The sequence below is a fragment of the Drosophila montana genome, unplaced genomic scaffold, assembly GCF_035044405.1.
Source record: "Drosophila montana isolate Dmon_TW-CO22-7 unplaced genomic scaffold, ASM3504440v1 contig_3733_1, whole genome shotgun sequence".
Lineage (NCBI taxonomy): Eukaryota > Metazoa > Arthropoda > Insecta > Diptera > Drosophilidae > Drosophila > Drosophila montana.
In genome coordinates, this window is record NW_026998620.1 from 12569415 (window position 1) to 12830681 (window position 261267).

The 261267-nt window shown below is 40.4% G+C and overlaps 27 protein-coding genes, 1 long non-coding RNA gene and 1 pseudogene across 59 annotated transcripts; 15 read left to right on the forward strand and 14 right to left on the reverse strand.

Annotated features, from left to right (window-relative positions):
* The first annotated feature begins 21092 nt into the window (after window positions 1–21092).
* Tl (Toll) lies at window positions 21093–74398 on the forward strand. 3 transcript variants are annotated; one of them, XM_064693241.1, is made up of 4 exons: window positions 21093–21477; window positions 55317–55421; window positions 69602–70845; window positions 71440–74398. In XM_064693241.1, exons 3-4 carry the CDS (start codon window positions 69629–69631, stop codon window positions 73535–73537), a joined length of 3315 nt encoding a protein of 1104 aa, XP_064549311.1. In that variant the 5' UTR covers window positions 21093–21477; window positions 55317–55421; window positions 69602–69628; the 3' UTR covers window positions 73538–74398. The 3 variants fall into 3 exon arrangements, with proteins under 3 accessions (XP_064549311.1, XP_064549313.1, XP_064549312.1); XM_064693243.1 differs by having other exon boundaries at window positions 21093–21408; XM_064693242.1 differs by lacking the exons at window positions 21093–21477; window positions 55317–55421 and having other exon boundaries at window positions 69600–70845.
* A 1183-nt stretch (window positions 74399–75581) lies between these two features.
* Lerp (lysosomal enzyme receptor protein) lies at window positions 75582–98545 on the reverse strand. Of its 2 annotated transcripts, none has more exons than XM_064693069.1 (16): window positions 98048–98545; window positions 97507–97717; window positions 97283–97446; window positions 96939–97219; window positions 96718–96865; window positions 96541–96662; window positions 96363–96475; window positions 90526–90968; window positions 90338–90451; window positions 84506–84652; window positions 84253–84432; window positions 84070–84196; window positions 82014–82081; window positions 76656–76911; window positions 76470–76600; window positions 75582–76411 (listed from the first exon to the last, which is right to left on the reverse strand). In XM_064693069.1, exons 1-16 carry the CDS (start codon window positions 98156–98158, stop codon window positions 76331–76333), a joined length of 2697 nt encoding a protein of 898 aa, XP_064549139.1. In that variant the 5' UTR covers window positions 98159–98545; the 3' UTR covers window positions 75582–76330. The 2 variants fall into 2 exon arrangements, with proteins under 2 accessions (XP_064549139.1, XP_064549140.1); XM_064693070.1 differs by having other exon boundaries at window positions 76737–76911; window positions 98048–98544.
* Window positions 98546–98682: 137 nt separating this feature from the next.
* Window positions 98683–99870, forward strand: IntS12 (Integrator 12). Its single transcript, XM_064693072.1, has one exon. It carries the CDS (start codon window positions 98751–98753, stop codon window positions 99744–99746), a length of 996 nt encoding a protein of 331 aa, XP_064549142.1. The 5' UTR covers window positions 98683–98750; the 3' UTR covers window positions 99747–99870.
* Window positions 99823–101985, reverse strand: ball (ballchen). The gene is made up of 3 exons (XM_064693071.1): window positions 101842–101985; window positions 101558–101778; window positions 99823–101491 (listed from the first exon to the last, which is right to left on the reverse strand). The coding sequence occupies exons 1-3, from the start codon at window positions 101921–101923 to the stop codon at window positions 99932–99934; spliced, it is 1863 nt and encodes a 620-aa protein (XP_064549141.1). The 5' UTR covers window positions 101924–101985; the 3' UTR covers window positions 99823–99931.
* A 451-nt stretch (window positions 101986–102436) lies between these two features.
* On the forward strand, window positions 102437–108288 carry KaiR1D (Kainate-type ionotropic glutamate receptor subunit 1D). The gene is made up of 12 exons (XM_064693425.1): window positions 102437–102595; window positions 102866–103021; window positions 104582–104676; window positions 104764–104853; window positions 104926–105083; window positions 105149–105824; window positions 105891–106060; window positions 106117–106377; window positions 106439–106570; window positions 106631–106829; window positions 106888–107119; window positions 107185–108288. The coding sequence occupies exons 1-12, from the start codon at window positions 102484–102486 to the stop codon at window positions 107478–107480; spliced, it is 2577 nt and encodes an 858-aa protein (XP_064549495.1). The 5' UTR covers window positions 102437–102483; the 3' UTR covers window positions 107481–108288.
* Window positions 108289–108602: 314 nt separating this feature from the next.
* Window positions 108603–112087, forward strand: Ir93a (Ionotropic receptor 93a). Its single transcript, XM_064693426.1, has 10 exons — window positions 108603–108714; window positions 108771–108923; window positions 108975–109111; window positions 109173–109281; window positions 109346–109893; window positions 109958–110079; window positions 110121–110262; window positions 110326–110502; window positions 110559–110934; window positions 110990–112087. The coding sequence occupies exons 1-10, from the start codon at window positions 108603–108605 to the stop codon at window positions 111721–111723; spliced, it is 2610 nt and encodes an 869-aa protein (XP_064549496.1). The 3' UTR covers window positions 111724–112087.
* Window positions 111743–112648, reverse strand: RpS30 (ribosomal protein S30). Its single transcript, XM_064693427.1, has 3 exons — window positions 112577–112648; window positions 112261–112349; window positions 111743–112188 (listed from the first exon to the last, which is right to left on the reverse strand). Exons 2-3 carry the CDS (start codon window positions 112336–112338, stop codon window positions 111868–111870), a joined length of 399 nt encoding a protein of 132 aa, XP_064549497.1. The 5' UTR covers window positions 112339–112349; window positions 112577–112648; the 3' UTR covers window positions 111743–111867.
* Window positions 112649–114957: 2309 nt separating this feature from the next.
* On the reverse strand, window positions 114958–115701 carry LOC135436553 (homeobox protein MSX-1). The gene has a single exon (XM_064694184.1). The coding sequence runs from the start codon at window positions 115568–115570 to the stop codon at window positions 115031–115033; it is 540 nt and encodes a 179-aa protein (XP_064550254.1). The 5' UTR covers window positions 115571–115701; the 3' UTR covers window positions 114958–115030.
* Window positions 115702–116551: 850 nt separating this feature from the next.
* On the reverse strand, window positions 116552–119355 carry LOC135436298 (uncharacterized). The gene is made up of 4 exons (XM_064693871.1): window positions 119091–119355; window positions 118776–119025; window positions 118389–118704; window positions 116552–118333 (listed from the first exon to the last, which is right to left on the reverse strand). The coding sequence occupies exons 1-4, from the start codon at window positions 119341–119343 to the stop codon at window positions 117119–117121; spliced, it is 2034 nt and encodes a 677-aa protein (XP_064549941.1). The 5' UTR covers window positions 119344–119355; the 3' UTR covers window positions 116552–117118.
* A 4418-nt stretch (window positions 119356–123773) lies between these two features.
* LOC135436427 (uncharacterized) lies at window positions 123774–126240 on the reverse strand. Of its 2 annotated transcripts, XM_064694024.1 has the most exons (4): window positions 125959–126240; window positions 125627–125885; window positions 125256–125571; window positions 123774–125188 (listed from the first exon to the last, which is right to left on the reverse strand). In XM_064694024.1, exons 2-4 carry the CDS (start codon window positions 125836–125838, stop codon window positions 123968–123970), a joined length of 1749 nt encoding a protein of 582 aa, XP_064550094.1. In that variant the 5' UTR covers window positions 125839–125885; window positions 125959–126240; the 3' UTR covers window positions 123774–123967. The 2 variants fall into 2 exon arrangements, with proteins under 2 accessions (XP_064550094.1, XP_064550095.1); XM_064694025.1 differs by lacking the exon at window positions 125959–126240 and having other exon boundaries at window positions 125256–125543; window positions 125627–125732.
* Window positions 126241–127192: 952 nt separating this feature from the next.
* Synd (protein kinase C and casein kinase substrate in neurons protein Synd) lies at window positions 127193–134986 on the reverse strand. 2 transcript variants are annotated; one of them, XM_064694722.1, is made up of 10 exons: window positions 134937–134986; window positions 131547–131653; window positions 131304–131413; window positions 128935–129272; window positions 128635–128861; window positions 128446–128566; window positions 128279–128389; window positions 127994–128217; window positions 127708–127865; window positions 127193–127639 (listed from the first exon to the last, which is right to left on the reverse strand). In XM_064694722.1, the coding sequence occupies exons 2-10, from the start codon at window positions 131648–131650 to the stop codon at window positions 127527–127529; spliced, it is 1506 nt and encodes a 501-aa protein (XP_064550792.1). In that variant the 5' UTR covers window positions 131651–131653; window positions 134937–134986; the 3' UTR covers window positions 127193–127526. The 2 variants fall into 2 exon arrangements, with proteins under 2 accessions (XP_064550792.1, XP_064550793.1); XM_064694723.1 differs by lacking the exon at window positions 134937–134986 and adding an exon at window positions 134395–134632.
* Window positions 134987–135062: 76 nt separating this feature from the next.
* Window positions 135063–136446, reverse strand: LOC135436947 (zinc finger HIT domain-containing protein 2). The gene is made up of 2 exons (XM_064694726.1): window positions 136301–136446; window positions 135063–136243 (listed from the first exon to the last, which is right to left on the reverse strand). Exons 1-2 carry the CDS (start codon window positions 136330–136332, stop codon window positions 135100–135102), a joined length of 1176 nt encoding a protein of 391 aa, XP_064550796.1. The 5' UTR covers window positions 136333–136446; the 3' UTR covers window positions 135063–135099.
* A 321-nt stretch (window positions 136447–136767) lies between these two features.
* On the forward strand, window positions 136768–143092 carry AdSS (adenylosuccinate synthetase). The gene is made up of 5 exons (XM_064694724.1): window positions 136768–137031; window positions 139036–139138; window positions 141388–141667; window positions 141728–142088; window positions 142144–143092. The coding sequence occupies exons 1-5, from the start codon at window positions 136858–136860 to the stop codon at window positions 142570–142572; spliced, it is 1347 nt and encodes a 448-aa protein (XP_064550794.1). The 5' UTR covers window positions 136768–136857; the 3' UTR covers window positions 142573–143092.
* Window positions 143093–143180: 88 nt separating this feature from the next.
* On the forward strand, window positions 143181–144412 carry RpS20 (ribosomal protein S20). Its single transcript, XM_064694733.1, has 4 exons — window positions 143181–143332; window positions 143490–143645; window positions 143892–143981; window positions 144224–144412. Exons 1-4 carry the CDS (start codon window positions 143330–143332, stop codon window positions 144335–144337), a joined length of 363 nt encoding a protein of 120 aa, XP_064550803.1. The 5' UTR covers window positions 143181–143329; the 3' UTR covers window positions 144338–144412.
* LOC135436951 (calmodulin-like protein 4) lies at window positions 144399–145455 on the reverse strand. 2 transcript variants are annotated; one of them, XM_064694732.1, is made up of 4 exons: window positions 145431–145455; window positions 145078–145108; window positions 144931–144995; window positions 144399–144870 (listed from the first exon to the last, which is right to left on the reverse strand). In XM_064694732.1, the coding sequence occupies exon 4, from the start codon at window positions 144862–144864 to the stop codon at window positions 144520–144522; it is 345 nt and encodes a 114-aa protein (XP_064550802.1). In that variant the 5' UTR covers window positions 144865–144870; window positions 144931–144995; window positions 145078–145108; window positions 145431–145455; the 3' UTR covers window positions 144399–144519. The 2 variants fall into 2 exon arrangements, with proteins under 2 accessions (XP_064550802.1, XP_064550801.1); XM_064694731.1 differs by lacking the exon at window positions 145431–145455 and adding an exon at window positions 145296–145414.
* A 31-nt stretch (window positions 145456–145486) lies between these two features.
* On the forward strand, window positions 145487–147933 carry LOC135436948 (putative cyclin-dependent serine/threonine-protein kinase DDB_G0272797/DDB_G0274007). Of its 2 annotated transcripts, none has more exons than XM_064694728.1 (5): window positions 145487–145682; window positions 145779–145883; window positions 145946–146166; window positions 146345–146493; window positions 147633–147933. In XM_064694728.1, exons 1-5 carry the CDS (start codon window positions 145587–145589, stop codon window positions 147815–147817), a joined length of 756 nt encoding a protein of 251 aa, XP_064550798.1. In that variant the 5' UTR covers window positions 145487–145586; the 3' UTR covers window positions 147818–147933. The 2 variants fall into 2 exon arrangements, with proteins under 2 accessions (XP_064550798.1, XP_064550797.1); XM_064694727.1 differs by lacking the exon at window positions 147633–147933 and adding an exon at window positions 146713–147466 and having other exon boundaries at window positions 145490–145682.
* Window positions 147934–148224: 291 nt separating this feature from the next.
* On the forward strand, window positions 148225–150159 carry LOC135436949 (uncharacterized). 2 transcript variants are annotated; one of them, XM_064694729.1, is made up of 5 exons: window positions 148225–148377; window positions 148794–148957; window positions 149012–149102; window positions 149164–149282; window positions 149344–150159. In XM_064694729.1, coding segments are annotated over exons 1-5 (513 nt in total). In that variant the 5' UTR covers window positions 148225–148375; the 3' UTR covers window positions 149481–150159. The 2 variants fall into 2 exon arrangements, with proteins under 2 accessions (XP_064550799.1, XP_064550800.1); XM_064694730.1 differs by lacking the exon at window positions 148225–148377 and adding an exon at window positions 148597–148720.
* Window positions 150160–150412: 253 nt separating this feature from the next.
* Window positions 150413–156202, forward strand: LOC135435987 (Fanconi anemia group D2 protein homolog). The gene is made up of 14 exons (XM_064693307.1): window positions 150413–150586; window positions 150649–151397; window positions 151467–151611; window positions 151677–151745; window positions 152252–152454; window positions 152520–152592; window positions 152654–152823; window positions 152883–153367; window positions 153426–153627; window positions 153685–153807; window positions 153870–154912; window positions 154971–155195; window positions 155250–155469; window positions 155527–156202. The coding sequence occupies exons 1-14, from the start codon at window positions 150506–150508 to the stop codon at window positions 156200–156202; spliced, it is 4464 nt and encodes a 1487-aa protein (XP_064549377.1). The 5' UTR covers window positions 150413–150505.
* Window positions 156203–158196: 1994 nt separating this feature from the next.
* Syp (Syncrip) lies at window positions 158197–209117 on the reverse strand. 15 transcript variants are annotated; one of them, XM_064693313.1, is made up of 14 exons: window positions 208762–209116; window positions 194805–194891; window positions 175283–175401; window positions 174890–175211; window positions 174575–174816; window positions 173184–173319; window positions 169956–170089; window positions 169756–169884; window positions 169553–169693; window positions 169380–169486; window positions 168666–168790; window positions 166991–167256; window positions 164593–164851; window positions 158197–161551 (listed from the first exon to the last, which is right to left on the reverse strand). In XM_064693313.1, exons 1-14 carry the CDS (start codon window positions 208772–208774, stop codon window positions 161376–161378), a joined length of 2256 nt encoding a protein of 751 aa, XP_064549383.1. In that variant the 5' UTR covers window positions 208775–209116; the 3' UTR covers window positions 158197–161375. The 15 variants fall into 15 exon arrangements, with proteins under 15 accessions (XP_064549383.1, XP_064549385.1, XP_064549381.1 ...); XM_064693315.1 differs by lacking the exon at window positions 194805–194891 and having other exon boundaries at window positions 208762–209117; XM_064693311.1 differs by lacking the exons at window positions 173184–173319; window positions 194805–194891; window positions 208762–209116 and adding exons at window positions 171827–171962; window positions 176729–177029.
* Window positions 203486–208765, forward strand: LOC135435988 (uncharacterized). Its single transcript, XM_064693309.1, has 7 exons — window positions 203486–204560; window positions 204619–204914; window positions 204971–205151; window positions 205212–205329; window positions 205900–206429; window positions 206726–206843; window positions 206900–208765. Exons 1-7 carry the CDS (start codon window positions 203638–203640, stop codon window positions 207164–207166), a joined length of 2433 nt encoding a protein of 810 aa, XP_064549379.1. The 5' UTR covers window positions 203486–203637; the 3' UTR covers window positions 207167–208765.
* On the reverse strand, window positions 209033–232865 carry LOC135435990 (solute carrier family 35 member F3). Of its 10 annotated transcripts, none has more exons than XM_064693327.1 (11): window positions 232745–232865; window positions 218526–219021; window positions 218055–218463; window positions 217812–217990; window positions 217636–217764; window positions 217377–217566; window positions 217207–217296; window positions 216083–216212; window positions 215621–215690; window positions 213969–213998; window positions 209033–211060 (listed from the first exon to the last, which is right to left on the reverse strand). In XM_064693327.1, exons 2-11 carry the CDS (start codon window positions 218976–218978, stop codon window positions 210572–210574), a joined length of 2169 nt encoding a protein of 722 aa, XP_064549397.1. In that variant the 5' UTR covers window positions 218979–219021; window positions 232745–232865; the 3' UTR covers window positions 209033–210571. The 10 variants fall into 10 exon arrangements, with proteins under 10 accessions (XP_064549397.1, XP_064549396.1, XP_064549398.1 ...); XM_064693326.1 differs by lacking the exon at window positions 232745–232865 and adding an exon at window positions 230489–230623; XM_064693332.1 differs by lacking the exons at window positions 209033–211060; window positions 232745–232865 and adding exons at window positions 211873–212166; window positions 230489–230623.
* Window positions 220607–221759, forward strand: LOC135436775 (phenoloxidase-activating factor 3-like). The gene is made up of 3 exons (XM_064694494.1): window positions 220607–220745; window positions 220807–220923; window positions 220990–221759. The coding sequence occupies exons 1-3, from the start codon at window positions 220667–220669 to the stop codon at window positions 221664–221666; spliced, it is 873 nt and encodes a 290-aa protein (XP_064550564.1). The 5' UTR covers window positions 220607–220666; the 3' UTR covers window positions 221667–221759.
* Window positions 222335–223337, forward strand: LOC135436716 (CLIP domain-containing serine protease HP8). The gene is made up of 2 exons (XM_064694409.1): window positions 222335–222531; window positions 222590–223337. Exons 1-2 carry the CDS (start codon window positions 222360–222362, stop codon window positions 223279–223281), a joined length of 864 nt encoding a protein of 287 aa, XP_064550479.1. The 5' UTR covers window positions 222335–222359; the 3' UTR covers window positions 223282–223337.
* On the forward strand, window positions 225522–226659 carry LOC135436132 (phenoloxidase-activating factor 3-like). The gene is made up of 3 exons (XM_064693614.1): window positions 225522–225666; window positions 225728–225844; window positions 225911–226659. Exons 1-3 carry the CDS (start codon window positions 225588–225590, stop codon window positions 226585–226587), a joined length of 873 nt encoding a protein of 290 aa, XP_064549684.1. The 5' UTR covers window positions 225522–225587; the 3' UTR covers window positions 226588–226659.
* LOC135436140 (serine protease 7-like) lies at window positions 227243–228263 on the forward strand. Its single transcript, XM_064693626.1, has 2 exons — window positions 227243–227448; window positions 227507–228263. Exons 1-2 carry the CDS (start codon window positions 227277–227279, stop codon window positions 228196–228198), a joined length of 864 nt encoding a protein of 287 aa, XP_064549696.1. The 5' UTR covers window positions 227243–227276; the 3' UTR covers window positions 228199–228263.
* Window positions 231376–232981, forward strand: LOC135437165 (uncharacterized). The gene is made up of 2 exons (XM_064695029.1): window positions 231376–231452; window positions 231997–232981. The coding sequence occupies exons 1-2, from the start codon at window positions 231376–231378 to the stop codon at window positions 232979–232981; spliced, it is 1062 nt and encodes a 353-aa protein (XP_064551099.1).
* A 5-nt stretch (window positions 232982–232986) lies between these two features.
* Cdk2 (Cyclin-dependent kinase 2) lies at window positions 232987–234872 on the reverse strand. Its single transcript, XM_064693337.1, has 7 exons — window positions 234659–234872; window positions 234069–234264; window positions 233888–233998; window positions 233675–233836; window positions 233421–233618; window positions 233160–233360; window positions 232987–233069 (listed from the first exon to the last, which is right to left on the reverse strand). The coding sequence occupies exons 1-6, from the start codon at window positions 234784–234786 to the stop codon at window positions 233211–233213; spliced, it is 945 nt and encodes a 314-aa protein (XP_064549407.1). The 5' UTR covers window positions 234787–234872; the 3' UTR covers window positions 232987–233069; window positions 233160–233210.
* A 5185-nt stretch (window positions 234873–240057) lies between these two features.
* LOC135437166 (luciferin 4-monooxygenase-like) lies at window positions 240058–241671 on the reverse strand (annotated as a pseudogene).
* Window positions 241672–244030: 2359 nt separating this feature from the next.
* Window positions 244031–257379, reverse strand: LOC135436718 (uncharacterized). Its single transcript, XR_010437581.1, has 3 exons — window positions 257051–257379; window positions 256887–256955; window positions 244031–245017 (listed from the first exon to the last, which is right to left on the reverse strand). It is a non-coding gene; the product is annotated as an uncharacterized LOC135436718 (long non-coding RNA).
* Window positions 257380–261267: the final 3888 nt, after the last annotated feature.

Sequence of the window (261267 nt, forward strand, 5' to 3'; positions counted from 1 at the left end):
ACCGTTAATATACTCAAAGGTTAATTATTTCCCCTAAAAGAGCACCCGAATAGAGGACTTCAGTCAAGCTAACAAGGCAAAAGGAACGACTGAATTTGCCAAGTTGTCATTGAACGTATACGCAATTTGTATTATCATTAAATATTAAAGACGTTCAGGAGCACATACAGGTGTATTTATTGCCTATTATCTACTGCTAAAGCCAGGAGCCGCAATACTCTTCCAAAGCGGCCTCATCGCTGTCCACCTACTTTTTGAATGCATAATGCTATTTAAATTTCATAAAGAGCGAATGAGTGCAAGTGCGTTTGTTTTTCCATTCATGATTATCATAATTAATTCATTTAATTCGTATTCACTTAATATGTTTAAAAGTTTTTAAAGCCCGCTGCCACTGCCACAAATGATTGGCTTATGTGGCAGGCGCTTTTTACCACTGATTTTGCAGTGTGCTTGTGTTGCGCGCTTTTGGCCTTAATTGTGAGGCACATAAAAACGCATTTGTTTACAAATGCTGCGCCCGGATTTGGCATGGGCTGTTTCTCGATCTGCGTTTGTTTGAGCTGACGAGTGGATGGGCTGAGTGCTCAGCATTTTGGCCAAGTGGCACTTTGCATGCGGCCACAAGTCAATTGGCGTGCACACACAGACTAACAAAGACACACACCAAAAACACACACAGACACACACAAACAAGCATGGGGAACAGCTCTATGCGCAGCAAAAGTCGAGCTCTTTGCTGTCTGTCTGCTTGACGCAACATGCGGCGTATGAGTAATTTCAGAGATGCAAATGACGCTGCGGCAAGCGCTTTGGCTGTCTGCCCCTGCCTGCAGCCAAGCAGCGTAAGTAAAGCATTTCGACCACATTCTGCGGCTTGTTAATTTGATTTCTTGTCAAAGGCAATGTCTGGCGCAGACATCAAACGGCAAAGACTTGTCACCTGCTGCCCGCTTTGTCACACTTTGACTCTGGCTGTCGCTGACGTGACAATTTCACACGAAACGCGCGCACATACACACACACACACGCACACACACAGACAGAGAGCCACGCGTTTGACTTACATAAATAAACAATGGCTAACAGACAGGTGGAGGCAGCAGCTGTGACAGCAGCTCAGCGGCGCTCAGTCTGGCACGTCTTTATCCTTATCGAATCAAGGACATGCCATTTGCAGCCAGCCGCATCGGGGCGTTAAACAAGTAGCACGCCGAGTCATATTTAAAATTTAAAAGTTTAACTAACTAAACAGTTTTAAGACGCCTTTGGGCTAATTGTATAAAACTGCTGCATTTAATACGTTTAAATAACTTGCTCAGAAGCAACTTGCTGCATCGCTTGGCCCGGTCGAAAGCTGCTTACAAAACCGCGCGCTGCGCTTCATGAATTTCAAACAAAATGCCACTAAACGCTGGCGAGCGCATTATCAAAATGTCCAAAGCGCATAAAAAGAGAGGCAAAATGTTTAAGCCAGTACAAAAAATTAAAAGAAGAAAAAAACAACCCGCACGAGGCAGCAGGCGCTTTGGCTTAAACGCTGCTTGAATATAGAAAATGGCAAAAAAAAAAGAAGGTTGATAAGGCCTTGGTTTACGGCATTGTGTGGGGCCTGGCTATGGCTGTAGGCCACATATTTAACGCTACAAAATGGCGTCACATTTCAATTGGCAGCACAGAATAACGAAAAGAAAAAAACCAGTCTGAGTGCTTCTGGTCGGGCTACAGGATACCCTGTACTCAGCTCCGTGCTGCTTTAACGTATTCAAGCTGACTTCCTTGTACGAATACACAGAAACACACTTTAGACAGCAACTGCGCTTCTTCTTGCCTTGGTTCCACACTGTTGGAAATTAATTCATGAATAACTTCGATGCTTATTGTCCTTTCGTTTACAATGGGATTCAAAATTGTAGATACCTAAAATATGTTTTTTTCTTAACTGTTGTTGATTTTCAGATCTTCACATATTTGAACATATGTATATATCAACAAAGAATTTTTGTTATATATATTTTAAGTTATCTTTATTTTAAGCTGGCCGGCTAGAAGACAAGTATAAGCAGGAGGAATGAGCAGTTTGTCTGTATAGATATTTTAATAATCTGCTGGTTCGATCATCGGCAGACTTTGTGCTCTTGTCTTTAGTCCTCAGAAGCTATACCACTTGAGAATTACAAGTAACGAAAATGCGGCACAGTTGGCAAACCCAAAGATTATTCTTGTGTGCTTACTTCTGCGGCACACACTGTGTTCGCGAAAGAACATCGCTATTTATCAACAAAATCGTGGCCAATGGGCTTTTTCGTATGCAGATATTTTATATATTTTAACTCCCATTAAGCTTCTACAATTTTCCAATTTTGGAGGCGTGTTGAATGTTATCCCGAAATTGAAATAATTGTGAAGTTTTTAAGACAAACGAGAACCAAAATACAAAATATGGTGTCCATAGCTTTTATATTATCTGGAATATGCCTAATGCATTTTGAAAACGAGGAATTTATCAAATAACCACACTTTCACTTTAATTAAAATTAAGTTAATTAAGCTGTTGTAATCTCAAAAATAGTCATTACACAGCTCTTTGCCTGCAACGAGAGCATATATACACTTTAAAGAATCAAATATGCCTCATAGTGTCTGTTACCTATATTCGCAACAAAGCTCTCACACTCCTCAAAAACATTTATGCAGGGTATACTAGTCGGCCTTAAACTGAGAAATAGATTTTGACTAAAAAGCAGCCACTTTTGTATCATATTGCGTACGTATATACATATTTGGAAATTAAATATGAAGAAATTAGGATAATCTGCTGAGTGAAGCTAATGTCTGATGCGAACATGTATTTTCCGCATGGAAATCAAATTTTCTATATGAATTTTGACTTTACCAACTAAGATGCATATCTTGAGAAATTGAGCTATTTACAGGGCAGGGTCTGAGTGCCTTCTAAGCCTATTGCACTTGCAATTTGTCATTCACATGTTAACGTTGCCATTCGGTAAAAGTTGCTTTGGGGAAACCTCCTGCGGATGTCGCATTCGGTTCGTTTCTTGAATCGCTTTCGCAATATTTTCATGTTGTCAGCTCTTTCTCTGCGTTGCAAGCTGAATGATTTATTCGGCGTGCCTAAACCAATTGCATGTGCACGAATAGTGACAACAACAACAACTGCACTTTGGCACGCTTTTCCCACTCTAAAACACACACACACACACATATATATGCACACACTTGGCAGATTTGAAATTGACAATATTTCACTGTGGAAAAGGCAAATTTATTTGCAGTTGCCCTTTGAACTTTGTTGTTGATTGTGGCGGGCGAAAAATAAAAACGAGCGAAAATATGTCAGAGTCCTCTGGTCGGGAGTATCCAACTATTCCCTTAACGTCTAAATATGTTAAGTGTTTATTCCTCCCTTCTCCCCCAATTCGGGTATATAGCTCTCATAAGGTACAAGAAGATCAAATTTTCTGTATTTATTGTATTTTGTTGATAATTTATCGATGATCGGTAGGTAGAAAAATATGCTCTAGAGGTAGACAAATATGGCTGGATAATCAGTATCAAGATAATATATACACTCAGCGGCGTCGCACATACTCATACATACTAACATTTGCACAAAAAACACGATGCCCTTTTTATCAATTTTCAATCAGAAAAACGTTGCCTGCTTCTGCGCGTCAAAAGACTTGAACTCCTTAAAACTTGAAGCACACTTTAACTGAGCCTTTTAAAATACTCACACACACTCACGTAGACACAGAAAAGGTCCACTCGCTGTTGGCCATTGTGCGGCTTGGGGGTAGTGCGGGGTAGTATTGGGGAGCGCACCAAATTCAAAGGCAGCCAAGCGGGTAAAATGTTATCGCAACATCAAATTTCATACATCATAAAACATATTGGCTTAGAAAGTAACAATTTTGATTGCGGTAAAGCGGCACAAATGCGGCAACGTCTCGGCATAACAATTTTTATTTTCTGTGCCACGCCCCAACTTGAGGCGCAAGCAGGCGTGGCAGGCAACGAAGCGCGCAGCTAAGCGGCTTTTAGCCACCCCCATCCCCCGAAGGCTCAATGACACGCCGCCAGCTAGCAAATGACACGGACTTTCACTCTATTGCTCGCTCCCTCTACCTCTCGCACACTCTTTTGCGCTCTGTCTCTCTTATCGCAGCCAATGAATCTGGCAGGCGTCGCGGCGCCTTAAAGTAGGCCAAGCCAAGGCGTCACTGGCAACTGTCTTGTGAGTTAATTCTGAGGCGTCCAAAATGACTTTATAAGTAGCTGCGAGCCATAAGCCCACATCTCACATGGCAAATGGCGTTTGGCGTTTGGCTATTGTCAGATAAAGTCAAATCGGCTCAATTGGGCTCCTAACCCTTTTCAATTTCATTGCTGCTAATCAAAATGCAAGCGACAACTTGGCGCTAGAGCAAGCGGCAAGTGACAAGTGGCAAGTTGCTCGTTGCAAGCTGAAAGTTTGCCAGCACAAACCGGAACTGAAGTCCTGCTGCAGCCCGTCGGACTTTTTATTTTCCCCTTTCCGGTTTTTTTTTTGTTTTTTTGTTAATCAACACTTAATGATAACATGGCGTATGCGCAACGCAGCTGCCTTTTGGCAAAAGTTTGAAATTTTATTGTCAAAAAGGTTGCCAGTGGCAACAGTTGCACTTACTTAGTGCCTGCCGCAAGGCATCACAAACATGTGCGCTAGTAATTAAGTTTTTGCTGTTGTTGCCGTTGTGCATCATGTGATGCATGCTACTGTCCTGAAACTGAACGGAAATAGTTGAAAAGTTCAGTGCAGTGGCAACAATCAGGCCAAAGAAATGGCAAGTTGCAAGTTGCAAGATGAGCAAATGTTCGCCTTTGTTGTCAACTGTTTTGTTGCAACTGCAAGTGGCACACGCAGCAATCAACTGCTGCCCACAGTCACTCATTGCAACCAGTCTGGGTGTGCGTGTGTGTGTGTGTGAGTGCGTGTGCGTGTGGCAAAGACTTGCTTACAGCTTTGCTTTGGCTGTTCATTTGAATATTTTAGCTGCTTGTGCGGCTGCATTTACTTTTCGGTTGTAGGGCTGGGAACTCTAAGCAAGCTTCTTGTCAGTGTTTATGTCACCGGAAGTTTTGTTTTCACATGTGGTTAACGTCGAGCAGCTAGCCAGACAGACAGACAGACATCCAGACAGTCAGGCAGACAGACAGACAGAGTCAGACAGTTCCGCAACGTCTTCTCTCTGACCTATTTGTCATGTGGCAGGCAGCCGGCTGTCGGCCTGACTATCCTGACTTGGCCAGGCTTTCAGAACGTTTGCCTTTGCATTTATGCATATGAGCCAAGCACAGAGCGAGAGGGAAAAAGTGAGAGAAGCAGCGGGAGTGAGAGTTAGAGGGGGAGAGCCACATTTACCTAGCATATATTTTGTATGAATATGCAAAGTACTTAGTGCAACAATGCCAGATTATAGTGAAATTTATTAGCTCGTCTGTGCGGCTTGTGGCATTTTAATGTCTTATGAGTGCAGCTGGTAAATGTAAACCGCATACACACACACACGCACACACATAAATACATGGAGTATCTGCTTCCAAAGTGCATGCTTTTGCTATAGATACGCTGCTGCTGCTGGTGGTTTTCTTTGCTTTGCTCCAGTCTGGGCTAATCAAAGCCAAAACAGCCTCTATGAGATTGGCTTATAAACAGCTGAGAAACCTCCATTCAGGGGTTCTGATAGGTTTCCTCCGAATTCCGATTCAAGGGAAAGGGACATAAATTTCAGCCTTTCCCATGCCTTGTATTGAAATTTATTCGGAACTGTTTCAAATAATATTCAGCCACAAAATTAAATTCATAAGATAAATATTTAATTAATAAAATACAGGAGACCATAATTTTGGTACAAAAAATAAATTGATAAAGTACTAAGTCCAAAGTAAATGTGATTATCTTCATATTAAATTTAATAATATTAATCAACCCAGCCAAAGGATTTAAGTACTTATTTCGAACCCAAACCGACATAGATTCATGTTTTTACCATATATTTATAATATTATTCGTAAAAAATCGTATCAATATTGGAGTATTATATCATGAAGCACCTTTACAAAATATATAGGTAATATAGCTGTCAACAATAACTCTTCCTTCTTTTCATCTGCTCAATGTTTGTTGATATTAAGTATTTAATAATACTTATATAAGTTATAAGTACTAATTATAAATAAGAGAAATCTTATAGATGAAAATCTCATTAAAAACATATTAGTTCTTCGAATTCGAAAGACTTAAGCACTCTACAAAGATTCAACGCCACTTTGTTATTTATTCCGCAAGCAGATGAGGAAAACTTCAAAGAAAAATCTAGATCTGGTGGTTCTGTGCTTGGGCAGCTTTAGGAGTAATTAATGATAAATACACTTCCGACTAATTGATGAGGAAACAGCATGTTAAAGTGGCAGCAACATTTGTTGTGCCGCTGACCGAAAACATGATTCTGTGTGTGTGTGTGTGCGCGCCGTGTGGCATGTGGCAGGAAGTGGGCCCCCAGCAGCAGCTACGTTAATACCAAATTAATATCGTACAAGAACTGGCAGCCCGAGCTAATTGATAAAATGCAATTACATACATCTAGTTGGAAAATGCGCTTCACGGAAGTCAAAGTTGGGCGAATCAAGTGGCGCTTATATGAATCTTATGTAATCATTAAGCACGCAGAGATTGCCTCGGAGTGCACTTCAAAGATGCGGATGCATTTGTTTGGCTCCCCCAACCCCCCTCAACTTTTCAGTTTCCATGTGTTGTATTTGGCTAAGTTCAAGTTGGGAGCTCGTCTTGTGGCGCATGCATTATACATTACAATGGGTCGCAGGCTTTCAGCTGCTTTTTGCCTGCTACTTTACCTGGGCGCAAAGTTTTGAGCTCAAGTTTTTTGAGTTTCAATTTAACTGCCCGAGTTTGGGAAGCATTTAAAATGAACTAAAAGGTAATCACAGTCTATGCACTTTAAAACTGTAGATGGACGTGTCTATCTACGAGAGTAAATAAATCTAAGTGGATATCTTCCGGGCGTTATTATAAATACAGTACGAACTCGCTCAACGCAACCTATTGTAATTTGGCCAATTGCGAAAACTGAGGTGGTTGCAAAAACAGAGGGAGAATTTTCTGTTGGCCACGAGACCTATTTCCAAAAAGAGATGCCTCAAAGTAAGGATTTCATTTTACTTTCTTTATTTTTTGAAAAATTGAGAAATTGTGGTCTGTACTTTTTTACAATTTATACTTTTCTGAACAGCTGTTTCTACAATGTTAAGAAATCGGGTGTCTCGTGTAACGAGAGTTGCGTTGAGCGAGGTCGTACTGTATTTATGTGAGCGTAGGTTATTGAGACATGTGTGACGTTTACTACTAAATCCTGCTGATTCTCACATATGTACAATAAAAAAACCAAAATATAATACAAATAATTATTATTAAAAGTAAAACAAAATCTATTTTGTCCAAATGTTTAAAAAACATAAATTTGGCCTAACGATTTTTTAATCATATATAAAACTGTAGCCTGACTAGTGATCAACGAACCGTAAGAGCTAGGAAGCTGAAGTTTCCACTGTAGTTACCTCATGTGATGGTGGTCCATTTTAAGAAGAAGTTTTGGAAAATTCCACCCTCAATCGTGGAAAAATCGCGAATAACGTTCTGGCGCAACTTTTTTGTTAACTACCTCAGACTAATTTTCAAACATCTTTGTTCAAATTCATTTGACGGGTGTTTCACACTTTTTGGAAAATCCATCCCTCCTTGGTGGGAATACCATATGCCATATGGTAAGAATCTATATGAAAATCTTTTGGAGATGTGTTTCACACTTTTCGCAGCATCCATGCATCCATAGTGAAACTCAAAGATATTTCGTGCAAAGTTTTAAGTTTTGTCCTACATAAGAACTTAATATACACGGGCTTCAACGATTTTGAAAATTCCACCCACAACTGTGGAAGTTCGTCGACCAGTTTGTGTTTTCCATCCGATCGGCTTGAAACTCTCATCACAGGACTAAGACAGGCGAAGGCCATTGATTTCAACTCTTGCTCTTTACTCGATGGAGCTTGAACCTATTTTTGAAGAGACGATAGCGTTCAAGGTAGCGAGGGCAGATATTAAATCTTTCAAAGGTGAGAACTGGCTGATAACGTACAAAACTGGTCACAGGCAAGGCCGAGAAATACCCGTTATTATATAATTATTGCTATACTAAAGAAAATGTTGTACATGCTACAGAATTCCTATTATAATCACAAAGTTTCTGTATCGAAGAGATTTTTTGTATTTTGAACCTTGACACAGCGTAACTCATGGTCGTGCATTAGTTTCTTGCCACTCATCTATTTTTTGGTATATAATCTGGAGCAGACTTTCTCGTTTCTGTGTCATTGAACACAGCAATCCAAGACCCCACGACTCCGTCAGAGCCTGTCTGTAATTGTCGAGAAATTTTCTGTTCTTATTTTTGCTGTTGCTGTATTCATTCGTGATATTTTGTGGAGGCTTTGATTTCCTTGCGATTTATTGTGTGACAATCGCCAGTTTTATCTCTGACATTCATTGTTATAATGCTTCAGTCCTCAGTCGACTGGCAGAGCAGTTGCTATATTTATATATAAATATTTATTTTTTTTATTTTTAATAAATCATTTCCGCTGCTTGAGCTGAAAATATCGTCTGAGTTTCCGCCTGCTCCTGCTGACCAGCTAGCATTTGCGTGTTGTGGCTGGAAACTGAACTGAAAACTTTTCATAACATATTTGCTGGGGTTCCGTTTCCGACATTTGCCTGGGACAGTTTTGATAAAACTGCTGATGGTTCTGGCGCTTGGAGCATCGACCATGAAATTGCACAAGCAACTGTGAGAACGAAGCTTGGGCATGCGAATGAGAATGACAAATGTCCTTGGCGAGGCTGCATAATGGACATAATTGGAAAGTAGATGCCGCAAAGCGATTGGAAATGCGAGCTGCCAGCCATTAGCAGATTACAAACTGGAATAAAGGAAGCTCTTGGAATTGAAGGAACTGGTTGACATCCTGACAACCTGACTGCCCCAATCTGGCCCAGTCTGTCCCGCTCGGGCCGGCGTGCATTGACCTCACCACCCACTTGACTTGTCTGCGGCAACCGAAACATCACTTCGTGGGTCACACAGCATGTCGCCACACGCTGTGACAATTTTGGCAATGGCCGAGCCGAACAGCGGGGCCACCGACTAGCCGCTAATGCCACCCCGAGGCAACCACAATACGGAGTCGATTTGGTGTACTACCAGGCTCTTAATCCGGCCAGCAGATGCTACTTTAAGAGCTCGTGTTCTTTAAATTGTTTGCGATGTGATTTCGTTTCGTTTGCCAGTTGCAGTACGAGTGCATTTCAAATTTACCTGGCGGAAGTGCAATGCAATCGACAGACACGGCAAAAACTTATTTTTAGCCAATTTCGTGGCACAATGTAAGAGTTAAATGCATTAAACTTGCAAAAGACAGCTCGGGCCCGGGCCAGGGCCAGAGTCGGAGTCGGAGTCAGCGCCTGGAGGAAGCACGCCCAGGATGCGCCAGCTGTGCTCAATGATAAAGGAAACGGAAACTGCTAAATAACGTTGCCACTCACAAGCAAAAACAGACAGAGATAGCAGCACAGTCGAAGATAGCGAGACATAGAGAGAGAGAGAGAGAGAGAGAGAGTGGGAGAGTAAAGCTTTGCAGTTGGCAGGTGCAAAAGTGCAAACAATGATTAAACCGGCTTCATTGCCATTTCGTATAGCTACCGCCACGCCCACTTATATATAGCCACTACCAACCCTAACCACACCCATTTGCCAGCACTTGCAGCTTGATTGTTTAAATATTTAATGCGATCTGATGGCAGAGCTGCCACTCGCTTCAACTCCTTGCCACCTCTATAATTCATATCGATATACCATATTGAAAAGCATGTGTGGCACGCTCTGTGTGTGTGTGTGTGTGTGTGTGTGGGCGTGTCTCAGTCAGTGTGTGCTGCATCTCAAGTGCTAAGCGGCAAAACATTTTTTCAAAATTGTAATAAAGTTAAGACGACAGAGAACTGCCCTGCGTGCACTTCTGATATAAATATTTATTATATTTCACATTTATTAGGATTTACGGGGTATCATAAACGAAGACTTATTGCAGTAGGATGTTTCGATATAGTGTGTGAATAATTAGTTGTGCAGAGTGTTTGGTCAAATCAAACGAGGCTTTATTTATGAAAATGATCAGAATACCTAGACATGGCAGTTATTATCAAAGAATATTTAGATTTAGGTGCATTTGAATAATACTTCAAATATATCAATATTTGGACAGCTTCACTTTGTTATTATTATGTTGATTAGGCGACCTTGAGAAATTAGCATGCATATAATGTTTAACTCATAACTAGCTTAAGTTTAATTTCCCCTTATCTTTAGGTCAGTCTGCTTAAAGTTTTTATAAATAAAATAAAATGCTTCAACAACAACATGCTTGCTTTTCCTCTAAAATCACTGAGTCCTGAAGAGTATTTGTCTCGCTGTAGAAGCCAAGTAGAAGGCCGACCACCCGTTGCGTTGGCAGCATTATTGCAGGGTATTGGAAACACTTAAGCGCCATCTAAAAACGCAGCTCTGGCACATAAATACCTTCATATAAAATGAATTTAAAAATAACGTAGCCATCATAAAAAGAGCAACAGCCATAACAACAACAACAACAACAACAACAACCACAAATGCTGACTGCCAACAGGCTGGCAGTCGGGCATGACCATCATCAGTTGGGTCGTAAAACAAAGTTAGTTGAACCAGCAAAGGATTTTTTTGTTGTGGGTGGCCAGGACACACACACAGGGAGGGAGCCCCTCCCCTTGTGGGTAAAAACAAATGAAATATTAATTTATTTTTATTTGCAATGCTCGTAAAATGAATTTCAGTTTTTGGTAGCAACAAACGCATATTGAGGCCATAAATTTTAATTTCAACTTGGCTACAACAGCTACAAAATGACATTTTCGGTTTTTATGCGTTGCCTTTGACACATAAGAAATGTGCGGAGGTGTGTGGGTGTGTGTGTGAGTGTGCGAGTATGTGTGTGCCAGGCAAACAGAAAGTTAAGAGCCAGAATAATTAAGATTGATGCCAATATTAAAGTCAAAAAGTTTTTAATTTATTCGATTGCGTATGGAAAATATTGAAATAAACAACAACCTGGTTTTGAATATTAAATTGGATTAAAAGAATTGAAAATAAATATAAATAAAAATATTTCTAATCATTCGGTTGTTGGATTTCCTCTTTTCCGTTTAGTGAGAATGCAAATATTTCTGTAATTCTAAATTGTGCTTAAATTAATAAATATTTACTTTTGCAAATAAATGTACTATATATGCATTTAAATGAAATTTTATGGAATATTTTTCAATAACTTTCCAAAGCTTAACGTTGCTACTTCGAGATTATTTTCTATCAAACTTATCAAGACTTTAATAGTTTTAGTTGTAAGCAAAGTATATTTGTAGTCTCTGCTTAGATAAAATTAAGATAAAAACAGTTTAGCTATTGCGAAACATTTGTAAGTACCTTTCTTCAAGTATGCTCAAGTCAAGACATTTTTGTGGCCAACAGACAGAGATGCTTGAAACGTTTGGATTCAAGCCACAAGACTTGCAGGCACTAATTAAACGATTAACTCAAGTGGAGCTTCAATGGTCGCAACTTAATTTACCGCAAACAACCGAACACGACGACGACAACAACAACAACAACAACAACAATTGCAACAGTATCTGTATCTGTACCCGCAACCGTATCCATTGCAGCTGTCCGAAAGAAGTTGCAAAAGTTTTCCAAGTGAAATATCAGCGGAAGAGCGCGTGTGAGTGAGTGAATAAGGGAGTGGGCGGGCGAGTGGGCGGGTGGGTGGAGCGGACGGGCGAGTGCATCGCGCCGCATGCACTTTGCACCCTGGCAACGGGGCCAGCACCGAACTTGGCCAGCACTTTCGCTGGCTGGTAAAAGCCAACTAAGAAACCCGGTCACGTTATGCACATTTCGTTGCACTTGCGCCAGGACAGCGAGGAGCATGAAAAACAATAAGCGAACTGGGAGCCAGCTCGCCCGCAAAAAGGACAACGCGCACGTACAAAGGCCAAAAAACGCATTTCATGCACTGGGGAAAAAAAGAAGACCCGCAAATAGTTCAACAACAAACACGGCAACTGGTAAAGAGAACGACAACTAAAATTACCTGGAAAATACGTGACTTTAACGCGAAACGTGAGAGGCGAGCAACGAGGTCGGCCACGGCGCACTCGACGTGAATGAGAGGCCGGCGAAAGGACATGCCAATGCTGCACAGGACACCAAACAAACAACTGCAGGCGACAGCGGCATCGTTTGTGTTACTCCAGAGGCTATCCGAATGCCTCAAAATACACGCACGCACACACACACGCACACGCACACCACACCTGAATACACCTGAACACCCAATGCCTTAACAAGCAGCGGTTGTTTGAGTACACGGCGCAAAACATGCTGAAAATATATTTTTATGTATTTACAATATTTGATAAACTTTTTTAATGTGCCCGGCTCGTAGATACCCTGCAAAGGTCATTATTCATCTATATGTTAACTTATTAGATTTATTTAACAAATTATATTCAGTATTTAGTTAGAATCGTAAATACTTCAAAAACCTAGAGAAATTTTTACAAATTTCTAAAAAATTTAATAATGTACATTATAATTATATAAGTATAAAATCAACAAAATTATGAGTTTCAGTTTTAATTCTGATACAAATTTGCCAACCTTTCATATAATATATATATTTAATAATTACATATAATATAATAATATATAATATAATGTTTATATTTTTCTATATGAAAGGATTTTGCAAATTAAAATCAATAAAAAATGTTTAAACCATTTTTAATATATTCAAAAATTGATTCATTATAACTGAAAAATCGATTTCATGAGGGGTTTTAATTTCTTATTAAGGTTTGAATATCCAGGAAACACCAGGAAAATATTCCCTGTTCAAATTGCTGTTGTGATTAATTGTGAGAGATTTGCTAGTGAACAACAAATAAATCTTTTATTGTGATCTCTCTTGAAAGAATTTGCTAGAAGATTTCTATCTTACTGGCTCTTAAGTAAATTATATTTTCTTTATTTATTATTATTATATATATTTTATAATTTTATTATTTATTTATATATATGTTTATAGTGTATGTAGGTTTCATAAGCTTCGATCATTTCATAATACCTCTCACACCGACTTAATAGAGCAGCTAGTGCGTGCTATTTTCTCTGAGTGCACTGCGAACAGATTGTGCGTGATTTTTATGCGGCCAATGCACTTAATTCAATTTGTTGCCTATTGTATAGACACGTGCCCCATTCTGCATTATCATCATTTGCTACGTGGAGAGTTGTTGTTGTTGTTGTTGCTGCTGCTGCTGGTGCTGCTCCTGATTTCCAGCAGGCAACATAAGTACGCAAAGCAATTAAAACACTTTAAGCCTACATCATAAATGTCAAAATTAATCCACTTCCAGCTGGCAGTTGCTGCTCCCTCGCCCTAGTTGCACAGCTTTCCTAATCTTCAGTCTGGCGTCTTGGTCTGCCGTCTACTTTCGTCTACTTCATCTGGGCTCCACGCATACCTCGCACTTCAGTTGGCATCCTCAGTCAGCTGGAGCAGCTGTAACGACTCTTGAACTTGACATTTTCCTTTTGGAGGCAGCAGCTCCGCTTCATGCCACGCCTGGGAGGTTGTAGCTGGCTGTCACTTATATTTTTAATCTCAGGCAGCGGAAGACGACACACTGAAAATTTCTGGAAAAAAAAGAAAAGCCAAAGATGATTAAAAATAGCAGCGAGACAGGGAAAAACATTTTGCGTGCAACAAAAGAAAAGAAGAGGGAAAAAAAGAACCAAAACGAAGATGTTGCATGATGTTGTTTTTGTTGTTGTTGTTGCTGCTGCTGTCGTCCCTTTTTTTTTAGAGCGATTAACGCGAATGCGCAATTGAAATTAATTGTCAGTCAAAGTGGCAGCCACAACGCCAACGCCAGCCAAAGAGATAAGCAAGGGGCAGGGGCGACGATGAGGGGAGCGACTTGGTTGCAGCAACAGCGTATCATGCCACCGGGCAATGCCGCAACACGCCGCGCGCTCGCACGTGTTTAAAGCGCATTTTTATTTTTAATTTCCTTAGTTGCAGCTTCCACAGAATCCGCATGAAGCTCTCAGCTGCCGCTGCACCCGCTGTTGTTGCACACACATGCGGCACAAATGATGTCAACGCGGATTTGTGCCTGACTGTGCCACACTTTGTGCCTGCCCTTCAGTTTTCCATTCTGTTTATTTTCTTGCCACGCCACTGCGACTGGCAACGCCTCTGCAAATGGGGCGTGCCGCACAATTTGATTTCATAAATTTTCATATAAATTACAACTTTTTCTCCATACCCCTGCCCCCTTCCTCCTGTTGCCTGTCGCCTGTCGCCTGCGCCTCTTTTGTGTTTATAATTAGGCGCCTTGATCTCGGCCCCGAGTGCGGCGGATACATCAATTAGGCATTCCAAAAATTTATGAAATGCTAATTGAACTGCGTAAATCGCCTTTAATTCTGTTTATACGTGTCTGCAGATTCTAATTACTATAAATTATTGGTCTGCCACGCGACAGGATGTTTATGACGCGCATTTAAATTATGCTCTTAAATGCAGCTAAAGTGGAAATAAACCTGGATTGTGCTCGACATTTGTACGCTTACCGTGATAATAAAACAATTCCTTAATTATATTTCGGATTTTACAAATTGTTTCAATTATGTCTGGCAACTAATTTATTTTGATTTACAATTCAAACATGTCGAATATTGGCTGCAGCTCAGAAATTCATTTGGAATAATTATAAGTATTACAGTTTTCACAAATTGCTTGAATTTATGTCTAAATATATACTCCTGCGACTTATGTGATTGAACTCAATAGTTATGTGGCTTGCATTTTATTAATCACAAGTCTGAAAACCGGACTTTAGCCTGAAATAACCAATTTCTTAACTGGGAACTCAAGCTTCAACTCAGCTTCAACTCAACTTCCTAAAAGAAAACGGAACAAAATGAACCATAATTTTGTTAAGAAAATAAATCAAACCACCTTCATTTGTATAGAGTATTATAATAGAGAGTAGATAGTATAATATTGTCATAAATTGTGTAACGCATAGAAGGAGACAACTCAGACCCCATAAAGAATCAACATCAAATGTCAAATTGACATAGTCTGTCCTGTCCCTCCGTCCGTCCGTTTCTATGCGAACTAGTCCCTGTCTTTCTGTTGCAAGCAGTACATACGTCGGAACCGGCCGGATCGGGCCCTATATTATATAGCTGCCACAGGAACGATTTGTCGAAATCTAGGTTCTGGTATGAAACCTGACCAAACTCGGTATTTATTTGCACTATGATCCTCATATAAATACAAAATATTTTTGACATCGGACCACGCAAAATGGGTTCTGGTAGGTTCAAAATATTCTGTTTTCCAAGATATTTTGATCAAATGCAGCATTTATGATCTTCACTCATCTTACATTTCTGCAAAAGGGAAATATGTACAAGGGTATTGAATCTTCGGCGTGCTAAAGATACCCTTGCTTTATCGATTTTTATCTTATATGTATTATCTGCAGTTTTCTGGCTTTTAAAAAACATTATTTACAAAGTCTTGCTTAGAGAAACTGAACATCTATTTAAGAACAACCTCTACAATTAAAATAGAGTCTCGCTAGCTTGAAGAGCATCGGAACGAAAATGATTTTACGTCAACATGTCAAAGCTTAAAGTTAATTTCAAATTTAACATCTTTTTAAACTGGGTGTCAAAACTAATATAATTTTCCTATGCTTATTTAGTTGTATGAATTTGACAGGAAGCTAATTTCATTTGTAATTATTTGACAAGCAGTTAAAATTCCACCGTTTCCAGACTGCCTGAAATTGAATTTCTCACCAAGTAAATATGAAAAAAAATAAGAATGCGAATTTAATTTGACTTTCAATCTTTGACCAGCTCAAATGCTAAGAAATGGAAAGCTGAAAATTCTCGGAAACTTCGATGAGTAAAGTTTTCTGCTGCTCGACGAGAGCCCAGCTTGAAGAGGCTTAAACCAGTTTGGATGGCACTGCAAGTTGCACTTTAACAAGCATCCAGCGCTTCTTCTAGCATCTGCTGCACGTATGTGTCTCATTTCACACACACACACACAGGCAGAGGCAGGCGGGCAGACACATGACCTGGCAACAATTTAAAAATCTCAAATGCTGTGGCCAATTTGCATGTGCCGCTGAATTAACTGCAGCGTGCAACACGATGTTGCATATGCTCCCACTGCATATTTCTCACTCATTGTGCGGCAGAGGCAGAGATTATTTATAAAATTATTGCGAGCCAGTAACTCAAGACCTTTCGGGCATGCTGCGGCTGCTCGCTGCCACATGAGGCAAGCTACGTGCGCTTGCAACTGATGCGGCACAAAGAGATGCCACACACTTCCGGCCAGGCATTTGCCAACTGCCGACTGGCAACTGGTAGTTACACATGCTTTGCATATGCCGGCGGCCACTTGAGAGGCGAGACAATGGGGCGTGGCACATTTCGACGCCTCTCAATGAAAACAACGCGCGTAATTTTAGCAACTGGCAGCGAAATCGTATCAAATGTCGAAGACAAAACAAAAACCGACAGCAGCTCAAATACTTAGGAGTAAAAACAAAACAAAACAAAAACAGAAAGCAGAAAACATAAAACTGAAGGAAGACCAGAAATAATAACTACAATAATGCTGAAATGGAAAGGGAATTGTCTAAACAAAGGCCTCGACTGCAAGTTGAATTTGTGTACACTTGAGATACAAATCGACGCCTTTGTTTGTTCCTGTCTTACACAGTCTCTCTCTCTCTCTCTCTCTCTCTCTCTCTCTCTCGCACTCTCTCGCTCTCTCTCCCTTCGTTTTGGGTTCAAGCTGAAACTTGACTAGGCATTTGCATTTCCCACGTTGGCCCAAAATATGGCCAAACTTCCGAGTCGAACCACCGAAAAAAGTCAACGTCAAAGTTAAACGTGCAGCTACAGATACAGATACAGCTACAGCACAGATACAAATACATTTGACTGTCTGACACGGCTGACAACTGTTAATTAGAATTTCAATTCCAACTGACCCCCATATCAGCTTTATTTATATAAGTTTTTCTATTTAACTGCAGCAACAGCAACAAAAATCAAAAAGAAAAGAAACCGAAACCGAAACCGAAAGAAAGATAAATAGACGAAATTAACACGTACTCAGGTGAAAATGAGCAGGTAGTTGAACGTATGCGTGTTAAAGGACACACACACACACATACTCACACACGAGCATAACTAGCCAAATAACCCTAATAAATAAGTCAAGTCTCGGGGAGCTACAAGTTAATACACAGACAACAGCAACAGCTACATAAATGCCTGCCGGACCAAAGATGTGTTCATGGAGCAAGTGAAAAGGCTATAAGAGAGGCTGCTCGACTTGCAGATACCCTGCATTCAGCAGGCGATGAAGATAAAACCTACCGCTTTTCTATCACTATCTTATCTTCCAATGGAGGAAGTGCGACTTGCCTTTGCAGTATTTCTCTACATAATTCGGCAGATAGAACTGCGATTCCTATGCTTATTAAGGCCTATCGCTTTTCTATCGCTTTTTTACCTTCCCACGAAAAACAAGCGAGCTAATAACCAGCACACAAAAGCACACTTTTTTTATTTTATTACTTGGGCAACTAAAAATACCCTACATAAATATATGCCATGCAATTACTTTCTACTGCTGCAGATTGAAGAACGAATTTTATACATGTTCAAATCTACCGTATTTCTATCGGTAGATTCGATTTGAACCTTCAATACCTTTACGGACCATAAAAAATAATAAGTTGAACTTACCAATTTAGGGCTAAGTCTTTGCTATCGATAGTCTATCGCCTTTAAATCTGCCATCGAGCATATGTGGATGGCCTTTACTTTACATCTAGGGGATAAAATCGAGCTCTAAATGGAGCATAGCTCGGCCTTTTGCCTGGACGATAAACTTACGAAAGTTACAAGAATTGAAAAATACATATAAAAAAGCCCTGTTTTAAGCACAGATTCTCGTTTGAGTTGCGGGAAATCAAAGCAGATTTTGTTATAATTAACAAAACCTGGCATAGACTGCATATAGTATACTATTTGTATTATGTTGGGTCTTACTAGCTATCATAGCTGATGTGGATCCGGAACATATTTAAATGGCTGACTTTCACCCTATCCACTACACGGTACTCCCTCTAAGGATCCGTGTAGTATCATCAAAGAATCACAACTCCCTTCACATACCCTGTCCATAGTCACGCATGCCCGGTGCCCGCTATATGGCCTACAGGGTATGCAAGAAGAAAAAAAGTTAATTAAGGTGTTTGCCCACAACAACAAAGACAGACCTTATAAATGAGATATTTATCTAGCAGTGGACACACAGACATTGACTTTAACGAGGAGGGGTGGGTCGAGGGTTTCGGGGGGAGGGTAGCCTAACCGAGTGATATTTCTGGTTTTGGTTCTGGTTCGCGTTCTGTTTATATTTCTGGCTCAGCTGGTTGCTGCTGGAGGCTCGTTGCATGCGATGCGGAGTGTTTGCTTTTGAAATGTTTGTCATTATCGTCGTTAACTTTTTGATGAGTCGAACGTGTGTGATAAAAGTGTCACAAGGATTGAAAATGAAGCAGGAAAAAAAGAAGGAAAACTAATATCGAACACACACACACACACGCACACACGCACACACGCACACAGAAATAATTTGGAACGTGAAAGGCAGACAGGCAGCCGAACTCGGACTTGGCTCGCATGTATCTATCAGATACAAATTGCCATTAGTTTATTGAGCGGCTGGAATTTATGGTTCTCCGTGCCGCTTGCCACTTGCTGCCTGCCGCTTGCCACATGCTGCATGCCGCATGCCGCATGCTGCGTGCTGCGTGTGTCGTGGCCAACCACGCAACAAAGCGTCGCACACAAATGCTCACAAATCTCTGCCTCTGCCTTTGCCACACACATGTGGGTCCTGCCCTCCGAAATTTCCATCTGTCCCCCTACCCCCTCTCTGTCTCTCTCTCACACTCTTTTCCAACATTTTTGGCATTGGTGGCACGTACAAAATTCATTTGTTGCACTATTTGATGAAAATGAAATCAAATTAAATTTTCGGCACAAATTCAAAGTGAAATTTTTTCGTACACTAATAAATATCTTAGAATCGTGTGTATGTATGTATGTGTGTGTGTGTGTGTGTGTCTGGGGCATTTCCGAGCGTCTTGTTAATAGAAACAATGTGCGGCATGTCGAGGATTTTTCTGTGTGGCAAAGTCATATTTATGGCCAATATTACATTTCAAGTTTTGGCATCTGGATAATTACGAGTGTTTCATATTTGCGAGGACATCGAAACATTTTTCAAACAATTAGCTGCGTCGACAGCAGCGTCTTTGAAATTGTATCTGTATCTGTGTCTTGCTTTGTATCTCTGTATCTACGCACGTGTATTTGTACCCTGTGAATGGCCTCGCCGGACAAGCTGTCTTGGTTTTATGTGGGCTTTGCACGCGCCTCTGCCAATTTATGTTCAACAATATTTATGAATTAATCTTTAAGGCACTAGAATGTTTGCTTTTATAAGTATGTATCAAATTATTGTAATAATTATCGAATCCCGTAATTTAGAAATTACTTTGAATAATTCTTGACTGAGAGTTCGTTTTTTTATATTTATTCAAAAAGCTTAGGATCTGGCATTTTCAAAAAAAATTAGATCAAATTAAACTTGTTTTATTTGTGCATACCAAAGAGATATTTTGGCAAATTCCACCCGCAACTGTGGATTATCGGTGAAAAACGGTTAAATGCAACTTTTTTGCTGACCCTCTGAAGCAAGCTCATTTCTAAAAATCTAAGTGAAAACCCACTCGATCAGTTTCTTTTCCCATGGGCAAGAAATATTGGCCCGGGCAAAACCGGGCAACACAACCACTTATATTATATATATATAGCTCCTTTAAAATCCCTTCAGAGCGAAATACATATATGCACATAACTAACACAAATTACAACAACAACAACAACAGCAGCAAAGCAACTACAAATAGCATTCAAATTGCATTCATCTAGTTTAGGCCAAATCGCACGCGAGTGTAAATTGCATTGGAGCTGAAACTCTCTCAGTGGGACGCTCGTTCACAATTATGCCATAATAACTGTAATCAGCCGCTGCCTCTGGGCTGCCAACTAGTTAGAGTTTTGGCCATAAACATAACAAGAACTAACTAAACAGCAATAACAACAACAGCAGCAACAACGACCGGCATTTGCCCAAAACAAAACAAGTTGTCTATAAATACACATACAATCCCACTGAGACGCATACAAAGTCTGCTACAGCAGCTCTTATACTGACTGTTAAAATACCAAAACCCGTATTTCTTGCTCTGCGCCCTAACCAAAGAGAGGCTAGGTTTAAGAGAATATCTAATGCTTGATATTTTGTTTTGATTCAATTTTAAAATTATCTATAAACAAATAATATTTAGTTGCATTTAACCTATTGAAGCTTACTTTGTAAGAACTTTTCTCAAACATTTTATAACCAAAACTTGTTGTATATTTTGCACTAAAAATTTGTCAATATCATATCAATATATTATAGACAAACCACCTTTATTTTTACAGCCTCATTTGCATAGGTCAAGTAAGTCCAATCAAGTATTTGGCACAACAATAACAAAATGTTAAACGTAACATATGCCGAGTTTTCTGTTCAACGCAAGCACCCACAACGCACTGTTAACGACTCTCTTCGAAATGTTAACGCTCTCAGCGCTGCTAAGTGCGTCTACAGTCAGTCAAACGGTTATGCTGCTTTAGTTTATTCAGAGTGTCCGTCGTGTGTGCACACAGAGCGCTTGCACAAAAAGAGAAACAATTCAAATCTGTGAATTTCTTTAAGCCCCGACGCTCGTGTGATTCGTGTGTGTTTTCAAGCAATTGGTAATTGGTATTTCTGTGGCCAACAAAGATTTTGGCAAGTGATGCGTTGAACAACAAATGAAAGCAAGTAACGCCATTTAATGCAAATGTGTGAAAGTGTGGAATGAATATTGCCAAAAGCAAATTACAAACAAAACACAACAAAAACAAAAACAACTGAAGTGTCTGTTTCGCTGTTTGTTTAACAATATTGAAGGTGCGTAAAAAAACAGTTGAAGACAAAACAACAAATTGTGGCTTCACATTCCACGGATCTTTTTAAACGGTATGCATTTACAAGCATTAAATAATTACATACACATGCAAGCGCTTTTTAATTTTATTACATTACACTCTTTGAACCCGTTATTAACTCGATCTTTTTATATTTAATGTTTCGTTTTGTGCTTTGCTCTATGCGTCTAAGCTTCGCTTGGCGGGCAATCTACTGTCCGTCTGTATCGCTCTCGCTTTCGCTCACGCTAGCTATCCCGCTTTGACCTGTATGTAGATCAGCTAAATGTGTGAGTGTGTGCTTAGCCGTTGTTGTTTTTAGCGCTATAAAGCGGTGAATTTGCGCTCTCCCATTGCACACTCCTAGCTGCAAATAACTGTTGTTACAGTTACACAACCAGCCAAAGCACTTGTTATATGCATCTCTTGCATTTATGCATTATTTCCGCGACTCTCTTTTTAATTGTTTTCGCAAATCTAACTGCATTTGGCCTTGACGCGTGCTTCGCGTCTTTCGCCTTCTTTATCTGTTTCTTGTCCTCTTCTTTGTAAGCCAAAGTTTGATCTGCCGCATGCTTTTGCAAGCTTAGCTAAAAGCTTCGCATATCAGCGCTCAATGTGCGTGTCTGTGTGTTTGTTTTTGAAGAACCAGTTTAAGAGTAAACAGCAACAACAATAAAAACAACAACAGCGGGGCAACAATAAAAGTTTATTTGCGCTCAACAGGTTTTTTTTTACTTGCACTCTTTTTTGTTGCTGTTGTTTTTTGTGGCCAGAAAAGGTGGGAATTTCTTTGTATGAGTATCGTGAGCGACTGGGACTTGGCTTAAAGCAATTTAAATGCATATGATATGAAATTCTAATTGGGGATTCACGGGGAACATGTTGCGCAGCCAACTTAACGTGCTACGCGTGCTGAGAACAGCGGGAAACGGGAAACGCTCAATAAATAATCGGCTGACATTAGCTTTTGACCCCAGGTGATAAGCGCATGTTATTCATATTAATTTTTGTAGAGCTTGATTTTAATGCGAAATAGAATATGTTTGCATGCAAAATACGATTTTGTTTAGATAATTCTTTAGATAGTTCTTCTAGTATTCCTTTTGACGAGCTCTATTTAAACTCTATTGCAAATCCGGAGTTATATATATTTTTTAAGACTTGTTTATTTTTTGATAATAATTTGTTACACCACAAGAAAAAACTATTTCAAATGTCTAATGCAGATCGTCCTAAGAAAATCTATAGAAAGCAGAATATGTAATCCTTTTAATCTAAAAACTAGGAGTATTATTGAAAATATAAATTTAACGAATTTAATAGAATTTTTCATTGTTTTTTATTAATGTAATACTTTGCATGTAATCACTGTAATATATACATTAAATACTTTATGACTTAAATAATCAATCAGAGAGCATTGCCAACAATTGTTGTGTTTATTAAAACTGGTCGTAAGAACAATGAAAATCCATTAAACAACTCAAAATCCACTCACAAATGCATTTCAATCGATATTCTGTTAGCTGTTGATAAATCTGTAATAAATGTAATTTTATGTATTAATTATAAATTAAATAGTTTTCTATTTTCAAGTTATATACTACTTTTTTTTAGCTTTAACGAGATGAATGTATGTTTGTATAGAGAATAATGTTTATTTTAAGCTTAGCTAAATTTAGATTATTCTGTTTTGATTAAAATTTTTCCTCTTATCAATAACTATCTTGAACGGAATATTATCCCTAAGTATTCTAGTACAATTGTTCATGTTTATTCTTCGTACCTTGGTAAACTCTTGTAATATTTTAAAAGCTGCTTTTTATTAAGTAACCCAACATTTTCTTTAAAGATTTAAGCCGCCTTCTAAACTGCCGTTAGTCGTTTGTCGTAGAATTTGGGTCAGTTTGTTTTTCATGCTCATCTCAGATTAAAAACGGCTACAGCAGCAACAATGGCCCAAAAGAAGATGAATCTAGTTTCAGTTTTGTGCGGAAGTCATTTAACCGTCTGCTAAGCACAACAACAACAAGAACAACAACAATGGAAGCGGGAAAAATGGCAACGCGAAATGCTCAAGATGCTTCGACTTGGCCTTTTTTCGATCTAGTTAGGGCCACATTAGTAGAAAGTAGCCATAATTGTAATGGCAGTTGCGGTTATAGCCAACGGACTTGGCCAACTGCGCGGCGGGTAAAAGTTTGTCAGCGAAAATTTAAAAACCATTTGTAAATCGACATGACACTTGTCCATGTGTGTGTGTGTGTGCGAGTGTTTTTTTAATATTATTTATTTACTTAGTTTCTACTTATTTGTTTGTTTTTGCAACAATGACAGTCTGACTATTTTTTTGTTGCCTTTGTCTTGCTTATGACAGTGTTTGTTTTGTTGTTACATACACACACACACACACACATGCATACACATGCATATGTATGTTGAGCTATGTTGTACATTTAGGCAAAACTTTCAAAATCAATAAACACGCTGCCTGACAGCATTTGTCCAATTGTTTCTTTCTCTTACGTGTTTTTTTCACTCTTTCTTAGCTAATGAATAGCAGCTGTGTTTGAAATTTAGCAATTGTGTTTACACTGCGAGAATTTAGCTAATATAACAAAACGGTTAAATGCTTGTAAACTTTCCTCTTATTTTCCTCATATATAATTATTTCATTTTGATTTGGGCAATTAATTTTTATTAAGTACTTTTGTTGCCAGTCATTGAACTCTTCCCTTTCTCGCAGTGCAAAAGTTGGCGCTTTTGCCAATGACTCAGCAGCTGGGCAAACGCCTGTTGCTCTAACGCACGAAAACAACTCACTTGGCCGCCATATTTGTTGACAAGCTCAGCTGATTGCAAGTCGCTCTCTCTCTCTGTCTCTCTCTCTCTCTTCTTCGCTTCAACTCACTGTCTTAAGTGGCTTTATCAATGTACAGTGCTTCGCAGCCGCTTCCGCAGTAGAAGAGCACAAAGCTCAGCTCAGTGTGACGTCAGAAGAGTGCACGACTTCTGGGCCTCTCTTAATTAAGATCTCCAGACCTGCCAAACGTGTAGAAATTGAATTAACTTATTCAATTTTCATGTGTTAATCATGCATTTAGGTAAAAACCCAACAACCGCTGCGACATTCTTATGGTTATCGTTCTATTTTAGACTTGTGTACAATGCACAATTTTCCACTTGCCTAATGCCTTCATCAGCTGCACACAAATGAAAAACTCATTAGGTTTTCCGACGCTATCGCTTGACTTCGGCTGCATTGTTCGCGCTCCCTACCTGGGCACAGTTGGCCTCTATTTTCTTTTGAGTTTCATCCCGTCGCTGGTCGTGCGCTATATTTACAAAGAATCGTTCACCTGATCAACGCGAAACCTGTCTAGCCGACTCCTTTGTGTAGCGTAGCGTATCGAGTGACTTGATTAGCGCTCGGCTAATAATCGATTCCGTAATTAAGCCCAGCCCCGGCAGCTGTTGTCACATGCGCTTTGTGTAAATAAGACATAAATTATGGCTATATACCCCCCTATATCCCCCTCAGGGATAGAAAAGAATGTATAAATAATAAACCTCTGGCGGGCCAATTAACTGCCACGCCTACGTGCCGCATTTTCACATTTCCACCATATTTTCTCATTTCAATGGAAGTAAGAGAACCACAAAAAAAATTTAGACGCGCCTAAATGCCGAAATTAGCGACCAAAAAAAGAGAAATTTAATTAAAGCAACATAAACGTAACCAAAAAAAAAAAAGAATGCATAAATTTAAGTCCCCTTAACTGCTCCTACCCCTCCGCCGGGCGAGTGAACACCCACCTGGCATGTAATATTGTAACCTCAAAGCAAAAAACGTGTAATTTTCACGGTCCCAAGCTGCCACTTTTCCCCCACTCCCAGCTCCGCTCCTGCTGACGCTTTTCACTAGCTGGCCAGCTAGCCGGGCCAGGCCCAGCATAATGATTAGGGTCAGCATGAGGCGGCCGAAAATAAAAACTAGCCACACGGTTCACTAAGCCGAAGCATAAATACTCTAACAAAGCAATAAACTTACATTTATGTTATTAGGAAGCACATATCACATATGTAAGCTCGTACCGATCATGAGTATATATTCATTATGTGGTTCATACCGCAAGTATGATAAATATTCAATTTGTAAGTGCTGAGGGCTTATAATTCGCAAATTGTTTAAACAGACTCTTTGATTAACTCAGCAGATAGCTTATGACGCCTAATGCTGTCTTTTTCTGTGCACCATTCTAGACTTTTACAAGTCAGCCGAATGCTTACTTTCACAGAAAACTCGTGCCGCGCCTGGCAAACTTCATTAAGTATTTATAATGCCCTGCGCAAAGAGTATAATTACACGAGCAGCAGCAGCAGCAGCTACAGCAGCAGGTTGCCAACAATATTGCGTTTAATTTTTCTTTTATTATTTTTATCTTTTTGCCGTTTTGTGTTTGCAAAGATAAAAGCATTTGTCATTAGCATGAAATGCTAAAGGTTTTCCAATTTGAAGATTTGAGTCTTTCGACGGCCTAATTCCCTAAATATTTGAACTTCATTAGCAGGCCCGGCGACAGGCGTCAGTGTCCCGGCGACTACTTGACCTATGCCCCAGACCCAAATGAGCACTTATTCATAATTTAAATTAAAGCCAATTTTAATGCTCGCAGAAGCTAGGCCCAAATGCGCTCTCAATATTAAAAATGAATGTGAACACAACAGGAAGAAGGGCGACAACAATGGGAAACATAAGAAATGGAAAATTCTAAGACGCTTGATTGCGTTTTAAGCCTGCTGCAAAGGGGAAATTAAGTTTCACTGATCGACCAACAAATGCCCTGTAAGTAATCCATTCTCAATGGGTATAAATTTATATATTGAAGGTCTTCTCTGTAACATACATTTGCACAACTTCAATATGCCTTTTTCTATCTAATAGTTGCACGACTAGGAGTTACCCTGTACCCAACTAGGAAATAACTTACTACATATATAGTTAAAATATACTTTTTGGACATTATAAATATGCCTTTAGTACAGTGAAAACCAAATTTCTTATTTTACCGCTTTCTAATCTTCCATGGGAAAAAACAGTTCTCGAACCTAATTTGGCACAAATCAGAATGCCCTTTTAGCTATTTTTAGCTGGTGAAGGGCATAAAACTAGAGGGTAAAATAACAAGAAATAAAAGTAAGCCAAGCCGGAAAGTGCAGGAGGCAGTAAGGTAAAACGAAAACGGAACTCAATCATAGTCAAATATCTTTTACCACGACGCCTTCAGGAATTATGATGATGGCTGCTACACGAACCACTCAAGCGCTCATATGTGGATGCAACAGCAACAACGACAACAACAACATAAAAAGACGAGCGTCATGCCTGGCTGAGCGATGTCCCTTAAACACTTGAGGAACCACTCGGGTAACTTGAGGTAGATAGGTAGATGCTCACCGCTGATTAGCGGCGTTGAGATAGGTGAAAACTGTGCGAAGACGATGCCCAAGTGCTGATAAGCGAGGTCCCCGGAGCAACCTTTCAACTTGCCCACGCAATGGTCGGCTGGCTAATGCGTGGGTTACTCTGGGACCGAACTGTCCCTTCATAAAATGGCAGACGCTGGGAAAATGTTGCTGTCCATTCATTCGGATAGGCTTGCAATGCGACTATAGCAAATCGGTTGGAATATTCTATATGTTGAGGTGAAAACAAATTGGCACATTTGCATTTCGAATGATTGAGGCCCCATTGTTGGGGACAGTTCAAATTATATTGCAATCAGTTTTGTAGCCAGCGGAACGGCCACTGCCTGCAATTTTAATGCCTCGTGTGACTCATGGACGAATGGCATTTGCCTAAACATTAGTCCACAAATGATATATGCACACACACACACACGCATACACACATAGCTACACATCCACACCCACATGCATACATATGTAAATAGAGACACGGGTCGAATGGCTGAGCTGCTTAGAATGCCATTAAAATCGGCGTTGCGTTGCTTTACGACCCATGACCCTGTTACGGAGCGAACAGCGAAGAGCGGTGCGCGGTCAGCGATAATCGAACACACACGCACATACACTCGCACACACACATTAATCTCTATCTATATAGCTAAGTTTATGGATGGGCATTTAAAAACTGACCCGCTGTGCGGCGCGACTCCACAAGAACTCACCAAAGCACAAAAGAAATAGAAGACGATAAAAAAAAAGTGTCATAAACATAAAATTGATTTTAAGTTTTGTTGTTCTTTGATTTTAATACACTGTTCGTAAATGGGGGAGATAGAGTATATTGGGCTTGTGCTGCTAGGGGCTATTCCTACTTATATACTTGTTATATAATAGAGAGCTATATAATTATAGCTAATTCTATATTCTATAATCCCGTCACGTAATGTGTTAGGACTTTTTTGTTACTCGCAAATTAATTTGAGCTATGTATACCGTTATAAGAGCTTAAATTAGCAACGAGGATTTCTTTAAGATACAGATCCACAGTTTTGAATTCAAAGAAGTAAAATAAGAGTTTTAGAGTCACAATTGTGAAGTCATCTTCTTAGAGGCACAAATTTAGAGTCGCACTTTTCAATTGACAGTTTTAGACTCACAGTTTCAAGGGCTATGTCTTGTAAGCTCACAGTCAAAGTTGTGGAGTCACAGGCAGTAGGTCATAGTTATAGAGTTGCAATTTTTCAATCATAGTTTTAAAAGGTACGATTTGGAATTCAATGTTTTGGAGTAACAGTTTTGAAAGTCCAAAGTTGTGAAGCCACAGGTTACAAGTTACAATTGTCGAGCTGAAGTGTAGAATTCACAGTTTGAGAGTCAAACTTTATGCAGTCACAGGCTTGTACTTACAGTTTGGCAGTCACCAAATTCGGTTTTTGGATAACTTTCATTTTCTCATCATTATCATTATTAATATCCATATTAATAATAAATATTTCTGCCAAGCCAAATTTTGCCTGTGCAGTTAGAAGCAAAAAGGTATCTGTCCTAAGTTTTGTTCACGCCGAGAACAGAGTATTGTGTAGCTGGTATGCTTAGAATTGAACAGTTCTTCTTTGTTTTATTTAAAGCTTTGCTTCGTCCATGGGTTTTACCGACTCTCACCCAAACATATACCTCTTTTTCGAAGACGTATACTTAGCTTAATGACTATTTTTTCGATTCAGTATGGTCTTTGAATCGAGACGCGTGGGCAGCCCTGTGAGACGGGTCTTGCGTATTGATTTTGAATGTTGTTCTCGTCGCAGTAGATATTCAATTTGTTATCGCATTAATTACTGTTATTATTATTGATACAATGCGCATAAATTATTAAAGAAACCGCATGATGATATTATCACACGAAAGCGCTTTTCATGTTTTTTAATGACAACCAACCGAGAGTAAATAGAGAACAATATCGTACCGCTCCGACAATTTATGCTCGCGCAACGAATTTATGGCCCCGTCAGGCAGGTTGAATGAACCTGCAGCTTAAGGTTCTTAGAAGAGAACCCAACTTATTAAGTCTGACAAATTCTATCTGAGTGCTGCCTACTCTGAGTTGTGGAAGCCGAAAACTGTTACCGCACGTTGCACTCGGAAATAACTTTGTGGCTTACTCATGCCTAACGGGGTCGCATGTTTCGTGATCGTGGCAACCAAGAGCTAGCTTTGTGGCAAGAGAATGTGGCATGAGTGGCTTGCGCCTGCGTCAAGAGGAAAATTTCATTCTAATAATTCAATTAGGCACTCTAGAGAGAACTTTGAAAAGAACGAATTTTATGCTTTGCTTTGATTTAATACGATTCTGTGGCTTACCAAAATTATATTTCCCATTTGGATTTCTTTTCTATTAATATTTCGATTATGTTAATCATTCAATCAGCGTGGGAAAGCCAGCAATCGGCCTATTCTCGTAGTTCCCCTAAGCGGCTTAAGGGAAACAAGTGGGAAAAAACAGACACTGGCTTAAAGCTGGGAATAAACATTTCGTTGTTTCTGTCTGTATTTCTCTCTTTTCTTTTTTTAATCCAGATGTCTGGTTTTACAATTACTTTTCAACATTTGGCGTCGTCCCATTTTGTTGCGCTCTGTAATTATTTAGCCTGGCGAAATTAGCATAATGAAAAGGAAAATTCTGTTTGGCATGGAAAACTGTCAGGCGAAACTAAAAGCAATCACAAGATAAACACAAAACAGACTCCTCCATGCCGGTTAGAACAACAGAAATAAAAAACTTTCATCATTTGCCATGACTGCGAAAGTTAATTAAAAGATAATGACGATTTTACTTACTGTTTGTGTTGTTTGTTCGCATTGCACACAGCAAACGGATAAAAATGAAAAATAATATAGAAATATATTTTTTTTCTATAAGGATGCAGTTATGGCATAAGCCTCAAATTTACTTTAATCAACTTTCAGAAAGAAAAAAGCACAAGCTGTGGCAGATTAATTTCGCATTGCGATTAAAGCATTCCGCAGACTAATAGCTATTCAGCTAACTCTTTCCACAACTTAGCTAAATAGCTCTAAGCGTCATTTATTGTATTGATTAAATATATAACAACTTCCTAAGCAACAAGTTTCAGGGCTCGCACATTAGTGTAACGAATGCTTAACCAAAATAATATTAATTTTAATAAAGATAATAATAACAACTATGATCTGGTCAAAAGCTCATTTTTCTGTTGAAAGCTACTTAAAGCTTTCGCATAGATTAATTATATTTATAAAATGTGAAAAGCTCGCATACAATTAGAGAGCTTCCAATGTAGAGCTTCCAATGTATACCTTTATTTTCTTTTTAACAGACTAATCCATTGAGTAATAAATATAAATTTATTACTCCATGAGACTAATCCATTGAGTAATAAATATAAATTTATTACTCCATGAGATTAGTCGTATGCAGCAAAGAACTTAAGTTGCTCATTGGCAGCTTTTTTGCCCGTATTCAATGCTTTAATTTGGCCTTCAGCTAATTTCTTTTAATATTTGCTGAGATAATTATTCCCTAAGCTTTCTTCACCTAAATTTCTGGCAGTTTAACCTTAACACATCGCCATTATTTTTGCTTTAAGACAGCTCCGAGAACGCTTAAATTTCGTGGCCAAACCTTAACGCAGTTGGTTTGCCCGCTTTTGCCAGCTTGATGGCTTGTTTGCATGTCTTCCATTTTGCCTGTCGACACTCAACGTCTGTTGGCATGCTAAATATTGATCAATTATGACTGCAGGGACAGGACCTTTGTACTCCGTATCCTGTCAGTCCCGCAATACTGCAGAGGCTAAGCAATTAGCGTTTGCCCCACAACACTCGCAATACATATCAATCAGTCCGTAGTCTGTTTGCTAACCCACTTTTTAATTCTTACTTTCAGGTAAGCGTTTGATGAGGTGTACAACAATAGAGTGAGTAATGCCCGGACTTAGTGCCTGAGCTTTTGTGATACACTTGAAAAGAGCTTCCTGCTTGAAATTTAATGCCATTTCAAATGACAGACAGCTCTCATTATACAAATGATTTTTTTTCTTTCTGTCTTTTGCCAAGTCTATTTATCAAAGGAGTCCAAATACCTGGAGAAGCACTTGAAATATGGTACAGCTTCTCCCTCTTTATGGGAATTAACAGTTTCCCATTTTTCCCACAGGCAAACACAATGCTAAAGCTTCTTTTAAAACTGGTAAATATTTGAAATTATCATGCAGTTTAACATGCGGATAAGGCTAATATCAATATTACCGCCTACTGATTGAAAATGGACTCATCCGAGAAATATCGATTCGATAAAATTCAAGTATGAAATCAATTATCATTAGTCCGGCCAATAAGAAATGTTTTTCCCAGCTGGCCAACAATTGATGACAGTTGGAAAACTCCGCACAGACAGCATGAGAAACGTGAATTGCATAAAATGTAAGGCTAAAAAGGCCCAAAAAATTGCTGACTTTTCTCGGGCTTGGCCTCATTAGAAATCCTCAAACATTTAATGCCAATTGAAGCGGCTCTAAAACGAAATAAAACAAAATTAATGAGCTACATTTCGTGCCAGGCAACAAGACAACAACAAAAGAGAGGGAGAAAAAATAAATTAAATTAAGCGCTTGTTTCTCAAGATTTGGTCTGTGCCCAAAGCTGAAGATGTACTGCGGCATTTTAAAAAAGTTTTTAGCCCAATACGTCTAAGGCACAATTGATTGTAAATAAGGCGCACACACACACTATACACACACACACACACACACAGATGTAGGCACACACTTGTATCTTAAAAGCAAAGCAAATCGAAAATCGTGACAGGAATGCCTGAGAGCGAGGCTTTGGCTCAATTTCACTTGCAGGCACATCGAAATTGTCGAAGGCAGCCTTTGGCTTATTTAGCCATATAGATGGCCTTAATTGCAGCCGCACACACACACAATGCTACACATTTGGCTCAATCACACGCAAAACCATTGATTTTTTTTTTTGTATTCTCCATTATTATTTTCTCTTCATCCATTTTAGTGACTTCTTATAATTGAAATTGATTTGCGTTTGATAAATGTATTTAGAGCGATAAAAAAAGGAGAAAAACATTTTCAATTAATTTGCCAACGGCGTGAGTACCGCAAAGCAACCGCAAGAAAATTGTATTTATTTATCTCAAGCCTGGCGGGGCCTGTGGAGTCAAAGTGTCAAAAGATCCAAAAAAGCTGGGCGGGCAACATAAGTTGTGGGGTTTGCGGGTGCACAAATTTCTGGGTCTGGGTGCCTTCAAAGCAAACAAATCAAGCGACAACATTTGAGGGAGCACCGAAGGGATGGCCTAGGGGTGGGGAAGGGGGGTGAGGCCAAGGGACATTTTATGTAGATTTTATTTGAAGCAGTCGCGAGTCAAGAAATTCACACAAACAAATTGAATTTTGTATACATTTTTTATACCCGTATGCCAAACAAAAACATAAAGGGACTTGTTTGCCTAACGCCCCACAAAGGCAGCCACAGTATATTTCTTTTACCCCCTACATCCCCGCCGGGCATTCAACAAAACGAGTAAGGGATGAGTCGCTGCTTTAAGATGTCGATTAAATCATAGACATGTGCTGGAATAGTCTAAATGTTTTTGTTTATTTATTTATACATGTGCTCAATGGTCACTTTGCGATTGAATCAACTTTCCGTAAACTTCGTATTATTTCAATTGTGCTCTCTTTTGTTAACCTGACTCTTATGCTGGCCTCAAAACTCAAATATCTTCTATTGGCGTTTACTTGGAATTAAATTTTATTTTCATAGTTTTCTTGTGTTTGAATAATAAATAACTACAATTCATCCATGATTACTTCTCTCTTTCATCAACACTGAAATTCTATTCATTTAATCTCGCATAAAAGCTCACCTGTCCGCCATTGTCACTTTACTGTATTGCTCCCTTTGTGCCTTTTCAACTAAGTCAAGTAATATCTATACCATGTAAACCATGCTAACACCCAAATAACAACAAAAGAAAACATTTTTTATAGATTTATATTACAAATAGAGTATTCGTAGTGCGTGAAATTGAGGTTGGGTTTTGCAGACAGACTTTTTCTATCCATCGATTTGCTGGCACTTGCCCTTTGTATGTGAACTGACAAAAATAAAACATATTGAATTTCGCTTGTCACTTGTCGTCTTTTGTTGCCTGCATGCTATTATTATTTATGATATTTTTTTATATATATTTTTTATTTATTTTTCGTTGAAATAAAAAATGAAAAATATTTGTGAGCATTTTTATGCAAATCAATGGACGAGAGAGGAACCCAAACGAACGCGGCGAAAGTCACCACAAAGACACAGCAGCTGGTCGACCCAGGAGGGGCTATTGGGGCACTGAAGGGGTGTGGCAGGCAACCCAGAAATTCATAATATAATTTTGACATGGCGAGAGGACGGCCTGACAGCCGTAAACAGTGAAACATCAAAAAGTTATCGCAAACGCCGCCGCGTATCCTTTGCCGTTCGTGTAGCCCAAGGCGCTGCAAGAAAAACAAAAGCGCGAACAATAAAAAAAAAAACAAAATAAACAAATAAGACAGGGAAGAAAGGCAGCGCACCAGCAGGCAGGACACATGTTCACCAACACCGTCTGACAAGAGATTTTTTTTAAGTTGAAAATCAAGGAAAAGTTGCCTTTACTTTTTTCCCTTTTCGTTTGCTTTTTGCAATTCTTTTTTTTTCGCCTTTTCATCGGCAGTGAAATGCATAAAGTTTTACACAAAAGTTGCTTGTTGGATTTGTTTGTCGCCAAAAGGGGCGTAACGAAAGGGAGGAGGTGTGCATATATTTATACATACTTATAGATATAAACATATATACAAGTATATATAAGTAGTAGAGCGTTGGGCAGAGTTCAGAAGGTCGAAGTTGCAAACTGACTGTGAAAGTTGCTTTTCTCTTTGTTCGCTGGGATTTTCTTGGGGTATTAGCATTGTTAGCCGCATTTTTTTTGGCCCTGTTATGCTTCATTTTGCCAAAAGAGAGACAGAGAGAGAGAGAGAGAGATAGTGAGAAGGAGAAAAAAGTACGCAAAGGAAGTCAAAAGGCTCTCATGCACTTTTGCGGTTAGAGGCGAGACCAATTTGTAGATGGGAAAAGTTTTAACACACCCCACGCCCCCTGTCTTCGCCGAACCCCCTCCCCCCAGCCACCCCATCCAACTGACTGTTAACAAGCAGACGATTTGAATATTTCGCGACTGTGAAGACAGAAAACTTTAGAATTTTGAGTTGCGAGTAGATTGGCAAATTAGCTGATAATAAGTGAAAATTGCGAAACTTGACACACCTGTTGACAAGCTCGAAAATTGGATATGTCATCCAATCCTCACACACACACACAAATTTAATCAACTCAAATACATGAAGAAACAACAAACCCAACAAACGCTGCGCACATATTTTGCGGCATTTTGCTCTTTCAATAAATATCATAATTCATGCTTAGCAATGGCAGGATGCAAATACCAACATATGAAGGCAATTCAACAGAATTGTAAAGGCAACACACACACACACGCACACATAGATAATGTCCTGCATACAAAAGCCTCAAATACTGTATGCACGGCAGCAAAGTCCTTGAATGCGAGATTTAAGATTTTACCAAAACGATAAATTGCGGCAAAAGGTGTCTCTCATTCGCTCAGATATATATCTAAGTGGGGTGTGCGCGTCTGTGTGTGTGTGTTTGCGCGTGTGTGTGCGATTTGTTGGCGTAGATTTGTTTGTCTGATAGCCTGAAAAAAACGTCGAGAAACCTGATTTTTAACTGGCAAACTGAATGGCGCAGACATGACTACAAAAGGCTCTGCTCGTATGGCTGCATATGCTGGAAATGAAATGAGATTTCCCTATAGATAGCACGCGCACACATACGCACTCACACACGCAAACCTTGACTCATATCTCACACGGATACATACACACAAGCAACACTCGGTGGAAATTCTCAATTTGAATGCAAACATGTTGGATTATTATGATTTCCTTCTACCGTTGGCTGGTTTCTTATACCCCCGTAGAGGGTATTATAATTTTGCCATGAAATATGTATGCTTTGAAGTAGATAGCTCCAAAAATAAGAAGGATATATGTTCTTGATCAGGATCAACAAACAATTCGATAAAGCTACGACCGACTGTCTGTTTCTCTGCAAACTAGTCTCTAAGCCTTAAAACTGTTTATCATGAAAGATGGAAACGATCTAATCTAACTTATCTAATCATACAGCTGTAAAAGCTTACTTTGATTACCTTGACATTCACTATGCACCTTATATAAGAGTTTAATCTTTTCAGGTTCGGACTAGTGTATCTTATTGCTCCATAGAATGAATCGGCTTAAAAATGAGCTTTTGTATGTTTTTCAAGATATCTTCACAAAACTCAGCAATTACTAGCCTCACATTTTTTCTCACATATCTGCCACAGTGCGGGTCATATTATTTAAAAGGGTATTTAATCTTCAGCTTGCCAAAAATATAAATTCTTTTTTGTATATCTTCTCCTTTTTTAGTTTGTTGACTGGCATGCGCGTGTGCGTGTATGTGTTTGGTGGTATATGTGCTGCAATTTTTTGTTGCTGTGACAAGTATTAAGTGCAATCAAAAGAAGATTTACAAGCGTCATGAATGAAATATTTGCATCATATGCTGCACACACGAGGCAACAGTTTTGCCACGTGTAGCTGCCAGCTGAGTCCTTAGAAATAGCCAGCACACAGACATATATCCTTTATCGTTTGCTTGCTTGGCGCGCATAAAACTCATTTGACATGATATTTACGGCACTTTTCGAGCATGGCTAATAGAAAATGTTATTGCATGCACAGCCCGCTTTCCCGCCTCCCTCCACGTAACCCATGGGTGCTTGCGTCTATCTTGATGCAACCAGGTGAGTTTTAATTATTGATTATGGCGCCGTGTGTCGTGTGCGATGGCAAACAGCTGATAAGCTCCCTCAGTCAGCACAAAGTGAAAGGATCTGAACTCATTTTCAAAGCGCGCGACACTGTCAAATAAGTTTGTCGTTGTTGTTGCTGTTGCTGTTGCTGTCGTGGGCTGTGAAAGCATCACAACAACAACAACAACTGGAGGTTTTTGCTACATTTTGCCAAGTTTCTCATGACTTTTGCTGTAACCTTTCCCACAATTGTTATTGTTGTTGCTGGGCACCAAATTGCTTAGACAATTGGCTAAAAACAAACGTTGCAACGCGACGTGGCAACTGCAAACAGCAAGCCGAACGGTGCTAGCCAATGTTGCCACAATTTGATTTGGGGCTCTTGCAATGTTTTCGCATTCGCATATTCATGATAACATAGGCGCATATGCGCATGCATAACTAACCAAAACTGCCCGCCCCACCATATGCACCTTACCCCTCGCACCCGCGTGCCTGTGAAATCGAGCTGCATATAATGCACGCCATGAGGCATGATTAAGATGCCTCCTCTCGCCTAGCCACGCCAGTTCCAGCCAGTTGTCAAATGCACTGCGGCTGATTACATGAAATTGACTTTGACTTGTTGTACTATGTGCGAGAAATTGATGGGTTTGATCGATTGACAACAGCCTGGGCATGGGCGGGCTACTTGCCGCTGTGGCAACTGATAGAGCTAGCCACGTTCCAGCCTGTTCTCGATGTAACACAATGCACGCCTCTCTTTTGAAACTTGACTAAAATTAATGATGCGCACATGGGATGAAAATACCATCTGACTGAGAATTCTGGCAGTATTTTGGCTGTTTTTCTGTTGCCAGCTATTGCATTACCGTCGCTAGCTGATTGCGGCATAATGACACTTGCTTTAAGTGGTTTTTCTAAAGCCACTTTTGCAGTTCCGTACGAATTTTCTATGTTCGAGTTAAGAGAGTAAAGAGATTTCAGTGAGATTTCAGCAGAGTGAGCTTTATTAAATATCGGATTAAGTTTTCCATATTGTAATAGTTAGCTAATCTCTTTTCCATCTAGCTACATCTAAGCTTAGCTCCGCTTCAGAATTTTAAATTGTAAAATATGAAAGCGCGTTCATTTTAAACAAATTGAACTAAGGAGGAGTTTTAAGCTTGTTAAAATTGTTACTAACTACACTGGCTTTGAACAAACCAAATCTATTGCCCTTTTAAAGCTTCACAAGCATGTAAAAATCTTTTATTAAACACAATTAAAATTTAGCATGGTTGAAATCGAAGTTTTTGAACCGATTAAAAGGATCGAGTTTTAAGCGCTACAGAAGCTTCCGCTTTATAAGCTTTCATGTGCTTTTGGGGCTCAATTTTCAAGAAGCAGAGCTTGACAATAGAGTCCAGCTACACATATATTTTAGCATATGATCATATTTGCAGGAAACAAGCTTTTAAAGTTGGCTGAGCTTTAAAATCAAGCGTTCTTTAAGCTTATTTTCAACTTGAAGGTAAAGAAAAATAAAATCATGCAAGATTCATTCAACATGCAAGCACAATTTAAAAAAAAAGTATTTTTTTTCCTCTGACAGCAGTCAAAGATTGATAGATGACATTCGCAACAAGGGTTCGCCCGAGCTGACATCTGATTTAAAGCCAAGATTCACAGAATCTTTGAAGCTCATTCAGTAAGTCAACGTCAGGGTGCAAACATATACACTTCAATAAACTTTTCGAGCCGCTTTCGTTGTGTATTTAGTGTCTTGCAGTGCATTTAGTGTCAACGGAGATGTCCAATCGATGATAGCAAGAATTGCCAGCTGACAGAACTGTGCACTTATCAGAGGTTAATGGCGCAATTGATAAATTTAAAACAGCTCGCAAGTCAAATGATGTGTAAATGGGCTGCATGTGTGTGTGTGTTTTTAAAAGTGGTGTGCGGGTGTGTGTCTGTGTGTGTTAAGTTTATGGTTGTGCGGCTATCAGCGAGGCATTTTATGGCCGCAGCATGTGAGCGGCTCGTTAAAACGGTAAACGTAAAATTGGCAAAAGGCCGGCTATAAAATCGATGAAGGGCAGCCGCTTACAAAATACACACAATACAAATGGTAGAGGTGTGTGTGTGTGTGTGTGTGCGACTGTGTGTATATATTTATGACCAATTTGGTAAAGTGCTTAAAACTGTAAACAGCGCGATGGTTGCGAGCGCCCAAAAGTATGCAAAGTTAAAGCAAACGCAATTGCAAAGGAAGCACAACAAAAACGCACACACACTCGCAAACTCGCACACCACGCACAACACACAAATATTGCGCATACGCCGCGTTCAAATTTGCATTGTTATCAGAAGCTGGCAACGGGGCTGCGGTCGCTGACGCGTCTTGGGGCATGGCCCCTGCCCATTCCACTCGCCTCCCAAACAATGAGGCAGGCAGCGAGGCAAACAGCAGCGCTCGACTTGGCAACTGTTTTGGTCCCACTTGGCGTATGCGTAACTTCATATGCCAGCACGTCAGTCAGCACGTGTGTGTGCGAGACTGTGCGTCTGTTGCTTTTATGCCGTATGTGTATGCGTTATTAAATTTATTTGACTTGACGTGCGCACACACAGAAGGCAATGGAAAGCCAGACATACAGAGAGGGAGAGAGTGAGAACAGGGAACTGTGGTTGCTAGAGAAACAGAATAACAAGAGAAAGTGACTGGGGAGTGGATGAGATTGTGAGTTGGGATTTTGCAGCGAGCCGCCATGGATTTTGGCCATGAGTAACTCGACACACAAATGTATAACTGTACGCATGCATCTGGCAACAGCTCTGCTGCTGCGTATCTGTGTGTAAGTGTGTGTGTGTGTGTGTGTGTGTGTATGTATGCGCCTTGCCCATACTCATTTAATATTTAAATTGCTTGCGGTTAAAATATCTCAAATGTATGTATGCCTGTGGCAATTTATATTTTGAATTATTAAAACAGACTTATTACATCACACACAATATATGTAAAGTTGCCTTCTTCTGACTGTGTGTGTGTGTGTGTGTGTGTGTGTGTGAAACAAATACAGCATTAAGATGGGCGTTTTATACATCTTAAGGCCCTAATTGAATTCCACATTTCACTTTTGCATTGCAAATAAAATTTAAATTGTCACAAACAAAATTAACTTTTGGCTTTGCAATTGACAAACTTCCTGAAATAATACTTAAAATAAATATTAGTTATATAAATTACAAACTTCTAAATTCCAAAATTTGTTGTTTATTTAGTTTTATTTTCTGATTTGCGTTTTCCATTTTTTAATTGCATCAAAAGTATTGCTCATTTCATATAATATGACAAAATTAGATTTTTCATGCTGCGCTTTTGAGTTTTATTAACACAAAATATGCAAATATATGAATAATAAATATTTGCCAGAAAAACCCCTTTGAATCCATGCCAAAAAAACCTCATTTCCAGTGCGTATTTTATGAATTCTATATTAATTTCGCATGTGCTGCACTTCTATTTTGACCATATTCTATATTCTATACTCATGAATTTGTTTTTATAATACTTTAAGTACTCCAAGCTTTTATTATGGCGGGATTAAAACTTGATGCGAAATAATTAATAATTTGGAATTGCATTTGCATAATATATGTATAAATTTTGCTCTATATGCGCACTATAAAAGTTTCTTTTAATTTGAAAGTTTTATTTCAACAGTAATTCATATAAGCGGCTTTCTGCACTGATTGTGAAATACTACTCGAGGGGGTGGGTAAAGCGAATTGTGTTCCATAAGCAGCTTAAAGCTAACTCTGGCCTCAGTCTTTTGGGCTTTCAGTCCTTGAGTCTGGTTGCTATGCGCATAAGGAGAAATCTCTAATTTAATAATAAACCTCATCAAATGCTTATCTGCTATCAGCGCACAACAAATTGCCAACAGCTACAGGCGTAAGCATAAAAAATCTCAAAGGGAGTGGGAGGAAAAAAAAAGTAAAGATAATCCCATGTGTGTGAGTGTGTGTATGTGTGTGTGTTTGGCACATACGCACACTGTTGTGACAAATGATGTGAATGCCTGCCACAGCACTCAACGTGGCGCTTCAGACGGGGATCTACTTTTCATTAGGCGTGAAAATATTAAAGAGACGACAGCCTGAAATTATTATATTGGTCGCAGGCTCAAGCTCCAGAGAAGAACGTCATCAGCAGGCGATAACAAATTATATCACACATACGCCGCATAGGCTGCACGTGTCATTGAGCAGCTCATCACGAACATTACCGCCGCCATCGCTGCTCTTAGCATGCTTATACGAGCCAGCCTTATAGCCTATCACATTTTCTCCACTCTCTCTCTCTCTCTCTCTCTCTCTCTCTCTCTCTCTGTCTCTCTCTCTTCCTCTCTGTCTCGCTCGCGCTCTGTTTTGATTGTCAGGCAAAGCTGAGGAGCCGCCTAGAGCAACTGCTGCTGCTTCTGCTCTGAGCGTGTGGGCAAGTCAACATTTGATATAGCATTGTTTACAGCTCCTGCTGTGCGCCCTCAAGCGGTTTATTATATATGTATCAGTTATGTGTATTATGACATTTTATTTCCAAGTATATACATAAGTACATATACTTGTGTATATTTTTTCTCTCATTGAACACACACGCGCACCCATACACATGCACATACATATATTAGTATTAAAATAGAAATCAGTGCGGCTATAAAAACCAAACTTATGTGCCAACTTCAATATGAAAGATTTGTGTATGTGGCCTTCAGCCTCTTCAGTCCTCTGCCCGGGACACGGAAGTGGGCGTAATTGCGTTTTTATGCTTGGCATTTGTATGCCTTCATGTGTTCATTTCCGCACGCAAATAAACACAACACACAACCAGCAAAGCAATTCACAATGTCCAAAATAAGCAAAGTATCGTGGTATACACAAATATGGAAACACATGCACATACTTATGAAAATGTAACAAGAGCTTGAGTAAATCATTGGGTAAAATAAGAAAAAAGATCTTAAAAGCAGATCACAGCTTTCCTTTCGATATTTACTTTATTAATTATTGAATTAATTGAAGCTCCATTAAAGCCAAAGCTTTGTAGGTTCATTATGCCGTTGGGCATGTATATTAAAGCTCACTTATTGCTTGAAGTCTTAACTTGGCTTGAAGCTGAAACTTCTCAACTAATTGATACCCCTATTAAAGTTCTTGGCAAGCAAGTTATCCTAGGAGCGAACACATTAAAGCTCACATGAAGCTGCAAGCTCTCGTTTATGACAAAAGCTCGGATTACTGTTAGTAACTTCAACTAGAAAAAGTGCTTTGAGGCACATTATGTTACTGAATGGAAACAGTAAAACTCACTTAAAGCTTAAGACACCACAACAAACCCTACTATACTTCATTCGCTTATACTACTTGTAAAATAAAAAGCTGCTTGTAAATTATTTGAATTTGTTTTAATTGCATTAAGAGTAAACAATTAAACTCACCCGATGCTTTAAATTTTTGCCAACAAGCTTTAATCAGTTGTTTTTTTTTTAATTTCGCCTAGCATTTTTTTTTATTATTCTATCTGTGTTATATGCCAGACATAAATTTTATATTACATCTACATTTTATAATAACCTAGTGCTATATAATTCCCTGAAAAAGGACTGCTGGCAAATCCTTGGAACCGCCCAGACCTAACCTACGGCAGTTCATAAAACCCTAGCCTGAGCCTTTTCTGTAGCCGAATGGGCTTATGACAAACACAATCATTAAGCCATTATTATTGTTATTATTATTACGCTTATACGCCTTCCAATACAAATGGCCCGAGTGCGCAGAAGGACAACCGCCAACACACCCACACACACACACAGTCAGACGTACTCAGACCCACCAACACAATCGCATGCATAAATTGTTAAATTTATGGGACGTGCGTCCTTTCCAACCGTTTGGCAGGGGGTCGAGCTCTGGCCAAAGGCTTCTCTGCATTTTTATCGATAAACAACTTGAAATGCAATGCAAAAATATAAATGAATTGCGAAAAGGAAGCGATGGCAACAGGACGCAATCGGTGAGAGTGAAGTGCGCACACTTGACAGACGTTTATCCTGCACGCCCGGCAGCGTCAAGTGTCCTGGAATCGCTGCATTGCTCCGTTATCTGTTTGTCGATTTTGAAATCTGATTTTATGGATTTTCATTTCGTTTGACTTTGCGCTGATTTTCAATTGCTCCGCCCAGCTCCTCCTCTTTTTTCATTTTGCTTCTTTTTTAATAATAAATGCAGAGACAACCGAGACTTGGCAGCAGTGCCCTCCCTCTGCCCCTACCCCACGCTGTGTGCTGGCTGTGGCTAGCCAGTTATGAGTATGCCGGAAAGGACCTGCACACTGTTTGTCTTTCATTCCCTCTCTTTCTCTGTGTGTGTGTGTGTGTGTATGTGTGTGTGTGTGTGTGCTATTGGCTCTTTTTTATGAAATATTTATGCTAGGCTTTGGTCAACAGTGAAATTGATTTTTGCCGCTGCCATTGCTATCAGCCAACCCGATCCCACTCTGATGTAGTGTGTGTCTAACAGCAACGCCTCATGTCGGTCAATTGCCACCCATTCCCACCGGTCCAACACGTTGACATAGCCAAACAATTAAGGTTATGACCAGGACACGCCCCACGCCCCGTGCTGCATGCATGAAATACATGAATATATCAATGCCACATAAAGCTCGAGCTCGAATATTCATTATATTTAATGCACGGCCACTCACCTTATTTTTTTTTTTTTATAATAATTTCTGGGCAATTAATTGCTGATAAATGTTCATCATGTCGCATGTGGCAACTCCGCTGTGTGCATTTAAGCAAAGTTTCATGAAACAACAATTAAATACTTTATGCCACAGACTATAGCGGCAGCTATAGCCACGCCAGGCTATTATCATTAACATTATCAGCATTAACAACATTTTATCAACATGCCAGGCGGCAGCAGGAGGCAGACAACATTATTATATCATTAAAGTTCCGCACAAAAGAGATGAAAGTACTTGTATTTTTATTTTATTAATTTTTAATATGAATGCTTCTGCTCTCGTTCTGGGGTTTTTAAGTGAATTCTTTCAATTAATTGCGAAAAGAAAAAAAAACACATTTAAACAATTTATTTTCATATAAATTGTTGCGTAACTTGCCATTTTTTATAATTTTAATTAACTTCATAATGTGTATTATCTTTAATGCAACAACAGATACTTACCACTGAAAAACGCCATCGAAATTAAATGTAGCTTAATATGCCATTTGACTAGAATATTTGTTTTACGCGACTTAATTGTATAAATTTTTAACACATAAATACTAAAAATCGTTTCAATTGTATTTATGTTTAAATTAAAACGCATTTAGCTTTAAGTATTAGCAAAGTGTCCATGCATGTTGTTGTTTACAAATTTCTGTACGATATGCGCAAGAAATATCACATTGTATTGACATATAACGCAGATCGTCGTGACATTCCGTTGACAAAAAGTTAATGCAATTCAACTTATTGTCAAATACAACAGCATATTAACCAACACGAACTTTGACAAGCGCTTAAGAAAATAAGCAAAGTTTTTTATTTAAGACTTTTTCAGATTTGGCTCTGATTTCACTGTCAAAGAAGTTAGCATTTAATTATCAGTGTATTTAGTTTATTTAAGTCTGAAACCTCTAAGCCACGCTTTAATTCAAATTAAATGAATTGGACACAAAAAGAAGTTCCAATTTGACAGTTGTGCGAAGTTGGTTAAAGCACATTCACACACAAACACAAACTTCCTCTGTTAGCGTTGTTTATTAAAAAAATCATTTTTCATTGCCATAAACACACGCTCAGGAGGCTCGAAGGGGGCGGGAGATGAACGGCAGAACGAATGCATGACAGTGCCAGGACACGCACATGACAGTCATCAGTCAGTTGGTTAACTCGGCGCTGCTCCTGCTGCTCGCTTAAGTGTTTGCTCGAGCTTTACCCGCGCAGTGTGACCATAATCTGCCACAGACACTTGCACAGCGACACTTTTAACAGTATTAACAACAACAACAACAACAGTAACAGCAATGTGAGTGAGTGAGAGACAGTCATATAAATAAACATGCGACTGGGGCTGAGCGCAACTGTGTATGTCCTTGCATAGCCTGATAAATGATGTTGCGACAATAATTAATTATATGCCAGAAGTGGGAGAGAGGCAGTGGTAAACGCGAAGGCGTAGACTGCGGAGCGGGCGCCAGCCACAGATAGGTCAGCTGAAGGCGGGTATAGTTTACGCCGCAAGTATTTCATTTAATTTGCGCGGCATTTAACAGTGTTCCAAGGAGGGGGGTGCAGGTAGAAAGTTGAGCATAAAGGCGGCCGCAGAAGCCACAAAATGATGCCTCAAAGATTTCAAATACTTTTTGTATGTGGCTGTGTGTGTGCGAGTTGTGTGTTTGTGGCTGGCACTTAGCTATGTGCATTTTATGTCAAAGCACATTAGACTCAAATCACTTTCCGCTCTCCTAAACTCGCTCTCTTTCTCTCTTTCTCTTTTTGCCTTGGCATAGTTCGAACGCCTGCAGGCGAGCAATTAAATAGCCATTTGAGTTATGCCAGCCACTGTAGCTGTGTGAATGCATGAGTGTGCGAGTGTGTGCGTTAGTATGTGCATGATTTAGACATTTCAATTTGCATGTGTTAACATGCAATGCAAAAAGGATTCGATTCTTATCGCTCGCCCACTCGCTAACTCACCCGCAATGCCAAAGGCCAACTACCAACTACCAACTGGCAACTGGCAACTGGCAACTGCTCCTTACTTCTAGCCTGATCCTGGCCAAATAACTGCCAACTGGCAGGCAGCCCCGATACAAAGTGTTTTTCCAAGCGCTTTGCTCACTATTTTCTTTCTTGCATTCTTTTCTTTTGCCATTTCTGCTTGCATTTCGCATTTGAGTTGAGGTTTATTATGGCGCAACTTTCCACACTTGCATGCCATGTGCCTGGCACACCCGAACTCATCCCACCCACTCCCCTCAACCCAGTCCCCCTATCGAATATATATATGAGTACATATGCCACAGCAGGAGTTGCCACAACCACTCACCAAGCACCTTCTTTATGTGGAAATTTGAATATCCTGCGGTAATTTCCACTATTTTTAGTACTTTGTTGCCCTTTTGAACTGTCAGTAGTACTATGGAGCTTACATTATAAACACATATATGCGCATGTGTGTGTGAAGCAGAGCTTAGGTGACGCCTCGCTGGGAGTTAAGTGCCCAACACTTGCAGCACCAAACTGCGCTGCGCATCTTTTGTGGCATTTGCGGGGCACCGTTCAACTTTGAGCTTTGCTCCCCTCAAAGGGGGTCATGTGTGTGTGTGTTCGTGTGTGCGCCAAATGAGGTAAGGTTTCGCTTGTATCCAACCCTTTATTTGCATGCCAACCGAGTTACTTTTTATAGTTCTTTTTTCATATGCGACAAATTGCAGCGCAAACTCAACTAAAAATATTGTAAATATTTCCTAAATACCTATCATTGTTTATACAAGGTAAACATTCCAACATATGTAGAGAAAATAAAAAAATAGTCCAAAACTCGCACAAATAGGTTAAGATTGTAAATGTAGTTCAATCTTGAAAGAAAGCTTGAAGACAATGTTTTCAGGCATTTTTCTTATATTTTAGTAATTTTTTATTAAAAATCCAATTTTGACACAAAAGAATAAAGTTATTGCTGCTAAAACGAAGTTTCAAGGAGGAGGAGGAATTTGTGCTACTTAATTATTAAATCCATACATTTTAAATATTAAATCAAAGTAGGCGTCAAGGCAGGGCGAAAATGTCATCAATCACGAAAATCAGTTTAGTTCTGACAAAGTTATTACAGCTTGAATTTTTGGTCAAATATTTTATATGAATTTGATAACTTTATACAACAAAACTTTTTGAATTTTCGTCATGAAACTTTAATATTCCAATTTGGAAAAATTTATATATTTATATTTATTTAAAATAACTAACTGAAGCGGAAATAAATATCAATTCTTATTATGATTGTGTAACGTTCAGATGCTCAAATCTTGAGCAAAATGACGCAAGGCATGGAAATCGGTTTAGTTTTGACGAAGCTGTTGAAGTGGAAAGTTTTAAAGTTTCGTTTAAATGGAACTTGACGTGCAAACTTGGCAAAGTTACATAACTTTGCTGTGCATAGTTCGTAGTGCTCGATTGGGCAACTTGCGAACTGCTTAACAACTAGCTCTTTCGCTCACACACACACACACACTCGCACGTGCATAGGCCCAATTAGAAATTTTTTGGTGGTCGCAACGTTTCGTATGTTGATTGAGAAATTAGCCAAGTCGAGGACTCTGGTCTTTTGTGCCATTAAAACGCTCAAAGGCCAAGCTGTGCTATAACTATGGATGCGTATTTGGCTGTATGTGTGTGAGCGTGGGTGTGGGGGTGTCTGTGTGTGTGTGTGTGTGTGTGTGTGTGTGTGTGTGGATGGGAATGTGAATATTGCGTGTGCGTCGATTTGCTCATTTGCAGCGCATTGCCAGCTGGATGGGTTTTTGGTGGCCAAATGAAGCCCCTGTAAGCCAGCAGCTGTATGTGAGACTCTTGAGTGTGTGCGTGACAATTGTTAGTACAGAGTTTTGGCAAAAGTTTTGTTGTTTGCCACGAACTATGCACTCCATAATTCTGGCCTGGTCTTCACGTACAGCCAGCCATTTCAGTCTAGGCCTAATCGACACTTTGGCTAACAAATTTGTGTGTATGTGGGTGTATGTTGGCCACATTGATGAAGTTGATCGTTTAGTTTATGCGCCAAGTGCGTGCCCTGAATGTTAAGCAGAAAGCAAACACATAACTTTATAGAGTCATGGAGCAGCATAGAGCATATGAAAACGCGAGATATTTCAGCTTCCAGCCGCACATTAACCTCAAATCGAATTGGCCAAAGCGCGCAGCTCGCAGCTAACTGACATGTTAAATGCGGCCATCAGCTGCATGTGTAAACAACACACAAACTCGTGTCCAATTATGGTCAGCTCCGCTGGGTCAACAGCTAGCGGGTCATTTAGGCCAACTACACATAGTTGCGGTTAGCGGGGCAAGTGGCGGGCTTCCAGCACGAGGCGCGGCAGTATACTAAAAATAAATGAAGACATTAGCGACGCTCAAATGACATGTTATCGACTTTGAGCCAAACGGAGCGAGCGGCTGCTAAACAGGCCAGCCGTTAGGTGGCCAAAACCAAGCCCAGTCTCATTGTCGCTCCCATTCCCGCTCCCATTCAACCGACCCTGCTGCTCCGCAACGACCCATTCTAGATCATAAACAAACAACAATAATGCGCAACCTTTCGATATGGCCGGGGTCTGTTTTTTTTTTGTTGTGCCTTTTTAAAGCGCTCGTTTTAGCGCGCTTTAGATTCTTGGCTATGATACAGAAACATGCAAACTTCCGGAGCAGGGCGGAAGTGCAGAAGCGACAGCGCAACCACACACACACACACAAACACACAGAGACATCACAAATGCGATACACCCGCTCTTACACAGGCACACATGAAAAAGCCATTAACTGGCACACACACGTATTTTCAGCAAAGATTGAAGCTACGGATATGGATTTTTTAGTATGTGTTTCGCGATAAATTTTCATTTTGCCGGGCTGCGCTTTTTCGCCTCATCCACCTCAGTCAGCGTGCAGCAGAAGCTACCGACATGCACGTAAATATTTAAACAGCCAGCCGAGCGGAGAGAGGGTTGTGGAGTAGAATGGGGGCGTGTCAATATGCAGCAAAATGCAAATCAAGTTCTTACCCCACGACTTGGCCAGCACTCAATCAATGCAGGAGCCCCCATCAATTAAAGGTCATTTACATGTCAATGCAGTCAAGTACAAACCACAAACAATGGAACCACATTATATATACTCGTAATGCCACCAACTTGACTCCTCGGTAATTGAAGCCCGTCGCTGCGTCACGTCATTCTTGGGACTTGGACTTGGCTTTCCAACTAACGGACGGCGCTTGCATGTGCTCCGAACAGACCTAAGCGCAACTCTCTTTCTCTTTTCAGTCTTTGCCAAATTGCATTTGCTGTTGGCCAAAATAGTTTTCAGTTTGTAATTTTTACAGCGTTGTAATTTGTTAAGTGCTATGTTCCACACATTTTTAGTTTTATGGCTCCTTGGGCTCTTAGTTTTACATATTAGTTTTCATTTTTGGGTGCCCGCATTTCAAATGAAGTCATTAAAGGCACGAACAAATTTTGCTCAGCTTTAAAGAGCAATATAAAAAGCACAGTTTCGGAAAAGTTTAAGCCAACATAAACATTTCCGTCTAGACGTTTTCTATATATCACATTTCTACCGGAATACGTCATATATTATTATAATCATTTATTTTTTTGGGAAACAGCTATAGAAGGCGATATCTCCGCTCAGTCAATATGGTCTTATTAGACAGACTGTCTCCGTCTGTTTCTATACAAGCTTGACTCAAAGCCTTAATTAGACCTTGCATATGTTTTTATTACGTGCCATATGGACATGTGTCGTACCTTAGCCGATTCTAAACACTTTAGAATGAAGGTTTCAAAAGAACTATCGATAGAGACTTGAGTTGTTGTTGTAATAAATTATTTTTTGTTTCTTCAACAAGCTCAAAGTTCAGGAGCCGTAATTTACATTCTATGCAATATCTTTCAAGCATCGGATATTTTATATAGCTTCTTTAGGGAAATCAATTGATATTGAATAAGCATTTTATCACATTGGAACACAAGGTAATAGTTCGATCTTGCTATTAAATTGATATCCATATAACTGCTTCTGAATAGATCTGTCTAAAAATAAATGTTTCACAATTGCATCAATCCTTTCTTCTGGAAAATATGTTACTTAAGAGTATTATTTTTGCTAAGTAAAATATATTATATAGTCGATAGCTCTGAACGTATTCTCGACACCAATTGCTAAATGGAAATTCATATTCGAAATTCCATTCGCAACAGTTCAAAAGTATGCTTTAGTTTGCATAATGCAAAGCTGAAAGTTGCGCATTCCTCTCTCACAGATACACCCACACACACGCAAGCACGCACACTTTAACGGGACAATAAGAAATAAATGAGGAAAGGAGCAGCTCGCGAGTTTTCATTGCAAATTTCAGTTGTGCATTCAACTGATTTGCATATTTGTCATTGTTTGTTGTCATTGTTTTGGCCTACACCCACATCCTGCCCCACCCACTGCCACCCACCACCCGCCACCTGCCACCCACTCAATTTATGTGTTGCATTGTTTATGACAGCTTTATCGCAAGTTAATGACATGCGACTGTGATTTATGTGGCCGCTGCAAATATGCCAGACAGAATGTCGCCCTGCTGTCGGACAAGTGACAACAACGTCAGCCGCCGCCGCCGCCAGAGGGCGCTAATGAGCTTGGCTCTAGCCGAAACTACTTGAAAACTTTTCCATTTAAAGTTTATATTAATTTGAGTTTTTTTTTACAGTTTTCCCAGCTGCAACTGACAATAAATTGTTTGGGTTTTTTTCGGGGGGTGGGTAGGAGCAAAGAAAACAAATTTCGCAAGCATGACAGTTGACATTTATGCAGAATTGTTTGTCATGCCGTTGTCTGCAAACTTGCCCGGCCCCACCTCAAGGAGAACGACTGGATCCACCCAACGCATCCGTATTGAAGTCCTTGTTTGTTGTCCTGCCAGCATGCCAGCCTGACGGCCTGCTTGCCTGGCTACGCTGGCCGATGCTGGCGACGTAATTTTTATAATGAGAAATTGTCGGCACATAAAATGAAGTCCACACGATGACAGCTGACAATGCGCGAGAGTTGTCCTGGCCCCCTAGCCCCACACCCACTTTCCCCCATCCCCCAAACAGAACTGCGACGCAACAGCTACCCCACTCAGCCCCGCTTCCAACAATTGCTGTTAATTTAAAGCCCTTGCAAATTTCCGCGCCAGTTGCCCTGCGCCTTGTTATTGCTTTTTTTGTACATAATGAGTACGCGGCGTTCGCAAGTTTTACCATACCGGCACCCAAAACTTTTAAGTGGGTGTATAGAGTGGATATAGATCATATACGATGTTAATGAATTAAATTTAAAAAGCAACAGCGTTCTAAAGAAACAAAATGGATTAAAAAAACCAATATTTAATCACAAAAAAAATATTTAAATTTTCCTTTTCCCCTTAAATATCTATCCTATCGAAGTTAGATTTCGAAGAAGAGTATAGCTTAGGGTATATATGGAGGTTATTGATATTTATAGATTGATAATGATAATGATAATGAAACTAAGTTTAAAATATGAGATAGTAGACTATCAGAAAGAAGAATTTGTAACAACGTAAATATTAACTTTTTATCTTTTGGTCGGCTAACCATAGATCATCAGATTTTATGCTTATTTAACAGCAAATATCGTGAATACATTACTTAACCCTAAAGATAAAATTTTACGGAAAGAGTATTTTACTGTTGGCTAACTTTTGCTGCCACATTTACCCTCTTTTTGCATCCCATTGAATCGGTCAGGCCTGTATTTATGCGCAAACTTTCTTGATTACAAAGAGCAGCGCAAAATGCGGAGAAGGAGCGGAAAAGAGAGTAAACAAAAAAGTATATATATTTTTTGTGCCATTCTCGTATTTTGTGTCCAGCGTTTACTTCTTTCGGAAATAGGTTAAAAAAGAAGTACAATCTTTCAAGGTTCGATGCGCAGAATTTTACCTGAATTGTTTAAGTACATAAACAAAGGTCAAGTGAACAGTTTATGTACCTGTAGAAATGCCAGCTACTTGATATATAGGTGCATGCATTGTAAAAACGCGATTCTTGCTTTTGCGTGCTTATATCCAGGGCATTTTTGGCTTTTTTACATATTTTTTCTTGCTTTTTGAGGCCAGTCATATATTTCAATTAAAGTTGAACATGCAAAGCATAAGGGGAACAAACATAAACAACTGGCCGAAAAAGAATTTCGGCCTTAACTTAAGCAGAGCTGTCCCAAAAATTCAGCGCGAAATTCTTTATGTGCGAGCTGAGCTCAGCTCATGCGTGAGCTAATGAAAAATGATTTATATGCGAGCTGCAGAAATGCCTGTGCGATGGCAAAAACTTTGCCACTTCGAGAGGGCTCCATATGCGTGCGACTAACTTGCTGACTTTGCGGTGGCGGCCCAATGCCGCACAAAAGGTAATTAACACGCTCCACAACTGTGGCTAACAACAACAACAAGGGCAAAAGAATGCATAAAGCTGCTTTCCCGGTTCAATGCGCCCGCTGCGGTTGCCAAGTTGATTAGAAAAGAAATGCAAAACCGTTGCTGAGCAAAGAAGAAGAGGGAAACTAGTTTTCATAATGGGAAATCGAAGCCCCAATAGTAACAAGCGCAACAAGAACAACAACAACAACGACTACAGTAGAACACCCACTGCAATAGAAAGAAACGCTTAAAGTTGGTAGCCAAAGTGTGGCCCAAAGCCTTAACAAAGCCAATTGTGTTATGTACTTATTCTTTCATTAGCATTGTTAGCAATGCATAAGCCAAGAGGCAACCAAGCGCAAATAATGCACATGCAGCTAACACGCACACCATAAGATACATTTGCCCCCAAAACAGATGCACAGATACAGATACAGATACAGATACACATGTAGATACAGATACAGATGCAGCTATGGAAAAATACAGCACGTATGTAATTACAAGAATTTTTTTTGCAGTTTATAAATATTCAAGCAGAAGTAAATAGAAGTAGCGCATAAAAAGCTAGAGAAAGAAGCTAATATGGGTTGTGTGTGTGTTGTGTGAGTGTGTGTTTGTGCGGAGGGGCTGGTTGCATGCATCCGGCAGATGCGCTTAAACATGGTACCCCCCTCCTAGCATATACCCCCCCCTACTCGACGAAATATGGGGAAGCCGGCAATGCTAAAATGCCACACAAAAGGCGCACAAAAGCAGTCCACAAGCTGCATGAATGCCGACAGAAACCCAAATGCATAGAAGCAAATAAATTAGCAACTAAACTAAAAACAAAGCAAAGTGCCTGAAAGCGACGGTTGGGGCAGGAGCGAGGGGTGGCGGGGGCGGTGATGGTGCGCGCTTGTTTTGTGCATAAATAGGGAGACAAAAAAATACCTACGGCTGCAATGAAATTATGTACAAATACCGGGCGCGTGCGGGTATACAATACATTCATTCACACGCACACACTCATGCACAAAAATGGTTAAGAATTTGATGTGTGTGAGTGTGTGTAGTGTGTGTGTGTGTGTGTGTGTGTGTGGTGTGTAGGGTTGTCTGGGGAGCGTAGTGTAGGCAGTCTATACATCTGTTGACTGCGCCCAGCAACACATTTGCACATTTTATTATTAAACAAAAAATACATTCAAATAAAATATGCATAGATAGCACCGAAATAGATATACTCTTTAAATAAAGCTTATGTTTCCTTACACTCTTAGCGACTCGTGTTTGGTGTAAGGGCATCAGTTGTGCTTTAGAAATAATGTGTGCCGACTTTTATTAACATCCATTGAGGCATGCAGCTAAACGGCGCTCATTATGCGGCACCACTGTGCGTCGTATATTAAAATTAACATGAAGCTGCTTTTGTTTTTCTCCTCTGGATTCTCTTTTTTTTTTTTATTATTATTATTTTTTTGTTTCGCGCTAAAGAACCAAAATTGCCACACAAAGCACGCGGCTGTTGTTGTCGGTCTGCCACTTGAGTGATTTTCAATATGAAAATGCATGCGAAGGGAGCTGACAGAACAGACAGAGCGAAAGACATGCAGACAGCCAGACGATTGGGGGGGCGAAATGGGCGGTATTGCTGCATGCTTCGGTGAATTTGAGCTGCAACTGCAACATGCTGTGGCAACAAAGGCAGCTGTAGCAATGGACTGCGGCTTACAGGCCAAACGAGTGTACACACATACGCACACATATACGTATCTATACATATATATGTACGTGATATATAATAACGTGTCTTATTGTCAGTCTGTCCGAACGTGAACTGTTATATATGTGCCAGGCTTAATTAATTGCTATAAATAAGCCTTTGAATACTGGCATTTGTACTATGGCCAGCAGGCTTATGCAAAATGCATTTTTTTCATTATAACTATCTAATTTTGAACAAACATGCAACACGATGTGGCAAATACTTAAATGCTAACATGAATGCAACAACATTGTTTGCAAATGCGTCTGGGTTAAAGTAACTTATCAACCCTAGGCAAGAATTTTCGAAGAGCTGAAGCCAACGACATCTCAAAGAGATGGTCTATGGATAAAGGAGCTAGTACGTTATATTTATGTGCTACAAGATGGGATAAGATATAAGGTTAATATAAATGATATGTGCGTAGTAATAAATCTTAATATACTACGTATTTAATATCTACTTCGTGCTAGTTATTAGTATCTGGCTCCCTTGAATATATATTCTGTATATAATGTATATATATTGTGTATAAAATATATATTCAATAATTTAAATCAAAACACATTTTTATTTCTAATTCTTTGCGTTTAAATCTTCCATAATTCTTACATTTATTTAAATAATAGAAAATAAAAAGAAAACGTATTTTGTAACTTAATTTTTTTTATTTGATTTTTATAAATGTTTATTGTATTGGATCAAATATAGCATTCATTTTTATTACAACACAGTTGGCTTAGGTGATGTTTCGCCAAGCCTGGTTGGGTCCTCAGGCTTTATCGAGGCTAACGGGCTCAAAAGCGGCTTTTTGGAATAAGGCTGCATCGTCACGTAGGTAGTGGAGAGACTCTGGGGCGTCTCCTCTGTCGTGGTTCTCGTGGTCCTTGAAAGATCTTCTCTTGAGCCTCCTGACAACACACCTCCTACCGAGGTCTCTTGCTACCCGGTTGGTATGTCGTTGGGGCTTAGAAGCCAGTTGGCCTTGGCCATCTTAAAGCGGCACTGCTTGAGAAAGCCGTCGATGTGCGCCCGAAAGCTTCATTTTAAAATCGAAAATAATTTCTAATACCTAATTTGTATGAGAGAAATAAAGTACAAATAAGTCCTAATTGCAATTATGCGTATATAAGGCAAAATACACTGTCCATGTAACTAAACAATCAATTATTTATTCATTTCTATTTTTCCCCTTTCCCTTCTATATGCGCACAGTTGAAAAGAAAATAAAACTAATTACAATTCGTAAACAATTCGGAGTTGCAAAATTTGCATCTCACCTCCAATTAGACGTTTTTCTTGCACAAAAACAGTTGCATTACTTAATAAAGAAAATAACATCAGCAGGAGACGAAAGCATGCAATATAAGCTGACCATTCCAATTTATATGTACATAACAAAATAAACAAAAACTTTGCTGATTTCATATTTATGACTAGCCCTAAAAATATATATTCAAATTGATGCAGCAGCCGAAATTGGATTTGCAAACAAGACTCAACCGAAAAATGTACTAAGCTTGACCCCTTTTTACATCTGAAGCTAGATGATAAATTTATTATTTATTCGAGAGATTTCTTGCATTGATTTAGATGTTTGGTATTTATTATTTCACAAATTTTTTCTTGGGAATAGAATTTAGGAATATAAATTCAGATTGAGCTGGCAAAACTTGAAAACCAACACAAATTCAATTGAAAAACTTATTAAAAATAAAGTGAATAGAATAGAATATAAGTGCAGCTGCAGAAGTTATAAACCAAGGTAGCGGTGAAATATTGTTCTTTGCAAAGCTTAAATTTTGCACTCAATATATCATATATGTGTATGTGTTCCACATGTAGATTTCCTTTTTATTGCTGTTTTTGCCATGCTTCATGCCAAGAGGCAACCTCAACTCATTACTACTCAGCTTTTTTATCCCTACTTGGGTCATGTTGCAGCCTTCTGTTGCACACGCACTTGACTTGCAAATGCTTTTTGCAGATGCACCACCCTGCAAAGCTAAGTAGCAGTGAGCTTAATTAAATTAAACGCACTCACACACACACAGACTCCTATGAATAGACATTAGGTATTCGTTAAATTTTAAGTGGCTTACACGAGCGTGTCATGTACACACACTTGAGCAGGGGGCAAGGACGACGCCTTATTTGCCACTTTTGCATATGTATGACATAATTAGTGCTATAATAAAACCAACACACACACCCACTCTCACACACACACACACACACAGCCACTCCTAGCTCAGAAGTGGCAACGCTAAAAAATCGCTGTGAACAACATTTTTCGCTCATTTGAAATGGTAATAAGAAGTCGTTCATCTACATATTCTCTAGAGATTCTCATTTATTTTACATAGATACTCTTTGGGCAACATTTTACTGCGACTCCAAGTTATTTATGCATATTTTTCATGCTGTTTTTTTTTTGCTTTCTCTTTGCAGTAAATTACTTAAATATACATTAAAAATGTACAACAAACTTCTGTAGACGCCAAACAAAACGAAAAAAAGGGTAATTTTCCACTGCAAAAGCAAAAGCAAAAAAAGGTAAGTCAAAATAAATATAAATATTATAATTAATTAATGCCAAGGTAGAAACACAAATGATTATGTTTTATTTACATACCATGCTCGTGTTTCTTTACTTTATTATTTATTAAACCTAAATAAATAAACACGCGAAATTGCAATAGAAAATAAACTGTGGTTATACAACAAATGTATGCATGCGCTGTTCCTGTACAAATAAAAATTTTAAATTCTGCTAAATAAAAATTATATGATAAACAGAAAGTGTACAAAACTAAGCCATAGGGCCAGAAATTAAAAAATAATCCCTGATAAACGAATGGGGGTTTTTATGAGAGAAAAGCTAAAGTGAATTTGATCATCCTTAACTGTTCCAAAGCAACTGCATGCCAGACTTTAATTCAGCAAGGATTGGATATGCGAAGTGTGAATATCAGCTGTAAATTATGCAATGAATACCCCAGAGAGCTCATAACTTTTATCACTCACTGTCACGCGCGCACACACACTAAAAAACACACGTATATCTGTTTATACAGACACATGTATATATTTTTGTCATATGCGTGGCATACAAAACAAAAACTACTCTGACCAACCATTTTGTAAGTGTTTGTATGTGTGAGTGTTGCAAACAAAAATTATTCTTTCCCTTTGCTGCAACAGTGAGATAAACTTGCCCAACAATTTATATTCTTTGGCATGGTCCACACACACAGTTCCGCACAAAATCAAATACACGCATACCGCCTGCGGCATGCAACACTTTTTTGCGCCTCAGTGTGCGTTTGTGCCACAACAGCAACTCGCAACTGGCATTTCTGCAAAAAAAAAAAAAAAAACAACAACAAAAAGACAACAAAAAAGTACACTCAAGTGCTAGACAAATTATGCGTCAAGTGCGATCCTGCGGCTCAAAGAGCTGAAGAATTTAATTAAATTTGAACAAGGCCAGCAGCAAAAAGAGTGCATCAGCTTGCAGCGAACGAATAATAGATACCCTGTTCTGTATTTAAAAATAATATGCATAAGTTGTCAACTAGTATATAATTAATGTAAATTTCAGTTCCCTTTACGTTTGTGAATGTAATGACTGCTTTTTATAATTTATTTATATAATTCCATAACAAAAATTGACAAGTAAAGCTCCTTTAATCACGATTATATGAAATCGTGTAATACAAAATAATTAATGCCAGTCGCTTTGATTTTAGAAATCGCCAAGTTTCTTAATACATATGTATATACGTTTATATATTTGGGAAGTCAACATGTTATTTCTGTAATACACTACACTCTTACCCGCTTTTTGTTGGTGCAGGGTATCAAAAGTCAACAAACTGCAACGAACTGAATGTTACATTTTAGAGCTTTTCGGACAACTGGCCACTATTTGTTTGTGTAAGTGTGTGTGTATGTGGCTTTTGTTCTGTGAAAGATGCCCACTTAATTGAATTCCATCAGCTAGATGGCACTGGCAAAAAAAAAAAGAGAAAACCGGGTTGGGGTTTTGCTGTCCGGACAATTGCATTTGCCATTCACTTTGGCATAGAATTAATCAACGTGAACTCAACTCAACTCCACTTGCCATAGTTTATTTGATTTAATACACATTTATGGCATAAATAATTACAATTATTTATTTATGCACAATAAAATGTGAATTTAAATGCCGTTCGGTACATTAAAATCAACTGACACATATATGAATTTTGCCATGCCACATTAACCAGATAATCTGAATGTACAATAAATACCATAATTTAATTGCTGATTGTGGGTGGTGCCACGCCCATGCATCCGAAATTATGCAAAAATTACAAACAAGCGACTGCAATTAAAATTAAAAATTAACAAAATATTTGCCATTAAATATGCGAAGACACACAGCGACACACACACACACACACACACACAGAATTAACGCACATGCACTGGGACAGCAGATTCAACAACTCATTAAATTTACATTTGCATATGAAATAGTTTCAACACGCAACAGCGAGCCACACAACCACCCACACACACTCAAAAACACACCTCCCGCCCCTCCTCTATCTGTAACCCGCCCAACAGCGGGTTGAGCAACTAATTAATGCAACTGTTGGTGGCAACAGGAGCAAAAGCCTGATCCTGCAACTGAAATGTTTAGCACATGTAAATGATGTGAGTGTGCGTGTGTGTTTAAGGCATTTTATTATACTATTTTCAAAACTATATGCGTATTTACCAGAATGTCTATGACATATAAAATATAAATTTTTTGTTGGCTGTCAAATGTGTCGCTAGCAGCAGGCAGCAGGCAGCGGAGCGTGCAACTGCCGCTTGGCTTCCAACATTTTGTGGCAACCAATTAGGCCAAATTTTGTGCTGGCTTATACTGTATGCGCATGCATGTAAGTACGTAAGTATGTTTGTGTGCCATTATGGCGTTATTGCAATTTTTTGGTACAATTATTAAAATGTAATTAAAAGGCCATCGCCTGCTCGATGTGAATGTGCGTGCGGCTGAGGAAGTGGCGGGTAACTGTATTATATAATTAAGCAGCAGCATTTCAGCATGCTGGTATTTAATTTCGGCATGCAGTTTATGCAACAAACTGTTAAATGTGCTCTTAAATATGCAAAATGTATAAATGTATTGTATACTTTGTTATTGGTTTTTGCTTTAACACTCGTGCACGCGATAATTATTGTTTCGATTTGTAGTTTACACATTTTCTCAATAGTTTTTCCTTTTACCCAGCGATCGTTAATACATTTTCATTCATTGCATGGAAAATTGCTGTAGTCGTACGTGTGTCAAGCGTTGCGCGTAAAGTGCATTTTACGAAATTTTCGCGATTTTATGGCAACATTACAGCATTTCATTTGAACCCAAAGGCCATATAACACTTCCCCAGCCCGAACAACAGCGAATGCCTGCCCGGCATTCTGCGCCAAGGTTATAACTTCTTTTATTTTTTTTTTTATTTACTTTCTTTTATTTGTACTTTGATTTAATGGCTATAAAAAATAAGACGGAAAAGCGTGGCAAAAGCGTGCTTCAAAAATAAAATACGAAATCTCAAACGCACGCTGTGAATTTCAATACGCACCACAGTGCGTATACACAATGTCACTGCCAGCGCAATTTTAAATTTTATTATTTTTTTTCTTGTGGTCTGTTGTTATTTTCTCTTTCAACTTAAACTGGCTGCGAAGTTGACCGCTTAAATTATTTGCAATTGAAACGTGGCTCCAAAAAGTATGCAACCATTTTTGATTTATGCCCAACGCCCTGCAGTATGCATGTGTGAGTGTCAGTGCGTGTGTGTCACCAATTTACGCGGTCCAATACAGTATAAATACATAAATTGAAATGAAGTGCCAGCCACTTTTGTGCACATTTCAGAGATTTTAATCTTTATTTATCGCCTCTGCGTCCATGCGGCGATATGTTAAGCAGCAGCCCCATTAATGATAAATGTTTATGTCTATATAAATGCGTAACGAGCATTCACACTCACACACACACACACACACACACACACATACTCACATTCATAGCATAATGCACTTACCAACATACGTATAGCCTGGCCATATTTATGCATTTTTAATGCACAAGATATAAACATTTATAAATTGATCCAAAAAAACGCTTTTCACAGATTCAAATGCATTTTTGAGCTTTCATTAAAGTGAAAGACTTTGAAAAAAATTAAAATAAAAATGCTTTTACTTGTAGTTTTTTTTTATATTTTGGTTTGCTTTTAATCTCCATTGATTTTGGCATTTTCCGCGCCTGACACGACGCCAATCGACAAGCGTTTCGCTGTGTTTGTTGTTGTTAGTACAATATAAATAACCGGAAGCTTCTGCTATTTACGTGTACTTGTGTGTATGTATATGTGTGTGTGTACGAGTGTGTGATATATGTGTGTGTGTGTGTCAGACCGACGCTTACACATCCGCCGCAGGGCACAATCAGCGCAAATATGCACATATAATCCAAGGCAGCACATAAATATTCCATAATATGGGCATTTAAAATATTACAGAACAAGAAATGAGAAATGCGTGACTACGAGCTACCCTAGAATAAGTCGTAAGAGTTCTTCAGCAGACATATCAAAAAATCTAATAAATTAAATAAGCGAACAGTTTTTGAGTTCAATAAAAAAGAATATTATAAAAATATAAAACAACTTACTTAAATAATATAATACAGATTAAATCGAACTTACGATCACACTCAAATAAATAACAAATCTTAAAGTTCCCAACGAATTTTTTAATTTTATTAAAATCAAGTTCGATTTGAACTTCCCTTAAAAATCAAGTCTTCCTTCCACTATTAAAGGGTATTGCAATGCACGCGAAGTGCATTTTTCCACTAATTATTTATTAACATTTCAGTAAAAACAGGCTTAATAGAATCCAAGCCGAAACAAGGCAATAATATTGCAATTGACTATTGGCCTTTGCCCAAAAACCCTAGTGGCTCTTAAAAGCTGAGAAAAACTGTTGCCAGACTTAGTTACTCGGCAACTTATTTTGCCCGATAGCTGCACTTAGCCAACTTGTTATTGGCCAGCAAATCGTGTGCATTTGTAAATAACAAGCGCAACAAAATGCGCGCAATTAGCGCTATAAATGGGGCCCCGAGACTTTCAAGGAAGATGCGCTGCAGTTAAGCCAAACCCATTTAAGGTCCCAATGCTGGGCACAGAACGCCAAACTTTAAACGTGACTCACATTTCAAAATATATAAGAACTACGGGTACTTATGCTTATGTACATCCATACATACATACATACATACATCTATCTGCTTACTTATGTTTGTATGTGTAGCATGGAACAATAAGCCTGGAGCTGTGGACCCGCGAATTAAACAGCATGCAACTCGTGCAATAAAACAAAGCGCAAATTATGAGGGCCGGACAATGGACAATAGCAGACAAAGGAGACAAACGGAACGAGTGGGAATGTTGCACACAGTGTGTATGCGACTAGCAGATGCCCTGTATTTACTTAAACATCTTTGAAGTTTTATTATGGGTATATCTAGTTATCAAAAATAATATGAAAATAAATAAGTTAAATAAATAAGTATTCAGAAAATTCCTAACCTATTAAAAGGGTAGATCTGCCAAAACTTCAAAAATAGTACCAAACTTTTCTGCAGAGCCGAAGATGTTTTTTCCAGCCTGTTACAAAAGCGCTCATAGTAAATCCTGTCCTTTTCAAACAGATTCCATAGTCACAGGGTATACAAAAAAAAAAAGCGAAATAAACAGAACTCAAGAAAGCATAAAAGCGCGCAAAGAACGCGCTGTGGCAGCTGAGTGCGCATTGCGCAGTGCCCAGTGCCCAGTGCTGTGGCCACGACAAAATTAAGTAGTTGTAGAACCAGTCCCTGAAGATTGAAGACAGCGCTACACCCAAAGGCGGCGTTCGCCAAGTCTCCGTCATCCGCAACGTTGTCATCGTCTTGGCTGCTGCTGCTGGCATTCGTAATTGAAGAGTACGCGCAGTGCGTTGCGCTGTGGTGCGGTGTCCCCCGGCAATCAGGCCAAGTTGGTCCCGGCCACACTTCTTGGCAGGTTGGCATTATGCTGTATTATTTACAATAAGCGCTGAAGAGCCACTGCCTTCGGCGTGGCTACACTTGCATAATAAACTGTTCTAGGCAATGGGCGACATTTTCATTTGGACATTGAATACTGGACAGACCCATCCACTCTGCAGGTCTATTATTTTATTTCTATTTCTATTTTTCTGCCAGCTTCAAGTTGTTTGTTTATGTGAATTACTCTTCGTGCGTGTGCATGTGTGTGCGTGTGTGTGGCAGTTTCACATAAATTTACGAGCGCTAAGCGGCTTAAGAGCAGCGAGAGGATTGATAAGAGGAAACGTTCCTTAACTGGGAGTGGCTGGAGTAAATGGCAAGTGACTGACGACCAGCTGACGCTTAAGGAAATGCCTAGCTGGACAAGATGAGTTGCAGACCAGCTTAAATTGGAGTTGAGCCGAAGCTATGAAGATTAAGGAGCAGCAGCCATAAAATGGATTAGTATTGAACTATTGAAAGATTCATCGACAATTATTACAAACTTAAATTAGGATCCCGCTTACAGACGGATATTATGAAATTCAGCAGCTCGCCAGTAAATCATTGAGCTTTATGTTGGCTTAATTGTATAATAGTTGAACTTGAGCTTTAAGTGAGCTTTATTTTATTTATGTAACTCTTAACTTACAACGGTAGCTTCTTAATAGACTTTGAGCTTTTGTTAAATTTTGAGCTTTAATGTATTTTTACTGTACTCGGGTTCCAACTTTATCGTTTATTTTCTGTCGCACTTTGAGCTTTCTGGCTCAGTCTAGATTTAAACGGCACGTTTTCATTTTAAAGGTATTGAGCTTTAAATGGGCTTTCTTGTACTCACGCAATCAATAAGCTTAAGCGCACGTCGATTAAAGCTCCTGAAAAGTTTTGAACTGTATCTTAAAATTACTCTAATCAAAAGATGCTGAAAGCGTATGCTACCAAACTTGGACAAAACAAAAACTTTTGTGTCTAAAAGTTGCGCTCCTCTTGAGTGCCGAGTGGTTTGTCGGTACCTTGAAAGTGGAAATCAATTTTCGTTAAATGTTTGCGCTGCCGCTAAAACTAAACAAGGCAAAAGACAGCCGGCGGGCAACCTAAGTAGTGCGTGGACAGGAAGTGCTCAGGATGAGGCGTGAGGGACGGCGGAAGAGCAGGAAGCGTGGTTGGGACGCTGCTAGACAAGTCGACCGCAAAGTATCCATTTGAGTGACTTTGCTTAGAGCTGAACTGAGTAAATAACAAGCCAGTCGCATGGCCCGCGCCCTGGTCAGACCTAACCGCGTTGGGTAAAGCAACAACAACAGCTGGTATAATAATAATAAAAACGTCAACAGGCTGAACAACAATGGAGGCCCATTAAAGTCAAATGCGTCACGCACACGGGACAAAAGTGAGTGGAGCCTGCGCCAAGGGCTTCTTGCATGGGGGCAGCTGTTGCCTCATGGGTTACGTTCAAAGTTAAGGCTCAACAAGTTCCTTCATTTATCTTGAGCACGAGCGCATTATGCAAAAACTTGGCAGAAACTTATAGACGACAACATGATTAACAGACAAATGACATTACAAAGCCTTTCACTTGGCGACTGCTCCCGCTCGCTGTCTCCCGCTCTCTCCCTCTCCCTCCCTCTCTCTCTCACTCTGTGTTGAATGCCTTTTTTCTTTTCTTTTCTTTTTAGTCAGAGACAATGCGCTGCCTTTCAGGCGGCAGCCCTTCGTTGTCGAGCATACGCAAATCGGGTCTTAACCCCATTTTTTTTGCATCTGCTTAGCCTTAGCAGCATGCAACTTGAACTCTTGCTGCTATCTTTCGCTTTCAGCGCAAGTTTTCGTTCAATCTCTATCTCTCTCGCTCAGCTGGTTCAAGTAATGAGCGTCTGAATATCTCATGGCTTTGTCGCTGGCTCTTTGAAGTTGGGCTCTGGTTTTGCACAGCTCATTAGATGCCTGGTAAACACGGTGGTGCAGCAGATCTCATTAACAGCTAGCGCAGCTATATAATATTATAATGAAAACTACTTAAAGTACGAGCACAGCAAAACTGACCAACTGCCTGATACCCTAATGGGATATAAATATACAAATAATAATAACTATATATACATAGATATATATCCATTTATATCTATGTTTATACTCTCGAAAACTCTACAGTTCTTGGCCTGATTTAAAGATAATTAAGTAAATATACCTGTACAAATGTAGGAAGAAAGAGTATACAATGAATGCAGAACTTTTGTATTCTTGGCTCGTACTTCATTGTATCCCATGATGCAGGCTATATCATGCACAACACAAGGCTGTGCTCGTAAGAAAAATGATTGCAAAATTTTAATATGAGCATTCCATGAGGGGCAGAGAACTCCCACTGCATGCAGCGCTCCGCTCTGCGACGCTGTTCCGCACGAACACATTGCCCAACCGCAGCAGACTTGAGTACAAATTGCATTTCGGCTCGGAGACGTTATAGCGTAAGCAGCCTGTAGTTATTTTTAGTCTTGTTTTGTCTGGTGGACTCCGATTACAGCCACAAGAGCAGCACCAGCAGCAGCAGCAGCAAAAGAAGCTACCAACAAGCAACTATAATTGGGTTCGATTTTCGAATTTATTCGAGTGTAAATCCAACAAAAATCAGCTTTAAGAAAATATGTTTAGAAGTAAAAGTGTAAATAGCTAAGACAGTAACATTTACGTGAATCTATATGTCTTGCATTCATATATGTAAAGCCGATTAAATATCTTGTTTCGCGCAGACTTCATGTAATTAGCAGCCGCACGGCTTGTTGCTAAGTTTAGTGGGGATATTGTTGTTGTGGTTGGCTCAGTTAGCCAAAGGCACAATTGTTCTAATTAATTGTTAATTTGCTTTGATGCCTTGTGCTAAATGGCGCATTAAAGGGATTAGCATGGCGTTCATTAAAGTTGTGGTTACACTTGGATAACAAACAAACAGCAGCATGTAAAGGCATAATGCTCACATATATCACTTACTACGATATTCAAAATGTTTGCACAATTCATAAAATCAAAAAATTCCCTGTGGCACATATTTTCAGAATTTTTGAAAATGTCCTTTACTTTCCTTCCAATTGCCATGTCAATATTTGGGCTTAAGCCTTTATTTCCTATAAGTTGTTAATATGATATATTTCTTATAAAAGTGTTTTCCCAATAAGACTTAAAACTGTATCCCAATTCCACAGTGCAGCTTTTCGTTTTCTTTCGTAAGCTTTGGGCATAAGCTGCAACATTTAAAAACTGAAAACATGTTTGTCAGTTGTTTGTTTATAAAATGTTTATAGATCATGCTTGCAACGCCCTTTTCAATATAAGCTGTAACATGTGTGTCTTGCCCTCGCTCGAGTATTTGCCAATATCGAGAGAGTTGCATCGACGCGTTCAACCCAAACCCAATAAGCAACACAGCTATTTGCTCAGCGCTTCAGTCATAGCAATACGAATATTCTCTCGTACAAGTTCTTATGTTTTTGAACCACCCCGACAATCCCAGCCCCAACCCATTCTGGGCAGCTACGCTCTATGTAAACACGTCCCAGCATCCAGTTTGGCACTTCTGTGTACACAGAATTGTTGGCCATGTGTTTGCCGGAGTAACGTTGTAAACCACGTTGGGCGCCATAAACATTGGCTCACAACTTGCTAAAGTTTCCAAGTATTGAAATCTTTTGGCTAGGCACACACACACACAGCGACATACACAGAAACACATCCACATGAATGAAACGTTGACTGTGCCAACTATAAGATACAAATCCACAACCGGGCAAAGAGCAGTTGGCCAGCAACTGGAAACTTACTGCTGATGTGGGCCATGGATTGTATATGCGGGTGTACGTGTGTGTGCACATATGCACATGCGGCTGTCTGTGTGTGTGTGTAAGAAGTTGTAAAAGTATTTTATTGTTTTTTGCTGTTCGAAATTTTTTAATAAGAAATTATTAAACAACTTGTAGTTTATTTGCTGCTGTTATTGTTTCTCTCTGCCCCGCAGCAGTGTGAGTGTGTATGGGAGTGTGTGCGTGTGGGGGCGTGGCATCGTTGCTTCAACAAGCCGAACAGTTGCTGCGCTGCGCTCGCCAACAATTGTGGTAATTAGTCAACTTGATTGATGAATGCGTTTGCTACAGGCGCCTCACAATTGCTGTAGCATACTTTTGTGGGGCGGGCAGAGTGTTGGGGGGCGGGATCGGGCGCACAACATGACAAGAAATTGGGAAATTGGAAAATTCTGTGAAGCGCGCGGGCGCACAGAAATGGAAATGTCAACGTCATTAAAAGACGAAGGCATTAAAACACTTTGCCTTAATCCAACTGTCAGGCATTCAGAAATTTAAGCATTAAATCGCATGCCTGAAATTGTTTTTCCCATACCCTGTAGTCATTAAAAATGCGTGAAAAGTAAAGGGTATAATAAGATAATGAGATATGGTATAAATCCAGCTGAAAGGATGTTATAGACGAAACAGAAAGACATTTGATATAAGAGTTCAGCTATTGAAATCCAACAAAAAGTCTTGATTACAATTATAAATATTTTTCAAATATTTGCATATTACGTGTCTTAGTAGGGTATCTACTAGTCGAGCACAGTCCACACAAACACTCGCACTTATTGTTCTTGTTGCTGTTTTTGCTCGCAGTAATAAAGCGCACCGCAGGCATGCGAAAGCCAATTTTCCAAAGCGCGCTGCGGGCGGTGCGACTATTTAATAGCAGCCACACACACATACACGCACGCACACACTCACACACACGCATATAAGCATATATATATGTATGTTTGCATACATTGAAGCACTTTGTAGAGCGTCGGCAATAAAAATCCAAGTCTGTAGGCAACCTGGCGTCACCTGGCACGACACCATGCCCCGCCCCGCTCCGCCTCGATGTGCCCCAACTCAACCCAACTCAACTCAGACTTCCTTCGGCTCCTCCGGCGCCCCCTGCCCAGTCTCATCATGCGCTGCGGTTGTAATTTAGTGTGCCTAATGAATTTAGTACCGTTACATACCGGAAAAGAGCACGTGAGTGCAAAAATGCGCACTCTAGCTGGAATCTCCACACGTGTGCGAGTGTGTGTGCGTAGGCGTATGTATGTATACGTGTTTGTGTATAAATGTGTAAGAAATCTGCGCGTTGGCAAAACTTCGTTAACCTTTATTAACGACTCGAACTGTGAATAGGGTAACGGGCGAGCGAGCGGGTTGGCAGGGTTAGCGTCTAATTAAAACAGACAAATGCGAGCAAAAAGAGGAAGAAAACCACCTACCAGGCCATATGACTTTATAATATAGTGTGTGTGCCTGCGTGTGTGTGTGTGTGTGTGTCGTGTGTGACGTTTAAAATTAACAATTATTTTTAATTGCCAGCCAGGATCAAATGAGGTGCCGATGGGGCAGGCTACCGTTGCAGGCTGAAAATGAGGCCAACTTAATTGGCAGCCTGAAAGTGGGCCTTCAATTCCTATACACACACACACACACACAAATTGCTTAGCTCAGGCCTCATTAAATATTATCCACGTTGTTATTGTTACTTTGCCCGTTCTTGAGCTAGTTCAACTTACTGCCAATTGGCTGAACATTTTCGAAAAACTTGTCAACAAGAATTCGCTTAGATTAGATTGCAGGAAAACACGCGCTGAGCCATATCAATTGAAAGCAGCAGCAGCAGCAGCAGCAGCATCATCAGCAGGAGCAGGAGCAGAAGCAATCGCAGCCAGGAGCAGCTCCTGTTGGCCATTGTTGGTTATTTACACGGGCAGCGTAGCATAAAAGTTAAAAGTAATTTCCTTAAGTGAATATAAATGTTTAAAATCTAGGCAAGAATAACAACAGCAGCAATTGCCCGCTCGGCCTGGCCAGCGTTGCCTGTTTAGATAAGCCGGGCCAAATTTAAAAGCCAAAACAGTGCCTTGTGGCCATAAGGCTTGGGTTGCCAACGACGAACGGACGGTGCACTAGCTGTTATTTCGACTCGGTTAACTTGGCCGCCAGCGGGCGAAAAGTGCTTAAAGTTTTATGCGAAATTGAAGTTGGCTTCACAAATATTCAGCAGAAGCAGCAGCAGCAGCAGCCGCTTACCCAGCACCTTGCACAAATACAAACACATATCTATACACATCCATCTATATATTCGCTTAGCCGGGGCTATGCTAAAATCAGGTGTTGAGATTTAAACGGATTGCGGCACACGACGCTTGGGCATTGCAATCGGCTGTGCAACGTATCGTATACTCAATGCAACCAGTGCGTGTTAACGCTGCCGCCTAATGGCTTAGCTTCATTGGGGAGGGAACTTCAAATCAGTAAATAGTTTCTGGGAACTACCTCATCCGATTAGCACTTAAGCCAGCTCGGTCAGCAATGGGATTTAAGCCAGTAAAGTGTTGGTTAAAAGCTAAGTGCAATCAATTTTGTGAACAAAAATTAATAAATAAGTCGGCTGGCAATATTAGTAAAAAGCTTTATAATCCACAGACAGCTTTAGCTGGAATTCAATGTGTTGAGTATTCATAATAAAGCGAACCCAAGATATAATAAAGCACGTATAAGCTGAAAGCTTCAAAATGACGAGCTCAGTATAAATGAATAGCTTTTAAATAAAATTAGTTGGGTATTAACAATAAAACTCATTTATAATCTGTTAATCGTATAAATTAAAATACATTTCAACTAATAGCTATGAGAATATGAACTAATACGAATATGCTTTTCAAGCACCTGAAGCTTACGCTGGTTTTTAATTTCTTGAGTAAAGCTCTTATATACTAAAGAAATTTAAAACCTTCGTTTAAGCTTTCATTTTATAAGCATTAAAATCAAATGAACATTTCAAAAAGCTGATTAAACTTACCCCATTCATTGGTGGAATAATCTCCTGTACCTTAAACATCACAAGTATTTAAAATATTTCACGAAAAATCAAAAGGTGGCCAAGCGTAGAAAATGCACTTGCAAAAGGAAATTCAATATCTGTAATTATAATTATTTACTTTGCCCGAGGCGCCAGTGAAAATTTCATCATTGTTGTAGGCTAATTAAAAGCAAATGGCAAGTAAATTGTTCGCCTGCGGGCGGCGAACTCACAGCAAAAAGTCACCAAATTGGAAATCAAATTACAGCGCGTATAATTTAATTGGCTTATCAAAATTTCATTCAAAAGCAGCTGTCGTAGGCAACAAAATTATGGCGTCAGACCCGAAAGCTTCGGCTGAAAGGCCCGAAATGCAGCTAACTGGAAGCCAACTGGGCAAAAACAAATGGCCAAGTGAAGACAGCGAGAGGACAACAAGAAGGCCAGATGAAAAGTTTTAATTGAATTCCTTTTCAAAAATCTTCCTAATGGGCACAATTTAATTGTGCCGCAGCAGGACGAAAGTCCTTTGGCCGCCTCAAAGTCGTTTAAAGCTTTAAGCAACACTCGAGTGCATGACAAATTCATTAAATGCACAAAGCCCGTAAAGTGCACGTCGCCCACACGGTAGCCAAAAAAAAATGAAAAACCTGAACATTTTACAACATTTTATACACTCCCTGACCGTAATTACACCACAGAGTTGCCAAAGAGAGCTCGTGGCGCCCGGTCTGGGGATGCGGATGGCTGCGGATGAAACCCGCTTTCCAAAAGGTTTTCAGGTGTGACTGCTGCAGGTGCGTGGAGGGGGAGGCTGTGCCAGACACATAATGCAACATTACAGGGGCAAACCAGGAAGGGAAGGATGCATAGCGCCGACTCCTTACAGGCCCTCTCACATGACCAGCTCATTTGTACTCTCCTTTGTGGAGTGAATGAGTTGTTTTCGTCCTTTTCTCCAGCCAGCTGCTGCAGCTGCTGCTGCTGCTGCTGCTGCTGGACTTGTCGTTCACAACTGCCGCGACAGTCATTCCATCCATCAAATGCCACAATTAAATTGAAATTCTGCTTTCGTCACACGCGGCCTATGTGTGGAACTTCTTTGCTTAATGCCTTGATAAAGGGCGTTACTTGAATTAAAAACTGTGAGAACTTTTAATAAAGTTTATTTTTACATTAGTTTTTCGAAAAGAAACATCATTTAAAGTGGTCAATAATTAAGTTTATCTGAAATAATGCTTTATAATTGGCGTGTCAAGGAAAACCTTCTACTTTTTAAGGAAGAAAACTTTTTGTGGCAAAGGAAGAGCCGCCATATGTGAATGTATTTATGGCTTGAGAAGGACAATACATATAAGAACTGCCGTTCTGGATCAATAAGGTTTATTACCAGAAAATTAAAACCCTGAAATATTAAGGCATACATGTCGAAGAATTAGCTGAGCATATTTCGTAATTTATCTTTATTGCTAACTGAGCACTTTAGCAACAAACTACTTTGACGGAATATCTAAGCTGTGGATGTGTTGGAGCCAGCTTTTCTTTACGTTCCTCAAGTTGCTTGCTATAAGAAAGCAGACATAAATAAAAGCTGTTGCAATATTTATAAAAAGAATAAAACTGTTCTAATTGAGGTACCATATTATCATATAATTTTCCATAGTTAGTCTTCATATTAATATGATGTTTTTTAATAAGAAAAATACTTTTTTTGTTCTGCTTACAGTCTGTGAAGGACAACAAGTGCGACAGGATGCGAGCCGTAAGCGCAGCAGCGCCCACGTTGCTGCTGGTTGTGTTTCTCCAGGCGCTCAACTGGCAGCTGGGCGTGGCCGTCTTTGGCCGCGACGATTGCCGGGATCTGACCATCTCGTCGTGCGAGTGCGCACCATCTCTGTCCGAGTATGAGCTCAACTGTCCCGGCAGCAGCTACAATCCCAAGTTCAAGATAACCATACGACCCGGCTCGACGGTCCAGATCGAATGCAATCTGACGGATGCCTCGGAATATAAGCAGATGCCGCAGCTGAACATTGGCAGCATCGATATGGTGCAGATCAGGCGTTGCCCGCTGCCGTATCACACGCCGATAGCGGGCATTATGGATCATCTGGGCATCAAAGACACCAAGGTGCTCATCTTTGAAGGCAACGATCTGGGCATGAATGTCACCCGCAAGCACCTGGAGCGGCTGCAGAATCTGCAGCGGCTGCGCTTTGCCGCCCGCCGCTTGCCCTACATCCCGGATGATTTGCTGCGCGACATGCATCACCTGAACTGGCTGGATATGCGTGCCGCCAATCTGGGTGAGCTGCCTGCCCGGCTGTTGGCCAACATGGAGAACTTGCAGTTCCTCGAGCTAGGCAGCAACAATCTGCGCCAGCTGCCACGCGGCCTCTTCCACAATCTGCACAAGCTGCTGCACCTGAACCTGTGGAGCAATCAGCTGCACAATCTCAGCAAGCACGACTTCGAGGGCGCCACCTCCGTAAGGGATGTCGATCTGCATAATAATGGCATTGTTCAGCTGCGGCCCGATGTCTTTGCCTTGCTGACCAATGTCACCGAGATCAATCTGAATGGCAACAGCTTCCGCTCGCTGCCCGAGGGTCTCTTCGAGCACAACCAGAAGCTGCAGCAGGTGAAGCTGCAAAACAATCGCGTGCCGCTGCCCACGCTGCCCGCCCGCCTCTTTGCCAATCTGCCCGAACTGCGCACCCTGTACCTGCGCTGTGAACTGGAATCCATCTCTGCGGATCTCATTGAGAACTCGACGGCACTCACCGACATCTCGCTAATGGATAATCTGCTAAGCACTCTGCCTGTCAAGCTGCTGGAGCATCAGGTGAATCTGGTGAATTTGGATTTGCACAAGAATCGTTTGAGCCATTTGCCCGACGGCATCTTTAATTATTTGTCCAAATTGGAGAACTTAAATCTAGCTGAAAATCAGCTCTCCGAAATTTCCAGGTAAGCTAAAAGCACACTAAACAATTTCCAGCATACTACTTGCTTAAAATTGTACTTAGAAGTTGAACTAATCAGAGAGAGCTTTTGAGATTCACAATGCTTGCAGCTTTACTAACTCTAAAGCTTTCCTTATTTGAACAGAAAATCATTAAGTACATTTTATTGTAAAAGCTTTTTATTACTAAGCATAACACTAGAATATGTAAGAATTGCTTTAAGCTAAAAAAACGTAAAGCTCTAAATATTCTGAAAATTGTACGCACTTTTATTTGAAGTAAATAATACGAAACTACTTGTAATAAAAGTTGAGGGCTATTTGGCTCGTTAATTGTAGTAAAAAAGAAAGAGCTTTAAGCACAAACATCTTAAAGCTTTTTATCACAAAGAAAAATAACTGCATTGTATCGTATTTGCCATAAGAAAATTGAGATCAATTAAAGCTTAAAGCTTACACTTGCACACAGGCCTTCTCTCGCTGTAGTGTTAGTTCACGTAACGCTTTTAAAAGCTGATTAATAGCACTTTAAGCAAGTGTCATTGAGTTAAAGTATCTGGTAATAAGCCCTCTCTCCTTCCTCTCCATCTCTCTTGCAGCAAACTGTTCAGCAAACTGGTGAATCTGAAAACCCTCCGCATGAACGATAATCAGCTTGTGAACATTCGACCCCAGGCCTTTGCCAGCAATGTTTTATTGCGTCAACTGAATATGGCCAACAATCGCATCAATCTGCACGAGTATCTGACGGTGCATGGAGTGGATGTGGATCTTGGTTCGCCTTTCGCCCATCTGCGAAATCTGACGACGCTCAACTTGCGCAACAACTCCCTCATGGTCATCTTCAGCGACTGGAAGTATGCGATGCGCGAGCTGCAGGAGATCGACTTGAGCTACAACAATTTCACCTGGCTGGACTACTCCGACCTGGACTTTGTTTCCGCCTTCGATCTGACCATCAATATGACCCACAATCAAATACGCACCGTGCACTTCTACAAGCAGACCGAGTTCCAGCCCATTGACAAGGGTCTGCGACTGGTGCATGGCGTGAAATCGGTCAATGTGGATCTCAATGATAATCCCCTGGTCTGCGATTGCACCCTGCTGCGCTTCCTGCAGGTGGTGCGCGGCGAAATTCAGCCGGACTATGCCAAGAATTTGGTCACATATACGGATCGATTGAACTGCCAGGCGCCGAGTGCCTTGGAGAATCGTCCCATGCGCTCCGTGCATCCTCGGGAGCTGGTCTGCAACTTTGACCAGGCAGAGGACCCGAATGAGAGACGCTGCCCACGCGGCTGTGATTGCCTGGTGCGCACCTTCGACGCAACGCTAATTGTCAACTGCTCCAATGGCGACTTGACCAAGGTGCCAAAGCTGCCACGCCTCCCGCCGAATCTGTTGGAAGTGGAACTGTATGTAGAGAACAATACGCTGCTCAAGCTGCCGTCCAGCAATGCGCCCGGCTACGAGAATGTGACTAGCTTACATCTGGCGGGCAACAATCTCACCCAGCTGGAGGTAAACCAGCTGCCCAGCAACCTGAAGTACTTAGATGTGCGTCGCAATCAACTGCAGGTGCTCAACTCAACGCTGCTCGGCTACCTGAACAGCACCATGAACAGCATTAACCTGACGCTGCGTCTCTCCCAGAATCCTTGGGTGTGCAACTGCGAGGCCATGGAACTGTTGCTCTTCACTCAAAATAAATACAAGAGTATACCGGATCACACGGAGATGTTCTGCATGGATGCGGAGATGCCCACACGACTCATGGAACTGAATATCAATGATATATGCCCGCGACCCCTGTTCGTTGCGCTGATTGTGGTCATCTCGCTGACCGGCTTCCTGTTGGGCATCAGCGCTGCCCTCTACTACAAATACCAGCAGGAGATCAAGATCTGGCTGTATGCGCACAATCTGTGCATGTGGTTCGTCACCGAGGCGGAGCTGGACAAGGACAAAAAGTTCGATGCATTCATTTCGTATTCGCACAAGGATCAGAGCTTCGTGGAAAAGCACCTGGTGCCGCAACTGGAGCATGGCCCCAAAAAGTTTACGCTCTGCGTGCACGTGCGCGACTGGCTGGTGGGCGGCTTCATACCCGAGAATATTGTACGCTCCGTCGCGGACTCGCGGCGCACCATCATTGTCCTGAGCCCGAACTTCATCAAGTCCGACTGGGCGCGCATGGAGTTCCGTGCGGCGCACAGGGCGGCACTGAATGAGGGACGCTCGCGCGTGATTGTGATTATCTACTCGGACATTGGGGACATTGAGCAGCTGGACGATGAGATGAAGTCATACCTCAGAATGAACACCTATCTGAAGTGGGGTGATCCGTGGTTCTGGGACAAGCTGCGATATGCACTGCCGCATCGTGCACCCATTGGCAATTCCGGCAACGGAGCGCTGATCAAGTCGGCGCTGAAGGGCTCCACAGATGACAAACTGGAACTGATCAAGCCGTCGCCGGTGACGCCGCCGCTGACCACGCCGCCTGGCGATACCACCAAGAATCCCCTGGTGGCACAGCTCAATGGCGGCACCCCGCACACAGCCATCATGATTGCCAATGGCAAGAATGGCCTCACCAATCTGTATGCGCCGAATGGCAAGGCACACCATGGCAATGGCCACATCAATGGCGCCTTCATCATCAACACAAACGCCAAGCAGAGCGACGTATAGAACTGGCACAAAGTGGAGCCCGACGATGAGGAGCTCCTCTTTCACTAAGGCATTCAATCCTTACGCTATGACCAATTCCGAATCCAGCTGAATGTATAAATGAAAAACTAAACCAAGTCTTAACAAAGTCTAGACAACATTTTTGTGGCCAATTCAAATTGCACTCAAATTTATTTCTTTAGATCTATGTGTGTGTGTATGTGTGTATGCGTGTGACTGTCTGCGTGTGTGTGCATCTCTGTATCTGTGTTTTGGTCTAGTTCAATTCTGTAGAATAATTTTACAAGAAACGCATCTGCTGCTTGTAGTTCCAATGCACGAAATTGGTGAAAATTTTCAATTTTCAATATTTCATGTGGCCTTTGTTGACATAAAAAAGAGAAAGAAAATGGAAAATCTCAAAAAAGCAAAAAAAAAAAAGATATTAAATTTACAAATTGAAAAAATGAACAACTTGAGCTAGTTGAGAGTTAAGAGAGCTTATCATTCTGTTTAGTGTTATGTATATGTAAGTTAAGCATAGTAGAGCCTAATTATTTTGTACATTATATAATTATGATATTGTATATTCTATGTTTAAGTTCAACGCACGCAAAAGCTAGAGAAAGCTCACAATCGAAATAATTTGATTTTATTTTGAGGATTATCACATTTCATTTGTTTGCACGAATCTCAAGTTTTACTTAACTTTTGAACAAACTGAGCTTTATTTTTTGTACAATCTATATTATTTGTTATAAGCTATTGATTAATGCACATGCAATATACATACATATGACGTATCCAAAAAGTAGCATATAAACTATGCCGTGTACTGAATGTAATTAAAACAAAATGAAATAAATAAACCATAAGAATCTATATGCATAGTTATATCATCCCACTTTGTATGTCTCGATGCGTACTTAGCTAAGTGAGTTTATTTAAAGCACCCAACAAGAAATTACCACTGTACATAAAAGAAATGGAAAAGTTTTTATATTTCCACAAAACTCTCACTCAAACTATATATGTATGTGCAAAGGCATCTCTATCATGACGCTATTAGCTGAGTACTCGTAAATGTCCTTCATACACGGCATAACACATATTTACTACATACATCACTTTATCAACCTTACCCAATCATATGCATTTTTCTTCATTTTCACATTTCAGTAATATAGTAAGAATACATAATACGCATAAATGGTATGTTATATAAATTGTAATTAGCATTAAAGAAAATAACGTATAAGTAGATATGTCATGTCTCTGAAATGTATTGCCTAAGGTACCTACAAATTTATTGCAGACACACTCATTTACTTATACAAAATGAATACATACATATTATGTACATCATTGAATGTATTTGTGTACACGAGTATGTCAAGTATACAAATACAGTAAATAAAATATATTTTAAAAATCAAACAACTGCTTTATCTATACAAAACGGATTCTTATCACGAACTGGCTGATTAACTGTTCTTCTATCAACGTAACCTAGCTAAAAAACTCAGAAGTCTGCATAACTAACTGCCCTAAAAAATTCCACCCGCAAGCGTTGAAGAGCTGTATGGAACTATATTATTTCTAATCAAACTAACAATTAAAATTCGCAAAATTAACCGTAATATTCAATGGTGAGTTAAGATAAGTTGGATTTGAGAAAGATATGCCATGCTGTGTCTAAATCTTATCTAAAAAACAGATTGGGATGAAAATTTACTGATAACTGAACAACCCCATTTACTGAATAACTGTGAAGCCATTTTTGTAAAATTTGTAAAATTTGATCAAAATTTAGACTTAATTTATCAAACAAAAAAAAAGCAACAAATCATATTTTGATTGTAAAATTTTATTTTTACTTTTTTTTTTCATCAAAGTTTTCAAAACCTAGTTTTAGTAATTACTTACGTCCTAAATCCAACATTACGCTCACATTGTTACTTACCGTTCAGGACGTCAAATTTACCCAAGACGCCTAAGCTTAGCGAAGAGCTTCATTCAGATAACTCAGATCCCCAAGTAAAATATCATAAAACAATGTCAAAAATATGTTTATATATTTATTTTCGCTTAGGTTTTTCAAATTCTTTTTATACAGAGTATATATAGAACTACATACAGTTATGTTGTTATTTAAAATTGAATTATTTTACAGCCGGCTTAATAAACTAAAAAACAAAAGTAAAAACGTTATACCACGAAACAAATTAAGTACACATCGCCCAGTCTCATACAATAAAACAAACAAAAAAAAAACGGTGTCAAACATTTAACCGCAGTATTGATTTTAAGATGTCGAATATAAACCTGCAGTTAACTTAAACATAAGTAAAAGTAATGTTGCTTGGTAAAATACTTTAAGAGTTATAAAGCAATTGTCGCAGGCAATTCTCTATTAGCAATTAGCTACAAATATGTATATAGTTAAGTTTGTGGCTACGGGGCCTTATTGGGGTTTTGCCTTTACATATTTGAAGTGCAGGTATATAAAATATATAATATTGTTTAGGCATATACATAAATAGTTCCATTAAATTGGGTTTGTATGTTTGTCGTTGTCATCCAGACGTATTGTACATAAGTAAGTACACAATAACTTTCATCAATACAATTCATTACTTGTCTACTATCAGTTTTTAATTCACAATCAGTTGCGTTTTCTGTCTTTGGTGTTGAATGTTCCTCACTTTGGGATTTCTCATGTCTTTTTTATAAATTTTCATTTTGTCTATGTCACTTGGTTAACTTTCTATAGCAATCAGTACGCGTTACAGCCTGGTTCCTCGGTGTACACTTCTAAAGTAGCATATCATCATCGCTTTCTGTAAACTCTCCATTCGGTTCTAGAAGCAGATTAGCCTCCTCGTTCGAATGTACCTGCAATAAAATCATTGGTTGGACAATGGCTAAACGATTGCTGACCATTAAGTCGTACCCTGGAATATCGCACCGCTGAGCTGCTGCGTCGGAAGAGTCGACGCACGCGGTGCCTTCGCGCCGGCGAGAAGGCAAACATTCCCAAGCATCCCACAAAGAAAGTCACCGACAGGATTATGCCCAGGATGCCTGTAAATTTAAGGTTGTCAACTGCTGCTAAAGGATCTTGGCTAGCTGCACTTACTGCCCACGGAGGCCGTTGGGCTGGAAACAGCTGCCACTATTGGAAATGTTGCAGCAGTTGTTGCTGCTTCGGCTGGCTTACCCGTTGCCGTGGCCGGCGTGCTGGTGGTGGTGGTGCTAGTTGTTGTACTAGGGGTAGTGGTGGTGGTGGTGGTGGCGGCGGTGCGATCTCCGGCATCCTGTGGCGGCACGCTGAGACCCAGAAACGAACAGATGCTCGGCGTGCGCTGCACATGGAGCAAACTGCACTGTGTGTCCTGCAAACGAGATTCTTGTAATTAGAAACTTTCTTCATTAAGTGCAAAGAAAAATAATAAATAACTAAATTGATATGGGGAAAAATACATAAATTGCAACCGAAAGGCAATTGCTCGTTCCGTCCCATACCGCGCTGCGCCGCGACACGCTCCCGCGCTCGACCCATTGCCGTTTACAGAAGCTCTGAAAATTGTAGCGCAACAACTGTTTGCAACTTGTTTGCGCGCCCACAGCCCCAAGCCGGGACTCCTATCCAAGCCCGTCGCCCCATCTCCATCTTCACCTACAGGGTCGTTGTCGCACGCCATCCGTCCGGCTGCACGCTGCGTGTAACACTTTCGGCCAAAGACCATTTCCGGCGCGGCCAACAGAAGCAACAAGAACCAGAACATGGCAGCGAGAGAAACAGCAACGAGGCGCTGCAAATGTGCGCATAATTTAAAAACTTTTGCGGCGGCTGCAACTGGCAACTGGCAACTGCAAGTGGCAAAAACTCGCGTTGCACAACTTTGCCGGCGTCCCGGGTCGCGCACCCGGCCGTGGCGCCGCCCCAGACACGAGCTACAAACATGTCGAGGGCGACCGTAGACGCATTAAAAAGTTTTCAGCCATTTAAAATCCCATTTCATTGAATCGCTAATTTTCCGACAGCGTCGCTCCCTCTTCTGCAGAAAATTCCGCTTTGGCCTTTTGTTCCACTTGCCAGCTGGCCAAAAATAAGGACAACAACAGCAACAACAACAAAACTGTCGCCGTGTTTGTGTTCGTGTGTGTATGCCGACGTCTGTTTAGCGTGTGTTCTACGCAATTTGAACAACAATAGAAAGTTAGACAAACAACCGCAGTTTGGAGCTGACTGATAAAAATTGCTCAATGACCAACTGGGTACAATTTCTGACAAAAGTTTTTTTGGGAATTTCGGAATTGCATAAATTTCTGTTTATATTCGAAATAATTTTACAAGCTGCTTAACTTTGCATATTTTTTTTAACTTAGTTTCTCATAGAGCAGAAGACCAAAAATAGTAAAGGGGTTTCTTTAGTGCAGACTTGCAAAATTATAAATCACTTGCCGGTCTGGCAAGTCTAGGTCAAGACGTTGCCACTTGCTTGGAGTTGCCACACTTGCGCACAATTATAGCACTTCATTAAAAAGCGGCTTAGGAAACAAAATTACCCAACTAACATGAGCTTTGCCAGTTGCATGAAACGAAAACGGGCATTCAACTAAATTTAGTAGAATGTACTTAACTATACCAAATGTGTGGTTTAATTAAGTTTATTATTCAATAAGGTAAACATAGTTTTTAAATGCAATTCGTTCAGAAAATCAATTTGATCTGCATGAACACAAAGTGCTTATTTTTGTTTAATTGTCAAATGGGAATTAACGAGCAGTTGCAACATGTTTGCACACACGTAATTGAGCATGAAATGTATGTCAAACATGGGACGGACGGATAGACCCAGCGGAGCGGGCCCAAATGTCATTACGTGCACTTGGCAAAGAAATAAAATTAATAACACCTCGACGAAGTGTGTAATGCAATTAACCGCAGTCAGACAAACACTCCCAACAGCTGCTGGCATGTGTGTGTGTGTGTGTGTGTGCGTGTGTGTGAGGGGGCTGTGCAGTTCCCTAATACCAATCCATATCCCATGGCCTGGACCCAGTTTTAGATCCATAGCTCAGCCCGGTGCGACTGCGTTCTGGTTGCCAGCCGCTTGCAGCTATTTGTGCGCTGCTTTAAATTTGGGTCAATTGGTTTGTGCCACATGCGAGTGTTGCAACAAGCAACAACAAAGCGTCCCTTCCATGTTTACACAGCAAATACAAAGAGAAAGGAAGAGAGGGGGGATAGAGAGCAAACAGAAATAAAAAAGAAATAAAAATAACAACAGAGAAAGAGGGGGCCTATCACAAAATTTGCAGGCAAATATTTTCAATTGCTGACGGCGTCTCCTCTAGCAATTTGTGCGTAATGGACTACAACACTTATATGTGCGCGCGCCTGTGCGTGCGTGTGTGTGTGTGTGTACGTGCGTGTAAGAGAGAGAGAGATAGAAGGGGGGAGAGAGCGTGTGTGTGCGTGTGTTTATTAAACCTCAAGCACTAATTGCTGCATTTTCGGCATTTTCCTGAAACAGGCCAATAAAGTTGCCAGCGCCGGACAGACCACTAATTACGAGCTGCTGCAAATTGACAATTTTTCAGCAACATGCGGTCGCCCCCTTCATATAGTTATATATATACCTATGTATATAGGAACAGCAAAATCAATTAATAGATTGAAAACACACAAAACAAAACTGTAGCATACACAACAGCGCAGGGTTGAAGAGCACCAGACATTAATTTTAAACAAAAACAAGTAAGAGGTTCTAGTCGGGAGCTCCCGACTAGGGGATACCCAGGACCCTTTTCTTCCGACAGGCGGTAGACATAAAATTAAAATATATACTATTCTAGAAGCTACATGTCAAGTTTTGTGACTCTAGCTCATATTATTTACCGAAATCGCCCAAAAAACAGGATTTCGTTTTTGATTTTTATCGATTACTTGGAAACGGGGCAAGTTATCGAATATCGGAAACAAACTTGATCTGCGCGGGGACTGGGAGGACCTACAGCTAAAATTTTAAGTCTCTAGCTCTTGTAGGTTCTGAGATCCTTGCGTTCATACATACGGACAGACGGACAGACAGACAGACGGACATGGCTAAATCGACTCGGCTATTGATGCTGATCAAGAATACATGTACTTTATGGAGTCGGAGATGCTTCCTTCTGCCTGTTACATACATTTGCATAAATATATTATGTCCTCTTTACCCATTTTCAATGGGTTGAGGGTATAAAAAATATGCCCATCAACATTGAAAAAGCCAGAATCTTATTGGAGAATTTGTCTTTTCTCTAATTAAATCTGGAATAGTTTGAAGCATTATAAACATTATCTCAAAGTGAAAATATAAACAATAAATCCCAAAAACGCAGCAAATTTTGCAGAAAGTCAACACTTTCAAGTGCTTAGGTGGTCTCCAAAAATAAATATTTAGAGTAAATATTGATAAATAAACAAATTAAAAACGAATAAATCAATACAATGCTGCAATACATGCAGCATAAGCTAAACATGGCTCAATGGAAATTCAATGACAAATTGATAAGACAACTATTTAAGGGAATAGTTATTAAACATATTTAACTTATTTGATAAGCAAGTCGCTCATAAATAGCCTCAACAAGATATGCGCACAATAATTGAATTTTATGGGGTGTGCATTATGCTTGGGTGTAAAATATGCAACAGCTGCTGCAATGACAGGGACAATTATTTGATAAACAAGAAGCAACAGCAAAGCACAAGAATGATACTGACGCAGGGTCAACGCCAGTCAACGGCACACAAAGGCGTAATCAAAAGGCAACACAACTAACAAACAATGGCTCCGAGAGAAACTAGAGCTGAAAGCCGCTGGTGCAGCTGCGATCTGTGGCAAGGGCCAAGACCCCAAGAAAGGGGCAACATGCTGAAGCTGTAGCAAGTCAGGCACGTGCATTTTTAGCTGCGATTGTTAAGCACAACAAAGGCTTGGGTCAAAACAATAGCACGCCTGGCGGCTAAAAGCAGCAGCAGCAGCAGCAGCAGCAAAGGCAACAACAACAATAACAACACCTTCTATGCAAAAGCAACAGACACCAAGCAATCACAAAAAACCTTATCTTTCGCACACTGAGGATTAAATACCCTTGCAGACATATGGCTTACAGCTTGGCAGCGTAGAATTATGAGGAGAATTGTGAAGCTCGTAATTGCTGAGTTTCGTTAGAAAAACAAAACATTAGTCAATCGAGCGACTCATGTTATGGAGCTATACGATATAAAGGTCAGGAGCTTATTTGTGATGGTAGAACTCATAGTTGCCTAATTATGTTGTGATATTTAGAAAAATTAAAATGTTGTTTAGACAAGAACCTAACTTTCGACCGTTCACTCCTACATGCTACATAATATAGTGATACGATATGCAAAGTTTTAGGACAATTGCTGTAAAACTGGAAGACTAGAAAGAAGGACTACCCGGCTATATAGTCTCGGCTGTTAATACTGATCAAGACAATATATAAACGTAATGGGGCAGGAGATGTCGCCGTCTACGCGTTACACATTTCCATACAACATAACAATGACCTCTACAAGGGTATAAAAAACGGTGGCTCGCAAACCCAAAGGCTGCACAGGTTGGTAGGCAACATTTTTGCTGAAAAGCAGCGGCAACAGCAACAGCTAAAGCAACAACGGCGGCAACGACAACAACAACAACAACAACTCGGAATGGCTTGCAAAACGGATTTGCCAAGTGGTAAGCAGAACAAAGGACACCTGCCACATTGTTTTTCGCCCAGTTGTGCCACGTTGTGCGGTCTTTTTCTGCATATTTCTTATAAATTTTTACTTTGAAGCAGCCGCGCACAGCTCCTGGCCAAACTTTGCCGAAGAAACTTGCTGCCAGGCCATGGACTGCACATACATGCACATACAAAAATGTGTGTTAAATCCACTTCGGGCTTTTCGGCTTGTTGCGTCTTCCATGTCAGTTTAATGTGCCTTCCCTTTAGCGCAAAAATGTATGCTACACTTTTCGCAACAAAGGTTTCAGCGGCTCTTATCCACTTGTCTTGGAATTTGCCAAGTATTTAGCAGGACATTTCCGAAATGAAGTAAGTTATTTGTGTTTATTTAAGTCCGCTATCGAAAGCAAACATAAAGGTAGGAAATTTAATTTAAATATATCGAAATTAAATGTCAAATCAATCTATCTACAAAAATATATTATTGCGCAAGGAAAATGGTAAAGTTTATTGAAAATAATTGCACTCTTAGTTTGAAACTAATCAAGTTAAGCGATATGCAACCAGAAATGTGCCCGTGTCATGTATCCGAAATTTCTCAAGTCATTATCAAAATTATTTAAGAGAGCACTTAGCACGAATGTATAAGCTTTTAATCTGCATCTTTACACAGCTCAGTTACGAATTCTAATTAAGTCATTTTCTATTCAGATTTGACTACAGTTTCAACAAGTTAGATACTTACGTTTGTAATGCTGCTGGAACTCTCAGTTTGGTTGCTGCATATCAAACGCATCTGGACATTCATCTTGCCTGCAATGAAAGTAAACAGAGCACATTTTTAAGGTTTTAATTAGTTGAAACGAAGGCGCCTACCAACAACAAAAAATGAAGAAAAAAAGAAGACCCCAAAAACAAACTTGACCCTAATAAAATGTGATGAAAACCAGACAAAACCGTACTAAAACAAAGCGGCATTTTATTTTAATTGACCGACAAACAAAACAACACAGCACAACACACAACTGGGGCATAGCCCGAACAAGGGCAACAACAACATTGCTTAAATGAATCCTTATCATATTCCAAATGCCTGGCCATAGAGCCAGAACTACGGGCTTGGTATGGGGCTGCTCTGTGCTGCAAAGTTATCACATAAAAGCCAAAAATAATTATCACTGGAGACGACAACAAAAGCCGCATGATATGAGTGGCAAGGGAGGCGAGGCGCAGTGAAACAGAGGGTTAGATTTTGTGGCTGCTGCTGTCGTTCAAATGCACAGCATGTCCAATGTTTGTGGGTGTGTAAGTGTGTGTGTAGGCGAGTGTGTGTGGATGTGTGTCAGACAAAATATGCACACCAGCAACTCTGTGAGGAGCAGGGGAGGCGCAACTGTTTTGGGATTTGGGCTCAGACATACAGTCAACCAGGCAGCAGCAGCACCCCTTCAGCCCCCTGTTGCCGCTTGCATTTGTGTTCTGCATGTCGGTGAACATATTAAAATTGTCTGATCGCTTACAGATTGTCAACCACACACCCACCCATACACACACGCACCCGAAATGGGTCGACAAAAAGAGTTTTATAATACTTAGTTGTATTCATTGTGTTGGGCTTTCAGCTGACTGCGGGAACGTGGTCATAATTAAATTGTCAGTTTTATTGCCCGTTGCCATAACAAACAAAAAGTTTTATTTAATGGTAAAGTTCTATTTATAAGTCTCACACGCTGGTGCCAATAAAAATCATGACCATGCACAAAACACTCGACAACAGTCTGAAATATTTTGTGTGTGGGCCTTTAAATATTCATGGCTCGAATGCAGCAGCAAAGGCAGACACACACAAAAATGTAAGCATGAAAAAAGAATGGTCTCTTGGAATGTACTTCACTGGGGAATACCCTCTACTTACGTTTAAAGTTCGTCTAAAATCAAAGCTTTCATTTGACAAGCGAAGGGATATACAACAAAACTTAATATCCATTGATTCTGATTTGTGATATACGACAACCTTCTCCTAGCTCTTATATTCTCTGTAATAACTGAGACTACATGACGAACCCATTAATAAAAAAATGTTCCTTGGTCAACGTAATTTTTGATGCTCAGCAAGAATAAATTTAAAAACTATATTAATTTATACCCTTTTTACAAATTTACGTTTTTTTTACAGGGTAGAAAAGTGCTCGGATTTGCACGAAGATTATTTAACCACATTATCTCGTCGACAATTTAATTTTTTTTTGTTTTTTCTAGTCCTAAAGTTTTTTTCCGCCTATCCTGATAATTTCAAGTACTTTGCGTTTTTGTCGGCTGCAGGACATAAAAGGCTGTTAGATAACAGCAAAAAAGAAGACACGCAAAAAAAAAACAAAATGGCGACAAGCGCAGCGCGAAAAACTGTCGCATTCGCTGCAGTGGCGCCCAAAAGCAGGCAACGAAAAAATTGTGAGTAGAGCTTGACGTAGCGTGTGTGTATGTGTCGAGTGTGTAGAAGAATGAGGCGTATGGGGCGTAAGGGCGCACAGATAAGGAAAACGGAAGTGCATTGGGCTGAGCGCCAATTCTAATGCGATTTTGTCATTATCCAAAAGGAGCTCAAAGCAGCAGCAGCTGCAGCTGCGAAAAAAAAAAAACGATTGGCCAAAAAAATGGCGTGCGGAAATGCGCGTGTTGCGCCAGCGGAAGTACAAGCGGACACGGAAACGGAAACGGAAGCGGAAACGACAAGCGACAAGCAGCAACTCTTCAATAAGAACAAGAAACGCTAATCGAATTAGCCTATAAGCTAGACTCACCCTCTTTGCCGCAGCCGGGCAGGTCGTGTGTGAAGAACAAGTTAACCAAATCCTGCGAGTAGTCCGTGGTGGCCTTACGATCCAATCCGCATATGTTCAGCTCCAGTTTACTTTTGTTGTAGTCGATCTAAGTAAGAGTTAACTTCGAGTCACAGCATATCGGGCAGTTGATCTCAAACTCACCTCAATCTTGCCGCCCTTTGTAAAGGAGGCATTCCTAAAATTGTAACGCATGTTCAGCTCGTCCTGCACAATCTCACATGTGTTCGCACTGAAGCTGCAATCATGCGGCGGGCAAATGACACTCGTGTCCCAGTTAATGTGATAGTTGCAGTCATCAATGGAAGTCAACACCGGCTGACCCTGCAATAATAAAAACATTCATAAACCATTCACTCAAATGCCGCAAATGCCGTCACATCATCTCGATACTTACGCGACCCGCGCGCATGTTGCACCTGAAGTGAATGCGCGTGGACAGTTGCATGGCCTTGTCGGTGGGGCAGGGATCGCCTTTCACGTAGAGCAGCTCAGCGGTGGTGCGGTTGATGGGCGACATCGTAACCAGTGGAAAACCAAGACTCTGCAATCGGATAGATATATTGAGAGAGAATGGCCAGAGAGTTAGGAGCAAAAGGGTTTAAAACAGGTATGTCCGTTGATTGCTGCCCATGTCCACTCATCGTTGCAGCGTGTGGCCAAACACATGTCCGACTTTATGGCAGAGATTGCCGCAAATAACTAGAAATCTCTATCAGAGCCCCGTTTACGTTCATCGCGCTTGTCCTTGCATTTGTTGTTTTTCGAACAGGACATGCGTTTCAGTGGCCCCATATATCGATGTGGACAATGTCACGATGAAACGATAAGCAGCCAAACGGATGGACAAAACGTTATGGCCCCTGGCAGCCAGTAACCCTGGGACAGTCAACGCAGCACAAACGACAACTTAATGGATGGCATTTTCAAGATTTCAGTGGGGCAGCCGACAAAAGCTATATCAGCTGATAAATAGTTGATAGCTGACAGGTCAAAGGGTTCAACAGTCACGCATAGAGATACCAAATAACAATAAACAAATGTTTTATTGTAAAACAAATAAGATCCGAAAAATCTAAATTGTGGCACGACTAACAAGTTAATTGTTTGCGGTGTAATAACAACACTTGCAATGCCCGCTTAAGCTCAGAGCAGCAGGATGCAATGTCCTTAGCAAGGCATTAGCTGTGCAAATTGCTCAATAATCGACCTTTTTGTCGCCTGTTCAATGACGCTGCGATTGCAACAGGCGCTGGCAGCACCCACACTGCCAAAGCAAGCGGCACGCGCCAATCCCAAAGCCCCACCCCCATTGTGCACCCTTCTGTTGCTGGCAAGCAGGCAGCTTAAACAGTGCCAGCAGCAGACAGTCAACTAGGCAGCCAGCTAGCCAGTCGGGGCATTCAACTGGCGACGTGCGCTTAATGTCCAACGTGGAGCAGTTGCAGCACCATGGCAGCAGCCAGGGCAATGGCTGCCGCTCGAGTGGCACAAGATTTATGCCCCGGGTCAGCGTTGTCGATGGTGGCAAACGTTGCACATGTTGTCGGCTCATCTTAAACGTATTAGCCACTGGCAGTCGGGCAGACGGCACAAACTCATTTCGTATGCAGCGCAGGCAAGGTTTAAGCAGTTTGCTCTATTATTTATTGCTAACCGTTACGCTAGCTGGCAGTTTTTTTCTTGTATCCTCTACTTCGCCCGAACTCTGCTCCTGCCCATTGAAAATCCATTGAAAACTCAAAATCTGAACTAATGCGGCATCAGCAAACAAGCAGCTGACAGCAGCAGCATTTAGGAATGTCCTTCAACAGGCAATGCTCATTAGCATTAGATATAGTTCGGCAGGTTGGGTTTATACATATAGCACATATATTTATAAATGTATATATATATATACATATATATGTTGAGCTGGCGCCAGATTATCAGCTTAGCTGTAGACGGCAAGTTTTGAGGAACTTGTTTCGAAATTTATTGAAAAACTTTCTTATCGTATTGGTACAAGCGAACGAGTGCTGTTTGTCTATGTTCCCTAGCCGCTTGTTTATATTTTCTTTCAAGTTTCGCAAACTTTTCGCTCAACAGAGCAAGAGGGACCGGAAAAGGGAAAGCCTTGACCGGACCAAAAAAAAAACAAATAATAAGTAAAGGCAGCTTAATTGTTTGCAGATACCAAATAAATAAGTTGTAAAATAAAGATCTATTCAAAAAAAAAAAAATGCATCAATAAAAACAGAAAACATACTAAACAAGAACAAGAGCGCTTTATTTGGGAGTGCTAGACTAATATATACCCTTTACGCAGCAGTCTTTGGAAGCATTTAAATTTCACATACAATTTTTTAAAAACTTTCGCTTAAAAAGTACAATCTTTCTTATTTTCAGATTTCAATAAGGCATACAAAAGAGCTCGCAAACCAAAACACAATGTTATATCTATAAAGATAATAAGTCGGGATAGATGCGGCATCCCTATTGTTAAATAGTCTTCGGTTTCGTGGAAGCAGAATGAGCAAGCAAATAACTGTAACATACATTCGCTCAAAACTAGAATACCCTTCTTACCCATTTTCAATGACAAAAGGGTATTACAAGTATGAACAACTATCAAGAAAGCAAAGTCAAGTTTTTGCTGTTGAAAATCAGCTCTGCACAGAACTAAATGAAAACTTCAAGTCATGTGTGTGTCGTCGCATTTCGATTGCACTCTAATTGAAAGCACAGCACAAAAAAAAAATGATATAAGCAATAGATAGAAAAGTATCTGAACCCGAAATCAAACAGCAGCAGCCGAGAGCTTCTAAATCCGAAATGTGCTGTCTCAACAATTTCCAATGACTTTTTGCGCACTTAATTGCTGCCCAGTTAGCTGATCAAACTTAAGTGCTCCACGCTGAGCAGGGTATAGAGTAGATAGAAGTGGCCCGTTGTGTATTTGCTGCTAAAACTTCATTGAGTTGAAAACAAAAAAAAAATGAATAAATAAAAAGAAGAGAAAAGAAAAGAAAAGTAAAAGCTTCAGCTCAAAAGCAATAAAGATTTGTGCAAGTTCAGCGTTTGGAGAGCTGAGAACTCGCAACTGAGCTCAACTGGCAGAGGACATGGCGAGCGTGAAGCATTAGCATCAAATGTCCTGTGGCGACAGGCAGGCCAAAGACATGGCTAGCCAAAAAGACGCCCCGAATTGTATTCCTGCTACACAATGGGCAGCAGCATAATTTGCTTCGTCCTAAACAACAAAACAATGTCTGCTAAATTTAACCAAAAATGTTTGACTGGCTTAAAGGCATTTCAGTATTTGCTGAGCAAATTCTATAAATTCCAAACATAGTTTGACTTCGGTTATTTTTTTTTTTTTATACATTGCCCATTAACAGGTTGCATGCAACTTGGCAATGCAAGGCACATGCCACAGCCAAATTTGCAACGTTCGCTGAAGACGCTGCATGACAATGAGCTGCTGCAGCAGAAGCGGGCATAGCACAGCGATTCGAACGCAGTGACAGTTAGAAAATCAAATGTGCCAAGTCAATGGGTCTCAAGGATATGGCTTAGGATGTGCAACTGGCAGCACATTAAAATATCTGCAAATGCCGGAGTGCAAATCCAATGAAGAAGAAGCACCAGCAACATCAGAGGCCAAACGACTTTCGACATTTGACAACTGTCAATGAGTGTGGGCGGGCGGGGTTTGGGTGTTTGAAAGGGTTTGCTTGCTTGAAGTAAAGAGTTGCCCGTTCAAGTGCGCGTCAGCAGCTAGCAGCACATTTCCGTTTCCGCACACGAAATGCCGCTGAAAACGGAGCATTTTCAGAATGCAAAACGTGGCGCAAATGTCAACAGCAGCAGCCCTCCCAGCCACTCCCAGCGACTACTCCCTGCGTATGCGAATGTGTGTGCCTGCTGTGCAAATAAAGCAATATAAATTTTAGAAAAATATATAACCATGGCTACGTTATTTCTAGGCCAGTGGCATGCAAACAAAACCGACGGCACTTTGCCCCAATCGACAACAGTCAACCCACCCGTACCCCATCCCCATCCCCATCCCTATCCCTATCTCTCCCATCTCACACTTAGCCCCACGAACAGCCGGAAATGTTCTGCACAGCACGTCGCATGAAGCACACACATTTCCCCATGCAGCGCACAACTCCAAGCCGGGGAATGGTTTGTGTGTGGCGCAAGGGCGCATCCAACCACTGTGATGGCTGTTGGCCGCTAAAAGCTGTTTTTACAGTTTTATATGCATATATTTATTTGTATGTATACATATATGTGTGTGTGTCTGTGTGTTCACATATTTTTACACCAGCGTCAACGCCATAGCCGCATTTTGCCATATCCTTCCGTTCCGTTCCGTTCCGTTGCCTTCTGCTATGTTACGTTCACAAATTTCGCGAGCCACGCAGCCGCACCGACACCCCTATCCCCGGCAACCGTGCCCCGTCATTTGCAGCGCGTACGTGCTTATTTTTTTTAACAACTTGAACAATGTTTTTGCCTCAGGCATGTGATAAAAATTATGTTTTTAGGGGGAAAATTGCGGGCACTGCCTGTGGCATACGGCACGCATTCCATGTCGCCGGCAATGATTGGCTCGCTCAGACAGCGCATTATAATTCATATAATTATTGCATGAGAGAATCTCAACTTTGCGATCCAAAAGCAAGTGGCCCAAAAATTAATCGATGAAATAGCCGACAAGTTTGAGGTTTTAGCCTTAGGATTTACAAAACTGCGACAAACTGGATCTTGCTCTAAAAAGTTGAGTTAAGAGTTAAAGGTCATGGTATATGCACATATTTATAAAGAGTGCACATAAATGAACTAAAACAAGTAAGAGGTTCTAGTCGGGAGCTCCCGACTAGGGGATACCCTAAACCCTCTTCTTCCGACAGGCGGTAGGTATAAAATGAAAATATATACTATTCTAGAAGCTACATGTCAAGTTTGGTGACTCTAGCTCATATTATTTGCCGAAATTGCTAAAAAAAAAACAGGATTTCGACATCGAAATTTTTATTTTTATCGATTACTTGGAAACGGGCAAGTTATCGAATATCGGAAACAAACTCGATCTTCGCGGGGACTAGGAGGACCTACAGCTAAAATTTCAAGTCTCTAGGTCTTATAGATTCTGAGATCCTTGCGTTCATACATACGGACAGACGGAAAGACAGACAGACGGACATGGCTAGATCGACTCGGCTATTGATGCTGATCAAGAATATATATACTTTATGGGGTCGCAGATGCGTTCTTCTGCCTGTTACATACATTTGCACAAATACATACATTATACCTGTTTACCCATTTTTAATGGGTTCAGGGTATAAAAAGATAGTGACGAATTCAACGTGCATAAAATTTAATGCTAATATTTAACTACACTCAAAACTATTAATCAGTAAACAGAGAGACAATAAGTTACAGCTAAGCACATGCATGCATATACATATCTATTGATAATCTCGATAACGTAACAGATCTAACTCAATCTGGGGAACAAATTGCAGCACTCATTTTCAGCACATTCAGACATCTGTGTAGCACGAAAGCCCGACAATGTTGGCGAGCAATTTGTAGCATGATCTGAAATCTCATTTCAAGCGAATTTCATTGCATACTTTTGTGGGCTTAAGTACTTATTTAAGCGCAAGCCGGCAGGACACCCAAGCACACACCCAAGCGCACACACGCAGGGTGAGGGGGAGAGAGGAGAGACTCAGCTGGAAAATGGACAAATGGGCGTGCTTACAATTTGTGGCATTAGCCAACTTTTAGGCACTGGCCTCAGTCAGCTCCTAATGCTGTCAACGGCAGGCGGGCGGCGAATGAGTCGGTTGCGCCGCTTAATGAAGTAACCAAATCCACTGGTCACTCACTGGCGCCTAGTGGCCACTGAGTGAAGAGCGGCTGGCGGCAACTGTGGAGTGTAGTCTGGCTTAGCAATTGGATTTGCTGCATATTTAATGCATGAATGGCGACACAGATTTTTTGGGCATTTGGCCAAACGGCTTAATGGGCAAATTGAAGCATTTAGCATGAACTAATGTGCTTATGAGTCGCAAAAATATTCAACTGAATTCAAATTGGCACCAATTACGAGAAAAGTACAACGCACACACACACACACACACACACACGCGCGCACAATCACGAACAGCAACACATACGCTCGAGCTGAGGCTTAAGCCCGTAAGCCGCTTTGGCTGGTACTTACCTGCTCCTCCTCGGGCGCACCAGCTGCCGACATTTTGGCCATGCAGGCACCTGAACCGCCGGCGCAGCCTAATTGGTATTTCGGCACTAATGGACGGCACACATTCAAAAAGAACTGTAAGGACAAAGGGAAAAGCCAACTAGTTAGATAGCAGCTACACCTGTGGGAAATCAGCGAACGACACTCACCTTCGTGTTTTTGGGCAACTGCTGCTGCTGCTTGGCCGGTAGCTCGACCCGAGCCTCATAATTCTCATTGGGGTTAATCAAAGGGGTTAAGTCGACCAGTTCTTCGCCACCGCTGCCGGTGCCATCCGCCGAGTGTTCCACATAGACCTTCACTTTGCATCTAATCTGCTGTTGGCAGGCGTGCTGAGTCTGGTATTGAATTAACAACTGACAATTGGAGTCCTCAATTATTTGGACAGCCTCGATGTTGGCGCTGGTTTCATTGTCCTTCGTTGCATTGTTCGCACAAACAAATTCGATTTTTGTGGACCAGCGACGGCTGCCGTTCCCGCAGTTAACGCCATCCTCGTACAGCAAATACGGCGACCCGCTCTGATTGAAACGCAAATGCGAATTGAAGTTGCCCAGGCCATAGGTCACGCCATTCTCTTCATAACAGGCGCCTGCAAGTGCACAAGTGAATTCAAATCAGTTCCAGCCTGTGTTAGACATGTGCACAAAAAACTGTGACAAGTGCCGCGCCAAACTCCGCGCAACAAACCGTCCCTTGCTCTACCCCCTCCCCCCCTCCTTCTTCAACCATCACAAAGCGAAATGTCAGCCAAATGGAGCCGTTGCCATAAAAGCATCGTCTATCAGCCGATCAAAGGCGAAATTAATTGTTGCTCTTGTTTCCCCGTCTATTGAGCTCGCTTTTCTTATCAACTGCTATTGACTTTAGGCCAGCTCAAACTGTGCTTTAGGTGAAGTTTTTGACAAATGGTAAATGACCCTCAGTGTGCGGAAGGATGCACAGGCGTCTCTACACTGAATTATTTACTGAACGTGCTCCACAAACGTTATATAATAAAAAATATAATGGAAAACTTAATAAAAATAGGATAAATCGAAAAATATTGTATCCAATTCGATTGAAAATCGTTTAAAAAGATCTCTAATAATTGAAGAAATACTATAAATAAAATTATAAAATGATTAATATAATATAGTATATTTTTGACTTAACTCTGCCCTTGACCATGGCGAGAAAATGTCATTTTAAAACGACATAACTCCGCTGCTCCACAAACGACATATCTCCTCGTGGAGATATGACGGTTGGAAACGACATAATGACGGAGATATGACTCGACATAATTTCTTCGTTGATCATGGCGAGATTATGTCATTGCAGGGCGACATAACTCCGCCGTTTTACGAACTACTAATCTCCGCGGATTTGGAAACGAAACGAAGTGATATCTCCGCGAGGCGATATGTCGCTTAAAACGCGGCGGAGTTATGTCGGTTTAAAATTCAAATTCTTAAAAAAATGGTTTATTTATAATACAACATGTATTTTAACTACGTTTAAACTGTAGACTTTTTATTGGTAAGGAAATATGAAAACTTCTATCAAATACTATCTAGTCGCTTTATCTACTATTTATCTATTTACTAAAGGCTCATTCTGAACAAATAGTATAATGCCAATAGGTTATCAGACTTACTTAAATATAAATAAAGTCGAAGTAAACTTACATTAAATAAATGTGGTAATTTATAGGCTACACACATTGGATATTTAAAATTTACTTATAGGTAAGACATTCTTACAATTCCGAGATTGCTTCTTTTACGCAATTTTTCAATTACTTGCAGCACCAAATTGCACTTCTCCTTCAGGAACATCATTCACATTGCCTGATTTTGATTGCAACGCGTCTAGTGGACAGCATTGTGATTGGGATTTGACTGGAATATGGTAATTTCACTCAACCACACTCTCTCCCTTTCCATCTATCACTTTGATGCCCCTGGCTATCTTTCCATTTGTCTATTTTTGTACTTTATTGCACATGCCACAACAGGAAACGAACAGGAACAACAACAGAATCTGTTTGATATCGTTGGCTTTTTGATTTGGCCACACAGGTTGACCCCCCTTCCGCCTCAACCAAACAAAAATCCGATTGAAGTGGTTTTTTCCCTCAAATTGAAAAGAAATCGACTGTCAACTAAATTGATAAATGAGAGTTTCGTAGAAGCGTGACAATACTTATACAAGTATCTGTGCAAGCACCTGACAATGTATGTGTGTTGGTGTGTGTGTGTTTGTCTGTATATCCTGTGGAAACATGCAATCGAGCCTTGCAAAGCAAATGAAAGCGAGTGAAACGAACCAACTGATGCCATCAACTCATGTCCACCTTTCGGCTTTGAAATCATTTCCGTGCCAAGATTAGCTGTGGATACAAATCTGCTCTTCCACAAAAAAATAAATAAATAAAGAGAAGGGAGAAGAAATAGTTCTGCTACAAACCACTCACAAATTCAATTGCAATGCAATCACAGCTTGGCCAGCGCCCATGGGGCATCACAAAGTGTGTAACCACAAGCCAAGGCCGAAGCAAAACTGAAAACAATCAAATTGGTCAATTCGCTTGAAATTGTATGAAAGGGTTAACTATAACCAGGGCCTAGACAGAGCAGAACTTGTGGCGTTCATGAGACAATAAATTTAAGAGTTGATATCATATATATACATACTATATACATATTGCATTAACATTGACAGGGCAAAGAAAAAAGAGGACAACAAAAACGAAACGAAACTCTAGCAAATTGAATTTCAATAAGAAAACAGTGAAGAAAACGCCAAGAAAAGGTCTCAAAATATTGGCCAACAAGACCAAAACAAAAAAATACAAGAACTAAAAGCAATCTTCGGCATGGCGAATATTAAATGCCCTTGTAGTCATTCCAGTTATGTAAGGAAAATTATGGGGCTCGTGATTGCTGAGTTTTGTCAAGATATCGTATAAGGGAAGACAATTTTTCAATACAAAAACTTATTTGATAACCAATTATCTCTATTTTACTATGCAAGAAACTAACTTCTAACCAATCATTCCAATGACAGCTATATAATATAGTCGTCTAAGTCGGCCGATTCCGACATATTTTTCGCCGGCAACAGAAAGAAAACCGAATGACTGGTTTGCATTGAAACAGACACACCGAAGGACAATGCCACATCGAATCGACTGTTAATTCTGATCAAGAATGTCTAACATGTCTCCTCTCCTTCCATGCGTTACACATTTCAAGACAGAATTGTAATGCCCTCTACAAGGGTATAAGAATGTGAAAAACAAACGTATAAACGATTTAGTAGCTGCTTGGCTGGCACATCCTGGCGCGTCCTGGCGCAAAACAGCTGCTGGCAAGTGTCAGGAATGGGGCGTGTCTCTAAATTGAATCTGCCCAACAACAAGACAACAGTAAAATGCAAAACAAAAGCAAAAACTCACATAAAATACAGCAAGAATTGAAATGGAAAAAAAGAGAATGTATAAATTGAAAATTACAAACATTGTAGCATGCCAACTGCTCCGCTGGCAAATAAACACTCACATAACACTATTCCGAGAGGATATTTTTGCATTTGTTTTGCATGCAGCCGACATCCAGCTGCATTTGTTGGCCATAGCTTTTGGCATTACAAGCCGCTTGTCAGGCACTTTGATCAACATTAACAATGCCATTGGCCTTTTCGAATTTCATACGCACTGTAGGCAAATGGCTGAGTCCACCAGACGCATAAAAAACACGACGCACAACAACGATATTTGAAAATTGATATTGATGCGATTGGAAACAGAATGCACATTCATCATTTATCATTTACACCTGCATACCGATATCTAAATAGCAATAGGCAGCGCAATGTTTTCCCAAATACACACTCGTACATGTTTGAATTTCAAATGCAAATTACATAAAATGACCGCGTGCAACGTGCGCGGCATAAGCAATTAACAACATTTTATTGCCGCTAACTCGGCGGCCCTGTTGGTAATAACCATGGCTATAACTTGCAGTCGGACAGCGTGCACCAAATGTGGTGCAAAAATGCTTTCATATGTAGAATTCAATAAAACACCAATGCAACAGTAGTAGGAAACTACAAACGATTCCATTGTTTTGTCCATGCCAATGAATTCTTAGCAACATTCAGATTTTAGTCGACCTGCAAGTTACTCTAGTTTACTGAAGCTAAATTCACACCTATACCTCATACCTATTATTTAAATTACGGGTTATATATAGAAACTGCACTATAGGCAATTGGAAAAGATGTTAAAATATACATGCCATAAGTCCAGGGATAACTAACAGAACATATCTTGTTGCTCCATAATCAGCTCCATCAAAAAGAAAATCAAGATTTTATGAAAATTTCATAATATGAACTATATAAAATAGTTTGATAATCAAAAATATATATATTTGAAAAATGCACTATAATGAATACACGCTAATTGCTGCAGGCTGTAGTCAATTTTAAAGATAGTTATAATCAAATGTGATGCACCCTTTTTATCCATAAGCCACACAGGGTATATATACAGCAAAAACAACAACAACAACAGAAAGCACATGCAGCAATATGGCATCTGTCAGTGTCATCTGGGCGCCAGATATCAGAGCTGCATATAGAATGCATGCGCCGTCCACGTACAGCGCTTTTCGCGTAGCCGTGTCTGCTATTTGCTTAACAAATGAAATTTTCGTGTAGTGCCCCGGAAAATGCTAGACCGCATGCGTCTCGCCCCTATCCATATCGTAGCCGCGACGGTGTCTGGGCCGGATAGCAATGTCAGTTGCCAAATGCAAGTGAGCTTATTTATTTGTTTAGGCCCAGCGGTGGCCATGATTTTGTGCCCAACTCTCGTTGCCCGCCGATGTTTTAACGTGAGCCGCGAGGCAGCCCAGCCAAGCAAAAAAGGACGCGCCAACGGAAATGCGTCTGCAGTCAACTAGAAATGCAGGCACATTTCCCTGTGTGTGTGTGCGTGTGTTAGTACGGTAGAGTGTGTGCTTTGTATATTTCATGGATATGCCCAAGCACGTTTGCCCTGGCAACAGCCAACATGGTTTACATTTGCGTTTTTTGTTTGCAGCAGCACAACGCTTTCATTTTTTGAGCATATTGGCAATCGAGTCAACCAACTCAATGAAAAGAGTTGCAATCTATGAGCACTGAATAGGAAAGCTAGCCATATCAGTTGCTTAATCAATAAATATTTGTTTTGCATAGCTGCCTTTTCGTGTCTACACTTCTACCAGTTGATAATTAGTATCCCATACAATGTTCTAAATAACTTTTCCGTTGTGATTTTTAAGTTTTTCTTATTGCTCAGTATGATGGTTTATAAATAAGTACCCCTTTAAGGATTGCTCCATACAAATTCCCCATATTAGCTCATGTCATGCGTGTAAATAGAGCAACATAGCTTCGGTGGGTTCATCATAAAATAATTGCACACTCACGGGTCTAATTTTAAAATGGAATATTTCATTTCAGGGACTCGGGTTGAGTGCACAAGTACTATACTTCGTTTATATATATGCATGCAGACATATAAGCACAAAAACTATGTAAATGTATTTATGATGACCGCATCAGAAATGTGAATCATCATCCCCAGAGTTTAAAAACGTGCAAATAAACACAGATGTGCAAGCGTACGAAACGACAAGGGATTTAAAGCCTTAGTTCGAAACTTAACGGGCACATTCCAATAAATTCGAAATATTGAGTAATATTTTCGAGCACTTGTTGAATTTGGTTGGCAATTTGGAAGGTAATCTGTTTAAAGAGTTGCCCGCAGTGAATTTCCTGCTTTTCTCGCACTTAAATATACGGCTATTAAAATTTAATTGCATCTGCTCTACCACGCATGTGACGTGCAACATGCAAGGTGGAAGCTGCCATACGTGCAACGTCGACAGCTGCTGTGGCTGCACTTAAAATCTTCGTTAATAATTCAGACAACAAATGACCGACTTACCACCATTCGCCATGCAGGGCGTACCAGCGCTGGCGCATACAGCCACATTGTAGATTTTACCGTCTTTGGTCAATTTGTGTGGCGCATGGCTACTGAGCGGACTCAGGTCCAGACTGTGCAAAATAAAAACAAAACGATATATATTCTACGTAAACAACATGAAAAGAGTTGTACTCACAGCTCATTTCCCGCGGCCACGGCCGCGCAGGGCTTGATATTCTTGCAAGTTAGTGGGGTGAAAAAGCTAAACTGGTAGGTGCAGCCATCTTGACTAGAACCCATAAACTCGGGATGTGCATTCTGCAAAAGGAGTACATTTTAGCTAATACTAACGATATTATCTTTAAGAACTCACCATAACACTTTCATCGCAGTAAAAATTGACAATACTGGTATAATTTACGCTTGAATTTCCTGCACACGGCGTCGAGGACTCGTGTCGCAACAACGGCTGGCCGTCTTTAATAACGGGTTTCGTCTGTACATTGCCAAAGTTAATGAAACTGGAAGCATATGCAAACAAAAATAGGTAAAATAAATATAAATATATATAACATTTAAATAAACATTCCTCACCGTTTTTTTATATCGCTGACCTTGGGCAAATACAAGCATATGCTGCTGCCGGATGGGCACATGGCGTTCTCGCCATAAAGCACTGGCTTGCATACATTGATAATAAAGAAACCCCCCTGGCGGTCTGTGGTTCTATAGTTAGCATCGCTAAGCGACATCAAATCGAATGTGTCTCCAGTATTTGTGCTCACGCTACAGTTATTGGACTGAAGCCCATCCGGTATAGATAAGCAGGCCAGGGGTGTTTCATAGGTAATGTAAAAGGAACAAGAGTCTTCAGCCTGCAAATAAAAACCAAAATATTTAATCATTTCAAACGTAAGCTTGAGGACGTATTTATTTACATAAGCCGTTATATGCAGTGGATTGGCATCCATCGTGTAGTCGCAACTGAGCAGCACATGCAGCTGATAGTTGGGATTGTCGTTGGTTCCATTTTCACATTTGGCACCACTCAAATACTTGAGGTAAATTTTACCATTGTGATAGTGCAGCTCATGCTGGCGGCCTATAAGTACAGAAATTTTGAATCAGCAAGTGATTTTGCAATAGATCATATTGCGCTTACCCAGCACATACTCCTTGCCCTGGCTTTTGAGGCAGGCAGCCACATTGCTCTCGTTGTTACAGCTGTGCGTCAGATTGCTGCATATGTTAAACTCAAAGGAATCATTTCTAAAGCTTCGTAACACATGCGCCAAATCCGAGTGTAGGCCGCTAAAATCAAACTTGTAGCCATAGACGGGCTCCGTCAGCGTACAATCGCGTGTTGAGAAGTCCTGTAAACACACACGAAATTTGAAAATATAACCGCCACTGTTGTCGGGCTGTTAACGTGCTGTTAACTGTCAATAGGTACTTGTGGTGCTTCGTAAGTAGTCCGATTGATTGATAATATATAACAGAAACAAAGCCCAATGCATACATACACACATCTATATATTGCTGGCCAAATTCTATAGCTTATCGTTCTTTTACCTGTTAACATGGCAACAAGTGCGCAGTAAGAAATGTGTACAGCTGTAAGCCAGTGGCCCAAACACGGTAACGAAAACAAACCAATAAAATCTTCCAACACACCCCCAACCCATCTCCCGGCAACCACTCACCAGCTGATTTGCGTCATCCCCAGCGCTTACACTGCATGCAAACGCAAGCAAAATGACCAGCATCGGCGTCGATATGGCGCCACAAATCCCTGTTTTGCGTTGGTTACTCATTACAACAACCACAACTCCTCCATAAATATGTGTCGGCGATTTTGCAAAAACTGCAGAACAAAGAATTTTTTGTTGTGCCCGAGTTGTTAGCACTTGTGCGCATCAAGTTCGAATGTTATAAGGCTTATCAGATATTCTCGTTGGCTGCTTTAGTGTATTGTTTATTTAGACACAGTTAGTATTATTGCCGCTTCGATTTTTCAAAGACCGCTTCCTTATCTGAATAGCGCGCTAGAAGTAACGAACGATAAACACAAGTCGGGCACACACAATGAATCACATAAATTGTACGAAAGCTTGCTTATTCCAAACAATTAGCTGCAATTTTCGCAACGCAGCAAATTTGATTAAACACAAACTCGGAAAGCGGCAGCAGCGGAGCCGTAACGGGTTGGTCGAAATGCAAGAACAGCAACAGCATTGAAGAAGAAGCAAGTCCAGGGCAGCATACAAACAGTGTTGAGTAACACGCATGCATAACAGCTGTTTCCCAAAATTATATGAAACAATACTTATTAACACTTTTTACTGTGTTTTGCATTTATCATAACGAAATTTCCACTAACTTTAACTGAGAATATTATCTGAAAAAATGGCCGCAAATATTGCCGCAGCAGCCGCTGCCGCTCAAGAAGTAGATCCTGTGCTGAAAAAGGCAATTAAATTGCTACATTCATCTAATCCAACTTCTGCAGCCGAACTTCGCCTGCTGCTGGATGAGGCGCTTAAATTGCGCTTTGGGCCTGAGAAGATGATCTCAAAGAATATGACCCAGCGCATGATGGACGATGAGGCCAATTTTCCAGGTCGCGCAACCCCACAACCACCGGCACAGCCAGTGGCAACCGATGAGATTATCAATCTAACCAACTCACCGGACAAGGTGCCCTCGGATTCGCCCGACACCATTGCGGATTCAGATGATGGCAGCGCCGCTGGATTAGCCATGAGCGGTGTCGTCAACACAGGCGACACTGGCGACTTTGGTGACTTGAACTGTTGTGTTTGTGGCGAAATGGTGTATAAGGCCACCAATCGACTCATTGAGTGCTCCGACTGTGGCGCACTTTATCACCAGGAGTGTCATAAGCCACCCATTACCAATGAAGAGGCAGCCGACGATCAGGTCCACATTTGGCAGTGTGATACCTGTTGTAATAAGCCCTCGACAAGCCGGGCCGCTGCAAGCATAGCCTTGCCGGTCGCCACCCCCACTGTGATCATACCCGATGAGCCCATGCCGCTGGTGCCCAAGACCAAATCGTCGGTGCCCTCGTCGCGTTCATCTACATCCTCCAACTCGTCCTCGCCGTTTTATAAACCAGAGCCGAGCAGCTCCACAAATGCCAGCAGCAGCAGTAGCAGCAAGCATGGACACAAGTCTTCCTCCTCATCGTCTTCGAAGTCGCATAAGGAGGAGCGAGCAAGCAAATCTGTGGCGCCTGCACTAAACACGATCAGCGCACCAGAGAAACACACTAGCAGCAGCAGTGGCACTTCTTCCTCGAGGCGCGGCAGCTCGACTGCCAAGTCCAGCAAGAGTAAGCATCACGAAAGCAGCAGCAGCAGTAAACGCAGAGCTAAATAGTGGACACTTGAATTATAAAATGTGTATCATTATCTTTAATATTAATATGTAAAAGCTAATGCGCACAACATGTATATTTATAGAACATATTTAAGCTGACACAGGTCTGAAGCTTCAAAACATATACCCAGCAGCGTTTTATTAAATGAAAATATATAGTTGTATGTATAAAAAAATTAATGGAATTAGCGCCTATACTTGCGCAGAGTAACTGCAGGTGTGCGTGGACTCCGCGTGGAGTTCCTAGCTGGCGAACTAGAACCCTCTTCGCCATTTACTTTTCGTATATTAATGCGTGTCGCTGGCGAGCTGCCTTTGGGCGTCGAGGCGCTGTGCGAAGAGGGCGTCTTGTTGCTGCCAGCGGGTGTTATGTTGCTTGCCTGCGCCTTCTTTTTGCGCTTTACATTCACAATTACATTGGCATCCATACTGACATCCAACTCGAAGTTGAACTCGTATGTTTTATTGGAGCGCGGCTGCGGAGTCAAGTCATCATTGATCACCGTCTTGCCAGGCCTGCTGCGCAACGATATTGCTGGACTGAAATTGATCTTGGCATTAGTTCTCTGTGGTTTCGGCGTGGCGTTGCTTTCCACTTTGGCCCGCTTCAGCGGACTGGAACGCAGTGGCGAGGAGGCTTGTGGTGCTTCGCGTTTCTTGGGCGAAGCTGAAGCTGGCTTGTGCGCCGCTTTGCGCGTTGGCGTGATTCTTGTAGGTTTGGACCTAGGAGCTGGCGATGCTTTAGCTGCCGCCAACTTTCTGCGCGGCGTGTATTTTGTATCCTCTTCGTCATCGCTAGCAATGATTTCATCCTCTGAAGATGAATTTATTACCAGAGATTTTTCTTTTTTAACCTTGCCCCGCTGTCCCGGTGCAGCCACTGTCCCTGCCTTCTTGGCTGGCGGACTATTGTTGTTATTGCTGCTGCTCTGCGACGTCAGTTTAAAGTCCAAGTCCCCACTGTTTACCACTTTCATTTGCTTGAGAGCATTAAGGAAAAACATGCGACACTTGTCATAATTGGGCGCTTCGTTGTGCGCCAGCTTAGATACGTATTTGATGTAGTCAGAGATGGGCGCCGGCACCCCTTTGGGAAAGAGGGGCTTTAGTGCGGCGTTCACGTCCGCCATAAATGCCTCCTTGGCCTTTTGAACTTTCACCGGCACTGTCAGAAGTTTATCCCTGATCCAGGGCAGCTCCACGCCTAGCCATTCTATAATATTGTAGCCGAGTATTTCAAGATCGGCCCGCCGAGTGGCTACGCCCAAATGTGCATCCCGCGATGTGTACTCAATCGTGCCATTATGCATTTTCTTTGGATCCGGCTTGAAATCCCCCGTCACATAGTGGGAAGCTAGCCCAAAGTCCACCAAATAGGCCTGACAACCACCGCCCTTGCCCAGGCCAAGTAAAATGTTGGCCGCCTTGAGATCTGCATGAACATAGCCGGTGCCGTGCATAAATTCATACACATCCAGCATTTGAATGGCTAGTCGGTAGACGGTAGCCTCGGGCAAGCGCTTGCCGTTCTGCGCATATAACTTTGATATGTCGCTGCCGTAGCGCGGCATAACTATGAACCGATGCTTCTGACCATTTATGTCCGCAGAGCCGTTGGCTAGTATGTAGGGCATACCCAGAGATTTGAGACCATGCTGCTGCTTGAAGTTCTTGATGTCGTCTTGTTTTGCATTCCGCAAATAGAAGTGCATCTCGACGAACAGCGGCCCATTAGCATGTGGCTCCTGAAATATGAAAAGCCATTGATGACAGCAAGAAGTTTCACACATTCTGCAGCTTCAGCTACTTACGCATTTCACCACTGCATCGTAGTTATTTTCTCCATCACGACAGGCTGCATAGATTTCACCGAAGCCGCCAATTCCAATCGAGGGACCAATGCGCCACTGTCCCTTGGCCAGATCTGTGAGAACGGTGCCCTCTTTAAGCTTCTCCGGCATAGCATACAACTTGCCCTTGGCTTTTTTAGCCGGCGCTGCCTTTGGCTTGGCGGTACGACGCATTTTCGTATCTGAGACGGCTTAAGTTACAGCGTTGTTGAAATCAAACACAATTCTAATCAATTCCAACGTACGAATGCCGCCACAACGCATCTGCATCAACCGCGCGCCATTACATACGGAAGTATTGCCATTCACGAGGCTACGTCGCGTCATTTTACCCTCAACACGATAACAGATATCTCAACTTTGCGTTAACAGAGCTATGTGCATTAACAGAACGCGGTTATGTCAAATTTAAATATATATAATTTGAAATTTTACGATTATATTTATAATGCAAAGGGCAATTGATTTTTTTTTTTCTGGCTGAGTGACAGATTTTATAATCTTAGGAAAATCTTGCTTTAACCGTCACTCCAATGGGACTCAATATACCGGCATCATCATTTGCCACAGCATCCACATTGAGTGCGCAGCTGTTTGAACTGTCACCCGGCTTTTGGATGCCACCCACCCTCAAACCTAAGGGAGCCTGCAACAGGACGATGCCGTTTCACATTTAAAAGAGCGCACATCAGGATCTCGTGCTCAGTAGATGTTTCATCTCGATAGTCGACACAACGCGCATAACACAGATAAAGTGAAAAAAAAATAAACAACTTGTAAAATGTCAGCGCGCGTTTAGAAAACAAACTTTTAACGAGTGATCGATTACAAAAGTCAAAGATTAAATAAATAAAAGGAGAGCTGTTCGACAAGTAAACGCAGCTAAAATGCAGCCAAGTGTCGGCAACAATGGAATGCTTTTATTGCTGTTACTGTTGATGCATCAAAATGCATTTAACTGGCATCCGGTTCTGGCATTGCCCGACGTTATAAAAATTGGTTAGTTTTGATTTATTGAAGATTAATCAATTTAGAAAACTCCTGTCTAATTTGTCATTATTCATTGGTTGATTAAAAAAGCATCTTTAGCGCGTATCGATTTTTTTACATCAAAAGCGCGCGTGTGTGTGTGTATCCTCGTAAATGTCCTTACTGATGTGTGTCACTGTGTTTGTGTTTTGTTTGTTTTCCTTTTGGCCGTTTTTTTTCCCTGAGACACGTTTGTATTTGCTTATTAATAACATTGTTTTTCATCGTTTATTGCCGCAGGTGGGCTTTTTCATCCCTCGGACGACCATCAGGAACTCGCCTTTCGCCAAGCTGTCGAGCGGATAAATTCCGACCGCTCAATTTTACCCCGCTCAAAACTTGTGGCCCAAATTGAGCGCATTTCGCCATTTGACAGCTTCCATGCCGGCAAACGGGGTAAGCAGTAGCAGTGGGGGGATATCGGTACACCTGACCCCCCTCAAATGTAGATGTTATTGTTTTCATTCATCCGTTTTGTCTCGCTTGGTCCCATTCAAAACATTGCACTTTATTTTTGTGTATTCTCCATTAGATTCCATTCGATTTTGTATTATTGTTATGCAAATCGAGTTGACTATTGGGAATTCACTTCATGTTCATATATCAGAGAGCTAAATTATTGAAGTTCAATTGCATTTTCAATCCCTTCCTTGTGTGGCGATTGTTTTAAATTTAAGCTCATGTGTTCTAATCTTATTGCTGTGTAGCATTTGTATTATGTCCATGTACTCAACTACACGCTGAAATGGATAAATTAATGTATGAATTCAAATTGCAGAAACTAAGCTACACACTCTTGTTGTAATAATTTAATTCGAGTTAGAAATGTGCTCAACAGAGAGCAGACATTTAAGCATTTGAGGATGTTTTGAGTGAAATAATACTTTCACAGTTTTAAGATATGTATGTGTGTGGCATGAATAATTATCTAAATATATCGTATTCTGTGTTTTCAATTCTAAAGCAATCTCAGCCTTAAATGAGAACAATTGAAACTCAAACAGAAATAATTTTTTGTCTGTTCTAATAGCACATTACTACTATCAAATAAATAGTTCTTTAAATGATAACTGGCTTTAAGAAAACTACATAATTAACAAACGATTTTAATATTTTCAATTGCCGTTAAAATGCATTTTCATTAAAAACAAGATAACAGTTGATGTTAGTAATAACAGAAATTCCAATGAACAGAGCAGAAAATAGTGTTATTCTGATAAATGAGAGACAAAGCTCGTAAAAGGACACGTTGGGCCTTATGACCGACTCCCATAACCACAGATACCTTGCGGCACGGTAAAACACATTTTAGCACGACGGTAACAAGCTGGAAAGGACACACATTCACACGACTACTTTATTTCCCACAGCCTGCCTGTGCACACACACACACACACACACACACACACGGACAGACACACGGACACACTTAGGCAAACGGTATGTTGGCCTCCATACCTATGTTTGTATATGTATGTGTAGTGCACAACTACACCTGCACCCACACGTGCTCGGTAATTTGATGAGCCAAAGGATGCTATGGTAAAAGCCAAAGCCAAAAGGCAAAATGGAATTATGTCAATTTGAAGTGCATTTTAAATATGCGAACTAGGCGAAATGAGCTTTACTGTATCTGCCGGCAAGTATATGCGCTACTTGGACTCATTTTGCGCTGCCGCAAATCGGGGGATTCCATTCGAGATAATCTTGCTTGGCGCACTTGCATAAGGCGCATTGGGATTTGGATTGGGAGCAGCAGAAAGCGTATAACATGAAAATCAATTTGAGACCCAGAGGTTGCTCGCCGGGGAATTATGTTTATACCAGACATACATATATGTATTTGCACTAGTACATTCTGCAGCAATCTCCTCAAGACTTTGGCAGTCAGTGCAAATGTTGGCCAATAGCTGAGCATCCGCCTTATACATTACTCTCCCTTCATATCCTTTTCAGTTTGCGGCTTGTTGAACATTGGCGTAGCTGCAATTTTTGGCCCACAATCCTCGCACACGGCCAGCCATGTGCAGAGCATTTGCGACAACATGGAAGTGAGTGCTTTTGTTTAAGAGGGGCATGTGGGGGGGTGGCTAAGAAATCGCCTTAATCTATGTCGGCTGTTGCACACAATTATTTAGATACCGCATTTGGAGAATCGCTGGGATTACCGCCTGAGACGCGAAAGCTGCCTGGTGAATCTTTATCCCCATCCAAATACACTCTCCAAGGTAATGTGTATATGTGTGTTGTGTTTTACTGGCAACTGAACTTTAGCTGTTGATATTTGTATTTGAGCTCAGGCTTATGTGGATATTGTGCGCCATTGGGGCTGGAAGACTTTCACCATAATCTATGAGAATAACGATGGCATTGTGCGGCTGCAGGAACTGCTCAAGGCGCATGGGATGACACCATTTCCAATCACAGTGCGCCAGCTTAGCGACAGCGGAGACTATCGGTGGGTTCATCTTTAAACAAATAAGCTGGTTTATTCTTGATCTATGTCAATCCCATCATACATAGACCCCTGCTGAAACAGATTAAGAACTCGGCGGAGGCGCATATTGTGCTGGACTGTTCCACGGAGCGCATTCATGAGGTGCTCAAGCAGGCACAGCAGATCGGCATGATGAGCGATTATCATAGCTATTTGGTCACCTCGCTGGATCTGCACACCGTGGACCTAGATGAATTTCGTTACGGCGGCACAAATATAACTGGCTTTCGTTTGATCAACGAGAAAGTCGTCTCGGATGTGGTACGTCAGTGGAACATCGATGAGAAGGGCATGCTCCGTTCCGCCAATCTGACCACTGTGCGCTCGGAGACGGCACTCATGTACGATGCAGTGCATCTGTTTGCCAAGGCGCTGCATGATCTGGACACCTCACAGCAAATTGATATACATCCGATCAGTTGCGATGGCCAGAGCACCTGGCAGCATGGCTTCAGTTTAATCAACTACATGAAAATTGTGGAGATGAAGGGCCTGACCAATGTCATCAAGTTCGACCATCAGGGCTTTCGCACAGATTTTATGCTGGACATTGTAGAGCTTACGCCGAGCGGCATACGCAAAATAGGAACCTGGAACTCCACGCTCTCCGAGGGCATCAACTTTACGCGCACCTTTAGTCAGAAACAGCAAGAGATCGAGGCAAATCTGAAGAACAAGACCCTGGTAGTGACTACCATACTGGTATGTATGCATAGCGAAAGGATCAACAGCCTTTCGTAATTACTAATTGCTTCTTCTCTTTGGCAGAGCAATCCTTACTGCATGCGCAAGGAATCGGCGGTACCTCTGACGGGCAACGATCAGTTTGAGGGCTATGCCGTGGATCTGATTCACGAAATATCCAGATCGCTGGGCTTTAACTATAAAATTCAGCTGGTGCCCGATGGCAGCTATGGTAGCTTAAATAAAATGAGTGGGTAAGTTGCTTTGTATGCAGCATATGACCATATGCTTACCTCTATTTTTTTTACAGCGAATGGAACGGCATGATACGCGAGCTGCTGGAACAGCGCGCCGATCTGGCAATAGCCGATCTCACAATCACCTTTGAGCGCGAACAAGCTGTGGACTTTACCACGCCGTTTATGAACCTCGGCGTTTCTATACTCTATCGCAAGCCCATTAAACAGCCGCCCAATTTGTTCTCCTTTCTGTCGCCATTATCTCTGGACGTTTGGATCTACATGGCCACAGCCTATTTGGGCGTTTCCGTATTGCTCTTTATATTAGCCAAGTGGGTTAACTTGTTGCTAACCAAACTAACTACCTATTGACTATCTTTATGGTTTAAATAGATTTACGCCCTACGAGTGGCCCGCCTACACCGATGCCCATGGCGAGAAGGTCGAGAGTCAGTTCACCTTGCTCAACTGCATGTGGTTTGCCATCGGCTCCCTTATGCAGCAGGGTTGCGATTTTCTGCCCAAGTAGGATGAACACCGTTTATGTTGTGTGCTTAGCTTAACCTTGTTTTGGATTGCTTTTAGGGCTCTGTCGACTCGCATGGTGGCTGGCATTTGGTGGTTTTTCACGCTGATCATGATCTCCTCCTACACAGCCAATCTGGCCGCATTTCTGACTGTTGAACGCATGGACTCCCCCATTGAGAGTGCCGAGGACTTGGCCAAGCAGACGCGCATTAAATATGGCGCTCTCAAAGGTGGCAGTACGGCGGCTTTCTTCAGGGTAAGCCATTCACTTAAACAGCTAGAGAAGGCCCAAAATAATAACTGGTCTTTTGCAGGACTCGAAAATCTCTACATATCAGCGCATGTGGTCCTTTATGGAATCGGCACGTCCCTCGGTCTTTACGGCCAGCAATGGCGAAGGCGTTGAACGCGTGGCCAAGGGCAAAGGTTCTTATGCATTTCTAATGGAATCCACATCCATTGAGTATGTCACAGAGCGCAACTGTGAGCTAACCCAAGTGGGCGGCATGCTGGATACCAAAAGCTATGGCATAGCGACCCCGCCAAGTGAGTTCCATTGAAGTGCAGCCATTTAGTGTGTATATCTCATAGTTGACTTATGCCTCACACAGATTCGCCTTATCGCACTGCCATCAATAGCGTCATACTCAAGTTGCAGGAGGAGGGCAAGTTGCATATACTGAAAACCAAATGGTGGAAGGAGAAACGCGGTGGTGGCAAGTGTCGCGTTGAAACCTCTAAGTCATCGTCGGCGGCCAATGAGCTGGGACTGGCCAATGTGGGTGGCGTCTTTGTGGTGCTAATGGGCGGCATGGGCGTGGCCTGCGTAATAGCCGTATGCGAGTTTGTGTGGAAGTCACGCAAAGTCGCCGTCGAGGAACGTCTCAGCGCAATTCTAAACGAATGAGAAAAATTGTAAACCCAGGACGAATGGGTTTAGAAGTCGGTCGACGATTTGGAACAGGAACCAAAAATGCAAGCACACATTATTGCAACGCATAGATCCCAATCTGTAGTATAGCTACAAAAAATTATATTCTGGCATATTCGTTAGGCAGCGCACTTGAAGGAAGGAAAATTAATAAAGTTATTTCAGAGAGAGAGAGAGTGTGTTTGGGAAAATGGAAAGAAAGGCGCCACCAATGATAACCTTTTGAAAATTAACAATAGACAGAAAATTTATATACATAAACTATTGAACAAGAAAAAAAAATGATATACGCACAGTTTATATGATAGACCTTCTTTCGTAATACTAATATTATAAATACAATACAACAAGTACGGATAACAATCGAAATCGTATGCATTTATATTTGAAAGCATTTTTGGAATTGTATAATAGTGATAAGTGTAGCTAAATTATACATACATACATTTACAACACATTACATAGATGCATATAAGTATATACATATGTACACCAAGCGCAATACTTGGTCAATATACCTACATATAATACCATTTAAATATATATATACTAATAAAAACCCTAATATGCTCATAGAAATAAGTTAGCAAATAGCCAATAAAAATAAAAAAAAAGAGAAAACCTAACCTAAGTGAATTGTAACTCTTAGTTGAAACCCTTCGGTTCCTTCAGTTTCCCTACTTCCCTAGCTGTAAGATTGTAAAATGTAATTACCTTACACGCAATATTGATGAACAATTTCATAAATATAATTAAATAAACGAAGTTAACACCGCAAACACAATAGTTTCGTAGACGAAAATCCTTTATCGGACACCTGCAACAATTTGCTGACGTGCCCGACATTTGATGTGGATGTCGACGCCTAACCGCAAACTGTCAATCAGCCGGCGACCGCGGGAGAACCCTTTGCCGCCGACTTTTCCCAGCTTTTAAATATTTTATGTGCTTTAGCCACACGCCTCAGTGCGCTCCAATTGCTCGATTTTAATTGGCTTCATGGCTTTTATATTTTATCCTCAAACATCAAAATCAAAGGCCCCATCGGTCGTATTGTTAGCTTTCACTTCTCAGTTAACTTTCAGCGGTTCCGGCATCATGAGGTTATCGGCCTTAGCCTTCAGCGTGCTATGTGGCCTGCTGCTCTGCGAGCCGGCTCCAGTCGGGGCCAACGACTTCTCCTCTTTTCTGAGCGCCAATGCCTCCCTGGGTGAGCATGGACACATCTAAATATGTTTGCTCAGCCCGGCAGTTTGATTCTTCCAGCTGTGGTTGTGGACCACGAATATATGGCTATGCATCGACAGAACATTTTGGCACATTTTGAGAAGATTCTCAGTGATATCATACGCGAGAATATGAAGAATGGCGGTATCAATGTGCGCTACTTCTCCTGGAATGCCGTGAAATTAAAGAAAGGTAAAAGAGAAGCTTTACAAAATATTTGTGGTTCAATTTAGTCTCGCAAAGATTTTCTTGCTGCCATTACGATTATGGACTGTGAGAGTACCTGGAACTTTTATAAAAACACACAAATAACATCGATACTCCTGATTGCCATCACGGATTCGGATTGTCCGCGTCTGCCGCTCAATCGTGCGCTGATGGTGTGTAATTTTTTGGACAGAATTTACGTGCATTTCCATCACAATTCGTTATGTTTTGAAGATACCCATGGTAGCTCAGGGCGATGAGTTCTCTCAAATTTTACTCGATGCCAAGGTGCAGGGCATTTTCAAATGGAAGTCGGTGGCTGTGTTTGTAGATCAAAGCATACGTGAGTATACCAAAAGCCAGTCCAGCTACAATATTGATGTATTTTCCTCTACCCCCTGCCCCAGTCAAGGACAATCCGATGTTGGTCAAGTCCATATTGCACGAGAGCTCCACAAATCATATACTGCCGTTATCGGTGATTCTCTACAAGATTGACGAAACGCTGCGTGGCCAGCAAAAGCGCGTTGCTCTGCGCCAAGCGTTGGCACAATTTGCGCCCACCAAGCACGAACTGAAGCGTCAACAGTTTTTGGTCATTTCCAAGTTCCATGAGGATATCATTGAGATAGCCGAGACACTGAGCATGTTTCATGTCAACAACCAGTGGATGTTCTTTGTGTCGGATCAACTGCATACTGATTTTGATGCCAGCACTGTGACCATAAATCTGGACGAGGGCGCCAACATAGCATTTGCACTTAACGAGTCCGTGTCCGATTGCATGGATACATTAAACTGTACCATATCGGAGGTATCAATGGCCGTTGTCACCTCGCTGTCACGCATGATCCTCGAGGAGCAATCGATCTATGGAGAAATATCCGATGAGGAATGGGAGTCAATACGCTTTACCAAGCATGAAAAACAAGACGAGATGCTGCAATACATGAAGGTAAGCCAAACCAAAGAAATTCTATACCCACATAAAAACTCAAGTGTGGTTCGTATTCTACCAGGAATATTTGAAGGCTAACAGTAAATGCGCAAGCTGCGCCAAATGGCGCTTTGAAACGGCCATCACCTGGGGCAAGAGTCAAGAGAATCGTAAATATCGCATGGGTAAGTTCGCAAAGGATCTATGGGTTTTATATTATCCTGCTCTCCGACCGCAGCGACCACTCGCGATACGAAAAATCGCAACTTTGAGTTCATCAACATAGGATATTGGAGCCCGCTGCTGGGCTTTGTATGCCACGAACTAACCTTTCCACACATAGATCAGCACTTTCGCAACATCACCATGGATATTGTCACAGTGCATGTGAGTCATTGAACCAGGAATATATGTATGTAATTCTTATATATTGGTTCAAATTTCTCGTAGAACCCGCCCTGGCAAATACTGACCAAAGACAGCCGCGGAGCCATCGTGGAGCACACTGGTATTGTTATGGAAATACTGAAGGAATTAAGCCGCGCTTTGAACTTTAGCTACTACCTGCACGAGGCCCATTCGCCGGACTACCCGGAGTACTCGCTTGGGCAGAGCACGAATGAGAGCGTGAGGATAAGAGTAGAAAAATATCTGAGAATATTAATTACTGCATTGGCTTGCAGGATGAGCTGATGGGTTCAATGACCTATCGCATACCGTATCGTGTGGTTGAGTTGATGCAGGGTAACGGGTACTTCATGGCCGCCGTGGCAGCCACCATTGATGAGCCGCACAAGAAGCGCTTAAACTACACGCAGCCCATAAGCATACAGAAGTACACGTTCATTTTGCGACAGCCGGATGAGGTGAGTCGTATCTATCTGTTTACAGCTCCGTTCACCCTAGAGACCTGGGGCTGTTTGGCGGGCATTTTATTGGTGACGGCGCCCATGCTGTACATTGTTAATCGGCTGGTGCCGCTGCAGGAGCTGCAAATCCGCGGCCTGTCGACTGTCAAAAACTGTTTCTGGTACATTTACGGAGCGCTACTACAACAAGGTAAGCGGATCGGGCACATGCAACTGCAGTCTCCTTAAAAGTGCAACTCTTGCAGGTGGTATGTATCTGCCTCGTGCGGATAGTGGCAGGTTGGTGGTCGGCGTCTGGTGGCTTGTTGTCATTGTGCTGGTTACCACCTATTGCGGAAATCTGGTTGCTTTTCTCACATTCCCAAAGTTTCAGCCGGGCATCGATTACCTTCATCAATTATTTGATCACAAGGAAATCAAACAATATGGCCTGCGTAATGGCACGTTCTTTGAGAAGTATGTGCACTCCACGACACGTCACGATTTCAAGCGTTTCATGGAGCGCGCTTCAGTCTATAATAGCTCACAAAGCGAGAATATTGCAGCAGTAAAACAAGGTGAACGTATCAACATTGACTGGCGAATCAATCTGCAGCTTATTGTGCAGCAGCACTTTGAGCAGGATAAGGAGTGCAGATTTGCATTGGGCAAGGAAGACTTTGTAAGTGAGCAGATTGGATTAATTGTGCCCTCGAGCAGCGCCTATTTGCACTTGATTAACCAGCACATTGATCGGCTGTTTCGCATGGGTTTCATCGATCGCTGGCATGATACGAATCTGCCCTCGATGGACAAGTGCAATGGGAAGCATATGCAGAGGCAAATCGCCAATCATAAAGTGAACATGGATGATATGCAGGGCTGTTTTATGGTTCTCCTCTTTGGCATCATTGCGGCGTTGCTAGTGAGCTGCATTGAGTTCTGGTATTATCGGTGCTTAGTTCTGAACAAGGGCCAGAGCATTGACTTTGCCAATTGACACAAACACACGAGACGCGTCGGATTACAACTTGACGTGCGTAAAATAAGTTGTTTAATTGTTGAAAATTACTATATGAACATTATTTTGCAATAAAAAATAGCTCAGCTTCTGTTCATCATTCCTTTTGCAAACTTATCCACCTTACGTCGAGTTGGCGTTGGGGCCACGACGACGGCCGAAGCCCTGCACAATGTTGACAAAGCGGCGATTGTACTGGATCCTACGCTTGGCGCGACCGGTCTTCTTCTTCTTCTTCTCCTGCTTCTCAACCTTAGGGGTCTGGCCCTTGACCTTACCGGCACGCGCCAAAGAACCGTGCACCTTACCACCAATCATGGGAATGGTAATGTCCAGCTCGAAAGAGCTCAGAGCTGTCACGGGCGTGTCATTGGTCAGAGTGGCACCCTCGCAGTTCAGGCTGAATTCTTCGGAATCGAAGCCATGCAGCTGGGCGATTTGATTCTATGATGCGAGAAACAACAGAAATGAGGTTAGGGGGAAATTTTTGTTGTCGTGACTTCCACAATCACTCACCTTGACACCAGCAATGGTGGCATCCTGGGACACCTCCAAAGCCTCAATTGTTTCCAAGCCACGTACGAAAAGCTGCATATTGATGTGCTCTGAAAACCGAATAAAACGAAATTAAATTGACATCCACAGCCTACGCCTTTGTCGAAGTGGGAAAACACGTGTAGCATTTCACACTGATATTTTCACAACCTAGCAAGACGCCAAGTTTGGAATTTTATGCACAACAAATTTTCCACACTTTGTACAGTACATTTCGCGCATTTACGTTATTAAAACCTTTTAAATATCCAAAAATTTGGCAAAAACTTTTGCTCACCTTGTCACTTTTATGCGGATCTATCGAAAAGAAAGAATTTAGGGTTGCTGCCGATATGTTAAATTTATAATCGTCAAGAGTTGTCACTAGAGGGCGCTAACGCATTTAATGCAACTCGGCGAATTCTAACAGTGCTGCCAGACGTTTTAGACAATTAATGGCGGGCCTTTGCTTTATTTGAACTGCGAAATATTTTAAAATTTTTATGTACATAATCAAATGATAAGAAATTCAAATACTTTAGAGTTTACATATATGAATAAAATTTGTATGTACAATGTGTCGCTATTTATGTCAAATGGCAAGCAAGCAGCATTGGCAAAGGGCCAGTCTGACTGACGCCACACTAAGCCACATAGTGCGCTTACCTCAATCTACGTAAAAATAGGAATTAGGTTAATCCCACCATGTCTAGTCTGCTGTGCCCGACTTGACCCACTTCGGTATTATGTGCGTGCGCCTGCACTGCTTTTGCCTGCACATTGTCTTTGGCTCTAAGAAAAGGACCTGGGAGGACATTTACAGCCCAATGCGGCGCATGGCTGTGTTATTCTACGCCATTAGAATAAATATTGCCGCATTGTTTGTCAAACAGGACTAGATTAGTAACATAAACATTCGTTCATTGAATGCAAATCATAAGCCGATTTTGTAAATTTGCCCGAATTATCTTCAACTAATGAGTGTGGCTTAAATTGTTCAAGAAGGTTTCTGGCTATATTCTTTAAAGTTTTGGTTTAATACATTTTATGCACTCCCTTTGACAACTGATGTCCTCTATCAACTGGAATGCATTTGAGCACCGAACAGATGTGTCATTTGATAGATTTGTCATCTCATACATAGTCGGCATCAATTGAGAACCCTTCAACGACCATTTCCTCTCGTTTCATATCGCCGATGTTCATTTAATATAGGTAAATGGCGCATGCGCTCCAGGCCTCCTCTTGCCCACCTTGGTCCAGTTTTTAGATACATATATGATCGGATTAGCCTGGGCTTAGGTATAGACACCGCCAGGATTTGCGTAGACTCATTTGCCTTCCAGTTTGCCGAGATGGCAAAATCATAATCATCTTTCGTATTCGCAAGAGTATCCTTAAACACGGCGCTCCCCGCACGTCGGCACTTTTTGCTGTGGGCCGCCGCTTGGTAATTTGATATTTTTGTTGTATGCAAACAATGGAAAGCGGAAAAACAAATTATTCTTGACCATGAAAACAGCAACAATTGCGGAATCGGCTTAGCATATGCCCCGCCTCACTATTTAGCTCTGTTTGCTGTTTTTCCGGCACGCGAATCACTTCGTTTTCATTGATGATTTGTAAAAGAAAATTTCCCAGGCAGCATAATTTTTACACACAGTGTTTGCACATGGTTCACGCAATCCCATGATACCCTTGGCGGCAAGGTAAATGAAGAGCATGTGTGGGAATAGACTAAAACAAATCCAGATTGCAGTTTCCACAAAATCGTTGTTCATCTAGGAGATCACATTACTTAACTTGTTGTTATATGTATATACATTTGGATTATGTTAATTCATCTGATAACTAGGTTCGTTTTCTTCAACAGATTTCATTATATCCATTTACATACCATATTGACCAAAATCAAGGTCTTATGCAATTATCTTACTTGATAAAATGATTTTTCTTTTTTCAAAATGAAGTAAACATTACAATTAGTTTCTAAAATTTATTAATACAAATTAACAAATATTTATCGATTTTTATGTGTTAATGAGGAAACAATTTTAATTACTAAAAAATAATGTTAAAGTTTCAATATAGAATATTCTTTAGACTAAAACTAAATGAATTACTTTCTTTAAATAGTTTAATTTTTTGTAGAATGGTCGTTAACATTTAACCCAATAACTCAAGTACAATATATAGAAATTTGAATACAACGAGTTTCAATAAAACAGATATGAAAAAAAAATAACACCCTTATAATTATTTAAAATATATTCTGCAGCTTATTTTCACTTTAACTAAGCACAGTTCCTTACAGCTCCAGAGTTACAATTTAAAATTAAAAAATCTACAAAACATTTGGACTTTAAATCCTAAATTCTAAAAGCTCCATAGTTATTCAAAAATTTGTTATCTAATTTCCAGGCATCTTTAGAATTTTACTCATATAACAGATCTTATAGAGCCGTAATGATCGTTGAATATAAAATGAATTTGATATTCAAAAGAATTTATGTATAAGTGTTTCATATAAAAGTTGGTTTTATTTATAAAATTTAATTTTACTAATAATTTATATATTGTCTTCGTATCATAAATCTAAACATACATGTGCTTATAAAGAAATAATATTAACAAAAAGTCGTTCAATCCAATGTACAAACAATCACAATCTACACAGTAACAGCCAAACTTTGGGCATTCTTTCTAACCACGCCCCGTTCGCGAACCCGCCCAATGAGGCTCCCATTGCTTTTCAAACAATGACCAAAATATCCGACTCGGTCTCTGGCTCCGGACTGGATGCATTCGATGAGAAGGTGGAGTCACAGCTCTCGTCCTTCTCCCGTTTCTCACGTCTTTCCCTGGCACGACGATTCTGGAACCAGATCTTGACGCGCGTGTTCGTCAGCTCCAGCGTTTCGGCCAACTTGTTCGCATCCTCGGCACTCAAATAGTTGGACTCCTTGTAGGCACACTCCAATGCCTGTAGCTGGGCGGGTGTGAAGGGAATGCGTGGCAGGCGTCCCGGTGTACGCTTCGCGGATCCCTGACGCAGCGCTCGCGGCAGCTTGGGCGGATGGTAGCGTGTATATTGCAGCAAGTCGTACATGGGCATCGGTCCGTCCAGCATAGAAACTGATGCTGCGGACGGCAACTGCTCCTTGGGTGCAGGCGAAGCGTATGGATGATACAGGCTGACTCCAAGTCGCTGCATTATGCCCACGGAGGCATTGGTGCCGACATATCTATCGCCGGCGCGGTTCAGTATGTAGTCGATGCTAAAATCACACATCCTGGACGATCCTTGCGCGTCTCAGTGCCAAATAGCTACTGTTTCAGCGCACTGCGCATCCTTGGCTATTTAAGGCTGCTCTCTGAACAGGCTCAGCCGCCATTTTGTGCACCACAACCGACACCACAAGCGACACCAAGAGCAGCACCGTATGGCCATCCCTGTCTGGCAGCGGCTTCCAATCTCATTCGGCATTCGAATCTCATTTGGGCGCAGCGAGGCGTTTAATAGGCGTTGCCCGGCTCTGGCCAGAGACGGGCGAGCACATCAGGTAGGCTGCCGTTGTTTTATTACCCTTATCAGCCCGCGATTAGGCAGCGCAAGTAATTGAAGTTGACATACGGAACCGGCCTTAGTAGCTCACCCAGCTAAAGATACTGATACAAATGAGGATACAGATACTTGAGCGATTTGAATGGAGTGTATCTGTAGCAGTATTCGTATCTGCATCATCAACTGCTTCTGTTTATTGTTTACACGTTGTTTGTTGTGGTTATCGTTTAGTGGTTTCTTGTGGTTTTTGGGGTGGTGCCGCCGGCCACCCCTTGTCCTAATGTACTCATCTGCTGCGCCATTTTCAATGGGAATACGAGTTGAGCCTCAAATTTTAATATGTTTTGATTGATTCGTAATTTTGTTTTCCCAAAAACGAGTTTGCATCGGACTAAATAAAAGGTATCAATTACAATATTAATTTGCTGGCATATGTCTGCTAAGGAGTGAGGACTCTTAATCCTATGAGGAATTGAAGTAAAATATTTAATATAGACATTAAATTGCTTTTAATGCTTATCCAACTTATCCTTTATAGTAAATCTTCAAATAAATATATATATATATCTTATCATAAACTTGGGATAAAATAAAGGAAATAAAGTGCACATATAATAAATTAAAAATTTTACATTCAACTTATCCCAAGCTATATAAAAAGCTTTTCGCATTGAACAACTTCTTCTGCGCTTTAGCAAAACTATTCATATAAAAAATAAAAAAAAAATTGCCAGCTTCGAGGCTATCAAGGAGTTTCAATCGAATAAACATTTACCACTAGAAACAACCTTTGTTTGTGTTGATAATCACATAAAACTTATCTTTGACAGGTTCTTAAACTCATTGACTGAGACGCTTCACTTTTCCTAGAATACATATTATTGATCATGTGATAAGATAATGCACTACATATAGTTATATTTGTTATTATTCATTAAGAAAAGTATTTTGACCCGTTGACAAGCAACAAATGCGCATAAATAATTAAAATAAGCAGACTAAACAGCTGTCTTCTTATCGTTGATATTGCTGCAATTATCTCTTTCAATTGTCATATAATTGTCAACTAATTTGTGCCCAACCCAAATTAGTTGCGGAAACTGCCTGCAACTTCACAGGGTGAGATCGGAACTGCCGATTGGCGAAACAATGCTCTCGTGGTATAGATACAGATACAGACACAGAAACAGAAACAGATACAGATACTAAGGAATGCAGATGCATCTTTGGGTGTGGTTAAACGGCAGTCCACCAGCTTGGATTGTTGGGGTTGATTCATTTAATAGCTGATTGCATGCAGATGCAGAACTTCTTGAGAGTAGCATCCCCTACACACTGGGAGTATTCCCTGTATGCAGTCATTCGACTGATGCTGGGCACAGAAATCGAGATGCGCTGCGTCGCGTTGCTCCACTTGACCGTTGCCTCGAACAAGGCCTCGGCTGGTGCCGTCTCGTATCTGACCAGATAGGAATCGGTTTGGTTTGAGCGCGATGAAATTCGCGCTTTCACAGACTTAATTTTAGTTAATTTCAGAATCTCGCACATTCCTGTCAGATTTTTAGCTGCCAAATAATTGTTTGTGGCCTCGACCAGCTGGTCTGCCAGGAGTTTTGACCTCGGATCGGTCTGTGGCACCTCTTCTAGTTGCAGGCAAGTACACCAGGGTGCATCGATGCCCGCATCGGTGCAATCTCTTGATGCGGCTACCTCGAAAAAAATGCTATGACAGCCGGGACAACCTTCAGGCCTTGGCAACTTAGCCAACGGTGCCTCCAGCTCCAGGATGTGCATCAACGTTGCGTGGATGTCGTACGGTGAAGTTAAGCGATTCCGATTTAGCATTAAGTTATCTACAAGCTCTGGATACTTTTGCCTAAACCAATTGGGTAGCCAAATATACATAATGGGCATGCGCTCCTCCAGAAAGCCGCTCTCCAAGCTGCGCAGTGCGCCGAATCGCATGCCATGATCACTGAAGAATAAAATAATTGACCTTTCAAAGGTTCCACTCTTCTGCAATGTGTGCATATATTCAAGGATCTTGGCATCCATGGAAGAGGGCAGGGCAAAGTTGTTGTGGCTAAAGGAATTCGTCCAGAACATGCCAAAGGTCGACTGGTTTTTATAGAATTCCGTAAACTGTAGTGCAGAGTCATAAATATACTCCGCTAAATGCCTTCGTCCCACGCAGTAGGGTATGGCCATGTCGTTCACCTTCTGAAGCTCCTTCTCAACGGCCAGGATTAGTGGACGTGCATAGTAATCCGTTGGAGGGTTTTGAAAGCCCTTAAATAAATAATTAAACGTAGAAAAACGGTTCCAGTCCTCCGCATAAGCTGTTATGTAGCCCTTCTCTTTGTATTTTTTCCAGAGCATTGGACAAGCATCCAAGCCACCCACTTGTTTGGGCTGGCAGACCGACACGGATCTGGTGCTGTTAAATCCTGTTAGGACCGCCATTAAATTGGGAAATGTGTTGTCTCCCATCTGAGTAAGACATTTGTTAATGGTAAAGTGCCGGATATATTATGGAAACACACACCTTGTTGTAGCCCTGCAGCTCGTACCAGTTCTCTTCCCTGAGATACGAGTACATCAGCGGCATGGTCCGCTGGAAGTTCATTCGCGACATGGAGTCAATACCCCAGAGCAGGACACTGGGCCTACTCTCAGGGGATTGATCTATATTTGAATTATTCAAAGTTGTGCGATTGTCAACATGACTCGCTGGTTGCACAAAGCCAAAGGCATCCTGTTGCAACAACTTTTTGTCCTTCAAGCGACGGCATTCGGTGATCATCGCGTCTACGCGTTGTGGCACGACGAAATCCTGATGAAAATTACTGCATGGCAGCAATCTATGGTAAAAATTATAATTTTATAATTACAATAATAAAGTTATATATATTTTTGTACATAAAGTGTTTACCTATACATCTGGTCCGCTTGAGCGCGATCGCCGGAACGCAGAATCTGTTTGTAGCAACATGTGATATTCACTTCGTTCATATGTAGCCTGTAGAGACCCTCCTCAAAGTGCACTGTGATTAGATCCTTACTTGGATCGCACTTCTTGTATGCTTTTGGTTTATATATTTTTAAAACATCGGCCGTAAAGGGATTTGGGGCAGACATACGACACTTTGAGGTTTTCACATAATAGTTGCTAGTGTTGGGCTCTGTTGATTTTGAAAAAAAATTGAATCAAGCTCGAGATGAACTACACCTACTTTTTCACAATTACCCAGAGTTGAATTGAAGACCTCAATTTCAATTGGTATCTGCGTGTTTGGATTTACTGTCGTCGTAGAGGCAAGCCTTGGGTCATTTAATTCAGTTTCCAAAGTTCGCCCAGTTTCTGAGACATGTCTAACATAATAGAAGACAAGCAGAACCAAGGCAGAGCCTAGCAGAACTTTGAAGGGCAAGCGTAAGGTCCGATCCCCGAAACGTGGCGGACCTTGTGGCCCAAGCAACTGGTATTTCATTTTTGACATAGATATTAATCTATTAAATCACATTTCTTTTGTTTGCTGGTTTTATACTCGATGTTCTCTGCGTGGAGCCGCATAGTCAACTGCCAACTGATTGTGGGGTTATCAATATATAAATATGTATCGTGTTCACATCATTGCTAATTCCTCTATGAGCCCCGATATGGTCTTATCATTATACTTATGAAAAAAACAAAACACATTAGTAATATTTATCTATTTATTTATTTATTTATTTATTTATTAGTGGTCGACAAGACGAGTGTCTTCCTAATTATTCAATACATTTTATATACAATTATGAAAATTAAATGCTAAAAGCCTAGTTAGGGAACACAAATTTCTAATATCATCACCGACCGATGGAGGTGTTTTATTTGCCAGTCTGGCCAGCTGTGCCCCTTTTCACAGCTAATTTTGTCAGTGACGCTATTAGAGCCTACATCTAAGAAGAAGGGTGTAAGTAGGAAAAAGTGTTCTTAACAAAAATTAAAAATAATCTTAATTTGCTATATTATTTAAGAAGAAGATTGTTAATAAAGTAAAGAACTGTATGCTAGATATACAGAGTGTTAAGTAGATAGGATAATAGGATAGTATTGGGAAAGTAATGGGAAATCACCGACCCGGTGGGGGAAAATGTACAGCCTGTCCGGCAAGCTATGCCCCTGCTCATAGCTGAGAATGGTCAGTGACTTCCCGAAGGTATCCTGAAAGCAACGATTTTATTAGGGGTAGAGAAAATTCGGTAGAGAAAACGTGATGCAAACTATTGTAATTTTCACATAGCACGCGAAAAGGATTGTGCATAGCGTAGTCTGTTGTGCACGTCGATAGGAATAAGGGGCGGTAATTTCTGGTTGGTCTTGCCGGAACAGAGAATTGAAGACGCCCTAGCAGAAAAGGAGAATCTATATCGCCAACAACCAACTTATGTAGAAAGACAACACCGAGAATTGTCCTACGGTTGGTTAACGACGGAAGATTAAGAAGAAGCAGCCTGCTGGAATAGGATGGCCACCAAAGATTAGGGTCCCAATTTAAACCTCGTAAGGCAAAAAGCAGAAATTGCTTCTGAACAGATTCAATACGATCCTGGCTATTGTTATACTGCGGAGACCAGATGCAAGAGCAGTATTCAAGGATAGGAAGAACAAGAGAGATGTACAGAAGTTTCGTTATAAAAGGATCGATAAACTCTTTAGACCATCGTTTAATGAATCCAAGTACACCTTTTGCCTCATTAACGATGGTATCTATGTGAAGATTGAAGCAGAGTTTAGAATCAAAAAGAACGCCTAGATCCTTAACGTTAGTATACGTTGCAATGGAGTATTGTCGATTGTATAACTGACAAGATAAGGTGTAGTACGATTAGATGTCATAAACATACACTTTGAACAATTCAGATGCAATTGATTGGCCGAACACCAAAGTTGCATAGCGTTCAAATCGTCTTGAAGACGAGAATGATGTAGGGGATTAGTGTATGATAGAATAAGTTTCACGTCGTCCGCATACATGAGTACGAGGGCATGGGATATAACAGAGTAAAGAGTAAAGGTCCAAGATGACTACCTTGAGGAACACCAGAAGTAACGTGAACCTGTTTAGAGGTAGTCAGCCTCAGCCTTTTAAATAAGAACTAATCCAAAGCAAAAGAGACGGAGGGAAACCTATTCGGTCAAGTTTAAAAAGTAAAATGTCATGGTGCACAGAGTCAAACGCCTTACTGAAGTCAGTGTAAATGACATCAGTTTGCATTTTCGAAAGGAAAGCATCATATACCAAGGAAGTAAACTCAAGCAGATTGGTCGTTGTTGACCGATTCTTTACGAATCCATGTTGAACAGGGGAAACAACTGATTTGCAGAAATGCTGCAAATTCGAAGTGAATATTTTTTCAAATAATTTAGGAATAGCGGACAGTTTTGCAATGCCCCTGTAATTTTGTATATCAGACTTTCCACCTTTCTTGTGGAGGGGAATGATATAAGATTCTTTCCAAAGAGATGGAAAGACAGAAGATTCAAGGAATAGATTAAAAAGCTTTAGCAATGGATAAACAAGGGAAGAACTACACTCCTTGAGTAGACAACTAGGAATATTGTCAGGCCCAGGAGAGAAAGAAGATTTTAAAGAATTTAAAGCTAAAAGGAGAGAGGAATGGGAAATAATAGGAGGAGGTACAGAACTAGAGGAAGTAATAGTATAAGGTTAAAAATTATTATTAGGACAGACTGAAAAGTAAGTTGATTGAAAAAAATTAGCAAAGAGGTTAGCAGAATCAGAGTCATTGCTAGCTTTATCCATCCCGAGAGAAAAAGAAGATGGCAAACGTGAAGATTTACGCTTCAAGTTTACAAAATTGTAAAACTGTCTCGGATTCAGGGCAAATTGCCTTTTGCAACGAGTTAGATAATTCTCATAGCATTGAGAATTCAGAAGAAAGAAGTTCGACTTGGCTATGGAATATTTAGCCAAGTCTGTACACGAACCAGACTTATTAAACTTTTTAAAATATTTAGATTTTATATTTTTTAGATTCGATAATCTGAAAGTAAACCAAGGTGGCTTTGAAGAAGTAGTCGAAGGAATTGACTTGGGAATACACATATCTAAGAGGGAGTTTAGGGTGTTATAAAAAAAGTTAATAGCAGTATTCATGTCAACCGAGTCATATAAGAAAGACCAATCGGTTGCATAAAAAAGCTGATTAAGCAATGAATAATTACCTTTGCGAAAGCAACGGCGGGGCTTATTGGCTGATGAGCACGAAATGAGAGGATTACAATTGAGCATTGCAACCTCTAAAATAGGATGATATACATCCTCAGGAAGAGTTTATCTCTAGACACATTAGAAATAAGGTAGTCGTTATCAAATACAAGATCAAGTGTTCTATTCAAATGATTACAAATTGAATTGATTTGAAACAACGAAAGGTCAAGCATGCAATCTATAAAGTCATAGATAGATAATTTTCGGCAGTGAAAAGTGACCAAGAGATGTTCGGCAAATTAAAATCACCCAACACAATAAATAGGTCATTATCACGCACGTGTGAAGAAACTTCTTAAATACATGAAATATGTTTCATATAAACTTGAATATCAGAAGAAGGAGCAACATAAGAGCATGTAATATAAATATTCCGTGTAGGAAAAGACACCTTGACTGAGACAATCTCAGCGTCAGCAGGCGTACTAAAACAGAAAAGTTCTGACTGGAGACACAGTTTCGGCACCTAACGCCAAATACAAGTTCCCTATTAAATTTCTCGCTGATAGCTGCATATAGCATCGGGTTTGATATATTTATCTGTAGTATCTAGAAAACAAGAGAACTCCTACGAAAATATACAATTTAGTTGAAATTGGAGACAGGCACTCGGCAAAAATATTATTAACAAAGATTTCGTAATATCGTATGATTACTTTGGGACTTAAGATAAAAAAAATGAAAGCCATTTTAAGCTAGACTAGGCCCTTTTATATGTACGTGACTAGCTGGCACTGCCCGATTAAAGTTTTTTGCTTAAATCTTAAACATCAATTTTCCATCCATTTACGATCGGTGGAATATTGAAAACTCAACCCGTACTTTCATTCATAAAACCTTTTGAACCATTTATCATCCAAAACAAGTGGATCTGGCGAAAAGTGTGGAACACATCTTAAATAAATTTGCACGGCGAAGAGTTTGAAGCTTCCCGTAAATGTTCCCGACTTCAAATTGGAATTACTAAAAATCCTGTAACATGTTTCATTTAGTCTTTATATAGCATTTGGAACCCAATCAGTCGTAACTTAAAATTTGGAACAAACTTTGTGAAATCTGAAATATATCTACACTTAATTCTTATAAAGATATTTAGAATGAGTTTGAGCCCATTCAAGCACCAAATTTTTAGAAAATGCGGGAGTATTTTCCGAAAGTTCAAATGAATTTCAACAAGGAGAAAAAGAGTAGGGCGATCGCATGGTAAAAGTTTCACACAATGGAAATTCCTAAACACATTTTACACAAGGTAACTACAGTTAAAATTACAGCTCATAGCATTACGGAAATCACCAAACAGATTTAAATTTATTATTTTTAATTTAATTATTTTTATTTAATTAATTTATAATTAATTCAATCAATGTAGCCAAAATGAACTTCTCACTTTAATGGTGTGCATAAAGATAAGGAATGAAAGGAAAAGGAAATCATTTGGCTTTATATCTTTAACAAGAGTTATAACTTATATAGCTACTAATAAAATATCCGATAAGTTCAATTGGCATGTTTACAACCAAAAACTGCGCTTCGTATTTATAATTTCTGAAATTTACTTTTATAGCATACTTCAAATGATCTTGAAATATTTGAAGAAAATATTGAATTTGTAATGCTTATAAATTAATATTAACATAAACTATTGTATTCAAATGAAACTTTGTGCACAGCATATTACGTTGAAAATGCCTCAAATATTTAATAGGAAACATCCAGCTTAGGATTTACGCTATGAGCCAAACACTTAAAGAGATATCTAAGCCATGATGAGTATTATGATTAATTAAAAATAAAGCCACAATATAAATCTTATCTCAGAGATAAACAAATGCGGAAATGTATAATGTCAGGGCATGAGTTCTGGATAGTCATAGCATATGCAAAACTTTTTAGCAATATTATCTTCTATGCACTTGGATAGCTGACTGTACGAGTCCAGACGACTTATATCAGGCACGTTTATGGGGATTCGCTGAGTTTTGTTGTTCCAATCAGTTGAAGCCTCAAACAGGGCATTCTCCGGCTGGGCCTCATACCGGACAAGATACGATTCAAATTCCTTCGCTTCCAAACTAATTTTTCTCTGCACCGACTCGATATTTGACAATTTTAGAGTCTGGCAAACGTCAGTCAGGTTGTTGGCCACAAGATAGCCGTTTGTGGCATCAATCAGCTGCTGTGAGATTTCCTTAATATGATAATCACTTCGTGAGTTACTTTTGAAGGTGTGGCAAGTACACCAATGATCATTAATGCCCGCATCCCGGCAATCCCTCGATTCGGCTACTTCGTAGAAGATGCTATGGCAACTGGGACAGCCTTCGGGTCGCGACAGCTCTGTCAGCGGCGTCTCCAGCTCCAGAATGTGCCGCAACGTGGCATGGATGTCAAAGGGCGAGGTCAAGCGATTCCTGTTCAGCTGTAAACTATGCACAAACTGCGGATATTTGTGCCTGAACCAGTTTGGCAGCCAGATATATAATATAGGCATGCGTTCCTCCAAGAATCCACTATCCAGGCTGCGCAGTGGCCCGAATCGCATTCCATGATCACTGAAGAATAGAATTATGGACTTTTCAAAGATTCCACTCTTCTGCAATGTGTGCATATATTCAAGGATCTTGGCATCCATGGAAGAGGGCAGGGCAAAGTCGTTGTGGCTAAAGGAGTTCGTCCAGAACATGCCAAAGGTGGACTGATTTTTGTGCACCCTAGTAAACTGTATGGCATAATCGTAAATGTACTCCGCATAGTGTCGACGACCCACGCAGTAGGGTATTCGGGAAACCAATACTTTTTTGAGCTCCTTCTCGACGGCCAGCATTAGAGGGCGTGGATAGTAATCTGTTGGCGGTTTGACGAATCCCTTCTTGTTGTAGTTAAACGTAGAAAATCGACCCCAGTCTTCTGCATAGGCTGTTATATATCCCAGCTGCCTGTACGTCTGCCAGAGTAATGGGCAAGCATCCAAGCCAGCCACCGATTTTGGTCGGCAGACAGACATTGATCTTGTGCTGTTGAATCCTGTGAGCAGCGCCATTAAATTGGGAAATGTGTTATCTCCCATCTGAAAAGAGTCAAATGGCATTTCTCATTGTTAAAGTGTGGGATGTTTTATTTAAAAACAAACACACCTTGTTGTAGCCCTGCAGCTCGTACCAGTTCTCTTTCCTGAGATACTTGTACATCAGCGGCATGGTCCGCTGGAAGTTCATTCGCGACATGGAGTCAATGCCCCAGAGCAGGACACTGGGCCTACCCACAGGGGATTGATCTATATTTGAATTATTCAAAGTTGCGCGATCGCCCACATGTCTCGCTGGTTGCACAAAGCCAAAGGCATCCTGTTGCAACAACTTTTTGTCCTTCACGCGACGGCATTCGGTGATGATCGCATCCACGCGTTGTGGCACGACGAAATTCTGGGGAAAATAGGTGCATGGCAGCAATCTATAATGTCATTCATGAATATGTTGCTCAAATCGAAGGCTATGGCGGCACCTACTTGAACTGGTTGTCTGCCTCAGCGCCTTTTCCGTTGCGCAGAATCGCCTTATAGCAACATTTGATTTTGGGTTCGTTCATGTGCAGCTTATAGCGTTGATTGCTTTCGTCGTAGACTACAGATATTAGATCCTTGCTCGGGTCGCAAGTGTAATACGTTGTCTTGTTAAATATCCTAAGCGCATCCCTGGCAAAAGGATTCAGAGCGGGCATGCGACATTGCGAGGTGTACACAAAGAAATTGTCCAATATGTTGGGACCTATATATATATATATATGTGTGTCAATGCAGGTCACAAAATCTGTTTCGATTTCAGCAAAGTTAATAATTACCCAAGGTTTCGTTCCGCCTTGTAAGTGGTTTTAACTGGGCTCGAGTCGTTGTATGAATATTATCGTCTGGAATGGACTCAGTTTGCTCAGAGGAAGCGTCATACTGATCGTAAGTTGAGCCCGTACAGTCTGGCGGAATATAGTTTTGCGATGGGATAATTGTAACGCAGGTGGACCAACTATAGCAGACAATTAGCAGAAAGATGCCACCTAAAGCGCTGATTTTCAGAAACTTATGTACGACGATTCTCTCGCTCGGCCATGCGGCTTCCGCTTGAATAAGCTGATACTTTATATTTGCCATTTCGAATGCATGAATATCACAAATAGTACTTGAGTGTACCACACCAGCTATACTCTCATAGTTGTGAGGTCCGATCGCGAGGCCTTCGTGACTGAAACTGTGCCATTGTAATCTACATTCAACGCTCTAAGAGCTATATTTTAACTTCGGATTCAAATATTTATCACAACCCAGTATCCCGTTCATATAAACTTAAGTGTGTGTGCTTGGTTTATCTGAATAGACGGGTATACAAGTTTAATTCATAATAATAATTTTTGAGATAACAATATTATTTAATATTTTTGTAAAATTTTGTGTAAAATAAATAAATAAAATATTATCGATGCTGTAATTGATTCGTCGGAGTAGTTACCATGCTGGTGTATTCTTTAAGAAGAACAATCACAATGTCACATGTGGGCTCGGCGTAGTTAACAAGAACATGATAACATAATTTAAGATAAAAAAATTACAAGTGCCGAGCAATGAGCTTCAATTAAAATGCATTCAGTTGTTATTCGTTTTTGTATTTTTGTTTTATTTCAATAATTTAAGTTATTTAAAAATGTACATATACAATAATATACGTATACTTTTTATAACACAAGTATACACAAAACTTCATAAATAATAAAAAATGTTCATGAAACGCATTACAAATACCACGCACATATTTGAATATGCTCTTTAAATCGTACGCAGATTGCAATTGGCCACAAAAATGTGAACGACCAGTTGAATCCAGTAAAAAATGCGCGCACATTCAAAAAACTTATGATCATTTCAGTTTTAGCTATAGCATAATACATATGTAATATGTTTTTTGTAATATTATTTCATACATTGACGTTTACACTTATTGTTCTCTTGACCTTTTATCTATGTTAATCTGTATTCTGTTTTTGCTGTTTCTTTAACTACATTCATTTCAATTCTACTGTGTGTGAGTTATCTTGTTTATTTTTTACTTGTTTCTTAATTCTGTATTGTTTTGCTTTATTTTCTTTTCTATTTTTTTTTTTTTGTTTTGTTTGTTGGTAGGTTGGATTCGCTTTGCTCAATACAAATTCAATGTTTAATACATTAGATGCCACACCATGGTGTGAGCAATTGCTCATAACAAATTCTAATACATATCATAATAATTTCATCAACGATTATTTCTTTTCTTTTACTGTATACGCAAAACGCAATACATACTTTAACTGTATTATCTTGGTATATTAATATTCTCAATGCACGCTCCGCACACCTCCAGTTGCACTTCACCTAATTTGACCACTTATGAGTGAAAGATTTCCACATAGTTCGCTGGATACAAGCCCACACGGCCGTTCATACGGCCCTTGCACCACCCTTGCTCATCCTCATCCTCCAGTTTCTCAAAAACCTCACCTGGTACACCAGAGAAAAATAAAGATTAGAATAGAGAATGACAGTTGCCATATAAGTAGATTTTATACCTTGCTTGAATGTGAGCTCGTCGCTTTCAGCGCCGTCATAGTCGTATAATGCCTTCACTGGCACACCCGGCTCCCCGTTGTCGACCAGCACGTTGTCGGCCTCGTCCCACTCCTCCTCCTCGTCGAATGGGTTTGCATCGACTTTGCCGTTGCCATTGCTGTGTACATGCAAATTGAAATCAATTAGTTCAATGAAAATGAGCGACAAAATCAAATAGCAGCAACAACGGTGACCACTCGAGTGTAATCCAAAACAATTCGGATTCAGAAACTGTTTCCAACTTACGTTACGCTCGGATTGCGATTTGTTGCCGCCGCCGCTGACGCTGCCGTCGCTGCAGCCGCTGTTGCTGTCGCAGCGCCGACCGCCGCTGTTGTCGACACTGTTGATTTAGTTTCGACTGATGTGGCAGAGGTTTGATTTAATGCTTGTTCCTGCTGGCTGCTCTTGCCGCTCGCTTTACTGTTGACGCTCGCGTTCTTCTTTAGACTATTTGTTGTTGGGTATTCCTGTGCGGTAAATACAATTAATAAGGCAATTAAATCTTTAATTAGAGCCTGGCCGACTTACGTGCACATCCTCGGCAACGGGTCGCTGATTGATGAGCGTTATGGCCGCGGCAGGCAGCGCCTCTTTCGATTTGTTGCCCTTGGCTATGTCACGGAACTCCTCCGTGTATTCCTGCAATGGTAACGTGATTTTAAATTACTTTCTTAAAAATTCCGACTGAGACTTACCACAAATGCTGGCCAATTCATGGCCATATTGATGCCATGATTATTTGACCACCATTTCAAGTCCTTTTGTTGGTCCGCATTGTTAATTGTATGATAGAACTCCTCATAGATTTGGGGCAGGCTGCAATTAAACAGGAGGTAAACATTTATGACTTGATTTGTGAGCAGACAAAAACAAATTGAGCTCACTTTTGCACTTTGGTCGGATCGAGACACTCGTGCACACTGAATAGCACTTCCTTGAAGAACTGCAGTCGTGTCTTTTCCATGGTTTGGCACTTCTCAAATACGGATGTCATATCCTCAATGTAAACGGAATTATATTTGGTTATTTCGCCAATGGCCTGCTCATATTTCTCGCGGCACTTTTGCACTTGATCTTTGGTCTTTTGCACGCGATCGTGCATCTTCTTCACCTGCAATATAATACGTTGTTAAACGAAGCCATACAACTGTCTGTCTAACTAAAGGTTATATTATATAACTAACCTGATCTGGTGACAGCGAGCTGTCCGCATTAGCGTTTCGCTCTTGATTGGTGGCGCTGCGTTCCGTTTTGCATGCTGAATGATAATCCGCTTTGGCCTTCTCCACTTTGGCCAAGAGTTTGGCCCAGGGCTTCTGTGCTTTCTTGAACAGATCATCCATGTCTTTGCGTTCCTTGATCTGCATGAGCGTGTGATGGTAATTATCCTTTTGCCAGGTCTTAATCTGACTGTTGACATCATTGCACAGATTATCCTTGATCTTCATATGTACATCCGACAAACGTTCCGATTCGGTTAATACACCCTTCCAAGCAGCTTCTGTGGTGCCATATTCGGGCCCTGCAATTGAGTCAAACACATCATTAATTAATTGTTAATCAACACTGGTCACATCATTTAACGGTAATTATGTGTCATTATTAAAAGATTTTTGGGTAGTTGTCTACCTTCTTGCTGATGTCATCGACGCTTGACGGGCCTTTTTATCTAATCAGTTCGAAGTCTATTGGGATTGTGTGTGCGTTTGAGTGTGTGGAGTGAGTGTGTGCGTGCGTGAGGCACATTTTTGGCATGTTTATGGCGTGCTAACAAAAAATGAAAAACCGTAATAAAATTTATATGATGCCCACTTAATAATTGCAAATTGGGAATGCACGAAACTTGTTTGACCATTTTGACTAACGGCCACTCAACTATTCTCAATTGGCACCCCACACACACATAACACACATAACACACACTACACACACACACACACGCACATAGTACACATTCATATGTGTACATCATACAAATTGAGGCGCTTAGCACAGAAATAAACACGTTCTATTTTCTCATCGCATTGATTTTTGAAACCATTTCGAGCGACGCTTTGGTGCCGGTTTACTATGCTACTCTTTCAATTGGTTGAGTGGGCGGGCAGGGATTGGGGAGAGGTGCTGATAACTCTGGCTAGACGCAACTAGGCAAATTCCGTATGAAAATGTCGCGCGCTCGTAGAAGCCGCTTTTACATGTACATATATTGCCCCGTCTGCAATTGCTGTGTTCCGTCGTGCTCACTGTGAAAGTGGGCAGAGAGCAAAGGCGGCGTCTGCGGTGGGCATAACAGCAACAACAACAACAACAACAACCACAAAAATAACAGCAATAGCAAAAGCGGCTACCAACTTTGCTCGCAGTGTACTCGATTTCATTTCACAAAAGTCAACGTGCACACTGGATCACAAATTGTGACGAATGAACTTGGCGAAAATCGGTGCAGTGTCATTTGCTTTTTACGGAAATTCGGCATTCCACGCTTAACACAAAAGCTTAACTGGTTATCATTTTGATTAGGGACATTTTCGAGATCAAAAGCTGAGATAGGTGCAATTGACATGCACTATTAATGTGAATTAATATTATTAAATAGATTATTTTTTACTTTTACTATGAGTACTATGAGTACCGAATGTGTAAAATGTACATTCATTAGAAATGGGAAACATATGTGACAAGCCAAGGTCAAAACTAACAACCAGAACCTAATTTCATGGCTGTGAGAACCCCGATTCACGAATCAAACCTCACAACGAGTCATTATTTCGAACCTTTTTTTCATACTAACATTTGTGAGCTAACAGAATCGAATGATTATTTTACATAGAAGTACAGCGAAATAAATGGAATATTGTGTAAGCTTCTGTGAGACCATCCCCCACTTTAGAACTAATCTGAAATATTTTTCATGCTATTTGGCACCAGAGTGCGAAGCTTCCGATGACAACAGGTAAAAGACGGTGCAAAAAAGGGCAACAAAAAAGCCCATTAATAGCTTAAGCCACTTATCGCACAACAACAACAATGCTCAGTATATAATGTACACAAAATGTGGCAAATAAGAGGAACAGAAGTCTGTCAGCCCACTGAGAAGTGACGCTGGCAACGGGTCATCGCTGTTGCTATTGTTTTTGTTGTTGTTCCTATTGTTTTTGTTGTTGCTCCATTGGGCCGTTCAGCAGGCGTGAATGAATGTGTACACAAATAACACGGTTATAAGCACACAACCACATATAAAAGTTTATATAGAGTATGTAGTTTATAGCGTTTCATCAACTCTCTTTTCCTTAAATTAATACGCTGTTCGCAAAGTGAATAGGGTATATTGGCTTTCAGCTATTGGAGCGGCGTATAATGTAAATAGTTTTTTGGCCAAACGCCAAAATATGCATTCCAATGTTGCTACTATATATCATATGGGTTACAGTCTTAGAGTAGGCAGCCAAATAAAAAATTCTATTTTACTGGTTTAACCTCTTATAACAGGGAAACAGAGTATTGAGCAGTCGGTTGCAAGCTATTGCAAACTGTTCTCACTTGTTTCGCTTACCTTTCTCAATTAGTTCACCCCATTTCTTGGACCAGGCGCGCAAGCTTTTTGCATATCCCTTCTCAATATCGGCGCGCTCCTGTATCAGTTGCTGTAGGTCGTTGCAGAGCCTGTGCAGGCAGACCAGAGAGAGAGTGCAAAAAGAGAGAGAGAGAGGCAGAGTGAGACAAGTTAATAACAGGTTTTTTGTTATTGCTGGCAATGACCCAACAGTGTTTACAATTTTTATACTTTTTTACTCACTTGTAGCTATCTTCGATGCGTTTGGTGGTGCGTTTGTAATTGCCAGGCTCCCAGAAGGAATCACTTCCAGCCTGCAGAAGCTGATCATCGCTGTGGTGGGACATTTCCTATAAATGATAATATAAAATGAGTACATTTTAAGGAATTCAACAAAACAACAAGTGTCTGTGTTCAGGCTTTATTTGTCCAACTTTTATGGCAAGGCAACAACATAAATTGTTAGGGCAGCTATAAATCTGAAAGGCATAAAACAATAAACGATCTTTGTGTTGGGCTCTCAGACATAACAAGTTAAAATACACTTATTTTGCATCAAACAAAACAATTCAAGTGATGAGTTTGATCCAATGATCATTTGTTAGCAACAGATTGCTGCTAATTCTCGTTCGATAAACATTACGCGATATGATTAAAAATATAAATGCGCAGAGGCAATGGAATCTTGGATGATTTGTAGTTTTTATTTGCTACCTCTTTGCATGTATCATACTGTAAAATGAAAAGAATGCCTTTAATTATACCCTTGCAAGGGGCACACTCTCGATTTGTCAGAAACTGTGTATTTAATCAAACGAGACTTCTTTGAAGCGATAAAGTACAGCGGTAGTTCCAGAAAATCAACTAACGGTAGATCGATTACTATTTTTTTTTTTGAATTTTTACAACCATCAAGTTTAACTTTGTCATGAAATCTGTTACGCATAAAAGGAAACATCTCCCAAAAGATTCCCAAAACTTGGCCAAAACCTTAGCAATAAAAAAAATAAAAAGTCGTTAAAAATTAAATTGCTTTACTACGTGGATAAACGATATCTATTTGCGAATGTAAACGAAATATTACGGACATTCTTCAAGCTCTTCAGTTCTGGATGAAATATTTGTAAAACAATTTGCCCAAGCAGGAATTCGCGGACTTGTTTAAATAAAAATGTGGCGAATTTCAGTTATATTTAAGTTTTGCCTAAAAGTCCAATTAAACAGGTGAGCAATTGGACATTTATTTATAAAAATAAACACATTAAATTTGCTACTAAAGAAATTCAATTGAGTCTTGATTTAAAAGGCCAGACAATTGTCAAACTAATTGGCGCCTTTTTATTGGAAACCTCTTACGAAAGAACCAAAGTAAATACGAGCACACACACATGTACATGTTGATAACAGTTTTTTATGCATGTATGTGAATTGAGAGTTGGGAACACTTTTATCAATTATCTCAAGGCGTTTATAACTTAACGCAACGTGTTCAATTGATTTGGTAAGTTCTCAATGGAGTTGCAGGCGAGACAGAAATGAGAAACAAGAGTGTTCGACTAGTAGATACCCTACAGCCGTTGATAAAAAAACATGTATATTCCTAACGTTCTTGTTACGTCATACATTTTTAGTGCATACAGATAACAACTTGAAGTGCGTATGTACCATAAAGAGTATACACCTATTAAAAATAAATGCGGGACATTTTGAAAAACCATCAAAATTTATTGTTTTTGGGGTATATGCAAACTTATGATCCGAACTTAGTGTTTAACTTTTAGAATATAGTCAAACACCGCATTTAACAGAGAGAAAGACTAACTTGCTTACAGCTGCCTGTCACATACGCTTGCACAAAAGCATTATATCCTCGTTTTGGTTATTTTAAACGGTCACAGGGTATAACGAACTCATCAGCTGTTTGTAAACAATGCAAAGGTTGCCACACACACACACACACACAAGCAAACACACACATGCAGATACACATATGTGCACACAATTATGTTATCAATGGAGCCGCATGCAGACATTCGGTCACTGACTGCCGGCGTTTGGAGGGGCACCAAGCAAGAGAGAGCCTTCCGTTTCGGGTTAGGCTGCGCCCCATCCAGTTTCTCCAGCCGCGTGACAAGCGACTGCTACACGGCTGGCAGCTGAGCTTTGCTTTTGACATCGTCATCGCTAGCGTCAACGCTCAGTGCCGTATTGCTTACGGTGTTTTATTTCCATTGGGTGTTTTATTCGCTTTGCTGTTATAAATTTAGCTGCATGCAGTCATAACTACTTATTTAGCATTGTACACGTTATGCGACTTTGATTTCTTGTAGCCAAGTTGTTTATTAATTTGATTATTGTTGTTGGTGCAGATGTAGCTGCTTCTGCTGCTGCTCTGTTGTTGTTGTCATCGTCGCGGTCACCGACGCCGCAGCATTGAAGTAGAAATTTTTAACAGAAAGTTAACAAACAGGTTGACGCATACTTCGCATATTTGTCGAGATAGATAAGCAGGCACACACACACACATCCGAACGTAGTCAAACACACATACACACACTTAAGGAGCAACGCAGTCCAAAAAAGATAAGCAGCACACGGCCCAAAACTCGTTTATCTCTGGCCAAGATTGAACAATTTTACGTATTAATAACAAATATTTGCACCTGTATCCAGCTAGTTTAGCTTACATAAGTTCTAATTCTAGACGATTTAATGTTTTGTTTAAAACTTAATGGGCGCCATACACATACACTCGCACACTGGCGCACTCAAATTGTTTCCTTTTTTTGCACTAATTTAGCGAGTGAAGCGCAGCGAAGAAGAACACTTCGCTCACACAGACAGATAGACTACACACACACACACACACACACACACACAACACGCATTTCAAATTCCGCCACACAATCCCGCACCGTTGTCCGCACCCAAAACGTAAACGCGTTCACACAAAATGTTCTATGTAATGTTCTTATTGCTGCTGTTGTTGTTGCTTTGCCACATGTATTATTTTAGCACTTTTGGCATTTGGCATACTGTGGCACACGACTAACATTTGCATTTGATGCCGTGTCGATTCGTTTGGACATACCAAAAAACAAAATAGCCGTAAAAAGCACTACAACTTGCGTGTGTGTCTGAAATCGCCAACTAAAAAAAACTGCCAGGGCTGGCAAGCGACAACTAGATATTGTGCCAACGAGGGCTGCAAAATGCTGCTGGTTCGCTGTGGAGGTCTTGTAGTTCCAATGCGGTTATGACACCTGATTCTTTTAGTATGCAATTTGTTTGTTACTTATAATTTGGATGTTTGCGTTAAACCATTTTGAATTATTGATGCTTATTTAAGAAGTGAATTAAAATTATATATAAAAAATTTAGCATTATTGTAATGATTTTTTTAAATGCAGGCCACACACGATAAAATCAAATTGTCAGCCTTGAGCATAATTTTGCCCCAAACATTGCTTGACATTCTGTTAGCTTACACCAGGTGTTAAGTTTAGTTAACAGTATGGATACATTGGTGTTAGGGCTATTCTATTATTCCTGTTTGTCAAATGCCGGGTTTATAAAATATTTCATTTTTCTTTTGCTCCAATAGTGTGAATTTTCGAATGCCAAACTACTTACTTGGGGTTGGACAACCGCCAGAGCCGCACTCAACCAATTAGCTAGTATCACACGCATATAACCGTTCAGACGGGTATCCATTACATTTATATCTTGGTCGTACAATAAAAATTTACCAGAATTAAATTGTGTTAAAACTAAATAGTTTTATTTGACAGCGTTTTCACAGGACCTGCTCCCTAGCCACATACGACAGCATAAACTCTATTTTCTTGATCAGCTGCGACAGTTTGGTTCGATTCAACTCAACACTGCCGCTGGCAAGTGCGTAAAGCTTCTGGAATTCAGCTTCCTCTGAATTTTTCCGTTTGCTCAACGCTTTGCTCTGCTGCAGCAATTGAAGGACATCGCTCAACGCCGCCAATTTATTTTGTTGCGTGGACATGAGCTGTCGTGCATCCTCCTGCAACTGTTCGCGACTCTCGACTAGGAAATTTGTACCTGCACCTGCGCTGCCAACCGCAGCAGCACCAGCCGATCCATTTCCTGTGGTGCATGCCTCCATTTCCACCGATAAAATGGCATCCTCAGCATCCTCGAAGTTGGTGCCATACTTCAACGTTGCACTGAGATTCACCAAATGGGCAACAGCCTCGCTGGTATTGGTGCGCTGCTCGCCGCCAAAGAAACGTGCCACACACGCGTATGCGCTCAAAATGTTCCAGAGATTGTAGTGCAGGCACGGCGACGGTGTCTTGCATATGTCCGTGAACTTGGGTATGTTCTTTTGTATTTTAGGCATGTCAACGTTAACATCTGTTGGTGAGGGCATGACCACAATCTTTGAGTTCTTCGGCTTGCACCACCAGGGCTTATAGTCGGGCATAAGTTTCATTATATCACCACTTGCTATTAATTTTTGGAATTCCTGCTGCTCGTCCGTTGTCAATCGACTCCAAACTTCATCCGCATCATTTATGTCGATGCCCTTCAGACGCTCAGCAATGTCCACCGTCTCATCCGTCTCCTCTGGGTACTCTGCGCCATCGTCTCCCTCAACCCCTTCATCATCTTGTTCGGGCTCCGCTTCATCATCCGAGTCTAAGGGACTGTCTAGCCCATCCGCATCAAAATCCTCGGGCTTGAAGCCGGCATCAAATTTGTGCATACGTTTTAAGATGTCATATATCTCACGCATGCCTTTGTTGCTTTCAGACTTTGTTGTTGCACTGGCCAGTTCGTCTTGGATGCACGTTTTGTAAAACTCTTCAGAGCACTTCAGATGTTCCTTCGACTTGTAGCAAGCGACGCTGCAGTAGATCGCATTGCACTTAGGACAAGTATATTTAAAGGGCGCCTCATGGCAGCTGGAAATTTTGTTAATTTATTTAATAAGATCATTAATTTTATTTATACATACATACAAGTGACATTTTTCTTCAGACATCTCGGGCATTGAAAATGCGTCCTCAACTAAGTGCTAACAAAACAATCTGGCAGTTGACATATGTTGGACCGTGTTGCCACCTAATCCGGAATGTTCGCGCTTTACTTTGAATGACACTAATAGTGATATAAAACACTTAAAGCACAAACAAAAAGCGCAAGCGTAATTAAAATTTCTGACAGAGGGAAGACCTTGCAAAAGGTAACAAAATGCAGAAATATAGAAAATAATTGAAAATGAGAACTGAATAAATAACAATTATTCATCAAAAACCTGCATACCACATAGCTTTGCATTTGATTATCTTATGTCTATAAACCTCAATTTCAAATACTTTTCAAATCGAGAACTCAATCTTTCTGGCAACGCTACACAATGTACTCACAAGACCATACATTCAGTCTGGTAACGCCATGCACTGACAGCTGCAAATCAAACTATTTTATAAAAACAGAACGTGTTCCGTTTTCAAGCGAGATCAACGTCGTGCTCGTTTTCGTGGCCGTGCCGAGAATTTCCTGATAGTGGTACGAAATGTCAACAACAATCGCAATTAACGGTAATCACTACCAGCAATTGCATCAAGGACGTACCAGTATGTACAAGTCCAAAGTGGATGTTGTCCTAGGCGCCCAATGGGGCGATGAGGGAAAAGGCAAGGTGGTAGACATGCTCGCTTCGGAAGTGGACATTGTGTGCAGGTGTCAGGTAAGCAGCACAAAAAAATTTTTTTTTAATTTGTTGTGAAAAATCGGCGTAAGCGAAGAAAAAATATATAAGCAAGTGATAACAGTTATCCTTGTGTCAAGGACACGCATTCGCGGCAGGTTCATTGCCGCCGACGCCAAACCCCGAGGCTGTCATACAGAAAATAAATCGCTGCGCGCTTTCAAGTCAACAATTGCAACAGCAACTGAGCATTTCACATGTAGATACTTATTTTCTTCAGAATTAGCTATTATTGCCGTGGTTGGCGACCGCATGCTTCGCTTTTTCATTTGAATATACATACATACTTTTGTACATATGTACATATGTATCAGTTGTGACTGCGGTGGCGGCGGGTGTGTGCGCGCATATGCTCATAGTACACTTTGTGTATGTATGCGTTTGTTTTGTGTGTGTGTGCACAGTCATTCAGTCTGCCAACGTCTGCTGCTTCAGCAAATTCGTCACTCGTTCTCCCTGACGTTAGTTGTTCCGCTGTTCTACAGCACACAAATGTTATGTATATATATATATATACGTGCACACATGTATACATGCATATAATATGTATACGCTACCACATACACAGACACACACACACACACATGGCTGCTTAGCAAAACGCCAGGTTTACATAATCACCATTGTGAATGTCCCGCGCACTTTTCAAAAAGTGCCGCACAAATATCTTACATTAATTTTAGCCATACACTAGCACATACATATGTATGTATTTAAATATGAAACATTCATGCATGTAATATTTACGAATTTCCTGAAATTAACTTAACCATAAAAAAAGCATTTTTTAACTGTTTGATTGAATTGCGTGTCACAATTTTGTTGACCCGGTGCTACCAACTTGTTGAATTCTGTTCTGGGTCGGCAGTTCAATGAACGGAACCGATTTAGTTCCCTTCAACCACATACAATATTGTTTCCCTTCTGCTTTATACTTTGTTATCAACATTGCTGCGGATTCTTATGTAATTCCCCCATTGAAACTGATATTTTTTGCTATTATCTGAGTCACACAGCACACGCCTCCGTTTTTCATAAATTGCGCAGCGAAAGTTTCTTGAATACGGGTCTATTTAGCAATATATTCATTATAATCTTATCTGCTTTAGCGATCCTCTACAACACACACAAATTTGAATTATCTCGTTTTGCAAACGGCAAATTTGACATATTTTCGAGTCTGAAGTTTAATTCCAATGTTTTTGTATTGCTTTCAAATATGTATAGCAGATTAGTACATGCCAGAAAATTGTACAGTTGCCAAGAAAACAAACAAAAGTTTCGCTTTTATTTATCGGATTTTGTAGAAAAACATTTTGCTTAAATAGTTATGCATGTACAGTGAAAATTCTCTAAAGGCGACAAGCGGGTTTCAGCTCGTAAGATAAAGGAGATATGCGATATCAAAATGTGTCAAATATAAGAAAAATAATTTTATATACCTATGAATATACTTATTTTTTCCTGATATAATTTTTAATACAATTTTCATACAATTCCTCCAAGGATTGATTTTGTACAAATACATTGTCCGCGTCCGATCTTTTTTGGACCTTTTTGGGAAACTTTGAGATTAAAGATGTTCGACTAAAAATTCGATGTCCGACAGCCCTTGTCCGTTAATATAAATTTTACTGTACAACACATACGATCACATATACAAAAGTAGTCCGAACATTGTGGATACTTTGTGTCACACGCCATACACACGGCCGCCGCCTGCCTATTTATTTGTTATTTAATACCTGCTGTTCAACAATATTTATTTATTTATCACACAAGTTTTAATCAACAAAAACAAACATGCTAATTCTGTATATAAACAGCAACGCTATGGCACACACACATATGTATATGTATATGTATATATTCCATATAGTATACTTACGTGTGTTTTCATTTGTATGCGAGAGTTTCTCATTCTCTAATTTTCTCATTTATTTTTTTCCCCCCAATCTCCCCTCTCTAATCGGTTTTCAACAGGGCGGAAATAACGCTGGACATACTGTGGTGGCAAATGGCACCGAATTCGATTTTCATCTGTTGCCCAGCGGCGTCGTGAACGAGAAGTGCATTTCGGTCATCGGTAAGTGGTACAAGGGAACAGGCCTGGTTTGTTGGATGCAAAAGGGATATCAAGAAACTCCTACTCTATTGGTATAAGGCACATCTATCTACTGTTGACATTCTCAAGTAAAAGAAAGCAAGAAATATTTTTCAAAATGAATATTTTTCAATGAACGTAAGCATCTTTTTCCTTTTCATTCTTTGTTGTTTTCGATCATTTCTAATGCTTTTCTTTCAGTATATTTTTCTTATTTTTTATTTAAATTTAAGAAGAACTCATACACCTTTACATTGTATCGCTACATACACACAGAGTGAAATTTTTTTTTTATTGTTTTGTTTTTAGCTTTCCTTCGTTCGTTCTAGTGCAAAAGTGAAATTGAGCGTACAAAATAAACGAAAATGTAGTATATATTCATCTACATATATACAACTAGTATGTATCGTGCGGATGTTTACATATAAGCATTTTGTTGGCAAGACTTGATGCAACATTGACATTGGCTTTTGCGGTCAGTTGGTCTCGCATTTGGCTTTGACATCTGCCTGCATTATAAAGGCTATTTATTTTCTATTTTAGTTTCACTCTCTAGGCCTTTGCAGTCTTCCATTAACTATCTCGATTCTTGTCTCGCATTTTGACGTCAATGGAGCTGTTGCTTGGCTTGACGTAATCCGTTGTTGATTGTTGCTAAAGGCAAGGTCGTGCCAAGGCACACGTTCCTTCAACCTGCTGTTATCATATTTATATCTTTAAGTTATTAAACTTTTGCATATTTTGTTCGTTTCTTAAAGTTTAATCGATAAATTCCCCTTCCGCTGCTTATCAAAACAAAACAAAACAAAATGTAGCTTGGCATCGCCTGTCACAAGACTAATTTATGAGATAATCACAATCTCACCTATACATGTGACGGCCCGTTACGCACATGTATTAGTAAGCTTTTGCAATTCAGATATCTCGCTAAGGGTTGCATAAACAAAAGCACAAACAAGCACATGAACATGTACAGATATACATGACAAATTAGTCGAATCAAGCAATTAAGTTATTTGCGACTCGATTATACCATAAAAGCAAATTTCTATGCGAAAGCATTTTTCAGTGCAATTCGCCTGAAGTCTATTGCGTGCTACAGGCTTACGTTTAGCAACAGGCAGCACAAATTATCTGAGAATTAGTCAACTAAAACTGAAATGTAGACAACTTGCATATAATTAATGTTAATGCCACTCACAAGATAACGCAAAGTACCTTCATTTCTTTGATGCCTAGCCAGTTATCACAGCAGTATGATAAGGTGCGAATCCATGCACGTGTTTATATTGCCAGTTATAAAACTCTTTTTTACCAACTTACTGGCATACCCATAATCTCTGGAATAGATAAGATAGCGAAAGATATTTGAAAAAACGTTGCATTAAAGCTCAACTAATGGAGTTTCCTTATTCCCCAATTTGCTTCTACTTTCAAAGAAAAACTTTCCTTTTGCACAAAATCTATCCCTGGAGCAAACGAAATAAAAGTTTTCCAAAAATATGAAAACAAAGAATTAATTACACTTATGGAATTCTATCAAACGGTTGAGCAAATAAGTGTGGGGAATAGTGAAGATCGTAATTACTGGATTTATTAAAGATTTCTTGAAAACAAGACGTTTTTCTATGCAAAAACTAATATTCCAATTCTTCCCACAGGACTGTGGCTATACCATATATGGTGAATTAGTCCGATGTTGATAAGATTTGCTTAATAAATGAGAAAATAAAAAATGCCGAACCTGGCCGAAATATCTTGATAATCAAAAAAAGTTTCTCATACGAGATATTCATTTTCGACCGATGATTCCTGTCTCACCTATATGATGTAGTGGTCCAATCCGGCCTGCTGTACACATGGCTTTAGCTTTAAAACTGACAGAATAGTTTGCATTGAAACAGAACGACAAAGACAGTTTTTTTTTTTTCACCCAGCAGGACAAAGGAACGTGAACTACGGGTGTCCGCTCTTACACTTCAAATTTTACTAAGTTAACGTTCTTGTTTAGTAAAATGGTATTGTTCATTCAAATTATATTTATGTACTTTCTCAGTCGTCGGGTTTCGTCAGCCTAAAATAAATAACTTTGAGCTCCACTTTCAAATAAAGTAGAATGCATTAAAAATAATTCAACAGTAGCCCGAAATGGGATTTCCTTTAAATAGCTACCGCAGCATATAGATCCCTAAATAACTAAATATTTTTCTTTGTTATTTTCGTATTTTTAGGCAACGGCGTCGTTATTCATCTGCCTTCGCTGTTCGACGAGGTGCTGAAGAATGAGGCTAAGGGATTGCAGCACTTGGAGAATCGTTTGATTATCTCGGATCGTGCGCATCTGGTGTTTGATTTCCATCAGCATGTTGACGGTATGCAGGAGGCTGAGAAGGGCGGCAAATCGCTGGGCACCACCAAAAAGGGTATTGGTCCGGCCTACTCCAGCAAAGCCACACGCAATGGCATTCGCGTGGGCGAACTTCTTGGTGACTTTAACTTGTTCAGTGAGAAGTGAGTGGCTCCTTATATTGATAACCTCTCAATTCCTGACTAACATATTTGTGAATACAGATTCAAATCAATTGTGAACACACATTTGCGATTGTTCCCATCGATTAAGGTCGATGTGGAGGCCGAGTTGGCACGGTACAAGGATTACGTGGATAAGGTGCGGCCATATGTCAAGGACACGATTTGTTTCTTGCACACGGCACTTCGCAACGGCAAGACTATTTTGGTGGAAGGCGCTAATGCAGCCATGCTGGACATTGACTTTGGCACATATCCCTATGTGACCAGCAGCAATTGCAGCATTGGCGGTGTGTTGACCGGCTTGGGTTTGCCACCACAAACAATTGGCGAGGTCATTGGCGTTGTCAAGGCGTACACGACGCGTGTGGGCGACGGTCCTTTCCCCACGGAGCAGTTGAACGTAAGTTTGTCCTTGTTAAATTACACTTGTCACTTATTAATTGTGTTTTGTACAGGAAATTGGCGATCTACTGCAGACGCGCGGCTTTGAGGTTGGCGTAACTACGAAGCGTAAGCGCCGCTGCGGCTGGCTGGACATTCCGCTGCTCAAATACACGTCGCTGGTTAACGGTTACACTTGCATTTGCATAACGAAGCTCGATATTCTGGACACCTTGCCCGAGATTAAAGTGGGTGTGAGCTATAAGCGCAGCAATGGTGACAAACTGGATCATTTTCCCGGCACCATCAGCGAGCTGAGCGACATTGAGGTGGAGTACGCTGTGCTTCCCGGCTGGCAGACGTCCACTGAGCACATACGCAACTTCAAGGAGTTGCCCCAGAACGCACAAAACTACGTACGCTTCTTAGAGAGCCAACTAAGCGTACCCGTGCGCTGGGTGGGTGTTGGTAAAGGCCGCGAATCTATAATTAATGTACATTAGTTAGCCATAAACATTATAAATATGCGTACATATACGAGAGGGAAACGCTTTAAAATCTATTTAACCCATTAGCCAGAGTTGCGCCTGTTTTTGCATTCGGGGCGTTTAACTATAAACTTAACCGTAAAGTAATATCTATAACTACAACAATTTGGACACAAACTTTTAGCCTATTGCTTTCTTAAGTTATATATTTTAGTTTGATGGACACCATTATCTGATTTTTATTTGTCGATTTACTAAAAAAAATCGCACAGGCTTATATTTTCGTTTGTTGAGACGTACTTAGGTTTTAAGATCGTCGAGTGGTTTTTAATTTTGATATGCATAAAAGAGTAACAGATTTTTATTGTACAAAAACTAATTAACGTTGATTTAATATTTAAATACAACATTGTGCTTTGACTTGTATAATTTTAATTGTAATCTATATAGAGTTATTTGATTATTGGTCCCACTTCAGTCGCATTTGTTTGTCGCAAATTAATTGAGAATGCGTAATAAAAATAACATAGTCGAACATTTTGTGTTTCATTTGTTTTAAAAAGAGATGCTTGGCGCTTTGTTGTGAATGACGCGTATTGAACTTGTGCTGCCAGATTTTTGTTTGACTGAGTGGCAACGCTGAGCGCATAGCTGTAGCTCGTGGCGTTGTGACTGGCACTCGTCCCATTTCGTTTTTGACCAGCAAGTTAACTGGTTCAGCGCTGCTCAAAATAAAAAGATTTGACTATCTCGACCAGATAAATTGCTAAAAATGGTAATTATTCAAATACAATATTGTTTCGGCTCGCAATAATAAAGTATTTCGCGTTTTTAGAAGAAATTTTTTTATGAAAAAACACTGCACGTGTCGTGTTGGGCGTGCATCTGTGTGTAACATAACCTCACAATATTACTTTTTTCTATGCTTGTAGGCTGCTGCTCCTAAAGACATTGAGAAGCCCCATGGCGGCGATTCTGCATCTGTGCACCGCATTCGCATCACCCTGACTTCGAGGAACGTACGCTCCTTGGAGAATGTGTGCCGTGACTTGATCAACGGTGCCAAGAACCAGAATCTGCGTGTCAAGGTAAGAAGAAGATGGCTGCCGCGTGTAGATTTCTTAATATTCTTTGCCCGCATTTACCTGGAGGTTTTGTGTGCCTGCTTGCCGCTTAGCCTAGTCAATATTAAATGCTAGATCAAATGCATGAGTTGGACATTATTTTCACATTGAGACAAACAGTGTGAAGATATTATATGATTCACGCAACAAACGAAAAGTTTGCACCAAATTGGTTTTCCAGGAACTAATTGTAAATATTTTAAATTTCAGGGCCCAGTGCGCATGCCGACCAAGATTCTACGCATCACCACCCGTAAGACTCCTTGCGGTGAGGGTTCCAAGACCTGGGATCGTTTCCAGGTGAGTTTAAAGTTTAGCATTCGATTGTTCTTGTATGGACAGATCAGATATCGTGCTTCGGTACACAAACTGCCTTTGCACAGTATCATCGATTTGCCCAGATTAAACGTATTCTCATAGTCCACTTTGCTGGTAACCCACACAATTTGGCTCTCCGAATTCTACAATATATTAATTGTGAATTTACTTAGATTTTGAAAGCGTGTTTTTACTAATTCTTTGCTCACCCTCCTTAATTTTAGATGAGAATACACAAGCGCATCATCGATTTGCACTCTCCATCTGAGATCGTTAAGAAGATCACCTCAATCAACATTGAGCCCGGAGTAGAGGTTGAGGTCACCATTGCCAACTAAAATCGGTTGTCGATCCTTCTCAACATGTTGAAAAGTTTTGCATTTTAATAAATCCACAAACTTTTCATAAATACAGTTGTTGTGAACTTTATTGCATTGTACATGCTTGATTTAGTATAAGATGTGAAATAAGTACTGGAATGTAAAGCACGTTTGTGGGTCAGCTGCACGGAGCTTTTGGTCTAGTAATAATCTGGGACCGGTGCACAGGCTATTTTCACGAAATCAGCATAGCGTACGGTGCTATTATTGTTCACATTCGCCTCCCTGAATATGTTATCCACCTCGCGCACGGACAAGCCCTCGCCCCAGTTTTGCAGCAAATTGCGTAGCTGTTTTGCAGATATTGTGCCCTTGTTCTGTGGATCGGCTGCTTTGAAAGCGGCAATTACTTCGTCTGGTAGATTCTCCACCGAAGAGTGCTGATGCATGATGTCCAGAAAGTCTGCAAAACTCATTTTTCCATTCTTTTGCTTTAAATACGAAACTAATTCTTGTATAGTGGGTGACAAGCCCAAGGAGCGCATAATGACCTGTTGGATAAAGTTCACCTGAAATGTTGCTCAGCAATTTTTAACATGAATAATGCTTACCGTAAGTTCGTCCAAATTGTTAATTTGGCCCGACCGGGCAAACAGATAAAAACACTCGCGGAATTCTACGGGGGAAAGGAAAAACATAGATAAGCATATTTTCGGAATGAAATCATGCAATGACTATTTTATGTTTAGTATAATTACCATCGATGTCCTGTTCTTTAAAGTAGCGAGCCTATACACAAAAAGAAAGTAAATTCAGAAAGTAATTAGCATAATAATTAAAATGGGAAATGGGGACATTCAGTCAAGTGGAAAGTAGTTTTAATAAATGCTTGATAGTGGACCCTTTCAAACGTTTGATTTATCTTTTGTAGGCAGAATTCTGAAAATTAATTTTTGCTATATACCATATACCATACCATTTCAACTGTTTTTTTATTTTCACTTTAACTAAAATAAATAAACGAATGAAAACTCAAACAGGTTGTGGATTAAATTTTAGGCGCTGCCACCTTGTTGAAAACGGCCGATAACAAATTCGATAGCTAGCTTACCTGTGCAACAGCTGTCGCGCTGTGTAACTGTCAAAAGGTGAAGAAGCAGAATCAATTTGTGTACGTGTGTGTTTTGATAGCTGAGCTAGCTACGTGGTGATTGTGCGTGCCACCAAATTCGAAATCCTCGCAAACGAAATTAGCGCTTCCACATAAATGCATGTGTTAGATTTAACAGCAGCTTTGCTGCTTGCCCTAGCTGGCTACAGCAGCGCACAGCGTGTGGCACCCGGCGTAAATCCTCAGCATTATGTGAGTAGAATTAAATGCCGTATATTTTTATATATTGTGCAACCAGCTGGAAGTTGACTTATAAACTTATTTACTACTATTTATCATGTGGAACAGCAACAAGTGCCCCACCAAGTTCCACAACATCACCAACAGCCGCCACCTCCACAGCAATACCAACAACAGGGACAAGGTGCGCCCGGCGTGCCGCCGCAGCAATATGTGAGTGGTTGTCAGGGATACGCCTGCTATTCAAGGCAACTAATATGCTAACATATTTACAGGTGCCTGTCCAGCAGCAACAACAGCAAGTACAATATCAGCAGGTGCCTGTGCCACAACAACAACAACAACAGCAACAGCAGATCCATCAGCAGCAACAAATGCAGCAGCCTGTGCAACAGCATCCACAACAGGTGCCGAATCATCAGCAGCAGGCGGGCGGACATCATCATGGACAGCCACAGCAGGTTTTGAACACGGGCAACATTCAGCAAGAGCGTGCGTAAGTGTCTTGGCATTGGCAAAATTATCAAATTATAAATTGATAATTTGCAATCATCGCCATTAATCAATACTGACTGAAACTGTATTAAAAATTCACCGCATCATAATGGAAATAATCTTATCATATGCATACACAACTTCGCACCTGTATTTGCTTACGTATTATCTTTCCATAGTCACATCCAGGAGCACATGCAAGTGCCCATCGATACGAGCAAAATGTCCGAGGCTGAGCTGCAGTTCCATTATTTTAAAATGCATGATTCGGACAACAACAACAAACTGGATGGCTGTGAACTGATCAAATCTCTGATACACTGGCACGGTAAGCACCGCTGGGCATTACTCATTTACGTTTTTTATGTCTGTAGCTTGGTTTGGTTTTGTTTGATTCATGTGTTTTGTTTTACCTTTATTTGCATATACAAAATTTTACTACATTTCGGCTGGTTCCGGTTCTTCTGGTTGTGGTTCTGGTCATGTTCAACATTATCTAAACCGCATGTGGCTTTAATAATTCATATCTCAAATCAACTGTATGTAGAGCAAGGCAGCAAAGAGCAGCCCAATGGTGAGAAGCCCCATGTAGAGGAGAAAGTATTCTCAGACGAAGAGCTTGTGGCGCTCATTGATCCCATACTACAGATGGACGACACATCGCATGACGGTTTCATCGATTATCCGGAGTTTATTAAGGCTCAGCAGAAGGCTGCCGAAAAACATCAGCAGCAACAGCAACAGCAGCAGCAGCCTCCACAACAGCAGCCAACCCATTAGTATCTAGTTCAATCGATTCAGCTTGCATAAACCAATTCAGCATAGTTATGTCTGTATAAGTGTATTGGTCCGCATTGTGCAGCTCATTGTACTCATGTTTCACCACAAACACACACACACACCACACACATTGAAATTTAGGCGCAAACAATTGCAGCTCAAATTGTAATATACTTCAAACAAATGTTTTGAACATGCTACAAGCATTCCAATCGGGCAACTTCTTTGAACAAATTGTATAATTTATTACACAACTTCTCAAAAATTCGAATAATAGCACACACGAATCTCATTTTGTGATCTGTGCAATTAAACTGTTTGTTTTTTTTTGTTTAATCTTCCCCTAATTTTAGTTATTCGTTCAATATGAAGTTAATTTTAGGCGTCACTTAAAAACAGCGAAAAAAAGGCTGATTGTGTAAACATTTGTTTTGTACAAAAGAAAAAAATAAAAAAAAAACAAGCGAAACTATAGCATTCAATTGATCTTTAGAAATTGAAATATATACTTTATATGCGCATGCAATTCATTATAAGAAACGTGTTTTTAGCAAATAAAAATGACCTAAAAAGAAAAAACAATAATAATATTAATCTTTAGTTGGCCTATGACATGGTGGAGCTTTTAAAGGAACTTAAAAGTTTAATCATTACATTTAAGACTTTACCTTTTCTTTGTGATTTCAGTTGAAGATCCAAAGAAGGCTGCCGAAGGAACTGATGAGCCGGAACACAAAACGGGCGCCGTGTATACCGATAAGGCGCTGGAGGAGACCATAGACTATGTACTCAAATCCATGGACTTGAATAACGATGGGTTTGTGGATTATGCTGAGTATCGCAAAACTGAAGCGACTATCGGCAAGGATTAAAATTGCGACTAATAATCAGAGAGCCATAGAACTTGACACACATTTTAGTTGTTTATTTGAGTTTGTTAACACTAATTTTTTTTATACATTTTCATAATAAAAATGACAAAGCTGAATTGGGTTTGTATTCGTAGTCAAATTGTGTGCCGCAATTTTCGTATTCAGAGATAACAAGGACAGACCCAGATAAATAGTGATCAAAATATCATTTTTGATCAAAATATGTGATTTTCAAATTAACGGATGTTAATGATGTTTTTCAAAAATATTTACCTTCTATTAAATTGCTGTCACGGCTAGCACTTCTACGGTACAATTTGAAACAGCCGGCCGGCCAGTGGCAAGAAAGCTCGCACATTGGATAAAAGCTCCTTGACGGTTGAAGCTTTCAATCTGCGTCGAAGCGTCGCGGCAAACAGTTGCAAAATGCGTTGATAAAAGGAAAATGATAAAATCAATCGTTAAACGCGACATTTTGTAATAATAATAACTTGGTGCTATAATAATTGCATATTCATCATACGCCGCGTGTGCCTAGAAAGCTAAAATACATTCGCAATGTAAGCAAACCCTAAAAAGAGTACACAAAATAAAGTTTCAATTTATGAATTGCATGCCACAAATTCCGTTGCTCGGGGTGACCCTGGCATCCCATTTGTTGACCGAAAATAAATAGCCTCAAGCATGTCCGGGGCACGCATCCGGGTGCGCATAGCACGTGCTCGCGTGCAGCTATTAATTGGCCCATGTGTAAATATTTGCCGTTGCATAAATAACAAACGTGTCAGGTGTGGGTGTGATATCGATTTTACCCAGCGCCCACCTGAAACCGTTGCGCAGGGTTAAGTGGGTCGTTTGGTTAGCAACGATTTATAGATTTACCGGCCGGCATTGTGTATACAAGTATATACTTTTACGACATTATGCTGATATTTTCGTTTATTAAGTGTTGAGATTGTGATTTTCTGTTTTACAGGGCGGCAATGCAGTCAGCCAGCAGTCGACCCCGCGAGCGCCTGCTTTACGCCTTTCGTGGTTGGATAGCATTTGTTGCTTTTATGGATCTGGGCACAGCGTTTCGCAGCTATATCGAGCGGCGAAGTTTTCTGGGCGATCACAGCGATACGCAGTTCATCGAGGGTAGATACAATGCAACCTTTGTATATTTAATATGACTAAATTGCAATCCCTTAGGTGATTATACTATATCTCGTATAATCGGCATGTACTGTCTTCTAAAGGCAATCGCATTGGTTCACTGTACTCTGTATATACACTACAGGCCGTAAGTATTAAGGTTATATTGAAGGTAATGCAGAATAATAGTTATTGTCTCTCGAAAACAGCGTTGTCAGCATGGGCGGCTGTTCGTTGGCACTTACCATGGTCTTCTATGCCACCGAAGCACTCTACTTTCGTTCGAGCACTTTGAACTTTTACGTTATCTTCCCTTGCGTCTTGAATAGTGAGTAAATACTATAAGAAATGCATATATCACAATTAATCGTTCCAATATCCATCTACAGCAATTACTCTACTGGGTCTGATATACATACCAAAAAGACTTCGCCTCTGGGAGCCCAATTTGGACATGGATGATGAGAACTCGCAATTATTGAGGCAAATGACTGGCTATAAAAGACGTCGTGCGAAAAAGCAATAATTTTATATTTAAAAAAAAAAACAACGAAGCAACAGATACAATTACAGTTTGGATTGAGAAAATTGAGAATGAGTTATAGAACGACACAAAATCAGATGTTGAAAGGCATATTATCCGATATGGACTGCATCGATGTGATCATAAACATCAAACAATACTTAATTATATAGCAATACTAACCGAAGCCAAATTAGTGATTTTCTATATATAGAACAAAGCAGAAATACTCTGCGTACATAAGTCAATTGCTGACATAATCACATAAAAACATTTTGTACTTCCTTTTTAGAATTCATACTCATATTATTATCCATGTTAGAGTTTATTGCACTTTTAATATATATATAATTAGGTAATGCCATTATATGAATAAGTTGACAAGTTAACGTTAAGCAAATTGAACATTTGACTCAAGAAAAATGGCTTTAAATTTACAATCACGTTTATAATCAAACATTTATAGTATTATATGGAATTTTTCCATTAGATTCACAAATAGTTAATTGCAATATTTGCACGTTTAAAAATTTATATCCAACGATCATATACACACATATGTAGCAAAGATGCTTTGTATCAAACGTACACCAATATTTATTTAAAACATATATAAACAATAATAGATTTAGCAACTGTACGGTTAATCCTTATATATTCAATAAAAAGTGAAGTTACTAAAGTTTTGAATTTTTATTGTTTTTTGAAAGAAATACATATTGCTTAATGTTTCTTAGTATAAAAAAAGTAAGTATCTCGTTTAATTTTTAAAACTCTGAGTTTTTTTTATTTTGAAACTTACTCTAACGATACTCCTCTACGATTAACATCGAAATTTTATAGCACTGAGGCCAGTTTAACAGAAATGTTAATTAACAGAAAATGTTTTACGGCTATCAGAAATATTGAATCGATATAAAGCTATCGATATTTTATTGCTGTACCTGGCGCACCGGCGAATTTCATTTTAAAAGTATTTTTCTTTAAATTTTGTAATTAAACACGTCAAATTGCCCGAATTATCCATTATGTATCGAAAATTTAAGAAACGCACCAATGCTCAATTAGGACTAAATACAATTGATGAGAATGCAACAATTAAAATACCGGTAAGTGATCACAGTATCTGCTGTGTCTGAGATCATAAGCAAAATTGTTGTTGTCTTTGAAGCGCGTTCCATCTGCCCAAAAAACAGATGCTACAATCGAGACATCGACTGGCGAAAGTGAGGAAGAGAATATACCAGCTTCCCAGGAGCAAACGCAACGTTTCCTGTCTCAACACAGCCTAGCATTGGCCGCTACATTGGGTCGCACCCAGTCATCGTCCAGGATTAACAGTTCCCGCCAGCCAAATAGCTTCTTTGAGATGGTGCTCCTGAACGCTGGTGTGCAACTGGACCAGGCGGATACATTTGTGCTGTCCTGCGATCACATTGCTATTGTCTCTAAGCTACGTGACATATTAGTGCGATCTCCAAAATATCCCGAAAATATTGAAACCTTTAAAGCGGGTCTAAACGTAGCGCTTGCACCAAAATCGAAGCTAGCCCAGAAACTGCTTAGTGGCTGCACCATAGACACTGCTGGAGAAGAGCAGGTGTATCAATCACAGAACAGCATGTTTATCAACTTTCTGATGATTGACTTTCTACGCGAGCCCTGCCTGGAGGTGCTTTTCAACAAAATCGAGGAGATTGCCAAGTTGGAGCGAGTACAAACGGTGCCGGGTTGCCTGCCATTGCTGCCACTGATGCTTGCCCAATTGCGGTACTTAACGCTGTCGCATAGTGATCAGATTTATGCACACATTGAACGCATCTTCAACAACGCCTCAGAGCCGTCCAAGTTGGATATCATTAGCAGCGCTGAGTATTTGCTGGATGGTAGTAAACACGACGATTTTGTCGAGCTGCTCACGTATGTCATTAAGTGAACTTATACGTAGAGCTCTGTAACTGTTGTCTGTTGTCTGTCTGTCCCATCTAGCATTAATTATTCGAGCAGCAAAGATCTTTTTCAATTGACCACACTACAAATGTTAAGCAATTTGACGCTTAGCGCTAGGACACAGGGGAAACTTCGCGAACGTATCCTTGAGTTCATCAAGGACGAAAACAGTTGCTCGAATGTGGTAAGCTCACAATTTAAATAAATTGTGCACTAATTAACAAATTTTTATAAATCAATTCTTTGTAGACTCTGCCGCATCTCATACGCATCTTGCTCAATAGTCTCAATCAGGACACAGACGTTATCGTGCGTGAGGTAAAATACAATAGATACATTTTTTTGCGCCAGAGACAACTGGAAATGTGTAGCATCAATATCAATAGTCGAGTATTTATTGCCATGATCCTGCAACCTATTCTTTCAATTTAAAACCTATATTGATTAAATTTGGCATAGACACACCTTTTTACTGTAGGCAGTACATATATAGAACTGGGTCGGTTCAGACCACTTACATAGCTGCCATTATTTGAACATTTGTGGAAACTTGTTTGTTCACGATTTCTGAACAAACTCACATATAACGAGCTCCATTATGCTCCTCCCTTATGATAAACGTTTTGTTGTTAGGAATATCTACACCAAGCTTAGCAATTGCAAGGATTACAATTTCCTAGAATTAGTTCAAATATTACTCTTATATCATATACTTCCAATTGAAACGTTCGATATCCGCAAGAGTATTGTATTTTTGGCATTCCTATAATAACTCTTTTTTTTCGTTGTTAATTATAATTAAAATAATTGTTCGCATTTTTCAGCTGGTCTCCACACTGCGCGAAATCTTTACCTGGCGTCATAGATCGCAAAAAGAAAACTCTCCAGTGATTAGCACGCCTGCTGCCAACAATAAGCAATCACAATTGGAGCTTTTTGGTTTTCTGCAGCAGGGTCTTAAGCGCTCCAAGCGATTTTATCAAATGTGGCAGCGTACCATCAGCGGTTTGCCTGCCAGCGAATTTAAGTGAGCTTTAACTATAAGTGATATATATGATTATCCATTTGTACTGTTCGCTAACCACTTTGCAGATCGTTTGATTTTATAATGCTGTTGCTGCTCATACACATCAACGAGGATAACACATTATTTATTGAAAATCTGGTAGGTGCTATCCAGGCATTATCTTATTTTCACTAATGTTCCTTTTTTTGTAATTTTGCAGTTTCGCCGACGCATTAAACTAGAGCACATCACAGTAAACATATTGGATGAAATAAAAACGCACTTTCCGCATATATTGGAGCAACATATTGGCACCCTGATGCACCTACTCCATGACTTTATGCGTGAAAAGAATCGCATTGTTGCTGATTTTGCCAAAGCTGCATACAGGTGGGTTCCATTGGATGTATGTCCTTACTCATCATTAACCGTATGTCTATTTGGCACAGTGTACTCTTTAAAATCTGCAACTCGATACAAAAAAGCATACTTAAGAAACTGTTGGAGCTAACCTTTGACAAATCTGCACAGCATGTGACCACCACGTTGACATTACTGCGCGAACTGCAGCGGAAGAATCCTAAGCACGTGCAGAACTGTGCCATGTTGTTAATGCCGTTGCTCGATCGCCTCAGCGATTTGACGCTACCCCAAACACGCCTTGCCATGGACTTGCTGTGTCACGTTGCATTCCCCGAACCCAAATTGCCAGAGTGTGCGCCGCTGCAGGATCAAATCGAAATGGTAGTAAAGAAGCAGCAAATCAATCGCACCGAATATGTCAAGAGGCAGGGCATCATTGGCTGCGTGCAGCTGATTGATGCCATTGCACGTATTGAAACGTTGCTTATGAACAACGAGGATTTGCAAACCAGCGTCGACAGCATTACCTCGTTGCCAGATGGACGCAGCAAGCAGGCAGCTAACCTGATAAGTAAATATATAAAGTTAGTTCATGAATATCAAGTGATTAAATTCTTTTTAACATTCAGTGCTCACCCAGTCAGCTATATGCAACTCTCCTGAATTGCTGGCATTGTTTTACGATGAGTTGGCCAGTGTTTTGAATGTCCGCTACTACAACCAAGAGTCGATTTATATGCTGGATAATCAGTTTCTGATGTGGCTCTGTGAGCTGATGACCTATCGCTTTCAGCAGAGCTTTGTGAATGATCATCAGCCGAACACAGTCAAGTAAGCCCATTTATTAGGACTACCATTTCCACTTACCATAAAAGTACGTTCTTGCAGAGGCATAAGGCTAGAGTGTCAGAAGAACATCAATGAGTTAGACGATACAAATGTAAATACTGAAGCAGCTGTACTCGATATTGGCATTAATATATCTGAACTGGTTTTGAGTCCAAATGGCAAGTGAGTTCAAGTACACGTATATACTTTAACATCTGTACACACTACAGCTGTTACCTTTTCAGTGCCTGTGACTCGGTATATGTGCTTGCTCCACTCTTTCACCTGGTCAGCGTGTTGCACAATCAACGCTATCAGTACAGTCTGGAGTTGGTAAATGCACTGCAAGGTTGTGCCATTGTGCTGCCCTCGTTTTTTGATGATCCCAATTATTTGGCCATCTTTGACAATTATGATGAGGAATTGCAAAAACGTATTTTGTGTATTTACTTTCACACGATCAACTGGATGCGCGTTACGACTTGTGCCTTTGCTTCCCAGAAGGATGAGGCTACACGCAAGCGTGTTTTAAAGCGTCTCTCCGATTTGATTTGCACAGAGCAAAGGCTAAAGCCGCTTTTAACGCATGCGCCCATTGGTTTTGCGCCACCGCCATGCCAGTTCCTAAGCCATCCCAAACAATCCGCTACACAGCAAGTTGTGCGCGACAAAAGGCCTGCCACAAGCAAGGCCAAGGCAATTAATAACGAAACGATTACAGAGGAGCCCCAGAGCATGGACCAATCAAAACTGATCGATTTGAGCGTCAAGTTGGGTCCGTGCAAGTCCATTAAATGCAAAATCAATTTTGAACAATTATATGGACCCATGGAGCGGTTTAGGCAGCTTGATGTGGGCATAATAGTGTTGCTGAAAGAGCAACCCTTTAGCCTGAACTATCCACTGGAAGCGGATGAAGTGGGCACTCATTTGGGTTTGCTAGAATTGCGCTTTATACTCACAGATTTGGTGCATAAATTGGACACTATTATCAATGGGCACCAGGATGTAAATGAAGCGGATTCCTTAAGGTCGCATGTAGCTAAGCCGGAACATTTTTTATCAGATTTACAGAAATGTCTTGGCGAGATCAATATGCGTTTAATCACTCTGGGAGCGCACATTGATGAGGAACTGGAAAGGGTCAATAATGTGCACAGTAATTTGGATCTGTTCAAGGATCGTTTCAACTATGTAAAAACATGCTTTGGTCTGTGCATTCAATTGTTTGCATTGTATTTCTCATGGAACGAATGGAGTGACAAGTCTAAGACAGAGCTGCTCCAGTGTAAGTAGAACATACCTATTAACAAGTCCATATAATTGATAGATTCTTGTCCCGGCAGCATCTTTAAGTGACCTGCTGCCACCTGGTCAACGGAAGACAGCCAAAAAGCCAGCCCTAGGGCGCATTGCCTCACAGATTTTTGATTACTTCCTTAAATATGAGAAATTAGTGTTGGTTCTTGGTACAGCTGTGCAGCTCCAGCACTTGTTGCGCAGCTTGCGGAAGTTGAGCAGCTCCGGCGAAAATGCAGCCCAGCGCAGTGTTCAGCAGGGCGAAGATATGCGTAAGTTCTAATTATTGTTCTCAATGCGATTTTCTGAACTTGTTGCCTTTTTAGGCAAATTTTGCACCAATATGCTGCGACGTAAGTGGTACCACTACTCGGGTAGTGTAGAGAAGGGCGCACAGTGTAACATTCACCTTGACGAGCTAATTAAAGGTTTTCTTAAGGATTCACCCTTTGAACGGCAAAAGGATATTTTGCTCGCACTTAGGGATGAGTGCCTGCTTCTAAATAAAAAAGATATGGCTTTAGAATCGATTCCCAATATCAAAAAGTAAGTTAAATCAATTAAATCCATTTATCCAGAAAATTCATTTATCGGGTTTTACAGGGCCAACTTTCCTTTGCTGTTTCGTGGCTTGTGCGAGATTCTCATTAGCACACTGAACGCCCAGTGCAGCGGCTACACCGAAGGTGATCGGTTTAAACTTTGGGAGTCAACTATATGTCTACTAAATGGCCTTTTGGAGATCGTCAAGAAAGTGGAGCAGCCACGTAACTTTGCCTTGTTTTTGAAGCACTCACAGCTGTTCCTGAAGCTGCTTCTACAACATGGTCTGTCTATCCTTGAGACTATAGTGCGCGACAGTCCCGAACGGCTTACCAAGTTCCTTCGCGAACTGCAGAATGTGACAAAGTTTTTGCACAACCTGTGCTGTCATTCAAAGTCCATAAAGAACACTGCCATCATAAGCTACATACCAAGCCTGCGTGAAACACTGGAGACACTAGTGTTTCGAATGAAAGCCTTGCTGGCGGCCAACAAGTGCCACGCCGCTTTCCACATCAGCATTTTGGACAACAAGGATCTGCATGGCGATGCAATTGTAACGCCCAGGGGATCTCTTATCAACGAGACGAATAGCGATGAGGAAATACCCGAGGATGATGCCAGTGTTGATGAAACTGTTATGGACGATGATTTGGCTAGCAGAAGTGTGGATAGTTCTACGCGGCGCAGCACCAATAGTCGCAGCAAATCAAATTCGCGCAGTAAATGCTTTTAAATGTGCTTGTAATCTTGAAAACATGACAAATATATATATATACTCTTATTATATAGAATGAAAGTGTTGTATTTTATCGGCCTCTAAATGTATAAGTTACGCCTGAATGTGAAGTGAGCACAAGTCTTGTTTTGCATTGTTTATTTAATTTTTTTATTTTTTATTTATTATCTGGATGCAATTTTATTTAATTTTTGTATTACAAATAATAACAAATGTATGTATATCAAATATTTTAGTACAATAATGCTTCTCACTTTTATTTTCTTCGTTAACAATAATTGTTTTGTATGACGTAAAAGTTGTTGCTTCCTTTCGCTGTTTCTCCTACATTTCTGAATGTTCTTGAAATGATCATTAACTTTAGTTCTATTCGTTTCTCTCTTATTCGACTTTTGTTTAATAATTGGCGACGTTACGTTTACGGTTTATATAAGTCCTTCATACGTGTGACATGTATGCAAGTGTATTGTGATGCTGGTTTCAAGGTTTAGTAATATATATAAAACGATTTTCTTTTAAAAACAATTACAATTTCTATAAAAAAAAATATAAAAACACACACAAACTATAAGTATACATATAAAAAAAGAATTCGTTTCATATTGTGTTGTAAATAAAAATTAATCGCGTAATTGTGCCGCTGGTAAAAACAATGCTAAAACAAAATATTCTCTAAGTGTAAACATTTTCGACAATTCATTATAACAAATATTGTCCTGATTGAAAGCATACGTGTATTTGTGTAAAAAAACTGACACTGGAAACTGACGGGTTCTAATTCTTTGTGCAAATCCCGTTGTGGATTTTCCGGCTGGCAGGAAACTCCCTGCATTCTAAACAGCTGCGATTTAGCCAATTTGATGGGATCTTGAAATATACTTTCAAATACCAAAATTAAATTTGAGTTTTGCTGAAAAATTCAAAAATAAATTGGATTAATTTGGAAAAGATTTTTGCACTCTCACGTACTGTTGGTATATTTCAATATGCAAGCGTGTTTTTTTTTTGATTTATTAATTTTTATTGTTTTCTTTATTTGCCAATTTTTCAAAACTTAAAACATTTTACACAAATTAATTTTAAAAATTTTTAATACGTACGCAGTCTGTTTAAAAGTAAAGTTAGATTATACACTCCTACATCTACATATACACTATGTACTCACACATATATATATATATATATATATATATATGCTTTTTTTATTTTTATAGAGAAAGATATATTTTATATATATGTATGTATATATAGATTTAGTAATTATGATTAAATCTTGCCTTTGCATCATCACAATTCATGTAAAGTTTTTGTTGTTGTTGTTTATTTTTGTTTTGCTTTGTTGTTTTCTACATTTTTTTGAAATTAATTTATTTTCTTTTTGCTCAGTTTCCACGCGCCTTTTGCAATTTTTGTTTATAGCTTTATTTATTTAATGTTGTTATATTTTGTTTGTGTTGTACGATTTATTTGTTGAAATTCAATTTACACACGTATACAGTTATTATTGTTGGATATTATGTAAGTATATTAGAGCTGGGTCAAAGGTCGAAAATATGCTTGCTTTACGATACACAAAAATGTTGAAAATTAAAACCAATTAAACAGCTAAACAAATTAGTTCGGTAAATATTTTTAACATTAGGGCTTTAAGTTTATACGTAAAAATATTTTGCTAAAAATTAATATTCATATAGTTTATTATATATTTGTTTATATATATATTTATTTATATAACATAATATTGAAAACTTAAGCGCACAAACAAAACTAAATATTCAAATTAAAAACTAATTTTGCCAAACGTTTTTGCTTTCCCGAAAAAAATTAAACAAAATTACAAATTACAATACATATTTAACACAAAAATATAAAGGGCAGGGGGGGCGGGGTTTTCGAAACAACAAATTTTGGGCCTTCCAAAAATAAGGGGGGGGGGGGGGGATTTGGGGGATTTGAAAACAATTATATGACTGCAAAGGCAGCAGCGGCACATAATTCAAATGAGTCTTGTATTGTATTTAATTTTTTTTTTTTTTTTTAATTTTTGTTGTTTTTCGTTGGTAACCAAAGTGAAAACTTTAACGGATTGTGTAACAGGTTTTGCCAATTTGTTTTGTAGTTTACAATTAAAACACATTAACAATTAAGACTTATAATTAAAATTACAAATTTAAAACAATATAAAATCAGTACAGCATCAAATTAAACAAAACTTTATCATTAGTTATATGTATACATATGTATATTTGCAATTGAAAATGGGTTCAAGTTTCAAAGTCACCAAAAATTTCCAAAATTTCGTTATCTTTCTTTTTTTAAAGGCATAAACAAAATTGTTTAACATGCAAAAGAAAAAATGCGCGGCTTTGTTTGTGTGTGTTAAACAAAAAAAATAGAAATGGATAAAAATAATATTCTTTGATGTAAATTAGACACAAAATAAGGAAAAAAAAAATGTGCACGACGAAACTTAGTACAACAAATTGGTTAAATATTTGTGATTGTTTTTTTTTTTCGTTTTTTTTTTTTTATAATATTTCTCAATGTTTAGATTTATTTAGTTAGAAAATGGCGCACACTTTGCTGCGGCTGCTGCGGCTGCAGTTTACTCTGTTGCAGGGGTGTACTTTTAAATATTAGGGTATACGTTTATCTGTGTGTTGAGTGTGTGAGAGTGTGAGTGTGTTACTAAAGTTAAGCTTAACTATGGTCATTTAGAATTTGTAGTAAATGTTCTTATTGTTGTTTGATAATGTATTATTATTATTATTATGTTTTAAAGTTCTTTGCTGGTGTTGCAAATTTGTTTTGTTTGTTTGTTTTTTTTTTCTCAATTTGTTTTGTTTTGCGCAAGTTTAAAAGTATTTTTTGCTCTTCGTATATATTTAACTTTAGGCAACTGCTTGGTGTCTGTGTCTATCTGTATCTGTATCTGGAGCTGTGTGTGTGTGTGTTGTGATTAAATTTTAAAATATCATATATTCCGTTTAGGCGCTTGCTGAACAATGTTTATAGATACGCTTTAAAAAACTCACGCCTACATTTTCAAACATCATCTTCAATCTTCTTCATCTTGAGTTCTTGAGTTTAAAATTGGAAGTTTTGCTTGTTATTTGATTATAACTAATTTAATTGTTTATACATTTTTGTTATTATTTACTTAACTTTTTGTTTTACTTGAGATCTAGCAAAAAAAAAATATCGATTGGAATAGACCGAAAGGAAAAATAAAATTTTACATAATTTTTTTAACAAATGTTTTAACGAAAAGTATCTTTTGTTCTCATATTTCATTTCGTATTGATGTTTGTCGTCTAGGAGGCATGGAGTTACAGTTAAATAATGCTTAGTTATATATTATTATAGAGTTTGCTAAATATATGTGTGTTTATACGTTTCGATTTTGCTATGAATCTGTGACAGCACTCTAAGAATGTCAACTTTTAAGGACAAAAACCAAAAATAATATTTAGGAAAAGTTGTGTATATAACTTGGAAGTTTCGTTTTACTTTTAGATGTTAAATGTTTTTTTTTTTTTTTAATGTAAGTTAAATCTTTGAGGGCTGCTGCTAGACGCGTTGGCTAATTGATTTCGTAATTTAATTTCTTTGATTTTATTTGTTTTCGTATATATTAATGTTTACTTGCTTATTTACCGTTATTAAATTCCCTATAATATTATCGCTTGTAAAATTTATAGTTCCTAATTAATTGTATTAATTGTTTGTTAAACTGTGATGTCTGTGTATGTGTGTATGTGTGTGTGTGTGTGTGTGTTGTGTGTGTCCTACTAATTCGTTGCTTCTCGATAGCAGCTATTCAGTTCTTGTGACTGCTGCGTTTTGTATCTGTAGCTGTAGCTTTAGCTGTATCTTGTATCTTTTGCGTGTATATTTTTTAATTATTTTTCTTTTCGTTTTTTTGTTTTGTGCAAATTTCTTAGCTCTACATAATTTATTTGTTGCTGGTTTTAATTGATTTCAAGTTACCTAAAATAGTTCAATTTAATCAGAAAGTCTTGCCAACGTGCAGCGCCAGACATTATATAATAATGCCACTTGCTGCTGCGCTCTAATTTTTAGTTTTCTTAACTCTCAACGCCAAACTATTTAATATTTTATTTATCATATTTTGTTTTTGCATTTGTTTGTTTTTTATAATTTCAGTCAATGTTTCTTCATTAAGCTTTGCTTCTGAATTACTTTATCAATTTGATTAATTTTTATCAATTTTTAGAGCTTTAATTTTATGTAATTTTTAAATTTCTTTTTCTTTTTTTCATTTTTATTTACATTTGAAGGAAATTTCTTTTATGTGTTTACTCATTGTTGTTGTTGTTGTTGTTCTTATTAACGTGCAATTTGTCATACAATTAGGTTCCTATTTAATTTGCCGTTTGATTCGTTTTGTATACAAATAGTAGTAAAATGTTAATATATAATATTAGTTTGTTTTTCAATTTGGTTTTCGCGTTATGTATAAAAAAGTTTCTTATGTTTTAAAAATCAATACGAGCCTAACTGCACTATATACCGATATAAATAGATTATAGCGTAGTTATTTTTTGCTCATTTTGTTTTTATATGCTCAATTATTGTTTCGATTTCAAGTTAAAAACGTATGCAGTTCTCGAATTTTAAAAAGTGGATTTTACATGATTTCTTCATTCTTTTGCCTTTAAAATATGTTTAGCATAATGCTCTAATTATTATTTATATCATTATCAAGTTGAACGAAATATGTTTGCTAAAATGCTGCGGCAAGTCTATAGATATATATGCTATGTTTATATTAATTATTTCCTTCGGGTTTATAGAGAGAGAGAGAGAGAGTGAGATGTGCAAAGCAATATCTAAACACAACGGAAAAAAAACGTTTTCTTAAAGGGTTATAATATTAAGCCCAATTAATTATAATTTTCTTAATTCATTTTTGTTATATAGGATTTATTGCTTTTTTAAGTTTTAGCTACGCTCGTTGTAGAGTTGGAAAAGATAAAAAGATACATATACACACACATATATATATATATATATATGTATACATATGCATGTGTATTTATGTGCCGAGTGTTTTGCTGTAGCTGTTGTTATTGTTGGTGTGCCTTCTTAATTCCGCGTGTGGTTTTGCATATATTAACTGTAGCTGCTGTTATTTGTGGTTTATTTTTTAACTCCATGCCGAAAACGTATCCATATACCACTGTTCACCATTTGTGCCTAAGGGTTGCTGTGGTAGCGGTAAACTGCCCCAACTGCCGCCATTTCCTATTAAACCGCTCTGGTAACGTCGCTTAACATCTGCCGGATTTTGGTGACCTCCATCGAACTTACGTTTACCGACTACTGCAGTTCGTCAACAGGAATGCATATGGCGTTCGTTGGTGTGTGTGTGTGTGTGAGTGAGTGTGTGTGTGTGTGTGTGTGTGGTTTGAGTGTGCATGTGTGTTGTTTTTCATATGCACGCGTGGTCGTGTTTTGGGTGTGGACCGGATTTAAAAAGAGAAAAAAGAGAGAGTTAAAATTGGTTGTTAATACTACAAATGGAACAGAGTTCTTTCATATTATTTCATGTTTTCATTTTGGATATTTTTTTTTCGTTTTTTTTTTTGCTGGTCTATGGTTGAACAGAGGGTTTATATGGTTTTATATTTAGTTATTTTTTATAACTTTTTTCGTTTTGTTAATAAATAAAATATAGTAATATACACACACAGATTTTTCGATTTTTTATTAGGTAGCTCATTTAATTTGTTTTTTTTTTTTTGTTTTCTGCGTACAATTACACAACAAAATGTAGAAAAATCTTATTAATTGGACATAAACGTCGGGGACTTGTTATTTGTACACAAACATGACACAGATGTATGAGTGTGCGTGAGTGTGTGTTTTGTGTGTGTGTGTGTGAGCGATTATGCTGTGTGAGTGTGAGTGTGTGTGTGTGTTGGTGCACGTGTAAGATAAAACATTGTACATGATATTATCGCCTTTTAAGCAACATGTAAGAATTAAGTGTGTGAAGGGGTGGGGGTGGGTGGTGGTGGTGGTGGGGGGACAAAGTATGTTTTTCATTAAGTCGTTTGGCCTTTTCCTTTTTGCTTTCTTTGAATGGAGCGCTGTATCTTGTACACAATTCGCTGTGTCTTGTTCGCCTGTTAATTTGGAATTTTGCGTAAATATTGCTTCGATTTTGATATAACGATATCTTTGTCGTTTAAAAATTGAACTGATCTGCCTTTTAGAAAAAAAAATTATTGGGGAAGAGAGAGTTTTGTGCGTGTGTTTCTCGAATAAGGATTTCGCAAAATCAGGCATATTAGCTTGTACGTGTTGGTTGATTGTGTATTATAATTCGTCTTATTTTTTTTTTGTTTTGTTTTTTTAGTTAGAGCTCCTCTTTTTTTCTTTCTTTTCGGTACGAGATGACTTGGACTTGCGTGAATGCTTCTTGGATTTGTGTGATTTAATTTTGTTACTCGAGGAGCTCTGACGCTTCAGTTTCTTGCTCGGCGAACGACTCGCGTCGCTGCGCACGGAACTGACGACCGAGGAGCTACGCTTAGTTGCCCTCCATGTAAGTCTTGAGTGCAGATCCAGCTAGAAACAGATTTTAGTTGGTTTTTTTGCTATCTATTGTCTTTTACAATTTCGAGTGTGGTGTGTACATATATAAATATATATATATATACGATTAAATAAAGCCGTTCTCTATTTAAGGAAGAAAAAAAGCTTACGAAATGTGTGTGGACAATACAAAATGTGGGCGTACATAAGTAAAGCGTGTAAAAGAGTACAATTAACTAAAGATGTTGATTTTATATATATATTTGTAGTGTGTGCCACGCTTTTGCTTTGGCCAATATTAATAGAGCTTGCGGCAAAAGCGTGCAACATTGGGGCACGTTTATAGATATATATATATATATATATAAATGTATATGTATATGTAGCCGTAATTATATTTATAACAAATCATATTATATTAAGTGTAAGTGTTTGTGTGTATAGTCAACACGAATCGATTAGTATTTGGTGTACAAAAAAGAGTATATATACAATTATTTAACCAAATAAAAACATAAATGTACAGGTGTGTTGTTATTTATTTATATATTTTATATATTTATGTTATATGTGTGTAGAGGATATGGTTACTAATATTGAACGGTTTTTGCTAAATAAAATGATTAGCAAAGCATGAACTTATTTATTTAATATGACAAATACATTTATATTATACTCCAAATTTAGAAAAATATATTTATTGTGCCAACGCATCAGATATTTGTTTATAGATTTATGTAACCAAAAAGTGAAAAAAAAATTATATACACGTACGTCAAATTTGTTTATTGTCGGGTAGCTGCTTCTAAGGGGCGAGAAAAGGGTATATCTTCAGCTCTCCACTGACATTTGACAACATTATCTACCAGAAGTTGTAGTAGCAGGGGAGTGGGAGAGAGAGGGGGGGGGGTGGTCTTGGCGGGCATTGTTAGGGTGATATTTAAATACTAATCGATTCATAAACGTTTACACAGCAAGTTACATACATATGTACATAAACATATATATGCATTCATATCATTTGTTACAGTGGCTTTCCATATACATATGTGCGTGTGAATGTGTGTGTATGTAGTGTGTGTGTGTGTGTGTGTGTGTGTGTGTGAGCTGCTTGCTGCTTTTGGCAAGAAGCCCGAACTAGGAGCATGCAAGAACTGTAGCATACATTTGAGCGCTGTCGAAATGATATTCAAAATGAAAATTGATCGTGGCCAAAATCCAAAAGCAGCAGGAGGCAAAAACTACAGTAAGAAAATATATTTATAATTTAAATATATATATATATATATGGACATTTAAAAGATAAATATATAAAGAGAAAACATTAATGAATTGGCAAAGTTTGTTGACAAAAAATTTACAACATTGAAACACGTTTACAAAATGCAAAAGGAAAAAGGAATATTAATAAAAGTAAAAAACACGACATTTAAGTGAACCTGACGATGCTCCCATAACAAGCTTTTCGGGTGGTTCAGACCACATAAGACCGTCGGTTTGTACGATATATGTGTGTGTGTGTGTGTGTGAGTGTTGGTGTGTGTGAGTGTTGGTGTGTGTGTGGGCTGGAAGTAGCATTTTACTTGGCTTTACTTATTAATTTATATGAATTTGTATTGTTATGCATTTTGAGGTTGTTGCTGTTGTTGCTGTTTGATGGTGTTCGTGTCGGTGGTTGTTGCTGCTGCTGCTGCTGCAGTTGTTGCAGTTGTTGCATTTGAACGTTGTTGTTTTGAGCATGTTTGGACTTTGGGTTTGGTGGTTGTTTTGTTTTGTTTTGTTTTGTTGCTGTTGTTTTTTGTTGTTGTGGTTGTTGAGCTCACCTGGTAAATTTTGTAGCGGCTTGACGTGCTGGGTGCCAGGAGCGCTGGGACGCATTGGTGCCACCCCACGGACCCCCCCGGTTGCTGCCGGCGCCCCCTGAACGGTGGCCGCCCCCCGATGAGCCGCCGCCGCCTGTCCCACCGCCGCCACCGCTGGCGCCGCCTGTGGCGCTTGTTGGGCCCCCAGACGACTGATGCTGCCACGTTGGCCAACGGCTCGGCCACGCGGGACTGTGATTCCATGCCCACGGCCAGCCCCCTAGTCATGATCATCATCATCATCATGATCATCATCATCATCATCACCATCATCATCATCATCACCATGGCATGCATGCATGTTGTAGTGTGTGGTTGTGTATGTGTGATAGTGTGCATTTCGTGTTTGCGTGTGTGTGTGTGTGTGTTGTGTTGTGTGGTGTATTTCGATTCGATATATTATATTTATATTCCAGAGCGAGGCATTCCATATGATTCCATATTCAGATATTCCAGGTATTCGAGCGTTGGTTTTGATTTGTTTTTTGGTTCGATTTCGAATTTTTGCAGTTTAACAGTATTTTTTTTTACATAATATAAATTGTGTGTAAGATATATATAATATATATGGATCGCCAAGATAATTGTCAAATTTGGTCATTTCAAATGAAATTAAATTAAGCGAATAAAATACATTTGGATTTGGATTTGGAATTTAGTTGTCGAATGCAGTTGCAAATTTCGAAATTCGTTTTTTAGAGAGAAAAAGACGGTTGGGCAAAAATTGAATAGCGGGGATTTTGGGTTTTTATACAATAATTTTTTTTTTGGTTGGTTTTTGAATCAAAAAGTTTGTCGATAGATTTTTGGTTATGATTGGTCGTTGGTTGTTTGGTTGCATTAATTTATGGATATATATTTTTTTTTTGGAATTTTGTTTGGATTTGACGAACATATATATAATTTTTGTTTTGTTTTGGTTTGCAAAGTTTAGAAAATTTTTTGTTACCGAAAAACAAATGATTTAATTGTATATATATATTGTAAAATATATATATATATATATAAATAGTATAACAAGAACATATATTAAAAGAAAAGAAAGAAAAGAAAAATCGAAATAAACGCGTTAGATTCTTGTATTTACATACAATAATATAAGTATGTAGATATTTATGTTTATATGTAGTAAATATGTATGTATGAAATTTACGTCTGATTGAGAAAAAAATGCTAATATATATATTTGTGTGTATTGTCTTTGGTGTATACTAAATGTGCTCGGTTTGAGCAACAAATGCAAACTTTACTGTCTTTTAATATATGTAATTTAGTACTTAACAAATCACAGAGCAAGAATTCAAAACGAGCTTCAGCTCAATTTATGTAGAACTTTTGTTGTATAGCTTTCTGTTGCTTGCGATTGACACAATATCAAATAATTTACTAAATTTTTCGTACACAATTGAAAAATAATTAAAGCATTTAACTAAAGCAATGGGCGTTTCTTAAAAGTATGCTATGTTTTTTTTTGTTGTAACTAAAAAGCATTTAAACTTAAAATCTAAATAAATTTAACAAAATTTAAGAAGCACGGTGGATAAATGATAATTATTAACAAAATAAAATTAAAAAAAGCATAGCAATAAAAAGCATTTAATGCAATTAAGGCAAAGTTTAATAAAAGCATAAAGCGCAAGGTGTAACAATTCAATTTGGTTTTGGTCTGTTAGTTTCCATGGCATAAAGCAAAGCGTAGCATAATAAATCATAAATTTGTTTCCATTGCTCAAATGTTGGCCAAAAGATTTTGTGAGGGTCGGTGAGCTGTAGTGGGTGGTGGTGGTGGTGTTGGTGGTGTTGGTGGTGTGTGTGTGTGGAATGATGTGCTGCGCTGTGTTAATTGTTGTGGGTCGTGTGCAGTTGGCAGCATTTAACATGCAAATTTGGATTTGTGTAAATGAAAATATAAAAATTTTTGTTAAAATTAATGTTTGGCTTAAAAAGCAAAAACAAAAAAATGCTGAAAGCAAAGCTCATTAAAATCAAAATAAAAAAAAACACAATCGGCATTAGCTGAAAATGGCACAAGAGGAGCTTTATTATAGTAATCCAGCTTTTCAAGCTGCCAATTTCAGCTTTAAGCACGAACCGAATAATCATGACACTAGCTGAAAATGGCACATGAGGAGCTTTATTATAGCAATCGAACTTTGCAACTACATTGAGCTTTTCAAAGTGCCAATTTCAGCCGTCAGCCCGAGTCAAACTACATATACGAATTACAATTCTACAGTAAGTAGCTACTAGATTTATCATTTGTATTTCTGAGTGCGTGTTGTAATTGTATCTGTTGGCAACAACTGTAACTGTGATTTCGCGAGACTAGGAACATAATGAAACGGTTTAGAACACGCACCATAATCACCGGCGAATTGGCCGAGCCACCTTGCTGGGATCTTGGACGCTGCGAGGCGTTTAGGGAGACGGCGCCGCCCCCCGAATTGTTGGACATGGCAACAGCAGCGCTGCCGACGCCGCCGGCAGCTCCATTGCCGCTGGCGCTATTCGGATAATCATAATAGCTGTATTCGCCCTCATAGGCGCGATAGACATCATCATAGTATGAATCAGCACCAAAACCGGGGCGAAATTCCGAATAGCCAAAATAATCATAATCGTAGTCTAGAAATTTGGTCAATGTGGTTGGGATAGGATTTTGGTTAAAGGTTTAAGGTTAATTAAGGAATAATTCGACTGTTAAATTGTGAGTGTGTGTGTGTGCGCTTGAGTGTGTGTATGCTTGAGGGTGTGTATGCTTGAGGGTGTGTATGCGTGAGGGTGTGGGAGAACGAGAACCTATGGTAGCTGCGTTTAACCAATTTGTAACTCGAATTGGGCGCGATCTAAACGCTGATGGGGAGTATATGGTGGGCGTGGCTGACACACACACATTCGATACAAATGTAGGTTTAAGTAGATTGATGACTTGGATTACTTACCGGTGATAAAACATCAAACAGTATACAGGGTGCTTAACATTCGCTACACAGAGAACACAATTGCAACGTTTAATAATGATAAACACAGCTATGAACAACGTTTAGAGGTTAAGTCTAACTATGTGTAGTGGTATTAGTAAGTTAATAGTTGTTGTTGTCAGAGAGTAGAGCATCTTGAAGATGTACTTAGTAGGAGGAGAGCCGAAGATAATATGGAAAAGACAATGAAACGAATGACAACATCGAAAAGAAACGGACATGCAAACAAATTATGAAAATGGATAGAAAAAAAGGAGAGAAAGAGAGCATTGACATACAAAACTTGCAGATATGAATTATTTACGTTTAGCACAATGTGAAAATTATAAATCAAAGTTTGGTTATGTGTGAGCGCAAATTGGTTCAATTATATGCCAATTGTCAATTGGTTAGTCTCAATCTAGCTGGATACTTTTGTACTAGACTGTGTAGGGTATGTGGTGCTAGGCCGTTGTGTGTGAATGTGATTGTGAGTGTGAGTGTGAGTGTGTGTGTGTGTGTGTGTGTGTAGTAGTATTAGTATTAGTAGGGAGGGCACGAGCGTACAAGTTAGTGGGCAGCGCGCTTTCTAACCTTAAAAATAACTAACTAAAATGAGAGAGACGATAAAAACGATAAAAGGTGTTTAATGAAAAACCAAATATTGTAAGCTGCAGACCAATTAATTGTTTCTGTCTATGGTTATGGTTAAACAACTTCAGTTGTTAGTTCAGGGTTAGTTTGCTGTGGCATTGTAGCAATACATTTATCTAAAATTTAACTAAACATTAAACCTAAGAAACAAGTTACCTCGTTGGTAACGCTCGTTGGTATTCGAAAAAAAAAAACTACGAAACTAAATCAAAATTTCGTTTAACAACATTAGTTAGATAATTCGTATTCGTTTAATATCCTGCGATTTCATTCTCGTTTTCTGTTTTTCTCTCATTTTGGGAGCCACAGACATGTGCGCACTCGTTAAGTATATATATATATACACATACATATTTTTGATACTTGGATGAGAATTATCGATTGGGTTGGTTCACTTATTGGCGTATTTGCCCAACTTACCGTATTCACGGGGCATCGGTGTGCGCAGCGGCGGCATACGCGCCCCTGGTAGGCGCATGGGCGTTATGGACATCATGCTGGGATGTGTCGGCGACAGGTTTCTGTATGGAGACAATGTTTCAAATCTTTACATGGCAACCAATGGTCAGAGTGTTGGGTTTTAGTTTTGATTATAGTTTTGGTTTTGGTTTTGGTTTTGGTTTGTCGTGTGATGGGAGGCAGTGAAGCAACAAACAATTGAGATCGCCCATTTGATCACGAGGCGATTGGCGAGTCGCAATTGGCAATAAAAAGAAAGAAAATATAAAGTTAAATAAATTAAATGAATCGCATTCGGATTCCTTATTGTGGATAATGGCGACTTGAAAAGCAAACATATTTCTCAAAATTTTCATTTGAATCGAATTTCTTAGCCCAATTGTAAGCAAACATCTTGCATGGATTTTTGAATTTTGCGCCAATTTTGCGTTGTGCTAGACAAGGATTGTAAGGGTGTATTGTGTTTATTGTAAATGTATGTGAACATAAGCCCTGTACGAAGAAAGACTCTTTGTGCTTACACTAGATCAACGAGTGATTCGTTGTGCAATGAGTAACTCGTTGTCCAACGAGTGATTCGTTTAGGTTCAAGCGTAAACAACGAGTAGCGCTTCCCGTTTGTTCGTTCGTACAAGGCCCCGAAAATGTAGTTAACTGGCAGCTGGAAGCACTTACCCAACGATTCCTGGACGCGCTTGCATCATTTGCATCATGCGTCGTTCGCGTGCGCGCAGAATTTCCTCCTTTTTCTTTTTGTCCGATGGTGGTTTGGCGAGTGAGACCTGTTCAATTAAACAAATGTCATATATAGATGAACAAAAGAGGGATGTGATTAAAATAGGATTTACCTCAATATTCGAGGCGCCGACCTCCTTGCCATTAAGGCCACGCATAGCTTCGACGGCGCTATCACGATCCTCAAAATGTATAAAGGCATAGTCTTTAATCTTCTTAACGCGTTCCACTTTGCCATATTGCTCGAATTGTTCCTGTTAAAGGGAAATTTGTGAGTAACTTGGAATTAAATTGGCACTAATCGATACAAACTTACCTTCAGTTTATCCTCTGTAACGTCTTGCGTCAGATTTCGCACGTAGAGCACTTTAACCTTGGACATTGTTTGTTCATCCGGCTCCTCCTGTGGATCAGCCCAATCGACTATAATATCACATCCCCAAACCTGCAAAGCACAGAAGTTCTTGATATTGTTTTAAACGATTCGGGAGGGAGGGGGTAGGGTTAAATACTCGCCTTAATTCTACCAGTGCCAAGTCTTCGTTTGGCCAATGAAGCCGCCTTGTGTGAATCGTATTCGAGAAAACAGAAACCGCGGTTCTTTTTCTTGTCATCTGGCGAGCTGTAGATGATTACCTCGTAGAGGCCAGCTACAGATTTGTATGTATATTGCAATTGTTTTTTTGTTTTTATAAATACAAAGGAGAATGCGTTAAATGAGTATTAAGATTTAATTAAATTAAATTAAAATTTTAATTGAAATTATCAAATGCAGTACTACGAAATAATTATGATTTGTTTCACACACACACATACATTTATATATTTATATAGAGAGAAATACAACAAAAAAGTATTTGTATTGACAGCATTTTAGGATGTGTACATGTGTGTGTGTGTGTCTGTGAGTGGGTGTATCTGTGTGATAATGACGGCATCAAGATCCGTACTTTGAAATATTGAATTAGATAATTAAATTAAAGACAGAAATGCACAAAATTTTACATGACAAGCGGCGTTTGTGCATTGTAAAATAATGCAAATTCCTGATCGTATCGATATTAAAATTTATCGTTTATACAGATGATTTTTGAAAACCAATGCCAACAAATTTCCTTACTTTTTTCAAATATTTTTGAATAAATTAATGCGCTAAGCTAAACGTATTTGGTGTGTATATATATATATATTATGAAGAGAGTTTCGCATAGTTATATACGTATATATATATAGAGATAGAGACAGATAGAGAGAGAGAGAAAGAGGCGGGTATAACATTAAATATTTTGAAATGAAAGACACTTAGAAGAAAAATTAAAAAAAAACTAATTTCTTTTCAACGCACACGGATTTCGTTTGTTTTTGCTTTGTACAGATTGCAAAATGTAAAAATAATATGGAAGTTATTGTAGAGCACACACATTGAGCTTGGATACTTCTTTGGTGGATTAAACAAAAACAATAACAAGATAGTATACACTGAGAAAGACAGAAACACGTATAATAAACTGATTTTGAATTTGAATTGAGTATCAATCGATTTGCTTCAATTGCAGCTGGGGCGCTTATAGAGACAGACAGAGAGATAGAGAGAGAGAGTTACGAGTAAATGAGTTTTGGGGTGGGGAATTAACACGTTTACATTAAGTGTTTTCTCCAGTCATTACCATAGTTATATGATTGGCCAGAACAGAATTTGTACGAATTGTATTATCCTAACTAAATTGATGGGGCTATTTGTGTGCGCGATTTGTTTTAGCATATATTTATATATATATATATATATGTATGTATCTGCACTAAAGAAAAAAAAAATGTAACGCCTTTTTGGATTGTTTTCAAAAATATTCAAAAATGTTTTTGGCAAATTGTTTAGCTACAGGTTTTCAATGTCAACAAATTGGGCACATTTAGTGAATTAAATTAATACAAATTATGATCGAAGTGTAACAATTAATTTTTTGTTGTATTTTCTAGCAGTTAAAAGAGAGAAAGAGAGATAGGGGAAAGAGATAGATAGCTCAGGCAAAAGTTCTACAGTAGAAATTTTGCAGAGCTACTTTTTTTTTTTTTATGGGATCGTGTGTGTGGCATGATGTTATAATTTTAAAGAGTTGTTTTTTAAAAGCGAAAATTGCAAAACAAAAATCCAATTAATACTTTGTTGCTGCTGCAGTTGTTTTCAATTCTGGCTGTCTGCAAGTATCGCCCCTAAAAAGTGAATGCCTTACGTACATTTATTTACCAATTCGCTGGAGGGGTAGGTGGTGGGGGGAGTGTTTGATGATTTTGAAAAAGATTTTGGTTGGAAGGGGTTTTTGGTTTGGCTGATTTCATATTTGTTGTTTGTTTTTGGTTTTGTTTTTGTTTTGTTTTGGATCACTTACGTGCATGTTTAGAAAATTCCTCAATTAATTCGTCACGATCTCTATTTTTAGGTATATTGCCGACAAAAAGCCGGTGATTGTTAAATGATATCGTAACACCAATCTTTTTGCCTTTCCGAATTTCAAAATCATTTAGCTGCAATTGTTCAAAAGTTCACACAAAACAAAAGAAAATTTTGATTTGCTATGAAAAAATTTGTTTCCATCGGTACAGCGACTTTTTTTTTTGATTACTGACTTTTCGGGTTTGGTTTTTGGATGAAAAATTATGGTTGTTTCTGTGTGTCTGTGTGTGTGCGTGTGTGTGTGTGTGGATGGGAAGCGAGTGTAGAGTGTTTGTAAGATCTAGACTAGTCTTAAAAATTTGTAAGTTATTTATTATTCGTGCCAAATAAAAAGGAATTTATGAAATATTTAATAAGGTTTTTAGCTAAAAAATTTATTATATTTCGTTGGTGAGTTATAAATGAATTTGCTTTTCACTACCGAGAAACAGTCAAAAATTGTACAGCTGCAAAAGTCATCCGTAGCCGATTTTTGGGGGGGTCTCAATCTTACCTTTTGATTGCATAACATACACACACAATTATATAATTTTGACACCAATTGTAGATGACCTTATAACCGTGAAAATAGAAAGGAACCTATTCCTATATAAGGTGTACAACTGAAAATCATTTACGAACAGAATATGCATTGCCTAAGAATTTTGGAGTAGTTTTTCAAACATTTTCTTAATGTTTTTCCATTTTGGTTTTTGTACGCAAAGTTAATGACTGGAGATTATATAATATAGTATATAAGTATAAAGTTTGATAAGAGATAAATATCGTAAGCGAATGACAAATGATATTTGCCAATGGATTGCATGGGCGTGTCTGCGAGTGCGGTTGTGTGTGTTGATGTGGGTGTGGCATGTGGGGTGTGGCAAGTGGGCGTGTGGGTGGTGTATGAGTACCACCCAAACACGATTTGAGCTGCTTAAAAAGCATCCATGATCTGTGCGAGCGCATTTGAAAAGAGTTTCGAATTCGATTTGAGAAATGATATGAATTTGTACTGCATGTGAATGGGCATTGGAATGGCGGATGGATATGTTGTTGGATATGATGAAAGCATAGAAATGATTAAATAAAATAATAATCAAATTAAAATAACCTGAGGCTAACACACCTAACCTTATTTATGCCTGCCTGCAATTAGCCAATTCAGTTAAAGCCAATTGGATTTTTGTTTTAAAAGCCGATTTTTGTTTTGGAGCTTTATAAAAGGCGCTTAGGAAAGAAAGAAATGAAGCGACCTTTCATAGAGCTCCGTAATTGAGAATTTTAAATAGTTCAATTTCGTTTCAATTTACCTGTAAGTTTACCAAATTCCTCTAAAATTTCATCTTTGCCTTTTGACTTGGGTATATTGCCTACGAAAAGGCGCAGATTCGGTACGCTTATATTTATTTTCAGACACTTGCCGGGTTTTATTTCGTGATTATCGAGCTAAATTGTGGGTGGGAAGGTAAAACGATTTTTAATACCAATTCAATTGTTAATCATAATAAATAATAAATGGAAATCATAATCAAATAACTCAGCAATAATTTTGTAAAAGGGAACAAAATTAAATTCGGGTACGTTCGGTTGGGGTGGTTTAGGGATTCGGGTTGCGGTTGGTCGGGGGGCTTTTTGAATCAAAACAAAACGATAAAATATTTAAGAAATAATGTTTTATAATTTTGCATTACCAATTTTGAAATGTTTTGCAGAGATTGTTCGCGTAGCGGCAATTTGAAATATTAATGTAAAAGGTTTAGTTAGTAAGAGATTTGTTAGATTTGGTTAACTATATTGCAAGCTCTGCAGAGTTCTTAAAGACTGGATCGTTAGTATAGTAGTAAAGGACATGCTCGGGCTGCTTTTCTTCTTCAATAAAACCAGACAATGAAAATGTACCCCTACAAAATTGATAGTTGATAAATAATCTACGATTTATATGCTAGAGCTACAAGTTGACTTAAGGCTAAGAAATAATTAAAAAATTATAAGAGAAATTAAACTAAAAACTATAAAGAGGGGAACTGACGGGTTGTACATATTTGCAGTTCAATTATTATTGTATCGCAGAGAGAACTCTTTTCAAATTTGCAAATTTTCGGTTATCGATCAACACTATCGATCTCTAGTGCAATGTACTTTCGAATCGCGTAACAAAATTATATATCTATATATAATTTATAAAAGGACATGCATATATAACAAGTTACAGATAGATATGTAGAATAGGCACAGCGTAAGAGTAAGAGCGTTAGCGATAAAGATTAGGGCAGGCGATTTTTTTTTTTTAAGTAGCAACAATAAAGATTTTCTTCATTTTAGTTTGTTTTGTCTCAAAGCGCCGAATCGGGATAATTCTGGTTGTAGTTCTTGGAGTTGTTGTTGTTCAAGTTGAATATATCATCAAATCGTTCGAATTTTGGTGCTTTAAACTAAAAGTTTTCGATTGTAGAATTTGGGAGCAAGCGGCTGTGTTGAGGACCAAAACGTTTTCGAATCGGTACGAACTGTCTTTTTTTTTTTTACCTACTATACAGAAATTTTGATAAATATATATTATATGTTAAGTATGTAGTAGATTATGTATATATTTCTTTGAACACAAAGCGCTTTATGTACGGACAGTGTTTTTGCTGTTTGGGGTCGAGGGGGGCCGGGAGACAGTTGGATGGATTGATATAGTGAAGGTTGGCTTAAATACCTGTCGCACAGCATTGACGGCTGCCTCGCGATTTGTGAATGTGACAAATGCGTAGCCACGATTTGTACCAGTCATGGGGTCCATCATGAGTCTAAGGTCCCAAATGGTGCCGCAATTCTCGAAAAGCGGTATTAGCTCGTCCTCAAACATATCCTTGGGTATTTTGCCACAGAAAACTTCGCAGCCATTACCGGGCACGTTGCCCTCCCAGTTGGGTGGCGGCCCGCCGTATTTGCGTTGTCCTGCAAAGGTCAGAAATAAATATATTATGAATAAATGCAAACAACAAAGTGTTTGTGCTTATTTTTTTCATACCTGTGGTCACATCCAATGTGTAGCCAGTACGCTCTAGAATCTTTTTGATCTTCTCTTCATCCGGCCCCTTTACCTGTATGGAGCTGGCGGTTGCGGGCACACCTTGCTGACTGGCGCGACTCTTTTGACGATAGGTTTTCATGACCCCACACAAGTAGGCAGACTTATTTGACACATGCTCCAAATTTGACTCGAGGAACTGACTAAGCACATTCAAGGCACCATCAACGGGAAACTCCTTGAGCGCGTCCAGCGCGCGCTCATCCAGCTCGGCGTGGGCAAGTTTACCAGTTTTGTAGATTTCATCCAGTTTGCCGGCGACCTAATCAGCAAATAATATGATCCATTATTATAACCCAAAAGCTGCCACATATGGCCTAAATTTTAAGGTACCTTCTTGTCCAGACCGTACTCCAGCAGCTTGGGATAATCCTCTGTACGTTCGCCATCGCCACGGTCATCGGCTTTCTGGTTAATGTCATCTAAAAGTTCGCCATTTCCTTCCGCCATTTCTGAAAATGGGAGAAAAAACCTTTTAGTAAAAGCTTAAATGCGAGTCGTAATTATTTATGCATTCGAGTCAAACAATGAACATCCGTAAAAACAATTTAAATGCGAGCAGCAAAAGTCGAAATAGGTCGCGAGTAAAATTCGCACGCATCGCACGCACCAGAGAGCGCGGTAGAGGGAGAAAGAGCGAAAGAAAAAATAACAAAGTTGTTCCAAAAAGTTTATTGACCTCAAACAAACGCACGTTGCGGCCTGATCAGCAGAGTGGGAGATAGCGAGAGCACGCAGCGCACGCACAAATTAGTGCGTGCATGACAAAGCTTATCGGCAAAGGCGAGAGTGAGAGCGAGAGAGAGAGAACAAAAGGTAAACAATAGAAAAAGAGGCGCGTTTGCGAATTGTGCGTGTGTGCACGATGTGCGGATAACCGAGTCCCGACTGCGGGACTCACGAACTGACCGCTGGCCGGCACACGCGTGTATGACGTAGTTAGACTGTGACGATGACAGTTCTGTGTGTGTGTATGTGTGTGTGTACACGTTAATCAGTTGTGTGTCATTAGGACGGCGGCACCGTAAAACTGGTTGTATGGTTACTGTACGGAAAAAGAATTCTGTATATATATATATATATATCAATTACACTTGTCAGCCCGTTCATTTACATACATATATATGAATGTATGTATATGCAATAATGAGGCCATATAAATTTGTATTATGTGCAATGCAAATGTTTGTCGTGTCACTGTGCAGCTGCTACTGGGCTAGTCATAATGAAAATACCAAATTGGCACTCGTTGCCAAGTGATTCACACACACATTCACCAAGTTGCCAATCTTTTTATCAGCAATAAATTTATACATATTGTGTGTGTGTGTGTGTGTGTGAGCGTTTGCTCAAACTTAACCGAAATACACATTCTTTGTCCGCAAACACAAAAAGAAAAGAACTACGGAACGCGCATATTGCGTAACGTGGTGAAAAAAAAAATTGATCGCAACGCGAGAGAACGAGAGTGAAATGCCATGGAGAGCGTGGGCCGTGGTGACGAATGGGGGAGTGTATGTATGTGAATGTATGTGTAATTATGCGCAAGTGTGTGCGCGTTTCGCTCATAATTCGCATTTACGTACATATTGCAAAAATATTTTCAGCGCTGCTTTTTGTTTGTTGCTCCGCTCGCCAAAGCTCTCACCCAGTTTAGTTCTCTCTCTCAACGCTTGGCTATTGCTATTTCGTTTTATGTTCGCATTTTTTTTGTCTGTCGTTCATCGGCATGACATTGAAAAAAATTGTGTATTTGTCGTTGTTGTTGTCGTTACTCACTTGCGCCCCGAGTTTGGGGCTTAATCTCATAGTTTTTGTTCACAGTGGCAGCTGGTGATGTTGCCGCTGCTGCTGCCGTTCCGTTGCCGCTGGATTTGCGTCCGCTTATAATGACGCTTGTGCCAGCGGCAACGCGCTGGGTAACGTTTACCAGCATCGCGTAAAGCCAATTGCAAACGAATAACAAAACAAATTAATTCCAGACGATTTGAAATTTACTTTATGAAATTAAAACTTTCGAAGCTTTTCGGAAAGGAATTTTGGTTTTTTCACTTGAAAATTCCGAAATGTTTGGCCCACGTCTAATTTTTCACAACTGGGAAGAAAAACTGATTTGATAGCCAACTAACAATGTCAATTCGTGCAAAGCCTACTTCAAAAGCATTAGACACGTGCCGATATCGATAAATGATTAAACACCCTGGCAACCCTGCCCCGACAATTTACAGTTTCAAGCTGGCAAATTTACAACTACTGCAGTGTAAATATGTACTGCGGAAATATGCAAATGAAGCGGATATTGGGTCACATTGTTTTGCAATGTAGCCCACAACAATGAGCAAAATGTCAGTCAACAAGCAACAGGACCCACTCCCAAATGTGCAGACTATTAGGCGTGAAAACGGCGTGCGGTTTTGCATTGTGTGCCCCGCATGGCAGAGAGCGTGCGCCAAGCGCTAATATGCCCCGTTGTCTTACAATAGGCAGGCGCTAAAGTTCGCGCAGTGCTGCCAATGCAAGTCAAAATTTTAAGCTATTGTCAAGTGCAACTCTGGAAAAGTACCGTATATGCGAGAATACTAAAAAAAGTCGTGTGAGCTTATATACATACATATGGTCAAGAACTGAACCCGCGGTTGTTGGTGAAAATATGTAAAATTGTGTAAAACTGACACGAATAATACCTAGCTAGAATGCACATGGTTGCGTTTACATATTTTGCACGGGCTTCTTCCGTTACATGTGACATTCATAACGGTATTCATAGCGCAACACTCGAGCTAACCCTTAAGCACAATACACACACACTCTGCCGACCTCTGCACATTCAATTTGCAAATTTTTTCCACATTTGTTTTTTTTCTCTTTCGTTCTTTTCGTGCTGTCTCTGAACATCATTTTTAATGCATGTTTGTTGTGGCAACGGGCCGTGTTTGCAGTTTCATTTCAAGTTCCGCCCTGGGTTGTTGGCGCTGCACAAATGCATGAAAAATACACACATATATTCATATGTGTATAAAAAAGGGAATTTGCATGGCTGGTTGTTTTTTTTTGCAGCCGCCTGGTGGTAACTACCTCAATAAACTTTATGTTGACGCCGGGACACGTAAACAACGGGACCAGCTCGTGTTAGTTACCTCTATTGCTACGCCATGTTGCACCCCTAACTGAAGCGGGGGCTGGGCTCTGGGCCAAGAGATAATGCCTGGTGTAAGGTTAGTAAATCAGCGATATGACAAATGCCTGGCGCGTCCACTTTAATGCAGCGTTCAATAACAGACAAAAGAAAATCAAATCTGCTGATAAAGCGAAATAAATCGCTTTTCACATTGGCCGCAAAGCGGGCGACGGCACTAGACTTTACGCCGCCGCCGTCGCCGTTGTCTGGAATTGGAATTACAATGCAGTTGTATGCCAGACAGGGTGACCTGCGGGCTAGCGGTAAGGGTTGACTGCGGCCTGGAGCTGCTGCTGGCTGCTGTTACGGGGGGTTGCTTGTTTTTGCCAGCTAACAAATGACAGTTAAAGCACAAAGTCCCCAATTACACGAGCTGAAAGCCACAATCCAGTCGCACAATCAATTTAATGGCTTAAAGGTTTCATGAGCTTTTAACTACAAGTATATGCTTGCAAAAGGGCCAAAGCTCAAAAGCTTTCATGTGCTTTTTAAAAAGCCTTTACTATTTAAATGTTTCAACTAGTCACGATCTGAAAGCAGCAGAGCCGTCAAATTTAATGGAGTAAAGCTTTCAAGAGCTTTTAATATTTTTGCTAGCAAAAACAATCCATAAATTAAGCTGAAAGCCTCAGCAGTTGAGTAATGAATTTAATTTAACTAAACTAAAGCTTTATTGAGCTTTTAAGCAGAAGTTTTAATGCTTCCACAACAGGGCCTCTGAAGCTCACTTAAGGCTTTCATGTGCTTTATTGAATTTGTTTGACAATGCATTGTTCAATTTTAGATAGTGTCCGTCCGGCATCAAAGTTCGCTTAAATTTCAAGAAGCTGCACAACGGCACGGTGCGGAGTGCAGAGTAGAGGACAAGCCGGGGGCTTAGTGGCCATTTAAATATTATTGCCATGAACGGCGACAACAATGAAGGCAGTCCCGGCATCGGAACTGAGAACGGACGAGAAGTATGGGGCTAGAATATTGATTTTCTGCACTTGCATATAGAGCCGGCAGCTCCTGTTAAGCAATGGGGCAACGCAACCCTTTGGCTCACACCAGGCAGACGCCGGTCAGATAAGCCACCCGGACCGAGTGCCATAAGCCGATTTAAGTCATGAAAATAGCTGCAAGTAGTTGCAACTGCAGAAATGCCACTAAAAACGCAACGCGGCGAGTCCCGAGGGGATCCAAGCGGAAGTGTGGCAAATGTTTGCTGTAATTTATGGCCAGACTCGTATGAGGAGTAGAAAGAGCGCGGGAAGGGTCGATGCGGCCGCATAAGTTTGCAGAAATTAATGCCATTGCGACATTGCAGCCGAAGGGCTCTACGTAAGGTAAATTAGAAAGGGGAGCAGAAAAGCAGCAAGAGAATGCTATTTCTTGTAGTTTATGGTAAACAACGCACAAAATGAAATTCTCATTAAGCAAATGTGAAGTCTAAGGAAGCCAGACAGGACAACGAGCACACGGGCGGGCGGAAATCTTACAAATGCAACAAACAAGACCTGAAATCGTATATTATGTATATTATGTTGAGCTGAGGTTTATAGTTGGATTTGTGGCTACAAATTCAGTCGTCTGTAAAAATAATGTTTAATATTCTTAGTTATTTTCTCTCCCTCTCTAATCCCCTTTTCTCGCATTCACCATTTTCCTTGCGGTAAGACTCAAATTCATGAAAATCGCGTAGAAGGGTTCTCTCGCAATAACATTGTATATTTACAGTCTACATTTATCATAGACGCAGTTGGCAACCTGTTTTTTGCCAGAAATTTCCCGCAGGGCTTGAGCTTGCCAAAAACCGTATTATTCACAATCTTTGCTTGTTTTTGCCATACAATTCTCAGCACTTGGCTATATATATATGTTGCCAAGAAACCCAATCAGGCGGCTCCGTTCGTCCACTTGCTGCAAAATATTTACACCAGCCTCTTGGCAGCCGTAATACTTTCAATATTTGATGCACAAACACACACACACTCAATTCTGTGGCCAAAAAGCGCAGGACACGCTCCACGATGCTCAACGAGCGTCAACAAATGAACGGGGCTGAGCAAGGACCTGCGGGGTAGGGGGGCAGAGACACATTCAGTCACGTGTAGCGGCCTGGCCAGGCAGTAAAAAAATTGACTGCAATGCGGCTAAGGGAATGCTGGGCACGGCACGGAATCGTAAAGGGGGGGAGATGGCACAACAGTTGCATGCAACGAACATTGTCTGTGATGTCCGGAATGTATTTGTATTTGTGCAGTGTAAGGCTGGCAAAAAAGGACAATGTGCCGGCAAACACATAAAGGAAGGCGTCGACAGGGAGGGGGGGTCTCACTTCGACAAAAATAACAATGCATTTTAATATACACACAAAGATCGAGGCAGTAGGAGAAAATGGAGCACACGTAAAGGATTAGGGGGGAAAAGTTGGTATACTTTGTTGCTGCGGAGGAAAACGGGTATATTTGTTGTAAGCTAGTGGCTGCTTTAAGATTGAAAAGCTTCAGTCAGGAAACGTGGTTTTCTCAGCGTAACTGGTGGTTCGGTTCACGGTTTGAACCCCATCGACACCCTAAGTTTATTGTTCGATACAAACTCTGTTCTATTACCCTTTGCTGCAGAGCATCCAGCAGTCGTGATGCTCCGCTTCTCCTTATTTACATTTAGGAAAAAAAAAAAGTGTGCCCACCCAGCGAGCAAGCCGGAAACGATTGTGCATCGCGAAGCGAACAAGCCAAGCTCCACTCGCGCCGCTCCCCATTTGCAAGCCAGCAGCAAGGACCCGGCCAAGTTTTCTGCGCCCTTAACAACGGGGGCATAGTTTGCCTTTCATGGCGAATTAGAAAAGTGCCGGCTGCAGGCGCCGCTCAATTCCAGCGCTAGGGTGGGGGTGGGGGTGGGGGTGGTTGCTACTTGACTCCGGGTGTATCTAGCGTTTTTATTTAGCATATTTTATTTGCGAAATTAGGCTGAATGCTTTTGTCAGGCAACGTGCCTGGGCTGCCAGCTGTGCGCCGCTCGAGGACATAGCGCCTGCAATTGTGGCAGACAGTGCCTGGCACCGCCAACGAGCACACTCGCACACACACACACACACACATGCACACAATCCGCTGATTGCATGCCGGTTGTGGCAGTGTCAAGAAATGCCTTGTTGCATAAATTGTGCGCCGCGCGAGCAAATTACAGTGCAGTACAGCCAAAAGGATGCACATGTGAATCTAGTTATGGATGTATTTTTATGTAAATATAAATGCATGAGCTGTATTATTATTTATTGATCACTTGAAGTAAGGAACTTTAGGAATATATCCTTTAATTTACACAACGTTCGGCATGACAATTTTCTTGAAAGTTTTCCTATCTGCAGCTCGTGCTTTTCAGTTCAACTTTTTGCTGTCAAACTTTCAAAAAATAATAAGAAGCAGAAAAGCCACATTACAAGCTAAATGAAAAGTCAAATGCAACAAAAATAAGGTAAAAAAAAAAAATGCGGCAGCGACAAATGCGGCCAGGCAAAAATGAAAACTTGTTTGCCGGCAACGAACTCGCCGTGCCCGCCGGCTCCAACAGCACGCATGCCTCCCGCCACTCAAACACATCATGCAACACCCAACTGCAGAGAGACTCCACGAACTCCCTGAGCCATTACCGTAAAGGGGGGAGGTGAAGTCAAAGCAAAAACGGAGAAAACATGGCGAAGCGCCAAATTATCCACACATGCCGACAACAACGGAGACGAGAACGAGCCGGTTGAAGAGGACGTGGTTGAGGCAAGCCAAGGCAGTGGGAAAAGAAACGGAAACAAGACAAGAACTGCAAATAATTGCAGCTGTACCTCTCTTCTATTTATCTGTCTCACTTACACGCTTACTAGCTCCCTCTCTCTCTTTCTCTCTCTAAGAGCGCGCGCATTGCAGTCGCAAGCTTTTGTCGTCTGACAATGCAGCCGAGCTTTTGGCGCTCAATGCTCTCTCTCTCTCCCTCTGCATCCCCATGCCCCGCATTGCATGCAACGCGCCGGCCGGTTTTCGCTTACTTTTCACATACATTTATGCGCATACATCTGTGTGTGTGTGTGTGTATATATAGCTGCCTATGTAGCAGTAAGTTGTCTGTTTTGTGGTCTGTGTGGACGCCATTTGGCTGACACGTGGCTGACGTGGAGCCCAGCAAAGGGCAGCTACACGAAAATGCAAGGTAACAACAAAAGTGGCTAGAGGGTGCAAAATCAACTAGCTTTAGACAGGCGCAAGGCAACAAACAGAGGAAGCAGAGCTAAAACCAAAAATCAGAACCAAAGGAAAGGAAAGCAAAAGGCGAAGCAAACCGGTTTCATACAGACCAACTAACCAACAACAACAACAACACAAACACACACACACACACGCAAACAGAGCAACTTTGTCTGGACTTTTCTTTATTTTAAGTTCACTTTTAATGATTTGTGCTGTTTGCGGCGGCGGCGACGGCGGGCGATGCATAAGCAAAAATCAAAATGGTGGACATAGCAGCATGCGACTGCGACGGCGACAGCGACGTCGGCTGCGTTGCTGGCGACGACACAGCGGCTTTTAATGCGATTGTGACGATGTTAAATGCATTGCTCACAAACTCACATGCACGCACACACAGACAAATGCTCAGACAAGCACAGCGTGGCAGACGTAAAAAAAATTGTAGCCCCGTCAAAGCTGCATGGCTGGGTGTATGTGTGGGGCCGCTTTTGTTATGGCGACGCCTGTGCGTGTGTGTTTGTTGCAGTGTTGAACAACGCAGACTGTGGGGCGTTGTTTTTGTTATTGTCGCTAAGCTTTGCTTCTAATTGCCTTTTTGCATATAAGCGAAACACCTGAGCACGCACATACATACATATTTACATACAAACACATAAATCCATATCGTTTCATTTCACGCCACACATGTCAGCTGTTTGGTTTTATAAATATCTGCACACACACTATCTAATTATATATATGTACATATATTTAAAATGTTGCTGTCTAATGTTTGCACTTAATTGCACACACACACACACACACACACACACACACACACACACATACGCACTTTTGCATTTGGGGCCTCTCAAGAAATGCCGTCGCTGGCTGCTTGTCGCGCCGTGTGCTTTTTACTTACACACACATTCACAACACTGGCACTTGATATGGATGTCTTGTTGTTGTTCTCTGCTCGTAGGTGTATGTGTGTGCAATCTGCAGCGGCAAATTTAAAGCTTAGTAACTTTTATTTGGTTTACCTTTTCAATTTGTTTTGCACTAAATTTCACAAAAATTCACTTGTATGCACTTTAAACTAGATTTCGTTGTGTTTTTTTTTCATATATGTAGATATTTATAGCTAGCTCCTCTGCATTATACTTTTATATAAATATAATTTGTATATTATTTTATTTAATTTTATTTATTTATGAGATCACAGTGGCCGTGCCGTTCCGTTCCGTTAGCATTTCGCGTTCCGCGCGCGCTCTGCCTACATAACTCAGCGCACCTAGGATACGAGTGTGTGTGTGCTTGCGAATTCTCCAACGAGCATCAAATAAAAATACATACATGCATGTGAGTATGTATTTGCATTTGTATTGTATTGTATATAAATACAAATTGAACTCTTTGTTCTATTTTGATTTTGATTTGATATAAATTGCCGCACTGCACAACACAGTTGAATTTCTATTGCTGATTTCCGATAATTTATTGTTGTAATTTGCGTTTGGCAGCCGCCGCGTTGTAATAATGGCGGACGCAACGTCTACGTCACCGGTTCTTGGTTCGGTTCTTCGCACACGTCTGACGTTCGCTGGCTGCTGCTGCTGCTCAGTTGGTCTTCACGTCGTCACTTGCGTCGCACAACAAAACCCACAAGCAACTCTGGGGAGTCGCAGCCGCAAGTCGTAACGAAAGCTGCAGCGACGGCGACGGCGACCACGACGACGTCGACATCGACGTCGACGACGACGACGGCTACAAAAATGCACACAGTCAAATGTATCGGCAACAGACGGCGACGCATGCACACACAGATACAATGCACACAATCGCATACACACACGCACACGACGACGGTCAGAGGCAGGCAAAAAGTTTGCAAAGCGTGCAAAAAACCAAGAGACAGTGAGAGAGCGAGCGCGTGAGAGCGGGCTTTTTAACGTCTGCGCTGACGCTGGCAGCGCGAGCAAGAGAATAAGCAGCGCGAGTGGCGGCAGAATTTGCACACCAAAACGTAAGGCGAAAAAACATGAGCACACAGATTCACACACGCACAAGCTCTCTCTGCCGCTCCGTCGCTGCACAGAAGATCGTTTGTGTGTCTTGAAATGCAAAAACGTGTACAAAAAAACTTCAAGACTGTCGGCGAGCAAAGTTTTGTCGCGTGTGGAACGTAAGTTTGCGCCTGTGTATGTGAGTGTTTAATGCAGAGCTAACTTAAAATACATCAAGAAAAAGTGAAAAGCGTAGAATAACTACAGCACAAATACGTTAATATAAAAGCAAAAACTGCCAAGAAATATGCTAAAGATAACAAAAAGGATGGCACATTAAAAGTAAACGATAAACACGGACAAAGCGTCGACGTTCCACATGCCATCCACACGCACACACAGACACAATATGCGCGCTATGCAGAAAACACACAAACTGTTAACATTCCTTCGAAGGGGTTAAATGAGCGCACTACACAACTAAACAAGAACAACAAATAGTCTGTCTGTTCATATTTCGTACCTCTAAATTGGAACCAAATTGCAATGGTAAATAAAATGCTCGCACACCGCTGCATTTACACACACGCACACGTGCAAATATATATTGATGCATGTACATATGTATGTATATTGTGAGATTGGCCAAGCGAGCGACTGGCCGGCCCTGCGCCCACGCTTAGCTGGTGGGCTCGTCGACGTCGCCGCTGTCGTTGCCATCGTTGCCGACATGCGGCATTTTGGTCATGAACTTGTGGGTATTGCCAGCGTGTCTCGTTGGGCTACCTTCACTCTGCTGCTGCTGCTCCCCAACCTACCCCTCGTTCTAATGTTTGGGACGGGTCAGTTTTTATCTACCGCCCTCGTAACCCTCCCCCTTAACAGCAATCAATGCCGTTTCTAGCGGCTTGAACCACGTTTTGCACGTGATTTTTAAGCAAATATCAAATGATGTATTTTAATCAAAATATGCACTTTTATTTATTTGTTCTCTCCGAACACTTGAAAAGCTCTCAAGTTACGCACTGATAGTTGGGAATTCGAAACCATGGGAACCCTGCTGAATATTGAAATAACTTTTCGTTTAGAGAGTAGCGAGTGGGCTGGGGTAACCTAAGCTCTTGATTTTTTGCAATATTCTAAGAATCTAACATAACGGAACTGCGGGAATGGCTTTAAAGTTCTATACCGTTTTAAATGTTTAAAATTTAATTCTTGGTTATTTAAGAAGGCCATGTTCATGGCTTAAGAACTGCAAATACTATTATTTATGAAATTCCCATTTCGTTAACAGGGGATATAGAATTTCTCAAACATTTACTTTTTAATATCATATTTTCTATATTAAAAGTGGTCACTCGATGAGTTCTATGGACTTTTTCTTTTAAAGGAATCTCATTGCAGTCTCAAAGCAGTTCATGCATTATAAAGTTGGTTTATTTATAAAGCTGCAATCTATTTGTGTTAATCTCAATCTCATTCTATAATTTATTTGAATGCTGATAACGTGGGACAAGTTAAGCCACACATGAATTGAATTTAAGTTTTTTAGCCACGTATCTAAAGCTGGGAAATCTATATTTATCTGCGATTTTAGATATATTGTTGACTTACTCAAGCGAATTTTATCTGTAGCCGCGTAGCTGCTTTAGTGATGAGTATCCAAATGTGTAGAGTATCCAATTGGCTGCTGCAGGTGTAGATATTTAATCCAAGTAACTGCCACAATAGTCGTAATGTATATTATAATATATTTTGTATATTTTTCACTATAACACAAACTACACTCATTTACGTGTCTTCGAGTTGTTTTCTTTTTTGCACGAGCAAAAAATAGTAAAACAGAAACGCAACGAGCCGCAGCGAAAATCGTTTTTAATTTCCCCCCGTTTCGATTGCTTGGGGACTGCCGAGTTGCAGATGCTGAATTGACCGGCGTACAGTAGAGCGAGTGATGTTTGATGATCTTCCGTTGCGCGCGCTCTCTCTCTCTCTCTCTCGACTGCTGCGTCTCTTTCACTTTTCGCTGCGTAAAATGCAGCCAGCGTCAATTGCAATCAGCGTTGCATTCGCTAACGAACTGATCTCGTTGTCGTCGCTCGGTGGCTCTGGCTCTGCCGCTGCTTGTTGCTGGGGGCTGCGGCGCAGGAAGTGCACGAAGCGTCGCTCCGAGAGCTGGCCGAACAAGTTACGAGCGCACAAGACGCACGCTGCTCGGTTCGCTTTTCGGCTGCTGCAGTTATGCACAGTCTCTCCCTGTCTGGCGCGTTGCAGTGCGCTGCGCTCGCTGGGCGTGTACTTCGTGTGGTTTGAAGCTTTGGAGCTTTCGAAAGTTTGCGATCGCTAATCGTCTGTTCTCTGGGATCCAGCGCGGCTTCAAAGCTTTAGCTGCACTTTCCTTGACTAACTTTGAGTATGTGTGTGTGTGTGTATGTATGTGTGTGTGTATGTGTGTGTGTGTGTGTATGTGTGTGATTGGTAATTGCATCAATTATCTGAAGTTACGTAAATGCTTGTGGTGCGCTTTGATTAAAGCTTGCGAGTTGCAGTTGTCTTTGTAGCTGAGGTTTCGAGGCACGTTTTGCATTAAATAATTGCAATTTAATTATTTTCAATTTTGATTTGAATTTCCTTTCGCAATTTTGCTGACTGCGTTTTCCTTGCAAAAATTGTGGCTGATCCTGTTGTGGGGTAATTTCAAATCCTGCTGCGGCCGAATTCAAACGCAGTCGTTTCAATATTTAATTATATTATCAAAATTTGTGTACTCTCGTTTTTTTTTTTATTTGCTATTCACTTGATAATCATCATGCGCACAAATCACTTTAAATATTCTTTAACTGAATGCAGTCTCAACTTTTTGTTTTTCACTTAAGTGTATTTTGTTGTTCTTTTCTGCGTGATTTCAGGTTGTGTTTGTTTCACTTGTTAGCAATTTATAAATTTTATATTTAATTTTAATGCATTTCCAAACATGGCGCTGCATTTTTATGCGCTTTGCGTGCCCATAGGAGACGTTTCGACTTTTGTGTATCCGTCAGATGCGTTCTTAAAATTACAATTTTTATGCATAGACTGCGTAGCTATTATAGTAATTATTATTATTATTATTGTTATTTTGTTATTTTAATTATTTTTATTATTATTATTATTATTGGTAATAAGAAGCGTATTGAGCTTGTGTTCCACGTTAAACACTTTTTATATTATATTATAAAAGATTTACCGTTTTATACCGTTGCAAATAAAGAAAAACTTAAACAAAAACTGGCAAATGTTGCACTAAACACTAAGAAAATCGTTTAATTTTTAATAACAAAATGGAATTACGGATATTTTAAATATTTTTTATTCTGGTTTATTTTCGATGTGTGTGTGCGGTGTGTTAAATGGTTTTTGTTGCTATTGTTATTTAGTTTGTTATTGTTGTGCTTAAATATCCAATGTATGAGACGTATGCGCGGACTCGGTACTTTTTTTTGATTACTTTTTTGACAAATATTTATTGCATCTAAATGTTATCTGAAATTTTTGTTTCGTTTTATGCTGCAAAAACCGAAAATGCTGAAGTCGAATTGATATTTCCTTTTTGATTTGAATAGATTTAGTTGATATTTTGCTTGGATTTTTAACCGTTTGTGTAAAAAGTTCCAGATTTGTAACTGCGATTTTTTCGCATGGTCGTTTGCGCGTCCGCGATACTTGCGAGTGGAGTGGCGATGCGATACAGATACAGATACCCGGCCGTTCAGTCAGTCAGACGACCGTCTCGCTGGGCTACAGCTACAAAAAAAAGCTTGCAGCGACAAGAACTCACACACACACACACAGACGCTGTCGCTGACGCCGGCAAAGCTTCACACACAAACGCAGCGTGCGTTTCCTTTTTGTTTTGTTTTGGTATTCGCAGCGGCGAGTGCTGCATTGGTATTGGTATGCAATGCATGCAATCTCTCTTTCACACACACACATACCCATACAACGTCGTCGTCGTCGTCGCCGTTGCTCTGTGTGCTTTTTGTAGTTTTTGCACACGCTGCCAGGCAGCGCAGTTACTCAGCTAGCAACCACCCAGACACCGTAGCCGCAGACGTTTTGTAGTCAAACATTTTGTAGCTCGAAGCTCGCTCTGTCTGCAGTTCTCAGAGCGATAGCGAGAGGGAGAGCGACTCTGGCAATGCTTACTCTCTGGGCATCTCTAGCCGTTGGTAGCACATTTTTTTGCAATAGTCTATTGGCATTTTTTATTTGAACATACCTACACTCACACACACGCATATATACATATTTATGCATGTATATATGTATAATTTTTTTGTACCTCAGCTTGACCCCTCACTTTTGTCGCCCGCTGCCGTTCGCTGCGTTTTTTGTCGCTATGCGCCGCCGACTGCGGAACATTTCAATTAACTGCAATTCTTCAGCTTCGGGCAATCGCAATCCGTGTTCTTTTTTATGATCGCGTTCGCTCTTTGCTCGCGTCCAAGTTTAATTAACTTGAAGTCTGCCCCTGACTGACAAACGTATCTAGCATCTAGATGCGCTGATAAGATCTGCCATCTCTTCTTTTCGCCATCTATTCGCCCTCTCTATGAGCTTTTGCCATTTGCCAACTCAATTTGAGTGCGTGCAGCAGGTGCGCTGACCGTTATGGCAGCTTAAAAGCTTAACTGCGCGAGTGCCATCAATGAGATCATCCAATTAGCTGGAAACTATAGATCCTTGACTGTTAATGGGATTATGTGGCATGCCAACTGGCGCTGTGCTTTTTAGCTGCTTATCGGCTATTTAAAGCTTTCGTTAACAATGTGCATGCTTGTGCATGATAAGCAGACGTCATTGTACATATATTATGTACATATTTTTTTATTAACGGTTAAAATTGACTCATTTTTTGTGCAATTTTTTTTTTTTTATACCCATAACCCAATTTTTGTTAAAACGAAGAACAAAATTTCGATATGTGCTTTCGATTTCCTCTCGCTTCTGGTGACGGGTCAGAGAGTAGGCGAATTGGCAAGCAAAGCAACAGTAAAAAGCAAAAAGGAGGAAGGGCTAAAGACGCAGCGAGGACATGCGCGAGGATAACGCAGCCAGATGATGCTGAATGTTGACCAGCATCATCAAAAAATCGGTGGCATCATCAAAACTAAATTCCGGCAACAACAATTGCGGCGATAACGCAATTTTTGCTAAAAACTGCGGCATTGAATCCTGTTTTTATTCCCACAGTTTTGTGCGAGGCTCTTACAACAACTGACCGGGGGGACCGGGATCGCTGGCTGACCAGGTCCATGCCCGAGCCCTCTAGGGCCCCTCTATAGCTGCTGCCGCTGGTCAGCGGCGCATGGTCATCATCAATGCCGCTGCCGCTGCCGCTACTGCCTCTGCTGCCGCTGCTGCTGCGTGGTCTCAAAATAATAAGATGACATCCAACACTTCTTTGCGAGCGGCAGGCAGAAAGCGCAGCCGCAGCCGCCGTTCAGGCCCTAATCTTACCCCATGCGCCGGCGGTGGTGGTGGTGGTGGTGCCCCTGCCGCACTCTCCACCCTTCCACATGGCAGCCGTAGTCCGTCCGTTCCAAATATTTTTATATAAAAAAAAATCGCATTTTTCTGCTGCCGATTCGCTCGACGCTCGCATAATAAAACTTTTTCTGCATGCTTTCAGTTTCATTCCCCAGATAACAGAGGCAGCAGCAGCAGCAGCAGCAGCAGCACCACCACCACCACCACCAACAACAACAGCAGCACATCAGGGGCAGCGACGCAGACAGCGGCGCACTTGGCCACACAAAGGATCGGACCAAAGATCGTCGCGAGCACGAAAAGGACGCAGGGACTTGTCTCCATTCAAATGAATGTAGGTAGAGGTACTCGAATGTACCTGAACCTCTCGGCAACGACGGACACAAAAGGATGGACATTGTCCAGTGACCAAAACTTATTGAGCACTGATGATAATTTCAGCTCCTCGTTCCTGCTCCTGCTGGTGCTCGCTCTGCTCGTGATGCTGCTGCTGCTGCTGCTGCTGCTGCTGCTGCTGGTGGTGGTTGTTGTCTTGCCAGCTCCTTAGCGCTCCAGAGATACGCGATAAAGTTTAAATGTCTTGTGAAAAATTTACAGAGTATGAAAAACTTGCGCGGTTCGTGAAAAGAATGGAGCAGGTCTTATGGACTATATCAACCAAAATAGGATATTATATCGAGCATTATACAATTTATAGAGTATTAAGATTGAATAATCCAAATTTGACCTGGTAATTTTTTCAGACAGTCAAAGAACGAAATAATGTATATTTTTTGATTTTAAATATTATTTCATTTATACACTATTTATTTATATTTACAAAATTAATTAAAATAAAATTTTATTTTTCTCATTTGAGAAACTTTTTTTTTATTAACAAAACCATTTCCATTTTTCCTTTTTTATTTGTTTTTATTTATGATAAGAAAATCTAGATATAAATAGCTAAATAAAAAGTAAAATTTAAATGAGTTTCTATGAGCCACAAAAACAATTATTTCTTTTTATAAATAAGTATATATAATAAGTATATATTTATAAAAAATCAAGAAAACCATTTCCATTATAAAAGTATGGGTTAAAATTAATAATAAAAATTATTTGGCAATTGCGTATTTAAAACAAATTAATTAATTGTTTCCCCCTCATTGTTGCTCTTATTTGATTTCTGGCTATTTTGGATTCTTATTTATACAGGGTATGATGGGGTAGTTTTTTTTAATCTTATTTATATTTGGTTTTTTTCATTCGAACCCAGAATCGAATCTGGAATCAATACGAGTTGGAGCTGCTGAGCCAAGTTCAACCAGGTTCGCTGGCCGTTGCAAATGTTGTTTACCAAAAATCTTAGGAGCAGAGGAAGTGGATGATCAGCGAGGACAGAGAAGTGGAAGGAGAATGAAACTCAATGCGACATTTGCATTTTTAATGCAGACCAACAAATAAAATTGCGTTTTTTATAAGTTGATTTCGATTTTTTTTGCGACTGGCTCGTATTAATGTATATTCGTTTGTATTTTTTTTTTCAGCAAAGACCATCTATGGCCATTGTGTGTGCGCCACGGTGTCACCTTCGAGCAGAGCAGGAGCCGCTGACCAGACAAGACAAAAAAATTGAAGAAAAAACTAGGAAAAAGCTAAGCAGAAAAGCACACACAGAGCGCGATATCCTTTTGTGATATATGAGTAAGTTGTACCTGAAGGATGCGCCGCCGTCACTGAGCCGTTGTGCACACACATCCATGAAAAGGAGGCTGCTGCAAGGCGAACGAGGCAGCGGCAGCGGCAGCGGTCAGCAGGGGCAGGGATCAACTTCAGGCAAGCTGCAGTCATACTGGACTCGGGAATCTGTGCGCTTCTTGGAGTTTATCATTTGATATCGTGCATAGAGTGTGATTATTGTGCCGAGGTATCTGGCATAGCGGATGTGGCCCAGCACCCAGAGAGCAGCCCTCGGCAGAGCCCTGGCCAAAGCCCGAGCACCCCTCGTATAGGTTATGGGGTGGGGTGGGGTGATTCTTTGTTTTTATATGCCCATAGCTGGTGGGAAAATTTATCTAAATTGTTGATGGCGTTTTTTTTTTCTTCTCTTCATATATAAAGTTTTTTGCCAAGAGGGATTTTGCATTCTTCTAAGTTTGGTTTTTTTTTTTAGTTTTTGTTGTTTTTGTCATATTGTGGAATGTTTTGTCGTCACTTTTTTCAAAAATGATGCGCAAGAGCAAATGGCCCAAAGTCCATAAATTAAGCCAGGGCGAAACTGACAGCAAGCGCAGCCAAGGATCAGCCTCGAATATGTGGCACAACAACAACGACAACAACAACAACAACAATAGGGGCAACAAAAATGAAATTGGATGAAGGTGTTAAAATACAAAGGCGCCGTTGTGTGCCAGCTGATGGTATTGTTTGATTGCCTGTGCCAGGCCCGGTCCCAGGAGCCAGCACCGACAGGATAAACTCCCTCTCTCTCTGTCCGACTCTCTAAGCGAGAAAGTAAACCATTTTTTAGCCAATTAGCTGTGTAAGGCGGACACTTGTGGAGAGACTTCGGTTGCCAAGCATCGAAATCAACAGCGGGAAAACTGCGACGTCAACTGCAGCTGAAAAGGAGGAGCTTTTCGCACGCTCAAGGGTTGGCAATTATTTTTAACGAACTTTTCTAAACTAAGCTGTATCTGTGTGCGCCTGTGTGTGGGTGTGTGTGCGTGTGTTTTGGGTCAATGCGCTGTTGGCAAACGAAGTTGCAAGTCGTTTGAAAATATTGCGCATACGCCATGTTGCACGTTGAACGTTGCAGTGGGTCACATAAATCTCACGCACTGCTGATGTATCGGAAAGATTCTGCAAGAAAATAAGAAACAGGGCACAGCTGCGATCGGCACACAGAAGCCCCGAGGCGCTGCAGCTGCAGGCAGCAGGCTGCAGATGTAGCTGCCGCAATCAACGCATTAAATCATTTTTAACTTGGCCTACATTTCGTCCGATGCGTGCAACAAAACGATGCAAAACAAAACTCGAACCCTTAACGCAGCATTCTGCGGCAGCAACAGCAGTCGTTGCCGTTAGCTTTAGCGACTGCAACTGCAGCTTGCACATGGCGCGGCATGCAACGCAGGAGAGATGTGACCAGAAAGGGGGGAGAGGGGGGGGGGGGATGCAGAGGGTTGCTAGTTAAATCTGTGCACATGGCGATTTTTCATTTGCTTTTTTGGACTGTTTTGCAATGGGCAATAATTTACCTACATTTAAAGGTGCAACAAGAGGTGGCCGGTTGCAGATCTGTTCGTGCCTTTGAGTGGAATTATGGTCGATGGTTCGGTTCAAGGTTCGAACCAGCTTCCTGCATGTCGCACAAATTTTCATATAGAAGTTGGGGCCGAACTTTGAAAAGGCCAGATAAATTGAATGAAAAGAACCCAAGCTGTTCATGCTTATTGGCAGAGTCACCCCAAGAGATTATTGTGAATACAAAATTAAAAAATGTTTGCTTCGGTTCGGGTTTTGGTTGGGTTCGCACCGGCTCGGCGGTTCAAACTTGGCTGGCAGCACTAAGGCTGCACGCAAAATTTGAGGCCTTAAAATGAAATCTAGCCATATATATATTTTTTTAAAGCACAAATACCTGAATATTGAATACGACCATTCGAAGGATCTGACGAGCTGAGGGTTGTGCGTTGATTATGTTTGTTAATTAGATTAGATTTGAACCGTTCACAGATATTGCAATACAATTATTTGTCATAAGCTATTAGACAACTATTTTGAAGCCGAATCGGCACGAGCCGAAACATGTTTTAATTAATATTACAAACTATGCTTGTTGGCTTGCAGCTTAAACGTTCTATGAAATTAAGTCTGATTTTCATTTTATAGTAGCACTTTTGAATTTTGCAGGCAACGGATTGAGATCTTGTCTGACTGTGCATACATTCAAGAAGCTATTGACATTATCACGTTGCGCGTTGCACGTTGCACGTTGCACGTTGCACGTAAAGCGTTTAAGGCAGCTTCTCTCCCCCTGAGGCCGGCGACAGTGGCAGCCAAACGTTGCCGCATGTGAAGCGCCGCAACGAGTGGCACTTCTTAACATTCTTCCCTCCCCTCTGGCCAATGCGTGCAAGACCCTGCCCGGGCACCGGGCACACTGCAGCATATTACGTAGCTATTTACTTAACCCATTAATTCTGCAGTGGCAGCAGTCGCGAAAAAAAAAGAAGAAATGAAAATGAAATTGTAAAGGCAGCCAAAGGTGCTGACATCGCGTTGGTTGCAACGGAACAGGTCGAGCTGCTTGCGGCAGCCGTGGAGCACATAGGGGCCGAGCGCAACGTGCTGCATGTGGCAAAAGGCGCGAAGACTTTTTGCATATGCATGTATATACACATATATTTATATGCACTTATATGTATGTATGTATGTGCATTATGTTGTAAGCGCACTCGGCGCCAAAGTGGGCATGTGGCACATACATATACATATACATATATGTATATGTATAACCGGCTGGACCTACACCAATGTGTGTGCAACAGCATGGCAAAGCCAGTTGATGATGAAGAACAACTGCCAGTTGCTCTATGAGCGGAGGGGGTCACGTCTCTAAACGTAAGTCCTGGCCACGCCATTTGTGGCACACAAAAAGTCCTTGAGGTGTCTCGCCGACAAGCGGCAACACCAGATATTACATTACTCCTACAGGGCAGACACAGGATGTGCAGGATGTGACGGCCGGAGCTAGCTAACAAAAACATTTCCGCAACCTGCGCGACGCCGAGAGCCAAAAGTGACTCGACTGAAGTTTTCAGGTTGTAAGGCATCTTTTTAAGTGTTTGCAAAAACAAATTGCCACGAACCAGACAGGGGGGGAGGCGAAAAGGCCCGCCGCCCCTCAACCGTACACACAACCAGAATTAATTAATTGAATTGGTTCCACTCACCGCCATGTTGACCCACGGAGCTGTTCCGGGAGGCGTATATCTCACTGTTGTAGGCCCGATACGATTCCCGTGCTATGTTGTGCGCAACTGCAAGTAAAGAATTGAGAAAGAAATATGTATAAATTGAAATTGAAGTCCTTAACATTAAATATGAACTAAACAAGGCTGCGAACCCTTTCTAAGCCGAGCTGGTTCACACTATGAACCAAGCAGTTTCATAAATATATTGCCCCATGATGATTTTCTACACATCTTTATATGCAATATAGTTACGTGAGGAAAACCCATTAAGATTTTGAATTCCAAACTGTGGTAGTATAAGTCGAAGCAAGGCTCGAACAAATTTCTGGGTTCATTGAACCAATTTGCATTGGCTCGCGCCGTAAACTGAATTACTGAGCTTTTTTCAGGGTTTCAATTTATAACGAGTATTAAAAATCAAATGGAATATCGAAAACTATTTTCACATAATTTAAGCCGATTATATATATTATATTCATATTTTTTCTTTCTATTTTGGAATATATTTTGGGAATTTAATCTTTAAGAATCTATATAAACTGCATTAAGCATATGAGAAGCGGTTGCATTGCATGCAACACAAACACATGCACACATGCACACATGCACACGCACACGCACACACACTCACACAAACAAACACCTCAGAAATGCAAGGGGTAGGCCTATAAAAAGCGCTTTGCTGCAACTTCATGTGAAGAAGGACGAGAACAAAGTTAATGGCGAACATGACAGCGTGTGTATGTGTGCCAGTGTGTGTGTGTGTGTGAGTGTGGGTACAGTATGTACCAAGCGGTGCATTGCTGCTCCTGGCACAGCGCGACTCCTTTTAGCTTTTACTTAACGTTTCGCATTGTATTTTTTATTATGCTTATACATTTCTATGCAAGCCGAGTGCATGTGTGTGTGTGTGTGTGTGTGTGTGTGTGTGTGTGTGGGACCGGAAACTGCCATTTAAAGTGCATTTTAAGAGGACGATTGCGTCGCGCAGACGTAGCGTGTGCTCGTCCAGAGCGCTGCTCGACTTGGTTGCTTCACTTCACTTGTGTGTTAAGTGAAAAGAAGAACTTTGTCCCAGCTCCTACCCCTGCTCCGGCTCCTGCTCCTGCTTGCTGCGCCACGGACGTTGTGTGTATTTTTTGTTGTCCCAACTCCCTGACTGCCCGACTGTCTGCCAGGCTGGCAGCACGTGTAATCCAACTCCTTTTAATTACATTCAATACCCCTCACAGGCCCCCACCATCCTGCTCAGGTCTGTTAAAGGTGTTGCCTGGCTCCATCCTTAGCCTTCCCTCCAAATATCGATTTTCAATTTTCGAATGCCTCCCTTGGTCTGAACAAGGTGTTAAAACAATTTGTTAAGGTGGCAGCCACAGAAGATGAGAAAGAAGAAGAAAGAAAAGTGCAGTCAATTGCCAATAATCTCGAGCCAAGGGATCATATTTGCCCGCCTGGCTGGCAAAAGTGCAGCAAACGGCTGCACTCCAACGCCAGAATGCATTTCGGTTAGCTGAAATTGAATCAGGATTGAAACTCTAAATGCTTTCAACTGGCAAAAACTGTGCAAGGTACAGTCAATGCATGCACAAGCGAATGGAACGTTAATCGAGTTGATAATTGATCTGATCGCAGTTACAAAACTAAAATTAATATTTCCTATACAAGTATAACGTTGTTATGTTTTATATACATTAATTATTTTTTTATTATTGCTAATAATATAATATATATATATATATATATAAATATTTGAAAATATTTGTCGTTAAAGTAGGATCAAAATTGCCAACTGACTAGCCTCAGGTTTACGTTTCGAACCAACTTTCTAACTTCAGGTTTGCCTCGTGAAAAATGAATATTTTCTATACAAAATAATTAATTTACATTTTATTATTGTTTTTACTGCTAATCTCTATATATAAAACTGTTTGTCCTGACTGACTGACTGACTGACTGACTGACTGATTGGTGATCAACGCACAGCCCAAGCCGTAAGAGCTAGGAAGTTGAAATTTTCACTGCAGTTACCTTATGTGATATAGGTGCACGTTACGACGGGGTTTCGGGAATTTCCACCCGCAAGTGTGGAAAAATCGAGAAAAACGTTTGTATGTAACTTTTTTGTTTACGATCCGATCGGTCAAAGATTTGGTGGGTGACGTTTCGCGCTCAAATTCATTTCCAAAGATCTATATAAAAATTCATTTGAGAGTTTCTCACTTTTCGCAGAGTTCAAACTTCTTCGGTAGAAATGCGATTAAAAAAATTTTTGTGATAAGTTTTATTTTTTCCCGATTTGCTTGATTTTTCAAAGCTCTACATAAGAATATAATGAATACGGGTTTCAGCGATTTGGTAAATTCCACCCGTAACAGTGGTAAATTGGCGGAAAGCTAAAGTGGAATTAAAAATGCCAACTGCCTAGCCTCAGGTCTGGCTCGTGAACCTCGATTTCCACAGCCATGAAACCAGGTTTTGCTTCATTTATTTTTGTATTATTTTTAATAAATATATATATAAATTCGATTTTGTTGTTTCATCAAGAATGAAAATGATTTATGGGACACATTTACACATGACGTGCTTGTCAATTTGAAGTCCATAATCTTCCAAGTCGTGTAAATGTGTGTACAGCAGCTGCTGTGTACTCCCCCCCCTCCTGCAGCACTCGAGTGGCCGCTTGGGGCAAAGAGCATAAACTTTAAATATGTTTACACATGAGTAAATTTAAAAAAATCGCTTTGTGCTTTTTACCTTTTGCTGTTTGCCAGCCAACCCATACAACATTTCCAGAGGAATAGGTCAGTACGGTCGCTGGGGCAAGGGTGAGGGTGTGCGTGTGCGTGTGCATGTGTGCATGTGTGTGTGAGTGAGTTAAAACAAAATAAAACACTGAAGAGTAGAGCAGGACTTGTAGGTAAGTTCATATAATGAACACATAATGAGTACATAATAATAAGTGCAATGGCTTCCTCTCACAGCTCAACGCTCTCTCCCTTGCCCACCACCCACCCCCTCTCGCAGGCCATGCAGTTTCCCTCGCTGGGGTTCAATGACAGCGTCGAAGGTCGAACGTGCACATGAGCTAGAAGAGGGCACAGCCAAGGGATGCTCTAAGCAACATTATCCTTTTGGCATGCAGGATATCGCTGATATATGACTTCGATTTCGCCGAGTAAAGAGGAGCAGAGCAGAGCGAGAGCCTAGCACTTGGGTGATGTATATCTCAAGAGTCGGCCACCAGTTGCCGCCGTGCTGTTGCCTGCAGCTGCCAGCTGCAAGATACAAAAGTATCTCATAGATAAAAGTTAATGTGCGTGAGTCTAGCAACTGCATCCAGATGGCAATGCCGGCCCTTTCTCCCCAGCTCCTGCTTAGCTGCTCCTGGTCCAAGTTTCTGATGAAAATGTGTGCGCGCAACTTCCGCTGCAAGTTTCCTTCGTGGATTTGTTAAATTTGCATTATGGTTCTGTTGTTTATTTTATAAGCATGTTGTGCCTTGCCGCCGTTGACCAGAGGAAATCTTTTGTAATCGTGCGATAACCCCGTAGCAGCAGAGAACTTGAAACTCAACCCCTAAGCGGAAAGCAGAGATGTTGAAAAACAATGCCAAATGCAATGCAATTGCATGTCCAGCTTGGCAGGATGCCTGCCAGCCAGCAAAGCAGAGCAGAGAGCAGAGAACAGCACAGCCTCAGTTCCAGGGCAGGTCCTTTGCGGCAATTAGAACACGGCCAGGCAGTCAGCCTTGTTATTTATTTACATATCAAAAATGGCATTATATGCTCGAATAATGAGGCAAGGAGCAATGCAACGGACGCGCCGCGCTTGCATCGCCTTTGTGCGATATGCGAGAATCCTTTTTCGATATCTTTTGTGTATTGCAATGCATAACGAATCGCAAGGATTGAAAGAGGCATGGCGGCAACCATTGTGTCCAGGCAGAAGAGACGGACAAACCGACGGACAAACGGACAGTCAGACGGACAGGAAGCGGGATAGGCCAGCTATGAAATGAATACGCATAAATTACATGCCAGTTCACCCTGGGAAAGTATTTGCTGGCCACAAAGTGCAGATAATTGCATTCCAAATTGAATGCACATTTCAGTTTTTTTAATTGCTATTCAATCTCCATTTGGTTCGACAAAAAAGTATAATTTGAACTTTTCTAATGCCCTATTTGATTACTAAGATAAGAACTAATAATTATTTTGAAAATATAAAGAGGTTTACTTCCTTAGAGACACCAAATTAACATTGGATAAGTAATTAGGAATAAATATCATGTAATATTTGCTGTCAAAAAGGCATTCTTTCCTTGGCCCAATTCTTTCTAAATAAAATATTTCATTACCCTTTGCCCAGCTCTTGAATTCATGAAAGTGACAAAAATGCTGTGTAAGAAAAATTAGAGAATTGAGAACGGGTTTTCCCCATTTGGAATACAAAAGTAATTTCAACGCTGCCAAAGGGCACGAGGGGCAGGCAAATGACCAGAGCTCGTAGAAACTGCTGCACTAACCGAGCACAGGCCCGGGTCCGGGTCCGGGTCCGGGCCCGAGGAGCTAGTTGCTTGTCAGGTCATTCCTTTTGCGCTCGTGCTCGACAAGTTTTGCTATTGTCGTAGGTCCTTGAAGGGAGCGCGCACAAGTCTAGAACTCAGCGAGGCACAACGCCTCGCATGCCTCGGGGCAAAGTGTTGCAGTTGCAAACTGTGGCCTGCGGCTGGTCAGGAACCTACAGCAACGACAATCGCCATATGTGACAAGGACAACAATTGAATTACAAAAACTATTTGCTTCTGTCTTCGTGCCAAATGGAAGTTAGCAATGACTTCAAGCTAGTTGTGCAGTCAGACGTAGGAGCCAAAGGTAGGACACATGTCAGCCAACGGATACTCTCAAGTGGCTCGCTGGCTGGCCCGAGGACATGTTTTCTAAAACGGAAATTAGGTGACAGGCCCAGACGGTGAGTGAGACACGGGCTGTTTCAGGTTTTCGTGCGGCCCCGAGACGACGACGACAATTTTGCACAGTGGTTGAAAGTCGGCAGCTGCAACTTCAAATATATTTACTCAAATTGAATAACTGCTTTATATTTAAAAATATATCTATATATATTGAAGGACCTTTTTATTTAGAATGCTAAACGGTTAGTATCGGCTAGATAATCCAGCTTTGAGCGGGTCAAGTTATTTTTTTCCACCCATTTTCCGATAATTTCACTGAATTACGTATTAATAAAGTTCCTTGAAGTCTTTTTCCACCTAAGAGTAGTGCATTTTGCGCATAGTGTGCATCTGAAACTTTACCCACTTTTTCACTCGTGACTGCGGCAAAGCTTTAACTCGTTGCGAATTGTAACGCTTCGAGCGACGATGAACACTTAAAAAGCTTTTCCCCTCGCTCTTAAATATTAGGCAGCCTTAGGCTCAATTGAAATATCTAATGTTTCGCATTGGTTCCACAGTGCGACAACATCTTGGGTCAATTTTAATTGCTGCTTTGTGTGTTGTGAGTGTGTGAGTGTGTGTGTGTGCGTGTGTGGAAGTTGTTGGCCTTTCAGAGCTTTTGTTGCTGCTCAAATTACTTTGATGTTGCTGCTGTGTCCAGGGGGCATAATCATAATGCTGATATATGCCGACAGGCTCTCTGTGATGCGCTGAACAAATGAAGATTGATTTGGCGGCCACTTGCCTGGCCCAACAGCAGCGGCCATTTCAACGGAAGTCCAATGAAGCCTGGCAGTGCGCAGCGCAAAGAAAGAAAGTATCTAACGGATGCAATGGAGCGAGCCCTCGAGTTATGTTAGTGAGTGCTGCACTATTTGGAGGGGGGTGTGGGGTTTTGCGGGTGTGTAACGCAATTAACGCTGTACGTTTGCCACGATAATATTTCACAGCACAAAAGCCAAAAGCAACTCCAGCATAGTCTGGCATTTATATCTGTATCTGTACTGTGAGTGGGTCGGCCCTGTATCTCTCTCTGTATCTCTCTCAGACGGTCTGGCAGAGCGCGCGCGAGAGTCGCGTGTGCAATGCTGCAAAATGTTTAAATTCGCAATTCTTTTTTTTTTTCTTTCAGTTTTTGCTGCTGTTGCTGCTGTTGGTTTGGGTTATCGTCTGGCAACGGCAATCATAACAGCCCGAGGAGCCGAAACCGAATACGAGAGCCCGAGACCGAGCCACAACATTGTTGGGGCAAGTGCGGCGGCATGGGGGCTGCGCAAGAAGACGACGCCGGCAACAGGAGGCGTCGGCGGCGGCAACAGCCTGACTGGGGGCACTGAGCAGGAACAGGGGCAAGCGGCAGGCAGTCAGCCAGCCAGCCAGCGAGCGGCAAAGGCAACGACAACGTTGTGGATTTTGATTCTGGGTCATTCACCCTTGACAAAAAAAATTTTGCGCTGTGTTAGGCCGCTTTTGTGTGTGTGTGTGTGTTTGTGAGTTATTTGTTGTTGTTGTTACTGGCTGGCTGGGATGGAAGTGCTTAGCATTGTTGTTGCTGCTGCGGCTGCTGCTGGCGAGGTTGTTGATGCTGTGACGCCCAGCACGTACAGGCACATCCCAAATTTGGGGCTGCTTTGCTTATGGAAAGCAATGCCAAAAACCAAATGCAATCCAAAGATCGCAGACATGTCACAGCGCACTCTTTGCATATGTCCAAATCCAAAGGCATGTCCAGGTTCAAGCTCTGCACTTCTATGTTTTTGCTTTTGTTTTATATCGTTTCTGTTTGATTTTGTTTAAATTGTTGGCTTCTTTCTCTGTCTGGTTATTAGCATGCAAAAAAGCATTCATTTTATTTGTTTTTTTTTTTTATTTTCGCTTTGTTGTTGTCGTCGTTTTGCTTTTATTGCCTGTGGTTTTTTGAACTTGCGCAAAGATTTCAATGAATGCGCAATACACTTCATTTGATGTATTTTTGTTGATTTTTTTGTGCGGATATTTTTTTTTATATATTTTTTTATTTGCAAGACGCTTGATAAAGTTTTATCAAAATTTGTGCTGCTTTGTTGCTCATTAAACCAACAGCTTGTTGAATATTTTAAATATTTTAATCAGTTTATTTTAGTACAGCTAAAATTTATTTTTAAAAGAATTTAATACTTTTACCATTTAAACCTAAGAGAACCGGTTCGAACTGAAGCATTTTATAAGCCAATTTAACTGTAAAAAAAATTATCGATAGATACGAGGAAAGTACAAAGCTGGTTTTATCTATCAAATCCAACAAAGACGCAAATTGTATTCTAGCCGAAATTTCTATACACATGCACATGAGATAAAGCGGTAGGGTAGGAAGCTTGCCAACTTCATTAGCCGGGGCTCATGCAGTTTGGATACTTTTAATGCTTTGGCACATTTTCAAATTAAACTTTAATCTTGTTGAGCTTAACTGCTAACGGGACCTAGAAGCGCCCTCTACAGCCCGAAAAGCCCAACAATAAACTTGTGTCGCAACGCAATTGGCGTACCCATTTAGGACACGGCAACAACAATAACAATCAATTACAGACAGCCCAGCAAAATAAACATGGCGAATACAAAACTAAAACAGAACAGAAAACGGAAAACAAGAACGAAGCAAAATAGCTGCAACATTTTTGGGCAGTTGCAGTTTTTTTGTTGTGTCGATTCCCACGTGGAAAATAAAACAATGCGAGCGGCGCGTAGATTTATCTGCATTGTGAGGTGCGGCAGCAGGATAAACAGTGCCTACCGCACACAGACAAGCACACTTGCGCGCTTACACACACGCACACACACACAGACACGGAAATGTCAGTCGACAAACTGAAAATTATGTTTGTGCCAAATTTAAGTTTTGCTACTCTTTTTTTGGCCAGTAGAGAATTGGCTTTGTAATCCAACTGGGCAAAAACGGGGAAAAATAACGACAGAGTCGAAAAAACAAGCAAAACGACAGGTGTAATAAATAACCCAAACGAACTGGCCGAAAAGACCGAGAGGCACCGCTGCAATGTAATGCAGTTGGGGAATAAAAAGGGAGCGTAGGATGCAGCGAGTGGCCGCTAATTCGTGTCATTTAGCGCAGGTGGCGACAAAAGGCAGAGGAGCAAACACAACCACACACAACCGCACACAACAGATTGACAGTGATAGGAGCCAGGAAATGGTTGCGGTTCACGAGACTCCTTGCACAACTTGCCAAATATCTGTGTTGACCTCGTTGCGGTTTGCAACGTTTTCTACCGGTTTGTGAATAATGAAAACAGCTATCAATGTCGGATCTATAAAGTTTTCCATCGGACGGGCATTGCCTGATTTTTACTGGCAGGCGCCCAAAAATGTCCGCTGCAGTCATTTCTGGCACATGCGGAGCTATAATAAATGGAGTGTCAACTGTGTAACAGCAATATGCATAATTATAAATACATGTGTACACGAGTTGGCGGCGGGGGCGCTAAATGTAAGTGATTGACCTTTTAAAAAAACGGGCTATAGGCTTACAAAAAAAAAAATGCGCGGTGTATTTAAAATCAGAGCTTGTTCACTGATTCAGTCGATGTAATGAACCGAGGAACATCGATAGTAATCGAATAGAAACGCATGCAGCACTATCGATATATCGATGCCATATCAACAACCCGCTTGCAACACTGTTGATTTTGAGGGCGTAGTTCCAACAAGTGCAAAGCATTAATTTGTATTACTAATCGCGTTGCGTGTGGCTGCATGCGCTGGAATCTCATTTTAAATATAGTTTGTTTTTAAGTTAAAAAGTGTATCAAATACTTTGATTCAGCTGCCCAGGTAGGCGGCAATCTCGACCACACACAAACAAACATGGTTTTGTTTCTGCCGTCAACGATTTTGGGGCGCAGCTACCTGCTTTTTGTGCTGGCGCTAGTCGTGGGCGTGTTCGCCCAGCACGAGTGGCAGGCGCGCGACCCCTTTGATGAGATCAAAATACAGTTTGACAAGGTAAATGCTGACAACTGTCCCATACAGCATCATGCGGATCTGTTTATGCCGCTGGATGCCGTCTCTCACAAGCCGGACATCAAAGAGGTGAATGTAAATCCCGTGTTTCCCAATCGCACGGCCTTGCTGCATCTGCAAAACATGGCGTTGAGTCGAAGCTTCTTTTGGAGCTACATACTGCAGTCGCGCTTCATACGTCCGGCCATCAATGATACCTATGATCCGGGCATGATGTACTATTTCCTTTCCACCGTGGCAGATGTTTCGGCCAACCCCAGCATTAACGCCTCGGCCATTTACTTTGCGCCCAATAGCTCGTACTCCTCGTCGTATCGTGGCTTCTTCAATAAGACCTTCCCACGATTTGGGCCGCGTACTTTCCGTCTGGATGACTTCAATGATCCCATACATTTGCAAAAGATTTCCACGTGGAACACTTTCGATGTGCAGGACTTGGGCGCTCATCATCCCGATACCATATCGAAAGATTACACACATGATTTTTATAAAATAAATGAATGGTATCGCGCCTGGCTGCCGGACAATGTCGATGGTCGGCATGACACAAAGATCACCTACCAAGTGGAGATTCGCTATGCGAACAATACAAATGAAACATTCACATTCCATGGTCCGCCTGGCTCCGAAGAGAATCCGGGACCGATAAAGTTTACACGCCCTTATTTCGACTGCGGACGATCTAACAAGTGGCTGGTGGCGGCCGTGGTGCCCATTGCAGACATTTATCCCAGGCACACTCAGTTCCGTCACATCGAGTATCCCAAGTGAGTGAAAATCAATTGTCTGCACCTTAGCCTAGCTAATCCTAGACTTATTTTTTAGATATACTGCTGTATCCGTACTGGAAATGGACTTTGAGCGCATAGACATCAATCAGTGTCCGCTGGGCGAGGGTAACAAGCCGCCGAATCATTTTGCAGGCACGGCACGATGTAAAGAGGAAACAACCGAATGCGAGCCATTACACGGCTGGGGCTTTAGACGTGGCGGCTATCAGTGTCGCTGCAAGCCGGGCTACCGACTGCCCAACACAGTACGGCGACCCTATCTTGGCGAGATTGTGGAACGCGCCTCGGCGGAACAGTATTACAATGAATACAATTGCCTCAAAATTGGCTGTAGGTTAATAAAATTAGAATCTGCACATTATTGTTCAATATATTGTCTCTTGCAGGGATACAAAAGCTGCCCATACAGTGGGAGAAGGCGCCCTATCACATACGCGAGAAGTACTTAGATTTGCATTCCGAGTATCGCAATTATACGACAGGCTCCAGAGCACTGCACACGGAGCATGTGAACGTTGATCAGGCGCTGAAGTATATTCACGGCGTCAACTTTCGCACATGCAAGAAGTGAGTGCTCGAAATCTGAAGTTATGTACGTTTAATTAATATGGCCTTTAATCCTGACAGCTTCCATCCACAAGATTTGATACTGCGCGGCGATGTTAGCTTTGGCGCCAAGGAGCAGTTCGAAAACGAAGCGAAGATGGCCGTGCGTCTGGCCAACTTTATTAGCGCCTTTTTACAGGTAAGCGCGTGCAACTAGTAAAGGGCTCAAACTGTTTCCCATCGCCTTCACGCTAAATGAAGAGCAATAATTGATAAACCCGACACCTATTAAGCGCCTTCGATGTCGCCTCTTGAAAACTTCTCAAGTGTAAATTATAATTTTCCACGCGTAATTCAACTTCCTCGAATTTCCTGCAATGCCAGTTTCAGTTTCAGTTATACATTGCCAGTTGGCAGTTGCCAGCCGCGGCGTGAATTAAATATTCAGTGTCAAACCATTACCAAATGCTAAATTCATTAGTTTGAGCGCAAAGGACACGAAAAACGGGTTCGCCACAAGGCGTCGTCTTCATTAAATGCCACAGCTTCAGACGCTGCAGCAGCAGTAGCAGCAGCAGCAACGAGAAGCACAAGCTCGCATAAACTGGACTCCTCTAACCCTCCCTCTAGCCTTGTATATTTCTTTATGCTCATATTTGCTCAAGTTGTTAGCATACAAATCCAAATGCTTGGGGACATTTTTGATTTCCAAAAAGAAAAAAGAAATAATATTAAGAACAGACTCTAGCTAAACATTTGTATTGCATAGATATCGGATCCCAATGAGGTATATTCGGGCAAACGTGTGGCGGACAAACCGCTGACCGAGGATCAAATGATTGGCGAGACCCTGGCCATTGTGCTTGGCGACAGTAAGGTCTGGTCGGCGTCAACGCTTTGGGAGCGCAATAAGTTCACCAATCGCACATACTTTGCACCCTATGCATACAAAACGGAGCTGAACACGCGCAAGTTCAAGGTGGAGGATCTGGCGCGTCTCAACAAAACGCACGAGCTCTACACCGAGAAGAAGTACTTCAAGTTCCTCAAACAGCGCTGGAACACGAACTTTGATGATCTAGAGACGTTCTACATGAAAATCAAGATACGTCACAATGAGACAGGTGAATACCAGCAAAAGTACGAGCACTACCCCAACTCGTATCGCGCCGCAAACATCAAGCACGGCTACTGGACTCAGCCGCAGTTCGATTGCGATGGTTATGTCAAGAAGTGGTTGGTGACCTATGCGGTGCCCTTCTTTGGGTGGGACAGCCTCAAAGTCAAACTGGAATTCAAGTAAGTAAACCATAAAAAGGGTAGGGCCTAATTTTCGTTTAGGTTTTGGACGGGCTGTTGGGCCGGTCCGCTGCGTGCCGCCGTCGCGGGCCTGCTCACCCCTTTTAGGGCTAGTCCCATACTCGTTCCCAATCCCATTGCCATTCACATGCAAATGTTTTGTTTGTAGTTTCTATGATTTGATTGTCTAATTTTCGAGTGTTGACATGGCCTAACTTATGACTTGTGGCTCTTCAGTCGCATTGTCATGCAAATGTGAGCAATTAAACTGACTAATTTGTTGACTCTTCTCGCAGGGGTGTGGTCGCTGTGTCCATGGACATGATGCAGCTGGACATTAATCAGTGCCCGGACTGGTACTACGAACCAAATGCCTTTAAGGGCACGCACAAGTGCGATGAAAAGACCTCATATGTAAGTATTCACTTTATCTAAGTTTAAACGCTTACCAATATTTTGAATTTTCACAGTGTGTGCCCATCATGGGACGTGGATATGAGACTGGCGGCTATAAATGTGAGTGCCTGCAGGGCTATGAGTATCCATTTGAGGATCTAATCACCTACTATGACGGCCAGTTGGTTGAGGCAGAGTATCAAAACATTGTTGCCGATAAGGAGACGCGTTACGATATGTTCAAGTGTCGCCTGGCGGGCGCATCGGGCTTGCAATCGGCGCTGGGTCTGGTCATCTCACTGATTGGCCTTACTTTAACGCTACTTTTTAGATTTAGTTAAACGTCCATAAGCCAAATATCTAACTTCAATTTCCGTCCACACGAAGCTCACATCAAACTCTTCATAAAAAGTAAAAACAAAAAAGAAACGTAAAGAAAACTGACAAAGCAACAGCAACTCAAAGACACAAAATTGACACCCAAAACAAAACGCGCTGTTGCCGAAAAAAAAAATCACAGAAAACCCAACCAAGTTGTCCGTTCCGAATTCTATATATATTTTTATATATATGTACTCTTATATATTTTATATTCTCTAGATGCGCCTTTGAACATTGTCATCATTTATCTGCAAGGCGATTAAGTTGTAGACATAATCTATTACAATGAATCTGGTTATTTGTCATTTCTATCAAAAGCGGCAGCAGCACCAGAAAAGCGCAAACAGCCGCGCCTACTGCGCTCAGATTACGGAAGCGTCGTCTCTACTGATGCTGTTGTTGCTGCTGCTGCTGCTGCTGATGGTGCGACTGCGGCCCTTGCTAATGTCCGTGAAGCTGCACAGCTGTGTGCGTGTGTGCTTGCTCAGAGTTTGCAAACCTGTTAACATCAAAACCCAGTTAGGCCCCGTACCTACACCCATCCTCTAGAGCCAGGCTGAGGGTTGTTTGTGCCGCACGCACACCTTTCCTGCCTGGCCAGCGGCTGGGCATGGCAAAAAAAAAAAAAAAGTAGAAGCAAAAAATAACCGAACGCCTGCCGTCGTGTTTTTCTTATATTAAATCGTCGACATTGCGGCGTCCGATGGTCCATTGGCCGTTTTTTTTGTTGCCTGAATTAAATATGCCAGCGTTTCCTTTTTTTGCGCCTTGATTATCATATGCGCTTGAATTTTTATTATCTATACCCTGAGAACTTTTTCTATGCGCCACAGGAACCAGTTTATCAGCCACTTGGTCTTGGACTTGGTCTCCTGCCAGGGCAACAAAAAAATAGCCAACTCTTCTTTTTTCATTAAAAAATGATAGGTAACTGGACTTGGACATGTACACAAAAAATATTTTCACACATTTTTCATAGTCATATCAGGGCAATAGCGCGCCGGTGGGCAGTGACGACCGCTGCGTTTTGGGCAACTCCTCCATTTCCATTTGTGCCGTTGCCGGCTGCAGGCAGGAGCCGGCGCCGCGGGTACACAATTCAAGTGGTATATTTATACATATATAAATATATGCATAAATAGATTAAAGTGTCTTAAGCAGTCTGGTCTGCTATTTAAAATACATTATCCATATATCAGTTTGTAGGACAGTACAAAAAAGAAACAATCGATAAAGTGTTAATTGTGCCTTAAAAACAATAATTCCATGCTCGAATATATATTTACGTATATGTAGACTAAATCGTAAGTCCGTCCAATCTCTTTTTCTATGTATTGTTAATATTAAGTGCCTTGACAGAATGAATATATATTCGAATTTTATGTATATCGACTTTTTTTATAGACCATATTGTATAGAGTTTTAAGTCAAAATACCATGCAGTGTTCGAAGCAGAAAACTTGTTTAGTTCGAAAAGAAACTTTTATAAATGCTTTGTACACAATACACAATTTATAGTAAAACTAACATTTATGATGATATTCTTTCCACTTACCAAACTTATTCATATTGACATCCACGTTAAGGCTGAGTTGTACAATCACGAACGAAACGCACACAATTCAAGTAAAATTTGCAAACTTTATGATTTATCGAGTGCAAAAGGACTTTCCGTTAAAGGTTATTATTTTTGAAACAAAACACAAACAAAACACAAGACCTTGGAAAACCAAATTAAATGTTGCCGCCCGTTGATCGCCGGGCGTCACGTTTCTCTTATATCGCGGTAGTTGTGTGCACGACTGAACTGAAACGATTTAGTTACGATCGGCCCAAGCTATCCGCGAAATATGAAGAATAAATCGTTAGTTCGAACTTTGATTTATTTTTGATCCTTTTAGAATTTTAACAAATTTTGGAAGGGTTTCAATTTGAATGAGAGATGTTTTTGTACTGAGGTTTCTTTATTGTATGTCCGCATGTGAGATTTTTTTACCAACTGACATTTAGCTCAAGGCAACCAAGAGAAATGAAAGAGAAGCAAACAATTTGCCATTTTTTTTTTTTGTAGTGGCTTTTGTTGTTGTTTATTATTTTGTGGCTTACAATTACAATTACAGTTTGCCGCTACATTGACAGCTGCCTCCTTTTTTGGGTGGGAGTAGCATTATGTAGTTGGCTATTAAACATCTTTAAAAACTATCACAAATCAATTATTGGATGTGGCTACATAATTCAATACAATTACAAAGTAGGCAGCTGCGAAATTGTATGCTTCAATTCGAGCTCCATGTCGCCATGCCGCCACGAACAAGGGAGCGAACGCTCCTCAGTCATTGAATGCTTGTGTGGATGCATCAGGATTCAATCATACAATCCCCAGCAACAACTAACACTAAAACAGATCGGTTTCGGTTATTCAATTTTTGGATCAATACACACAACACTTAGCTAAATAACAAACAACACACGAACATTTCAAAAACAATCACAATTAACATTAAAATCCGTTCCGGTTCTGTTACAAATAAAAACACACCTTAAATAAAAGAACCCACGAATCAAGTATATAAATAATCTTTGGATCTTCCATCTCTGGTTTTTAGTTGCTAAAATGAGCTTACAATTAAACGGATCATTTTTGTTCTATGTGTCTCTAAAATTGATGTGATGTCTGCGAACAATATCCCTTAGACTAGTATACCGAATTTTTGATTCAACAATAAGTTATAAATTTCGGATTTTAGTATCCCTTTCAAGGTGTGCCGTAGTGTGGGTATACTTAAAAAAGTTTAATTATATATTCTTTATTTTATAAATTTAGTTTATATATACTATATAATTGCTAAAAACAATTGGCTTCGATATATCATTCAATTCATTTTGTCTGTTTTTTTTTTTTTTTAATTACATTTAATTTCGTGTTTTTTTTTCTTGTTTCTCAACTAATATATTTTTTGTGTATATCAGTTAGTACATAGTAAATTTTCAGGGGCATATTTGAGCTCAGTTATATAAGGGGCTCCATCTCTCTCTTCTTGCTGGTTCTGGTTCTGTTTTGCATGGGTTCTGTGACTTTGGGAAAACTCTATTTCGTGTCGACTATGAGCTACGTACTTGTTGCGTATAATTAGTAAATATTTGAGCAAAATTCGAACTGCATGTGATTTCAATAAAAACTCTTACAACAACAACGATAATAATATGATAAACTTGTAACGATATAATATTGTGTGGTACGTACGCCTCAAAACATACTCTAAGCTGCCTGACTGTTGCTGCAAACGTGTGTTTACTGTACTTCTGTGCATGCATTCTATTGATATGCAGCAGCTAAGCTTCAGCTCAGGTTGGCCAACCCGCGGCTATTCTGTGGGCGCGTAATAAACCACCGTGGACTTGCGTCGGAAACCCAAATTGAAGAATGATGTCTCCGATTTCTTGCGATCATGCTCGTGCTCGTGCTCATTGCCAAAATAGGAAAAGAGGCGCCCGGTGCCGGTGGGTGGAGCGCGCATTCCGCCGCTACCACGTCGGCTGCCATGGACGCTGTGGCTGCTGCTCTGCCGATGGATCATGGTTAGCGAGGTATGCGAATGCTGTCGCTGCAGATTCTGCTGCTGCTGCTGCTGTTGGTGGTGGTGGTGGCGATGGTGGTGCTGCTGATGTACAAGCTGCTGGTGGTAGTGTGCGTTGGTGCTGCCATGCAGGAACCCAGCTGAAGTTGGCGATAGATCAGTCATCTCACACGGCCAGAGGGTGAACGAAGATGGGACCTTATGTATCCCGTCCGATAGTCTATAATGGTGGGATGCTGACCTGTTGAAATACCGCTCCGAGGGCCGCGACCCCATCTATATATGTATATATTGTGTTTGTGGTTTTTTTTTTTTGTAGAGTGTGGAGCACAAAGAAGAGTTAAGATATTAGCAGATGGCATAGAAATAGTTTGTCTACATTTGCTTTAGTATTTTCTAGGCAATTCGTGTTCAATTCTAATGCGTTCTATGTACATATATGAATTCTGTTTTAAACATTTTTCATTTGATTTTAGCTTTTAATATGTATAAATAGTCGTATATACAAGGCGGATCAACTGCTGTTATATACTTTAGAGAGTTGGCTTACTTTAGGGCAGGTTACTTTTACAGGATATCTGATAGTTGATCAGCAATGCATTTACATAGTCTAACTAGTTGACACTATGATTTTAGGCGTCTAAAATTTGTTTGCTAGCATGCTTCTTTTTTTTTGATTTAAATATATTTTTACTGATTTTTTACTGATGTTTCTTAAGTATTGTCACATTTAATATTTTATATATTTACATAAGTGTTAGTGTCTGTGTTCGTGTCTGTAAGTGTGTGCGTGTCATTAAAGGGCAATTGTAGGTTCAAGCGGAGGCTTTACGTAGGTGCCACACATATATATATTTATATATATAGAGATCCAGTAAGCTGTGCCGTTCTATTTGTAATTGAAAACATTTAAATACATTTACTATAATGTAAGCAAAGTGCAACTATTTACAATGATATAGCAAAAATTTAAAAAATTAAAATATTTGAATATAATATAGTTAGTTAGTTCAATAACAGTACGAGGGTAGCTAGTGAAATTTCTATTTAAGCTAATGTTCGAAAAAAAATTCTTAAAAGCGCTCACCGTTTCGTTTGTTTCGCAATTTCAAGTATTATTGTACTTTTTACTAATTAATTGGTAAAAAAAATTGTTTTAGTTTTTTTGTTCACGACATTTACGAGATTTATAAAGAGCATTTGTGGGCCGTGGGGCTGAACAAAAACTTGCCTAAAGCCACACACGTTCTCTACAAAAAATGTTGCTTTATTTTGGAATCGGGTTATTTTGCATGCGCTTGGCTCAAACAACATATGAGTTCGTGTTGACGGCATAATATTTTCGTTTATGTTTATAATGGGACGCATAAATATGCTGCGATCTGTGAATTAAACAACAACAAAAAAAACGTAATACAAGGAGAACAAGAGAAATAGAAAGAGAGAGAGAGAGAGAGAGAGAGAGAGAGAGAAAGAGAACAACACATAATTTAAAGAGGACTTTAAGCAGAACAAAGAAAAAATAGTTGGCAATCAAATGCATCCGAAAACTCCGCTTGGACTCAACTAACTCTAAAAGGTGGCAACTGTACCTTACGAGTAACTCATCAATTTTACAGCAATAGCAAACCATACATGTACATGTTGAGGTACTTACCCCAAATTCCATTGGACTTTCTGATCTTTCGTGTTTCTTTACTTTTTTTTTTGTTTGGAAAATCATTTACAAAATATATGTGTATTTCTTGTTGTCTGTTTTTTTTTTGTACAGAATATCTGTGATTTCTTATTGTTTTTTGGTTTTTCCAACTTTTAGCTTATGTGGTGCGAGAAGGAACGCGTGATGTGCCGTTGCGCATATCTCGTGGACGGTCCGGTGACTGCAGCATCTCGTTTACAAAGCGCTGGCCTACCGCTACGTGGTATTTATTGTGGTATATTTGGTATATTTGCAGTATTTTTTAAATTGTTCGAATTTTGCAATGAGAATTGAGTGTTGTATTTGTTGTACAATTAGTGTAGATAATTTAGCCAGGTTGATACGTGTGATGTGAGTTCGTGTTGAGTGTCGAAATAGTTAGAGAGAGAGAGAGGGAGAGAGAGAGAGAGAGAGACAGAGAGAGCGTTTCAAGAGGGGGAGACAGTCGTATAGATAGACGGGTAGGCAGATCGTGGCAGAGGTGAAGAATAGTCGAGAAAAAAAAAACAAGAAGAAAAGAAGCAATTGTACAGATTAGCGGTGTTTACTATATTATAGAAATTAGAAACGTATTTACTACTAGAGAGAGCTGCTAGTTTTAAAATTTTGCTCGTATTCAAAGTAAGTAAATGCGAAATTGTGTGATTCAATTTGATTAGAACAAAAAAATGAATTGATTTCTTTCGTGTTGCTTATTAAAAAAATTAACCAAAACACTTTGCTTTATTATCCTTGGCTTGAGAAACTCATCTTCCATTCGAAAAATATATAGATCAGGTGAATTAACTTTTTTGTGCAGTGTCAGATCTTTATGAGAACGACGAGTGCTTTTTTAAAAATATACAAGACTTTAGTTGTTATAGAGCACTTTTATTAAAGAGGACAAAATATCCTCGAGAGAACTTACCTTAATGTTTTTTTTTTTTAATGTTTAAGTAAATAATTAGCACTTTTACTAAATGGTACCTAAGCTACTAAAGATTGACTCAAAACTACTCAAACTGTGTATCTTATTAAGAAAAAACAAGAGACAAATCAAAAATGAATTATAATCGAAAGTTAACTTCATTTGCAGCTTATGGAGAACAAAATCAAATAAAACAATCCGATGCAAGAAATGAAATAGGAATAAAAATCAACTGCAAACCCTCTTTAAAGCGATCGGTTAGAAATATTTCAGGAATACTTATCATGTCATATTATATAGTAGTTTTTAGGTAATGCCCTTATAAAAAAATGAAACCCTCACAGCTCAAACTTACGAGTCGAGCTTTGAAAAAAGCGGAAATGAACTTAAACCAATATTTAACTGTTGAGTATTTATCTTTGTTAAAGATTCGGGAATTTGAGTACGCTTTACCCATACAGCGTATAATAACAGAAAAGAAAAGTTACTTTCAGCTTTGAGCACCGTTTTTATGCTTAAATTAAAAATATATATATCTTTTTTTTGCCATCGGCATTGCGCGAACTCTCGAAACTCACCTCGCATTGTGACCCAGCATTATGATGCTTCTGTAAATACAATTGAGAAATGTCGACACCATTTTTTATTTAAGAAATAAGTAGAGTATATAGCAATAGTGTAGAGTTTAGTAGATAGAAGTCTTTTAAGTTTAGAGACAGAACACACAGGAGAGAAAATCAAAGAGAAACTGAAACAGAAAGTCAATAGTTATTGAAAAGTAACGAAAGTGGCCAATGGGAAATGTTATAGATAACTAATAAATACGATTGTAAAAACATGCCAATAATCAACAATTTATGTGGATTTTTATTTCAATCTTTTATTTATAAGGGATTTTTGTATTTATTGCTGTGCTCCCGTAACCATACCATACGCACACATATACACTATTGGTCGCATTCTTAATTGCTTTTCACAGGTGGAATTCTTGAAAATGTTAATTTAACAAATAACCTTAAACTATAAGGAACTGAACATTGGGGGACTCTGAGTCAGTCATGCTACGATATCTGGATTTCTATTTTAAATTGCGCCCTGTTTACATAGTGCACACAGTTGAAGATATTGAAAGAAATAAAATGAACAACAAAATATTAAAAAGAGCATCAAATTGTATTCAAGTATTTACAGCTTTATGTCTTTTAACAAACATTTCTAGCCATGTGGTTTGTACGAAACGAAATGAAAATTAACGAAAAAATTGAAAATTAGAACTTGTGACATAAGCAGCGTGTACTATCAACTGATCGCACAACAAGCAGCCAAAAACAAGGAACCAGGCTGAAAGAACAATAGCATCCATTTCTTCAAATGCTTTTGGGGGTCTAAACAGGTCTATATAAATCAAATTTCGCAACACTAGCGAAAGTCAAGCTACGCAGTTGATTGAGTGTGTGTGTGTGTGTGTGTGTGTGTGTGTAAGAACTACAATAATCGAACCTCAGCATGGTTAATATTGGCAACAACATCCATTTACAAAGATATTTTATACAAAGGTGGTCAGAAAAAGTAAGTTGGGTTCATATATATGTACGTATATGTATAGGTAGTATGTAGACTGGCAGTATTTGCTATAGAAATCTCTGAACTGCCGTCAGATAACGAAATGATTAAAAGTGTTAACAACAATTAAACAATATCTTTAAAAAACACATTAAAAAAAACAACAAGAAGTTTTCATTGGCCAACTGCACAACGGCCTGAAGTAGTGTTGTTAAACGGTATATATATATAAAGGTATTTATAGTTGTAGTGTTGTGTAACCAGGCATATATGTATATTGTTGGAGTGTTGTACACAGATATAACTAAATTGAATTATTTCATTTATAATAGGTATATATATGTATGTATATCTTTTTAAAGGGTGAGCACAAACTTTGGAAGCCAGGGTGTTGTATTTTCATATAGTATATTTTTGTGTGTGGTTTACTATAAGATTCGAGTATATATATTATACTTGTTCAGTCAGTAAAAAATCTGTCAAGTTTCTGGTACATATATCGTGTGGCACTCAAGCTCAAGATCTCTTAAAACGTTTCGGTATTTACTATCTTATGATGCCAACGTTTATGCAACTATGTTAATGTAATATAGTATTGTTGATATAATGGTAATATTTTATTTGGTTTTTGGGAAGTTTTTGGGTTTTGCTTGTGTATTTGGCCTACCGAATGAGCATAGCGAATTTCGGCTAATTCACAACAACATTGGTAACGGAGAATGGCACGAACGCTCTTTCTGCAAGATGTTTGTATATATATAAAATTAAATATATATTTTTATGTTATGCATACAAGTATATTAGAGACAAATCAATAAGTTTAATGTTTTTTTAAGTTTAATGTTTATTTTATTAATTTGATATGAACTTTACTTAGCAAATCAACAAATGAAAAATACACGAAAATACGTTTTTCTTATACTGAAAAATAGTTGCATGAAACAAAGATATAAATGAAAAAAAAATACAAAAAAAAATTCAAATAAAATGAAACGAAAATCGTGAATTATTGAAAAAACACGCACGAGTTGTAATCGCTAAGAAAATTAGCATTATAATTGCATAATAAATGTTTAGCATTATAATATTACAAAAATAAAACAATAATGGCAAACAGGTCTGTACTCACCGCAGCAGACGCGTTATGTAGTCGGGCCAGTTCTCGGGAAACATGACGAGGAAAAAGCCAATCGCAATCAGAATAACGCCAGCCAGTTTCATGCCCGCAAATGTCGCACTGTACAGTATGACATCGAGTGCTAATATATGAATATGTATGTAAAAAATATATAAAAATATTAGATTTCACTTGACGTGGTTTTTTCATTTTTATATATCTGTGAAGAGTGCCATTAAAAAGAAATTACAGGCAGGTATTCCCGACATACACGTCGTTTTTCCACCCATTTCCCAACCTTGGAAATTTTATCTTGAATTCCACGCTTGAAGTCGATGGGATGCAAACGAAAAGTTAGAATCAAATCATTCCGCCTATATTACTCGCATAGAATATATATAAAAGGGTATTAATATACGAATTGTCATCTAGATTAAACTTTCGCTCCCATAGCCTTTGACCCACATTTTCCAAAAAGGATGAGTGTTTTTTTTGTCCAAAAAGTGTGAAATTAATTTTGAGTGATAATAATGAGTATGAGCCCGAAGCTTCATCCACCAAATCTTTGATCTCTTTTTTCAACAAGATTGAGAGATTATCAAAAGAGTATGGAGTACATAGTAAAAAATCTATGAAAATGAAATGAAGGCCGACTTCCTTCCTCCCTCCTTTCCAACTTTCGTTTATCAGCCAGTCAGTCAAAAAGTTTATTATATATGTTATACTTGTAAAGATAGCACAGACTATGCATTAGATTGATGTAAGTATGATATTCGCAAGGCATTCTTCTGTGAATGTCCAGCTAGCATTATTATATAGCCTGGCAATGGCAATGCTGAGAGCTATTCCCATGAACGGAATCATCGAATTTACGGGTTAAGCTCGAATTCTACTAGTGTAGCGATTCGTAACTACTTCGAGCTAAACGAAATAATTATACTCTTTTGACCCATTACGGCAAATATGTATGTGCATGCATACAGTTTAGATTGCAATTTAAAATAATATATGGTCACGAAATCCTTCAAGCGAATTGCCCTGTTCCCTTGTTGGGCCCTTGTTGCTATTGCTCATTTATTTGTTGACCCCAAACCAAAACGGAGCTGAGCAGCAGATTTGAAAGGTTGTGAACGTACCTCCAGAAACGGGCACTGCGGTTATCAAACCCAATGTCACAAACATGTTGTAGGTAACGGCGGCGCTGAACTGCATGAGTACGTGGAAAACTGCAATCAAAATTAATTACAACAATAAATTAAAAAAAAAAGGAAGTAAATAAATGTTTGTGTGCAGCTGCTTGGCTTACCCAGGAGCAGGACGCTTGCGACAAGCAGTATATTCCATGGTATGCTTTCCGATGCCAGATTCTCGGCGCCTGTTAGGTACAGCGCCAGCACAACGGGCCACAGCAATAAAGCATTGAGCAGGCCCAGTGCGGTGAATGTGAATGCGATTTGGGCCACCGGCGGATCGCCCATCACCTTGCGGAACATAACCTAGAAAATGGAGCACCTGACGACTTGAGCACGACATGCCCGGCACACGAAAGGGCCTGACAGGCTTACCCTAAACACGGCATAGCCGGCAGCAGCTAACGTGGCGAGGACGACGCCGCCCAATGTGCGACTCTCCGTAATGCCGTCCATATAGGCAAGCAGCGCAATGCCCGTGTCGCACAGTATAACGGCCACAATCTAAGGTAGGTATTGTTATTTTTGCTAGTGAGCCGTGGCAAACTTACCCTGACGCCAACGAACTGCTCGTGCAGTATGACCCAAGAGAGCAAATAGACGCAGGCGACATTTGTGGCGAACAGTGCCAGTGCATCCGTGGCGAAGAGCACGTGCAGCGACAGCGTGTACAGATATGTGGTGACCAGCCACAGGATACAGAAGGACAGGCAGCGATTGAGGAAACGACCTGTAAAATGCATATAGCATATTGCATTTCGAATGCGATTGACCCACTTTATTATGCCACTCACCAATGGTGAAGCCGCGCTCGCGAAATCCTCGCAGCACTTCGGCGAGTATCTCGCTCAGCTTGTCGCACTTGCGGGCCGAGATGAGGCCCAGTATATAGATGGGAAAGAAGAGTAGCGAAAAGTTGGTAAAGAACCAGGCCGCAAAGAACGGCGCATTAAAGTAGATGGGCTGGCGCGGTGGTATGTTGAACATCTCGGTGGCGTCCTCGACATGATGCAGCGACGAGTCGCTTATGGCCAGTATATCCTCCAGTTCGCTGCTGAGCTCGGCGCGGCTCGACGACGTATCCAGATCGTCTTCTAGCTCGTCTTCATAGGGTGCCCGATACAGATACATGTACTTGATGCAGTGCGTCGCTCCTACCCATGAGGCAGTCACTAGAATGGTAACGCACACGCCAAAGTACATCTGCAGGACACGTTGTTGCCTCAGTAATACTCCTATTATATAGTATATATGCAGACACTCACCTTCTTGGCCAGCTCGGAGCAGCAGGACTCTTTGCAGGCCTTGAGCTTGCGAAAACGCACCTCCGCATCCGCATCGCCTGTCACTCCATTTGGCTGCTGATCTATGCCCAATTGTCCAGTCTGTGTTTCGCCGGAGTCGCCGCCAAAATGATGCTGTGACCCGTGCGTGCCAGTGGGCGTGTCCGCCTGTATGGTAATGACCTCATTGGGATCCTGTTGGCTCGATGTTATTGAATCTTGGTGGGTTATTTGCGGATTGCTCGAGTTGAGCACATTGCTGAAGCCACAGCCAGCGACGGCGCTTATGCTACTGCTGCTGGCACCGCCTACCACGCCGCCGCTATTATTGTTATTGTACAGTCCATTCGACGGGGAGTCGCCGGTGACCACCACGGAGGGTGTGCGCACGCGTTTCGGATTAAATATGGCTGGAATTTCGCCGTCGCGCGTCATTCTATCATTGCTAAGCGCCGCTGACTTTCATAGTGTCCCGTTCCTATCGATCAAAATGAGTCATAAATATTATTATAATGTTAGATGTTATTTTGTTTTTAGTTAAATAGGCCTTGTCCTACTCTTATAATAAGTGAAAGTAGGAATACCTCAATAAAACCGTTCTTATACTAACTTTAAGTTCAGCTTTACTGGACGTAAATATAACTATTAAATTTCTAATTTATCCTAGCTGTGGAGGGATATTCAAAAGGAACTCGTAGATGCTCTGGCAGTGTTTTTCGCAAAACTCCAAATGGCCGCCTGGGCGAATGACTCGCCATTAGTCACTCACGTGTCCGTACCGATTAGCTGGGTTGCCACATTCAAGGCGAACGGGTGCGGGCACCGCGTCTCCAGCTGCTTGATGGCCATCTTGCAGGCAATGTTAAAGGCTTGTTACAAGCAAAGGGCAAGCCCGCACCCAATCACGCAACGTCAAGCACAAGTAATTTGCATACGCGTTTCGGCCAGCTGCTGGTTGGCCAAAAACTCAAGGCAAGCAGCCAGGTTTCATTGCTAAATGGCCAACTGACCGCCTGCTGCAGCAAGGATAACATTGCTTTCGATTGCACAATGGCTATATGTGTCTTGTGTATGTGTGGTGGATGTGTCTGTGTGTGTATTAGTGTGTGCGGGTGCCTCATGACAATGAGAATTATGAATGCCTCAACGTGCAGGTCAAGTTGAGCCAAAGTCAACGTCGTCTGTGTGGACAATAAACATTCACATTTTTGCCGCCTGCCACAGCAAGTGGGGCAATTTGTTTAGCTTTTACGGCTGCATTAAATATGGCTGCCCTCGCCTGAAGGCCACATCAAAGTTCTTGCGCCCTTCAAGTTATCTATTATGCGTCCCACTGGGAGGCCTGCTGCTTGTCTGCGATAATGACATTCTAATTGAAACATTAAATATTTATACCAGAGACAATGGGCAATGGACAAATAAATAAGTTTATGGCCAGCCATCGATGACTGAATAGATTTGCAATTACCTACAAACGGTCAGTACTCAATTTTAATTTATTGAGTAAATAGCTATCGGACGTATCTTGATATAGTCATTAAATCATTCTTTAAAATACAGACGTATGCATCATTTCAATTTATCTGATGGCGCAGATTCTTCTGGATCTCTTTAAATCCCTTCTCAGGGATTAATTAATTATTAATTAATTGATTAATTAATTCATTTTCGATCTCTGAAAAAAATATCACATTATCTATTTATGAAAATTTGATAAGTATCATTAACCAGCGTATCTCGTATATGACAACAGTTAGAGTCACCTTTGCAAAACTTCACTTCCCATCCAAGACCAGGATAACTGCATAAAAATTGGTTTGTTTTTGTGTACATGTAAAGTTAAATAGGTTAGAATAGGTTGCTAAAAGGGATACCCGTGAAAAGCTGTTTTATTAAAATGCTTTTAATGCGATATAAAACTTATACTTGCAGCACAACGTTAGGTACTTAAATCATGAAGAGACCAGATATCTCTCCCAATTAAGGGCATTAAGTGAGAAAATGTTTAAGCTGACTTAATTCTCCGACCATGTAGTTCTCATAGAAATTGAGCGATTGTAATTTGATAAGCTGATTACTCTAAGCCGCTTTCAGTTTGCTTTGAGCTCTCAGGTAGACGAGAAATGGATGCGGCTAAGCATGTTGGAAATATGAAAATTATGGGAAAACTCGTTGTGGTGCTAGTTGGCACTTTGCTGAGCGGTGACTGGCAGCTGTTATTTAAGTTTATAATATGCAATATGCTAATGTTTTGCATTTTTAGCCACTGCAAGCGCGGAGTTGGACTGCGGCAACCTCGAGGAGCGATTGCTCTTCAGCAAAGACAAGTCAACGCAGCCCGCCGAGTACCCCTGGATGGGAGTACTCTTCCGACGCAAAGGTGAGCTGGTTAGCGGGTAAACCGTAGAGCACAACCTTTGATGGAGACTATTTCGATCGTGTATAGGTCAGTCATTTGAGAACGCCGGCTGCAATGTGGTCATCGTGGGTGAATCGCATGTCCTGACGACAGCATCGTGTGTGCGCGACCATTATGACCAGCCGGAGATGCTTGCCGTGCGGCTGGGCATTTGGAATGAGAGGGATCAGCCCGACGGGAAGTTAGCCTGCAATGAGAGGGGCTTCTGTGTGCCTGGGCCCGTGCAGCAACCGGTTGCGGCGATTACGATGCATCCACAGGCGGATAAGGTTACGGGCGACATTGATTTGGCCATTTTGCGGCTATCGGAGCGGATCAAAATGACTGCCCACGTGCAACCGCTGTGCCTGCAGCCAATTGCAGAGCCCGCCTCATGGATCAATCGGTATTTCCACTTCGGCGGCTTTGAAAATAGTAACTACCGCAAAGGCAAAGGTCTCGCAATGGTCATATCGAAGACTCGCTGTAGTCGGCTGAGTGGAAAATCGAGCCCATCGGAAAATCAGTTTTGCGCGTTTCCTGTGGAGCGCACAGTCTTCTATAGAGGCGCTGCTCTGATGGGCATGAACATTGAGAAAGATGTGCCGCGCAGCTTCTATTTGGTGGGCTTACTGGTAAAGGTTGTGAGTGAGGGAGGGCCGACAATTTTGTTTATCCAAGACATAAAACCCTGGCGCCGCTGGATTATGGAGAATACCCGCTGAGCGAGCGCATATTATATCGATAATCAATTTTATAATATATGTAAATCTATTTTATAATAATTTCCGGAAATATATTTTTCTTGCTTGACTAGACTTTGCTTGACGATTATTATGATTGGGTCTTTCCACTATATAACTATGCACAGTATATAACTGGAATTCTAATGAATGCAATTGTAAAACAAATGGGTCGCGAGTAAAGTTTTGCGATATTTTTATAGAATTAAACGAGCGGAATTGGTAGATCAATATTAGCTCATCAGTAGACCTTCATCATAAAGTAATTATCGGTAGATAAGTTGGTGAATTGATCTAGTCATTCAAGTAACTGAACAAGGAGGATCCGAGTTTGAATTTTAGACTTGAGCAATGTTGTTGGGATGCCCAAGCCAATGACCAGAGTGGAATGGACAGTTAAAAAATACTTGAGTTTTTAAACTTTGAAGAAGTTTTTCAAATTAGAAGTGCGTTCTCGAGATAAGAAATTTCAGACTGGGCTGTCCATTCACAACATTTATACTTGATTTAAATAAGAATTCTTGTTTTTCTCTGAGTGTACTTTTCAAGAATACAAGCTAAGCCAAACTTATTGAGTAACCCTCTTATTATTTTACAATATTGCAATGATTTTACTTGCGCTAATGTCATAGATATAAGATTTCCAGTTTAGTTAATTTCAAGTCGTGCTCCCAGATGCAGCTTGAGTTCGGTTTGATTTGTGTGCTTCTCGCCACCGGAGCTGTGCGATCAGTCAGCTTGGAAGATGCCAAATGCGGTTACATAAGCGAGGAGGAGCTGCTAAGGCAGAACAATTTTGCGGTGCCCACGGAGCATCAGTGGCTGGCACGCATTATGTATAAAAATGGTAAGATATCGAGCAGGGGACACAAAAGGCACTAATTGACCGCATATCCAACAACCAGGACACGAGACCAAGCTGCCGAATGATGGATGTCTCGGTGTGCTCATATCCCCGCGTAATGTTCTGGCGCCCGCCCACTGTTTCCTGCTGTACGATGGGCGTGCCAATGCCTACTCTGTGCAGCTGGGCGTATGGAACAAGACCTCCAAGCCGCTCGAGCCCGACTGCGCTGAGGATGGCTACTGCGTAATGCCTGCCCAGGAAATACCGCTAGAAGGGATCGCTGTACACCCCGAGTACGACCCAGTGACGCTGAAGCATAGTCTGGCGGTGCTCACACTCAAGCGGGATGCGAGTCGGACAACAAATGTGATGCCCGTCTGCATGCCGCCCTCGTCGTCGTTGCATGAGACTCTGGTGGGACAGCTGTTCGTTGTAGCCGGCCTGCCCACCAGTTCTGAGCTCAAGCACAAGACCTGGGTGCATACCATCAGCAGACCCTATTGCCAGGAAAAGCATGGCGCACTCGTTACCAACACCCACACCGTCTGCGGCTACCAGGATCGCATGAAGATGTATTACGTGGGTGCACCACTGGTGGGCATACAGGTGAGCTCGGATGAGCCGCAATACTTTTACCTGGTTGGCCTGCTGCTCGACTCCAAAAAGGTGGACGATAAAGAGCTCATCGTAGCCAGCTATTTGGATGTGCGTCCCTATATTGGATTTATTAATCGCAATGCCGAATTTTAATTCTGAATTGTAATAAGCTAAGCCATGCAGAAAATAAAACAGGCAACAGTTGACAACTGGTCGGGCGTGTTAATTATTCAGTTACCACACTCTGCCTGGCCGTCCCAACCTAGAATTTATTTGGCTTCAAGCTCATGCAATATGCAAATTGTTTATATACTATTAATAGCTAATGTGAGAAATATGGAGATTGCAGCCGAAGTTTTTCGTTTTCCTTTGTGGGTTTTCCGAAAACTGAAACGCTAACTATGACGGCCACTTTGACAGTAGATGGCAGACAAGTGACAGGCGACAGCGCCAGCAGAAATGTTGTCATTTTGGGGGTAAACGGGAAGCGGAAATACTATGAACAATGGCTGAAACACGTTGGCCGTTGGCCACCTGCCAAAGCATGCAAAATTTGTTTTCACGTTAGATTTTAATGGCTATAAGACCAGGTGATAATTAAAGCCGAGCAGCAAATGCCTGGCGCATCAATGAACCTTCTCGGGCATTTGTATAGAAACCACTTATATCATATTGTATGCTAAGCCTGAAATTAGCAATGTCCACGTGACGTATGGCTTAACGTGCTTGTGCCTTGGAATTGTGTGCTTTTAATGCGTGTCCGGGCCGGACATAAATATTATTCTAGATTTGGGGCATGTAAAAATTGTATAAAAGAGTGAAATAATTCCTTTAAAAGGGCCTTAGCAGGAGAAAGAGGTTATGATATATTTTTTGTTATACCCTGTGCTCGTCGAAATCGAGTTAAAAAAAATGTATGGTTCGTTCGTGCCCGTTCACAGGCTTGTAAGACCGCGTCTCTCTCGGAAACTACAAATGCGAGGAACTTGACATTTAAAAAAAAAAAACGAGCGTGTCCTTTTATGTCGATATCTCGTCCCATTTCAAGTGTATCGATAAGAATCGACTTCGAGTCTTGGGATTTCGAGCATAAATCAGAATCAATAAGATAGATACATACATCGAAACTTGTGCTTAGACACTCTACAGTAAACACAGATTAGGATCATTTAAAAAAAAAACATTGAAAAGCAGCGCTGTATAAATGCATCTTTAAGTACCTGTATAAGAAGATATTCATATTGGGCTATAGTTTATGATTTGAAGATTTCAAAGCGTGGTGTCTTAAGCCAAAATATTAGGTTGACTGAGGGGTACAGGGGATTTCATAGTCGAGCATACTCCACTTACATGTTTTATGTTAAAGTTCCCCCGCTACTATTGAATCCTGTTTAGATATAAGCAAATTCACATTTACATACTAACCTCATCCTCAGTGAATCGACGACAATATTTGTTTTAAGTTTGACATCATCTTTGATTGCGGACATTTTGGATCCCATACAGTATATATATGATGTTTACTATCAGCAGCCGAAAAGATAAAACCCTGTCTGAAAGTTTCTGTGCCAACTAGTTTCTAAGTTTAAGATTTTTCTTGCAGAAACTAGAACTTGATGAACACGCAGCACACACCGTAAGAGCTAAGAAGCTGACATAATCAACGTTGTCTCATATGATGAAGGTGCTATAACCGTGTTTTTGAAAATTCAGCCGGACTCAAACTCATTTTCGAAAATCTGTGCATCAATTTAAGAGTTGCTTGGAAATGGAGCTCAAAGATTTGGTTCGTGACATTTCGGATTCAAACTCCTGTTCGAGGATCTTTTAGCAAATTCACTTGTGATTTAGTTCACCCTTTTTATAACATTTACCGCTCCTGGGTAGAAAATGGGTCAACGCTCTATGTGGGATTGTTTAATGTTTCTTCAAACTTATTTTCAATCCTTGTGAAAATTCATTTGAGATGTGACTCACAGTTTTCTGAAAATGCGGGTCATAGGTTGTATGAAAGATTATTTTTTTGCTTCAAGGCTCCAAGACTGCAAATCACAAAGGACAGAAACTCGAAGATCTTCAAACTCATGTTCCCATATCAAGGTTTCTTAATTGAGACGAGGACTTCTATATAGTGTGGGCAAATAACAATTTGTGACGGACTCTTGCCCGTATAATTGATGTCTATGAAAAACTGAAACCGGGCAAGACCGGGCAATACCTGTTAGTATTTAAATAATTTTAATCGGAAATAAAATGTAAGCTTGGAGCAAGGCAGCACAGCATAAGGTACTTGCTAAGACCCGATATCTCTCTCAATTAAGTGCATTAAGTGAGAAAATGTTTAAGCTGACTTAATTCTCCGACCATGTAGTTCCCATAGAAGTTGAGCGATTGTAATTTGATTAGCTGCTTGCTCTAAGCTGCTTTCAGTTTGCTTTGAGCTCTCAGGTAGACGAGAAATGGATGCGGCTAAGCATGTTGGAAATATGAAAATTATGGGAAAACTTGTTGTGGTGCTAGTTGGCACCTTGCTGATCGGTGAATGGCAGCTGTTATTTAAGTTCATAATATGCAATATGCTAATGTTTTGCATTTTTAGCCACTGCAAGCGCGGAGTTGGACTGCGGCAACCTCGAGGAGCGATTGCTCTTCAGCAAAGACAAGTCAACGCAGCCCGCCGAGTACCCCTGGATGGGAGTACTCTTCCGACGCAAAGGTAAGCTGGTTGGCGGGTAAGCCGTAGAGCACAACCTTTGATGGAGACTATTTCGATCGCGTATAGGTCAGTCATTTGAGAACGCCGGCTGCAATGTGGTCATCGTGGGTGAATCGCATGTCCTGACGACAGCATCGTGTGTGCGCGACCATTATGACCAGCCGGAGATGCTTGCCGTGCGGCTGGGCATTTGGAATGAGAGGGATCAGCCCGACGGGAAGTTAGCCTGCAATGAGAGGGGCTTCTGTGTGCCTGGGCCCGTGCAGCAACCGGTTGCGGCGATTACGATGCATCCACAGGCGGATAAGGTTACGGGCGACATTGATTTGGCCATTTTGCGGCTATCGAAGCGGATCAAAATGACTGCCCACGTGCAACCGCTGTGCTTGCAGCCAATTGCAGAGCCCGCCTCATGGATCAATCGGTATTTCCACTACGGCGGCTTTGAAAATAGTAACTACCGCAAAGGCAAAGGTCTCGCAATGGTCATATCGAAGACTCGCTGTAGTCGGCTGAGTGGAAAATCGAGCCCATCGGAAAATCAGTTTTGCGCGTTTCCTGTGGAGCGCACAGTCTTCTATAGAGGCGCTGCTCTGATGGGCATGAACATTGAGAAAGATGTGCCGCGCAGCTTCTATTTGGTGGGCTTACTGGTAAGGGTTGTGAGTGAGGGAGGGCCGACAATTTTGTTTATCCAAGACATAAAACCCTGGCGCCGCTGGATTATGGAGAATACCCGCTGAGCGAGCGCATATTATATCGATCGTCAATTTTATAATATATGTAAATCTATTTTATAATAATTTCCGTAAATATATTTCTTGCTTGACTAGACTTGACTTGCTTGACGATTATTATGATTGGGTCTTTCCACTATATAACTATGCACAGTATATAACTGGAATTCTAATGAATGTAATTGTGAAATAAATGGGTCGCGAGTAAAGTTTTGGGATATTATTATAGAATTGAAAAAGCGGAACTGGTAGAGCAATGTAAGCTCATCAGTAGACCTTCATCATAAAGTAATTATCGGTAGATAAATTGTTGAATTGGTTCAGTCATTCAAGTAACTGAACAAGGAATTTTAGACTTGACGAATGATGTAGGGATGCCAAAGGCCAGAGTGGAATGACATACAAAATTATTCTTACAAGAGTTTTTAAACTTTAAATATGAGAACAGCATTGAGAAGTTATTTTAATTAGAAGTACGTGCCTCAGATAAAAATACAGACTTGGATCACAACATTTGTACTTGATATAAATAAAAATTCATGTTTTTCTCTAAGTGTACTTTTCAAGAATACAAGCTTATCGCCAAACTTATCGAGCAACCCTCTTATTAGTTTACAATGTTACAATGATTTTACTTGCGCTAATGTCATAGATATAAGATTTCCAGTTTAGTTAATTTCAAGTCGTGCTCCCAGATGCAGCTTGAGTTCGGTTTGATTTGTGTGCTTCTCGCCACCGGAGCTGTGCGATCAGCCAGCTTGGAAGATGCCAAATGCGGTTACATAAGCGAGGAGGAGCTGCTAAGGCAGAATAATTTTGCGGTCCCCACGGAGCATCAGTGGCTGGCACGCATTATGTATAAAAATGGTAAGATATCAAGCAGAGGACACAAAAGGCACTAATTGACCGCATATCCAACAACCAGGACACGAGACAAAGCTGCCGAATGATGGATGTCTCGGTGTGCTCATATCCCTGCGTAATGTTCTGGCGCCCGCCCACTGTTTCCTGCTGTACGATGGGCGTGCCAATGCCTACTCTGTGCAGCTGGGCGTATGGAACAAGACCTCCAAGCCGCTCGAACCCGACTGCGCTGAGGATGGCTACTGCGTAATGCCTGCCCAGGAAATACCGCTAGAAGGGATCGCTGTACACCCCGAGTACGACCCAGTGACGCTGAAGCATAGTCTGGCGGTGCTCACACTCAAGCGGGATGCGAGTCGGACAACAAATGTGATGCCCGTCTGCATGCCGCCCTCGTCGTCGTTGCATGAGACTCTGGTGGGACAGCTGTTCGTTGTAGCCGGCCTGCCCACCAGTTCTGAGCTCAAGCACAAGACCTGGGTGCATACCATCAGCAGACCCTATTGCCAGGAGAAGCATGGCGCACTCGTTACCAACACCCACACTGTCTGCGGCTACCAGGATCGCATGAAGATGTATTACGTGGGTGCACCACTGGTGGGCATACAGGTGAGCTCGGATGAGCCGCAATACTTTTACCTGGTTGGCCTGCTGCTCGACTCCAAAAAGGTGGACGATAAAGAGCTCATCGTAGCCAGCTTTTTGGATTTGCGTCACTATATTGGATTTATCAATCGCAATGCCGAATTTTAATTCTGAATCGTAATAAACTGAGCCGTGCAACAGCTCATAACAGGTCGGCTGTATTAATTATTCAATTACCATGCACAGAATTTGTATATAACCATGTTTTTGTTATATTCATATGACTCCACTTGGAATTATTCATTAAAATGACCCCTTACTATGGAATCCGGATAAGATAGTATTCCAAATTTCAAGTGTTGTTTAACCTTAAGAGTTATATTCGTAAAGCTGTCATTTAAATTTGTTGGTAAAACGTTTAAGCGCGAAACGTCACCCACCAAATCTTTGACATCCATTTCTACCAAGTAGGATTGGATTTTTCGAAAAGTGTGAAACACCGCTCAAATTAATTTAAACAAAGATCTTTGAAAATGAGCTTGAGGCCGATCGGATGGTAAACAAAGAAGTTTCATACAAACGTTTTCGGGATTTTTTCACACTTGCGGGTGGAATTTCCCGAAACCCCGTCTTAACGTGCACCTTCATCACATAAGGTAAGTGCAGTGAAAATTGCAGCTTCCTAGCTTTTACGGCTTGGGCTGTGCGTTGACTACCAATCAGTCAGTCAATAAGTCAGTCAGTCAGTCAGGAAAAACAGTTTAATATATAGAGATATAGACTCCAAGTCGGAACACAAAATCATAATGTTTCGAAAGAAACAGCCGGAAGGTCAGTTCCTATATATAAAAATCGTTTAATATTTAGAAAAGGCGTATTTAAATTATGTTCAGAAACAAACATTATGTTCTTTTAAGTTAATGATTCTAGCCATCGTGCAGCTGATACACATAATGGGCCATAAAGCTTCCAGGCCAATGCGCACACAGCAAGAACAAGTACAACAACGACTATGCCATAATAACAGTCCTCGGCCGGAGAGCGCACATTTAGGCGCCAAATTGCTCTATGGAAAGCAGAGGATGCCAGCACGTTCTGTTCTTCGACTTTTCTTTTGTTTGTTTTCTTTGCGCTGCATTAAAATCACAATAAAATTTAAATTGCCAAACAAAAACAAACTAAAACGTGCACAAATGCATGAGCTGATGGGGCTGGCGTCTAGATAAGCAGCCAAAAAGGGGTGGCGACCAGAGGGACAATTCGTGGGTGGTTTTGGTTGTTTACGGGCAATATGCAAAAACGCGGTTCAAAACAAAACAGAAACCAAACAGCTGAACAGCAGAGAGACAGCGAGTGACTGAGAGAGCGAGAGACAGAGGGGGAGTGGGAGGGAAGAGGGAGTGTGCAAGAGAGTAAGGTTGTGCTTTCGGGGCACGCGTGGGTGCTGAGTGCGAGCTTACAGCAACAACAATGGTCGAGGACAACACGCGGCGTATACGCAATGTGACAGCTTTAATGGTTATGGTCAAGCGCAACGCTTGAGCGAGGGCACGCGCCCACAGCGCCAACGAAAGCGAAAGCGAAATGTGACGCTACAAATTGTTACTCTCAGACACACCTGGACTAGACTCGGGCGCAACCACAGCAACGGACAATGGCTGAATGGGCGGGTAACGAGGCAACCGCAAATCGCGCACTTCAAAAATTTCGCCATGAAACGCCCGCAAAGATGTTTCAATTTCATCTACGTAGACAGTTGGTCTGCGTGGGCGGTTGCGCCTGGTTTGTCCTTGTTAGAGGTGTAGGTGTATCCTTCTTTTTGCTGACCGTGTACTGGGGGCGGACAGCGAGTGGGCTGACAGCCGGTCGACCCAGCTTACTTACTCGGCTACTCAGTTGGGGCATCTTTGTGTGTGGTGGCATGTGGCATGTGGGCTGGTTGGGGCTAATTCATATTTTGTTATGTACGTCAACATGGCACCTGCGTTGGTGTACTTTTCTGGCTAAAAGGCTGAGAGTTATTTATAATGCTCAGCTGCCAGCTGAGTTTTTTGCTTTTGTTATGAGTGCGCATCGATGCGTTAAATGGTTTTATATAATTTACTTAAGCACTTAATGGCATTGTGGCATGGTGTGTGGCATGCCACATACTTTACGCAATTCTTGACGTTCTTTTTTCCGCTCTCTTGCACGATTCCTTACATAAAAAAAAGGGAACGACTCGCTGCTGGCGGAGCCCCTTTCCTTAATTCAATTACATATATGAAGCAAATTTTTGTTGTTCCATATAATTTGGAGCAACTCAAAACTGAGCACCGAACGGATACACAAAAGGCACACGCACATAGATACACACAAGCACAGACGCGCGCACACACACACACGACCTACACACAAACTTATGCTGGCGCAAAAGTCGTGGGCTGTTTAGTCGAAAGCAACTGCCACTTAAACTTGCCTTTTTCACTAGTTTTCCTAGGCTTAGGAAAAACTCTTATAGCTTGCTTGTAGCTGCTGGCGTTTTTCCAGCTTTCTTTATAGCGCGCGTCGCAGCCACTTGGTACTCGGGTCGTTTCTGGCCAGGAGTCTCAACGTCAACTGAAACGATTCCTGAGCGGGCCTTCATGTTGCCTCGATAGCGGCCAAAGCTCGATTTTGCTTTCCCAAAAGCACTCTCTCACACCCACCAAAAGCTTTCTCTCTTGCGCTCTCCCTCTCTTTTGGCCAGTTGTTGACACTTGTTAGAGATTTTCTTGCGCGTTGCATTCTGTTTGTTTTGGCTGTGGCTAGGAAGTTGTTTTGAAGCCCCGTGTTTCGGGCTGGGAACGCTACAGTTCCGTCGCCGTATACTATCCGAAGGACTCAATAAATTTTTTGGTAATGACAACTGTTTACACCCTGTTCACAAACGGAGAAAAGTACATTGGTTTTGAGCAATGCCCGTCTGACCCAAAAATGTGATTCTTTGGCCACCCCCACTAAGGTGCTCGACAAGGCGCGCATATTTATCAGACCGAATTTAAGAGCTTTGTTGACATCCACATAATGCCAGCTACTCCAGCTGTTAACAGAGTATTGCCAGTAGGTTTTATTCGACAGCAACCTTCTTTCAGATTGGGGAGAACATGGTGGATATGGAAATGTTGACTCAGTTAAATCAGTTTAAAATGATGTCTTAACACTCCCTTATATGCTCGTCGGGTATCATAAATAAAAAACACGCCTTATCGACATAAAAATCAAAATGTTTTGGAAGACTCTTTGATCTAAACAGGTTTAAGAATTTGGCAAAGATGATCGTTACGTTAAACAAATGGTATGAGTGTATGATGGGTAAATTAACATATGAATGAATCTGGTGATTGGGAGCTGCCAATGGACAGCTGCTCCCAAGCGAAGACTTTCAACAGTTTCAGAACGGGGTTAGTTGGGCCCAGACACAACATACGTATTAATATGGTTGTTTTGACATGGCTATTGTCAAATTGATGCAAAAACTTTCACTGACCCATCAGTCAGCCAAATTACCATTCAAATCAGCCAATATCTAAGTATGGCAAAGAAAAGTTAAGTGGGAATTGTGTTGACAATTTAAGTTCAAACTGAATTCGGTATCAGTTGGTTTTAACCCAGCGAAGAACACGGCTGTGTCTTCAGATTTTATTTACAGACAAATATATTCAATGCATTGGCAACTGTGGGCAGCATTCCTGCTGCTGGCTTGGCAAGGTGCTCCGAGCCAGATCCAAGCAGCCAGGACAAATAACCTAAATGTGCGGCAGCATTGGAAGACACAGACGCAGAAAAATTCTGGGTAAGCAAATTATCTTTGTAATTGAAGTTGAAGAAACGCAATTGGTCGAGAAAAACGGACCAATGCTCGTAAATGTGTTTATTATATATATTTAAATTTGTATATTTTTATGTCTACAATCAAATAATACGCCATTTTTCCTTGCATTTTAGCAGCAATCATATTATTTATCCCAGATACGAGTTTATCCAGAGCAGGTCCCCCAGTGCCGAGCTCAAGCGTAATCGCAACTTACCAGGTCAAGCGAAGGCAGCGCCCTCGTCCACTACGGAGCGACCTTTTCTGCGTGTCTGGAACAGCTTTTTGCGCAGCGTGCAGCCGAATTTCGGCCTGCATAATTTGACCAATCCGTTGGTCAACTTGTTCAACAATGGTAACACCAACATCATTGAAACGCTGCCCGTGCAAGCTGTGTACACTGATGAACTTGACGAGGAGCTGCAGCAGCAACAGTCATCGACATCTGGAACGCAGAGTGCCAACAAACGCAAGCGTAAGCGACGAAAGCAACAAAAGCGTAGACCGATCTATGACTCACAGGAGCAGGATGATCCCTATAACTACTACGGCGCCCCATTACCCGTGTCGCTGCCACCGCACCAACCAATGTTCTACTATGGTCCGAGCGACTACTACGGCATGCGTCGCTTGCAACACTATAATGACTATGCCCCTCAGCCAAACTACTATGATCAATACTTTGAAGATAATTTACTGGTAGAAGATGACGCACAGGATGCAGCTGAGGAGAACCTGGGTAAACTTAATGCAAATAAGTATACCGTGCTGCGACCAATCAGCTTGGCCATTAAATTGCCGAGCGACGAATTATCAGTAGGAACAACACTTGACGAATCAATCGACCACAATTCAGCAAATGAAAACGAAGATGAAACTTACGGAATTAATACTGAAGGCGGCGTCGGTTCTGCAGCAACCGATGCAACGAACGACGATCATGAGCTCTCTGAGAGCATGCGCAATGCACTTGGCACATATATGCGAGACGATCACCGCAATCGTCAGCGCCAGCGTCAATCCGACACACATAAAAAAATGGGAGCGCCAGCTAAAGTAAAACCACGCAAGCACCAGCGTTACTTACTTGCTGCACGCCTGGTTAAGAATCATCAATAAACTATGTGTTATTATGAAAATGATGTATATTTTGATGGTGTTTGTTATTCTGACTGTGGTGTGTGTTGATGTGAAATGAAGTTGACATCTGCAAAAGGGGGAAAACAACAGTTAATTTAGTTAGATTTTCTATAATTGCACTAGTTGTATTAACATTGAGGTAGACATATAAACTTACTATACAATCACAGAAAACGTGATAATTATAATGTGGAGCGTAAAGTAGGCGTCAAACGAGCTGCGTAAGCCGTGACGCGTTGCCAGCATTGGGGTCCACAGGCAATGCCACATCTTTCACATGCTGCACATTGTGAAAGTAGGCATGTTGAAGTGCATCCTTGGCAGATATGCGCAGATTTGGATCGTAGCACAGCATCGACTGCAGTTAAATGTATCCGTTAGTAAGCACTGATTAAGGTTTAATCCCAATTGGTATTACCATAATGAGATCGTTAGCTTCATGTTCGCGTATGGCCGTTGGCACATTGGATGCCTCCCATTTGGGAAACTTGGCCTTAAAGTCCGGCAGCTGTGTAACACCCGGCCATTTGCTTTCGTCGGGTGTGCTTAGTGTGCGAAAGATGCGGTACAATTGATCGATTTCACTGTCGCCTGGAAACAACGAACGCCGCATGATCTGTAAAGGAAATCCTCACTGATAAAGACCACAGAAATAAGTACTTTATGACTAACCATTTCGGAAAATATACAGCCTAGGCTCCAGATGTCCACGCCCGTCGAATAGTACTTGGTGCCCAGCAGTATTTCAGGCGCCCGATACCAAAGTGTTACTACCTCATGTGTGTAGGCGCGCATGGGCACATTGAATGCACGAGCCAAACCGAAATCAGCCAACTAAAATTGGCTTATTAATAGATAATCTGTTAAGAAGCTGTGGTACCATACCTTAATATTCCCTGCCGTATCAACAAGTAGATTCTGCGGCTTGAGATCCCGATGCAGTATTCGATTCGTGTGGCAAAAGTCGAGCGCATCGAATATCTGATACATGTAGCTCTGTAGAATACATAAACATGGAAATGAGCATAGAATTTTGTTACATTCACTCTTGAGATAGCCCACCCACTTTAATTAGCTGTGGCGTAAAGACATCCTTTTTCTTATCCATAAGTTTCTTGAGATCCATGTTGAGGTACTCGAATATCATGTATAGATTGTTGCCAGATATAACAACATCAAAAAGTTGTACTACATTTTTGTGCGTAAGGTTCTTCAATAGAGATATTTCCCGTATGGCAGTGGATGGTACTCCTTCCGATTCGCTAAGAAAACACAGGGTAGATTAGCATATGACAAATAATAGAACATAATACATACATACGTATGTATGTACCCTATATTAATCTATAGCGTTGACGCCCTCTGTTGCAGTTACGTGCACCACGAAGCCGAATCATGTGGTGCTACGTACCTCTTAACAGCGCAACACACACAGGATCCGGGCTTCGTTGTGCAGCTGTTGGGCCGGCCAAGCCGTTTGACATTCGTCAAGGACATCAAGGATACGGCGCAGCTGCCAGCAGATGCGGGTCAATAACTTGCCACAAGCCATCGGATTTGGCGTTTATGCATCTTAGCATCTATATTACTTGCATCGACGCATTCTTGAGTTGCGTCCACATCAATGGAGTCCTTCACATTTTGACTGCTACATACCCTTCTAGGCGGATTTTCTTGAGTGCGACGTCCTGGCCGGTTTGATTGTTGCACGCTTTGTACACAATGCCGTATGTGCCTTCGCCGATTTTCTCGGCGCGTTGAAAATTGTCTAAAGCTGTTGTCATTGCCCCTAGATAAACTCAGATAATGTTTAACGGACCAAATTTGGCATAATCTTCCCTCCAAAATTTGTAATATATCTTTTATAGTGATGGCAGAAGCGACATCACGCTTTAAAAGTTAATTATTCAATATATCGATTATCTTTACCATGGATTGACCTGGTCGAAAACATCGATTACAAATATCGATATACCAAGAGAACAGGATAGTAATCGAATAAATAATCCTTATGTATATAAGAGTGTACATTTCACTGTAAATATACTAGTTGATTGTTTAGCTGGTGCTAAATCAAGCTTACGAATAAATAACACATGCTCCAAAGATTGCATACATATATATATAATACTAAAAAATACCAACTACATATTAAAATATTACAAGCAAGCATTCATTTTAAGCAAACATCTCACAATTATTTCATATATTTCCACTGTTGAACGTCGGTTTTTAACTATGTACATATGTGCGTTACAAGAGTTGTTTTTCGTATGGTTCTTGTGTGTTTGAGTTTACTGTAGTATTGAGTTCTGATATATATGTACATATATGCTGTTTTTGCGGCTGGTATTTTATTTCACATATGTATGTATAGTTACTATTTAAAAAATATACATATGGAAGAAGCAGGATCGAAATTAGCTACAATAATAGCACAACACAAATCCGACTTGCTGTCTGATAGACACCAAACAACCCAACGATACCAAAAATTTTCAAAAATATAGTTGTTTTTTTAATTTTCTTCGAATTATACTTATGTGAGTTTATTTATTTTGATAAAACTTGCGCAAGGAAAATATTCCTTTCATTTAATTTCATGTCTGAGTTTTTTAATTTTGATAGTAAGTACTAAAGCTTTAGTTATTTTCAAATGTTTGTTATTAAAAAATAATTGTTTCTCACTTAAATTTTGTTTTAAATTTTTGCTTCAAATATTCATAACAAGTAAGAGGTTCTAGTCGGGAGCTCCCGACAAGGGGATACCCTGAACCCTCTTCTTCCAACACCAAATTAAAATAAAAACAAAAAATTGATCCCTTGGCAAGATTCGAACTAGCAATTAACCGCACCACTTGCCGATCCCTCTACTCGCCAGCCACACTATAAAACCAGTCCTGGTGGGAAAAAAACGAATTTAAATAGCAGCACAGAAAACAATACAATCGCAATGCTGTTAATAGAATTCAAAGCAGACGCGCATGAATGTGTGTGTGAATATGTATGTATACAGAAATTCTTGGAATTTGCGCTTGTCCCAAACTCGAGGCCAGCAATAATATAATATAACTTCTGTGCTTCTTAACCGATCTTGATTAAATTTTCTACATCTTATAGTAATATAGAATATTTGTGTATTCTCAAAAAGTCGATTGCATTTTAATTGTGGGTTTTAGTGTGGACAGCATAAATTGGTTTATTTACTTGATTTATAGCTATGAGGTAGTAGCGGGGAGGTGGCGATAGCTATAAAATGAAAGATACTTGATATATATATACTATTCTAGAAGCTACACGACAAGTTTGGTGACTCTAGCTCTTATTATTTACCAAAATTGCTCAAAAACAGGATTTCGATATCGATTTTTATCGATTACTTGGAAGCGGGGCAAGCTATCGAATGTCGGAAACAAACTCAATCTTCGCGGGCTCTAGGAGGACCTACAGCTAAAATTTCAAGTCTCTAGCTTATATAGGTTCTCAGATTCTTGCGTTCATACATACGGACGGACGGACGGACAGACGGACAGAAGGACAGACAGCCGGACATGGCTAGATCGACTCGGCTGTTGATGCTGATCAAGAATATATATACTTTATGGGGTCGGAGATGCTTCCTTCTGCCTGTTACATACATTTGCACAAATACATATTATACCCTTTTTATCCATTTTCAATGGGTTCATGGTATAAAAAGTAAAATTCTAGTTTTCGCAAGTTGTGGTGCAATATATAAACTTTCCTCTCAGGCAAATGAACAATATTTTTTGAAAGGAATTTAAGGTTGCAGGGTAATTTTTACATATTATATTTTGCGGTTTTTATTATCGTAAACACGATTAATAATCTTGGCGCTTAAAAGCCTATTATTTGATTGATATAACGGAGGATTTAAAATTTTAATTGCATGTAATTTGCCCGAAGGGGATACTGTGAAATTCAATTCCTGTTGTTTACATGCCTCGGCAGGCTCAGCTTATGGGTGATTATTCACCCTTTCCCACTCGACCCATTGGACTTGTTTGCGAGTTGCTCAATTTGCGTTTTACGTGTTTCAATAAAAATGCCATAAAAGAGTGTTTGTCTTGGGGCTGCTCCTTGTTGTTTATGTGGGGACATGGTGCAAGTATTTTGCGTGCTGCTTTGATAGACATTCGCGTGCAAATGTTTTTTCTTTCTGTTGAGTGGCAGGGGTTGTTTTGGTCGGAGCGCGTTTGTTGCCAACCTTCTCGGAATCACGTTTAATGGGACATTAATCATGGCGGACAGGACGAGCGGGGCAGCGCAACGGATGCATAATCAGCTCATAACTAATAGTCATTTGGTGACTAAATTAAACGCCTTCAGCGCCCAACATCCAACACCTCAAGGACATTACGCGTTGCTCATACGCAACGAGCGACAACAATTAGCAAGAACTTACAGGAAAACAAGCTGCCAGCCGGCGGAACTACTTGTAAATATCTTAGGAGGGCGACCAAGTGAGTGCAGGGACAACTGCAGCCGCTTAGTTCTTGGAGTTGAATTTATGGCTGCAACCGTTGGGTAATTTGCATCCTCGATGCTGTGCACAATGTTTGTTTGTGGTTGGTCGATAAGGTTGCAGTGGGCCCCTCTGTTTGCCACAGTTAAATATAAATTATGCTATGCTGATATGTACTTCAGGTTTTTGGCGCCAACCAAATGCCGCAAAATATGTAAAAAATTGCAATTTAGCAGTGTCGAGCAAATAAAAAGTGTAGACCAAAAGGTTCGGCTACCTAATGACCAAAGTTGGTGGGCAAATTCGGGCAGTAATTACACTGGGAGCAGCGACGACAATGAGCGACCCGGTCAACCCAAACCCAAATGCAAAAACCCATTTGCCGTGGAAGTTCCGTGTGATTTATGCATTTGGGTTACGGCTCCAATGAGTTACTTGGCGTAAATAACTTGGAGGCACAATTTATTAACGGTGCAATAGAAAATTTAGGTACAGCAACAACGGGATACCAGTTAAGTGAAAACTTTGTAATTTGTATACGTACTCTGGCATTTCGGCATTCTACTCTTTTTCGCACTTTTTTTATGCATTCATCTTAACAGTCCAACATTTTATCATGGTTATTCAGTTGTTTTTATTTGTGCCCAACACTTTTTAGTGGCCAAACATCTGTTTCGATTCCCGACTGAATTTTCCAGATTTGCAGTTCACTTATTTACTCATATTTTATTTACTCACTGGATGTGAAATATAAATCCTTGCGTTTATTGCATTTTCTCAACGTTTTTGGTTGATGGTTCTTTAGTTAATATTTCACATAATTTGCATTTTTGTTTCATTAGTATCAAGTTACTTAAATTGAACGGAAAATTCAGAAGTCGAGCGTCGCCACAAATACATATGCATGATTTTTTATATAAAAAAAATTGTAATTCGCTTGAATGGTTCATGTTTCTGCAATTATATATTTCAATTAATTGAATTGTCTGAAAAAATAACAATAATAATTAAAGGCTTCACTGCATTTATTTGCATATTTATTTGCATGCATGGAATCTCAAAAGCCTAATTGAACGTAATAAAATTAATTAAAATGATTTTTCACAGCTGTTCATTCTCTTTAATAATGAAATTGAAAAGAGAGTGGAGTTAAGGTGTGCAAATACAATGCAAGTGCACTCGGAGTAGCGTCCTTTCAGAGCCACAGGATGTCACCTTAAAGGTTGCAATGTCAAAGTTTGTTAACGAAACAAGGGCAACAGGAGGAATTGTGGCTAAAACAGTTGCAACTTTAGCTAGTAATTACCGCTAACGAGCAAGCGGCGCGTGTGCTGGATGTAACAATGCCACAGGATATTGACACACAGTCAATGCAATAACAGCGAGTGTTCAACAACATCAACAACAACAACATCAACACATACTAATGCAGTGTAAATCCGACCATTGTCATCAATGAAAGCAAAAATTCAGCTTGTAGACTCGGGACAAAATCAAAACAGATACAAAGTTCGCTTACATAGCTATATAAAATATATGTATATACTAGTTACAGGACACCCACACACCCACAGATACACACACACACAGCGGTTACTAGTGTGAACAGCTAAGCTGGCAATGAGGCCAACAATGCGGCCGCAACAACAACTGCAGCCAATGCTCGAGGCAACTGCCGCTGCTTGAATTTAATTCCAATTGAATTGCGTTCAACAACGGCTTTCATTCCATCATCCAAGTACATGTGTGTGTGTGTGTATCTGTGTGTTATATGTGGGCAATCGTGTGTAAAGCCAATGGCGGCGCTTTTTATTTTACTGGACGCGCATAACCTCCTTTCTAAGTTTAAAATAAATGAAAATGAATAAATATAAAAAATAGTATGTGGCGATAGGCGGTAATGATTTCAGCTGGCAGTGGAAGCTCAATAACATAAAAACGCCAAAGAATAAAAAGTGAATATGATAAAAATAAATGGATGCAACTGCCTAACAGAATATTAAATTTCAGCTGAGAGCCTCTGTCATACATAATAATAAACTAGCTTCTTTTTACACGGACTTGGTCGGCCTCCACGTCCAACCTTATATTTGAAATTGATTTTTGAAAATTATTTAAGTCTTTCGAATTAATAACCAATAGTAGGAATATAATCTCGTTAAAACAATCGTTGTACCCATAATCAGACTGTGTAAAACCTGCCGCTTTTGAATTGATGAGAATCGCATAGTGAGGCCATATTTAATAATACTTTTTGTACCATTTTAATTCATTTTATGTTATAATGTTGTCATTTTGATCAGTATCTACAACCAAGTCTATATAACCATGCCCGTCCCTCTACTTCGTAGGAGCTAGCTTCTTGTATAAAAAAATTTGTTGTTTATTGTTTTATCCTAACCACACTCGGTATGTATCACTTACAATTTGATGTGAGCAATAACTTGTCTGTTGGAATTGTCGGTTGAAAATCATATTTAATCAAAATTAAATGAAAATTCAGTGCATAGAAATGATCAAAACATGTTCATAAAGAAAATATCGAGTCGATATTCTGCTTATATTTCCCTTAACCCATTGATGCCAAGTAATATGCCTTGTTGGCTGCACGATTTGTCTTGCCATTGGCACTTCGTTTCAGATCGTTCACAATGATAGCCCCAGCATTTAAGTGTTTGTGCTTTTCCACCACATGGAGTTTCACATAGTCGACAACATCATCTGCTTCAAGCTCCGGCGACAGCCTCATCGCCGTTGAACTGATTCCATGCGCCGAATACGCAAACATCTGCCACTTGCGTTCGGAAAGTACTTCATACTCCGATATTTGAGTAAATCCTTATTGCGATCCACTATATCTATAAGTCGCCCAAGTAGCCCATTGTTCGCCGTCACGTATGTTGCGTGACTCTTCGGGATTGCCGTAGTAGCCCTCCCAGTGCTGTCCGTTATTGAGAGACACTTCGCCTATGTAACGGAGTCCCAAGGGTTCGTCGTGTTCTTTAAGTATCTTTAGCCGGAAACCATGTGTCAAGCGGCCAACTGAGTAGGGCTTCTCATCAAAATGCATGTTCAATGTGGCCCACGTGCCCACCTCCGTCAGTCCATAGGCAAACTGCAGGATATCTTGCTGCAGCCGCTGGCGTACCCGATGTTGCGCTTCCAAAAACTGCAAACTCTCCAAGTTGGCTCGCTCGAACGACGGACAGCTAACGATCAATGCCAGGTGCGCGGGTGCCAGCAGCACCCACGTAACTTTGTGCTCTTCAATAAGTCGCAGGAATACGGCCGGGTCAAAGGGAGTGTCAGCAGTTATGCGCTTCGTGCTAAACACTGTTGAAATTATGGTTGTAATGAGACCAGAAATCCAGTCCAGTGTACTGGGTGCGTACTGTACATCGGCGTTGTTGAGCATGCTGCTCGAATGACAGCGGGATTTATCGTAACATACAGTTGCAGGATTTACTTACACGGATCCATTTAAAATCTTGCGGCTGTTGGGTATGGTGACTGCCTTGGGAGTTCCCGTGGTGCCCGAGGAACAGAGAATAGCCAATGTTTGGTCGTTTCCCTGGTCAAGAGGTACAGTCCTAAAATTATCCTCCACAGGCGTTTGCAGAACTTCATCAATGCATATAGTGCCTGCCGGATGTTTGCGCATGGTGACTATTTTTACATCCAGCTTCTGCGTGGCGCCTCGCACCTTGTCGTAATCATCACCATCGCAGAAAACAATTCGTGGTTTGGTGATATCAAATAATCTCTCAATTGTTGGCTGCTCGTGGAACATGCTTACCGAATGAAAAGCGATGCCATTGAAGTAACAGGCGTAGGCCACAGCGGATATGTGCGTGGTGTTCCTAGCCGCAATGCCCACAATATCCGACTGGTGTAGACCTAGTTGGCGCATGAAGCTGGCCACGCGCATGGGATTCAGGAGTAGATCTTCACGGGTTAACACGGTATTTTCCGTAACCGAAATCTGACATCGAAAAGATTTTCCAATTAGCTCTGTACGCACGCAATTGGGACATCTTACCTGAGCTACTTGATTGGGATGACGTCGCATTTCTTTAAAGATTATCTCACCTATAGACAGATCAGCTGCAAAATGGTCGTGCTCATCTTGGCAGCTCCAAATCCTGCTCTCTGGATCGTAGATAATCTCCGGCTTGAAAGGCATGTTGTCTGCTATTCATTCCTTCTATTATTGCGAAGCATTCGTGAGCGCAATCGGGTTTTATACCCGGGTGCCCATGCTGTGTTTTATTTATTTAAGCATAGGCATTATTTGATAAGAGAATTAATACTCAACGTTGCATAACTCAATTTCCTCTGCTCAGAATTATTTCGAATACGAAGTACTACTTACTTACTTATTGCGCTTATTTTTTTAATCTTAGTGTTAGCCTATTATCATTAAGATAGTTTTTTTTTTTCCACAATGCAATTTAAAAAGCTAGATTGTTTCATTTTTAAAATACGTTTACTCACATATAATTATAATGTCAATAACGTCATACATATTAAGATTATATAAGAGTATTTGCTAGTCAGCCATTTAAGTATTTCTGCATTGTTTACATTGACAACAGCTATTACTAACATATAATCTTGACTCCTAGTAGACGTGTTGATTTAATTATTACAAATTTGTATGTTTTATTTAGAAGTCGTAAAATATGAATTACTATATATACATCAACAGCTAAATTGTGTATATTGAACCTTTAATATTGTGTTAAATTCTCAATGTTTTTTGGCTGAACGGACCTAAAATACTTTAAGAGCATCATGAAATCAAAATAAACGATTTCTTTATCTATTTTCATATGAAAACTAAAACATAAGCCTTGTACGCTGAGCAAATATCAAGATGATTGCTTTTGATTTTGCTCATTCCCCATCCCACACGATAGAGCTCAGACTAGGCCGAAGAGACAATTTATCTCTCTCTGAATTTAACTTGCCACGCATCAATGTTTATAAGGCAAACCACACACGCACACACGCACACACACACAGTTACATGGGCGCTATTCAAACATATTATGTGCAAGAGTTTGGGGGAAGTTTAAAAGTTGTTCATGCCTCGCATTTGGGATTTGTTGCAATATTGTAGAGCGGCGTTGGGTTTGCCCTGTTTCGTATGCGCCACGTTGCGTATACGCGTCGTGCGCCCGCCAGCTGACAAACAGCGGCAACAACAGCTAGACAAACACAAATACAAACACAAACACACACACATTTGTGTATCTATTCGCATGTAGCATAATGGTTGCTGAGCTGGGCCTGTGCAAATCCGGCAGAATCTTCCGCACATTCTCGTAAATAAGTTTGCAAAAAGGAAGCGGGCGATAGAAAAGGGCGAAATAGGCGACGCATCGCTGGCGCTGCTTACAAAAAGGATTGTTGTCGCTGTCGGGAATGCCACGATAAATGGCACAAGTTCACATTAAGTGTGAAAAATCTATAAAAAGTTATAAAAGTGTCATTAGCGCAACAATAGGATACCATCAGAAGGCAGACAGCTCCTGTATGAACAGCCAAATATATAAATACATATGTGTAACTTATTATATGTTCTGCTCTGTCTGAAATCCCTCTGTGCGTACTGGGATTTGGTGCGTGTGTGTGCTGCATTTAAGCCTTGTTGCGTTACTTGTTGCTAACTTTTTGCATGTGGCGACATTTTACTTACCACTTGCCATTTCAATGAAGTTTGTCTTTTAGCTGGTCTCTGGTTTTTGCTATCGGGCGCCTAGTTAACTACAGTTGAAGCTCATTAAAAGGATTTCCATGTACGAGCACAAAAGTAAATAGGATCAGACTGTCTGACTTTGCGTCTGTCTAACCAGGGATTGGGTTGATTTGTCGCCTTTTATTTTCAGCTGGATGCCAAGTACTAACTGAAAATTAATCATCCGATTAGAATGTGTGGCCTAGCTTAAAGTTTGCAATTAATCTAGCTTGTCGCTTTAAAAAGGTTTAAAGCTGTGACAAAAAGGAGCAGAGTGTTGCAAAATATGAGTATAAGATGGGAATGTTTGACTAGCCAACGCCAGCTGAGCATTAAATCTTTGTGAAAAATTATGCCTTGCTTGCTCTCAAATACCATACCTATGCCATATTATGATTTGTCATTATTTTAAGAGTCAACTTGTAGTTCGTTGTGGCTTAAGGCTACTTTAATTGACTTATTTTGTTACACAGCAAATATAATGTCGCATTGAATATAATGCCTGAAGATTTACTTTCTTCAGGTTTTGGCTTTGACAAATGTCAGCGAAGTGGATTATGTAATTTATTTTATTCTACCTATAGCCCAACTGTCATTTGGACGCAAAATCAAAGTTTGCCCAACCGGCTTAGAGCCGCAGGCGGGCCAAACTTTTGCGAAAGTAACGCAAAAAGTTGACTGTGTCGATGGCAGACTTTAATTAAAGCCCTCGGCAATGGGTAGTGAAAGCAACAGGTGATTTGTTGTAAGTTTGCGGTCAGACAACAAGCTGACAGTTCTGCAACAGAAATACTACAAATACTTGACTATTTTAAAGGATTTTATTTTATTTTTTTCTTATATTTTAATTTAATTTTGAGCTGCCTTTAAATATTTTGCAAATGCTTATTACCAATTTGAGGCAGTTCAAACAAGATTATGCTTGTATTATGCAATTGGGAGCATTTACTTTGTTATTTCTACTGTTGTTGCGTTCCATTCCAGCGTGCCAAATGCCAACATGTTCCTGGAAAGTGCCTTCCACATGGTGGGTGTCTGTGCTGGCTTCAGCCAGTTGCCAGTTGCCAGTTAGCCAGCGGCTGCCAACAAATAAACAACGAATGCTACAGCGCATGAGTTGCTTCAGTATATGTTTGTGATATTAGACGCCTTTACTTTCACCTGTAGCCCATATGTAATATTTTGCATATTTTTTGTTGTCATTTAAATTAAACGAATAGAAATGTAATGCAGTTGAATAAGAATTATCAAATGCCATAGAAACTGGCGGCTGGCAACAAACTGTTGAACTGCTGTCGCTTCTGAGCCATGCGGCTTACATGCCGTATACGCAATCGACAATCGCCGCAAGTGCGTGTGCAAGTGTGTTTGCCACGCTATTGCCTGAGCTTACCAGCAACAGGCCATTGACCGTGCCTCAAGCAGCAACTTCAGCAGCAGCAGCAGCAGCATTAACATCAGCAGTAGCAACAATTGAATCTGGGCCCAGAACACGCAGCTATCGTAGTCCCACTTCTGCCGACTTGAAACATTTTTTCACATTTTATTCGATTTTAATTTATTGTTTTCTTCTTTTCTGCGTCTACTTTTGCTCATTGCCACGTTTGACATGCTGACATTTCACTGAATTTTTTCTTTTTTTCTTTTACATTTTAAGGAATTTAATGTTGTTTTTTTGCGATTTTCCGTTTGGCTTTTGGCTGTTCTTTGTGTTAGCTTTTAGATGGCGGTTATTTCTTATCCATTTTTTTTGGTGTTGGTTGAAAATCTCTTGACATAACGATTGGCCCTGTGGATAAATGAAAGAAACACAAAAATTAAATTAAGAGCCTTACTTTCCAATTCAACATGCAAATATCAAGATGTAGGTCGAATCAAAATATCGTGGGTGTTTGAATATTTTTGACATATTAACTGCATGTCACATTAAATTGGCTTGGTTTAACTAAAGCTGACTTCGTGATGCGAACACAGTCTGCGTTTAATATGTGCTTGTACCTAACTAAAATACATTTGTTGAGCCTTTTGAAGTAAATGACTCAACCCCGTTTAAGCTTGTAGAAGTAGAAAAACATTAAAATTAATGTGCTTTATAAATTTGCATACAACTTTAAAAATAAATACGCTAGATATTTGCCGATTAATTTGGGCCTGTTCAAAAAGCGTCTAATTAGATTTCGACGCATTTGTTTTTAGCCTCCGACTAGTCGAACGTAATTAACAGTTTTTGGCATTGATTTTGAACATAATTTTAAGCTGTCGTTTCATTTTGTGCACTCATTTTCCCAACTGCACAACAACAATAGAGGCTCCTTCCTCGCCCGTCCCGTTAGTATTCGCAGCCTCCCCCCTGTCGACGTCTGTTTGACTGCCATGGCAACTGGGCAGATTGTTAAAAATACAGGACCTGAAACTTGTGTCCAAAATTGGGCAGCTCGCCGTTGTGGTTGCCGTAATTACTTTGTTAATGCGCAGCGTATTAAATCTGAAAATTAAATTATGAATTACAGGCTTAAATAGAAAATTTCAGCCGCAATTTGTCTTTACATATTTGAAGAGCCGAAATATAGGACAACCCTTTGGCAGGACCTTGGCTCTTATCGACTTTTTGGCTTGAGAGGATATGTAATCGTTAGTCAGCTGAGAAATACACAGAAATAATACATATTTCTACATATATAATTCACATACGTATTTTGAAAGCCCTAAAAAAAGGTTTTTGATAATAAAATATTTACAATTCGTCATATCAGATAACGTTGGACTGAAGGAATATATTAGTTTTTAAATCGATTGGAAATTGAAACAGGCGAGTGGGTATTTATTTTCTTTAAGACTCCTTTATTTTCTGTCTGCAAAATATTTACTATAAATAAACTTATTATAAGTCCCTGCTCAACTGCTAAAAGCTCTCTCCTGACTAACAGCTTTATTCGACTTATCATCTTAATAATAGCCACAACAAGTTTCCTTTCGACTCTGATATAAAATACGCCAATAATTTCTTGGGCAAGTTTGGGTAAATATTTACACAAGGGTCGCTGGCAGGGGATGCGGTTGCTTGCTTTGCTTTTATCGATAATTAAATTAGAGGGGGAGTCACAGCTTGGCCAAGCAGCGCAATTAAAGGTTACGATGGAAAGCGAGCAACAGGTGTTGACTTTTTCAGCATTTTGCTGCCAACTTCACTTCGGTACTCTTGAGGGCTTTAAGTGATTTAATGGCAGTTCCATGAACTGTTTTGTATATGACTGGTTGCTTGTTAACTTGGTTTTTAGTATTTTGCGCATTTGTAATTGAGTTGCTGAACTGCAGCTGCTACTTTCGCAGGATTGAGAGCCAGAACTGGGCTGCTGCAAGTCTGATGCTTTCTGCATTACTTTTGTTCACCAGCAAGGACATGCTCCTTTGAGTGGGTGTGAGCGAGTAAAATGAAAAATGTGACTTCTGTTTATTTAGTTGCATGTAATTGCATTTTACAAGCTGTAATTTGATTTAGCTAGCTTGCGTTGTCCTTTGACTCCATTTCATTAGGGACACATTCAGTTAAATGCTGCAACAAATTGCCAGAAAAGGCACCAAACCACTCGCAACAACCACACTGCACCACATTGAACCACACAGCTGTCTCTAGTTTTTGCAATTTAAGAGCTTTGGCTCCCAGTACTTGGTTCTTGGTAATCTTCTTTGCCAACCACATGCAATTTGCAAGCAAAGCCAAGACAAAGTTTCAAGTTCCATTAAAATCACACAAACAGCATGAAGTGCATATGTGTTATGTGTTAATGTGTGTGTGTGTGTGTGCGTATGAGTGTGTGTGTGACTGTGGCATGCCAGTCAAACAGTGGTAAATGTCAAGTTGAGAAACCCCAGCCAAGACGCCTGTCTGGTTGACGTCAGTGGCGATTGATTTTTATTGCTCTGAGCCCAATGCCCCGCAGTCATGAGCCCTGAGATACGGCCAACCCAAGATTCAACTGGCATGAAAACTTTGACGCAAGTCTCGTTATGTTGCGTGTGGCAATTTTTAATGGACGTTTTTTTTTTTTATGCCGCCTCCCCCATTCGCTTGAAGTTGCCCCCTAATTCATCGGATTTGTGAAGCAATTTTGATTGTTTGCGTAGGCGCTTCTTGGCGTGGAATTTGTTTGCCCGCGGCATTGGGTGGCTGGAATATTAAATGCAGACTGCCGCTGGCTTTAATTGTGAATGAACGTGTTAAGCCAGACTGAGAACAAACTTAAAGCCCAGCTGCGGCGGAAACGTTTTTAAATCATCAAGAGGAACTGGAAGTTAGCGGATAAGTGGCAAAGGCAACACCCAAATCTTTCAACTGGTCCCAACTAATTTCTCAAAGGATTTGGGGCAACGCGTTGGCAACGTTGTCTTTGTTTTGGGCGTTAACATGTTAGGAATTTGGGTTTCGATCACAGCTGCGCCCAGTTGGGGTCAGCTTGTGTCTACTAGACACTGGATTCTGGGTCATTGAATGCTGCAGCACATTAGCAGGGATTTGCTGTCGCCACTTGGCTGGTCATTGGTCCATGTGCTGCTGCTTACACTTGTAAGCCCTCAACTGATTGCCACGTATTGATTGGCTGTGTTACACTGTGGCGTATGAGTAATGCGAGCTGCTTATTTCTAATATCAAGTAAATCACATTGAAATTTGGTGGGCGTCATGAAACAGCAGAACAGCTGAAAATGGAAATGAATAGAAAACTTATAAATAACGTCATGATCATTAATAAACATTTCTGCCAGACAATTGTGGCAGACAGCTGCTGTCAAAGTCCACTGGCCACTTGAATATGCAACCAAATCCTTTAGCAGTCTTCAATTCGCATCCAGTTTTGACTTTGGTTAGCCAGAAGAAAGTCCTGCAACTAGCAGCTGCTGCTATTAAGTGCTTTCAGGTTTCTGGTTTTCCGGCTTTTGGTTTTCAACAGACACCAGTGTGAAATAAATGGTTGTATGCCACAAATCTGATTTGTGGCAGCCACAGCAACTGTTGTGGCATTCAATATACTTAAATACAGCACAGCAGCTACGAATGGGCTATGTTGCGTGAATGTGAACCTGCCAACTCAAATATACTGTTTTTTAATGTTTTCCTCAACCTGTTGCTGTCAGGTCTGAACAAATGAGTTGGCGGCATCTGCTGCCAGGCAATGTGTAGCTGCTATTCATGGTTCCATTACGAATTCGATTGCCAAATATCGCATATAATTGAATCTAAAGTACTTCATTTTGGGCATAAACACGTTCGACTCCTTATTTTGTGCTATTTATTAATAAACCACAAGAAAGTTATGCGTGGCCCACCACAGCCACGTGTAAACAGCCGCAACCACAAATAACAATTCAATTTCAGCTCAATACAAATACACAGGCACACACACACACACAAGCATAAATAATACATCATTGCTGCCTAGTTGCAGGTAAGAAATTATTGACAGACGTCAAATGGCCTAACATGGAAGATTGTGTGCGTGTGTGTGTGTGTGTGTGTGTGTGTGTGCGGCACAACAATCAAACAAAATGAGAAGGCATTTGACTTTTTGGTTAGGCTTATTTTGCCTTTATGGCATTTTTGCTTATCGAATTTTTGTGTGCACAAATATGTGATACCTGCCCGCGTGTGCCAAACAAAGATATCAACACGTTCTTTAGAAAGAGAAAGAAGGAGCAAGTGGCTGTGTAACTGAGATTCCGTATTCAGTTTAGTTTTGTTGTAAGACTCCCCACTTGTCTGTCACATATTCAATTTATTTAATAGAATTTTGTTATTTGTTACGTGTGGCAAATGTGAAATAAATTATTGGCCAGGTTACATGTTAGCGTATGTTAGTGTGTGTGTGTGTATGTGTCTTCTTTAGCAGCTTTGTTATATTTGTAGTTAAGGACTACCATATCGGAAGCAAGAATATAAGTAAACACATATACTCTATTGTTGGCAATATTTGCCATAGGTATTTTGTATTGACTTTTTCAGTTAAGACTCTAAACTTGAACAAAGTAAACAAAAATTGTGATGCATTTTGGTGGGCAAGTGAACTTTTGAACTTTAAAAAATATACAACTGCCTTAGTGCTTTTAAGTTAGTTACAGTTTAATAAGTATTACTGGGCGCTTTCAAGTGTTTTTAAAGCTGATTTCTCTGACGATATAAAGCTTTAATGTCCATTAAAAAGTGCGTTTATTTCGCACCTAATGATGTTGAAAGCACCAATGTGCTTTTATGTGACTACACTTATCAACAAAAATTAACTTGAGTAGACATTCTAAGCTAGTGTTATAGGAACATTTTAAAACATCAAGTTTTTCCATTTTTAAAAAATATACAACTGCTTTAGTTTTTATAAGTTATAAGTTAGTAAAAATTAAATTTTTTGGGAGCTTTCAAGCGCTTTTAAAGATGCTTTCTCTAATCATGAAAAGCTATAAGATACATTTTAAATTAGGTTTCATTCGTTTTAATTCATCAATGTAATGAAAAGCTCTTGCCACACATAGGTTTCTGACACTGCGACTACATTTATCTATAAAATGCATAATGTTAAAGTTAAACGTTCTTAGCTAGTGCCATAGGAAGTTTTTAGATCCTCAGGCGTCTGCATTAAAAGTTTTATCAGTTAGGCTAAACACAAAATAATTGGTAAGTGCTTAAAAGCTTGGGACACACAACAACAAAGTTGCTTATATGTCTGCATGTATCCTAAATTTATTCTTACACACACCCAAACACAGGCACACTAACAACATATGTCAACGACTCTATAATATGATTATGAAAATTATAAATGAATTAGACGGCTTAAGAGCAGGCCAAAACACGATTTTCCCATTAGCTTGCCGCAAAGATAAGAGGCGTGACAAGTGCTCAAAAGTTTCTGCTATTTAAAATAATTTGATTATTAGTTAATACACCTTTGGCACCATGGACCGCACAACGGGGCGTATGCGTGATGCTTGTATGCTGCATATGTCGCTTTCGCTTTCACTTTCACTTTCGAGCTGGATGGCATTTGAATCCATCGGGCTTCATGGTTTTGGCAGTACGTTAAGGGTTGCAAACGAAAGCGAAACTTAATTTTGAATGCTGGATATTTGCATATTTTATTAACCCAAACAGCCGGCACACGCGGCCCTGCAAACAGCATAACCCAATCATAAAAGTTGCCCTTTCCGAGATTCCCCTAATTTAATGCATAAACACAAATTCTCAACTCTAGACAAAGTTGTCCGGGACTAGTGAAGGGTTGGGGCGAGGGTAAACCTTGGCTGTGCGTTGAAATTTTCGCTGAATTTGACTGGCAGAATACTCGTACATATATTTAAATTAAATTTTAAATGTTGTGCGGCTGAGATTTAAGCCAACGAATTCTGTAAGTCGGAAATCAAAGTGTATTGGAATTTAAAAGATTTTTGTGTATGCAAATTCCTTTTAGCCATATTTCGTGTTAAACTTTATCCCCGGAATTTGATTAGGATTTATTTAGATTTCAGGCTATCTGTACTATACTATGTACTTGCCACAGTTACCCAATTACACATACGCCGTGTGTGCAAGTATGAAATAAAAGATGAGCTCAGACATCAGAGCTGATAAGCCCGATATTCTGGCAGGCACGTATCAGTTACATTGCACTGAGTCCTTTGTGGCCTCTGCCAAATATATGCGGGAGCTGCATGCGGCACCTGTGAATAAGCCATCTACATACATACATTTTGGCCTAAAGGTGCAGCCAAGAAAGTTTTGCCTTTATCTTAACGCTTGAGTGAAGCTAGCTACTGTGTCAGTTGGCCAGTGCCAAAAGTTGGCTAGAAAAGTAAGCCCCAGCACAAGCCCAGCAGAAATGCTGTTCAACCTGTCTCAGATGAAATTTTCTGTTGGAATTAACATGGAATAGAATTCGTTGATGCTAAGTGTTTGAAGACGAAAAATCCGATCAATATCGCTTCTGTTGCGCTTTGTGACCTTTGAGCCAAAGTTCAATAATCGTCAGCCAAATGAGACTAATTGAGACTTCAACGGTAAAGTCCTTGTCATTGGCGTTTCGTATTCCGTTTTCTGCAACTTTGGTATTCCGCTTAGGTTTTCATGTTCAATGACAGCACAAAATGGACACGCGCCATCAAAGACAGGCGTTGGTTACCCTTTTTGGATTTCACACGTTCGTCGGTTGTCACTTGCCATTTGCCACTTGCCTCTTGCCGGGATGAGTCCATATCCTTTCCCTTTGCTATTTCGCACTCGATGCCACTTTTATATATATATATATATATATATATTTCTGTACTTTTTTCAATTTGCGCGCTCTGTGAAAAACGTTAGCCACAATGGGTTATCAAATAGCAACGTGCCACAAGGCTCAAGCGCTGGCACGAACAGACCACACAGTGACACAGAATGCTGTCGGGATGGCCAAAAGGAAGGCACCGGCTCTATTTCAATTTCAATTGTAGTCCTGTTTTAAATCGATTTTTATTATTCTCTTTGCATTTACGAGCATTGTTGTTGGCCTTCCCTATTCTGTTTTCTTTTTTTCACATTTATTTTTCTCTTTACATTTTTAAGCATTATCGTTTGTCGCATTGGTCCGCATGCGGGCAGTTTGTCGGTTGGTTTTGTGGCTTTATGTAGGTGACGGACTGAGAGTCCTTAAAGTCACAACAAAATCCATGCTATTCCAGTCTGGTGCTGTGACACTTGCACTCGTTACACCAGTCAGATAAATTATAGCAAGAATGCTCGAGTCGAGGGGCGTCAACTTAAAGATATCCTGTACTTGGCTTAAATATCTCAAGAGTAACTTCTAAACGTACTATTTAAAAGTTCTGCAAGAATATGTGTGGCTGCAAACAGAGACCAGTTTCGATTTCGCTTTAGTTTCTACTATCGAGCTAATTTATACTGATTTATGATTTGATGAAAAGTTCGACATACCTTTGTACAGCACTATTTACTCTGGTTTACTGGGTATTAACTTTCGCTCCCTCGCTAAATAAAACTGTAAATGTGAGCTGAGATTTAGAGCTGGCAACGGCAATTGTTCTACATATAAATGACCGAAATTTATTATCGGGGTGTTGCCCACAGTGGCCATTTAATTGGGCAGGCAGTCATCGGGGCAATTGGCCAGCTCCCCCGCAGTTTGCACAGCGTATACAGCTAATGACCAGTCTGCGGCTTGGTTTTAAAGCTTCGGGCCACCAAACTTTGGCAAAAGGGCATTAAATTTCATCAAGTGCGTGTGGGTTTCTGTGAACTTTCGCAGCTGCCTTAACTGTGGGTGGAGGGGCGCGTGCGGCTTTTTAGTGAGCTGTCTACCCTCATTTGCCTAACTGACATGTCAACACGTATCTGCGGCGTCGACAGCAGCGCGTTTGCCATTCGTCTTCCACCACCCCCCCCTCTAAGCCTATTGTGGCACACACCATTTGCGCTACAGGATCTGTTGCCATCTCTATTTCTTTATGGCTTTTGGCTGATCCGTACGCCAACCTTGCGTCGGTTGACGCACTTTTTGTTTGACTTTATGAATGGCTTGTTATAACACAGCACAGTGCGCCTTGTAAGTCTACGCACGCGGTGCAGATTTGACGCTGCTTGCATCTGCTGTCATCCGCTAAAGAGTTGGGCGTAATCTATGCGACATGGGCGTGTTCAATTTAGTTGATGGATGTGTGCCATTGTAACGAGTTCTTTGATTACGTGAGCTGCCTCGTTAGTTGTGCTCAGAGCTGTGAATTGATGCTACAATCCAAATTCTGTTGCGTGTGCTTAATGTTTTTAAAAGCCACCTTTCGTTTTGTACTAAACTCTTGAGAATAGAAAACATACCAGTTTGAGGTTTTTTAAGTCCAGTAACTCTGGGAATTCAAACTAATCTCCACAGATATACTACATATGGAGGGTGTTTAATTTAAGCAAGTGTTTTCCCTTTTTATTTAATTGTAATAATAGCACTTATATTTCACGGTCGTAGGCAATGCATGGGCTTATCCCTAATCATATGTTAATCGTTGGTAACTTGATTATGATCTAAAGTTTACATTAAATTTTCTCAAAATTGTAAGGCAGCAGACATGATTTACTGATTTAAGTTCGAAAAATGTAGTAAATATGTTAATTATGTAAATTCACAGTCGAAACACATATGTTTCACAGCTTATAATCGAATATTTAATCTTAATATTTATGTAAATATTTGTCCAAAATAAAGTTGAGCTTCGTAGATAAATTAAATCCTGCAATGTCATCATAAATTCAAGTTCAGTTTGTTTTTTTTTTAGAATTTACTGGCATAACATATGAATATAAATGTAGAAATTCATTTTCCATTGTACAGCATTTTCCATTTGACAGCAAATGTACAAATATTTTTTTTAAATTAATTGATACCATTTAAGGCATATGCATATTTGTTTATGAATCAACTGATCGATAACATTCATGAAATTTGTCTTTGTCTTTGTTAAATAACAAAATTTGTACATTAAACTAAATAAATTTGGATCTTAAGTGAAAACTGCCATATAACAAAATTTCTTTTAAGCACCCACTTAATGTTCCAAAAAGGTACTCGAACTTCCCTATTAGAAATTATGGAAAGCTTTGAGCCAAAATGTGCCATGGAAAAATACATCAAATTGTGTCCATGGCCAACAACAGGACTCACAGGCGCCTCTTGCCAAGGCGTTAATTGAATTATGATTGATTTTTGACGCTGAATTGAAAATGTGGCCAGGCGACGGCGACAGGCGACAGGCGATATGCGCCGATGGAGTCGATGGCACGAGAAATTGATGTCAATTGCATTAAGTTATTAACATTGTAATTACACAAAAATTTAAATGGACATTTTTTTTTTTTTATATTTATTTTCTGCATGCAACAATTGAATTTGCGTTGAAGGACTTTCAGGTTTTTACCAACAAGTGCTGTGGCATCTTTCTGCAGAGTAAATGAATATGCAGCTGTAGTTGTTGACTAACTAGTTTAATTGTTGGCAAACAAACGGTAGTATGTAAAGCAATTTGTTGATCGGTAAAGTAAACCAATTAAGTAAACATGCTGAATACACTACATACACAAGTGCTGTCAGTGTGACAGGATGCTACCTAACTATACAAAGTGCAGGCAAATTTCATGACAAAGGAATTTTTATTAGTCGTTTATTTGTTTTGCTTGTCTGACAGTCTGTCAGACAGACTGTCTGCTGAATACGTAATTTGATGAGAGCACGATACGCAGAGCGTCACCAGCTTGCCACACAATGGGGCAGCATCCCTACCAGCACCGAGCCGTGTAAATATGTATGAATATTTTCACAGCTTCCGGCATTGGCCCGCTGATAAGCCAGAGAATTTCAGATGCCTTCTGTAGCTACTGATTTTGTTGCTGTTGCTGTTAGTTAGAATCAGCCTTGGATTGACGCACTGCTTTTGGTTGCTTGTTAGTTTGCCTTGAGGCATGACCCCCACCACAACCTGTGTGTTGTCATGAGGTTTTGGTAAAACACTCGCTTACACAAACACGAGTACTTGTATGTGTCGGCAGAACGGCTTATGCCCAACCCTAATGCTACTTTCACTTCTTATTCTTGTTCTCTTCCGATTTTAAATTTGCTTCCCATAGCTTATTTACTTGTATTCCTTAACGTAGGGTATTGCAGTTTTGTCACAAAATCACTTTATATTGATTTTTGATCAGGAAGCGTTGCTTACTCGTAGTCAAAAAGCTATCATAAAAGAAAAGAAAAGATGTTATTCATATAATACCATTTATTCATTCCTGTCTGTCTGTAAGTGTATTTAATCTGCGGCACTGCGGAGTCCCCTTTGTTCAACCTATTGTGTACCGTGTGGATTTATGCCATAAAATCTCAGCCAGCAGCCAGCAGCCGGCCGCCAACTGAAGCAGTCAAAATCTCAGGCCGATTCGGGCTTTAGGCTGGGCCAATCAATGAGATCACGTCTCGACTAATGTCGCAGGCTGGCAAGCATCTTTAACTGGATAAAACTAATCCCATCGCATTTGGTAGAATGAATGTTTTGGCCATGCTGCTGTCTGCTTCCTTAGTCCTTTGGGCGTTTTAATAAATTTCATTTCTTTGTTTGATTAACGAAAAAGCTCTGACAGCGCACAGCGGCAAGCGGAAGTGGCAACAGGTGTTTGCCACAAAGTAAATCCTCTGCAAAAATTAAGCGCTTATTCGGCTGAATTGAAAACCGACCAGTTGAACAGCGAAGCGTATTAAAGTCCGTCAAAGTTCAAGTTAAAGACTTTTCAGTTCAGGTGCAGCCATCAAATGCAGATACGGATAAAGCGCCAGTGACCCATGCCTCAATACGAACCCAACAGGTGTGCGAGCTGCGGCTGCTGCTGGCGCTGACAGGCAAACGGATTGTCGAGCGAATTGCCGAGCTGTGGCTGCCATTGTCTGGCAGCTGGCGGTGACAATGACAATGCCACTCAACGTCGCCAGCGCTGCGAATTATAAACCGCATTTGCTTGCTGTGCGAAAATCTGTTTGTAAAATTACGCAGCACAATTGTTAAAGTCAGCGATGGGGGCGGGGTTTTGGCAGCGTGATTTGGCGAACGGGTTTGCATTGTATTGAATGCTCGCACTTTGCGAGCTGTCAGTTCAGAAGCCTCTTTACTAAGCTGATGTGATTATATGCAAATACGTGTAAACGTAATTTATAATGCGAGCAAAATATGGCAAATGTCACGGGCTCAACGGGCTCTGCGATTTATGCAACGAAGCGCAGCACAAACAATGGCGACTCAAGCTTCGGTTGAGTCACGCATTGTGCAACGCAGCGCAATGATGACGGCTGCAGATCCTGGAAAAGCAGCAGCAGCAGCAGCAACAACAGACTGACCGACTGCCTGCCACACCCTGTCTTGACCTACTGGCAAAGTGCTTTTAATATTCAACTAATGCACTCGACGTACTGCGCGTTGTTTTTGTATTGGCTTCATTTTTCCTGGTTGTTCACAGAGCTTGTTGCAGCAGGCTGTGGCCAACAGGCAGCAGCAGATTGTTGCAATTGTGAGCTGCACATTGTCTGTGTGTGGGCTTGTTGCTACCTGCGTGTGTTTAGCGCTGTAATCATTAGGTTGCAAGTGGCCTGCTCCTTACAACATGCCTGGCTACTGCCATGATGGTGTAAGCAAATCATGTGCGTACGTGACGTATGCTCAATATTGGCAGGTGGGTAAAATGGGAAAAGTTATTGCTGCCCGATGTGGACTTTGATTAATCAGAGTGGGGTATGCAAATGCTTTCAGCATACGTCAGCAACAGCCTTACGTGATAAACATAAATACTACACATTCCTCTATACAATGACTTGCATGTCTCTTCCTATGCGAAGCATTACACATTATTTTACATAAGAGAAAGCACTTATAAGCCACATATTTCACTTTAAATGTCTGCACTTACTTAGTTTCTACATTGATTTAAGTTTCGTATTTGAACTTTAACAGTTTTGACGGCTGCAACTTTGTTGCGGTTTTTTTTCTAATCGACAGACTTTCTTTGAACTTGAGTGGTTTCTGCAGTTGACATGGCTGTTATTCCCTGTATACCCTGTAGCATTCACTTGAAAATAGGATTGCACGTTAAAAATTGCATACCTAGAAAAGAACTTGTCCCTGGACAATGGAAATTTGTCTTTGGTACTTCTTGTTTCTTGGAATGCGTAACTAGAAGAATTTATATGAATTTATTTATTTAGTTGGAAAAAATCGCTGCAAGCTGCTTTTGAACTTTCTGAACGCGACCATAAGTAAGTACTTACCACATATATTTCCTGCGAGGGCCGCCTTACAGCTGAAACTGGCATCCTACTTTTATAACGATGTTTATACTGCCACCTCTTCTTCCTTCCATTGTATAGAACCGATTGCACAGGTCAAGAGCGCGCATTCCTGATCTGATGCTCATATTTATATACGAATTCACAAGCATACAATAACACTCCATCCTTTACCGGGCCACCTTGCGGCTTGAACTGACGCCCAACTTGAACGATCAGCTGTATTTACATATACGGCCTGGCTCTACTTATTGTGAGAGCTTCCATTTCCGATCTGCTTCAATTTAATTTCATGAGAACACACGCACTCCTGTCTGCCTTGCAGCTTCTACTGAACGCCATCTTCAACAGGCGGCTGTATTTATACTGCCAGCTCTTCCTCTTTCAATCGTTACGATTTTATATAAATTCCGCTCAGATCCCTTCTCTCGTCTGCTGCTTCAGCTAGGCTCTCTCAATCACGCGCTTGCTGGTTCGTTTGCTCGCTCACACACACACACACACACACACCCACACACACATACTGCGCTCCCACGCCTGATGTATGTGTAGCTCTCTTCTTGAGTCAAAGTTTTTATATTTTAATACTGAGTACGGGGTATCCGAGCGTTGCAAATAAACACGAAATTACAGCTCTGTATTTTTTTCTGCAAAATAGAGCCCAGCAAATGGATTCTAGGGAAAATAATGTTAAAGTCAATGCGGTAAGTGCCGCTGACTTGAGCTTAAGGTAGAAGGCCACATGTTGATGTATGGACACGTATCCTTGCTTGGTTACGGCTGTGGCGGTGTCTGTAATTGTGCTAACAAGACTCTGGTAATTATAATTTAATTAAAGCGTTACCAGCTACTCTCATGGTCTCTATGAGGAGCTTTGCGCTCGTGTTTGCCATTAGAATTTTCCATGTGCAGGCAATTAAAGCGAATGAAGGCAGCAGACGGCAGAAGCAGCAAGCAGCCAGGAAAAGGCTGCCGGAGTAGCAAAATATAAAAATTGATTTATGGCCCACAAAGTCAACTCCCCAGAGCATACAAAATGAGTGTGTGTGTGTGTGTGTGTGTGTGTGTGTGTGTGTGTGTGAGTATAAGAAAAATGCTGAAGCAAAATTCTTCAATTGCAAGTCAAACACTTGGCTGCAAAGTTTGTGCAAAACTTTTGTATGTTGAGCAGTTGAAATGTGATTAGAATTTGGAGAATGTGGGGAACGTTTGCGGGGCAGGTGAGTTCGCTAATTGCGTTGAATAAGTAACAGCAATAACAACAACAACAACAAAAGCAGCAACAACTAGATCTAGCTTTGCACAGATAGAGAATATCCTGTGGCACAGGCCTTGGCCCGCTTAGAGTTTACAGCTTACGGCTTTTAGGTGCACATAATGTAAGTGGGTTGCACAGGCAACGGCTCTGGCTGCAGGTGTGTGCTCATTTGTGTATTAATAAACAAATTACGCAATTAATAACACACACTGAGTGCTCAGATGTGCGCGAATGGTGACACACTGCAGCCAGAATGAAAGTGCGACTCCTGCCGGGCAGCATCCTGCTGCAATGTCTACTAGGAAGGAAGCAGCAGCAGAAAGAGCACCCGCTACATTAGGCAGGTGTGGTCTACACGTTTAATTATATGTGCTACGGTAATCGTGCAACATGTGCAACCAAATGTGGCCATCGCCGCTAAACGGGCCCAAAGCGTGGCTAGCAAACACGCGCTGCCTTGGTGCTTTTGACATCAAGTGCTTGGCTGCACTTCTTTCGGGCTGTTGGTCCATGGATGGGGCTGTTGCCTTGTTGGCATTTTATGCGCTCTACGACTGCTCGAATGGGAATTGAGTTAAGTTCTCAGGCGATGCTATATGAAAATGTGCCAACGAGGCAGTTTTCCTTTGCTGGATTTTCTTTTCGCTGCTGTAGCTGTGCGCTCACATGGAAAATCAAGCGAAATGTATCTGGCAGGCAGCCAGAAAACCAGGACAACTGAGCGAAACGCAAGCGTAAACCAGAAACGACAAACGAATATTTATTACAGGTGTTTGCCTTTGAGTGACAGCAGTGCCAGCAAAACAGTCGCATAAGGGGCGGCTTCTGCAAAATACAGAATAACAATAACAAGCCGGAGACAAGACCTCAAGCCGCTCAAGCAACGATACAAATCCAAGCATCAAGGTGCGCAATCAATGGCGCAATAATAGCAGAAATAAAAAAAAAAACCAGAAGCCAAAAGCAAAGGCGATGTGAGGCGAACTTAAAGTATATCCTCCTTTTATTTCAATAAAAGGTTGTCTTTTTTTAAACATGGAATACATAATTGCGAAATACCTGAGCATGGATAATGTTTGAGCATATTTTGCATGTTGCAACGGTTCAAAGTTCCGTGAAACGATTAAAAAATTATGTTTAAAATATTTTGCTGCTATTTTAGTTCATTTTAAATAAATTAAAGAAGCTTTAAAGTTTTTTGAATATAATTAATTCTATTTTTCATGTCAAGTTAAGCAGCATTAAAAGTAGGTCAGTGGATTTTTAATTCAGATTTACTTGTACGTTTCTGGACTAAATAATATTTCTGCATATAAATAAATAGTAAATTTTAAAGCAGCTTCTCAGACAAAGTCCAATGTGACTGAGTCGATTGAATCTGAGCCCTTAATTGTTAAGTACCAAATCAATAAAAAAAAGGTAAGAGGTAAAAAAAAGAAAAGAAAATCTGAAGATCCGAATACCTTTTGTGTGTGTGTGGGTGTGCGCTATTAACGGGATTTGGTGATGCAAAGTATGAAAATTATGTAATCAGCTTTGTGCAAATTGAACACCCAAAATCGTCAGATAAGTTGATTATAAGAATTTGCGTGCAATTTCCAAGAATTGGGGCAACAATAAAGTAACAATAACATTGTGCAGCTAAGGGGCAATGCGAAAACTTTCGACAACTCGAGCAAAAAGCTCGTGCAACAAAGTTTTGTGTAAATATTTTTGCAGTGCTTTAAATTCTTTTGTATGGCTAAAAGGCGACCCAAGGAGCTGCCTGACAATATGCACTCGGATCAAGGCGTTGAATTCTTACACAGCCCAAGTCACTTTACGTTTAAGCAGCATAATATATTCCAGATTGCATGCTGAGCACCTTGCCCTGCCTCTCACCTCACCCTCACTGAGCCAAAGAGAAAGTCAGCAGTTTTCGCTGGTGACTTACTGACTGTCGGGTGCAACGTCCAAGTGGATTTTCTGGCTGTTTATGCAAATTAACAAGGAGCACCGAGCACCGTGGAGCTGCCTGCAGTTTCCCTTTTGGCCATTCAACAAAAGTTTATCTTTTCGCTTGGCAGCTGATTGTCAGATTTATTGCTGGCATAGGGATTGCCAGCTTGAGATACGAAGTGAATGGGGCAAATAAAAGCGGTTCGTCTTTCATTTTGATTACATTCGCCTTAGTAAGGGGCTGTTGGTGGCAGGGGCGTGGTGGTTGGGAAAGAGGGCCCGAACCGACAGCCCAAATAAAGGTTGCATTTGTTGTTGAGCGATGGGCGACTCGTGCTTATGTGTTCATGTGTTCATGTGCCCATCATATGTAATTAATTTGGCAACAGCTGTTTATCCTAATTAGCGATGAATTCTTGTTGTTGCCACTTATGAGGGTGCCAGTGCGTGCGTATGTGTGTGTGTGTGTGTGTGTGTGTGCGCGCGCTTATCTGTGTGCGGATACTGTGAATTATTCGCACCACTGGCTACCAATTTTGTGTTCCAAGTAAACAAATGTCAACAATTGCAAAAACAAATTGTTGTCTGCTTGGACCAGCAGCAGAAAGAGAGCGTATAATCCATAGATCATAAGAAAACATTCAGCATACGGTTAAGAAAACACAATCCAATCTTTCTTTTAAGGCATACACTCACAAAAACTTTCAATGTATTTCTGGTTAAGTACTTAACGTAAAATTTTCGCTCGCAGCTGAAACTAAAATTTTCAAGTTTAAGTCTTTATCTTTAACGAACACGTAAAAGTGCGCTTTCGCAACTTTCCGTATCGCCCTTTCCAAGCATAAAGGGTCACTCTTTTCATATCATCCCAATAACTCTTTTAGGTAGCCTATTGCCCATATTGGCCAACTGGTTATAAGCCCCTGTTAAAGAGTGCAATCAACTCAGCTGCTTAAATCCAATCGAAGCATTCACCGCCAAATGGAAAAGTGGTTAGCCAAAA

What these genes read in the sequence shown, in the direction of transcription:
- Tl (XM_064693241.1), top strand. Translation starts at nt 69,629, where the DNA reads ATGCGAGCCGTAAGCGCAGCAGCGCCCACGTTGCTGCTGGTTGTGTTT. An exon ending in CAGCTCTCCGAAATTTCCAG is followed by an intron (nt 70,846 to 71,439) that starts GTAAGCTAAAAG and finishes TCTCTCTTGCAG; the next exon opens with CAAACTGTTCAGCAAACTGG.
- Lerp (XM_064693069.1), bottom strand. Translation starts at nt 98,158, where the DNA reads ATGAGTAACCAACGCAAAACAGGGATTTGTGGCGCCATATCGACGCCG. An exon ending in CACTGCATATAACGGCTTAT is followed by an intron (nt 97,220 to 97,282) that starts GTAAATAAATAC and finishes TTTTATTTGCAG; the next exon opens with GCTGAAGACTCTTGTTCCTT. An exon ending in ACTGCGATGAAAGTGTTATG is followed by an intron (nt 96,663 to 96,717) that starts GTGAGTTCTTAA and finishes CTCCTTTTGCAG; the next exon opens with AATGCACATCCCGAGTTTAT.
- IntS12 (XM_064693072.1), top strand. Translation starts at nt 98,751, where the DNA reads ATGGCCGCAAATATTGCCGCAGCAGCCGCTGCCGCTCAAGAAGTAGAT.
- ball (XM_064693071.1), bottom strand. Translation starts at nt 101,923, where the DNA reads ATGACGCGACGTAGCCTCGTGAATGGCAATACTTCCGTATGTAATGGC. An exon ending in GATGCGTTGTGGCGGCATTC is followed by an intron (nt 101,779 to 101,841) that starts GTACGTTGGAAT and finishes AAGCCGTCTCAG; the next exon opens with ATACGAAAATGCGTCGTACC. An exon ending in ACGATGCAGTGGTGAAATGC is followed by an intron (nt 101,492 to 101,557) that starts GTAAGTAGCTGA and finishes TTCATATTTCAG; the next exon opens with GAGCCACATGCTAATGGGCC.
- KaiR1D (XM_064693425.1), top strand. Translation starts at nt 102,484, where the DNA reads ATGCAGCCAAGTGTCGGCAACAATGGAATGCTTTTATTGCTGTTACTG. An exon ending in TGGTAGTGACTACCATACTG is followed by an intron (nt 105,825 to 105,890) that starts GTATGTATGCAT and finishes TCTCTTTGGCAG; the next exon opens with AGCAATCCTTACTGCATGCG. An exon ending in AGCTTAAATAAAATGAGTGG is followed by an intron (nt 106,061 to 106,116) that starts GTAAGTTGCTTT and finishes TTTTTTTTACAG; the next exon opens with CGAATGGAACGGCATGATAC.
- Ir93a (XM_064693426.1), top strand. Translation starts at nt 108,603, where the DNA reads ATGAGGTTATCGGCCTTAGCCTTCAGCGTGCTATGTGGCCTGCTGCTC. An exon ending in GTTTGTAGATCAAAGCATAC is followed by an intron (nt 109,282 to 109,345) that starts GTGAGTATACCA and finishes CCCCTGCCCCAG; the next exon opens with TCAAGGACAATCCGATGTTG. An exon ending in CGGAGCGCTACTACAACAAG is followed by an intron (nt 110,935 to 110,989) that starts GTAAGCGGATCG and finishes CAACTCTTGCAG; the next exon opens with GTGGTATGTATCTGCCTCGT.
- RpS30 (XM_064693427.1), bottom strand. Translation starts at nt 112,338, where the DNA reads ATGCAGCTTTTCGTACGTGGCTTGGAAACAATTGAGGCTTTGGAGGTG. An exon ending in CCACCATTGCTGGTGTCAAG is followed by an intron (nt 112,189 to 112,260) that starts GTGAGTGATTGT and finishes CTCGCATCATAG; the next exon opens with AATCAAATCGCCCAGCTGCA.
- LOC135436553 (XM_064694184.1), bottom strand. Translation starts at nt 115,570, where the DNA reads ATGTGTGATTTTAGCATCGACTACATACTGAACCGCGCCGGCGATAGA.
- LOC135436298 (XM_064693871.1), bottom strand. Translation starts at nt 119,343, where the DNA reads ATGTCAAAAATGAAATACCAGTTGCTTGGGCCACAAGGTCCGCCACGT. An exon ending in GGTCTTCAATTCAACTCTGG is followed by an intron (nt 119,026 to 119,090) that starts GTAATTGTGAAA and finishes CAAAATCAACAG; the next exon opens with AGCCCAACACTAGCAACTAT. An exon ending in AGCTGCAGGGCTACAACAAG is followed by an intron (nt 118,334 to 118,388) that starts GTGTGTGTTTCC and finishes TGTCTTACTCAG; the next exon opens with ATGGGAGACAACACATTTCC.
- LOC135436427 (XM_064694024.1), bottom strand. Translation starts at nt 125,838, where the DNA reads ATGCCCGCTCTGAATCCTTTTGCCAGGGATGCGCTTAGGATATTTAAC. An exon ending in GAGGCAGACAACCAGTTCAA is followed by an intron (nt 125,572 to 125,626) that starts GTAGGTGCCGCC and finishes ATGACATTATAG; the next exon opens with ATTGCTGCCATGCACCTATT. An exon ending in AGCTGCAGGGCTACAACAAG is followed by an intron (nt 125,189 to 125,255) that starts GTGTGTTTGTTT and finishes GACTCTTTTCAG; the next exon opens with ATGGGAGATAACACATTTCC.
- Synd (XM_064694722.1), bottom strand. Translation starts at nt 131,650, where the DNA reads ATGTCCCACCACAGCGATGATCAGCTTCTGCAGGCTGGAAGTGATTCC. An exon ending in CGCATCGAAGATAGCTACAA is followed by an intron (nt 131,414 to 131,546) that starts GTGAGTAAAAAA and finishes CTGCCTGCACAG; the next exon opens with GCTCTGCAACGACCTACAGC. An exon ending in AATCGCAATCCGAGCGTAAC is followed by an intron (nt 127,866 to 127,993) that starts GTAAGTTGGAAA and finishes GCATGTACACAG; the next exon opens with CAATGGCAACGGCAAAGTCG.
- LOC135436947 (XM_064694726.1), bottom strand. Translation starts at nt 136,332, where the DNA reads ATGCCCGAGATGTCTGAAGAAAAATGTCACTT. An exon ending in TCTGAAGAAAAATGTCACTT is followed by an intron (nt 136,244 to 136,300) that starts GTATGTATGTAT and finishes CAAAATTTCCAG; the next exon opens with CTGCCATGAGGCGCCCTTTA.
- AdSS (XM_064694724.1), top strand. Translation starts at nt 136,858, where the DNA reads ATGTCAACAACAATCGCAATTAACGGTAATCACTACCAGCAATTGCAT. An exon ending in TTTAACTTGTTCAGTGAGAA is followed by an intron (nt 141,668 to 141,727) that starts GTGAGTGGCTCC and finishes TTGTGAATACAG; the next exon opens with ATTCAAATCAATTGTGAACA. An exon ending in TCCCCACGGAGCAGTTGAAC is followed by an intron (nt 142,089 to 142,143) that starts GTAAGTTTGTCC and finishes TGTTTTGTACAG; the next exon opens with GAAATTGGCGATCTACTGCA.
- RpS20 (XM_064694733.1), top strand. An exon ending in ACCAGAATCTGCGTGTCAAG is followed by an intron (nt 143,646 to 143,891) that starts GTAAGAAGAAGA and finishes TTTAAATTTCAG; the next exon opens with GGCCCAGTGCGCATGCCGAC. An exon ending in AGACCTGGGATCGTTTCCAG is followed by an intron (nt 143,982 to 144,223) that starts GTGAGTTTAAAG and finishes CCTTAATTTTAG; the next exon opens with ATGAGAATACACAAGCGCAT.
- LOC135436951 (XM_064694731.1), bottom strand. An exon ending in TAAAGAACAGGACATCGATG is followed by an intron (nt 144,996 to 145,077) that starts GTAATTATACTA and finishes TTTCCCCCGTAG; the next exon opens with AATTCCGCGAGTGTTTTTAT. An exon ending in ACAATTTGGACGAACTTACG is followed by an intron (nt 144,871 to 144,930) that starts GTAAGCATTATT and finishes TTTATCCAACAG; the next exon opens with GTCATTATGCGCTCCTTGGG.
- LOC135436948 (XM_064694727.1), top strand. Translation starts at nt 145,587, where the DNA reads ATGCATGTGTTAGATTTAACAGCAGCTTTGCTGCTTGCCCTAGCTGGC. An exon ending in GCGTAAATCCTCAGCATTAT is followed by an intron (nt 145,683 to 145,778) that starts GTGAGTAGAATT and finishes CATGTGGAACAG; the next exon opens with CAACAAGTGCCCCACCAAGT. An exon ending in AACATTCAGCAAGAGCGTGC is followed by an intron (nt 146,167 to 146,344) that starts GTAAGTGTCTTG and finishes ATCTTTCCATAG; the next exon opens with TCACATCCAGGAGCACATGC.
- LOC135436949 (XM_064694729.1), top strand. An exon ending in CTGTATATACACTACAGGCC is followed by an intron (nt 149,103 to 149,163) that starts GTAAGTATTAAG and finishes TCTCGAAAACAG; the next exon opens with CGTTGTCAGCATGGGCGGCT. An exon ending in CTTCCCTTGCGTCTTGAATA is followed by an intron (nt 149,283 to 149,343) that starts GTGAGTAAATAC and finishes ATCCATCTACAG; the next exon opens with CAATTACTCTACTGGGTCTG.
- LOC135435987 (XM_064693307.1), top strand. Translation starts at nt 150,506, where the DNA reads ATGTATCGAAAATTTAAGAAACGCACCAATGCTCAATTAGGACTAAAT. An exon ending in ATGCAACAATTAAAATACCG is followed by an intron (nt 150,587 to 150,648) that starts GTAAGTGATCAC and finishes TTGTCTTTGAAG; the next exon opens with CGCGTTCCATCTGCCCAAAA. An exon ending in AAAACAGTTGCTCGAATGTG is followed by an intron (nt 151,612 to 151,676) that starts GTAAGCTCACAA and finishes AATTCTTTGTAG; the next exon opens with ACTCTGCCGCATCTCATACG.
- Syp (XM_064693311.1), bottom strand. Translation starts at nt 176,885, where the DNA reads ATGCTGGTAAACGTTACCCAGCGCGTTGCCGCTGGCACAAGCGTCATT. An exon ending in CCGTCAATGCTGTGCGACAG is followed by an intron (nt 171,963 to 174,574) that starts GTATTTAAGCCA and finishes GAACAATTGCAG; the next exon opens with CTAAATGATTTTGAAATTCG. An exon ending in GGAATTTTCTAAACATGCAC is followed by an intron (nt 170,090 to 171,826) that starts GTAAGTGATCCA and finishes ACAAATCTGTAG; the next exon opens with CTGGCCTCTACGAGGTAATC.
- LOC135435988 (XM_064693309.1), top strand. Translation starts at nt 203,638, where the DNA reads ATGGTTTTGTTTCTGCCGTCAACGATTTTGGGGCGCAGCTACCTGCTT. An exon ending in CAATTGCCTCAAAATTGGCT is followed by an intron (nt 204,915 to 204,970) that starts GTAGGTTAATAA and finishes TGTCTCTTGCAG; the next exon opens with GGATACAAAAGCTGCCCATA. An exon ending in GCGATGAAAAGACCTCATAT is followed by an intron (nt 206,844 to 206,899) that starts GTAAGTATTCAC and finishes GAATTTTCACAG; the next exon opens with TGTGTGCCCATCATGGGACG.
- LOC135435990 (XM_064693327.1), bottom strand. Translation starts at nt 218,978, where the DNA reads ATGACGCGCGACGGCGAAATTCCAGCCATATTTAATCCGAAACGCGTG. An exon ending in CCGGCTATGCCGTGTTTAGG is followed by an intron (nt 217,567 to 217,635) that starts GTAAGCCTGTCA and finishes TCCATTTTCTAG; the next exon opens with GTTATGTTCCGCAAGGTGAT. An exon ending in ATGCTGGGTCACAATGCGAG is followed by an intron (nt 211,061 to 213,968) that starts GTGAGTTTCGAG and finishes ATACATATATAG; the next exon opens with ATGGGGTCGCGGCCCTCGGA.
- LOC135436775 (XM_064694494.1), top strand. Translation starts at nt 220,667, where the DNA reads ATGGATGCGGCTAAGCATGTTGGAAATATGAAAATTATGGGAAAACTC. An exon ending in AGTTGGCACTTTGCTGAGCG is followed by an intron (nt 220,746 to 220,806) that starts GTGACTGGCAGC and finishes TTGCATTTTTAG; the next exon opens with CCACTGCAAGCGCGGAGTTG. An exon ending in AGTACTCTTCCGACGCAAAG is followed by an intron (nt 220,924 to 220,989) that starts GTGAGCTGGTTA and finishes GATCGTGTATAG; the next exon opens with GTCAGTCATTTGAGAACGCC.
- LOC135436716 (XM_064694409.1), top strand. Translation starts at nt 222,360, where the DNA reads ATGCAGCTTGAGTTCGGTTTGATTTGTGTGCTTCTCGCCACCGGAGCT. An exon ending in ACGCATTATGTATAAAAATG is followed by an intron (nt 222,532 to 222,589) that starts GTAAGATATCGA and finishes TCCAACAACCAG; the next exon opens with GACACGAGACCAAGCTGCCG.
- LOC135436132 (XM_064693614.1), top strand. Translation starts at nt 225,588, where the DNA reads ATGGATGCGGCTAAGCATGTTGGAAATATGAAAATTATGGGAAAACTT. An exon ending in AGTTGGCACCTTGCTGATCG is followed by an intron (nt 225,667 to 225,727) that starts GTGAATGGCAGC and finishes TTGCATTTTTAG; the next exon opens with CCACTGCAAGCGCGGAGTTG. An exon ending in AGTACTCTTCCGACGCAAAG is followed by an intron (nt 225,845 to 225,910) that starts GTAAGCTGGTTG and finishes GATCGCGTATAG; the next exon opens with GTCAGTCATTTGAGAACGCC.
- LOC135436140 (XM_064693626.1), top strand. Translation starts at nt 227,277, where the DNA reads ATGCAGCTTGAGTTCGGTTTGATTTGTGTGCTTCTCGCCACCGGAGCT. An exon ending in ACGCATTATGTATAAAAATG is followed by an intron (nt 227,449 to 227,506) that starts GTAAGATATCAA and finishes TCCAACAACCAG; the next exon opens with GACACGAGACAAAGCTGCCG.
- LOC135437165 (XM_064695029.1), top strand. Translation starts at nt 231,376, where the DNA reads ATGAATGAATCTGGTGATTGGGAGCTGCCAATGGACAGCTGCTCCCAA. An exon ending in TTCAACAGTTTCAGAACGGG is followed by an intron (nt 231,453 to 231,996) that starts GTTAGTTGGGCC and finishes CTTGCATTTTAG; the next exon opens with CAGCAATCATATTATTTATC.
- Cdk2 (XM_064693337.1), bottom strand. Translation starts at nt 234,786, where the DNA reads ATGACAACAGCTTTAGACAATTTTCAACGCGCCGAGAAAATCGGCGAA. An exon ending in TTACGCCACAGCTAATTAAA is followed by an intron (nt 233,999 to 234,068) that starts GTGGGTGGGCTA and finishes TGTATTCTACAG; the next exon opens with AGCTACATGTATCAGATATT. An exon ending in GCTGTATATTTTCCGAAATG is followed by an intron (nt 233,619 to 233,674) that starts GTTAGTCATAAA and finishes TTTCCTTTACAG; the next exon opens with ATCATGCGGCGTTCGTTGTT.